Raw genomic sequence first — 288,358 nt, 5'->3', positions numbered from 1 at the left:
AACAGTCCAAGCAGGCCGACTGACCCAAACACAACAAGACACACATCCAGGGACTGATGAGAGGCCGCCTTCGGACAACAGATGGTCTGGCAGTTTTAGCACATTAAAAGCAGGGACTGTGCATTCACTCAGAATGTGTTCATGTGCAAGTTGGAATGTGGAATAAAGGCTGTAAACAAAATGTGCTGTGTTTATGTTTTTCCAATATTTGCATGACAACAATGAGTTACAAAAAAGGATAAGGTGTGACGGGAATATCAATCATTTAAAATGTGTGCACATTAATCATAAAAGCGTGTGTATTGGCTATAAAGTCTGGTGTAAGGTGTTTTTGAGAGGTTGACATACAGGATGTAACAGACTTAAAGCCCCTAAAATGAGTTTTTAACTGGTTATGAAATGGTGTTTTCATTTTAATATTGCTGCCTCTCTTTGACAGAAAATGAGACAATCTGGGAGAAATTTGGCTTCTTTATAAACTATTCTCAATGTTTGCGATTGAGTCAGATTACCCACAAGATCAGACACAACAATTTCTTCTTCTTGCTTGATGGTGATTGGCACCTACTGCACCTGAATTTATGACAGTCATTTTCAAACCTTCTCCCGGAGATCCTACGATCACCAGATTGTTTACAGACACTTAATCTTCGACCTACACCTCCTCACTTTAAGTTGCAGACCCTTCTCTCTTCCATGGGAATTTACAATTACAACAATAATGGCAGAACACATTCCCCCACAAGGCTCAGTTAGTGCTTGATCATCGTAGCAACGACGTGGTCATCATAGCGAGGGACTTCAATGATGCAGATCTCAAACTGGTCAAATGCCCAAACATCATAAAAACGTAAGATTCCCAAACAGAGAAAATAAATGTTATAATAAACATTATGTAAAGTTATGTTAATTTCCGGCATAATGTCAGCAAGTCATGTACCAAAATTGTTGCCAGTTTTCCGAGTTGTTTTGATTTTGAGATTGCGTTCATTTTGTTTTGATTTTGAGATTGCGTTCATTTTATTTAACTGATTATTCAGACACCACATGAAGTCATGGATAGTGTAGCTGCCTGATTTCACAAACAGGAGGAATCTGTGGGATATAAAAATATTCACCTAAGGAAACAAAATCGAAAAAAAAAAAAATACAGTATCTGTAACGGGTATGGCTTTGAACCCAAATGCAGCACAACAAGCATGGACAGTTGGTAACAGTCTTTATTGTCAGCTCTTAGCAGATCAGGTGGCAGGCAATACAAACAGCAACAGGCCGACGACTTGGTCAGACAGCAACAGGCAGAAGACTCGGTCAGATAGCAACAGGCAGAAGACTTGGTCAGGGACGGAAGGCAGAGGTGATTACCAGGTTTCGGACGAGGCAGGTTAGTCAGGAACAGGCAGGGTCGGCAACGAAGAATCAGTCCGGGTATAACTGCTGGAAAGTCTTGCATGAAGGCGTAGAAAAATCTGGCAACTGACTGAGAGTGGAGCTGGTGAATATATACTGGGCTTGATTGCAGGTGATGAGGAGCAGCTGTGTTGAATTGTGAGAGGGTGTGGCTTGGCTGGCAGATGAAGCAGAGGCGGAGTCCATGGAAAAGTACTGAGAGGTGGAAGGATGGGAGACGGACTGAGAAGTGGGAGGATGGGTGACTGACTGTGACAGAGCCCCCCCATCAAGGGACGGCTCCTGACGTCCCAAAAAGCCTGTATGCAGGGAGGAAGGGAGGGAGGGAGGGCCTGAAGGTGCACTTAGAATTCCTCAGAGCCGGACCAGTCCATACCCTCAGCAGGGCAGGTGGGGGAGGCCTGGGGGGGGACCCCTCATCGTCGGATGAGGAATCCCCTGAAGAGGAGAGGGAGTCTTCCACGTCTGGAGCAGAGGGCGTGGATCCAGTGGGAGCACTGTGACGAGGCACCCTGGACCAGACAGCCGCCTTAGCGGGCTGGTCTGGGTGTTGCCGATGGAAGTCAGCAATGAGATTGGGTCCCAGGATGTGACGAGCAGGAACCCATAACCTCTCTTCTGGCCCATACCCCTCCCAGTCAACCAGATACTGGATGCCCCTCCCACGTCGTCGGGAACGGATCAGACGTCGCACAGTGTAGACAGGACCTCCATCAACCAAGCGAGGAGGCGGAGGAGGAGGAGTAGCGGGAACCAGTGGACTCTCTTGAACAGGCTTGACCCTGGAGATGTGGAATGTGGGATGGACCCTCATGGAGCGCGGGAGCTGGAGCCGAACCGCAGCTGGGTTGATGATCTTTTGGATCTTGAAGGGACCAATAAACTTGGGCGCCAGTTTTTTAGAGTCGACCCGTAGTTGAAGATCCCGGGTTGACAACCAAACCTTTTGGCCGACCTGGTAGGTGGGAGCCTTGGTGCGTCGACGATTGGCGGTCCTCGTGTAGCGACCCACAGACCGCAGGAGGGTGGTTCTGGCTCTGGCCCAGGTGCGGCGACACTGGCGAATGAAGCTCTGGACGGAGGGGCAGGACGTGTCCTTCTCCAGGGCAGGAAACAGTGGAGGCTGGTACCCATAAGCACACTGGAATGGTGAAAGGCCGGTAGAGGAACTGGTCAGGGTGTTGTGGGTATACTCCACCCATAGCAGCTGCTGTGACCAGGACGAGGGGCGACTGGAGACCATGCAGTGGAGTGCCACCTCCATCTCCTGGTACTTCCTCTCGGTTTGCCCATTTGACTGAGGGTGGAATCCGGAGGACAGGCTAGCCGAGGCCCCAATGAGGGTGCAGAATTCTCTCCAGAACACAGATGAGAACTGGAGTCCTCGATCAGACACCACGTCGACAGGAAGGCCGTGGAGGTGAAAGACATGCTGGAGGAACCAGTTCAGCCGTTTCCTTGGCCGAGGGGAGCTTGGGCAGGGGAATGAAATGAGCCATCTTGCTGTACCGGTCCACAACAGTCAGGATGGTGGTATGGCCCTGAGAAGGTGGTAGACCTGTGACAAAGTCTAGAAAGATGTGCGACCAGGGGCGATGGGGCACAGGAAGAGGTTGCAGGAGTCCAGCAGCGGCCTGATGGGAGGGTTTGTGTTGGCTGCAGACTGGGCAAGCCTTGACAAATTCCTGTGTGTCCTGGTCCAGAGAGGCCCACCAGAACCTCTGCTGCAGTACCTCCTTGGTCCGACGGATCCCCGGGTGGCAGGTTAGGTGAGTGCTGTGGGCCCACTGCAGAACCTCAGAACGCAGAGTAGTCCGGACGAAGAGCCGGTCGGGAGGGCAGGTAATGGGCCCCGGTTGGTTCTCCAAGGCTGTCTTGACTCTCTCCTCAACCCCCCAGGTGAGGGCAGCAACCAGGCGATTGGACGGAAGGATGGTGTTACCACTAGAAGCTGATTCCTCCTCTTCCTTGAGAAATTGGCGAGACAAGGCATCACACCGCTAGTAGCTTGCGGTTGCCAATATCATAATTCATTTCGGCTGGAGAGAGTCGCCGAGAGAAGAAGGCGCAGGGATGGAGCTTCTGGTCGTAGGCTGTCCGCTGTGAGAGGACGCCCCCTACCCCAATGTCAGAGGCATCCACCTCCACCACAAATTGTCTGTCAGGGTCTGGCATGCAAAGGATGGGGGCAGAGGTGAAGCGGGCTTTGAAGGCTGCAGCGGCAGGAGGAGACCAACTGAAGGGGATCTTGAAGGAGGTAAGGGCAGTGAGAAGGGCGGCCATCGTGCTGTACCCACGGATGAAGCAGCGGTAGAAATTAGCAAAGCCCAGGAACCTCTGTAACTGCTTCCTGGACTCAGGGATGGGCCAGGCGGCGACAGCAGACACCTTGCTGGGATCCATCTGGATGCTCCCCTGGCTGATGACGGACCCAAAGAAGGTGACCGAGGAGGCATGGAACTCGCACTTCTCAGCCTTTACGAAGAGGGAGTTCTGCAGAAGTCGTTGGAGGACTGCCTGGACATGGTGGACGTGATCCTCCTTGGTTCTGGAGAAGATGAGAATGTCATCCAGGTAGACAAAGACATGTTTGTTGAGCATGTCACGGAGCACATCATTTACTAGGGCCTGGAAGACGGCAGGGGCGTTGGTTAGGCCAAAGGGCATAACGAGATATTCATAATGCCCGGTAGGAGTGTTGAAGGCCGTCTTCCACTCGTCCCCCTCACGGATGCGGACCAGCTAGTAGGCATTGCGGTGGTCTAGTTTGGTGAAGATGGAGGCCCCCTCCAGGAGCTCGAAGGCTGATGCCATGAGAGGGAGAGGGTATCGGTTCTTCACCGTGATGTCGTTCAGGCCCCGATAGTCGATGCAGGGCCTCAAGGTCTTGTCCTTTTTCTCAATGAAGAAAAACCCTGCACCAGCAGGGGACGAGGACGGGCGAATGATGCCTGCTGCCAGGGAGTCAGTAATGTAAGCCTCCATGGCCTTTCTTTCAGGTGCAGACAAGGAGTACAGGCGACCTCGAGGTGGACTGGTACCAGGCTGTAGGTCAATGGCGCAGTCATAGGGACGATGAGGGGGCAGAGAGGTGGCCTTGGCCTTACTGAAGACCTCTCTGTAGTCATGGTACTCTGGCGGAACCCCGGAGAGGTCAGGAGATGGGAAGGTACTGGACCGGGGCTGCGGGGCAGAGGCTTGTTTCAGGCAGACTTGATGGCACCCGGGACTCCACCCTAGGATGGTCCCCGTCGTCCAGTTGATGTGGGGGTTATGGCGGCGGAGCCAGGGGTACCCCAGAATGAGAGGGATGTGAGGTGACTTCAGGATGTGGAAACTGATAGTCTCATAATGGTTCCCGGACAGGAGCATCCGCACGGGTCTAGTCTGGTGGGTGACGGTCCCCAGAACATGACCGTCCAGGGCACTGGCAGGGGCTGGCTGGGGCAGTGGAACCCTGTCGATGTCAAGCTGTTGAGCCAGATCGTCATCAATGAGAGAGACATCTGACCCAGAGTCAATGAATAAAGTCAGGGTGTGTGTCCCCCCTGCCAGCAGTAAGCGGGCATGGCAGAGAGGACGCCTTTCGGGGAATAGTTCAGAGGTTGGACTCACCAGTATTTTCCCCGCTACTGGTGAGTCCGGGCTTTTACTGGACAACAGGAGATGAAGTGACCGCCTTGGCCACAGTACAGGCAGAGGTTCCCCTGGCGGCGGTGCTGGCGTTCCTCCGATGAGAGGCTGGTTCTGCCGACCTGCATGGCTTCAGGCTCCTCTCTCTGTGGCACAGTCATGGGAGTTGGCCTCTTTGGAGAAGAACAAGGCTGGTCTGGAAAGCATTGGTTGACTCGTCCTCGTTGTCTCTCCCCACGTCGGACCTGGATACGCCGATCCAGCCGTGTCGTCAGTTCGATGAGCCCATCCAGTGAAGTGGGGAGATCATAGGAGACCAGCTCATCCTTGATGTAACTCTCCAGGCCCAGAAGGTAAGCATCACACTGGGCTTCACTATTCCAACTGCTCAGACGGGCCTGAGTGCGAAAGTCTATGGAGTAATCCGCCACGGTCTGACCCCCCTGGTGTAGACTCAGCAGACCCCCAGTGGAATCCGGACCCCGGGAGTCCTTCCCAAATACCTTGCGTAGCTCGGCGGCGAAGGTTTGGAAAGAGATGCAGGCTGGAGTCCGACACTCCCACTCGGCGGTTCCCCACAGGCGAGCCCTCCCAGTGAGGTGGTTGATGGTGAAAGCCACCCTGGCCTCCTCAGAAGCAAAGGTGTGCGGCTGCAGGGCAAACAGGATCGAACAGTTCGTGAGGAAAGGATTACAGTTCTCAGGATCCCGCATAGCGTTCCGGGGGCCCCACACGTGGCTCAGAGAATGGCCCAGGGGACGCTGGCGGAGGTGTAGCAGAGGAGGACGCTGCAGTGGGGGCTGGAGTTGTCATCTGTGAGAGGACAGCAGTGAGTTGCTGTACTTGTGAGGCTAACAAAGCTAGCGCCTGCTCCTGGCTAGCAGTTGCTTGCTTCTGGGTGACGACAGCTTGATGTATTCCTGCTGCAGTGGAGTTGAGCAGAGCTTCATGCTGCTGAAGAATGTTTTCCACACTCTCCAGGCGTGACTGTGGTGACGCTGTGTGCGCTGGGTCCATTTTGTGGCCAGATTGTACTGTAACGGGTATGGTTTTGAACCCAAATGCAGCACAACAAGCATGGACAGTTGGTAACAGACTTTATTGTCAGCTCTTAGCAGATCAGGTGGCAGGCAATACAGACAGCAACAGGCCGACGACTTGGTCAGACAGCAACAGGCAGAAGACTTGGTCAGGGACGGAAGGCAGAGGTGATTACCAGGTTTCGGACGAGGCAGGTTAGTCAGGAACAGGCAGGGTCGGCAACGAAGAATCAGTCCGGGTATAACTGCTGGAAAGTCTTGCATGAAGGCGTAGAACAATCTGGCAACTGACTGAGAGTGGAGCTGGTGAATATATACTGGGCTTGATTGCAGGTGATGAGGAGCAGCTGTGTTGGATTGTGAGAGGGTGTGGCTTGGCTGGCAGATGAAGCAGAGGCGGAGTCCATGGAAAAGTACTGAGAGGTGGAAGGATGGGAGACTGACTGTGACACCTGTGGTGTCTGTAAACCATGGCATTCAAAGTCTGCTCAAAACAGCATCATTTACACCATGTTTTTAGTCGACATTATTCTTCTCTGGAGCTGCGTTCAGTTGGTTGGATACCAAAGGACAATTGGCTTAAAGCAAAGTGAAAATGATCCAGTTTAGAGTTAAATCTTAATGTCGGGGCTTACAGACACTTGGTTGACACAACAACAGCAGGGTGAAGCCATTTTCTCTTTTTGTCTTTTGTTTTTTTTAAGTTTGAAGAATCGGTCACCATTTACTTCAATTGTATTGGATTTGGCTGCAAGTTTTTTTTCCTGGGTCAGGGGAAAATTGGAAATTAGAGAACATTTTGAAAATGTTCTAATGGAATAAACTAATGTAGGGAAAAGGAATTGGGTGGATTGTTGATTGTTCAATATGAATATTTTAAGACAACCATAATAATCTTATGATACTTTATTATTTCAAATGTAACATTACTAAGTTCATAGTCATCTCATTGATATCTTTATATGGAAAGTAGTCCTTATATGAGATATTGTGGTTTTAAGCATTTTTCTGGATATAGATTAGAATTTAATTCAGTATGATTCTAACATTTTCACATTACTGTTTATCTGTGTATTTTATTACTGAGGAGTATGTGTTATTAATTTTACGTTTTCGCTGCTGACCACATTTTATAATACAGTACTTATTTTATTTATTTAATTAAGAAATTATACAAAGTTCAGTGTACACCTTTCAGCCTACAACAAGAGAAAGATGTCCATGTGAAAATTATGCAGCACAAAGGCGGGGGGGACTGGAGTCAGAGAAACACATATCAGTACTGTAGTTTCTACCTGATTCATATCACTGAAACAGAACTGCTTTCTCTCTGCTGCTGGTATATAACTGAAACCACTCACTCACTTCCAAAGCCTTCAGTGTTTTAATGGTGGACAGTGGACAGTTTTGTCATTCCCGAAGCAAACCTGTAGATTTACAGTTAATAGTATACAATATATAATATATGAAAATACCTGGATGTACCTGCCTTGAAGCATCAATTCCAATTTCTGGGAGGCAAATTGTTTATCACTGTTTGAAATTATACATTTCTTTTGTCATTTTCATGACACAAATATAGAATATTTTTAGCTTCGTAAAAGACAGATGTTATGACAAGGCCTAATAAATTCACCACTGAGTTCATGTAGTTCAAAATGGAGTATTCACTGTCTGACATCTTTTCTTGAGACCGCCTCAGGTTGGCTCCTCTCTGACTTTCTTGACGTGGATCAACTCGATTTCTAGTGACAAATCCCTCCATGGTTGATCATTCAGGTGTACACCTGAGAAAACTACTGGATAATACTTTCTGTGTCTATAACCACCTGCAACCTATTTTAGCTGTGACATAACTGCATATGAAGCAGAGGTTTTAATGAGGCAACCTCTTTATTTAGCCCTTTATTCTTTGTGACACGTTTGTGTGACATGTGAGGTAATAACGAATTTCGTCTAAGCTAATTGGTTTTTGTTGTGTTACATGACGGCTCATTAGCTGTGTATTGAGACAGGTGCAAGTTCATGACACAGCAAAACTGAATGATTGATTTAACAGTTGGATGATCTAAATCGTTTGATTCTAATAAATCTGCTTTCATTTAGACAGGGGGCTAAAATGATTGCGTGGAAACAGTTCGCTTCTAGCAAATTAATTTCCCCAAAGACAGTACAGCTTTGGCAAACTAATGTATGTCTATCTACTTATTTTTTATGTATTGTTTTCATTACATATACAATAACGTCATATATATTCATTATTACTACAGTATAAATACCAACTCCTTTCGTGTCTCTGCTCCTCATTCCTTACTTCAGACCACAGCTTGTCCAAGCTAATTAAACATGGACATGTACCATGGACTCATGCAGACATCGCAATCACACACACACACACACACACACACACACACACACACACACACACTATTCCATCTCTACTCCAGAAACCCTCATTTCATCACTACATTATCACATACATCACTTTAACTGCATTATGTTATGTCTGTATGTCTTCTCACGGCCTATGATGAAAATCTCCAACTTTCAAACTTTCAACTTGATCATCATCATCATCGTCCTATTAGGATGCTCTGAGGTGAATCTAAAATCTTAATCAGTTTCATATTTATAATCCTTGCCCTGCTGTATATGTATGGTCATCATGTTTTGGTCCGGCAGTTGAATTGACCGAGCGTAGCACACAATCACCTTAGGCCCTTCCCAGTGGTCATTAATATTTAGAGAAAGAGTCCACCAGGGAGACAGGATAGGCTGCATACAGGGTCATACACAGACGAGAGCGAGATCCACAGCACTGGAGCGGTTTATTCAGAGGTGGCCTATTTACTGCATGCAGGCAAATTCAAGCGATTCAAATTCAAGAAAAAGAAGAAAGGGAACGTGAGAGTGCAGGAGATACACAGTAAGTATGTTCATTTCTGAGAATCAATACGGACGTCTAGAATGAATCAGGACAACCTGACATGCGAGAAGCCAAGAGGAATAATGTATGACTTGGCGGAGCGGAATATCCCCCAAGTATTACTCTGTATGGCTCTCACCTTCTCTCTTGGTCTGATGTTTATTTAAACACGGTCCTCGGGCATTCCGAGTCATACAGCATCTTAAGGTCCGTCTCAGTCACTCTCTCTCCACCTCACTTTGTCTCTCTCTGTCACTTCCCTCTACATAATTCAGAACACTTGGCGAGTTGAGCCGGAATGAGTGTGTGATTGAAAGGGTGCCCTGCTCAAATCCGCAGCCCCCAAAAGGCAATCGGTTTCCCATGTGATGGGTGTCAGAGGTTAACAGTTATTGGCAAGAGCTGCGTACCACCTGGGATGCTACTGACGATGACACAGGAATATCAATGTGGACTTATGTTGTCCCAATTGAAAATGAAATTGGCACATGGGGATAGATTCACTCTCAATTTCCCACTAGCGGACAGTGTTTTTTATCCACTCCTCGTCGCTATTTTCTTTAGAGCTGGATATGTTACTGGAAGACTGAAACAATAATGAAAGAATGGTATGTTTAGATTTCTGATAATTGTTTTTCGCCCTCAGAAGAGTAATAAACACAACAAATCATTTCAGTCCAACTGAATAAAATGAATGGCCTGTGTAGACTGCTCTTTCCAGAGCTTTTAGCCACTAGCATTTCCAGGTTGCTAATCTCCTTAAATGTTCAGCAAAAATATCTTTATGATTTCTTTCTGACATTTGGATGACAATGATTGTTACCACTCTGACATATGTGTATCAAGTACAAAGGTAGAGTTGGGAGGAGATCCAAATTTAGCCTTTCAAATTCACAGTTTTGTTTCACTCTCATGGCTCTCATGGCCTAATGGTTGGCCACAACAGGCAGCTGTTTTCAGCCAAAATGGAGCCATAAGAGAGTGAGAGTGGGACTTACATTTTCCCTGTGGGGAAATTTTCGGCTCCATACAGAGTTTGTGTGGATTTTGTTTTTCTTTAATCAAATGATAGATGAGTAAACCAGTAATTCAACTCAGCTGTCGAAGAAAAGAAAGAAATATTTGCTTATGTCCAATTTTCCTGCAAGAGCAGATTCATACCAATCACTTGTCTTTGTGCTAAGAGTATGGAAAGCCAGGAGTAGGGACCCTCAAGCCTCCAGGCTGTATACAGTATGTTCCCCATGACAGTTTGATGCATTCTACCTGATAATTCATGGGAACAAATAAGCACCTAAATAATAAAAAAATAAATAAAACCTTCTCATGAGAGCAATTAATTTGTCTGTGATAAAGAAAACACAACCATAACACAACCATAACATGTTCTTTAGAGTGATCCCCTCTGGCTGGTTGCCTATCAGGTCACAGTCAATGTGAACTAAACACATCACTACTGGACACATTTCTTTTTTTGTTGAAGTACAAAAAAAACCAGTGTGCCTTGTTGGCAGGGATGCAGTCACAGCACAAAGGCCAATCCTGAGTGTCATTGCTACTGGAAACATGCAACTGATCTAAATGAGTTGCAAGGACAAATGCTCTGGGATAAAGTTAACACTCTTCAGCAGAGTTTGGTGTCCAATAGGCAGCTTTCTTAGGGACAAATTCAAAAATTTTATGCTGGTAAGTTTTCTGGTGATTGAGCTAAAGGCCAAGTCGCTGAAACCTCATTCAGAGGTTCAGAGTCAATTTGTGCGTTGTGTGCAAACACTGTATTTTCCTTGTCTGCAAGAACAAAAGCCTTCTATGACTGAAGATGCTGTTGAGTTTGCAAAACTCCTTCAGGCATTTGGCAAGAGGTCTCAGGACATGAAAAGTAAACAATAGGAACTGAATATATTTATTAAGCTGTTTAACAATGGAACCAGCCCATGTGCCTGACAACTCACAACATAAAATCATTGAGCTGCAAAACAAGCTCAGAGCTCAGAACAACATCCTCCCTCTGCTTGAGTTCTATTAACTGTTTGAGGATTTTCACGTTCTGAGGAGGCATGTACTGAAGTTAGCGGCTGTGTTCCAGACACCCTACTGCTGCGGGCAGCTGTTTTCAACACAGTGCTGCAAAGAATCAGTTTGTCCAAAACTGATTGGTACAGACCTGGAAAACCAGGTGCACATACCATAATCATCACTACCATTGGACCCCAGGCACGTCAACAAGGGTTTGGAGTTCAAGCAAAAATTGCTTTTCAGAGGATAGTTTAATATTAATATGGGTAAAATAATACGGCTCTTAAAGGATGTTATAAAGATTTAAATGCTCATTCATAGGAAAAAGAATCTCCAACCCCGTTTTGCTGAAGGAGACCCTGAAAATTCACATCAGTGCAGAAGTACCGGTTCTGACTTTGAAGAAAGGCGACAAGATTGGAGTTGCTAGAATTGCTGCAAAATAGAACCTGTTTGTATTCACAGACAGGTAGACAATGAGTGTGCAGCTAAACCTGTGTACACCATCAGTGGAACAGCCACAAAATACAGTTTGCAATGATAGAAAATAGATAGTGCCATCTTTATCAGTGATTCTGAACAAAAACTTTCTATCAATACATGGAAGTCTAAAGGCATAGAACACAAAAAGGGGTCTATCACTCAGAGTAAACGTACACGTACACTGATATGGGTTGATATTGTGGTTGATCTCTACGTTTGAATATAATTGAAACTGCAAAATAGTTTAAAATCATGTGATGGACTCCATTACAAGCCACAGACTTGCACCCATCAGCATGTGTATTTCTGCCTCATGTTATCAGACTGTTTAACTTCATCTACCCTTCTCAGGTCTGTAATTATATTCTTTTTTTGTCAGTGATTCAGTATGTTCATGTAAATTAGCTCAACTGTCAAACAGAACAGTTTGAAATTAGCAGACAGGAATTTGTGTTCAGCTGTCTGTTTGTTATTACTCATAATTTCCCTCTTTTGCAGCATGTGCTCCCCTAACTTTGAATCATCGACTGAAAACTTTAGCTGCATTTAGCATTTGACAGGTATTCATTTGTTTTTTCAGCACGGCTGTTTGGAGACGTCTGCAAAATCTTAAGAGTATACCTCAGGAATGAGTGCGATACGAGCCATCGAATCACAGCCAGCCGCCTGTCGGATGAGCACAGACTACCTGACTGACAAGAAGAAGAGCTTGTAGCTCCAGGCCAGCAAACATTTGACAGACAAGACGGCAGCTTGTCAGTCAACAAAGTCGACAGCAGTCAACTAAATATGGAGAGCACAGTCTGCATCATGAAACAGGCATTTCTGACTCACATACTAATAATAACACTACCACTACCAATGCTATTCCTTTACTGCTACTGCTGCAAATGCCACAATATCTACAACAATTACCTTACCACCAAGTAAAATTAATAAGAGTAAACCGCTTAAGCCACCCAACAAATCATCCATCCATCCATCCATCCATGCACTGGTTGTATCGCTTATCCTGCAAGGGTCTCGGGGCCTGGGGCCAATCCCAGCTGACACTGAGCTAGAGGCGGGGTACACCATGGACTACATCAGAAGTTTTTCTCCAATACTAGTGCCAAATCAAAAATGCTATACAGTGCCAAGAAACCAGTACTTTTTTACAAAACGAAGGTTAAAGATAAGAAGTTGAAATATGAAAGTTAAATTCAACATATAAACTATTAGTTTAAAGTTCAATAATTTAACAATAAATAAAAGTTTCAAAGCTTAATACAGTAAAATACTCAAAACTCAACATGCTTGACATGAAGTCACGAAAGCGATCAAACCTGTGAAGAAACCTGTGTGCGATTGGCACAGGGTTTTGATACATGACCCTTCCCTGGACAAGACACCAGTGTACTGCAGGGTCACCACACAGAGACAAACAATCATTCACTCTCACTTTGATACCAAAGGTTATTTTGGGAGGATAACATGCAAACACCAACTGGGGTTCTCACTTACGTTCTTGTTGTGAGGCAAGAGTAAATGCCACCCTCAATGGTCTTAGTCTAATGGAGAACTTAAACTGAAATAAGAAGGTGCCAAAAGGTAAGAAAACACGTGGACTATTATTGATTCTGTGTTTATGTTTATCAGTGTTATAGTGATTCCTTTTATATTAGCATTCATGTCAACATAAAGACCTGTTTTTTTCTGAAAGCTCTGATATATCTCACTGAAACAATATGGAAGTTCTATTGTTCAACACTTTAAACACAATGCATATTCAGTTTTCTTGCCAATGCACCATATTCTAGTGCTCACAAAGCAAACTCTTTAATCACACAACTGATTCGATGATGTAAATGCTCTCAAGTCTTTCCCATCTCCACCATCTGTCCCACATGACGTGAATGCAGCATAAATCTAATCAACCTTCAAAAGAGCCTTGTAAAACTGAAAGGCTGAATAATATGTTGATACTACCAAGTATAAAACAAAATGAACAAGTGTGGTAAGAGCCGTGGTATTAATGGAAATTTACAGAGGCTTTCATAGCGACCCAAAGAGAAATACAAATTATACTGTCAGACTGTTAAACAGGCTAATGTGCACAAACCATTGTATGCACTTGCTCACTCCCAGACTCATCAGTCATGTGTGACTGCTAAAGGAAAGGAGTCTGTTGGGATTTTAGGTTTTGCTTGGCACATGATTAACAAGTTCTTGCATGACAACAACAGCATGAATCCTCTGAGATCCAAAGAAAACATGGTTATATTCTGTAGACATGGAAGATTTTGCCTGAAACATCCACTTTAGAAACAGGCTATGTAGTTCCTGGCTGCTGTTTTATCACTGTATGTCACCTGTGCTCAGTATTAATGCTTAACATTAACTTAAAAAGGCTGCTGGAATTGCTGGAGGCTCATGCAGATATCTCACCTTTTATCTGAAAGGTTTTCCTCATTCTAACACAGCTTTTCAGACATGCACTGAATTCTGGAAAATGTCAGACTGGAGTTTCTCCTGCCAGCCCCTAGTAAAAAAACTGCATAATGTCCAAGGAACCCATGTGAAAACACAGCAGGAGAAGTCGGTGTTGATGACGTTTCCACCCAGCAACGGATGCAAAAAAGAATACAAATATTTTAGGATTAAAAAAGTGTTGGCATACACCCAGAAGACAATGAAGAAGATGTGAAGGGTGGACGCCAGTGTCTCTGTGCTCTAAACAAACGTGATGTCAGCAAGGGAATTACCACCTTGCGTCCTGCCTCTGCATGCTGTGCGGCAGAGATTTTGTTGTGTAGAATTGTGTTGTTGTGAATGCGTTGTTCATGTGTGAAAGGCAAACGTCAGAGAAAGTCCAAACCCAACTGTGCGGATACCCTTGTCTTAGAAAGGGTTTACTGCCTAGTGAGGAGTTTCAGACTTTTAACTTCTGGAGTCATTTGGGCCTAGTGAGTCATGGAGTGAACAGATGTTGAGCTGCCTTTTGGGAACCTCAGGACAGAATTGTAAGTGTCTAGTGGTGTTGTAGAGCACGTAGTCTGTTTGGTGATGGTCGTTCTAGCTCAAAGTAGATGGCTTCTTTCTATCCCTCCAGATGCGTGTTTTAATTCAGTATCAGACATAATCTAAGTCCACACTAACACACCTCAAAATGCATATCACATGAATATTCATATGCATCTGTCATGCAGGTGGCACAGTGTCCACTCTGGAGACGGTTGCTTAGTTACATAAAATACTACACATTAGAAACAGCAGTGGTGAAAAATAAAAGCAGGGATTTCTTTTCCTGGACCGAAAACAAGGTGGAACTGTTTTGAGGGACTGTGGAACTGGGCTTGAAAACTCCAGAGTAATGGACACCAGGCTCTTTTGGATAATGAAATAGAGACATGAAGTAAACAGTGTGCTTGGAACCAAGCCAGGCACCTACTGCCTGAAGGCATACATGCCCATACACTTAACATCACAGATTTTGCCATTTGGCTTCAGCCTCTTTTCAAACTATCGGCCTTCTCTGGTCAAAATGTGGACATTGTTTTCTTCATATGAGCGTCTTTTGTTTTTATGATGTAGGTAGAGTGTTGAGTCCTGACCTGTACATTTACAGGTCTGTGCACTTTGTGGTTTTTAGTTAGGCTCAGTTTGGTTTACCACCTGCTGAAGTGTTCTTGTTCCTCCTCCTCTCCTTCTGTCCTTGTGAGCCTGTTCTGAGCCCAGTGGTGTGTAGAGTAGAGTTCTGATAACTCCCAGGTTGTGTTCCAGTGTGTCAGGAGAATCAAACAGTAAATATGGGTTTGGGTTTTCTGTATACTTCTGTGCTCCTTTTATAACAGTGTTCAAAATGTACACAACTTTTCTCTTACAGCCTATGTATCACCACATGGTTTGCAGGCATTTGGGTTTATATGTACAAGTAAACTGCTGTCACCTTGGGAGAGAAAAATAGTGGACTTCCTTGCAGCATGCTGGTGCTCAATAATAGAAACCTATAGACTGTAGCTTGAGTCTGAATTTGATGCTGTGGAGAAGCATTTAAATCTCCATGTTCTCACTTTTCTCCAACTTTCATCCAGACTCAAACAATTATTTTCCATTTATTAACATTTGAACACATTTTCACTGACAACCTTATGGCGTGTGTTGTATTAATTCCTTCAAAAAAAAATTGGGGTGCAATCTGGCTGTGCGCAATACAGAGTAAGTACACATTTGATTCTGAACGGTCTAAATGCATTCATAAAGACTAATATCCACATCTGGTTTCAAAAAGTCCCAAGCTACACGGTTGGCCTTGTCCTATATTTGAACTGTGTGACAGAGAGTGAAAGAGGATCAGAGGTGGGGAAGAAGAGAAGAAGAAGGGAGGGAGGGAAATGATGAAATGCAGATAAAGCAGAGGGAAGAAGAGGTGTGAGTTGGGAACAGAGGGAACCAGCAACCAGGAAGCGTGACAGGCAACATCAGGCTGCTTCGGGTAAATGTGAATATTGATTTAATTAACACTAAACTATGTTGACTCTCACTCTTGCTGACACACACACACGCACACACACACACACCCTTGATGCCTTCTCTCAGGTATAAATGTTTTAGCAGTGTCTTGTTTTGGGAAGGTGGTTATTTTGTTCAGAGGAGAAATTACAATGGATTCCTAAATCCATTTTCTCCCATCAATTATTCACAGGTGACCAGGCCTCATTATGCATGGAAATGTTCTCAGCTCTCTGATTCAAATTGAGCCTTTGCAAGTGTTGGTGCATTTGTGTTTGTTTGCGTCCCCTTTGTACAGTTTAATGCTGTGTGATCATCAAAGAACACATGTGGATGCGTGTGTGTTTACACGTAGGTTTTTGTTTGACTATATATGTCTGTAAGTAACTGTGCGTCTGTGTTCACCTGCTGTGAGGAGGGATAAAGCTGACATGTATTCAGTGTGGAACAGCTGCTGCTTAGTTGCTTGTTAAAAAACAAAAATGTCCCTAAGAAACACATGTTATTTCTGATATATATAGAAGTTTGTAACCTAATTCATTAACTTACAGCACCTATACTTGTTTGTAGATATGCATATTTTCAATTCAGCTTTTGTATTTGCTGACTTTTTTGAGCGCATAGAAAAAAGCAGTCTTTCCATTCGAATGGAGAAAATGAATGACGCCGTTCACTATGTTTTGTTTCCACCTTTAATATCATTGTGGTATTACTACCCAAACAACGTGTCATGCTGCAAACGAACCAAACAACGGTTTGTTTCATCTTGACCAAGATCTCTTTAAGAGTAAACTTTGGTCCATTGGTCCACACCTTTCGTTTGGTTCACGAATAAACAATGTAGGTTCTTCACTGGTAACACTGGGTATCTGCACCAAATTGAATTGTAATGTATCCAAAAGACAATTCACAAAAAAAAAAGTTTGGTAGTATTGAAGATCCTCTGTAGATTAATAATATCTGTATAACATCATCAAATAGAGATAATTCCGTTTAATCCAAAAGTGGCTAAGGTGTCTAAAACATTTATTAGTTGATAAATTCACACAAGTTTAATTATTTTGTTGGTTTATTCTCTGCCAGATGCTGACTGGAACATTAAAAAAATTCACCGGCAAGATGAAAACCTCATGCACAATTACTTTTCTGACAGTGATTTCTGCTTAAAGCCAAACTTGCTATGTTAATTTGACTAAGTCTTGGATTCTCATGCAGTAGACCTCAGCCTGTGTGATATGAAAGAAGAAATTCTACTTTGGCAAAGATTTGCCTGAAGTCATCCAAAGTCAAAACCCCTCAGTGACTTTTGAATGATTTCCAAAAGCAGTTGTTAGGTTGTTGAAATTCAGACTTCTCCTCAACCCTTGGGAGAGTAAATTAACCTGAAACAAAAAATATTCAGGTTCAAGAAATGTATAAAATTGGATGATTATTCCTAGAGCTTGAAGTGAAGGATGTGTATACTTACTCACCCGAGTTGCTGTCTATTTTTATTATACTATGCTGGAAATGAGAATCCTTTAGTACTTGGCAGTAGGACTGATAGTTTTTTTTTTTATTCTAGTGAGAAATAATGGATTATATGGGGAATCAGAGGTTGGTACAGTCAGGGTTCAGGTCTCTTGTTATTTTACCTGTGCTTGCCGCCATCATCTGAACTGTTGTATGGATGTTTTCCGTATGTGGGATCTGTCCTGGATCTGTATCTGCCTTCCACCCAGAATAATGTATTTTTAAATGGCTCAAGTTTGTCTTTGTACTATGAATATGCACCGACATGTGGTATTGACAGAATCAGTGTTGCCTCTGCAGAATAACAGCACAACTGACCCTATCCTTTAAAGATATGTAACACATACACCTCCCAGACCTGATAAGTTGCTGTGTGTGTGTGTGTGTGTGTGTGTGTGTGCTCTTGTCTCTATGTTGCACTCCAGGGTCCTGTACTACGAAGCCAGGTTTGCGCTTATTGTGGTAACTTCAGGATAAATTTGGGGTTACCAGTACTACGAAGCTTGTTCGCTACTTATCGGGGTAAATCACCATGGTAACTTATGCTGAACAGCTAACCTGGTCCGGAGCAGGTTAAATTGCACATGACAAATCAAACTGTAAAATAGCTCCGCCCAATGACCAATAAGTTCCTTTGAAATATGACATCAGAGTTCTCGCATGATCCTGTGAAGCTGGATAAGATAAACCCTTGTCAACTACTGGATGCGAACATAAACACAGACTGTCTGCATGGCTCTAAGTTTCTTTACTTAAATTACTGATATTGATGTATTGGGTGTGTTAATGTCGGGATAACTAGACATTGCTCAATACTTTCATCGTTCCCTTTAAGTAGGTTTATCCTATGAAATTAAATATTTATTTGGAATGGGGGATAGATAATTTACAGATTTACTCTGTGACAGCCCCCATCCCTCCTCTCTCTCTGAGATAGTCAGTCCTCACTAAAGTGACACTACACTGTTATGAGGGGCACACTCTCCTTGAAGGGAAGGATAAGGGAAATTTAAAACAATATCTGGTTGGTTAAGTCACTTGCTGCTGCTAACACATCCAGTGCATCCAAATCTCTCCCTGTTTCCAGATGAGCCAGACGGATGCTGTCACCTAGAATTCAAATGAGCACAGTCACGTTCAGAGTTAGTGCAGACAGTGTGTGTCAAACTAAAGCTCATTATAGAGGCTACATCATGTGATTAAGTGAAATGTTTCATCTCTCATCAAGAGGCTTCTTTACTTCAGTTCCACACGTCTTGTTTCAGATTCATATCTTGGCCTGAGTTATTTGTCTCGTTCACACTCGTTATTATATCGTGGTCACGTAATATATTTTTCCCAAATGTCACCGGGGGGCTCCATAATTTACACATTTTCACCAGCTGTACTTCCTGCATTTAGCAGCAGTAAACTGTGCTTCTTTTATTCCATGTAATGTGCTTGTTCTCCTTGTTCTAGTATAACAGTTTGCTTCTTGTTTGTGAAATATGAGGCTCTGCTGCCAGTCAAACTTGTCCGTGTCAGTGATTGGTCATAAGCAGTAAACACACTCAGATCTAGAGTAGGAATACCTGGGTTGACTTAACGAGTTATTAACCTAACAACTGCAGTCAGGCTAATTTGGTTAAGTTCATCTGGATCTTGGAAAAATATCCAGGGTATGTTGATCTTGCTCTGGGAGAGTTTTGGGGATCGATTAAAGCATGGCCTTGAGTCTGAATGAGAATAATATTGATATGCACACTGGTGTAGTTTTCATAGCATAGTTACTGTATATATTGTAAAACTTCAAAGATTTTGTTTCGCTTCATGAATATATAGCCTGTAACATGACAGTGACTGGTTTACATAATTCACTGTTGTGAATACAAGTTGCTGTCCCCATGCTCGCAGTTGTACACACATGCATTTTGTTGTCAAGCTGGCGAAGAAGGAATTGGCAACCTCAGGGGCCAAAGAACCATGTCGACTTTTGGGGTCTGTCTGAGTCAAGCAGCATACAAGCTAACACAGTAAGCAGGCAGCTGACCCAGCAATCAGTGTCCAAGCATGATGTGAATCAAATTACACAGGTTTACCAGTCTCGTCATGCACTTCCTGTTTTATTTTGTACTCACATTTCCCTCTCGTTTCAGACCCTGACTTCCTCCCTTTGTGTGATTTTCCCGCCTTGGTGATTGTCTTCCCCGCCCCTGATTGGTTTCACCTGTTTTCCCCTTCCTCATGTATAAATAGTCCTTGTCTCCCTTTGTCCTGTGCCAGTTCGTCTTGTTCTGTCCATGAGTGTATATTGGAGTATCGCCGTCAGGTCAAGCCAAGTTTATGGTCTTTATCAAGTTTATGGTCTTTTTTGATTCTCAGTTTTGAAAGTGTTTATTTTGTTACTTTTGTTATCCTCCTAGAGAGCGCCTTTAGTTTGAGCACCTTTTGTCAAGAAATAAACCTTTGTTATATTTACTACTGTCACCGAGTCGTGGATTTGAGTCCACCAGCTTCGTGTCTGAGGTCGTTACAGGATGTCGGAGACAGGGTTAGGACAATAAGATGGCAATTAAACGGAAACCTTCTCACACGGGGCAGATTGTAATAAAAAGCCACAGTGACCATGCCCACATGCTGATCTGAAAATATCCCTTTGTGTGCCCCTGACAGCCTCACTGTTTAAGTGGTGTCAACACTCTTTCTACTGGCCTTGGGATCAGGGGCCTTCCCCATTAGGAGCTGACGAGAATTTAGAGGGTTGCATTGCTTAGTCATTACTATAGCACTGGGCAAAATACTCACACGCTTAAATCTTTTTTCACCCTGAAAATCTGAAAATAAAAATGATGAAATAAACCTCTTGTATACTTGTACAACAAAACATGCATAGAGGGGATACAGGATGCCTGAGTTTAAACACAGGGACCTTTTGTTGACATTGTGAATCCACACTTTCTGAGATAAGATCATGGATTTGCTTAAAGAGCTATTGTAGTTTTGTTCTTCAAGTAATTTATACATTGTTCAATAAATAAAACATTTTGTTAACTGGCAGATGCAATCAAATAAACCTTTTTGTAAAAATCTAATAATTTCATGTTTTTTCAAAAAAGTATTCGATGTTGCATTTTAAGGTATTGCTGTATGGGCCTGGGGTTTAAAATATCTATTCTTCAAGATTTCTGGCTCCACACCAACACAGTGTATACTAGTGGATCAGGGACTGTACACTCAATAATGTGATGTAATTTCTATATATACTTTGATTTAAATCATTAGTATATCCTATTTAAGTCTTGTTTTAATGTATTTTTTCATTGGTTTTGTAACTTAATTTACTTGGATCATTATACTGTATATTTAGTCACTGGTCCTCTGTAACTCCTCATCACAGAAAAGATTTAGTTATTACTACTTTCTAATTCTTTGTTATTGTAACTTTGGGGGTACAATGGTGTCTTATCTCATTATATTTGAATTGCTGAAGAAGTCATGAGCACTCACATACTGTTTATTTTTGGACTTCACACACCATGTAGGGCACTGGAATCTTATTTCCACAGCTTCTAACATACGCAGTGGTCTGTCACAGCCTATGAGACTGGTCAACCAATCTGTGACTCTTTGATTAGTTGATTAGTGTGACTCGGGTGAAATCAATGTCATTGTGGGGAGTCTGCTGACGCTGCCTGACGGGATATCAATCGAATAAGAGATTTACACATGCAGAGGCAGGACGTTTCTGATGCATCCCACTAAAGCTATTGTATTGATACGGTGGACATTGGCCTGGTGTTTCTGATCAGTGTTTCCCTGCAAATGAATTGAGCGAAGGGACAGAATAGATCTGCATGGGAGACAAGGGGGAAAAACACAGCAGGGAGTCAAGCTGTTTTCAGTTTCAGCTTGAGTAAGGTTGTGTTAGATATTGTGAACGCAGCACTTCACGTTATTTTTATTGATTTGTAAAAACATACAGAAGTGTCCAATATCCAAGGCTATATAGCAGTCTAGGTGAAGAAAAATCCAATTCAAACAAGCAGACAGCTGAAATATAATACATAATATTAGTGTTAAAATTGTTATTATTATAATTTATTTTTAATTTATTATCAAATTTGCCAACCATAGCAGCTTTTGGACATTTTCTAGCTTAGAAATTCATCTTTATTTAGCAACACTCAAATTTGTAATCAAAAATATTCCATCAATACTGCAACAAATTCTCTGCATTATTCCGGCAAGGGGTGGTGCTGCAGGCAGAGGCAGGGTGAAACGTGTGTGACTTTGATTACAGGCACATCAACACTATCCTCTGCTCTCATCACCACAACCAAAGTCTCCTGACATCTGCAGTGTCTGTGACGTGTGTGACTCCACTTTTATTCTTTTTCTTTGCATCTGTCATGTGTAAGAAGCATCATCATCATCACCCCCCTCGCGGTGAATCAGCATGGATCTCCTGCTGTGTCCTCACATCGGATTCTACCAGATTTATACAAGGGGGCCAGGTGGAAAAACTCAGCAGATAATCCAGAGGTTGCCACTTGGACGTTTGCATTCACTCATGCACCTCCTCGGAATAAAGTGAACCCTCTCAAATGCCACACCCTCTCTCTTTCTCTTGTTTTTGTCTCAACAACATCATCCTTTATTGGTTTGCTTTGTTTTTTTTAATGTAGTTAATCCAGGGAATGTCGCAGCTGTAGCTGCATATACTCAAGGTGGTCTTGTATTTCTGCATGGTATCTCAGAGTGTGCCCCATTTTGAAGCTGCATAAATTACTCTATGGAAAATCACACTTTTCACAGCATTTAACGTGACTAGCTTGTTGACTGACACACTGAGCACAAGTTATTTATACACAACCAAAATATGTTCATGGCAATATGCATGATTGTATGTGGACTATTGTGTTGAAGATGACACTATCTGTGCAATCAAACTAATTCCTGCATACCTTATTCAGGTTGGAAGTTTGCCCTTGGTGCACATCCATCTTAGTATTCAGGAATTCATCTTATATATGAATATGACATGAATGCATATTGAATCTCAAGCTGCTGGCATAAAGAATCACCAGTGAGTAGCAGGAATGTATCGATCCTTTCATGTAGAAATCCCTCTTGGTGCCGAGCACTTGGGTAAAACTGTGGCAATAAAGCAGCTTTCACTTTTTCCCCCTGCTCATTACTCAAAAATGACGTCTTAAAAAAGAGCTCACAGATTTACTGCCAGATGGAATTAAACCTAAAGGAATACGAACTGACAGGAATATGCTGTTTAGCAGTGCGGATGAGCCAGAAAAGGACGTGAAGAAATATTAAATCTAAAGAGGTAAAAGCCCTTTTGCTTGATGTAATGTATTTTTTCCCACAAGTGAAGAGTAAGACACAAAGCAAAGCGTGACAGTCGTCTGTCAAATGATGACTAAAAGCAAGAAGCAATATATCTGTAACCATGAAAAACATTTGATAGTTTTAGAGAAATATGTCACAGCTTCCCATCTTTGCACTAGGCAACACGTTTATGATATGAATATGTGTCTGCAGTTAAAAATGTGGCATGCAAACATCATTAGAACTACCAGGTTATTTTCTGAATTTTTTAATATTTAACTGATTTCAGCTATTGGTTTTATGTTTCTCCTGATAATAAACCGTGTATAAGGATGTAGCACACGTCTTCACTTCCTCTCACTATCAAGAAATGTTGCAAAATAACCAAAAGTCTGCACAGTAGCAATAGTGAGTGTGTTTATCATACAATTCCAACAGCAGATACATGATTAGTGCCAAGTTTGAGAACATTGTGGGGTATTTAGCTGCTAAATAGCCAGAAAGCTGACTCAGAATAATCAATGTCCTGAAAACCATCTGCAAATTGATGCTAATGTTGCTTCGTATCATTACATGAATTAAATCAACTCCTATTTCAAACAAGGCTGTGAAAACTAACTTTTGTCACATTCTTACTTTGAGCAAAACCAAAAAAGTTTAATTGATAAGCAATAAAATCCACCTTTGTTCAAATTCATTCATTTTTGGTGCAACAGCCTCACCTACTTTTCAGAGAATTAGGTAACTTCTAACTTGAACTCTGCAAATCCTACATATTTTATCCGGAGGATGTGCATGTGTGAACGCAAATGTCAGAGTGAGAGGCTCTGCACCCTTTTTTTATGGTTTAAGAACAGGAGGGCAGCTATGGTTTGAAGCTGTATGAAGCTGCAGATTTTAAATCTATTCCAATGAAATTGTATTGTGATTTATTGTTTTTGCCCGACTGTTTATCTGTGATTAATCTGTTCTTACATTTAACAAATATTTCCTTGTTGAAACTTTTTGTATTCAGGGAGTCCAAGACATTAGTGTCCTAAACGCCCATTTCCCCAGTAAATTACCACCTGGAAACTGACCTGCATCTCAACACTGAATGTAGAACCTCCCTATTCATTCTTTCTCTCACTGACATGTCTACTCATTGAAGCTGTTTTTGGATTCCTAGCATGGAAACAAGAGGCCAGTAAACGATGAGTCACTAGGGCCCAATCCCATTTCATCCCTTGGCCCTACCCCTGTTTTCGAGGGTTATCTTGCACCTTGAAACTGAGTTACAAGGGGGGTAGTGGTTGAAGAGAAAGAAATAAGAAATTGAAATTATAAAACAATTTTTGCAGTCTGCAATTTATCTCTGTAGTCTATGGCATTAGCTGCAAGTGTGTATGTGAGTGACAGTAACACACAGCTCTTCCTGTAATGATCACTTTCTTGCAGCATTGACTTCAGTTGCCCCAATCAGAATCAGAAGTCGTAAATGTGCCTTCATGGTTTAATGACGCCACCCGCTCTCGAAAGAAGGAAGTGCATAAAGTGGAGCACGAATGGAAAGCCAGCAAACTTGTTGTTTACTCTGAGCACAGGAAGGACCTGATGAAATGATATAACACTGCAGTGAACGAGGCACGAGCAAACTGCTTTTCCACCGTGTTCTATCAGAATTCCCAAAACTCTAAAGTGCTCTTTAAAACGCTTGAGCGGCCCCACCCAACATTCATTCACATGCATCACCTGACCTCTGCCTGCCCCCAGACCAGTTTACATACTGTCCCTCAGCTCTTTTTCACTCTACCTGAACTCAATTATATGGTGAACTGCATGAAACCATCTACTTGCCCCTTGGACTTGGTTCCCAACAGGCTACTGAAATAGACTTTGCCTGCTCTTGCTCCTTTCATTTTAGCAATTATAAATAGCTCCTTGACTTCTGGCGTTGTCCCTGCTAATTTCAAAACTGCTCTGGGGAACCACTCCTCAAAAAACCTAACCCAGACGCCTCCATTGCAAATATTTACAGACCTGTCTTATTCACAACATTCCAATCTGTTTTTCAGTCTCTCCACAGTAACGAAAATGCTCTTCTGAGAGTCTGCAATGACCTTCTGTTGACTGAAGACGCTGGTAAGTCCTCCTCTCAGCGCTGCTTTCGATATTGTAGACAACATACATAGTGACAGACTGGAGAAGTGGGCAGGAATAACCCACATGCCTCAAAACTGGTTCAGGTCATACCTTTGCAACCAAAGTTTCTCAGTGACAATGACCGACTGTACTCATCTGGAGGCTAGGTCCAGAGCTATTAATGTCCTCCCCTTGTGGTGAGCACCACATTTTCACCTTTATTTTACATACATCTCTCCCTAACAAATTTACTGGGGTTTGAGCAGACACCAAAAATGGCAGTATTTCTACCGCCTTCAATTGATAGCCGAATTGGAATGATCTTTGTCCCGAGAACCCTACTTTCTTTACAAATGTATGAGTAAAACAGGAGGTGTGTCGCATGTTTTGGACATACTGTACAAATGTGTTAGTGGTTCCAGTTTCAGCCAACATCACTGTTGGTTTATTTTCTCCTAGAACCTCAATCATAGGTTATCACATGAAGCTGACCCCTCCCCCTAGGGGCAGCCCTAGTGTCCATGGTTAGTGATTTACACCAACTAGTACCAAAGACTCCGCCTCACCTATACAAATGGTTAAGCCAACAATTTAATTTCATTAAGATGTTCAGCTACACACAATATAATTAGTTCCCATACCGGGAGTTGAACCCGGGCCGCTTGGGTGAAAACCAGGAATCCTAACCGCTAGACCATATGGGAGTGAGAAATATAAACATATGTCCTCGTCAACTGTCTCCATTAGAGATAATCATATTGGTCCAGTGAAGATCCAAACACTTTATCAAGGAAGCAAAAGGTAATCTAATCCAATTCCCTGGTTTAACCTTCCCTGGGTGTATCTTAACTATTGATCCTCTAATTGTCTTTTAGATCTAATGAGGCCATTAGTTTCTCTACAGAACCATGAGCTTTAGGATGATGCTTTTTACTTTGTCATCCTACCCCATCCATTTCCTGTTGACATTATTATTACAGTAATATTTAAAACCCTTATTTATATGTCCATGTATATTTTGGAGCAAAACCTCAAAGAAACCAGAATTATTTGTGTTGGGCTAGAGAAAGTGTTGTTGTGCCATAAAAATCTAAAGCATAAAGGTTCACACTGTTTATATTCTAAACTTCTGTCATGACCCCTTTGCATTCCTTTTACCGCCACCTCCCTGTTCATCAGTCCATTGGTTTGCAGACTATGTTTCTTTTAGGCAGTAAATGTCATGTTTTTTTTTCAGCCATGCAAAAAAAAACCTCTGCAAGTTCACCACTGAAGTTATTTTCAACGTTATCCCTAATTATAGCAATATCTTAAATTGTACGAGCACCAGGACGGACAGATGAGTCCAAAAGTCTGGTGTAAGAACATTCAACGCACTGCAGAGTTTGTCTTCAGTCAGACTTACGCAGTGTCCTTGACTATAATAAACAGTGGAAATGATTTACCTTTTAACTGTGCAGAGCAAGATACCTTATCATATCCCATTGTTTTTAATACAACTGAAAAGAGATGATAATGGCTCTTGATTATAATTTGATTGCTATATTTTAATTGTACACCCTGTTCAAAAACAATAGAGGCATTCTTATCTTAAAAAAAAAAAGGCATTCTTTGAGATTATGCCTTAGAGGTAGTTGTGTTTTCATTATCTTTTCAGATGAAAATGAACTTGTTCCTCATTGAACAAGTCCAACAATGAAGCTATGGGTTTGTTGTTTTTGTGTGTGCAGCTTTTTTCCATCCATTCAAGCTCTTCCAGCATGTTTCCATGACATATGAGCCAACGTACCAATATGTGCTCTCAGTATGTTTCTGCCAATGGCTCCAGGTTTAAATTTGAAGTCTTTGCTCTTATTAGTGTAAAAACTCCTTGTTTTGGCCCAACATTTCTTTTTCCTCACAGGAACTCTTCACTTGACATGGCGTGGGTGTCTTCCAGAGCATCGCCATCATCTTCCCTAAACAATAGTCAAAAGCAACATCTCAGAAACACTGACACATTTGACTTCATCTGAAGCCCTTGAAACACTGTCAAGGAAAAGTTATTTAGTGTGCAGGTGCTTCGAATACACCTTTCCCACACACACAGTAAATCTGACTAATGTGGCATACCTGTTCAGCTAAAAGTTTTATTCCTTTATATCCCGGAGCAAAAGAAGGCCCCATTCCTCGAAACTGAGTCTCTGTAGATTCAGACAAACTGAAAAACTTAGACTTGTCATCCAGCATTGGATCATTTACCAGCTTAAAAAGGTCAAATGGGGGAAGCATCCACATGCGTGTCGATTTATCTTTTTTGTCCAAGGGCTCACCTGTAATGAATCCATTCCTACACTGAAAAACAAGTGTTTCCTTGTTGAAACTTTTCTATTTAGGGAGTCACTACCTGAAAACTGACCTTCATCCCAACAAGAAAACATTTCTATCAGCTTCCCAGCGTTATGGAATGAACGTAGAATATCTCCTCATCTCCCCTTCTTGTTTGCCTTCGTCACTCTCCGTCTCCCTCTTGCTGACATGGCTGGTCGTAGTTAAGATTCCTCTCAGGCACTGGGAGGCGTCAGGAAATGACGAGCCACTAAATGAACAGACAGATTGTTAATTTCCTTCCTCTGGGCACTGACTGGACAGGGTTTAAGTATAATTCTGTTTGGAGACAGAGCAAAATACTGTCACTTTTATTAGCTTGACTGCATCGAACCGTCTCCCTCTCTGCTTTCTCTCCATTCTTCACTTCTGCCTCCTCACTGTTTCTTTCTCTCTGCCTCCCTCTTGGGCAAACCAAGCTAAAAATAAAGCCTGCCACATTGTATATTAATAATAGATTGAATATGCATTAGATAGGAGGGATGATGAGTCAAGCTGTGCTAGAGGAAATCAAGAAGGTATTATGGTATTTGGTATTTAGAGTTTATGGAAGGACAGTGAATCTACTGACAGAAATACGGAAATGTTTTCTGCCCTTCTGCCCAGCTCCTTTATATATATATACAGTTTAAAGGTGACTGGGTCACAGATCTCCTAGCTGGTGTGCACATTCAAAAACATGGATCTAAGAGCAATTTAGGCCTTAACTGAGGTGGCAGGGAGCGAATAGATGGATGGACAATAAACAATGTAAATTAATGCATTGCCATATGTGTGCAGTTACTAAACAAAGTAATAAAATAAATAAAATACACACAAAGTTGCTTACATTAGTCTTGCATCCACTAAGTCAACAAAACATCAGAACCCTTCATCAGGATCAACACACATTTCTCATATATATCATCATCAAATGTTCGGGGCTATGAGGAACTAGTAAACGTCAAAAACATTAGGTTGGTAAAGACAAATAGTACAATAGATAATAGACATGATACAATTGATCATATCAAATGGGACGATAAACTGAAGCTGGTGCATGGTCTCCAACGAAGGAATATGGCTAAATACGCCCAGACCTTAAATATCTTTAAACTTTGAATAAACTCCTGCCCTGTGCACAGAGTGGGCCTTGAGTCTGTCTTGAGATTATTTAACAAAGAGCATAATATTTGTAATATTCCACAGACCACTGTAGTGGCAGTAGTTATAATTGTTTAAGTTACAATTTGCAGTCATAGTAATTTAAAACATCCCTGACAAGTTGTAAACAGACTAAATATTGAGGCTGTCGTCAAAGAGAAAACACTACACGGGATAATATGCTAATATCAAATGTTCTTCTCATCTCATGGGAGTGAAATATATTTGAATTTAAATTGGAATGTTAGTCTCTTATCAGTTACAATCATTTTAAAACATAGATGGTAAACAACACTTGTACTTTTGAAGGGTTTCCGCTCTGGTTTGATGATAAGTTGCCAATGATATGTCAAGATCCCCAGCAGATGTAAGTGACCACCAGCAGAAGTGAGGAACATATCAGTTGTGTACCTTAGCGTCAGCGCAATTTAAAAATCAGCAGTCCCTTCGGCCCAGTTTAACATCTGCACTGGTCACAGAGGAAAGATGCCCATTGTAATTGCTGGTATGGTGCTGGCCCATGAGGATGAGACTGGACTATGATATTCTGTTTGTTGTAATTTCAAGAATTACTGAATAAATGCCAGTGAAACAGTATTTGTTAATGTATGTATTTAGCGGTGTAAAAAATAATCATAATACCATCTGTTATTTTGATTCTCAACATCTACAAGATCTACACGTCTGCAGTGTTGACTCTCGTGACTGTGAGATGTGTACGCAGCCAGACCTCGTAAGTGTGGTGAGAGTAAATTAGAGTTGACCATCTGCCGGCCCTGGAACAGATGAAGAAAACTTCATTTTCTGAGCGAGGCGATAAAGAGCGAGCTCCGGCGGGCAGACGTACAGTGACAGAGGCTGAGGGATGTTCACAAACAGAGGTGACGGATGCAAATTTTCAAGCGACATGGATTTCTCCTGACAAAGATGCCACAATTTTCAAATTGAATCATTATTTCTATATCTAATATTTCACAGGAGCTTACCATGGAGCAGTATCAGGTCTTTAACCTGTGAACATTTTTTTACATCATGCATCTGTGCTGCAGCACTGTACTCATAAAAAAGGAACACCAGATGCATCTGCAACAGATGGTACCATTTTTTTTTTTGAACCCCCTCAGGTCTTTCATGCGTTTGGCTGCTATTGTTAACATTGTGACATACGGGATAGGATTAGCTAAAAGCATGTTGTTTACTGGATTGAAACTGCACTGAGACTCTCTTTGCCTGAAGGTAATATCATTTTCACTTGCTAACAGCAGCAGAAGCACATAGACTGATGCAGCTCAGACTAATTGGGGCTGGAGGTACAGGCTTCATTGTAACGCTCTCTAACTAACCTCTCTGTCTCCTTCAGTCCCACCAATGCAACTCACTTCATCTCCATTACAGAGCTTTTCATATGTTGCCTGTGCATGATTATGTACCATTAGGTATGCAGACAAATTAGCATAAACACCAGACAAGACTTATCTTGCTCAGAAAAAAGCAGTTTTCAGACATGTCTGGATAATCGTTTTTTCTCTAGAGTTTACATTTCACACACATATATCTTTGTTCAGGAGGTAACGTAAGAATTGTGCTGTGTGTCGTCATTGTTTTTGTGTACAGCACATCAGCACCAGTCTCTGACCATATCACCACAACCTTTTGAAACTTGTTGTCTTTCCCAGCCGACATAATCACCTGCAGTTTTACATGTAGCCAGTTAAAACCAGTGTCTCCTGCAAATTCATTTGACCCAGAAGTGAATGTCAATTTGATCAATTCACACAAATTCACAAAAGCCAGACATTAGTGGGTATTTTATTAATAAGTGGAAAACGTGCTTCATAACGGTTTTCTGCTTTTCCTCATTCTTTGCTACAGTTTTTAACAGCTCTCTAACTTTTCTGCACTGATGGTCGGTCTATCATTTCCTCTAACTGAGCTCTCCTCAGTTGTTGCTTCTTTTGAGTAAACCCTTTCCACAGCTCAAAAATGCAGGATCGACATTTCCCTTAGCTAATTATTCCATCTATGCATCCATTAGTTGCGCGGCTTATCCTTTGAGGGTCGTATAAACTGCATAATAAATGAGTTTTTGTTATATTTATATGAGCATTAGAGATTTTTTTAGATGCTAAACTGGTTTAGAAACATGAAAGCTAATGTATTTGAAGAAACATATTCTATAAATAAATCAACATGAAGTACACATGGCCACCTTTTCCTTTTCTGAAACTGTTCACCTGTCAAATCCACAACACTATTCACGCTCTGTAGTCGTTGCTGTTCTGGCCTCACACAGGTGATGCCTCCTATTGATTTGAGTCTGTCAGTTCATTTTGACAGGGATGAAAAGCATGATCTGTCTAGACATCAAAATAAAAGCCCATCCACATCATGTTATTGTGATGGGGCTGGCAAATTAAAAGCCCCCTGCTGACAACCACAAGTTTAGGCTGAGATGTGACAGTGATTGATGCCAGGTGTCGTGCAGCAAATTGTCCATTTCACATGCACACACACTAACACGCGCACTCACACACACAGAAACAGAGAGAGATGAGGGGGGGGGGGGGGGTATTCACAAGTGCTTGAATACACTAGCACACACACACTTATGCATACAAATGCTTGCATGCACCAGTACACACACACACACAGACAAAACACAAACACACCAGAAGGCTCTTTCACCCACACAAACACCTCATTTATCATGACTGTGCACACACGCATGCACACACACACACACACACACACACACACTTACACACTTACACACACCACAGACTCTAGACTGAATCCCTTGCCAAGAACCTGATCTCTCTCTCTCTCTCTCTCTCTCTCTCTCTCTCTCTCTCTCTCACATACACACACACACAAACAAAACGCACATTGTGCCACAAGTCCTACTCTATATACTGCACGTCATCATGCATCACATACAGTTCACACACAGTGACACACATACACACAAGCTCAACCCTCACACACACACATCCCATCAGCTTCTGTAGATGTCATGAGTGGAATCTTTTGAGCCACTAAGACCACACACACACACATGCTTGCTACGTGTGCATACTTCCTTGATGCCCCTCCAACACACACACATACAGACACACATTTTCCCATGAACCCCCCCTCAACACGGCTCTATATGTGTCACTTAAGTCAAGTCGAACAGCTGAAGCTTTGGGTTGATAGGCCAATTATCGAGTGTTAAATCCTGGATTGTCAACCCCCCCCAGTCAGATTAGTGAGCCTGTCAATCACCTTTGGCACTAATCCAGATAAAAGTCACATGGGACTGAAAGAGACAGAGACAGATGTCGATGTAGTCCACCAGCAAAGACTTCCTCTTATCTTTTATGATCTCATTCTTTGGACTCTTTCATCGGTACCTCCCTGGCTGCCACTTCTATGATATTCTGATGTTTCGCTCTTGTTTCCTCTGCAGCGCTTCCTTCATCCTCAGATGCACAGGAGGCAGAAAATGATCAAAATAGGGTGTCAGACGCTGACTTTTGACATGTTATCACTTTATTAAAGAATCATATAAATCCAGTGTGTATCTTTCGATCACTACATTTTTCATCAGCATCTCAGTTGTGGTTCTCGGCCATTTGACCGGGGAGGTAGTGCAGTGTCTTCATCATCTTTATCAGAAGTTTTTGCTGGAAAATGGCTGCCAAACAACTGGATGATGAAAGGAAAGAAATCCAATCATACCGAAAAGATGAAAGCTCCAAACAATGACCTAAGAGATGATAAGGCTGCAGAGTTGTGCGGGTGAATATAGTATATACATTTATTATAGAAAATAGACAATATGTATGATCTTATTTTTATTGACTTGTTTAATGTTAACTCATTAAACATGACAGCAGGTAATAACCCCTTGACCAAACCTTAAGAAGGGAACAAGTTTAGCTAAATTTACCATCTGCATCCTGCCTTTGTAAATCGGTTTTTCACAAAGGATGTAAAATACCTTGACAGGAATTCAGTGGCAGAAGTCTGTTGTTCAGTTGACATGGAAGAGATATCTGTTGTAATGTTTACCCTTTTTAAATCAGTACCTTTGATTCAAATCTCAGTGGAAATCACACAGGACAGAGAAAGTGAAAGAGACAGGACTTTTCAATCTCCTTATCTTATCTGCTGTCTTGTGTTCGATTTGACTCAGCTTTTTTCTTCCTCTCTTTTTCTTATCACCTTTAAATAGTCCAAAGACCCATGAATATCGCCGGGTTGGATGAAAGTGCCACGGCTGGTGCAGAGGTCCACCGGCAGCTTTAGATGAGGAGTCCACTCCTGCACTAATCCAGTCGCAGCGAAGGGAAAGATAGACGAGCGCGAGGGAGACAGACTTAATTTACACCTCGTATTAAAATGTGATCTGCATGAGAATATGCTCTGTGGATAATGAGCAATCCAATCACTCCCTACCATTTACATCGACATTTAATATGCATTGCTGTCTAATCTGCATTGTGGATGCATCTCATTTATGAGATGTACGGGTTAACAGCCACACTATGTTTTAAAAAAATTATATAATGATTGAATGTTTATATTAAAACACTCTACAATGCTCACTATCAATTATTATATTGTGGCAACTTAAAATTGACTAACTTTATTGTTAACTGAATAGTTCTATGGTTGAGCAGCAGGAAGTATGAGGTAAGGTCAGGGATGCATTGTGGTCATAGTTAACACATTACTTCTATGGTATATTTTTATGGGTAGGCAAATAAAACACCCTGAGTTAGCGAATGTATGTGGTCATAGTTTAACCTGTATTAACACGTGTTGGCCAAACGGGTGTAAACACAAACAGTAACATAAAGCCTCATAAATTTTTTATAGTGCATTTATAATTCCAACAGGAGCAGCATAAGCATCTACTTCAGGTCACCTAAACGTCCAGTTCTTGCCTGATTTTGGCCTCTTCCAACTCCTGGTAAAAATATCTATACAGCAAAAAAGTCTGAGTTCTGACTTGTGAGCTTGGGGAAAATGCTATGTAAAGGTATGGAAGGAGATAAGAAAGGGACAAGATGACTACAGAAGGAAGTTGGAGTTGGCGTGGATGACATCTACCTCCTGCACAGATCCCTTGAGCACCTGGAGAACACCAGGAGCACTGTGAGCGTCATGTTCTTTGACCTTATCCGGTGCTTTCAACACAATCCAGCCATCACTGCTCAGGGAAAAGCTGGCAGGAGCTGGAGTGGACTGCCACCTGACCATCAACTACCTCACCGACTAAAGATACCTGGGTGTTCACCTAAACAACAAGCTGGACTGGTCCACACACAGAGACGTCCATCTGGAGGAGACTGAGGTCCTTCGGAGTGTGCAGGACACTATGGACTTTTTATGACACTGCAGTCAGACTGTACAACACCATCTGAAATGTAAAATAAATTATGTTTTGATCATGTTTACTTACACTATTTGCACAATTTTTGGTACTACTACTGAAGAGAAAGAAACTGCACACTTGTTTTTTTATGTACAATAATTTTTTACTCATGTACAAATGTATTTTTACTTGCCACATACAGTCATTGTGTGTTTAGAGAATGTATATATTGAGATTTTTTTTAATTTAACTTTTAATTCTTTATTTTTATTGTATTGGCCTTTTTATATTTCTTTATTCTAATGTCTACCTCTGTCTGACCTGCCTGCTGCTGTAACAAGTGAATTTCCCCGATGTGGATGTGTGGATCAATAAAGTTCTATCTAATCTAATATTACATGTATCAATAATCATACGCTATGCTAGCAGAAAGACAATGACTTTTTGCACGACAACTAAAGGCTCACAGTCACTGTATATTTCTAACGTTTGTACTTTTCTGTCATGTTTAGTGGAAGCAGGAGAATCCAAGTTGCAGAGACCAAAGGTTTAACAAAAGTGTCCTTTAATTCAGCGACAGGGTGGTGAAACAACCATGTACAACGCCAAACTGACAAAGAGAAGCACAGAGACTTCTATACACAGGGAGGCAGGGGAAATTGAACACAGGTGAAACACATGAGGACAGGATATCAAGGTGGAAAACACACAAGGAGCAGAAACTACAAAATATAACAGGAAGCAGAACTCACGGAGAAAACGTAAATCCAAACACATAAACACAAGGAGACACAGGAAAAGGCAAAATAAAGAGAAGGTTACATTGTCATACCAGGTGTAAACAGAGTTAGGAAACAAAATGTGCCCAAGAAAGGAAAGTAGAATTCTCTAAATTTGAATGCAGTCTTTGCTCCATCTCATTTGAGTTGTCCTTGTCCTTTTTCTGTCTTTGTCTTTAAATCGTCTTTGCTATGTCGCTTCCCCTCCTTGTAGTGTTAAAAACCACTTCAGAGATCCCGGCACAATGGGCTGGATCAGCATATTGGTGGACTGATGGAGGGCCTTGTCAGTTGTGGTCAATGGACTGGAATACTGGAAGTGTCTTTTCCTCTTCATTTGCCCTCTCTTGTTTTACCTTGTCCTTCACCACTTCTTTTCTCTTAAATATCCAACATATTCACAGCTCAGAAGCTCAATACAATGTGAGCAATAATGTTGCTTCCACAGAAAGTTTTATATTTTTCATCTCCCTTTCTATCCTTCCAGGTACATAATTCACTTTATTTCACTAATATTGAGAACTCATTCCTCATTCCCTGTTCCTCTCTGTTTTATTGAGATACATACCACATAATACTAGAGTGCAGTTGTGTCCCTTTGTGTTGGTGAGATGAACTGGATCTTCCTCTTCTTTTTCACTTGTTTTCAATGTGTGAATTTCTCAGTTTTTCCCACTGCTCATCTGTTCTCTACATTATATTCTGTTGCTACAGAATGGCATATGTAACAGGGTTAGACAGAATATCAGTGACGGTATGAATAACAAGGCCATTGAGGGGTCTCTGATAAACCTTTCAGTAGCTTGAAAAAAACAAGTTTGGTTTTGTGTGTGTGTTTATTATTTAGTTATATCTTGGTAGACATCATCATAGTTCAACCCAATGGTAAAAGGACTGTATTTATATAGCAGCTCTTTTGAGGTTCGGTCAACCCCTGCAAATATTCTATGCTCCAGTTTTTGTGACTGGGCAGCAATTTTTCTAATGTATGGCAGAGAAAGTTGAGAATAACATCAACAGAGGAGCTGTGGTATTTCACTTAATGCTACAAACCTAATCATTATTCCCCAAAAAACAGAAGCCCTGTGATGATAGTGTGAGTTCAGCCTGTGCTGTTTGAAAGCACAACCATTCGTGTGTTGTATTGACTTTTGTTTTTAAAAGTTTTCTAACTCAATTAAATGTTTTGGTGTTGCACAGGGGGTGAGTCATCACTGAGGCTAAAAACATGAGAGAATTACCAATTACATTCAGTTCTATTGTCTCTTTGACTGTAAAAACAGTTGCTATCTTCAAAAGCAAGTCAATATAAAGTAGATACACTGCTTGGACCAAGCAAAGACACTGGTAGTTAGAATTACAGATCAATACTTTTGTACTAACCCAGGTAGCTGATGAAGTTGAGTTTCAGAGGGAGTTTCGTGCAGTGCAAAGCCAGTTGAGGCCAGTTGTAAAAGGCAGGTTTTACTATGGCACGGCCAACAGTCACTTATCAAACCTCCTTCAGTGGGCTGAGATAAAACATTTGAGTTGCGGGTGGTTGGATCCTACACCTCAAAGGACCAGATGACAAGATGATGAAGGGCTTCATCCTGAGTGTGTTTGGCCTACATTAACTCAGGTCACAGGGGAGTACTTTGGTGCAAAATCTTGTACTCTGAGCATGTGAAAGATGAAAATCTAGTGCTAAAGCATAACCCCTGATGGCCAGCAATACACAAACCCAGGTCATCTCAGAACATATGACGAGAACATGGAAATAAAATCCTGATATAAAGGATAGGACACCTTTTTCAAAGTCCTTCGTGAGAGATATTATTGAGCACATATATGCAATTTTATATGTTGTTTAATTTTGTACAGATAACTCTGGCTGATGTCATCATGTAGTGATGATGATGCGACTCCAAATAATTTGCAGCACACAATTTACAACAACAACAATTCCTCCCTTATATCAAACTAAGCAGTAATACACTTAATGATCAGTTGGGTAACTTCATAGCAGAAACACACTCCTTTGCAAATTCTCCTTCAGCTTTTTAAGTTTTCATCTCACTCTTCACAAAACTTGACTGCATGATATTGTTTTGTCGGAATGTGTTCTCGTTAAAGCTGTTTGTAAGGCAACCAAACTTAGCTAAAGCACATTATATTCACCCAAGAACATTTCTCCTTGGAGCTCATCTACTTTGAAAACATATTTCCAGCTTTAATGACGCTTTGGCTTTTATATCCCTGCGACATTGTCTGTGTGCCACATAACAGTGTATCCTGCCAGACTCTGACAGACATACAGCTGGAATGATAGTTTCACAGAAAAAAAGAATAGCTGTTTTTTTTGTCTTTGTACTTATGTGTTGCCTTGCAGCCTCTATCAAACTGTGATGCATCCTCATTATACAAAAAAACCCAAAAGTAAAACAATGTCATGCTATCCAAATAAACCCAAGCCTGCTAAAACAATCAACCAGCCAGACACCAGATCAATGACGACTGGACAAGCAATTAGGGCCTTATCAAAAAATAATTACCCAAGAATTGAGAGTCTTATCCTGCAGCTTTTTCATTGGATGGATGAAGTCGTCTATCTAACATCTTCTCACCAGGCTTTTGTCAAGTGTAGAAACATACTAATGTCCTCACTAATGACAAAATGTGAAACAAACAGATTTGTAATGTTAGCAATGGTTAGTCGTGAATGAGCAGCAGCATAAAGAAGAAAGACAATGGCCATTAGCAGTGTAAGAAACAAGTTCAGTACAAACGATCACCTCATTCCTTGTTACCATACATGTATGACACACAAGGTACACAATGGGAGGGAATGGAGAATGAAACTATTAAACAGGAGTAAAATAATGAGTTGATGAAAAGGCTGTGCAGATCAATGGATAGACTAATGCCACACAGATAAACAAGAATTGATGAGTTTGTTGAAAGAAAGCAATTTAGAAAAAGGAGGAAGACTGCAGAGGTATCATTTGATTTCAAATGAATGCTAATAGTTAGCAATACAAGGCGAGTTGTTGAATTCATATTGCCCTCTTGCCGCAGTTGTCCTGTTGTTCATATCTTGTTTTCGTTAAGCTTTTGTTGCTCAAATCTGTTTTTTGCAAAGTTGTTAAGCGACTCTGTAACTTGTTTCTTCTTTTAGGCTTCAGAGCTTCCAGGTATTTGTAATGGCTGCATGGAGAAGCTATTTTACATCACTGCATTTTTGTGCATTTGTGCACAGTAGTAGTTTTTCTCTATACACCAATCAGCCACAACATTAAAACAAGTGGTGTTGTAATTTTATGAAATTCATCAACGCAATGTTCAGTCTTGCTGATTGTGCCGACACATTTAAAATAACCAGACAGCTTGCTTTGATGATCTTATGAAAGTCAGGCCTATATTTTAAAGGCTTGTTGTTTTCTCTGTCACGTAGCACAATATTAATTACAACTTTCTTTCCCAGCTCTGAATTTCAAACCATTTTCCCTATTGAAACTGTATATTCAAATAATTCAATTAATATGATAAAAGTGATGACTCAACTATTGGCTTAAACTAATTTATTTATTTAACATTTGCTTATTGGTAGCCCATTAAACTCTGCATATTATCTGCATGTGTCAGACAAAAGAGGTGGCATACTGTAAAGTAAAGGCTCATAGACAAACAGAATGCATATTACATCCTTTAAGAAAGAAGTCTCATTAAGCCAAATTAATGCAGAAGAGATACTTTGCAAAATGTTAGAAGACAGTATAAATGGCACTAGGAGAAGAAGAGGTAAAGAAAAGGGGGATGAGAAAATGGAGGAGGCTGTGGGCTATCAGAAAAATGAAAAATAGATCAGACAGCCTCAAGTCAAAGGTCTCTGCTTAACAAGACAAGAGTGTGCCAGGAGTGTTCAATGCTGCATCACCAAACAGTGGTACTGACACGACCACACAGACACACACACACACACACACACACAGACATTCACACTTCCTCTTTTAAACTGATTTGTTATCACTTCCTCTCCAGGGTCACTGCTTGTGTTTGATTGGCTGCCACACTGTAATTTAGAGGAAGTGGAATGTTGCTATGCTGACACCCGTCAAGGCCGGAGACAGAGACAGGGAAAATCAGATGCTGTGTTTCTAATTGGATACTTCAGTCAGTCCCCACACATATATAGTGCACTGTGTGCATGCTCACTGATGCTAGTGCGTGAACTCCGATAGACTAGTGTTTGATATGCACTTGGGCCACATCCACATTGCCACATTTTAGTTTTAAAATGTATCGCTGCTGCTGTACATTTCTGCCTCCTGTTCACTCTACTCCAGAGTATATGAGCCAAATACAGAGAACTCTGGAAATGCCCCTTGTCCCGATTCTTGATGCTGTTAACTGATGCATCATGATTGAAGTGCAGCCTCCTGAAGAGGCTTAAGGAAATGTTTGGCAGTAGCCCGAAGAAGTAATATTAGTCCATGTAGCAGGTTCCTACAATTTTCTACAAAATGTGTTTTCCTAACACAATAATACTTCTCAAATGTTATTAAGGTTATTTACCTTCTTCACTTTCCTGGTGTACACTCTAAAATTGGGTCTCTTGTGTCTTGGCTCCTTAACAGTATATGTAACCACATCAGTAAGACGACTTTGTTTTTACTTTCTGTTCAGACTTGGCCTTTATGCTTTTAATAGAGGATTTAATCAAACATCCATGTGTTTGTTTGAAAGAATGCAACAGCATTTCATATGCAGAGCTCTAAAGTTAACTAGATAGTCATGGTTTTGAAGTACACTATATTCAGTCATTTACAGTGGCCGCCTGCCCCAGAACATGCCTCTCCACATTATTGTTGATGGTTTAGTCATTGTTTGCTGTACTTCTGATTTTAAAGATTCCATTCCTAAATTCAGCCATGTTATTCCACTTGGTTCGAGGTTAAGAGGCGTATTCTGGTGAAAAAGTGACATCTGTGTGTTTTGTCTATTTGTGCTACTGGTACCTCGGGAAAACCTTTAAACATCGTTGGACACATTTGAGATAATGTAAGTACACAAGTCAACAAAATATATAACAAAGGTCTCAACGTTTTAAGACATTTTTATGAAGAATTGTCACATTTTAAATCTTTAAGTTGCAGTAACGCTGAGCTCTGAGGGCCTCCTTCCAAATTCTAATGTCCTTGTGGGGGAAAAGAAGCAGCAGTAAGCTGCAGCTCCAGCTGCACCCCCCCAAATCTGCTTAAGAGTGGAGGGAAAAAACCCTCAAGTGATGGTGAGAGACATCACATTTGGGGACACTTTCCCCTGTCTGGTGTGACCATGTATCAGTGAGCAAACTGAGAAAAGAGTCTCACTTTATTTCCAAACATCAAGTGCTTCAAGTCACATCACAGTATTTCAGCTTATGTGTTTTGATGCAGTCCAACGACTTGGTCAATCAAATGTATTTTTTCTTTCGCAGTTCACATTGGCTTTTTGTATAGGCATATAAAAAATGTAATAGATATACAATTAATATACTTTAATAATTAAGTAAAACAAACCAGATTGATCTGTCTGAAGATGTGTAGAGAAGAAAAGAAAATGAAGAAAAAGAAAAGAATATGAGAAATCAGACACATTCAGGGCACAATCTTTGAGTATGTTGTTGCCTCTCAGTTGTAAACACACAGCATATCAGAGAGTGAACAACAGCACAATCTCAACGGAGAAGCTTCAACTAAAGGAATCTTTTTGGGGCACTTTCATTTTTGAAAAATGACTGAAATGATAAATCACAAGTCCATGTGGGCTAACGAGATACCAGACAGCAATACCAACTAATGGATCACAATCACTAAAGATTCAGTTTACTTCACAGACGCGTCCTTTTAAAAAGAAAATAACATTGGTGTTTTTTTGTTCTTGGTTTACAGATGGAAAACCACAATGTCTGCCCATCTAGATGGAAGGTACCAGTTCTTCATTAGGCTCTAACACACACCTCTGCCTTTTCTTTGAAATTCAATTTAATGTGACATTTTTTCAAAATAAATCCGACTGAATCTTTCAATCTTGTTTTCGTCAGGTACTGAAATTATTATTTTTTTTCGTAATCCACATAATAATCAGCATTACTCTAATCCCTCATTTTTTGTCCCCTAATCTGTTACACTGCTCTCTCTGTCATATTCCTGATTCCGTCTGAAAAACATGAGCGTAGGAATGAGGACTTCAAACAAAAAGGTGGGACAAACATTTCATTTACTTTTCTGGAAACAGATAGATGCAAACTTCAGGGTAAGAAGAAAGTACACTTACATGCTGTGGCAAGCGTGAAAATACTTCTTCCTGTGATTCAAAGAAGAGACGGGTTGTGTGGAAGGCATTACCCACACAAAATATAAAGACATAAGCACGGATAGATGAATTTATATACACCCAGTGTCACAGTCAGTCACCCATCCTCCCACTTCTCAGTCAGTCTCCCATCCTTCCACCTCTCAGTACTTTTCCATGGACTCCGCCTCTGCCTCATCTGCCAGCCAAGCCACACCCTCTCACAATCCAACACTGCTGCTCCTCATCACCTGCAATCAAGCCCAGTATATATTCACCAGCTCCACTCTCAGTCAGTGCCAGATTGTTCTACGCCTTCATGCCAGACTTTCCAGCGTTTATCCCCGGACTGATTCTTCGTTGCCGACCCTGCCTGTTCCTGACTATCCTGCCTCGTCCGAAACCGGGTAATCACCTCTGCCTTCCGTCCCTGACCAAGTCTTCTGCCTGTTGCTGTCTGACCAAGTCGTCGGCCTGTTGCTGTCTGTATTGCCTGCCACCTGATCTGCTAAGAGCCGACAATAAAGACTGTTACCAACTGTCCATGCTTGTTGTGCTGCATTTGGGTTCCAAAACCATACCCGTTACAGTACAATCTGGCCACAAAATGGACCCAGCGCACACAGCGTCACCACAGTCACGCCTGGAGAGTGTGGAAAACATTCTTCAGCAGCATGAAGCTCTGCTCAACTCCACTGCAGCAGGAATACATCAAGCTGTCGCCACCCAGAAGCAAGCAGCTGCTAGCCAGGAGCAGGCGCTAGCTTCGTTAGCCTCACAAGTACAGCAACTCACCGCTATCCTCTCACAGATGACAACTCCAGCCCCCACTGCAGCGTCCTCCTCTGCTACACCTCCGCCAGCATCCCCTGGGCCATTCTCTGAGCCACGGGTGGGGGCCCCGGAACGCTATGCGGGGGATCCTGAGAACTGTAATCCTTTCCTCACAAACTGTTCGATCCTGTTTGCCCTGCAGCCGCACACCTTTGCTTCTGAGGAGGCCAGGGTGGCTTTCACCATCAACCACCTCACTGGGAGGGCTCGCCTGTGGGGAACCGCCGAGTGGGAGCGTCGGACTCCAGCCTGCATCTCCTTCCAAGCCTTCGCCGCCGAGCTACGCAAGGTATTTGGGAAGGTCTCCCGGGGTCCGGATTCCACTGGGGGTCTGCTGAGTCTACACCAGGGGGGTCAGACCGTGGCCGATTACTCCATAGACTTTCGCACTCAGGCCCGTCTGAGCAGTTGGAATAGTGAAGCCCAGTGTGATGCTTACCTTCTGGGCCTGGAGAGTTACATCAAGGATGAGCTGGTCTCCTATGATCTCCCCACTTCTCTGGATGGGCTCATCGAACTGACGACACGGCTGGATCGACGTATCCAGGTCCGACGTGGGGAGAGACAACGAGGACGAGTCAACCAATGCTTTCCAGACCAGCCTTGTTCTTTTCGAAAGAGGCCAACTCCCACGACTGTGCCACAGAGCGGGGAGCCTGAAGCCATGCAGGTCGGCAGAACCAGCCTCTCATCGGAGGAACGCCAGCGCCGCCGCCAGGGGAACCTCTGCCTGTACTGTGGCCAAGGCGGTCACTTTATCTCTGGTTGTCCAGTAAAAGCCCGGACTCACCAGTAGCGGGGAAAATACTGGTGAGTCCAACCTCTGAACTATTCCCCAAAAGGCGGCCTCTCTGCCATGCCCGCTTACTGCTGGCAGGGGGCACACACACCCTGTCTTTATTCATTGACTCTGGGTCAGACGTCTCCCTCATTGATGATGATCTGGCTCAACAGCTCGACATCGACAGGGTTCCACTGCCCCAGCCAGCCCCTGCCAGTGCCCTGGACGGTCATGTTCTGGGGACCGTCACCCACCAGACCAGACCCGTGCGGATGCTCCTGTCCGGGAACCATTATGAGACTATCAGTTTCCACATCCTGAAGTCACCTCACATCCCTCTCATTCTGGGGTACCCCTGGCTCCGCCGCCATAACCCCCACATCAACTGGACGACGGGGTCCATCCTAGGGTGGAGTCCCGGGTGCCATCAAGTCTGCCTGAAACAAGCCTCTGCCCCGCAGCCCCGGTCCAGTACCTTCCCATCTCCTGACCTCTCCAGGGTTCCGCCAGAGTACCATGACTTCCGAGAGGTTTTCAGTAAGGCCAAGGCCACCTCTCTGCCCCCTCATCGTCCCTATGACTGCGCCATTGACCTGCAGCCTGGTACCAGTCCACCTCGAGGTCGTCTGTACTCCCTGTCTGCACCTGAAAGAAAGGCCATGGAGGCTTACATTAATGACTCCCTGGCAGCAGGCATCATTCGCCCGTCCTCGTCCCCTGCTGGTGCAGGGTTTTTCTTCATCGAGAAAAAGGACAAGACCTTGAGGCCCTGCATCGACTATCGGGGCCTGAACGACATCACGGTGAAGAACCGATACCCTCTCCCTCTCATGGCATCAGCCTTCGAGCTCCTGGAGGGGGCCTCCATCTTCACCAAACTAAACCTCCGCAATGCCTACTACCTGGTCCGCATCCGTGAGGGGGACGAGTGGAAGACGGCCTTCAACACTCCTACCGGGCATTATGAATATCTGGTCATGCCCTTTGGCCTAACCAACGCCCCTGCCGTCTTCCAGGCCCTAGTAAATGATGTGCTCCGTGACATGCTCAACAAAAATGTCTTTGTCTACCTGGATGACATTCTCATCTTCTCCCGAACCAAGGAGGATCACGTCCACCATGTCCAGGCAGTCCTCCAACGACTTCTGCAGAACTCCCTCTTCGTAAAGGCTGAGAAGTGCGAGTTCCATGCCTCCTCGGTCACCTTCTTGGGGTCCGTCATCAGCCAGGGGAGCATCCAGATGGATCCCAGCAAGGTCTCTGCTGTCGCCGCCTGGCCCATCCCTGAGTCCAGGAAGCAGTTACAGAGGTTCCTGGGCTTTGCAAATTTCTACCGCCGCTTCATCCGTGGGTACAGCACGATGGCCGCCCCACTCACTGCCCTTACCTCCTCCAAGATCCCCTTCAGTTGGTCTCCTCCTGCCGCTGCAGCCTTCAAAGCCCTCAAAGCCCGCTTCACCTCTGCCCCCATCCTTTGCATGCCAGACCCTGACAGACAATTTGTGGTGGAGGTGGATGCCTCTGACATTGGGGTAGGGGGGGTCCTCTCACAGCGGACAGCCTACGACCAGAAGCTCCATCCCTGCGCCTTCTTCTCTCGGCGACTCTCTCCAGCCGAAATGAATTATGATATTGGCAACCGCGAGCTACTAGCGGTTAAGCTGGCGCTGGAGGAATGGCGCCATTGGTTGGAGGGGGCCAAACAGCCATTCCTGGTCTGGACCGACCACAAGAACCTGGAGTACATTCGGTCGGCCAGGAGGCTAAATTCCAGACAGGCTAGGTGGTCCTTGTTCTTCACACGGTTCAACTTTACTCTCTCATACCGCCCAGGCTCCCGCAATGTGAAGCCTGATGCCCTGTCTCGCCAGTTCCTCAAGGAAGAAGAGGAATCTGCTTCTAGTGGTAACACCATCCTTCCGACCAATCGCCTGGTTGCTGCCCTCACCTGGGGGGTTGAGGAGAGAGTCAAGACAGCCTTGGAGAATCAACCAGGGCCCAGCACCTGCCCTCCCGACCGGCTCTTCGTCCCGACTGCTCTACGTTCTGAGGTTCTGCAGTGGGCCCACAGCACTCACCTAACCTGCCACCCTGGGATCCGTCGGACCAAGGAGGTACTGCAGCGGAGGTTCTGGTGGGCCTCTCTGGACAAGGACACACAAGAATTTGTCAAGGCTTGCCCAGTCTGCAGCCAACACAAACCCTCCCATCAGGCCCCTGCTGGACTCCTGCAACCTCTTCCTGTGCCCCATCGCCCCTGGTCGCACATCTCTCTAGACTTTGTCACAGGTCTACCACCTTCTCAGGGCCATACCACCATCCTGACTGTTGTGGACCGGTTCAGCAAGATGGCTCACTTCATTCCCCTGCCCAAGCTCCCCTCGGCCAAGGAAACGGCTGAACTGATTCTCCAGCATGTCTTTCGCCTCCACGGCCTTCCTGTCGACGTGGTGTCTGATCGAGGACCCCAGTTCTCTTCGGTGTTCTGGAGAGAATTCTGCACCCTCATTGGGGCCTCGGCTAGCCTGTCCTCCGGATTCCACCCTCAGTCGAATGGGCAAACCGAGAGGAAGAACCAGGAGATGGAGGTGGCACTCCGCTGCATGGTCTCCAGTCGCCCCTCCTCCTGGTCACAGCAGCTGCTATGGGTGGAGTATGCCCACAACACCCTGACCAGTTCCTCTACCGGCCTTTCACCCTTCCAGTGTGCTTATGGGTACCAGCCTCCACTGTTTCCTGCCCTGGAGAAGGACACGTCCTGCCCCTCCGTCCAGAGCTTCATTCGCCAGTGTCGCCGCACCTGGGCCAGAGCCAGAACCACCCTCCTACGGTCTGTGGGTCGCTACACGAGGACCGCCAATTGTCGACGCACCAAGGCTCCCACCTACCAGGTCGGCCAAAAGGTTTGGTTATCAACCAGGGATCTTCCACTTCGGGTCGACTCCAAAAAACTGGCGCCCAAGTTTATTGGTCCCTTCAAGATCCAAAAAATCATCAACCCAGCTGCGGTTCGGCTCCAGCTCCCGCGCTCCATGAGGGTCCATCCCACATTCCACATCTCCAGAGTCAAGCCTGTTCTAGAGAGTCCACTGGTTCCCGCTACTCCTCCTCCTCCGCCTCCTCGCTTGATTGATGGAGGTCCTGTCTACACTGTGCGACGTCTGATCCGTTCCCGACGACGTGGGAGGGGCATCCAGTATCTGGTCGACTGGGAGGGGTATGGGCCAGAAGAGAGGCTATGGGTTCCTGCTCGTCACATCCTGGGACCCAATCTCATTGCTGACTTTCATCGGCAACACCCAGACCAGCCCGCTAAGGCGGCTGTCTCGTCCAGGGTGCCTCGTCACAGTGCTCCCACTGAATCCACGCCCTCTGCTCCAGACATGGAAGACTCCCTCTCCTCTTCAGGGGATTCCTCATCCGACGATGAGGGGTTCCCCCCGCAGGCCTCCCCCACCCGCCCTGCTGAGGGTATGGACTGGTCCGGCTCGGAGGAATTCTAAGTGCACCTTCAGGCCCTCCCTCCCTCCCTTCCTCCCTGCATTCCAGCTTTTTGGGACGTCAGGAGCCGTCCCTTGATGGGGGGGCTCTGTCACAGTCAGTCACCCATCCTCCCACTTCTCAGTCAGTCTCCCATCCTTCCACCTCTCAGTACTTTTCCATGGGCTCCGCCTCTGCCTCATCTGCCAGCCAAGCCACACCCTCTCACAATCCAACACTGCTGCTCCTCATCACCTGCAATCAAGCCCAGTATATATTCACCAGCTCCACTCTCAGTCAGTGCCAGATTGTTCTACGCCTTCATGCCAGACTTTCCAGCGTTTATCCCCGGACTGATTCTTCGTTGCCGACCCTGCCTGTTCCTGACTATCCTGCCTCGTCCGAAACCGGGTAATCACCTCTGCCTTCCGTCCCTGACCAAGTCTTCTGCCTGTTGCTGTCTGACCAAGTCGTCGGCCTGTTGCTGTCTGTATTGCCTGCCACCTGATCTGCTAAGAGCCGACAATAAAGACTGTTACCAACTGTCCATGCTTGTTGTGCTGCATTTGGGTTCCAAAACCATACCCGTTACACCCAGGACCTTTCTTAGGCTTTTTATGCCTCCACACTGGGGACAGCCAGTGGCCAGATGCATAATGTTGATACGCTGATACACTCACAAATTCATTCCATTCTTCCGAACATGATATCTCAAGAATGCCTTCAGGGAATTTCTTCAAATTTGGTGAAAATGTTCAACTGAAGATTGAACAGAATAGATTTTTGTGGGCAGAGTTCAAGGTCACTGTGACCTCACAAATCCTTTTTGTTTTGTGCTGTATGAATGCAGTATCTTCTAGAAACCTTCAGGGAATCCATCCCAGTTTGTCACAAATGAAATGATTCGATCCTTTTTTTGGCCTCATGAACACTAGACTCCGACACAGTGATGAGATTTGAAGAGAGGAACTGATTAGATTTCCGTGGTCAAAGGTCACGGTGAACTCATGAGTCTGAGAAAAACAAACAAACTGAAACTGCACTGGTTTACAGAGGCATACTGGGGCGGCAGCCAGGCATTAAAACAAGTCAGTGCTCAAAAGACATGCAAACCATCAAACCTGTCACGATGACAGGGACTAAAAACAGTACAGCACAACACAGGATCACTACATAAGGAGACAAAGATGATCCAAAGTTTAGTTTGCAGGTGCACTAGTGGAGTTCTTTGTACAAATTCAGCATATTAAGAGAGTTTAAATCTTTATGTCCTGTGGGTAGTAACTCTATATCCTCTTCCTGTAGAAACACAAACATGCTGCGTAGGAGAAGGTCAGTAAAATTCAATATGGTCTGGACCTTAAGGTCTAAAAACATGAAGGTCATAGAGATTAGAGAGCTGAAATTGATTCATCTCAGAAACTTTGCTGGTTAGTTTGACAAGCTTTATTTATCAGGTTTCCAAAGCGTGGAACAATAGAACAAGTACAGGACTGGATGAAGTTGCATATGAAGTAGTAGTCCATGTTGAAAATGAGCATCTGAAATATGCTCTATTGTTTACATATAAAGATGTGTATTTTTTTTAAGTATAAAGTACTTTGAGTTACCTTCAGGGCCTTGAGTAATGCCTCTTTTACAGCACATACTATATGTAATAAATCTGTTATAAACTTATAAGTCTATTTTGCAAAACTTGGAGGTCAAGTTACTGTGGTGTGTGACTACATTCCATTTTTTTTTTTGGAAGATTTCCAAATTTGGGTCGAATTTGGCATATTTACCCGAAGGCCCATGTAAGAACTGAAACATTTCAAGAGCTATGAGCCGTTTTAGTGACTATTCAATCTCAACGATTCAAGTACTTTTCAACAACATAACATTTTATGGTAATATATAAATTTGAATGCTACATGTTGCAGATACTTTGGTTTGCCCAAACCACAGTAAGAGGCCATCATCTTACAGTTCATTCAATTTCATCTTGGGATGTTTCTCCTTTAAATATTCAATTGAGGAATATAAAAAGTCTGTCAACACAGTCTCCTGGATGCAGAAAACGTAAAGAAAGAATATCACAGTAGTAATATGCACGATGCCTCAGAAGGTAACTAGATTAAAAGAAATTCTGTTTTCAAACTTTGCAGATTCTCCATAAGATTTAGAATCAGATGAGTTACATTCACTGGGGACAGTCACACACATGCACACACACAGTGGGTTCAGTGTTGGGTCAGTAGGTGTTGGAGAGTCTGCTGTGTTTGCTAAGTGTTAGTGACGGTTTCACTGCCAAGCACTGCTTTGGTTTTCTTCTGCTTTCTTCTCGTGTGTGTGGGACCAAGTTTATTGGTCCCTTCAAGATCCAAAAAATCATCAACCCAGCTGCGGTTCGGCTCCAGCTCCCGCGCTCCATGAGGGTCCATCCCACATTCCACATCTCCAGAGTCAAGCCTGTTCTAGAGAGTCCACTGGTTCCCGCTACTCCTCCTCCTCCGCCTCCTCGCTTGATTGATGGAGGTCCTGTCTACACTGTGCGACGTCTGATCCGTTCCCGACGACGTGGGAGGGGCATCCAGTATCTGGTCGACTGGGAGGGGTATGGGCCAGAAGAGAGGCTATGGGTTCCTGCTCGTCACATCCTGGGACCCAATCTCATTGCTGACTTTCATCGGCAACACCCAGACCAGCCCGCTAAGGCGGCTGTCTCGTCCAGGGTGCCTCGTCACAGTGCTCCCACTGAATCCACGCCCTCTGCTCCAGACATGGAAGACTCCCTCTCCTCTTCAGGGGATTCCTCATCCGACGATGAGGGGTTCCCCCCGCAGGCCTCCCCCACCCGCCCTGCTGAGGGTATGGACTGGTCCGGCTCGGAGGAATTCTAAGTGCACCTTCAGGCCCTCCCTCCCTCCCTTCCTCCCTGCATTCCAGCTTTTTGGGACGTCAGGAGCCGTCCCTTGATGGGGGGGCTCTGTCACAGTCAGTCACCCATCCTCCCACTTCTCAGTCAGTCTCCCATCCTTCCACCTCTCAGTACTTTTCCATGGACTCCGCCTCTGCCTCATCTGCCAGCCAAGCCACACCCTCTCACAATCCAACACTGCTGCTCCTCATCACCTGCAATCAAGCCCAGTATATATTCACCAGCTCCACTCTCAGTCAGTGCCAGATTGTTCTACGCCTTCATGCCAGACTTTCCAGCGTTTATCCCCGGACTGATTCTTCGTTGCCGACCCTGCCTGTTCCTGACTATCCTGCCTCGTCCGAAACCGGGTAATCACCTCTGCCTTCCGTCCCTGACCAAGTCTTCTGCCTGTTGCTGTCTGACCAAGTCGTCGGCCTGTTGCTGTCTGTATTGCCTGCCACCTGATCTGCTAAGAGCCGACAATAAAGACTGTTACCAACTGTCCATGCTTGTTGTGCTGCATTTGGGTTCCAAAACCATACCCGTTACACCCAGGACCTTTCTTAGGCTTTTTATGCCTCCACACTGGGGACAGCCAGTGGCCAGATGCATAATGTTGATACGCTGATACACTCACAAATTCATTCCATTCTTCCGAACATGATATCTCAAGAATGCCTTCAGGGAATTTCTTCAAATTTGGTGAAAATGTTCAACTGAAGATTGAACAGAATAGATTTTTGTGGGCAGAGTTCAAGGTCACTGTGACCTCACAAATCCTTTTTGTTTTGTGCTGTATGAATGCAGTATCTTCTAGAAACCTTCAGGGAATCCATCCCAGTTTGTCACAAATGAAATGATTCGATCCTTTTTTTGGCCTCATGAACACTAGACTCCGACACAGTGATGAGATTTGAAGAGAAGAACTGATTAGATTTCCGTGGTCAAAGGTCACAAACAAACTGAAACTGCACTGGTTTACAGAGGCATACTGGCGCGGCAGCCAGGCATTAAAACAAGTCAGTGCTCAAAAGACATGCAAACCATCAAACCTGTCACGATGACAGGGACTAAAAACAGTACAGCACAACACAGGATCACTACATAAGGAGACAAAGATGATCCAAAGTTTAGTTTGCAGGTGCACTAGTGGAGTTCTTTGTACAAATTCAGCATATTAAGAGAGTTTACATCTTTATGTCCTGTGGGTAGTAACTCTATATCCTCTTCCTGTAGAAACACAAACATGCTGCGTAGGAGAAGGTCAGTAAAATTCAATATGGTCTGGACCTTAAGGTCTAAAAACATGAAGGTCATAGAGATTAGAGAGCTGAAATTGATTCATCTCAGAAACTTTGCTGGTTAGTTTGACAAGCTTTGTTTATCAGGTTTCCAAAGCGTGGAACAATAGAACAAGTACAGGACTGGATGAAGTTGCATATGAAGTAGTAGTCCATGTTGAAAATGAGCATCTGAAATATCCTCTATTGTTTACATATAAAGATGTGTATTTTTTTTAAGTATAAAGTACTTTGAGTTACCTTCAGGGCCTTGAGTAATGCCTCTTTTACAGCACATACTATATGTAATAAATCTGTTATAAACTTATAAGTCTATTTTGCAAAACTTGGAGGTCAAGTCACTGTAGTGTGTGACTACATTCCATTTTTTTTTTGGAAGATTTCCAAATTTGGGTAGAATTTGGCATATTTACCCGAAGGCCCAGGTAAGACTCAGAACTGAAACATTTCAAGAGCTATGAGCCGTTTTAGTGACTATTCAATCTCAACGATTCAAGTACTTTTCAACAACATAACATTTTATGGTAATATATAAATTTGAATGCTACATGTTGCAGATACTTTGGTTTGCCCAAACCACAGTAAGAGGCCATCATCTTACAGTTCATTCAATTTCATCTTGGGATGTTCCTCCTTTAAATATTCAATTGAGGAATATAAAAAGTCTGTCAACACAGTCTCCTGGATGCAGAAAACGTAAAGAAAGAATATCACAGTAGTAATATGGATGATGCCTCAGAAGGTAACCAGATTAAAAGAGATTCTGTTTTCAAACTTTGCAAATTCTCCATAAGATTTAGAATCAGATGAGTTACATTCACTGGGGACAGTCACACACATGCACACACACAGTGGGTTCAGTGTTGGGTCAGTAGGTGTTGGAGAGTCTGCTGTGTTTGCTAAGTGTTAGTGACGGTTTCACTGCCAAGCACTGCTTTGGTTTTCTTCTGCTTTCTTCTCGTGTGTGTGTGTGTGTTGTGTGTGCGTGCATCTGTCTGTCCTCTATCTTTCTCTTTTCGTTTGCCAACAGCATTAATTACATCACTGTCGCTGCACTCATGCAAACACAGACACACAAACAAGCACACACAGATACCGAATACATGACCTAGTTTGAAGCATCTAACGGATCTACCTATGTTTTTTCATACAGCTAATAAAGCCCAAGTCTAAACCCTTTCAGTATTTTACCACAACACTCCCACTGTCTGCAGCTGCTGCAGGATTAACTTACCTCACAGGCATCATGGGCTCCTATTATTTTCAAAAATCCCTAAAACAGCTCAGACACGCTGTAGCACGGCACACAACATATCGTGTTGCACAGAGTGTGCCGCAGGTTTCCTAACTCAGCCTCGCTCATGGTTTTTTTTTGTTTTTCTCATTAGGGTGTACTGTTACATGAAGGCCTGTCTGGTGACTGTGACAGAGGAGGAAGACAGGAGATTAGTTTCTCTATCCATTCTTTAAATTCAATTCTGCTAAAATAGAAACACTTCTGTATGGTTTCTGAATGTACTCTGGCATCCACAATAAACATAAACATAAATGTCATAAACATAAGTGATCTGAGACTAGATTTATCTTATCACAGTGACAGATTGAGTTTGTCAAGGCTGCAGCGCTGCATGCTCCTTCCTCCAAATAGACTTATTTTAAAAATTTCATGGACATTAGTGCCACTAGAATAGAAATGTAGACAAGTGTTACCTTTTACTGGAAAATGTTGCATTTTCTGCTCAGTAAAGACAGCACAGTGTGAGCCTGTTTATCTTCACAAGCCATAATGAAAACACAATATCTGTTTCATTATCATGTTATGTCAGTAATTGGAAAAATATGTAGCTGTTCAACTTGCATTTCTGTGATAATCACGGGGACTATTAAACAAGATTACTTCACCGATAATAGCAAGTCTGAGAGAGTAATTAAAGAAAAGCTACAGTCTGAGTGATTTTGCTGAGCTCTATAAATCTAGCATCATGTTATCTATTATTAAAGGTGCATTAATTGATTTTTTTGCTTGGGGTCAGCGTATCTGGCTGTAAACACAACACTTGCACATTGTGGCACATGGTTATTGTGACTGTGTTGGCAAAAAACAAATCATATTTACACAACTAGCAGACATGGGACCTTATTCATTTGGAGTCATGCAACATCAAAAGAAAATGTGAGCTGAAAGATGTTAAAACTTTCCAAGACAAATTAAGTTTAATCCTAAATTCACAAGTGTGTTTCTGATAGGTTGATAAATGAATAGCTGATAATGCTAATGCTGGCTATAGCTGCAGTAAATGTAATTGGGCACAGACACAACAGAAGTAAAGGCAATTAAAGATTGTTTTGCTTCATGGTGGTAAACTGAAGATATGTTATGCATTTGTAAAAATATATAACACATCTTCATAAATTGATCCATACACAGTACATGTGCAGATACAAACACATCTACACAGAATAATTAAACCATTCAATTCTATGATCAGTCGTAACGTTCTGTCATTCAACGACCCTGTTCAGACCTGGTCTAAATGATGTGATCACAGGTGGACAGCTCTAAATGCATGCATTTGAGATCCAGTTGTCACCACATTTGGAGGTGGTCTGGGCCACATTCCTTTCGCAGTGTGAACGTGAATGTGTCCTGGATCACTTTGAAGGACCGCCTACTCAGCAGGCGTCCTCTGATCCGCCAAAGTTTCACAATGAATCAAAAGCATTTTTTTTCAATTCTCAATATTTCACATATGTACATGGATTTATATGGTCACAATATGAATATTACTCACCACAATTCATTCAGTTTTTCAAATGGGTCGAATCATTCAGTGCATTTACTCAGCCCCTCCAGCTCTCTCCCTTTCTCTCTCTTGGTCTCTCTCTCTCTTACACACACACACACACACACACACACTCTCTTATACATTGACAACGGACATATATGTAGACTAGATAAAAACAACCTCATCTGGTCTTTGCGAAACAGAAAGAACACGTGTGTCACTCGGAACACGTGGAGACATTTTAATAGGCTACCAGCTGTGAACTGACGCACTGAGAGCTGTTCCCTTGTGATCAGATCTCTCAGGACGAATGTTCATATCAGGTCTCCCACATTAACACCAGTAACAGTGAGTTATTAAGAACACAAACAGACCCTAAGTACACACTCAAACAGAGCACACTCAACAAAACACAGTAAACCCCCCCCCCCAGCTCTGATCCTGCACTTCTCCTCTCTTCCTCCTTCCCTCTACCACTTCCTCTTGCCCTGCACCAGGAAATATTGGACTAATAAAACAAAAAGCCAACTCAACACACTTTGATCTTTGCAACCACCGCGGTCCATTTCCTTCCCCACTTTCTCTCGCTGCAACAAATCTTCCCACCATTCTTTTTCGCTTATTCTCTTGCCAACTTCTTTATATTTCCTCACATTTGTTCTCCCAGCACACGCTCTCTCCTCTCGCTCCATTCTTCATTGTCCTGAAGTGTGCTTTCCAGAAGCGCGCCCTCATTTCTGAGTAGTTCCCCACCACAACTCCCTGAAGCCAAGTTCACTCAACAGCACTTTCAAAGATGTCGGATGGCCGTGCAGTTTACATTACTCGACTTACTGTGTGACTTACTAATATGATTGGGAGTTTTGCAGTTGTTCATTCTACACTCGACTGACAACAGGGGGTCCAACGCTACATGATCTTTCACCAGGAGAAACCGTTGAATAGCATGTCTGGTGTTCAAACCAATCTGTGCTATGTTTGATCACAGGAACACAAATGAGAACAGACATGGTGAGTCCAACTGATTCTCCTGCTCTTCTGTGTCATCCAGCCACAAAATGACACATCAAGCTTGGGCAGAGGTAAAGCACTTCTTTGAACAGTATAATAGTATCGGACACAGAGCAGCTCGGGCCACATTTTTGTGTCTGAACCTAACACGAACTGAGCCTGACCAGAATCTATCCGAGAGATACGTTTTTTCTGTTATCTGGACCTGACACTAGCCCCAAACAGTTACTGTTTAATGTTATGTTATGAGTTTGCATTGCCTTGTCCCTCACATGCAGGGTTATTGCTTGTTTTCCCTGATTCCAGACATTTGATGTGTTGATGATGTAACACACAACCGATGCAAAGAGGAGGAACAAAACATGTGATCACCACAGTGAAAGCTCTACATTATCTCCTGCCTCAGCCTGATTTACAAGCCTTCAGCTGAACGCTCTGGAGATTCCTGTGTTGTTGTGAACGCATCTGACCGGAGAATCTCCTGTTGTGTTATTGGTGTGTGAAAGGAAAACTATTGTCTCCGCAGTGCTTAAGTAAGCAACTGACTGCAGAGTAGATGATCTGCTTTCTGTTTACACCAGCATGCACATGACCGGTGCACTTATCTCTGACCTGAGGGTAAAGACATGACACTGTCACACTAGGCCTGTATTTTTTTATTTCATAGAACAGTGCACCAACACAAACCTTACAAGTTCACCCATCCAACCCACATGGGCTTTATTATTATGTGAATGTGCTGTAGAACCTGTACAGCACTGATAATTGGCATCACCCCACAAGCAAACATCAAGCTCACATAGCATGAAAGGGGGAGTGGATGCGGGGGTGGAGGGGCAACTTCTGAAACTGTATGAGCAGAAGCAGCAGCCGGCGTGGCAGCGACTGAGTATTGATGGTTTAAAGGGGGACAGTGTTTACAGGTCTCCGGGAGTGCCACTGCAAACTGTACGTGCGGAAAGTTTGTCCAAAGCCCTTTGTAGCTCCGGAGGAAGCTGACATATTGACTCACACTGTTGGCAGTCCAATTGCATTGTGGGAAATGCAGGCGCCGGCTTTTGTCAAGGAAGAAAAATGTGTTGGATTAAAAAAACTGTTTTGTTACTGTCCATTGTGAGTTCAGTTATATATATATATATCCTGGTGACACCAGCACAGGACACGGAAACACATTCTGTGTGCTTTATTCTAAAAATGAAAATTTGTTCTTCAGTTAAAATCAGATGCAACACAAAGTGGTTGGCTTTTCACACAATCCTTGAATATATATTTAAATACATATGTGGAGACCTGGATACTGTGTCTCCATGCAGCAATAGGACCCTTCCTGCTTCCTGTAGCGTCAGTGATCAGTCATCAGTGACTGATCTCAATCTTTTCACATCTCATTTAAATGAAAATACTGTCTCATGAAAACATTTATGATGCTGGGTTCAGGTAAACAGGGGAAAAGACACACATGTAATATATGTAAGAGACACACTGTTAGAGGGATAATATGTTTATTTCTAAAGACTTTACATACTAATATAAAGTATATATAATGTACTAAAATACTGTCAACAAAGAGCTTTACAGCAACACACTCATGAACTTAACTGTTTTACAGCTGAAAGCTATAATGTCAAGTGTGTAAAAAATAATTGATTGCAAATTGGAATCAAATATATCTTAATATTTTTGGAAATAAATAAACAGTAGATAATGGATCTTAGTGTTTTAGAATTAAAATGCATGTCAGTGAAGCCTGCAGTCATTCAGAGTAGAGTTGTGTTGTCACAGAGAAGGTGTCCAGGTGCTGCAGATGAAGAACAACTGCTCCCTGCAGCCAGCTGGCTCATGTGATGCTTCAAGTCACATGATATGATGATGTTCTACAGAGCAGGATAAAGTCTGATAGTATTTCTAACCAGCATGCATTGCATTAAGACAGTACTGCGCATAGCCAAGTCAAACATATCTAGTGCTGCCAGTTACTCCCAGTGGCCACTCACAGTTTTGCAACAAAAAATATCAGTACAACTGTTAAGCTCTTGAAGGTTGTTTTCACTCTTTGAAATGTATGATCCATGGAGATTTTTACATTCTTACAATTAAGATGTGATCTGGACTTGGCTCATACACCAGGTGAGCAATTCAAAAAACGTATGTGTCAGTTTTAGGTGCTGTAACAGACGATGACTGTGTTCTAAAGTCCTTGGCACTTACAGAGGTACCCCAAAACGAACAGTACCATCCAATGGCATGAGGGAGAATTGCACTATGTTTCCCACCTGGCTATATAAATGTGTACATAAGGTTAAATTGGTGAAATACTCATTTGCGCACACCAACATAAGAAGGGTGTAAGAAATCTAAGTTGCCCCCAGAAAAAAAGTCAAGTGGCCTAACGTTTGAGCTGTGTTCCCAACATCAGTTTAATTTCACCCTATTGGGATTTTTAATTAGGTATCATGTTAGAAGTTTTATTATTGAGCTTTATAGCAGATTTCATGCACGGCCACAGCTTTTTCGGAGCATTAAAGATTAATAACAATATTCAAAAAATGCCTTAATTGGAATCTTTAGCTTTGTGGCTCAATTGGATTTTACTTATAGCCCCTGAAGAACTTTTAACTCCTCTCCCTCTCTCCACCTCCCTTTGCTGAGTGTTAAAAAAAACATGTATTCCTTCTTTCATCTTTCCCTCCTCACATCCCCCTCTACTTAAAAAAACATCTATTCATGCATCCTTTTTCAGCCCTCTTTTCTCCTCCCTGCCAGTCTAAAATGTGTCCACCCTCCTCCCCTCCCAGAGTTCATTTAAACATCTTTCCGTCATCCATTCCTTCGTCCCTCAGCAGAGAGGGATTGAGAAGCACGGCCACAGTGCAGAGTGGAGTAAATTGGCAAATGCAGCCAGCACTACTGGGATGGAGGGAATAGGCGAGGAGAAGGACTGGGAGGGGAGGAGAGGAAATCACAGCAGAACGGAGAGCTGTTGGAATGGAAACGGAGAGAGTGCTTCTGTTTACCTTTTCCAATTTTTTTTATTCCTTCATCGCCCTCTATCCATCGATTTCTCCCCTTTTCGCGTTATATTGACCCCACAGCTCAGTGTGTTTCCCGTGTTCCCCCCCTCCACCTCTTCCACGCACCCACTCTTCATCTATCAAACTCACTCATCCACTATTCCCTGTGAAGTTGGAATATAAATGTTGCAAAAAAACAGCCAGAGTTACGGGTTAATTTCCTTAGAGCGTGATGTTTTTTGGCTGCTTTCTTTTCAGGCACCAGAGTTTGATTCTAATAAATACTGACACATGAAAGTGCATCGGAAACAAGAGGAATTATGTCATCCCAACACATTTCTTTTTCACGTTGCTTTAAGTAAAGTACGTCTCTCTTCTTCCATCCCTCTATCATTCCATCTCTTGCTTCCTTTAGTCAAATTTGTACAATATTCCCTCCATGTCAGGCCCCTAAACATCCACAACAAGGGGGCTGTAAACAAGCAGACTCAGGGGGGGAGGGCGGACGTGGTAACATTCAGCCGACAGCTAATTGATTCACAACACAAACACTTGAGCAGCAGGATGCAAAGTCTGCCTGTGACTTCAATTTTACTGTTGTGTCTCTTTTGCATTATTTCTTATTCATCTGCAGAGAGAGAACTTGAACCATCCAAAACAGGGAGCTTAGGTACCAAGATAGAAATGATTAAACATCAGTCCCATGCAATATAAAAGAGACACGAGGTGGTAAAAACAGCAGGGAGTTAGATATTGTACTCAGGCCCGCTCACCAAGCAGTGGCAGCAGTGGTGGTGACATGCAGCTCGTGAAGGCAGTCAAGACTTCTTCAAAATCTGTGGCATCCAACTGGCATCATAAATTGTCAGTCATGTGTCAATACAAAGACATGATATATTTATAGTGCGACTTTTACAAATGCCCATTACAAAAAAAACCTCCAGAAACTCACTTTCGTATAAAACACACACACACACACTCAGGGTTAGGGTTATAGCTTAGAAGTGCTTAGAGCTGTTGTGTCTCGTCAATTATTAAGTTTATTCATGTTCATATTAAGAGTTTTGTCATGCCGAAGTTTAGTTCATGTTTAGTCTTGTTGTGCACTTCCTGTTTTATTTTGTACTCACCTTTTCCCTCTCGTTTCAGACCCTGACTTCCTCCCTTTGTGTGATTTTCCCGCCTTGGTGATCGTCTTCCCCGCCCCTGATTGGTTTCACCTGTTTGCCCCTTCCTCATGTATAAATAGTCCTTGTCTCTCATTGTCCTGTGCCAGTTGTCTTGTTCTGTCCATGAGTGTTTATTGTTCACCGTCAGGTCTAAACAAGTTTATGGTCTTTTTTGATTCTCAGTTTTGAAAGTGTTTATTTTGTCACTTTTTTGATCCACCTAGAGAGCGCCTTTTGTTTGAGCACCTTTTGTCAAGAAATAAACCTTTGTTATATTCACTCCTGTCACCGAGTCGTGGATTTGAGTCCACCAGCTTTGTGTCTGAGGTCGTTACAATAGCTCAGATCATAACTTGCTAAATCCATGGCAGCATTTGACATGACCAGGGTTTCAACTGTTTGGCCATGAGCACTTTTGTTGCACTGCATGTTGACATATTTGTCAGTGTGAACATACTTTTACTTTTGCTTTTTTAATGCTACATGAATTGAGACACAGAAGTGATTCAATGGTGATGTACTGTAACTTTAGTGGAAACATGTGTATCATGTTACATTATGAGTGGCTGTGAGTTGTCTTCAGGCAAGATACTGAACACCAGATTGCTCCTGATAACCATGCTGGCAGTGTGTGAATGCGTGATAGAACAAGTGCAGCCTATAGTATCACTGTATGAATGCATGTGTGAATGGGTCAATGAGACTTGCAGTGCAAAGCACTCTGAATTATCATTAAGACTAGAAAAACGTTATATACGTCCTGTAGATATAATGGACCTTATAGGCCTGTAGCAGTCAACACTCATCAGTGCCCTCGGTGGTAGCCAGTTAACAAGCTTTATGCTGCAAGTCACAAAGCTTAGCTCATATGAATGGGAAACATGTTTTTCTTTTTCTTTTATCACGATGAAAAACTTGACACCATGAAGAGGCCTTCAAGGTTGTGTCCATTTCTGCATTGACTTTTACTCACTTTAGTTGTCAAAATGCACATATTTATACATGAGTCCTTGACATCAGAAAAAGAATGTTGAAGAAGTCTCAGAATGATCTTGATTCAGTCTCCTGAATATAAGGCAGCGCTAAATGAAATGAAACATACAGTATGCAAATTGTGAAATATTGGTCTGGGACACACCGTGGTCAATGTCGTAGTTATACAACCCCATTTTGAAAGAATATAGAAAATGTGTCCTGTTTTAGACATTTTGAGACACACATTAATTTGCTGTTTGCAGAGAGTTGAAGGGAGGATTGCTATCACTCTCTTGTCTGTACTGTAAACTGTAGATAATGATAAATGACATGACTAGAAGATAGTGAAGCTAGTGTCTTGATGGCCACCTGGTGGCTGGCTGCAGTATAGGCCATACATCCTTCCTCCTGCATGTTAGTGGATGGGACATGGACCAAACTAAACTCTAAATACGTCTCAAAATTTCTGTAATTTTAGGTAGGTCTTATCACACTCTCATTTGTTATGGCTCCAAATGCATAAGATGACAGATATTTTGCCTTTATTTCTGGAAATTGGGAGGTATAAGGGACGTATTGTCTAACATACAGTCTATGGTCTGTCAGCAAAATATGAAGCTAGAGCAACAAGACATTTAACACAGAATAGCATGCGGAGTGGGAATGAGGGAAGCTAAGCTCTGGTAAAAACTGGTTTAGCTTAACTTCCCATAAAACCACAGCAAAGTTATTTTTACATTATGGTTAAACAAACCTCACAAAACTTTACAAAACTACTAAAGAAAACTTTAGAATCAGACTACCTTTCCTCCCTTGCTTTAAGTTGTTACAACAGGCTAAGATCTCCTGGTTGTCATCACAGACTGTATGAAGATGGACAACACGTCTCCACTTCCTCTCACTGTACACAAATTAAACTAAAGTATCCTGCCATCTTGAACTTTTGACACAATTTGGCCGTAGGGTTGTTTCATCCTGTTTTAATAGCATCAGATAACTAATTAAAACCAAATTTATACTTCAACACTTCAACATACATCAGTGTGATAAGAACTGCCACAAACCATCTTTGAGAAAAATGTATTTCACATGTACAGTAGTACTTTGTGTTTTTAGTCTAAATTGAGTTTTATGACCTATACTGCAGCCAGCCACCAGAGGGCGATCAAGATCATTAGGCTTCACTTTTGGGATCTGTCACGTTGTCCATCTTTATATACAGTATATATTTGTAATGCAGCGGTAATCCTGAGTATTCAACACATGCTGTGTTAACAACACAATATTTAGATGCTTGTGATTATTCCTTTTCAGCCGTGCAGACCATATTCCACTTCACTATGATTCATTCCCCTGGTTAATAGATATGGACTCAAACCTCCTTATTTACTCCCTTCTTATTCCTCACCCCACTTTCCCCTCTGCCCTGTTACAATCCCTCCTTTTATGTTTTCATTCCACCCTCGAATTGAGAGAGGGAGCGACTGTATGAAAAAAGTCAGACAGCATGGAGTATTTAAATCAGTCTGAGCCCCCGGGAGAGGGCTACAGGAGAGTGTACACTTTGGGTGATTTGGGAGGAAAGGGTGGAGAAATAGATGAAAGAGTCGCAGTTGTACCAACACTTCCCTAGTCTTTTCATTCCTCCGTCAAGTCCCATATCCCCCTTCCCAAAGCCTCTCAAGTGTATTGCTCCTGTCTCCAATTTTTAACAGTATGTGATGCATGAGCAAGCCAGACATCCTCCACACAGCGTGGTGCCACACAAAGGTGTTTGCGCTCTCCTTTCACCAATTCAGCTTCTGTTTAAAGCTTGAGCTGTGTGACTAATTGGTTGGCAAGTCAAATTCAATGGGTAGCGGTAATGAAGAGCAATAGTGTGTATTTTGTTTTCAGGGACACAGTAGAATTTCCAGCGAACACAATCTGCTGCTGAGGCAGTCACTTCTTAATACTTTCATCCAGTTGTGGGCAATAGTCAGTCAACACACTTAGAACTGTTTACTAAGACTGTTTGGGTGTAGGAGTAAGAAGACGTGCAGAGGAGGAGATGATTTCAAATAACAGGCAGTGAATTACATGAAAAATCAAAAGTACATGTTTGTATTTAAGCATCTTTGCTGTATGTTATTTCTGGGACTGTGTGTCTTTTCCTTTCCTGACAGGCTAGTTTTATTTTTAATCCATTAACCAGTACTTGCTGGGAAGAAATGGGAATGTTTTCGAGTAGAAAGTGCAATTAAACCTGTTCACATGTGTTCTACTTTTTTGTGTTGACGATTTACCTTGTGCAGTAGGCTACAGCTTGAATTAAATCTGATGAATTTATAGGTCTGTTTGAGCTGGTGAGGACCACCTAACTGCACAAAGGCTACTTGGAAGCTTGTTGGATGCAACTCAGAGGTGTTTCAATAGAATACTGCAGCAGCTCTCTGGTAAGAGTGTATAACTATAGGATCATTTGACATGAAGATGGGAAACTGGTCTGAATTAAAAAAGCATAAAAAGTGTTGTGTCTGATTTTCGTTGCAGTGTAGTTGTACTGGAATTAAATGAAGGGAGATTTATTAAAACAACAGTCAGTGATAAAAAGGGAAAATAACAAGATGGCATTAAAATGGAGCCAGTTAAAAGGTAAACAAAGTGAGAGTAAAAGCTTCATGTGTCACATGTACCTCATGATCAGGCTTCTAAAGCTGCTTTTAGACATTCACTTAACCCCAGATAATCTCCTGAAATTAGCAAGAGGGGCTATATTTGAGAATGTTCAAGTCAGCCCCTGCAGAGTTTCTCCTGCCGCCCTCCTAGTAAAAACTTTGGATAATGCACAGGCTCGTTCGGACATTGTGTTGGGCGCCACTGTGACAGGCTCGTGCCACCGCGGGTTCCTCGACACAGATGAGTCCGGTCAGTGCTCGGGTAATTCTTTGATTACTTTCGTACACACACACATATATACACCATTGTCCGCTGGGTTCTTTCAGTTAGCCTCCAGCTACTCCTTGTGACTAAGGCCGGGGAGTCATCTGGCCTAACCTACTCCCCCCCCTCTGAGCGGGAGAGGAAGTCTGCCACGACCATCTGCGCCCCCATCCTATGGATCACCTTGAAATTGACGGGTTGGAAAGCCAGATACCTACAGGTGATTCGTGTGTTGGCATCTTTCATGTGGTGGAGCCACTGGAGCGGAGCATGATCCGAACAGAGGGCGAATGAGTGTCCATGGAGGTAATAGTGCATAGTGTTGACCGCCCACCGGATTGCCAGGCACTCTTTCTTGACAGTGCTGTACCTGGCTTCTCAGGTCCGCAAACGCGGGGATAAGCCGCCTGTAGTAACCCGCCAGCCCCACAAACCACCTCACTTCCTTTTTGGACTTGGACCGTAGACTGCGATAGCAGCAGTTTTGTCCACCTGAGGGTGCACCTGCCTGCCACCCAAGTGGTACTCCAGATAACGTACCTCCGTCCAAGTGCACACTTCCCTGGGTTGGCCGTGAGCCCCGCCAACCTCAGTGACTCCAGAACCGCAGCCACCCGCCGCACATTCTCCGCCCAGGTGTCACAGTGGATGATGACGTCATCCAGGTAGGTGGCAGCATATGCAGCATGCGGCCGCAGCACTTGGTCCATGAGTCGTTGAAAAGTGGCTGGGGCCCCAAACAACCCAAACCGAAGTGTGACAAACTGGTACAAACCGCACGGAGTGGAGGAAAAAAGGCATATTTTTCCTTAGACGCTGGAGAAAGGGAAATTTGCCAGTAGCCTTTGATTAAATCCAGCGCGGTGAAAAAAATGTGCCGTGCCTAGCCGATCCAGGAGCTTGTCGACCCAGGGCATTGGGTACACATCAGAACGTGAAACATCATTCACCTTGCGATAGTCCACGCAGAACCGTATAGACCCATCCTTTTTCGTCACCAGAACGGTGGGGCTACACCATGCGCTGTTGGACTCTTCTATCACCCCATCTCGAGCATAGCTGCCAATTCTTTCTGAACCACTTTTCTTTTATGTTCAGGAAGCCGAACAGACAACCCGGGGGAAGTCTTAACATTATGTTGTATGAGTGTGGTGCGATCGGGCAGGGGGGAGAATACATCGGCAAACTGATGCTGCAACATGGCAATATCCGCTCTCTGGGTCGAGGAGAGATGGTTATCACAGGGGAGCGAGGCTGGATTGATAGATTTTGGCACCTGTGGACCCAACTCATCTCTTTCGTTTATTAGTGACACCAGATAAACGGACGCCTCTTTCCATGCTTTGAGGAGGTTGAGGTGGTACAATTGTGTGGCTCCACCCCTGTCAGACCATGCCACCTCATAATCGACCTCCCCCACCCGCCTTGTGACCACAAAGGGTCCTTGCCACTTTGTGAGTAATTTTGAGCTCGACGAGGGAAGCGATACAAGTACTTTTTCTCCCGGTGTGAATTGTCTCAGCCGGGCTCCCCTGTTCTACAGGCGTCGCTGACGTGCCTGGACCTGGAGCAAATTCTCATGTGATAACTGCCCCAGTGTGTGGCGTTTTGCTCGCAGGTCCAAGACGTTTTGGATCTCATTCTTACTGGGGCTTGGAACTTCCTCCCAGTTTTCTCTAAGTAGGTCCAGTATACCCCGTGGTTTTCTACCAAATAATAGTTTAAAGGAAGAAAATCCTGTGGAGGCCTGGGGCACCTCCCGCAATGCAAACAACAGGGGGTCTAGCCATTTATCCGAATTACTATCATCTTCGTGAATTAACTTACGGATCATGGATTTTAACGTCGTGTTCAGCCTCTCGACCAGCCCATCAGTCTGTGGGTGGTAGACACTGGTCCGAATAGACTTAATGCCCAGTAATCCGTACAGTTCCCTTAGTGTTCGTGACATGAACGAGGTGCCTTGGTCAGTTAGGAACTCTTTCGGGATCCCAACTCGGGAGATGACCTGAAACGGAAACCTCGCGTCACCACTGAGCGCACGTCATATGTCCCTTTCTGTCGTGAACACACCCTCGCACACTGCCCCACTACTGCGTTAAACCCAGGCCAATCAGTCCCCAGGATTAGGGGGCGCGTCAGGCGGGAGCTAACCGCGACCTTGATTTTATGCTTTTTCCCCTGATGTCTAATTTCGACTGTCATCACCGGGTATTTGTGAATATCCCCATACACACACTTAACAGTCACCAAGCGTGCCTCCACCAAAGCCCCAGGTCGAACCAGGTTCTGGTGAATCATTAAATGCGCACAGCCCCGTAGTCCCCCCTGGCCGCCGGCGGCAGACCCTGCACCGCGGTCTGAGCCTCCCCTGATAGTAGAGGGAGAAGCCGCACGCCTCCGCCGTCGACTGGAACATTTCTAGGAATGACTGCGGATCATCAGCTTCCGACATTTTGTGGAGGGTGAGCGAGGGGGTGTATTGATAACAAAAGATGCCAAATTAAATACAATATGCAATACAAATATATCACAGGGTAAAGGAGGTGCAAAAACACTTAGAATACGCCAAAGAAGATGATAAATTGGAAAGACAACAATATTCAAGCTTTAGGTGATTTGAGCCGAAGCCAGTGTCAAAGTTTCACATGATTTACGCAACGGAATTTATACTCTATGTCCTGCCTCCTGCCTGCAGCGCCACCCATCACCTGGAGATGTGTGTGTTATTGTGACCACAGAATCGCCTGCTGTGTTCTTTATATGTGGAAGACAAACTCTGTCCGTTTCCATCTGAAAAACATTTATTTGTTAGAATTTTCAAAATGGTGCTGTAAAACAGGTGGATGCATTTAATACCAACTTCCCTCTGATAGGCTGATATAAATATCCCTGTTGTTCCTTGTTTCTATAGTAATTGTAAAATGTAATTGTAACTTCTTCAATATTCTCACTTGAGTTGGCAAGTCACCTTGAGATTTTACACACAATGAAACTAAAACCATCAATGACAGAAGAGGACATTCAGATTTATACATGGTGTGTATAATCAAGGCCTTGATGTAAGAATTATGATTCTGCCTTATACTCGAGTCATTTCAACATCTTTCCCTGTGATGCTTTTATGTCCTCCCATTAAGGTTCTTTCATTTTCTTCTTCCCCTGAAGAGCATCAGAGTTTCACCTGTTGAAGCAGAGGTGTAGGATCCTATTATACAGAAATCACTCAAGGCGACACACTGTCACAAAGTCCTTGACTATAACTGATTTCAGACCCACTCTCACAACCGTTTATGTAAACTGCCTCATCTCACAGACCTTTGATTTATTCAATGGATGATTTTGGTGTTGTTCCTCCCATCTGTCATGAAAAGAATTTCAAACACGAGTTAACTAAATACCAGCAGAGAATGTGTTTTCATGATCTTTAACGTATCACATGTAAACGTAGATTGCACAATGTATTAACGATAGAGTTATGACACCACCTGCTTTTAAATTGGTTCTCCTCAAGCCTCACTATCCCTATTTTCTTTTCTTGACACCAAGCGTGAAATTTCACAGAAAAATGAAGGCTTGTTTCACACCAGAGGAAGTATGTCTGCCACTGTGCAACCAAAACAGCAAGAGACTAGCACTTTGTTTTCCCTGGTAGCTATCGTTAGCTTTACCCAGGCAGTGAAAATGGTGCACAGTGGGACAACTGGAGTAACAGGGGTATTTTACCTTGAAATATAAAGAGCTGTTGTTGGATGGGAACACAGAAGTATATACGGTGGATTATAGAAAACCAAGGTAAGACCAGGGTGATTCGAATGGAAATAGCTATTTAAAACTAATAATTAGTGTAATTTCTGTTAGGTCAGTAAATAAGGGGCATGGTGTTTTACTCTGTCTTCATCAAAGCACTGAGCTCTGGGTTAGTTTAAAGTGGCCTTTTGGTTGTTTCAGGCTGATAGTGGTAGCCATGTCGGGAACACATGTTCATTTATGTCAATTAAACTGTACCTCTTCAGCAGAGATGCTTCTTTCTGCTCTGTTATTTAAAACATGGAGTTACTAGTTTTGTGGCCACTGTTGTTGGTAGTTGCCTGGATTGATCTTGTAATATTATGATTTTATTTGTTGTTAAATTCATGATTAAATTCTGGTAACATCATGACTTTGTCAATTCTCAGATTTTTTCCCCTTCAAGTGGCCTTAATACTCTATCGTAAAAAATGTCTGTGTACACCAAGTTGTTCAATTGCTATTTGTTTCCTGACTAGTTGTGTTTCGAAATGTTGTGGGATGGGGCAGGACCTAAGAATAACCCATGAGATTTTGGAGCATATGGATAAGTGGGTGCATCCAGGATTTGTGTTTCCCTTTCTTTAACATAGAGAGATTGCTTAAGTAGAGTCAATTGCTGACCTTTTTGAGATGATTAGTTAATTTACTGTTATGCTGTTGCAGAGTTTAAATCTGAAGCTCTTCACCAGCAGCTTTTCAAATGCCTGCTGTAGAGCCTCATTTGTTCCCTGTGCATTCCATTTTCTTAATATGAGAATAATGCGGCTAACTTGACACTTGGCACTTACTTAACAGGGAAACATTTAAAAATAAATCTCATTATTTTCCTCTGAGGTGATTCTGAGGTGATGTTTGCTTCACTTGGTTCCTCCACATGCACACATTCACACACACTTTCCTGCCTCTCTAACACACTGACGCCACTTTCTCCACGTACACAAACACATCACCACAGTTGGCCCAGCACATGCTGACACACTCATTAAGCATTCCTTCTGGCGTCATAAGCAAAAGAATATCTGTCGCGCACACACACACACACACAAACACACACACACACACACACACACACACACACACACACACAATGTCCTGTGGCTTAACGGTAGGTTTCCCAATCTGAATTGTCTGTACCTCCTGAAACTGTGGTGTTGTGTACTGACCCAAGTGTGTGTGTGTGTGTTTTTGTGTTGATTAGAGACACCTACTCAGATGCTCATATAACCATACGGGTGGTATAAGAAGGTGGGGGGGCATGCTGACAGCGAGACGACCATCGGATACTGTGTGTTGGTGAAACTTAATATGCAGCAACCTGGATCTCTCTCTCTCTCTCTCTCTCTCTCACACACACACATAAGAGAACATAATATTTTTCTGAATATTTACTTAAAATTGCTAGTATGACTAGCATTAAAAAAACACCAGTCAACAACCATCACATGCACTAAATAACCTCACACATGAGTGACACTTCATTTTATGGCTCTTTCAAGTCCTAGTGATTTATTGGAAAGAACCCGAAATTATAAAACTAATTGGGTGATAAGTTTAATATTGGCAGTGTCCACGTCATACATTTCCATTTAATTTGTTTTAATTAATTGCTTGCAGAACCTTCACATGTTTCCTGGCTGTGCCACAAATCAATTCAATTATGGAAATGTTCTGTAAACATAGAAAATAATGTTCCCAATAATACGTGAACATTCAATTATTATTAACTTGGCTTTAAACCGAGCCGTTATCTCAGTGACGTTCCTGGAAATCAGCAGCTTCTCAGGACCTCAACTATTTAATCCATTTTTTTGATTAGAACATTACATGGAAACTATGAGACTTAGGAAATAAAGCCAACACTTTCAAATGTGCTTTTGAAGCTAACGTTAAACGGATGGTCAGGCAGGTTCAAGTGACAGTCACCCTCCTTCAGACTTGATTACTCTGCTGTAAATGTGTGTATCCTGAGCCTGATCCACCCCTCTGATCTCATTTAACAGTTTGACTGCTTTCCAAGTTCATCCTTGTTTTCCAGGCTAAGGTTACTGCTACAAACCACACTGTAGACAAATACTTTTTTCCAATTCCATTAAATTACTGTTCTTGGGCTCAGCTCCCAACAGCCTTTGCAACATACCCAGCCCTCTATTAGGTCTCAACCTGGGGATTGGATATGCAGGATGTTGCTCAGATTCAGTTCCTGACACCAGCACTTCTCTTTTACAAGATTACTGGGCTCAAATGAAATGATTAGGTCACACATGTAACCCTGGCCTTGGGTTGCTTACTTCACATTTGTCTTACCTTCCATTTGATCCTGGGGTGGCATGGTAGTGCAGTGGTTAGCACTGTCGCCTCACAGCAAGAAGGTCCTGTGAGGAGTTTCCATGTTCTACCCGTATCTGTGTGGGTTTTCTTTGTCTCTATGGTTTTTCTCTGGGTACTCCTGTTTCCTCCCACTGTTCAAAGAGCTGCAGCGAAGGTTAATTGGAAACTTTAAATTCTTTGTCAAACTGTCTTCGGGTTGCTCAGGCAGTGAAAGAATGAAAATGAAGTCAGTGCTACGACATCAGCAATACAGAGCGGAATAATACAGATATATTTATTATGGCATAGGTGCTGTAGTTCAACAATACAACTGAGTGGGGATCACTCTCAATGCTTCAAAGAACCAGAATTTTTCAAGTAACAAACCTGAATCACGTTAAGGCCTGCTCCTGCTACAGGCTTGCTAGCTTTTGGTCTACTCAGAGGCCTAGTTGGTGAACTACGGCACCCAGAGAGTGAACAGTTATTATCCATGTGCTAACAGCTTTTCTCTGTGCTCACTTCATTCAGTAAAGAGATGTGGAAGGAGACAAAGCTTTCTTTGAGAGAAGAGAGAGAGAGAGAGGGGAGAGAGAACAGGAACAGTTGTGTAACCGCCATATTTAACTCTGTCACTTTGCCCTGTCGAGCTAATTCACTAATTTGTGATTCTATTGACCTGAATAAATGATTTTGCATTCATTCTGCAACAATTTGGCCATTAGATGTGAGCTGCTACACACACTTAAATTGATCAGATGGCCTCCATTAGATCGCTTTGCCAGGTTCTGCTCCCAGATCAAGTATCATGCAACTTTTACTCACAACCACAACTTTTAATGATTAGTGTTGCACCACATTCAGACTGTGGCTGAGTCTTTCTTCAGTGAATTGCAGTTTAAATGTCTGGGGCTGCCCCCCCAAAGGTTGGAGATTTTAATCATTGTTATAACCAAGAAGCTGGATCATGACCTTCCTTCACTATCCTCACATTTTCCTGTCTCTGAAGTGAAATCAGGCCACTATGTCAAGTCATCCGGTCCAGATACAGGCAGCCAGTGACCTGGACCAAGGTCTATGGATTTTGTTTTATATCTAGTGTATTTTTGTCGAAACTAGATATAAAACAAAAGCCATAGAAGTGTATTTTTGCTGGAGTGCCTTTCCAGTATAATCGACCATTCAAAGTTCTTTACAGTATCACATGCACCCCCATTCACACATGCATTTATTCAGAGCTTGTATAAGGAAACTTCGGGACATTGGGTGAGCCAGAGATGAAACCACAAACCTTTTGGTGAGGGGACCCTCTCTACCTCCTTAGCCACAGCCGCCCTGTTGGTTAACACACATAAGCTTGGCAGAACAACTTGGCGTGTTTTCTTTATTCAAGTGAGCGCCACTTTCACGCTGATATTCACGCCGTCAAATATTTGTGTTGAACAGCCAAATCAGATTCCACTGACAAAATCCTGAGTCAGGTACCAGCCTATAACTGTCCCACATTATTATTCTAAGCTTCTTCCACTGTTCAACAAACTTTCACGCAGTGTTTATAAGCTGCTGCTAAATCCACAAAATATAAAAAGATAAATGAGGGAAAGAAGGCGAGAGAGAGAGAGAGAGGGAAGGGTGGGGGAAGATACGGGGGCAGAAAGCAAGAGAAAATGACGGAGGGGGATAGAGAGGGATATTCTCCTCCAAAGCCTCTTAACATTAAGCATTTACAGTTTAAGAACGGCATTGGAAGGTCAGCCAAGGAGGTGTGAAGCAGGACGTTGCTGACACAGTGGAGGACGGTGGCTGTGTAACAGCTGTACCGCAGAGACGACTGCCTTTTTACGTAAATGAAACGAGGGGAGTTATGGGGGAGGTCATTTGTTTCCCTGCTCGTCTTCTCGTATGACTCTCCAGCCACTCGGGTTCCTCTTTAAACATTCACCTGATGTCTGCTGGCGTCATCAGCTATTGAAATGCAAAACCCAGGAGAGAGGCTGAATGTGATAGGAAAACGATAGTGGGGGTAATTTTGGCTTTAATCCTGCTGCTGTTTGGATTTGTATCTCACTCCCGTTAATTAAACAACTTCGTCAGGGTAAAAACACGTGACTTTCTTACTGAGCGTTTTACCCAAAGTGTTCTTCTGAGAACATGTAATAAATACTGAATATTCCCATGAAGGTCAGTAATGATTCACCATCAGCTCAGTCAATTCCATCAGCTTTATTAAAACAGCGAGGCCTAATAATTGAAGAACATCTATTTGCAGTAGCCTGTCAGAAGAGTTTCATGTCAAACAATTTTCAGTAATTTAATTGCAAAGTGAATCAATTCCCTGTGTTGATGTTGACTGATAGTGACTTCACCCCCCCTGGCTGTGGCCCCCCAGGTCGCCTTGTTACCGTAGGTGCTGATGTATGTTAACAGACCTGAAGGTGTTTCATGATGAGATCTGCACGTGAGCCACCTCACTCTTACGTAACATTTACAGAGGTGGGTTTAAAGGTCCAGTGTGTAAGATTTAGGTGAAAGGGATCTATTCAATGTAGAATAATCCTCATGATGTTTTCACTAGTTCTTTTAATCTAAATTGTATGAATTATAATTTTCTTTACCTGAGAATGGGCCCTTTAAATATTTAAATACTTTATATTCACATCCAGGGGGTCCTCTATACGGAGGCCGCCATGTTTTTTACGTTAGTCCGGACTGAACAAACTAAACACCTTTTGCGTTTTAATGACAACTGAAGCTACCACAGGTTCTTTTTCATGTTTGGAAGGAGAGGGTGAGGTGAGGGGTGTTCAGCTGCAACATGAAATTACAACACTAGATATCACACAATTCTACACGCTGTACCTTTTGTCTGGATTTAAAGCTTGTGAGCCCTACCCAGACTATTCCACACAGAGGCTGAATAAACACGCCACTGCCACCATCATCAGCCATGAGTCAGCTGGTTATTACACCGTGGGTATTGTAAATTCAATAATATGACACTCCAATGTGGTGTAATTAAGTCTGCACATGTTATTTTATTACTGTGAGCTGGACCAGTGCGTCTGAGAGCAGTGTTACTGACGTGTCTCATAGACGTGAGACTAGTACATGTGACGAATTACTCTTTTCATCCTGCGGCTAAAATGTAGCTGTACGTGAATGAATTACACTGAAACTTATCATGTTGTCATAGTTATATTTGACAGCAGTTGTTGATGCTGGACCAAAATAGGTGCAAGCAGTTGTGCAGCCCGGGCACGTGAGAGCGGTGAGAACTGGGTCTCGAGGAGTTGCATTTTTTTTTTTTCATCACTGCTAATTCACAACTTCTAACTTGTTCTAACTTCAAATGCTCTACTCTAGTCTCCAGTTGTAACATCGCCTGGTAGTGAGCCTAGCTTCCTAAAACTACAACCTACTGCTGCCTCTAGAGGGCAGTAAATTACACTATATTAGTATAGTATATTAGATTAAATAAGCTTTAACCGCCCAGTTTGCTCGGCACACCTGACGGTACGCCATTGACATAAAATAGAAATAGTCATTTATGATGAAAGCTTTGACGCCAGGGGTTTAGTGTTGTTTCACGACAGGTACAATGTTGATTGAACACAAGTATACATTTGCTTTTAAAAAGGTACTACACAATAACTTTAACAGGCTCCTTTTTAATCCAGGTTCTTCCTGCAGACCCTTGCAGTGCTGATGATGTAAGAAACTATCCATTAGTAAATGTTCTTTTCTGTCTCCTGCCAGATGAACTGAACCGCAAGTGTGAAAATGACCTCATGTTGCTACTTCTGCTATCTTCCTGGTGTGTTTGCTGTTGAATACCATGAGTGAGGCCTGAGTGTAAAACAATGCTTTTTAAGGATTAGCCACTCACACATTGACAACTATATGTTCCATTCAAATGTAGTGAGAGTCAGCACTTGTTTTATAGACTGAGTGTTGTATAAGAGAGTTGGAGCGTATATTGAGATGAAGTCCTGCCTTCTCTTCTGTCTCACTTCAGTTACTCAGCAGCTTTAACCTGGGTTTTTTACTTTGAGTTTCTAACTGTGATCCTGAGTTTTTAGTCACATTTACTATTATATTGCACATTTAATATTTACGCCTCATTATACTGAGAAAGATAACGCAAGTGTTATTTTTGTCAGCATTCAATAACAACACCTCCCATGAGTCTTAGTCATTGACACACTGTAGAAGGCTCATGGGAGCACTTTTTAAAAAAACTGCTATACTCCAATGAATGTGTATGCACTCAGGAAAATGTGGCAGAACTTAAAAGAATAGAGATTCTCTGCTATAAATAAAGCAGTTTATTTTTGTGTGTGTGTACTTGTACAGATATATTTGTAAGGACCATTCTGAGACTAGACCATATGTATTCAGGACATTTTGGCCATTTTAGGTAGGGTATGCGTTATGCCAATTAGAGTCCTTACTAAGATTGAATTACAAGATTGTGTGTGTGTGCGTGCGTGTGTGTGTGTGTGTAGCCCTATGGGTTTTAAATAAGTAACTGATCACTTTAAAGACCACTGCATGTCTATTCAGGTCTGCAGTGGGAAATGAAATGAAGCACTGATGGAAGAAAAACTGCTATATGAAACATTATTGTAGCCTCCCGTCATCAGATTATCATAGCAGAAACTGATGCTGATGACATTATAGCAACATTTCCAAATGCTAATTTTGTTATATCCTCATCCCTGATAAACATAGAAGATCAAATGTATTTTGATACATCGACCAACCATGTCTTTCTAAATGTGGAATGCGTAGCGTGCAAACTGTTCAACTTATCAACTTTTTATTTAACAAGTCTGCTGTGTGACAGTATTGTCGAGTGAACCTCAAATAGAATCGAGTTTGGTGTGTAGTGGACATGCACGACTTCAATATTAACACAATTTGACTAATAATGCTCTGTAACAGTCAGGGGGCAAGGAATGTTGCGGACAAAGTTGTGTGTCTTCTTCTTCCTCCTTGGATAAACAGCAGTAGGCAACTGGATCAGGCCGCAGCTCAAAAGCCACCACATCATTTTGATGATGTGATTATTTTTATCTCATTATATTGGACTGACACGGACATTCACAGGGATAGTGGGTAGTGATCACTATCCCTCGCAACAACATTCAATGAATCTTTTACAGTTTCAGGGAGGATGCTGCAACCAGCATTCGCCACATGCCAAGCAAACAGCCCGTTCCAACCAGGCAGGATCAGAACAGTGCACTGCACTATTACACTATAAAAAACACATGTCCCATTTCCAGTTTTCATTTTATCCCTTTTTATTTTACACAACATAACAACACAGTACATGTTGCCTTTTTCTGTACAGAAGCTTTTCCAGGAGCTCGTGACCGACCCAGGCTGTAGTTAACCACAGTCGGTGAAAAGCTCGCAAGGTTTTTATGTTCTTTTTTTTGTTGTAATTCTTCCCTTTAAAAAATATCAATTTCATAAGAGGTCCGTAAAAGTCTTTATCCGTCTTGTTGTCCCAGTTTGTGTCGCACCGTAAGTCAAGAAAACGTCCGTACTCCTCAGTGGGTAAGAAAGGCTATGTGTGAAATCACTCAATTCCTTTGTTTGTCCCCCTCTTTCCTAGATCCTTTGTTCATGGAGCCTTGGTGGAGTCATAGATCCGGTTGTATCAGGTGTCAGAGGGTCTGTTAGTGCAAAAGAAGGCACCGACTGCTATTCTCTTGTCACCGCATGGAGGCACACTTTCTGTGGCTGCGTGAACATTGAGATTGGTGCACTGCTCAGTTCTTGAATCGTGTTATTTATCCTGTGTTGTTTTTTTTTTTTCTTTACTGTAATTATTCCCTTTGCGTGGTATTTTCAGATAAGGTGAGTGTGAATCTGGGTAAGACGTGGCGAGCTCATTGTCTTGTTTTCTTTTTGTGCTATAAAGTGGAACCGATGAGACGACTCGAGGACGCTACGAGACAAGGCAAGTGATCCACTCGCTGAATGACAGACTGCGAAAACAATTCAGAAACTGTCTCAGAGTGAAAAAAAAACCACAACTGTAAAATGAATACAAACAGTTGCGAAGAGTATGAAAAATTATATTTAAAAAAACAGGTTGAAAAATGAAACAGTTTGGACGCAGAAGACACTCATCCAGCCGTAACTAACAGGAACACACACCAAAAACACACATTCTAAACGGCAAAAACGTGTCTGACACACACACACCTTAACTTCACTCACACGTCTATTAACAAATCCAAACGAACACACACAGACACGCACACGCCCACACACACTCATACAAAACAAAAATGTGTAAACCAAAGTTTATTTCATGTTCTCGTCAGTCTTGTTCCCGTTCAAACTGTGCTTTCTAAGATCCAGTCCGAATCACATCGCCCTTTGTCCGAGTCTCCATCCCCATCTTTAGGGAGCAGCATCCCGCTCATTGATTGGCTCCTTTTGTTACGCACTATGCGGCCCAACCTGGGTGCTCCTCCTGCCTGATGGGACGAGTGAGTTTTTGAGCCTCCTTCGCTGAGTGAGTACCTCCTCCTCGCCCTGCTCCTCCCTCCCTCCTCTACAGGGAGAGTCTGGTACTTGGCAGAAGAGGAAGCTGTGGTGGTGGTGGAGGAGGTGCGGGGAGCCCGACGCAGAATGGGCGTCTCTCTGAATCGCATTGAGGGGACGGGGCTCGGCGTGGTGAAAGAGCTGGAGAAAGTGGCTGGGTCAAAGGGAGGTGGGGTTTGGTTGAGAGAGGTGGAGTTGTTGCGGTTGGTGTTGAGGTTCTCTAGAGCGATGGAGGGAGGGAGGAGCACAGAGCAAGCAGTGGAGGAGGAGGAAGAGGAAGGAGGTCGAGGGGAGATGAGATTTTCAGGGACAGCCGAGGTATTCGAGCAAGCTGAGCCCGGTTTACCCGGAGCGGGCTTCCGCTTTGGCTTGGGCAGTGAGCCGGTGGTGCCGGTGGGCGTCGAGGCGCTAGCTTGAGCTCGATCTTCACCAGCTTTCTCCCGTTCCTCAACTCCTGCAGTCGGGCTTCTGGCCGCCCAAGGCTGGCTGAGAACTGATGTGGCCGTGGAGCAGTCAGGCAGGGAGGAGTCAGACAACTGAGTCACTGTATCTTTGCCCCCAACTCCTTCTCCTGCTGCTCCGCTCCTTTTCTTTGTGCCTCCAGAGAGGTCGTCTAATCCGATTGAGCCGTGTTTAGAGACACTGGGAGTCACAGTGCATCCCTGCGACTGCTGCCCGTTGGTCTGTGAGTGGACGTTGGTCATCGACATAGAAACACCTTTACCACCCTCGCCAGGGTTACACACCTGAGGACAAAACAGATGGAAAAAGTGAGGTTACCCTCCTTTCTGGACTGAAATGTTTGCAATTGAGCAATTTTATCAGAGTTGTTAAGATTCAAAATGTAAGAGTTTTATCGTCGTTGTGCAAGCACAACACAATTACGAGAGTCATTCCAGAAACAACTTGCGCCGCTTAAATCGATTCACAAAGGAACTATATAGATGTAAAAGAATAAGCAAATATACAATACAAATATTATTATTAGCAATAGAAGAATTTAAAAAAGTTTTTTGTTGTCTATAAAGTTCGATAATCAATAAAATACAAGTAAACACAGTCGAAAGAAGCGTGCGAAGAGTATTACATAGAGGAAAAGTGACTAATATAGATAAGCATGATAAATATTATGAACAACATTAATGTTAAAGTATGAAAACAAATTAGTTTTACATCATGACTCAACAATTTCAAAATGCATCAGTACATAATTGAAAACATGTCTAAGAATGACATATTTTGCCAACAGAAAACCAATTTAAATAAAAATAATCACAAAATGAACAAAAACTTATTATCATTCCAAATCCCTGTAAATCCTGCAGAATCAAATGTGCAGCCAGGGAGCTGGATTACTGTGCTGGGTGAATATTTGTCCCCTGTGGTGAACACCATGAATGGCTTGTGTTAACAGAAGTACAATCAACCAACAATCTGACACAATGAAAAGCTCCCTCCTCTTGTTCTCTCTCATTTGTGGCCGGAGAGGATTGTGAGCGACAGACAGAGACCCACCTTGTACCGTATCATCAGGATGATGATGAAAACGAGCACCGAGGCCACTATTATCCCTCCGATGATGATGATCATGGTCCCGCCGAGGAACTGCGACTGCATGAAATGACACCTCATGTACTCCGACTCAGTGCTGAACTGCACACAGCCGACCACTCGTGTTGCCGTCAGTGAGGTGATGATGTCATCGTAGATGGCCAGCACGCAGAGGTCGTACTGGGTCCCTGCTGCCAGGTTGTTGACCAGGAAGTTCTTGCTCGATGGGGGGATCATTCTGTGGATTGGAAAAAGGGATGGGAGACACAGTTAGGATTTTTGTCTGGACTTATCATATTGGAAATATTAATTTATATGACCTGACATCAAACATTACAACTCAGGAGATTTTCATAACTCCACTTAACATCCTAAGAAACTTGGATCTGTCAAACAACCCATGTGATATCCCTAAAATGTCCTTAAACAACTTCTCGCTCATTATTTTAATCTGCCCTTGGTACAAATGTTAAATTTACAACTGATGTTTCAGCAGCATAAAAACCTCAACACAACATAGTACAACGTTACTATGATGTGATGTACTGTAGGTGTCAGTACTGTGACTCTTTTAGCACACATCTGGATATTTAAACATCCATGTTCACTGTCTTTGAGCTCTGTTTTAGTCTCCACCTACTCCTATAGCTGCTAAATGTCACACAATGTCTATCAGCTAGTTGTTGCCAGATGCTAATTGTGTTTTGTCTGCTGTTTGTTGCTGAACAGTCAGCCAGTGGGTTTTCAGAAGTCAAAAAGTTCAGGAAAAAACTGTGAGGAGAGCATAGAGGAGGTGGTCAGGTGATCATTATTTATTTTGTGTTTTCCACGATGTGTGACCCCTTTATAATATATTATAAATATATTCATTGAAGCCACTTTAAACAGATCTTCACTCTTCAATCCTGCCTCCCCAATTATTGTCATTTATGGCACTGACAGGATAAAAGATGATATGTGGTCAAAGCAGATATGTTTTATAGGATCTGTGTCCTGTTCCTTCCGCACAACCTAAATAATCAATTTGTCCTAAAGGAAAAAGGACAACAAAAAAACAATACTTAACAGTGAGGTAAGAATTAAATTGATAAAGAATCAACGCACTCAGCTCTACTGTGTATTGATGGCTGCTGAGCACTCAGAAACTGAAACCCCAAAAGTCATCAGCAGGAAACGAGTCAGATTACATGATTTATCACTGCGCCGGCTTCTTCCTTCTCAACGTGCAAACTGTGTTCCAACCAAGTAACAATCTGCTTTATTACATAATCTTTTGGTTTCAGAATCCACAGCAAAACACACCAAAGGGAAATCCTTCTTATAATTTGGCCAAACACAAAGTTTCTTTATCACTCGGAGCTAATGTTGGTTATTCTTCACTGGACACTTGTCACATTGATTAAAGGATTTGCACATTTGTCCTTCAGGTTCTCTAAAACTGCTTGTCAGCTTTCCTGGATTTCCTCTTTAAAATGCTAATGGAATTCCTCATTAAAACCACAGAGGGCAGTTGGTTCACCGCGTGCAGCACTCGAGGAGCATAGGGCTATTTGTGCCAGGTTAAGCCTCAGGTTTAGGGTTTGAGTTGAGACATGTTAAAGTTTAATGGTTAGTATTAAGAGCGAGGGGATGAATATAGCTGCAGGTCATTAGTGTGTCCTCAGTGGCACAAGGCTGCAGGAGTGTGTGTGAGCATCTATATGACATCATGAATACTAAAAGGGCCACGCGAACACTGGGTGACCATGAGAGTTCACCCCTATGTTGCTCTTTATGCTTTCATCAGTACGGTGGTAAACCTTGGCTACACACACACACACACACACAGACACACACACACTGACAGTGTCATTGGAGAGTGCAGGTTAATGATCGGGGCGAATGTCGCCAGTAATTACAAGCTCACATACAAGCAGGTACACATACATACACTGACAGAGATTAATCTCCACATTATTGCTGTGGCCCTGGGCCTCATTTGTGTGCATGATTGTGTGAGTGTGCTTGTGTGTCACCTCAACTAGTAAAGCATTATCTTTGTGTTTGTTTTATAACTCCATCATGTTCTCCAACAGAGACCATTGCTCACAGATGTATTAATATTGCATTTGTCTGAGATGTGCATTTATATAGTGCATGAATATTCATTGGTTAGTTGGGACATTTCCAGAAGTTAAACAACTCTAGCTTTTGATTCTCTCATGCTTTGGACATTATGGGAGCAAGACCTTAACCGCTGGATGCACACACAGGCAGATGATGCATTTACCCACAAACACATAAGAAATATAATCATACATAAAAGAGACATTACACACATACGCACACACACACACAGGTTTACTCAGCTGTCCTTGAGAGGACTTTGCATTTTATTCTTTGTTGAGGTTCCTCAATAGGAAACAATAATGGGAAATATCAATATAATATTTAAAAAAAAACTTGAAAGATGACATTTTACAGTTCATAGAAATCAACAGAGAATGAAACTAATAGAAAGGGACAGGAAGTAAATCCTGACTGAAACATGCAATAAATAAAAGCTAACAATCTACTAAGGTTGAAAATATGAATATTATGAATGAAGCTGTATGAAGAGCTGTAAATATCAAAAACAAAGCAGATTTGATGATTTTTTTATCATCACAAAAAAATATGTAAAAACCACCCTGAAGACCTCTGGTTTTACAGTTCCAAGCCTTAGCAAATGGCTTATACACCAGCTTTAGATGCTGCAGTCAGACCTGGGACAATCAAATCTCTCCATTACCCAGAAAGCCTCTTGTGGCTTCACAGCCCAGGAGCTCCTATCTCACTGACATCATGTGATCAATCAACCATCAATCTCCGATTCAAACCAGATCCTCGGTTGGATAAATGGTCAGAGGGTGAGCAATTTTCAGACTCTTGCTCCACTGAAATATGACATATGAGACCATATTACAGAAACATCCATTGCTCTGCCCCCCCTAATGTTAGCTAGTCTCTGTAGTGATGGGTAAAAAATACCAAGAGAATCTGCATAATGTTTCACTTTCATTGTGAAAGCCACTTACTGAGTTAATGAATCCAAAATGTGAACAAGCACTTAACTGTTTTCAACATGAACTACAAGACAAAAGTAGCAGGGGCAATGCTGTGCATCAGCAGGGCCAGTCCATCAAAGTAACTTTATTAACAATATACCAAATTAGATTTTTGAATTTTGTAATAAATATAAAAAATAAGTTTGTGAGGGAAAAAAGGAAATTGTGCCATTCAGGGTTATAAATATTAAATTCATCTTAAAAAGTGGGGGAATTTTCCCAAACCGTAACAGAATCAAGCTTGCCAAATTCTAAAATATCATTAGAGGATTGTTATAAGAAATATTTCAGAACTTGTTTGACAATCCGTTTAAAACTTACCAGTTTATAATTCAAAATGACACATTTTTAATTTGAAAACTGATTTCAAATATTATTTTGTTAACAATATCAAATTAAGATTTTGGAGCAATTCTTCCAGTTTCCATTTTTGAATTATTGGATGGAAAGATAGAAAAGTGAGAAATAGAAAAAAGATTTTTTATTTCAATTTGTTTATTGTGCTGGATTTAAGCATCTGACTGCTTGTCCCGCCCACAGAACTTACATCTGTTTGGCTGGAATTTTTCTTTACATCATATCATGGACACTGACTGATCCTGTGGGAACTCTAACTCACGAGGACAAGAGAGTTTATGTGAATGTTCAGCAAATAGCTTGACAGCCATATACAGTACAGTGACTTCCTCTATTATCCAGTTGGAAAAAGCTGAATATGTTAGCCTCTGCCGCTAACGTTAGCTGTTAACTTGCTGTTTTACCAAGCAGTTTTATGCGACTTCTTGATTTGCATGCATTAAACGTAAACACAGATGGAGGTGGTATGTCAGGCCCCTGAGTCAGACATGTCCTGAAAAGCTTGCCTGACATACCCATCGACCCTGTTGAGGACTCCCTGCTGCCTCCTCCAATATGTCTGTATTGCATCTTACATACACGTTGCGTTAATTTCTGAGGACGTACACAACACTTACCCATAGATAACAAGTACATTCCAACTCCTATGTAGTGCTACATGATCACTTGCTGCTGTGTAAGAACAGACTTTGTATTATGTTTCATAGAATATCCTATAGCTCTATTATAGTGATAATACAGATACTATAGAGATTATTCTGAATGAATCTTTCATTGAAAACAATACTGAAAACAGTAACAAGGCGAATTAAAAACCGAAACAAATTATGTGTTTGTTTACTGCTTAACCATGAATCCACATGAAAGGATGACATGAAAACTGCTTCCAAGAAACCATCAACTTGCCGCCTCCTCCTGGATCCACTTGGAATGTCTCTAAGCAAAGCCCAAGCTAGCTGCTGCTGCTCCCGCCAATGAAACTCTTATTGCACGGTTAGCTTTCATTGTCAATGTGTAAGGCCAAGCTGTCATCATTTATAATTCACAGCCACATGGAACAATCAACATACTGACAATGTGTGTGGCATATTTGGACTCTGTTCCGCTCTACGCTGAGTACACAAAATACATTTTCATGCAAATCTGTGTTTTTCTTGTTTTTTTGGTCTTGCATATGATTGCTTCTTGACTGTGTGTGCCGTTAGCATTGTGAACTTATCCAAACTGACTCATTCATTGTGGCAAAAATTCTTTGTGTCTGAGCTGGATCTTGCTGCCAGTATTTGAAGCCCCACAGTGGGCAGATGATTTCCTTGGCTGAGACTATTACACTAATCTATCTACTCCACTCTGCCAAACCCTCAGCCCAGGGCGCCTGTGTGTGTGTGTGTGTCCCTGGGTTTCACTGTCTGTTTGCATGCTCCTCTACAAGTATGTATTTGTGTGCTTATGTCTACATGTGTCTGCAGTATATACTGAGTGTGTGAGTGTGTGTGGACATGCATGTGTGAGTCCGAGTTCCATTACAGTAATCGTCTCCTCCCATGGCAACCTCCTCTTCCCAGTGGCTGTCACTGTGTCTGGCCTCCTGCCCACAGTCATCACCGATACAGCAGTACAAGCTGCTAAAACCCAACCTCTTATTGTCTGTGCATGTGCACAGATGTGTTGCGTGCACGTGTGACTGTGCGCGTGTTAATCTGCTCCCCTCACTCCAGCCAGGACAAAGCCAGGAGGCCAGTGTGATCTCCATTAGTCGCTCTCAGCTTTTTGTCTCAAGACAAATGATCGCCTGCATGCACAGAACAGTGAACTATGATACCAGATTGTTCTATTTCAGACCATTGCACTTGATTAAATATTGGACAAAAGCTACAGGCCACAAATGCGCATTATTCCAGGAGGAGAAAAAAGGCAATCATGGCAATGATTCAACACACAAGACCAGAGCTTCCAGGTCGACCTGGAGCGCTGCGATAAGGGGGCAGAGCTACTAATAACTCAGCTGTAGTCTTCAGTCAATGGCTTCCACATAGCAGTGCCCAGTCTGACCATGTGTAACACTGGGTGAACAACTTTCAATTTAAATGGATTTCACTGCTCTAGGCTAGAAATACAGGGGAATGTTTTACATTTCATGAGTGGAGTGGAAGTTGTCCACTTTTGAACATTGCTGACCCTTATATAATAATCAAAGGTATTAGAATAATAATAGATATTATGGGTAAAATAATCATACAACATTTAAAATAATCAATAGTTCTTTTCAGTCTGCACAGGAAATGTAAAGTGGTATAATTGGCCCTTTTTGCACTGGAAAGTGTACTTAGAGCTAAGTACTGATACAAGTCAATTCTGGATCAAATATATTATACTATTTTTTTTTTTTTCCATTCCAAACATTTCCAAATAGCAGCTGCCTGGCAGGACAAGCATTGCAAGTGCACAAATAGCTACAGTTACAACCAGCAGCTAGTTATCACAGCTTAACATGTGTCTCTGTAGCTGTGGCAAAACCCTCCTGGCAGCACCTCTATAGCTTATTAAACACAGACGTGTATAGACAACAGAGTTTTACAGTGGGCTCCATGGTGGAAGATTTCTTCTGAGTCGAGTTACGTCCCAGAATATGAATTTAACATTAACGATCGAGTTTTGGAGGGGTTGCTTGGTGAATTTTTCATCCTTGCACAGAGCCTTGCTGAGTCTCACCTGGCATTGCCTTTTTGCAAAGCTAAGCTAACCTAAAGCTGACTGAAGCATAATATTATCCATACAGACATAGGAGTGGTATTGATCTTCTAATCTAAATCACAACAAAGCAAATAGGCATATTTCTCAAAATCAAAAACTATCGGCAAACTGCCAATATCACAAAATGTGTCATCATGTCATATCTGACATGTCTGATTTATTTATATCTCGTGTATTGTAACCTGATAAGTAACCATGATTAGGCCTCAGTATGATTGGTATCGTATTATATTGTACTTTCTATACATTTTGGAAGCAAAATTAAAGGATATTTATAATTCCATCTGCTGTTGAATATCATATAATGTGATTAAATGATCCAATCAAAAGATTACCTCATGGTGAAACTGCAAAGTCAACAACTGAAACTCAGCCTTTTAGCTTTAAAGAAGTCAAGAAATGCACAGCAACAAAGGAAACTCTACCTGCTGATGAGGATCATGTGACTTGATTGAAAGCAGCAGAATAGCCATAAATAGATTTTTTTTTTTTATCTTAAAAACACACCCAACCCTGAACATGAGGCTGTTTGCACCCCTTTAATGTATCTGTGAAACTAAAGGAGTAAAGTAAATTCAGTAATGTCAGTAGTTACTTCTACCCACTCTTGTTAGAGGTGTTTGAGCAAAACTGCTGTGCAAAAAAAAAAAGAGTGTTTTTCCATTCAAACAGGGAAAGGACCAGAATGTGGGTCACAGATATCTAAAAGTAGGTTGTCCAATTATTTCAGAAAATGGTATTCAGTGCTTCTGGCAAAAGGCTCCCATACAAATGCAAATCTAAATCAAATAGCCTGCATCATGAAAAACTTTGGCAGATACTGCAACAAAATAGCCTGAAAAAGCAGTAGAGTTTGAGACAAAAATAGAATAAAAACTTTCTTTACACTGCACTTAACATCTGTTATCCCCATGCTCCCACCTGCTTCCTTTAGCTTTTACATAATGCATACGCTAAAGAGCAACATGACATTTTCATTTCATTTCTCATGTTAATTTCATCAGCGATCAAGCAAACAATCGCACATGACAGCACAGCCCTCTGTAAAGCACACCAATGCAATCAAACCAGTGAAAGAATAACTGGTTTCTGAGCACAAAGTGAAGAGGATTAATGGTGGCTCAACTTCTGCTCCATTACTGCTGACCTTAAAGCTAATGTGGCTTACACAGCAGATGGCACAACGCCATGCTAATAGGTCTGAGTCTCTGAGGCAGACAGAAAACATTGCACTTGCACACAGCTAGCTTTTTCTCTCTGTGTTACCACGCATAATGCCCCTGATGCCGGAGCCAATGGTTAACAAGCATCCACACAGCTTGTAGCAGAACAGAGGTAGTGAGCTCGGGCCGGATGGGGCTTTGCTAACACACCCCTGTCCATTTTTATTCATTCAACCATGTTCAAAGTTCACACAAAGTTAGACTCGGGGTAAAAGTTTTGCACTGATAAAGAAATAGGCTCCCACTGGTGGTAATATATCACCTAGAAGATCAGTGTTCCCCGATATTTATCTAGAATGTGACGGCCTTCCATGTTCCTGCTAGTTTTATAATGAACCAATGTTTTTACACTTGTCATAATAGCATGCAGGGTCTCTAACTTGGTGTTTTGGTCCATTGCTGTATTGTGTAGCTGTGGGCAGTGCTATTTGGAGCATGCTTGCTGTTGTCCATAAATGTTTTTACCATCCACGCAGAAAATCAGACCTCATAGTTTCAGCTGCAGTTGTGTGTGTGCACATCCCCAAGGAGCATGGAATAAAGTTCTCTCTCTCTCAAGTAAACAACTTGTCTTTCACACTTTAATCTCTGAATCTGTTACAGCAACATTTTTGTGCGGGCATATGCACCCCCGCTACCTCCAATACATTCTTTGGGAAACACTGATCAGGGTAATTCTCCACCAATGAAGAGTTTACAGTCATAATATAGTTTTCAGTAACACACATTGGCACCAGAATTATCTTAAAACTTTAATTATCCCCCACCCTTAGATTTGCTTTGCTCATAATCGTCCTCGCACACTGAAATAGCTGAGGAGGAAAAAAGAAAAGCTCTTTTATGTTGAAATATTCCCTTTGAGAACTCTGTTAATTATGAAAACAGACGACAGAGACGTCAGTGCTGTTTGTTTGGCCCTTATCAGCTCACATTAGAATCCCTCAATGTTATGTTTGTAAATTACTTCAAATTAAATCAATGTCAAGTCAATATTATGAAGGACAGACTTTCATTTCTATTAAACCAGGACAGTGTCTACATCTCCATGTGTGTACTGTTGAACATGGAGCTGAGAGGGATTTGGGTATTATGCTGGCCATTGTGGTAAAGCAAACATGCAATAAATCATAAAATAGTTTTAATTAGTTGCTGGGAGGGTAAGTCTGAGGTTTTCTAAGGAATAATGGGGACCAGCAGGGGTTCTGGTAAAAAAGCGAGGATGCTCGACACTCGGTGAGATCTCGTTACTGCTGAGCTCAGTGCAAACACACACACCGCAGAGTAGATGTCAAAGTGCCCGAGCGGCGAGGAGCTGTCCCAGATGCGGGGAAGACTTCTCAGCACTATCTGTAGCCGGGTGTAGAGCCCCATCTGCCCACCTCAGCTCCATTCCTCCAGTTTAGTTGACTCATCTACATCTATTCTTAATGCTGTGGTTGGCTCCTTCAGTGCATTCACCCGCTGTACCATCATTTATTCACTCATCTATTCTAACTTAATACTCCCTTTCTTTTCTTGCCTTCCTTCCAATTTAATTTTCCTCCCATCTCTTTGTTCCCCATGCTTCCTATTACTCTTACTATTTCCCTGATTTCTGTCTTTATGCAACCTCTCCTGTTTGTTTTCCGTATTTTTAATCATCCTTCCTCCTTTTCTTCCTCCTCTGACTGAAAAGAGTCAGATAAAGGTGATCTTTATGTTCCCCTCCTCGCTTCCTTTTTACCTCCTCATTCTCCTCAGAATCCTCCTCACTGCTATGGTAGTTCCCGCTGTACAACTTAGCCGCGTTTAAAACCCCATAGACTACAACCATAACACTCTTACATTAGGCCGGCGATATGTTTATGGTGCTATAAAATCAGAATTGGAACATTACAGTATGATAAAGGCAGGTTCTTTCACGCCTTAAGCACAGCTGAGCTTGGTGTTTTACCTGCAGGGACCATTGGGTATGTGTGTGAGGGGTGGGCCGCTTTTTTTAAAACCGGATTCATCCCCAAACCCCCGTTGGGAAGCTTCATATAAAAAGCTTGCCACACAATTTGTTTGATGTGTAGTTTTTTTGGCAAATGGCCACCAGTGCCTGTAGCTCGATGGGTGTGCTGGAGTGGAAAACAACTGCTGAAAGAACACCGTGTTTCATTGAATCATTTTCTAAACTCTATTTGTTTTAGCTTTTAGTGACACTGTCAACTTTCACAATCTTCATATCGCATCTCACTCACTACAGAGATGTTTACATTGAAACAATTTTCTGAACAGTCTGAATAAGACACTGTCATATGAAGAGCGTTTTTCTTAACCTGAATAAGGTCATATATCCACAGCAGTTACCAAGGCATGCCCTGAGTTAGTGAATATACATGAACCCACTAAGATTGCAATTGTCTCCTTTCCTGTTGCCATTAGAGGAGTTTGCCTTTTTTTCTGTTTTGTGTCAGCAACCTATGACATTGTTACGGGGATTATACTTTTATATCTTTTGGATCATTCCCTCTGTCAAACTCAGTGGCAATGATTTCAGATCACTTAGAAGTTCAATGCACTACATTATGTTGCACCAAAAAAGGTTCAGTGTCAGTGTCTAGACTGACAAGAAATGATCGTGCTCATCCATGGTCATGTTTCAAACACTACTGAATGAAGAAGTAACTAACCCATGTCTACTGGTAAGGTATTTGACTGAAGAGTGAATGTCGTTTCAGACAACAGCAAGATGTTGTGGAAAAAAACTCAAGATGGAAAAATGATTTTACAAAATCAGAAAGAAAACACTCAAAAGCGTCATTAAATGTTTCAGGTTGGGGTTTTAAAATTCTGCCGGGAACATCGGATGTATGACGTAGTGGACGTAATAATGGCGTCATAATCAGAAGTAGGACTTATTCCGAATAAGATCAATATTCAGATTATTGTTTTTTATTTATATGCATATAATGACTGCATTACTTGTATTTAAAAATGTTCATACATTATATTTCTGTTGTTAAGTAAAATTGTAATTGCTACTATTACATCCTGTGTCAAAAAAACAAATCACGTTGCTTCACTCTTAGTGGGACAAGAGAGAACCATTCATGCTGCTCAAACCTCACAGACCTGCAAGCTGCGACAACAGAAGGAAAAACCCAGCCCAAATGCTAATCAAAAAACATTAACACATGCTATTATCATGTCAAATCAAGTACATTTTATTAAAAAGCTATTTCGATCCCTCTAATTTTCTCTCTCTGTTCAAGGCTCACATATTTTTAATAGCCTTTTTAACCATCATTATTTTCTTCAGCAAAACAATAGATCTCTTCATCTCATAATTGGGGAATTCATATTTTCTATGATCCCACATTGGCTCGCAATCATCAAAACCCTTAATTATCTCCTCTTCAAGTGAAATAGAGCACACTACCCCTCTGTGGCTGTTTTATGGACGTCGACATTAGTGCTCGCCGTGAGTTTCACTATCATCATCGACAACGGCTGTGAATTGTTCAATAAACCCAGCGAGCTGTAAAGGCCAGAGACTGCTGTGGTAGGTCATGTGTAAAAGCTCGGCACATAATGTCAGTGAAATCAGACTTCCCTTGACTTGACCCTGAAATGAGGAGTTAACAGCCGAGGCTCAGGGCTGCGAGGACAACTCAATTAAGTTCCTTATAACTTCCATTTATGAAGGTGAGGAAAAGAAGTTTCACCTCATGGGAAAAAGAACAAATATGTTGGAGTTAATTAGTAGATGGAGCAGAGAATTAGCACGTAATACATACATGCTAATAGATTTTATTAAAAACCTTGATGGATCCACATGCTGGAAAGATACAGTGCAGGTGTCGTAGGGCTCTGGATTAGGTTCTTGAAGAAATGCTAACATTTGGGGTTGATATTCAGAAAACAGACTGAAAACTGTTAATTATGCTTTACTTGGATCAGGATTTTTTTCAATATCTTGTTGAAAATGTGTTCCTTATTGTCCCACTTTATGAAATATGATTCATGATGTGGGACAGTTAAAGGTTCAGTGTGTAGAATTTAGTGATATCTAGAGGTGAAGTGTCATGTTGCAGCTCAATATTCCTCATCTCACCCTCCCCTTCCCAAAATGAAAGAGAAGCTGTGGTGAACTTCAGCTGTCAGTAAAATGTAAAAAAGTTTTAAGTTTTTCCAGTATTAGACGACAGTAAAAAACATGGTGGCCTCCACAGAGAGGACCCCCCTCCATGTAAATATAACATTTTTAAATATAAAGAGTCTATTCTATTGTAAAGAAAACAACTATTCATACAATTTAGATGAAACACACCAACGAAAACATCACTAGGATTATTTTATATTCAATTTCTGCCAAAAATCCCTTTCACCTAAATCTTACACAATGAACCTTTAAGTTCCTTAACTGGGGAAATGTGCAAAATAAATAAATAAACTAAAAATATGTTACATATGATCTGCAGTTGTCAGACAGGTGTTGATGGTAAATGCAGTCTGTACCTGTCTGTTTAAACTAATTGTCTGGTTAGTTAAGCAGCACATAATCAGTCTCTAGCACAGAGATGATCCAAAAATAAAGCTGAGGCTTGTGGGCTGCAGCCGTTGGTTTCACCAAACATGGAGAAGACAATGTGCTGATCAATGATGATGATGGTCTTTCACCTGCAAGGACGGTTTGTTCCAATACAATGGTGAATAACTGAAATAATAAACTGTTATTGTTGTTTTTGTTGTTGATTGCATTTTTAATAGTTTTTTTTCATCTGACACACCTTTAACAAAATGCTTTAAACACTAAACACAAAGAACACTAGAAGCATCTTAAGGATTACAGAAATGTTTAATGTGTTGATCTAATGTGTAAAAAAGTCACAGAAGTCAAAATTGCAGAAAATGACCCAGATTACCCGAATTCACCGTACGCTTAATTTTCAGTATTTTATCAGTAATAATTGCAAATGGCATTTCTCTATCTCAAAAAACATTTTTTGCCAATTGCACAAGGGAAGCTGATTGACTAGAGAACAGCCAGGGTTTTATATTTATTGTTTCACCGACTCGCACTCAGCAATAACTAAGAGCTGAGTACATAATCCACTTACAGCTGCTAGATAAGATTGTATTAACTTTGCATGATATAATTAAAACTGGCTCTTAGAAAATGGCACATTGTCAAAATGTAATTTAGATATAAAGAAGATTGATGTGTCAGGGTTTTTAATTGTAATTATAAGGAAATGCTCATCATTACTTTAAGAACGTGTTTCGATTCTGAAGGAAACCTGAGCTGCAGTGAGCCTGCTGCTCTGCAGGAGCTTTACTCCTGTGAGCGACAGGCCTGCCTCTGGAATAGAAATATAATACTCGAGCTGGAGGAGTGGCATTAACACAGCGGAACTGTGTTCCTGTCTGTCTCCAGTGTCCTCGAGAAAGACACTGAATCCCCGTCAGCTCCGCAAGTGCTTTTCTGCAGCTGACCCTGACCTCCCTGAGGAAGCAGCTGTGGGTGGGGTTTCCCTGTGAGGGATCAATACACAATCAGGCGCTACAACATTCCAGAAGTGCAGCAAGTACGTCCAGAACAGGAAGGATGTGTCCGTACGAGTATTAAACTATCAATCAGGTTTTCATCAGTTTAAGCAGAGAGTGAGCCCAACAACATTATGCTGAGCAGGTGCAGAGTTAAGTGCACAAATGTCAATATTCTGTAAATAAATTATCTCTCACTGATGCTGAAAAGTAAGAGTTGTGTCTGTGACAACAGGACCAGTCTTCCTGTCTTTTATCCACTTTCCCTCCCACTCTCGCTGTGACACCTCTGTCATTCTCCTTCCTCTTCCACTCCTCATCTCCCTTTATCCCTCTTTTCTATTCTCTTTCCTCCCTCTCCGCCCCTCTTCTTTGTCTTCTCTGTGTTTGGGTGATGAAAAGAAAAAAGCACAATCAATGGGCGGCTGTTATGTGCCAGCAGAGGTGTTGAATGGAAATCAATTGGGTATCTAAAGACAAGAGAGCTGCAAAACAACACAGAGACACACAAACGACTTCGCCGCTTAAAGAAAGAGGAGGATGGTAGAGCTGGAGGAAGAGAGGGAGGGAGAAAAGACAGGAAGAAAGAGAGAAAGACACTGATTGATGTGGGGTGGGTGGTGAAAGACTTTCTAATCACTCCTCCTCCGTGGGCCCCCTCCGCAGGAAGCTGTTTGTTTCTATGCTTTCTAACTTAGAAGTGTTTTAAAGTCTGGGGCTAAAAGTACAAACGCAGCCTTTTGTAGGGTGAAAATCCGTCAGACACACAAAGGCTGAAGTGTGCCTTGTGAAAGAACGAGGGAGTAACAGAAAGATATGGATGGATGTGATCTACGATGTTATCTTGATGAGAAGAATGTCAGCTACAAACCTGTCGGCGCCTTCTCTCAGTGGTGCTTCCTCTGAACGGGGTTAAGTGCTGATGAGTTATGAAGTTGTATTAGGAGTAATATGAAAGGCGGATAATACCAGCAGATTCTTACGTGGGTGATCTCTGTTTGTTAATTATATACACAGAGATAAAGAGTGTCAGAGATCAAAGATTATAATTCATAGCTTGCAGTTAAATAAAGAAAAAAAATCCGTCTTTGGAGGTGAATTTTAGAACAGCCATTGGGAATTGTCATCGTTGTGACCCAGACGGTCAGTCCCTACGCTCTGCTAGCTCTCAATGATGATGATGATGATGCGTACCGATGCAGTATGCTTGGGGGATTAGCGGCGATATGAAAGGCAGATAATACGGGCAGATTTCCCTACGAAGGCTCTTTGTGTTTGTTAACTCCCCCCATTTCGCCGGAGCAAATATTTAGCTCAAATAACAATCATCCCCAGTGAGATCCATCTTATCTCTGTTATCTTGAGCAAATGGCAAAAGTCAAGAAAGACGAGCAGGGGCCCTCCCTGTCAACACTGTCCCCCGTGAGTCAGCAGGTGAGGGTGAGACGACGTCTTCTCCTCCATCATGAACCTTTCACATCTTTGTGTTTTTCATCCTCATGTTGTTCTGCTTTGCACTGATGTGTCATAAACATTGACATCAAGTCTGCACCTATGCTCTGATAAGACAATGCACAGTCTTCAGCTTCACCAAGATTTTGTTTTTGACAAGAAAAATGTGTTTAGAAAGGTACGCTTTCTGAATAATTCACACTTCATCATTTTCCAGCAGTGTCAGAACCTTCTCTTTTGATTTATCCTATGGTGTTTCACTTCTTTTGACATTTGTAGACTTCGGACTTGTTTGTTTAGACTTTGAATTCCTTTCCCATTGGTTTTCCCAGGTACTCCAGTCTACAGTCCAAAGACACGCAGATCGAGGATATGTCAATAGTCTGTATTTATATTGCGCTTTTCTAGTCTTGACGACAACTCTTTTTGCCATTCACACACATTCATACAGTGCATGTATGGGCAGCACAATTTGGGGTTCAGTATCTTGCCTAAAGACACTTCAGCATGCTAAATGGGGAAGAACTGCCCACCTTCTGGTTGGAGGACAGCCCTATACCCTGTAGGCGTGAACAGTTGTTTGGCCATGTATCTTAGGGCCAACATTCAGAGACAACCTGTTCAGGGTGTAACTTGCCTCTCTCCCAATGGCCCTTGATTGGATAATGGCTGGACTTTGAGTTTTTAACTTTGAAATGATTTGCCTTGTGTGTCTTGATTTGCTGGCTGTATGTCCCAACCATATGTTTCACCAATCGCTACCTCCTTTGTGTATTTCATCTCTGTGCTCCCCAGGCTTTTTTGGCAGTTTGTCTGTTCACTCCACTGGTTTTGCTACAAGTTTGTCTCAGTAATGTTTTCATTTTTTCTCTGTGTGACTGTTAGCAGGATTACATTAAAACTACTGGACCAATTCTATGGAAACTTGGTGGAAAGGTGCCGTATGGGCCAAGAGAGAACTCATAAATGTTTGGAGCAGATTCAATAAAAGAGTTTGGTGTAAGACTTTTCTTTTCACTTTCTTTAAGATAGGGTATCAGCGGGCAGAGGTATGTGCTCTCTGTGTGCCCTTTTAGCTCAATACGGTTTCTGGTCTGTTTACCCTGTATAGTTTAGTGCCTCTGTTCTGCTCCCTGGTCATTCTTCCAGTCTCTTTTTGTTCTTTTGGAGATATGGATTTCTGTTTGCCCTCTTACCTGCCAACCAGCCTTCTAAAGACAGTAAAGATCTTTTCTATCTAGTCTGTGGTCTGCAATTTGGGTCATGTTTGCTCCATTACGTAACCTTTTATTTATTTCTTTTGCCTTTTCTTTTCAGTATGTTACCACAGTTGTTTCCAATTGTAAAGGATGGGCACATGCTGTACTTTTTGTATTTTTGTATGTATTTCATTTATAGTATTGGTAAATACCCTTTTAGTCCCTGTATAGTGCCCTTGTAGCACTCATGTGGTGCCCTGGTTGTGAACTTGAGGCCAGCTTGTTGATCCCTCCTATCACTGATGTTAGCCTGTGTTCAGTTTCTAATACCTGTGATCAGATTTTCCATCAGGATCATTAAAGATACATTTAATCTACTGTAATCTAATCTGCAGAGCTCAGACTTGGGTAATCGTCTACCTCAACATTGTGCAATCAGTCTGACCATGACGTAGTGGTTCTGTCAGTCTTACCTGTACACCAGCGAGTCGTCCTGGCTTCCATTGTACTGTATCTGGAACATCCTGATGCCCGGAATATTCCTCTGGAAGTTGAACTTAATCAGCGCTGTCGATGACGTGGCCTCGGCCGTCACCACCCTCTTGTCAACCCCGCCCTTCACGTCACCCGTCACGTTGCTCCCGTTGGCCCCGCCCCGGCTCGACGTGGAAATGTCTGAAGATCCTGGGTCAGGTTCCTGGATGTTGTTGGTGTTGTTGGAGATGTGAGGGAGTTTGATAATGATCAGGTCGACTGTTTGGTGGGCCTCACCAGCTGGGTTCGAGGAGATGCAGGTGAAGGAGCCGGTGTCCTTCACAGTACTGATGATGATGTCCAGGGTCCCGTTGGAGTACACCAACGTTCTGGAGGAGTTCGACACCAGTTTGCCCTCTGGAGAGATCCAGTGGATTGCTGGCTCCGGGTCGCCTCTTGCCTTACACCTTTAAGGAATGAAAACCAGGAGAGTGGAACTTGTTAGAAACATGACAGAATGGGGTCAACTGTGGGGTAAATGCTTGATGGTGGTTTCTGGAATCTCTCACACTCTTTCCCTCTCAGAGCTAAAGTGGAAGAAAAATCTGAAATGTGTTGACACAGCACTTATTCTATGTTATAATGCACTGTGGCAAATATGTCAAAATAAATTATTCCCAAGTATTTGTTTTATTAATCAGACTTAAAAGTACACTTGTATGCAGATCTTGGCAAACAGCAAAATAAAAACAAAATTGCCATTACAGGTTCTTCAAACCTTTGGTGACATTTCAAAATACCTTGAACATACAGGCCAGCGGCACCAAAACCCCAAGATAATATTTACAGATGATAAGATTAGATTTAATACAACATTTGAGAATTATAAAAATATCTTTGTCAAGGGAAATGTATTTGAGTGAGTCATCAACTGTCAAATGACCTTGACAAATCATTAGGATGAGCTTAATGCCTAATTTGATTATTATGCAGTAAAATAAACCAAGGACACATGTGGCTCAGTCATGAATATAAACATAGTCCAAATAGTTAATTGTGCAAAAAGGAACTACAGTCATGTTGGTTAAATATCGAAGGCTAGTTTAATTCTAACAATGATCCTCTGTTTGACTGAATTCAAATGGCTGCAGTGATTCATAATTTTTAAGCCATTACAATAAGTCTAATCAAAAAGTTGGGGCAGAAATGTCGAGGTAATTTCCTGTAACAACAGTGGAGTTTAATTAAGTATAATACGCTGTGGAAATGTCTGAGGGAAATGTAGGAAATGTTGTAGCTTTCCTCGTCGCTGCAGGGTCACATTGTACGCAGGCTCTGCACAGAGCAACAGAGCCTGTCCGTATATTTCTGAGGTATTACATCCTACACAGGTATTAAAGGGTGAAATCAGCAAGTACAAACAAAAAATCTGCATTAAAGAATCATTATCAAGACGTCCTTGTTTTTTGCAATTTAATGGTGAAGATTAAAAATATGAGATAAGTTGACTCTGATGATCTCTACTTATGAAGACGACACAATAAAACACAGAGTAATGTCCTATCATTGATTTCCTTTGCCCTCTTTCTCTCATTTTCATCATATTTCCATATTTGAAACCATAACATGTGTCATGATTGGAAGCATGCAACTAATATATATGCAAATAAGCCATCTTCATCTCTCAGACCTGTTGTTGTTTGTCCTCTTGTGTTACATTTCATTTGAACGTAATGCCCTTGTTTTGTGGTTCATTGATCAGAAGAATTTTCATATGTATTCTTGAGCAGCTTAAAACACAATGGACAACAACATAAATTAAAAGAGAAATTCATTCTGTGTATGTGTGTGTGTGAGTGCAGAATTAATACTGATACCTTAGTGCGACTCGCTGCCCTTCGAGCACCCTCATCTCATGGGAGAATCTGGTGATGAGGGGGGGCTCACACAGGAACTCCTCCTCAGGGATGGACCAGAAGTATCGACCAGAGAGGTGCTGCGGGGAGGCGCACGTCTCCAGGTCGTCCTCCCTGTTCAACCTCCTCAGCCACAGTAACTCACAGTTACAGTGGAGAGGGTTCCCACCAAACGACAGCGCGAAGGAAGTTGACGTCATGATCCCTGATGTAGCCAGGACCTGGTCGTGGAAAACAAGAATTACATTTTCAAAAACCTTAGTTATCAAAGAAAAATTACATTTTCCAGTAAAACTCTGTCTAATTCAAGTTTCCACCTTTGCTGTGGAACCTTCACCCTAATGATGGACAAGTGAGTACAACACTAGGACCAGAATATGAAAAGAATTCATTAGAAACTATTTCAAATGATAAACATTTAGAGTGAGTTATAATTTTGCCCATTGACTGCCATTCATCTGTATGTTATGCTCTTTTTCAACCGTGCAAACTTATTGGCCACTTGCATTTTCTTGGACATCAGTTGGTTTTTCTACAATAATTTCAAAGCTGTGTTGCTTTTTAATAATATGTGTAGAGTAGCTACCTGTGCTCGTTGGAAAAGAGGGTCCGGAGGAAGCTTTTGAAGTTTGTTTGAGGTGACGTCCAGGCGGTTGAGTTTCTGTAGCAGCGAGAAGGTTCCCTCGGGAATAAAGTCCAACATGTTGTGGTCTAAACTCAGCGTGTGGAGGCTCGTCATTTTCTGTTGGAAAGAGCAAAACAAAGATTTTTATTAAACTTCGCACATGAGGATGTTTTCTCATTTCAGTCGTTGCATCCTTTCTCTCCCTTAGTTTGTGCTTTCCTCTTTTCCTTCTGTCTGCAGATAACTAACTTCCACTCAGATTCATCCATCCATTATCTATATCGCCTATTCTTCAAGTGTTGTCAGCCCATCACAGAAAACAAGCTATAAGTTTCACTTATTATTATACTGATAACAATCAGTCTGACAGTGATTGAATACAACAGTTACACAACATGCTCAAAGAGCGCCTTTCATTGAACATGCTCATATATTCGGTGAACGGCGAACTGAACGCAACTGCTGAACAACGCTCACGTTTTACAGCATCACAAATAAATAGATTTAATTTCCCGGTGAACAAAATTGTTGCAGTAGCCCCAAGCCTCTAGAAATCCATAGCAGAACATCTGAACATGATCTGTTCCACATTTTATTCTACATTACCTTACATATCATTTAGCTGACGCTTTTTTATCCAAAGCAACTTCCAATAAGTGCAAGTCACACTATTCTAATGAAGTGAAGCGGAGTAAAGCTAGAGAGGTTTCACTAGGACCGCAAGTAAACTGAGAGAAGAAGAAGAACAACAGTAGGTGAGTGAGAGCCACTGTCACATCAAACCAGAAGTAAAGACTGGTGTAATTTGTACTGGTTTTTATTTGTCAGCATTTGTGGCAGAAACAGGAAATAGTAACCACATAAAAAATCACTTGAAATATAAAAACATAAAAAATCTATAAAAACACATCACATTTCCTGAACATGGTGACAAATGTGTTTGGTGTTTCAGTCATATCCAGCTTCCGAGGCATTATTCACAATAGAAAGGTTAATGGTTTCTATTTCATATTTCTGCTTCACAGGCTGAGAAACAAAAGTTTGAGTGAAACTCTTAGGTTTGAGGAAATGGTTTTCAGACCATGCCCAGGTTTGTAAGTGCTTGCTTATTGTGGGAACCTTTTCTCGCTATAATATTATAAGATGTCGACCTTGAGATAATGTACGTTTTGCCTGAAAAATATCATTCCCTGATCTACAGTAGAGGTATAAATGTAAACTTATATTATCTTAACATGTCTATTGTGGATGTAAAGTTGAACTAAAAACAACAAGGCCAGACTGTGGGTGAAAAATGTCAGTGTTACAGCAGCTCCTTGTTCTTTTTTTACATTACAGAATACTTCAGGATGATGATCCACAGAGGGTGTGACATTTAGACCACATAAAAATTGTCTGTTGACTGACAAAGAGCGCTAATAAAACTTTTACTGTTAGCCATGAAAATACATAGGAATGAAAGAATCTCAAGTGAAACAATCAATAGCCAAGCGCATACATTCTTATTGAATTGTCTATTAATGGCCTTTGTTCTGTCCAAAAGCCAATAAAACTTTTTTTATTTCAAAAAAATGGCCAAAAGGCTTTATGGCCTTTTTATTGTGCTTGGGATTAGCTCCTTTTAAAGCCCTCCCGACATAAACAGGTTTGAAAGGTTGCTGCCGATTAAAGAGATCCTAACCTGGATGGCTTCCCAAGGAATAGAGTCCAGATTATTGTAACTCAGGTCCAGTTCTTCCAGCGCCAGCAGGTCGTTGAACGCTCCCTGGTGGATCAGCACCAGCTGGTTGTTGTTCAGAATCAGGTGGTGGAGCTTCGACATCCCGCTGAACGTGTCGTTGCCTATCCTCGTCAGGCGGTTACTGAAAGAGATAAAAACTTTTTTACAACACACAGGTCTCTGCAGCTATGGAGATAAAGTAGAACGAGCCTGTGCTAAGTCAAACCTGTTGAGGTGTAGGGCTCTGAGGTTTTCCAGATCAGCAAAGGCATGAGGTGTGATGTAGGAGATGGTGTTTCTGGATAATGTGAGGTCGACTAGTCGTGTCATGTTTGCAAAATCTTTCCTCTTCACACTATGGACAAATAAAAGAACAGTTAAATTAGCAATAAGACAGACACACTGTATATCAATGGTTTCAATGTTTTAAGCAGGTTTACAGTAACAACAATTCTAGTAATAATAATAACATAATATTAAACTATATTATATAGCACCTTACAACCCTCCAAGAAATGCAGTTCAAAGTGCTTTACATACAACATAGCTAAAAATAAAAACATGTTACAATGTTATTCATAAAAAATAACATATTAAGTAAGAAAAGAACATTTTGTAATGACATTTTAAAAGAAAAGAAAAATGAAAAAGATCTGCATAAAAACAGGCAAGAAAGTGATAAAAATGAGGAAAGCGCATGAGTGCAGGCAATTGCAAGATCTAGTTAAAGGCTAAAGTAAAGAGAAATGGTTTAAGTTTTCTTTTCAAGATGTTTGCTGAACCAGTTTCTCTGATTTATAGCAGCAGTCTGTTCCACAACTTTGGAGCAGAGTTTAAAAAAGCTGCATCTCCAATTTTCTTCCGGCTGTTGTTAGGAACCTCTAATAGACTTGCTGCAGACAATCTCAGTCTTCTGGAGGAAACATAGTTAACTAGACTGTCAGCTATGTAACTTATTCCATTCAGGGCCTTGTATGTAAGGAGGAGAACCTTGAAGTAAATCCTGTGTGTTACGGTCAGCTAGACATGAAGGCATGAATCTGCTTTTTAACATCTGTCTGATTTAGAAATGGTTGAACCCTTGCTAAGGTGGACAAATTAGGTTTTGATCACCTTGTTAATGTGGACTTTGAAACTCAGATCAGAGTCAAAGATAACACCTAGACTTGTCACTTCTGAGTTAGTTGACCCAGATTATTTTTCCAGCATTTGTCTTTTTGAATTTGGGCCGACTGAAAGGATTTCTGTTTTATCCTCATTTATCTTTAGCAAATGATTGCTCATCCATGTATTTATTGCTAAAAGACATTTAGCGAAGGAGCGCAGTGCATTTTCATCATATGGCTCAGCAGAAATGTACAGTTGTGTATCATCTGCGTAACTATGGTAACAAACATTGTGCCCTCTGACGATGTCACCCAGTGGCAGCATGTACAGTGAGAATAATAAAGGTCCAAGGCAGCTCTCCTGTGCAACCCCAAGGCAACTGTCATGTCTGTCAAATACATGATCAATGTCTGAATACTGACATAGAACTTCCTCTCTTTAATGTATGTTTTGAACCAGTTTAGGACACTGTCAGGCAGACCAACCAACTTCACAATAAGACAGAATTCTGAGAATATCTCCTCACAGCCTGCTAGCTGTATGTTCTGTGTGTGCTGGAAAACCGTATGGTTTAAATACACAGCCCTGGCTCCCTATTTGGCAAACAAAGACGCTGCACAACCCGAACAGTACAACCCAGTTCCAGCCAATCGGGAGCGTGGGTATTCACAGGACGAGGTGGTGAAGTGGCAGTGAGAGTGAGACAGAGGTCTCTGGAACCAAAACAACAATTTGCATGCAAAAGGTCATAAACAGTATACTAATGTTATGCTAATCATCTTTCTTGGAACCATTTTCAGTAAAACACATGGAAACATCACCTATTACATACTGTTATCTCAAACCTGATAATGTGACCCTTCCTCTGCTTTCTACTGTCAAGGGAGGACAACCTGAAAAAGTGGCCTCAGATAACGTTGTCCACCACTACTGTTTCAGAACTACTGTTTGCCACTGGAAAAGCTATTGCTGCTATCTCACAGGAAGTTGTAACCACAATCATTTTCATAGAAGCGCCACAGACCACAGCTTACCTTAATAAGAGAACGAAATATCAAAAGGGAGTTCAAATATCAACAGTCAGAATCGCTGAAGATGCCAAAGTCAATCTATGGATGAAAACTTCAAACTCTTCCTTTAGAGCTTTCTGCTGTTTGTCACCCCTGTTAATGGTGTTCACATACACAGCAGACTTGAAAGAGATCTTCAAGGGAGAAACTCTTTCAACATTTAAAATAGAAATTCATTCTCGAAAAGAATTCACATTGGCTATTCCTTCCTTTTTTATCTGTTCAGCTCATTTAATATGTGTGAGAGTAAATGTCTTTCTCCGAACACTACAAACGCGAAACTGCAACGCCATCAGAACACAGCCTTGAGCCGCTCCAGTGACGAATCAAGCGTAACATGCTCTGCAGCCTTGAAGAATGTGCTTCTTTTCTTTTTAAACAGCCAAATGAGTTTCATTTCTCTCTGGTGCCAGAGGATAAGCAACCTGCATTATGTTCCACTGTCAAAATACTCTAAGATTTATTTGTCTGTAGCGCAGAAACTTGTCGCCCGATGACTTCACAGATAAGACCTCGAAAATTGTCCATTCTCGCACTTTGAGACTGAACTTTCCAGGCCAAGTACACTTATTTCTTCAAGTATGTACTGAGTGCTACAGACTTGTTAATAATTGAATGTCATTGAAGTATTAATTATCACATTAAAGAAAAACCGAACACACGTCAAAACATTTTCTTCATCTTTTACTTGGAGAAGGTTCAATGTCTTAGTAGAGAACACTTTAATTTAACCTAATATTTATTCTGTTTAAGTTTCAGAGATTTAATCCCACAGATGTCAGAATTTACTGTAAACATTTTGAGAAGTCAGGAAAAAGAGGGACCGATTTTATGGAAGCACAGCACCAGAAAAATACCAGCAGGATAAACGTAGCACCAGAAAAATACCAGCAGGATAAACGTAGCACTTTTAGGCCATTTTCAGTCATATTGACTTTTTACATGGATGTTCTCAGGGTCAGACGTTCACAACAAAATGTTAATGTCCAGAAAATTCATGTGAGGGCTGACACCTGGATAGATGTTGCAGGAGGCACAATGAATACATTTGTTTTTTGACAGCACAGCACATCACATCTTCATCTGCTCCTTCTATGTGTATGGTTCGTCTTTTTTTATTTGCATTCCTCTTACTTTTGTCCTTCACGCTGTAGAAACTATCAACACACCCACTTGCTTCTGCTGTTGTTTGATGTGAATTCAGTTTTTTCCTGTATATTCTCACATGGGCTCTCTCAGCCTTTTTTCCAGACATTTTTGCAGTCAATTGCTTGCAACTGCAAACAACAGCAAGTAATTGACTCGAACATTTGCGTCCGTACATACTGCCTCTGAAAACTTTCAAGAAGATATGCATGTCAGTGCCCATCTGAAAGCATCTTAAAGGTCCAATGAGTAGGATTTATGAGGCTCTACTGGCATAAATTAAAGATAATATTAATAGTGTTGTTTTGATTTGTGTACAATCACCTGAAATGAAGAATCATTGTGTTTGCATTACTTTAGGATGAGCCATTAATATCAACATGAAGAGTGGGTCCTCCTCCATGGAGGCTGCCATATTTCTACAGTAGCCCAGAATGGACAAACACTGGTTCTAGAGAGAATCTCTTCTTCTAAATCCTACACACTAGTCCTTAAAGGCACAGTAATCTGCACTTACTAATCATAGACATGAAAGCAAACATGCAGTGTCACCTTTAGTGATTTATTGTTAAATGTAGATTTATTCTTAATAGAATATACAAATATTTCGAATACCAATATTATAGAGTCAGTTCTCTTTTCGCTGTCAGTGATTGTTCTAGTTAATAACATTAACAAAAGCAGCAGTTTAAGTGCCAGCATTAGATTTGAATTGTAACTAGCTCTCCCAGCAGAAGTAAACATTATACTGGACATAATTTGGTAAGAGTGGTATAGCATAAGCAAGTGTTCAGACTGAAACCTGGAAACCTGCACAATTGTTACCAAAAGTCTCCGTTTTTTAGTCTCCGTGTTTATCCAGACTCAAACATGACCCAAGAGATGTTGAGAGAAAATGGGGCCAGAACTTTTTTCGAAAATTGTATTTAGGTGTTAGCAGAACAGAAGCAGAACCTGCAGTGACTTTTATAAAACGTTAAAATTAGGTATTTTTGAATGTGTCACTTTTGTTGCTGTTACCTGGTGACAAAGTTGTCAGCCAGCCGGAGCTCCACTGTGTGCCGATCAACGTTGGGCGGTACAAACAGGAGGCCTTTCTTGGCACACAGGGTTGCCAGGTTGGGCGACAGGATCTGACACACGCAGCGCTTCGGGCAGATCTGTGCCCGCACCGCCATGGCAACCGCCAGCATCACACACAGCAACAGCCTCTCCATGGTTACCACCCCACCTGGACACAACACCTGAAACATGAGAAAGAGACAGAGAGAGAAAAGCACAAATTAACAACACTGGACTTTTGTCAGGTATGCCTATCTACCTACTAATTCCACAAACGTCTGTTATTCTGTCTGTTTGTGGAACTCATCTGGGTGCCAAGTTTGGTGCAGTTCGGACAAGAGATACTTTCAATAGTAATACACATTTAATAACCAGGTGACCAGTGCTCTGCAGCAGTCGTTGAGGGCAGGGTTACATGTTGCAGTCTGTGGACCTAGATGAACATGTCTTCTTCCATGTCCTGTTTATGTGATAAACTACAGCTGCTACCAACAACTGGGTCAAACCACAGGTCCAAATCACCACAAGTCATTTCATTTTTTAAATTTTAGCATATTGGACTGAGACATAGACACACACGGACTGCACTGCAACAGGTGCAGATCTACGTCATGGCAGCAACATTCATAAAATCACGTCCTGTTTGGTGATTTGTCTCCAGTAGAGTAAAAAAAGTTTGTTTGCATTATATGGAACAGAAATGCAAAGGTTGTATTGCAAATTTGTGAACTAGAGGGATGTAAAAGTAAATTCAGTAATTTCTTCTAAATTTTCACTGCAGATAAACCAGGAACGATGAATACAGAGTTTTCTAATTTCACTCTGCACCATAGACTGTTTATAATAAGCTCTGAACACAATGTCCAGCATTTTCAATAAAAAGTGACGGTATATTGTAACTGTTTGAGAAAGACTCACTGAGGAATAATTCTGAAGTAGCTCCAGAGCATCGACACAGGTCAAGCAAACAGCCCATTCAAATATACAGCTTGGTTTGGAACAGGCAATACACTAGTACTAGGTCATAAAAAAGCAAGAAACGTATATATCCCTAGTGTTTATCTCATCTATCTGCAGTACAAGAACAACTCTGCTTCAGTTTTCTATAACCTAAACAGGCTGTTCTGAAATAATAAACTACCTGCCATCCACAGTATGTCCTCTGAATCTAATAAACTATATGGCCCTCTCATTACAGAGAGGGATATTGCTAGTTGAAATTATATACTGTGTAGTAGATAGGATAAGGACAGTGTAGAGAATATTACTTTAAGGTACTCTGTAAGTATGCATCAGGAGTCACTTTAAATTGCGCATATCAATATAGTTCATTATTACAGACTAATTACACTTGGCAACCGCAGTGAATCTGATTTTCATGAAGATAAAAATATTAATGACCAGACTTGACGACATGAACCCAAAGACCACACCGCCAACTTCCACACATCACTAATCAAGCCACAGGAGATGTTTATTAGTCATTCATTGCCCAGCAGCGTCACTGTGTGCACACATACACAGACACACACACACACACACACACACACAGACACACACACACACACACACATTGTAAGGATATTTACTGATATGATACATTCAGTGGCCCCTTAAGCAAATCTTAACAATATCTTCATACGTTAACAACACATGCATGAACACACACACACACACACACACACAAACTTTGTCATCATTAGTAAGCAGCAGTGTAGTTAATTAGGAAAGGTTTAGAGAGAAAGAGAGATAGACAGAAAGAGAGAAAGAGAGAGCAGGATGATGCAGGGAGAGAGAAAATGCTCATTAATGACAACCTTGAGTGGGGTTTGAAGGACGTGGGAAATCAGGATTAAAGGGATCATAGTGCAGACACACACACACACACACTCACATACACACTCTCTCATAAACGTGAAACATGAGGTTTTCACCTCAGTGAACTTTTCTCACACTGTCTAATGTAAAAAGAGGTGTGAGCTGCAGAATGGTGAGAAGAGCAGAGAGATGTGTGATGTGTACAGATACACTTCCTGGTCCGCTCTCTGATCAGTCAACCTTTCTAAGGGATTATGTCGTAATGAATAGCTTAATTGATAGTAACAATCTATTAGTGCTTCATGGATCATTGTCATCCATTGATGAGCACAACTTTGAGGTGCCAAGTTGTGAATGATGAATGAGGACTTTCTTGGCATTGCACTTGCCTCATCTCTGTAGTTCTTACATCGATAATTACAAAGAGTCAATAAAAAAAAAGATATTAATGACTTTATATGATTTTTAATTCTATAAGGAACCCACGATAATTAACTATATTTAAAATGCATTATTACCAAATATGTGTAAACAACAGCAAGAGGGATGTTATGTATGATTCTTCAACTAGAAATAAATCCATTAGTTGTGGCTTATAAACCCTTTAGAAAGAGTGTTATTAGACTGTGACAAATAAAACTACCAGCAGAGAATCAGTGATAAAAAAATAAAATGCAGCAGTTCCGAGACATATTTTTTATCAGTCCAATAACAAAACACCTGCCACAGTCATACCACTTTTCCGCCATAGTGAACCGAGTGCTGGTGCTGGTTCGGAGCTGTCTACCTCTCTGCACCTCATCTGTATAAGTGAACCCACGAACTGGCACTTATTATCTATTATAATAAATCATTAAATGTATTCAATCCAACTTTTCTCTCTCTCGATTGCGCTGACACGCAGAAACACACAGAGATCGACTCAGCTGATGTCTCTGGCCTGCTACAGTTTAAACATTGATTTGTTTGTAACCACATTATCAACACTGATCATCACATAATGACTGATGCTTTTCTCAAATTAGTAAAATATTTTTTCATAGCTGCCCATTCATTCTTTTATTCAGTCCTTCCTGACTCCTCTCGCTCTCCTCTGTTTCTTTCTCTGACACACAGAAACAACACAGACACACACACACAGACCATGTCATCAGACATAAACTCAGAGAGAGTAAAAACAACATATTTAGGTGTTTATCTGCATACAGAGCAGGGAAGTGAGATCCGATCCCATGAGGAACAAATGTTTGGTTGGTCTTGTTGGTCATGATGATCCCGCCCCCAGCCTCTAACGTAGGCGGTTCTTTCTTCTAGGTCAGCAACAAGTTGGTGCCACTCTTGAACCAGTTTTTCTGGCCCAGAGCCAGTTCTTTGGATGTTGGAACACAAATAATTGGTTCCAGATTAGGTTTTGTCTCCGAACCAGCCCTTGAACTGCCTTGTTGGAAAAGGCGTATAATAAATATCTAACAGAGGAATAGATAATGTTACAGAGCTGTGATTTCCCCACACTGAGAAAGAAACAGTGAAGGTGTTAAGATAAAAAAGTTTGCCATGATCTGTGGTGTGAACTCAGTGAACCCACAATGCACCTCTCAGGCACAGAGCTGTCAGTCAAACTGTGGTACGAGAGTTTATTAATTAACACATAAATGAATGATTTGAAAATGTGTTATTTAAAGGTACGGTGTGTAGAATTTTGTGATATCTAGTGTTAAAGTTGCATGTTGCAGCTGAACACCCCTCACCTCACCCTCCTCTTCCAAACATGAAAAATAAACTGTGGTAGCATTTAATTGTCATAGAAACTCAAAAGGTGTTTAGTTTGTCCAGTCTGTGTCACGGTTGTGGTTTTGTTTGGTCACGTTTTGGTGTATTTTGTCACGGTTGTGTATTTTCTGTGTTCCTCTCATGTTCCCTTCTGCCTTCCTCTGTGCTCCACCCTGTGATTCTCCTGTGTTGTTCTCTGTGTCCCTCTCCTGTGTTCCCCTCCTGTGTTCCCCTCCTTGTCCCTCGCTATGTTTCACCCTGTGCCTCTCCAGTGTTCATCCCTGTCTTGGTTATTGTATTTGTGTTCTCGTTGATAAGTTTGTTCAGTGTTTCCTGTTTTATTTTGTAGTCCTTGCTCCCTGTGTGTTTTCACCCATTGACTTCCTGCCCTCATCAGGTTCACCTGTTTGTCTTGTGCCACCTGTCCCCAGTTACTCATTAGTTCCAGTGTGTATATAAGTCTTTGTGTTCCCCCCATGTGGTCTTCGGTTCGTCATCTCCGATTCTGGTCATGTCCTGTTCATGTGTCCCGTCAGCTCTCGTCACGTTTCCCCATAAGTTGTTTCCCATCCTTCCTGTGTTCCACTCATGTTTTTGAGTGCGACTTTTGTTTCTTGAAGATTTCTTTTGTTACGTTTACCCTTTTAAATAAAAGACACTTTTTGTTAAACCATATTTAGTTTCTGCGTTTTGGTCCTTCCCTTCCCTTTTTTCCTACCACGTCCGTTCCCTCCCCACGCACCTCCCAAACCTGACAGTCTGGACTAATGTAAAAAACATGAATTTGAAAATAAAGGGCCTTTTCTGGGGTAAAGAAAACTACAATTCATACAATTTAGATGAAATGAACTAGTGAAAACATCATGAGGATTATTCTACATTAAATTTCTGCCAATAGATCCCTTTCACCTAAATCTTACACACTGGACATTTAAGTCTTAATGGTTTCAAAATAAACTGTGAAGTTAATAGTTGTGTTTGAGGAACATGTCACCCTGTGATGGTGCAGCTCATTGTGTTTTTTTATGGATTTGCACCAGTAACACAGCTCCCTGGCAGAAGGAACAAGCTACATGGGGAGTTTAATGCATAGTTATCAGAAAACATGCATGGATTATTCAACAGGCCTGTCAGGTACAGACCCATGGGCCTTACCTGCTAAATACCACTGCAAGAGAGACACACACACCAAGAAGACTTTGTCTCCATATTCATGTATCACAGCTTGCCTCGTAGGGCTCGACAATCTGTACAAGGTGCTACGTCTTACACAAGAAACCAAATAACTACAAACAAAAAAAGACACAAACTGACTCGAGAAAAAGAGGATGGTGTGATTACACATCTGTGTCCAGGGGCTCTTTGTCTCATAATGCATCCATTTACTGATGCATAGTTGGTTTTGGTCTTTTTAAAAAGACATTTTCAGGGCATTTTTCTTTTATTTATAGAAAAGCGTAAACGTTAAAATGGGGAGAAAAAATAGTGGCCTTTTGCTGTGTACAATGGGCTGGAATCAAACCTACGGCTACAGGTTCAGCAGTTGTCTAGGTTGAGTGTCAGATAACTAGAGCTTTGCATCATGGGACATGTACAAAAGACAATCATAGAGTGTATTGACTGTTTCAGTCATTGACACTTCTCCTGTTGCTGAATCTAAATTCAGACCGTGATAAAACTGCTGCAGGTATAGAAGCGATATGCATTCACATTAAATCGAATCACAACTTACTCTTTCCCCACTCTGCGCTCATGTGTAACGTCTGTGTGTAATTACTGGAGCTGAAATCTGCTGCGATGTCGGAGGTCACACAATCCCTGTTTTTCCTTTCGCTCTCCATTTGAGCGCAAACAAAGACGAGCATAAAGATGGAGTGGCGGCTAAATAGAGCGCCGGATGACTCATACGCGCTCACACTATATGCAGAGAGAGAGAAAAAAGAGGGAGAGAGATAGAGAGCTTGTGACCTTTGCAACCCCAAAGCAGATATCAGCTCATTAATTAGACTGAGAAATGACTGTAATGCGGGTGAATGAGTGAGAGAGACAGAAATGGATGAGGAAACAAGGGAGAGTTATCGGAGAGGGAGAGAGGAGGGGAAAAAAAGAGAGATCAGAGAGGGAGCTAATTAAAATGAGTGCTGAGGTGTGAACAGAAAACGGGAAGAGGGACGAATTTCATTTGGCGAGAAGAGACGAGGAAGGATAGATGATGCCGCAGTTGCACTATAACTTGTATGTCTGACACTAAAACCACATTCATCCACAGAGGAGAATATGTTTGGGCAGTAGAAATGAATATTACACCAGTCCTGAGATCAGTTTTCACACAAACTGACATGAAGGACAACTGGGATCAAGTGGAATAGCGAATTAACCAAAGGGATTATGGGTAAGGAAGACAAATTTAAGCCCTGTTCGTGCCGGCGATGTGTAAAATACGATTCTGGTCCACACGTGTGCAGCCTGCTTTATCCACTTCTTTGAAAGCCTTCCACCCGGACACCCCAGTTCCCTCCCAGAAGGTCCCACAGAGCCAGTTTCCCCCCCGGCTCGCTCGGCGATGAACAACCAGCTTCTTGGACAGCTCAAATGGATTCTCCGCTCGCTCCATATACTGAAACTGATCTTAGGCTGCATTCAAATCTCACCGGGGATAACCAGTGGAACGACTTGGCGGCTGGAGATGGCTTGGAAGCGCTCGCACAGTCTTTTGAAGCTGCCAAGAAGCTGCGATTTAAGATTTCTGTCGACTTGTTGCTCCCAATCATCTTTTCACACTTGATACACATTCATTCAGCCGGTGAAACATTCAGGCTCATCTGATTCACAGCAAAACACACAGTTCACCATTAAGAGCAAGTTAAATTTAAATTTTCCCCTTCATTCTCACCATTATTTATTTATTAGAAGCTGAGGTAAAACGTTATGAAGGCTGTTGTTGTGTCGTTGGCTTCGCTGCTTTAAACCTGTGTTGTTTTGTGGAGAATTACATAATCTATAATCTGTTAAACTCACCGCTGTGTTTTCAATAGATTATCACTGTGAGCTGCAGGTTTAAGGTCAAGTTAAAAACGATATTGTAAATGTCACGCTAATGTCATTGTGTAATAACATGTGAAAGGTGTGAAATGAGCCTTGGTTCATGTCTGACTTCAGAGATGGGGTTAGTGACTGACTCCATTACCTGAGGCTAAAACATAGAAACATTTATCAAATTAATTACTGATGTAATGTGAAGTGAAATAGGATCTGACTGTGTGTTGATACTGAGAGTTATAAGAGGACAGAGTTAGAAAAAACTATATATATATATATATAAACACTGTATATGCATGTATTCCTCATCAGCTTGTGATACGGTCAGGTGAACTGGAAAATCAGAAAGCTGAAACCAATTTTGCTCTGGTTTCCCAGTGCATGAACAGCATCAGAATTATATGATGTTCCTCTGAAGCACCTGCTGGGCTGATGTGGTTATAAAGTAAATGTACCTGACGTTTAACTAAGAGTCCCGGACTCATTTTCAATGGATAATCAACTTACTTCTTATTTATTTCTGTATTTCAAACAAACCCACTGTTTCTGCCTTAATGCAAAGTGTTGCTAGTGTGCAATATACTTACTATACTAATTTGTATACATTTATTGTTACTGAAGCAATTTTCATATTACACTTAATGCTGCTTTTAAACTCAACCTTTTTTTGTATTTATATAAAATTGTATTATTATTTGCTCAAATATGCACTTGTTTGGTTATTGCTTTGAATGACAATAAAAGTCCTTTGAATTTATAAGTTCTTGTCTGTTCTCTAAAGGAGCTATGCTTCACCAATTTTTAAAAGATAATTAAACAATAGCCTGCTGGTAGGTCAAGTCATACGTTATTAGCTAATTAATGTCAATACATACATACATGTTAAACAACTGCAACCGATACATCCCACCTACTCCCATCAGCCCCCCTGTCAAAGCTACGCCTCCAAAACATTTAAATGTTCACTAACAACTGCAAGAAGATGAGCCTAACATTTAATTCCTTACAGTCCTGTGAGGGCAACAGACACCAGCTCTTATTCTTCTTTTATTTAGACAACTCTATTTATTGATGGTTGTCAGGATGTGGAGAGAAGACAAAAACAAAACTTACCAACCCTGCCTTTATGTACGTCCTAGTAAGAATTAAATCAAAATGCAGAAACCTGAGATAAAGGGTCTTTACACAGATGTGCCATTAGCAGTATGGGACGGCTCTGTCTTCCTAAAGTGCCATCCAGTGGTTTGCAGGGCTCTCTGCTGAGGAGTGCCAGGTTGTTTCCTATAGGGTACTTGTGCCGTTAAAACAGATTAGTCATGTCAGAGTTAGGAAAACACTCCATGTGTTAAAGTGTTCTCCAGCAGTCTCGGAGGACCAGGCTCTTGTGGTGGAGAGCGACGTTGTTTACTGCTACAGATGCTGCACAACCACAACCTCCACACATTCAAGAGAAAATCTGATCAGTGCAGAGACTGATCTCTCTCTTTAGATGAATGTAAAGATATTATAATGATGATGCAAATACAGAGGCTTATGCAGATTTCAACTTCACATTCCTGCTGGTTGTAGCAGAATAATACGAGATTATTCTGATGCATCACTTGATTTGACATGGAGCGTTGCTTCTGTTGTGCTGCACTCAGCTATTATGGAGAGATTAAGATAATATTTGAATTTTAACTTAATATTGGATATATTTGTAAAATTGGTGACTAAATTGTTGCAGAATGTGGAGGTGCATGTGTCTCATTTGAATTGTCAGACACACTAGCTGTGGGCGAGGTTTGTGATTGAATGGAAAAGAAAATAATAAAGCAAGGTTCAGGTCACCTGAATTAATTGAATCATCTACTGAATTACCCAGAAACCTCTGCCTCTCTGTCTGTAAGAAGCTCACATATCTCGAGAACTATATCCACATTATCAGCTTCACACTTGGCAAATGCATTATGAAGGGCGCAGGGGAAGAGACGAGTTTCAGAGCTGACTCTTGACCTTGGCCAGTTTCACCCCAACATCCATTTAGTAGCTCTTTACAAAGCCTAAAACATTTAACCACACAGTGTTTTTACTGTTTGCTAAAATTTTACCTCAATGTTTTTGGTGTCTCTGTGCAGCCATGAATCAGTTTTTCCTTTTTTTAATTGTTATTGTGTTTAACACGGTCCCCTTGGTTCAAATCATGTCTTTCTGTTTTCAAGTCTAAATATTCTCCCTGTGTCTGGGTTTTCTCTGGGTACTCTGGCCTCTCTGGCTGCCCTGTGCCAGCTGTGAGTGGTTCAAAGTAACCACCATGACTCTAAAAGGATAAGCTGTATGGATGGATGGATGGAAAGATGGACGAACAACAAATTAATTCAACCAAAGTCGAAATGTATACATCTGCAAATCCATGGCATGTGATTCGGTTGAAAGCTCTTGAGCAGCTCCTAAATGGACGTTGTGGTGAGATTTTCTCAACTGAACATAAAACAAATGAGGTTAAATTCATTTGTGTTGTGAGATTAAAAACATCCATTATGTATGTAGCCTGATTTATGAGGTCAAATAATATCCAGAGGGCGTTTGAATGGTATAATCAGAGTGTTTGTGTGTCCTCCCTTCTAATATGATACAATACACAGCATTTACTAAAAATATTAAGATCCCTTGTTGATTTCACTCATGAATCCACCTCAGTTATAACAGGGTATGTACTGCACACATTAAAAATGATTTGAGAGTGATGTCCAGACAGAAATGGACGAACATTGAGTGGTTTAGTTTCGGTCTCCTACACATTTAAAGCTGGGACATTATAGTATATTACGGTTGCCACTGGAAAACCTTTTAGCTGCTTTTCTTTTTTTTTTTTTTATATTTCTCAAGTGAATTGATACTGTTTATGTGGTCTGCTGTGCCTTCAGGCTTGTACCTCTCTTGTTTGTTCCATCACCTAATGCATAACAAAAAAGCACCAATGCCTAAGCCACTTAACCAGCCCGCTGCCTCCATGTTCTCCAGCTTCCACTCTTTTTTCCGGTGTGTCCATCGGAGTAAACCTTATGCTTAAGCTAATAGCTTTACCCACTTGAACAACAGGGGTCAGCAGCTGCCTAAATACATCACAATTACTCTTTATTCAATTAGCTCACTCTGACACTGCTGCACTGAACACACACACACACAATGGACACGCAAATCAAACAAAGGAAAACCCTGAAAACCAACAACAGGCCAATATGAGCACATTAGCAACAGACCACAATACATACACATGCAGACACAAATGCACACACATACACACTCTCTCTTACACACACACACACACACACACACAGTAAACGGACAAGTAAAACAAAACCCAATAACACAAAGACTCATCAGTGCTTTGCATTCAAATCAGGATCAAATTATATTCGGTGTGTGGTTGTGGAAAGTCTCCCTCGTTACACTTGCTAACTCTTTAGCAAACAGTCACTTCCAATTCATCCACTTCACTTAGGGTGACCTGCGAGTTGTTTTGCACATGTATGCCTTTTTTTTTCACTGCGTGTAGGCTGAGAAAATCCTTCTCTCACCTGCCTCCTCCTCCTCCATCACTCCGTCTCGCCCGTCAGGACTGAATTGGACTTAATGGATGGAATCAAACCAATCAGAGGCAGATACAGCCAGACGGATGATTTGTTGGAGCACATGAGCTGCCAGGAATACGAGGCACGCTCGCCGCCAAGGTCAGTCTGATATCAGTGGAACGAGAGAACGCACAGATGGGCGCGCAAATCCGTGTGCACACGCATATACACACTTGAATACAAATGCAAACATTCTATACATATAATGCACGCATGGCATTAAACCCTGGATGTGCATCAAACATACATGAAGTACTCAAGTATTGATTTTAGGATTTTATGCATTATGTTTACAACTGGGAGAAGCACTGAACGACAAAAGAAAACCGGAGAGGAAGATGTGTAACGGGAGATCTTGGCACTGAGCATCTAACAGTGGTGCTCTAAGTGCCTGATTCATGATGGGCCTGTGTAATATCTGGTCTACAAAGCTATTTCCGCACCATTACATCACAGAACTATTTTTCACAACACACCAGAGTGCATCCATCACTGGCTATCAGATGATATTGTGTTCACAAGACAATTTCGAAGCCATAACATTCCTATCAGTATCCCTCAAAAGGCACACGAGTGCATACATCAGTGCCGCTGAAGAGTATCTGATGTAAAACGGTGTCTCAGCTCATTGTTTTATTGAAGATAAAGGACATTAAAATACAACGGCCATCTTTTAAGACGTAAAGAAGTCCATTCATCACTGAATTGGGATAAAATCTCAAGCATGAAGCTGTTTCAACAGCATTACACCATGTGAGATGTACTTTGGCGCTGGCAGTGGAGTGTATGTCATAGAAAGCAGTGGAATAACTAATGTAAAATACCTTTTAGCCACATTAGTGGATCAGAGAGTGCCTGGTTGGCGGTTGTCCTGCTTCTATACAGAGTGCAGAAGCTAAATAAATATTGGATGGACTCCAAGGCAGTTTATACAAAGACTCATGGTTCCCAGAGGATACATCCCAATGACCTTTGTGATTCTGTGACTTTTTATTTTGCACCAACAGTCATTTAACAGTTATTGATTCCCTGATGATGGATTGCCATTACATTTGGTATGTTGCCCTGCTGGTGTTAGCATTTAGCTGTTTAGCACAAAGCACCAGTGTGCAGGCTCACAGGGTCAATGTCTAATGAAAAGCCGTCTAAAGGGAAACACTTCGAGTCGTTTTTAACATTTATCTCACAAAAACAGTTCAGTTGTTTCTGGTACTTGTTTTCCTTTGACAAATATTTCTTTACAAGTGCTGCTAAACACATGAGAGCTATGTCGCACCAAAAGATCTATAAAATTGAATGTCCTTGTCTTAGAAGAACTAATGCTAATAATATTAATGCAGAAATAATAGTGCTGCATTATTGCTTATTGTTAAAGCAGCTAGAATGGCACTCAGTAGAGTGCATACCTCCACCAAGGCCCTACAATTTCCTAATGAAACCACTTTTAAATTGACCAGAACTAGATTTTTTACACACACTCATAAATACCCATCCCCTAAATATGTCAGTTTTTTCAAGATCCATGAATTATTTCCTGAGAAATCAACATAAATGTTGGCAAACACTCTATTGCAAAGTTAAAGAAAGGGATTTTTTCTGAATATACAACAAAATGTAACTGGTTCTGCTGTGACCCATACTGCATCTTTTATTTTGTCCAGTTTGGACGACAGTAAAAAACCTCCACAGAGAGGACCCCCCTCCATGTAAATATGAAGTTTTTAAATATAAAGGGCTCATTCTATGGTAAAGAAAACTACCATTTATATAATTTAGGATTATTTTATATTTAATTTCTGCCAAAAATCTCTCCTTTTAGTGGATGGGTTGAGTGGATTTCCAGTTTGTCGTGTGTCTATTCCCTTACATCACTCTACATCCCCATCAAACTACCTGTAAGTATAAAATTCTGACAAGAGCTAAATCTTTGCGCTGCCCTGTTCCCTTCACATTGACCAAGTACTGACTGACCATGAGGAGTAGATATATAAAAGATTAACACAGAGTGAAAGGATTCAGGTCAGTTTTCTCACAGTAACCCTCTGACATACAGCAGCGTTACCTCAGCTGTAGCATGTTTAATGTGTTGCTGGTAAGATATAGTGTGGAGACATAAGTACGGCTCTAGGGCAGAGCATTGATCCTCTGCATCACTCTCTTAAGGTTAACAGGCTTTGTATCTGTTGGGGCATCTGTGTTTTAGCTGGGCGCACAACACAGATGGATGAAAGAAGCGTTGGCCACAGCTCCAGCCGTTGCTACAGTACAGTGTGAAACGACCGAATCTCTTTTGAAATGCAGTGCGCTATTGATGGATTGTGTTTTGGCAATAATTGCTTGAAAAACAGAAAGAAGAACCAAGAAACATCTTTTGACCAAAGTCTAATGATGCTCGTTTTCAAAAGGAAAAAGAGGCAAAACATGGAGGTGGTGTGAATGCATGTAAAGGTCAATGGAAAGACACGGATAGAAGGTCCGGGTCCACGTCAATTTCAACCATTGATTCTTGAGTCCTGGTTTTCCTTGCGGGGGGTCTACTTCGATTGATGAAGTTTTATCCTGAGCAAAATATTAATGATTATCTTGTCTTGGCCCAGCAAAAAGAGGAGGATCTGGGGAAGCAGGAACTGGAAGAGCTGATTTTAAAATCATTCAAACACATGCAAGTCAGTTTTTCCAATAATCAACACACACACACACACACACACAGTCAGTCTGCTCTGTGAGTCCACTGACAAACAGGCTCACTAAACAAGATATTACTGATCAAGAGCTGACAGTGAACGCCCTCTGACTGTCTTCTGTTGACTGTATATTTTGAATTCAAACAGCACATTACAGGTGGAAATGTTCCCCTTATTCCAACAAAGGTTTGAATTTCCAATAAAATCTTCCAGGCTACACACAAGGTGTTTGTGGATAAAAACACATTAGGGGGAAAAAACAAAGCAAATGTTTGAATTCACTATTAGGTGCAATGACAAAATCAAGGAGTGTGTCATTAACTGAGAGTAGATGACGCACATGATGCTTAGTGTTTCTCCGCAGCTGCAGTGGATTACACTTTCAAAGCTGCAAGGTCTGCTCGGGAAATGTACTGACACACCAGCCTCTCAGCAAGGTTTCACTGTGATTACATTTCTCTCACACACCAAAACAAACACCTCCAGGGTTAAAATGACTGCCGCAAACCAAATAGGTGTGAAAATGCCTCGAGAATGTGGCGGTTACACAATGCAAGGTTGTGTTTTACTGCAAACGCTGTGATTGTCTCTTTCTTCCTCGTATCTTCACAGAATGCAGCAACATATGGAACACAGTGAGCACCTACTCGGAGTCACAAGTACTAATTTTCTTTGCTGTAGGTGTTTTCATCCTCTCAGAGGCATAGAGGTGTTTGATGTTAAATACATTCTTTATTTTTTTTTTCTCTGTCATCCGAAGTGCCACAGCACTGCATTCACACCAGTAGGATTAAGAAGAGGGTGGGATCTGCGCCAAAAAAATCTCACATCCAGTCATCGCAAACACATGCCATTTACACTTCAGGAAGAACAAAGCAGATTGGCCATTTTTAATATTCTCATGCATACAGATGGAAGCTATCAGGCTTAAGTCCCTTCTGAGACCAAACCTGCCAAATATACTCTGCTTCACAACTCTGCATCTTCCTGTCTCATTCACAGAAGCCAACACCCACATTTACCCACACATTCACTCCCTCACAAAGTCTCAGGATATTTTAACCGCAATATTTCAGGTAAATACATTTTTGGCAGACTATTTGGGAAGACTAGCCTACATACAGTATGTCTGGGGCTTCATAACATACATGTAAACATCTAGCACAGTGCCTGTCTGTTCTCTTGATCTGTGTTAAAGCTCCGAGCTAGTGAGTCCTCCTCAGACTCTTCTACAATATACTGTCATTTAAAAAAAAAAGTGTGTCTATGGAGCAGAGTGAAGTTAAAAAACTTTGTGTTCAAGTTACCTGATTTTCCTGCAATGATGCTATTGTCAATGTTTTTCATGAAATGAAAGAGATTTTGTTTTTGCAGTTAAACATGCGATGCAACCTTCAGACCCAGGTTCACATTTTTTCAAAATAAAAGCGCTGCAATTCATCTCATTATGAAGTATTCAAGTAACAGAAGAAATGTTGTTCTTTTACTTCTTGTACTTGCTAAAGAGGAAGTCATTCTGTGAATGTTGCTGCCATGATGAAGCTCAGCACCCAAGAAACCCGTGAATGTCTCTGTCTGTCCAATATAGTGAACGAAAAAGAATCAAATAATCTGGTGAGCCAGATATTACTGGATGCACGCTGCCAGTTGCTGACCAATGCAATAACTGAGGAAGCACACACATTTAACACATGTTCAACTAGGTCCAACGACTGGAGGGACATTGTCCTGCTCCCACTGACTGCAAGGACAGACATTTGAGTTAGTTGGTAGATTGCAACAGCATGATTGAGATCATCACATCAAATTCTGTGTACACAGCTTTTCACAGATTTTCTGAGCTACTGTCATCAGATTGTACCTTGTGCCCATTCATTTCAATATGTGACTTTTACTAGAATGTGTTTATATAACACAAGCTATGCATTTCCTCTTTGTCCTCATTCTGCAGGCAGGGTACCTCTGATAGTACTTACAACAGCATATGCAACTGTTCCTGGCCCTCCCCTGTTTTTCTCTCCTGCATGTCAACAACTCGTCAGTCTGGTTCTGATGGAGTTATTTTCCTCCACTGTTGCCAGGCGCTTGCTCATTGTGGGAACTGTTTGGTTTATCTATAATGCTGTAAGGTCCTGACGTTACACTGCAGTGCGCCTTGAGATATAGTACACTGTGATTTGCCACTATACAAACACAATAAATTGAATTGAGTGACTTCCAGCAGTTACCGACTGTTTTCCTTCCCATATGTTCTGCATTCTTGCTACAAATACTTTGTGTACGATTTTAAGCAGTTTGAACTCATTTGGGAACAAAGTGAGTGTCCGATTATGAAAAAACTATGCAACACCATAAGGGATGATAGCCTTAGTAAATATAAATATTAGATTATCAGAATGTACTGAAGTTCCATTGCAAACATATTTATGTTAAGTAAAGGGACTTTTCATGAAAATGTGAAAAAGTATAGTTGGCTAAACTGAGATGACTAAAAAGGAAATCAGAATAAAAGACTACTAGAGATGCACAGACATTTTCCTAACAGGCCCTCTAGAGTGAAAAAAAGTATTAATCATGGACTGGGAAGGGGAAATGAATATTTTATTTAAGCAGTCTAAATTAGGTCAGGCTGTTTTATATTAGAATGTATGAGAGACAGTGACAGTAATGGACTGAAATACAGTAGTAGGGAATAGTGATCATACAGGACTGACACAAAGAGAAAAAAGAGAGCAGGACGAGGGGGGACATTTCCATTCAAAGGTCCAGAAGATTTTAGACAAACCTTTGAAATGCCATTAGCAGCTGTACAGCTAATTGAAATGCATCTCAGCACAGAATTACTTAATAACATAATAGAAAACCAACCACATGTTCAAAACAAAATTGTTCAATGGCTTCTTTCCCATTTGTGCTGAAGTATTCTCCTTTTGTTTGTGTTTTGGTCTCCAACATTGATGAAGAGCGCTTGAGCTTAAGGTTTAGCGGCTAAGTTCATCTACCTTCCCTAGCTACAGTTTATTATTTGGTAAAGTTTTTTTTTGTTTGTTTACCAAGGACATGATTAAAAGTAGTATGTCAACAGACTGAGGGAAAAATACCAGTTTGCCTGTAGAAGCAAGAATTTAGCTGAATTTTTAAACAACTGGTTGTTTGTAACACCAAAGTTGAGTTGAGAGGAATGATTTACAAACCTAAAGCAAAGTGAAACAATCATGAGGAAAAAACGCCGATTTGTGTGAGTTCCTTTCTCAGAAGATAAATGTATAACGCTGTGATTTTGAAACTTGAAGATTAATGGAAATGAAGTTCCTTTTTCTATTTTCAAGCCTGAAACCCACTAACTGATTATCAGGCTAGCAAGGAGCAGTGAAAACAGTGATATCATTATATTTTTTGTTAATAAGGTCAATTTGTTTGACATCAGTTGCTTATATACATCCAGAAGTGTAATTAATTTAGCTGCTGGATGAATTTTGGTTCATTATTTGTTTTAACTCTGTTTTTGGTCTCTACCATCCAACGCGGGACATTTCTGACTCTTTGGCTGCTAAATGCTAATGGATAACTGTGGATGATGCTGTTTGGTGCTGAGCAGGTTTTGCTTAAGGTATTGCAGTGTGACTTTTAGACTTTAGCAGAGAACAGTTGCTTGCTGCCTCCATTGTGGGATGAACAGTGAAACAATGAGTTGAAACTTGCTGTTAAACTCAATGAAGCTATGCAGAGCTATATGTGACCGTTCTCTGATGCTTCATCATAACAAACAATGCTTTTCACATTACACGCTGTCCTACCATAAACAATCCGTTTAACGTGCCTCTCTTCGTCTGTGATTGGCCAGTTTGGGAACAGTGCGACCAAATTGCTTGCAAGTTGCTGCACTAAATAAGGCTAAGTGCTCTGAAGAGGATGCCTAATGGACATACAAGGATTGACTTTCACTGAGAGGGACTATCTCCTCTCCCATAACTCTAACAGCTTTCTCATTGCAGTTTGAGACGTCACATTATATGTGATTCATGCAAAAGTATCGTCTGAAAATAGTCCAACTCGTTTGCACCTAGCCTCATTCTCTCATAGTGGCTGTTTAGAGGAACTGCAGTGTCTCCAGACAGCCCGTAGGATCATCCCCTCGCCTTCACTCTGCAGTGCTCCACAACTATGTAATCATCCCACACTGTGACACTGTGTCACTGTTTGAGGAACAAACCCAAGGCGCACATCATTGTTGATATGCGTTTGAAATCCATAATTAATTGGGAGTTTGTGTATGTTGGCACAGTTATGTTACCCTGGAACTGTCTCCGCTGTGCCAATAAAGCACATTTGATTTGAATGGGTGAAGAAAGAGAGCGGGAAAGAGCGAGATGGAGAGAAGTGGGAGGATGACACACACTTTCCATCAGCATCCTCGAGGCAAGAGGAGGCTGCTTGCTTACATAAGAATTTGCACACACACACACACACACACACACACACACACACACAAATATGCTTCTGCACACACACAAACACACAATTTGTGCAGCTATCCTTGTTAAGACATTGCATTGACTATATTCATTGTGGACGGCCCAAACCACCTTAACCTTGACCTCAGCAATAACGTCTGATCCTGACAAAGTTGGTCTTTATACCAGACAAGGCTCCAAAGACGTAACAAAGCACACACACATTTGCTTTTGTTTGTATGCAGATCAGTAAATGGGGTTTGCCTGCAGAGCAAAACATTGTGGGAGGCCATGGCAAACATATAATGGTCTTAGCTTGTAATGACACATTGTTATTTCACGCGTGCGTTTGTGTGTGGTGTGTGAAAATAGCTGGAGTGAGAGCAACACAGGATTTGGAAACATAAATCTTTGTCTCGCTCTCATCTCTGTGCCCGTCTCCCTCTCATCTTATTTTCTACTGTACTGCACCGGCGCCTTTGACAGCAGAGATACGAGGCGGCGTGTCAGAGCGCGGTATCGTGGTTGAAATGATAATCAGGAAGCAGCAATCTTTTCTTTTCCAAACAATTATAAATAAAAGAGAAAAATTCTCACAGGGAAACCGGAGCATGGAAATCTAACTGAAAAGATATTTCTTACAGGAGGAGCAGATCCTTCTTCCGAAACACCTCCCCCGCCCTCCGCCTCACACCTCACAGCTCACCTATTGACTTTTTTCCTGTGTTTGTGCAGGGGCAATCAAACGGCTAACATGCAACCAAAATAATTCCCAACAGCCCCTGTGGTTCTGGCTGTTACGTTGAATGTGAAGAACTTGAATGTTACATTTTTCTTGTTAAACTAGATTTCCACTTGAAAGAGGATCCAGCCAGACGTTTATTTTGTACAGATCAGGACAACGCTCTTTGGGCAATGAATTAATAGAAGTGGAATTTAGAACTGCAGCAAAGCTTGTAACTACATATTTAAAATCCCCCGACAACACGGAAACAGTTCATCTAATCATTCAGAGATAGTTTTCAAAATAAGGTCAGTAGAGACATTCACAACTACTGCGTTTTAGTAGTTATCAACTATTTTGAAGTAACGGATGCCGACTATGAGTTGTCAACTACAGCACCCCTTGCTTTATTAGCCTACTCCAGTTAGTCTACAACAACTAGTGGTTTTGAAAGTCGACTCTTTCAGTAACATGTGGAAGCCTGACTACACTTGTGTCTGGGAACACTGAACATTAGATGCTTACAATGTTTTCAACCTACTATTCTGAAGTCTTGTAACAAGAAAACATTCTGCAGCGAAGAGGACTCCTGCAGCAGATGGTATTAACCCCCCCCCCCAACAACCCACCTACACAGTCTAATGGAAACTCTATTGTTTTCCCAAGGACTACATTAAATAACAGCAATAAATAAATAATGTTGCAGGATTCTCACATCCACAGGCCGCTCTGTGGTTAAGGTTACTAGAACAAAAGCTCTTTTGTTAACGTGGGGGAAAGACTGTGGGTTTCATTAAGTGTAAATACACATGTTGTGTGCTGTGAGACTCTGCACATAACCATAAAAAGTTTAATAAAGCTGTCTACACTACGAGGGCATATTGTAGTGAGAGACCAAATATTTTTGCAGAAAACAAATATCATGAACACTATTGCGCTCAGTATCATTGTGTTTCTGAGAGCACATACCTCCACCAACGCTAGTGACCACTTAATTATCATATTGCATCAGATAATGATACCATGTTAACAGCAAACTGTTTACATTAAATGCAAGTCAAAATATCTAATAATAACATTCACTTATATAGTTTAAATGGATATTTGTTACAATACATCTTATTTAGATTCCCAAAATCCAGACATTACCCAGAGCTGCACAGAATGTCTTGTTCACTGATATTTCCACAATACATGTGTCTGATTAAAAATAAAACTACATTACTTTTTGAGAAAAAAAGAAAAAAGGCCTAATTCACAATGTTTAAAAAACAGAGAAAAAACCCCTGATCCAGATCCACACCAAAATCTACCAAGAATCATGATCATCTGCCCACTTGCTTTTTCCTAATCCTACCAACTACACACAGATGTACACATAATCTCCATATTGGCAGAGGTAATTACCAAATTCATATAAAACATTAATGGTCACAAGGATTCGTCCTATAAAAGATTTTTGATGTTGCACATGAGTTGTAACAAAAACAGAAATTCTATGTAAACCTGTATTGTTATTGCTGTTTTTCTATTTAAAGTTTTTCCCTTTTATCAGCTGTCTTTGCAGACTAGAGCAGATGTATGAGACTTGGTGTTCATGTGTATATCATAAACTTTAAATGGGCAGTCATTACTGATGGTAACTTTTTTTGCTTACATATATTTCCTTGGTTCCTGTTGAGGTTGACTTTTTCTCATTTGCACTTTGACTCAGTAATTACCTTCATTATTTTTTCATTCATAGTCATTACTTTGTAATTAATGAGCAGTAGCCTAATTTACCTTAAATCCCTTGTTGTGTGTGTACATGTGTGTGTGTGTGTGTGTGTGTGTGTGTGTGTCAGAACACAATATTGGCAGGCTCGTCAATAGTCAGAGCTCATTATCGACGGCCATCAACAGAGAGGCTGATTACAAATGTCTGTTTAATTAGTATTTCACCTGCTCTGCTCTCTCTGTTCTGCCTGATAAACACAGTCAAACTGAAAACGTATAAAAGGGATAATTGGAACACTATCAGGTCTTTGTTGTACTGTTGTGTTTAACTTTTATTTAAAGAAGTCATTTGCTCGTCTTTATTTTGAAAAGGCACTTGTATGAAAACCCTTTACCATCCTTAACATACAGACACACAGACAGACAGAAAGACACAGATAGACATTAATATTGTACATTATACATATGTATATATTTGTAGGCAAAGATGACTGAAACACAATCCAATTGATTTTAATTGAAATGAGGTCAGTAGTAGGTTAACACATCTGGAGTAGTGTGGACACCAGGCTTTAACATAGCAGAAGTGATTTGTTGTGAGGTTTCTCCACACAGAAACAGGAGCCTTCTTGCTGTGAGGCGACGGTGCACCATCGTTTACCGTTTCACTATGATGAAAGAATGACATCTGATTTTGTACAAGAGAAGTAAGAACTCCCATTGCTTGACTTTCATATACACAGGTATATATAGCACGGCTGACGAACAGCCTACTAACAGCCTAGTGTGACACCGAGTGTCACTTTGTGAAATCTTTGAAAAAAAGATGTGAACTTCTGAGACTGATTGATTGTCAAGAAACAAGGCTCAGATTCCTGGTTAGTAAGAAAGAAAAAGAAGAAAAGTTACTCTGCAAACTAAACGTCTAAAATATAAATGACAAGGCAGAGCCAAAATAAAATGAGAGAATGTGCTTGAATAAGCCGTGGACTCTTCCCTGGGACCTGCTCTTAATGTTCCTGCATCCTGCTGCTATCAAAGTTACTAAATAAAGACTTTCTTCTTCCCCCCTGTGCGAGTCCAGCTGGAGGATGTGCTTCAGACACGGTCAAGTTTGAAAGCGACTACGGTAACTGCTGGTCCTGAGCCAGCCCGCTGAAATGTTTACTGCCGGCAAAAAAAGAAAAAGTTGTCTTGAACGTGTAATTTTCAACCGAGGTTACTCAATAAGAAATGAGATACAAGGAACGAGCGAGCGTGCGAGTGTGCGGAGGGACGGGCAGACAGAAAGAGACAGGTAGAGCTGTGGCGTGCGGGCAGTACGTCGCAGGGGATGAAGTGTGTTCGTAAGTGTGTGTTTGTGTGTGTGTGTGTGTGTGTGTGTGTGAGAGTGTGTGTGTGTGGCCTAGGTTAAATAATTTACACTGATCCAAACATGAGCACACTCTTTCATTATTTACACACCGCACATTTAACACACAATCGCACACACACACACACACACACACACACACACAAATGCCAAATTTAATGCATAACCAGAAAGTAAAGGTAAATCACAGCGAGAGACACGGCGTGTAAAAGAGAGCGGAGGATGTAGGGAAAATATTAAACTTGCATAAAGCTTTTTTCTCTGTGTTTACTTTTGCTCCCTGTGTCCCATCGTGTCATAGCAATAAAAATAGTCTGAGTACTTAAAAGTGAACGGCGGGGGGATGCTTGGGTCAAGTGCTGTGTTTTCAGTGCTTTATTTCCCCAAAGCAGATACACACACGTGCCATTACTTTAAATCAAACGCCGTTTATTCGCTCCATGCAAGTGAGTGTCGCACTCGTCCTCTCCTCCCTTCCAGCAGAGTGAAGTTGTACTAAGCAGCTCCCTAGTGTGTGTGTGTGTGTGTGTGTGTGTGTGTGTGTGTGTGTGCTCAGTTGTATGAATGTAAAACAGCTTCTGGAAAAAGACAGAATACATGCATTTATTTATGACAATAATAAGAAAACATCTTTATTTATGTAGCGATTCTTTAAACTACGCCGCACTTGAAAAATACTTCAAAACAGACTCAATCACCAGCAAGAACAATGGAAGCTGGTGAAAGCAACAACAAACCATTTTAACCACATTGGCTCGAAATATGTTCTTTTTTGTTTTGTTTTATGTTAAATGAAAAGTGCGGGTAGTCTTTGTTGTGTGGGTGGAAGCTGTTGACGCAATGGTAATGTTGGAAAAGCTAACAGCAGTGGGCTACACTTTCAAATCATGCAACCAAAACATTCCTCCGCCACCTATTGGGAAAGCTAGAGCCTGTACGTGCACCAATAGCTCCTGGAAGACGACTCGCTATTTGTGGCTATTGTCTTGTGGCTATGGTCTCTGACTCAGTAGAGTATGTCCGACCTGTCACACGCAGTGAGAGCACAGGTAGGAGGTAAGTGATAGACAAGTACGCCAGCCAATTCATACAGCCTGAGAGGAATGATTGGTAGTGTTTATATACCTATATCTTTGAACTGTCGAAAAGTTGAGAATCCAACTCTTATTTCTGTTTTTCCAGCTTCTGACTCTTTCAAGTTGATTTTTTAAAACTTGATTATTTGAAAAACTGAGGGAAACTCTTCACATTGATGGGAAGTTACAAAATATCTTGAGTAGTGTCATGTCAACCTGGTGGTGTGTGCGTGTATCTAAATGCCATGTTGCTTTTAATGTGTCAGGGACTTTGTAATAGCCAATGACTAATCACCATAGTATGTAGGTTAAATACAGATCACTACTGATTGTGTGCGTGTGTGTGTGTGGTTATGCATTTGTTTGCATGTGTGCACAATACAAGCATACATAAATAACCAACACGATAACTAGGCTAAATACAGCTTGCACCTGTGTGTTGACATGTGTGTGTGCGTGCATGTGTGTGTAATAGCCCATCACATTTCAATAGCTGTGTATGATCACTTCCTAATACCTGGGAGTGTGACTAATCTAAATGTATCCATCAAAAGCTACTTGTCACTTCACAGTGATCAGAACCAGTCACTGGCTACTGTGAAAGATGAGGTGTGTGTGTGTGTGGGTGTGAATTACATCCTGTGATTCATCTGAAATGTGATTTTATCTATAAATACTCTTGTGTAAATCTCTCAAAGATTCCATTGTAGCATGACTAATTAGAGATTTTAGCAACAGACACCCAAATAGTTATGAGAGGTAACATTTTTTACTTGTAACGCAACTGAGAAGCAAGTGTTTACGTGTTAAATATTAACATAGCTGTAACATAATATGATGTATAACAAGGTTTTGTGTTGCATCTCAATTTATTAATGATCCATTATCATCATCTAGGAGTTTTTTCTGCCTAACAACTACTCATACCACAGAAAACCACAGCCAGGTTGAAATACGAGCTGTGCTGACATAAGGACGATTCCCATGTGAGGAGAACGGTGGAAAATTTATCAAATTTGAATTTGAATTATCAACACATGTCTCCAAAAGCTGCTAACTGGATTCACCTGCCCTACAAAGGAGTTAGAAGTGTCTTTGCTGCCCGATGACAACGTGAGTGTTGTAAAAGTCACAGCACAGTTATTGTTTATGGTGCTTAAATTGAAGATAACTGCTGTAGCCTTACTGCAGCTACCGTGATGTGCAAAGTGTGTGAATGTGGGACTGTGCTGCTTGAATATCATCCTCCACCACCGAGGCTGAGTCGACTGTCAATGCCGAACAGGAGCAGGGAGGAGCTCTCTGTGGTGCTGAATATGCAGCTTAATGCTCAGCACAGGGATGTCAAACCACTGAATGTGTCAGAAAGCATACTTCAATGCAGATGAACACTGTAAGACCATCTCCCCACCCTGTCCCAAAATCAATATGAATGCAGGCCGGCTTCAGCTGACGTGGATAATTGCATTTTAAACAAACCAGCAGATATAAGAGATGTGCTGAGTGATTACATATGCGCGTGATACCTTGGAAACAACAAGAAAGACAATAAAATGTGACAAGTGCAATGAAAACAGACTTTACATAGAATGACATGAACAAACCTCCACCGAGGCCCAAAAGTCCCCCTTATAAAACCACATTTACATTGACCAGATCCAGATTTAGATCCACACTCATAAATATCAGTCTTTCTCATCGGGATACATGAAATATTTTTTGAGAAATTAAAGAAAAAGTTAAAAAACATTTACAATGTTAAAGAAAGAAATGTCTTCTTCTCTGACCCATACTGCATCCTTTCACCAAGGTTCATGTTAAGCCGTGCAGTAGTTTTTGTGTCACCCTGCTTATAAACAAACAAACAAACTAACCAAGGAACAAATGTACAGGGGTGAAAACATAACCTGCTTGTTGGAGGTAAAAACCCTTATGAATGTGAAACACCTTAACAACTGAGTAAGGCAAAAGGGAGATGCAAATATATACATGTGATACATGTGTTAATTATTGCATTTAAAAGTGGCCCAGTTCTCTCTTGGCTGCCATTTGCTGAACACTGTATTTGATGTTTTTTCATTGAGTAGAATATCAAGGATGCCAATGATCTTAATACTGACTGAAAATACAGATTTCTGATTTCCACCTCCACCAGGCATCAAAAGAGACAGTTTTATTTTCACATCTTCAAAAAGTATGGAATTGTCACTTCTCTACATTGACTGTTAATTAACAAATGTTTATGAACTAATTCTTACATGATAGCCCCTGGTTTATAGAGACCATCCAGATCAGAGAAATGTATCAACGTTGTTGGGTCTGAGGACTCTCATGAGTTTGCTAAATTAATTAGCAATTAATTGTATTATTAAGAGTGTGTATCTACAGATCCGGACCATTGCACCAATAAAAAAACTATTACTATTACCCCTGATATTAGCTCGGTCCAGCCAATAGAAACTCTTATATGATTGTTACAAAGACATAAATCTTTTATGAAACACTCACTACGCTCAGGACGCATTTGGCGCACTATTCATAGTGCTGCAGCCTTGCTTATTAACCTATAGGCTCGCGAGCATGAACAAATATTTAAGTCAGTCCACATCTACAACTGACATGAAGCCCAAACCAGCTTAACAGAGAGAAGATGACAACAGATATATTGAGGTTGGTTTTAATGCAACAGAAGATCAAAATGAGCCATGTGTCTTCAGGCACTAGTGAATGAAGGTTTACAGAACCCAGAGTTTTAGAGCAAATAGCACAAGAGCAAGGAATATAACCACAAGAAAACAAGGCCACAAGAAAGCAAAAGAAGGCTTCTTTAATGGTGGCTATATGGATCACCAAAAGTAAGAAGAAACACAAGAACTTGCTGCAGTTAAAATGTGTGAAGCTAATAAACTGAAACTGTGCTTCTGTCAAATGACCCTATGCTGACAGAAGTCCATCTGTCTTTCGAACTCTTGTATCAGCTCTGTGCTCCAGCTGCACTAAGATGAGGCTGGAGACTTTTCAGAGGTTGCAGCTCCTGGGCCTTGAAATGAATTCCCAGGTCTGAGCTGCAAAGGCACCCAGAGACTCACACTCACAGTTCAGGTTGGAGGGTCAAGATCACATTAAGGCTGTGTCTCTGTCTCCTGAGCCTCAAGTTATCATTTAGTCTGGACTCTACTGCAAATGTGCCTCTGGGATCTGGGACTGAGCGCCACCGGGTGTTTCCGTGGCGGCAACAATGTTTGGCGGTTATGTTAAGCCCTTTGCTGATTGTAGCGCAATGAGAGAAAAAAGCACGAGTCAATACTGTAATAGCTTTTCCTCATTATGATTCCTGAGCAGCATCCAAAGTGACGCTGTTTCAAAACAAAATAGTGTGATATTAACTCTAATTACCAATGAAAACCTGACACGGGGCCCTCACCACCCACTATCTCAGTTTTGTTTGCCTACCAGATGAGAAACAGTAAACAGAATGTGAGAAAATGTTGGAATTAATAAGCCAGTTAATTCACACACACACTGAGTGATAACACATTTGCTGCACAGCTATGAAGTAAAAGAGACAAGACTGAGCCAAAGGTTGAAGATAATATTTAAAAGATGGTCACCTCCTAACCCAACCGTTCAGTTTGGCTTCACTGAGTCGCACTGCAAGTATAGACGAGATATGAGCAGCTCTTCATCATTATACTGTTTGTTCATCTGCTTCAGCATCAGGCAGAAGACGCACAAGTTCAGGCTTGTCTTTTGTTGATCTTTGTAAGCCAATCACATTGATTGACATCGATTAGCCCATAAGGAATTGTATTTAAGTCTACAGCCTTTGCTGACACACACACACACACACACACACACAAGCACGAGTCATTAATAAAGCGTAGGCAGTGCATTTCCTGCGAAGGGAGTTGACAACATATTTCTCAAGTGATTACAGTCATCTCCGTCCATATTTGGACAACCACAGAGCACTTCCTGTAGTGTTCCGCATACATCAGCAGTTAACAGAGGCATCATGGGACGGATAGATGGAGATAAAACAACAGAGGGAGAGAATGAGGAGGACACAGGGACGAAGACGAGAACAAACCCAACGCATCTCATTTTAATCATACCAGCAGCTGTCTGTGTTAACATCCAATTTTTTTTTAACTTGTGAATCTGTTTCATTTTCAGGACACACAACCACTCTGTGCAAATTCAAATATATGTGTGATAACAGAAATGTTGTCAGAAAAGAGCTGGAAGCAAAGACCAAAAACTATATTTTCTCTCACACAAATGTAAACAAATGCTAGCTTGACCCTGCAGCCTAAAATTCCTTCATTGTACATCGGTTTCTTTCCATAAAGAAGCATCTGACTCCTCCACTAACACATCCGTTCTGTGTGGAACGGTTGAGGAAAACATAATAAATATATGACACAAACATTAGTTCCATATTTTCATCATTTTTCATCTGACACTTTTTAATGACAGCAGTAATGGTAGTGTGTGGAAACAGGCTTTGATTTGCATTTTGTTTTGACAGTTTTTTGCCTAAAATTTGGCTAAAATTCTGCTCCACTTGGCCGGTCTGTTCGTTAGTATGAAGTAACCATTGAGCTGACAATACAGTAACATAGAGAACACACCAAGCAGTGGTAAGAAACTACACCCAATATATTGTGAACAGAGAAAGTTCACACATGCTCCAAAACATCAACCAAATACTCAGAGAACAGAATATCCAAACAGATAATATGACAAATGTCAATGTTATGAAGCAGACCGTTCAATTTCTGTTGTTGTCTGCTGATTTTCACTCTCACTGGAAGACTTTATTAGCTGTAGCTAGCTAGTTGCTAGTGATTTTACTAATTATTCTTACCAACTTGACACAATTGATAGCCTACTACTACAATACATATGAAGTTAATTAGAGAAAGAATAAAGAATGGTTATTGTTAAAGTTTTCCACTGATGACTGTCGTGACTGCACTCTAAAAGTATAGCCAAAGAGTCTCCATTGCCACCTGGTGCCTGGCTGCAGTATTGGTCATAAATCCTACCTCCTCCATGTTATTGAATGGAACATGGACCAAACTAAATGTCATGTTTAAGTATAAATGATTTGAGAGTGAAGGCAGCATTCCAGCTGCTCATTTCTGAAGAGGGAGTTTTCTAAGATAGCCTGCAACCAATATAAAACAGTAGTTAGCTAATGTGAAGGTAACTGTTGGTCTTTGAAATAACAGTACTACTGTTAGCATGCTAACAATGCTATGTTACAGTATGCTCAATGTTTTAATGCAGAGTGTTAATATTTCTACAGAAATGTAAAGCTTGACCGCCCTGTGATGCTTAGTGACAGTTGCTAATCTATGATTGGGTTGTTGTTTAGGAAAAATTAAGCGACTTGGTGGTTCGATGACTCTGTGTGAATCTATGCAAGAACATTCTTCCTTTAGCATTTTATTTTAAGAGACTGTGACTGTGTACTGAGAGGTGGCCTCTGGACATGGATATGGATACAGTATTATCTGCTCGACTCAGGCTGATATTTCACACATTGGAGGTGTGCAAAAGCCTCTTGAACGGCTTTTAAAGCTTCATGGGGCACTGCCACTTTTTGCTGAAAACCAAAGCAAATAACTCTAGGAATCATGAGCAAAACATGTTTCAATATGCAAGGTTAAAACAGAATAAACAGTCTTTCTGTGAAGAATTCAATGAGTTCTGGGCCTCTATTTTTACCACTGGAAAGATACCGATGTGAGACGTTGAAGATATAAAGAGGAAGGTATGCAGATAGACCGACAGCAAAGTAAACAGCGAGCCAAGAAACAGAATGCAAACACAGAATAAGATAAAGACGAAAGAACACAGTACTCAATGAGAAATTATACAGAAAGACAAAGGCAGAAAAGAGTGGATGATAACTACTGGCTGGGAGACAAAGAAAATGAAATAGGATCAACGTATCAGTAAGAAAAAGGAGGAAAATCTGAGAGGAGAAAAAAAGAAAAGAGCACAACAGAGGCAGGAACGGTGAAAAAGCGCCAGACATGTCGGTAGAGACACATTTGGCTTGAGGGGAGGAAGAGGAGCATCTGCAAGCTGTCTGACTGAACACACTGGGTTTTAAAGGGAAACGGGAGCATCTGAGGGAACGTAAATGTGCAGCGTCTGACGTCTGACGTGAATTAATGAAAAACCTCCATAGAAAGCACAACAGGGAATATATAACCAGTAATTCTGCACATGGATCACACCACCTCATGCAGCATGCAAACTGTGGATGTGACGAGCTGTGCTATAATCATTTTGTGTGGGATAATTTCTGCTGAATGCATTCCACCAAACCTCATACAATTTTTCACAGCATATCAGCATGACCCGAGAACCGGCCAGTGCAAGGATCCTATTAAAACACTGTTAATTAATATTAATATTATTATCAATTTATTATTCTTCTTCTCCACATAAATAAATCAGTTTAGCAAAAAATGTACATGTTTTATGGGTGTTGCATGAGGGTGTGGCGAAAATAGGCCTCATGGTACATTTCGCTTACACGTACAAATCTTTGTTGGCCCATATGTTCCATAAACCCAACAGGAAGTCTGCCATTTTGTATTTGTTTTCAAATATTTGATTTCTTTTGGGCCTTTAATCGATATCTTATAGAACTAATCAAATGTTTATAAAACATGATCGGTTTTAAATATCGGTCAGATCTACAGCCAGTCATGTGTTCTCCAGCGCCTCAGGGTGGACACAGGAAGTGATAAAGACTGCAACACACCATGTCCACTGCCACGCCCCTCACAGGCAGAAAATAATGTCTTACTTGTCTGGTCTGCTTCAGCTGGTGTCCCAGAGATCAGTGCCACTTTCAAATCGTTAACATGAGTTTCTTCATTTCAGGAATATATCTACAATTGATGCATTTATATTTTGAGTATGCCAAGTGTTTTACAGTGACACCATTCAATATAGGCTACTCAATAATCAGCATTCAACCTTTTGTTCTGCACTTTGAGCTCAGCTCCATGGACCTGGTCATTTCAAACTAAGTCAGGTTTGGATTCATACTGCTGTCGCTTTAAATGTTGGTGGCTGGACATTTAAACCATGTCCCTTGCTGTGCAACTATCTCCATGTCACTGCTCGCTTACTGTTGTAAGCCAGCCAGCCTGTTGTATCTGATGGTAACAGTACTCCCTGGTAACTAGAGAAATACCCCCTGCTTCACTGTTTTAATGCCATGAAATAGAGAACAGGGTGTGTAGGGGGTCTATTAGTTAATTGTATAAATGGTACCAATTCCAGAGATTAAATCTTCTTCATCCTGTCTGTACCTTCACAAGATAAAAGCAGTAACTCACATCTATAACACACGTACTGCACATATACATTAGTGTGTTCACACAAAGGTTGCAATACTTAAAGCGACACATCGTCACACATGAGAGTGTAAATATGTGAGGGCAGCAGAGAAGGAAGAGTGATGGAAACAGAGGGAGATAAAGTTGGAATGATTGAGACAGAATAGAGAGAGAGGAGCAGAGTTGAAGAGAGATGACTGGAAAGAGAAGATAGACTTTCACAAAATCATTATTTGAAATGTGCTAGACAGAATAAACTGTATCCTAAATACAATGGTGGATTAAATTTGAGTGTGTGTGTGTGTGTGTAAACTTTGTCATCATGCATTTCTATGATAATAATTTGAACTGAAAACTGAACAGCAAAAATGTAATCAGTATTGACTGTTAATGTTCAGTGTAAGTACAACAGAATCTATATTGTTGGAATAATTTTACTTGCAATCTATATCTGCCTGCAATCTAAAGTTTCTTGGCTCATGTGACTGAACATCAGGATTAGTGCACTTCTTCATTCAGGTATTCATGGTCTCCATTGGATCAATCCTGCTGACTTCGATGGCGACTTCCTGACTTTCTATCTAGCGCCACGTTAAGTAAAATAGAGTTCTTCAAAGTAAAACATTTAACCTAATTTTCACCATAAACCAGTGGTGTCCTGGCCGGTAGTATGTGAAACATTTTGGAAAAGATGTCTCACTCTTTACACATCCAAGACAATAAACCTTATCCAACAATGAAACCCCACTGCGTTATGTTTCCTGCCACTGCTAAAATCAGTGGACAGCATCAAATATGGAAGAGAAATCATTATAATTTCTTTGTGGAGATGCCAGTTTATTCAATATCTGTTCTAAGAAGCCACAAAATAACAACTAATATAAAATACAAGAACATTCAACTGTCAGAAAATGTGCTCCTCTTTACTGAAAATGTCTTATGTTCTTGCTTATGACTTACAACTTTTTCCATTTTCTTCAACCTTTTTTAATTTGAAATGTCATCACAACATAACAAGCACAGAGTGAAATCTAGCTTCTGCAGGGCCTCACTGTCTCTGTCCGTTGTTGTCTTCTGTCAGTGGTTTCCAGTCAGGCTCGGGGCTTAATGTAGAAAATAAACAAGCATGGCTACCCTCACATCCTGTTTCACACACTCCACTTCCTGCCACTGCCTACGGTAAAAGAACAGTGTAGAGACAGAGAGAATAGCTAAGTAATTTAGAGAGGAAGTCAGAGATAATACAGCTTTGTGCAGTGTGATGAGGCAATGATACAGAAGGGAACTCACTTACTATACCACAAATAAAAAAAGGAAATGGAGGGGGACTCTGTGAAGTTGTATTGCATCTCCAAATCTCAGGAAGAAGCAGAACAGACCCTAATGCAGCAGAAATAAGAGGCTTTGTCTGTGTGATCTCCAACATCCTTTTGTTGTAGTAGCCTATTCAGCAAAACAAGTACAACCACTAATACTACTGTGTTCTACTTTTTAATTCAAAAGTAAGTGGTTTTATAACATCTTAGTATCGCTGCTGTGAACATATGACGATGTGATCAAGCTAAATGTTTGATACAGGTTTATTACTTCCTATCCATCCCCTCATATCCATGTTAAAACATGTTGCACATCAACTTTCTATCACGCTTATTTGTTTTCAGAATTTGAAAAAAAAATGGAAATGCTTCAGTGAAGACGCCACATTTATTTGTGTTTTAAGCAAATATCAGCAGAGTAGATAAAGTGTTTGCTGTGTGCTGTTGAAGCCGGTGGCATATACTCAGTGTTTGTTGGTATACAGTGTAAATACATTACAGAGAGATTAATCCACAGTTTACAGCTTATTTATTTGATGTAAACATACATCACACTATCACACTTTGATGCAAACAGAAAAAAACAGAAAAGGATGTTGCTTAGCACCAAAGTGAAACAGTCTTTGTCTTCTGCATTTGAGATTAATCACTTATCTACTATTGTTTTCCAAGATCTAATCTTTGGTTTTATTCTTTTGTTAAACTAAATATATTCACAGTTTATTGGTGTGTGAGAATAATTCAATTCAAGACAATGAAAAGTCTTAGAAGTTGATGGCTGTGCTCATGCTGAGAAATTAAAGGGGTTGGACGATAATATCTTCCATAACCAATGGCTGACAGTGATCTTCATGTTGATGAGCACATCAGGATGTGAAGTCTCACACACATCATATGCTAAAGCCGGGCATACACTGTGTGATTTGAACTTGTTTTTGACCTTATTTCTGAAACACTACACTTAAAGTGTGATTGAATTTTCAGCTTTGTTGTGCGTTGTTTGACGTCAGACGGTTGGATGAATTTCTGACATGTCAGAATTTTTGGTCAACCATCTTCATGCTCTCGCACAGTTGAATCTTATCACCACAAGTTGAGTTCCCATTAGCCAGACTTGTCAAGACAGGCCAACAGATACAAACAGTGTGAGCACATAAATTGTGGTCTGGCTTTTCATTATAGACGTGAGATGGAGTTTCACATTTACACTTCACACAGTCTTTACCCAGCTTAACTTGGTAGACATCACCCAGATGTCCTCTGATACTACGTTATCTGCTTGTAGCTGACTAGCTCCTGTATTAATGAAGCTTTGGCAAAAGTTCCTTTGAAGATCTCCCCCTCATTTCTGTCTTTATACTCTGACCGTGACATTACTTCAGAGACCTCTTTGCTGCAGCAGCTTGGAAAACCTGTCTTCTAGTCAGCTGTGTTTGTACCATTATTTGTTTCAAAGCAATCCTCTCATAATGTGGATGTATAATACCATAGTAAATTGTATCTGTGTTCTATTGTACATCTGATACTGTGTTTGGGTGTCATACTGAGAGTGTTTGTCTGCTGCTGCTGCTGCTGATGAGGGGAGAAACACAAAATGAAAGCAAAGACCACTTTGGAAGTGTTCACCATGACTAACAACTGTACGCCAAAGCAACAGAGGGAAAGAGAGGGAGAGAGGGAGTCTTAAGCATGACTAACTAACTACCTCAGGCTGTGTGCCTTATGTATTTGCATTTCCTCTCATGTATGAATTATCCCCCTTGCTTTGGTTTCTTTCCTTTTTATCTCTCCTCTCCTCGTCCCTCTTCACATCTCCGAACAAATATTGTCCCGTGGGGGACATAGGTGATGCAGGTTAGCATGGTGACCCAGGCTTGGCTGGCCCTTGACAGGTCTTGACTGCCAAAGCCCCGCCCCAGGGGATCCAGGCAGCCTTTCAACTCTCTGGGAGACAGTACACACATGCACATGCACACACACACACTTAAACTGCCACAGAAAAAGGTAAGGGGGAGGTTAATGGAGGAGAGTGTGTGATGAAGAAAAAAGAAGAAATACAACTAATAATAATAACATATATATATATATATATATATATATAAGGATCAGAGATCATGGGCGTTGATCATAGATACATGACCAAAAGGTCCGAAAAACTCTACTTAAAAACTATTTTATGGGAAAACAAAGACAAAAAAGAGGACTGAGGTAAATCATCTGATTTCAAAAAGGAAGATTAGGAGGTTACGATGAGATGAATAATGAGTGGGTGTCGTATTTCAAATAAGTTTTGAGGAAAAAGGAAAAATAAATATGAAGCAAAAGGAAATAGTAGAAGGGGAGAAGTAGAGAAGCAGAGAGGGAAAATGTTAAAGAAAGCAAAAAGGGGAATAGCCTTAATAATAGCACTGGGTTCATCTTAAAAAGTTAAATAGGGATTAAACATATAGTGAAACGCACAATTATTGATGAGCGAATATATGTTCCTGATAGGGTCAAATGTAAAGAGGGTAATGGAAAGGTCGCACCCATCCACCCACCTCCTTTCATCACTTTACTTCCACCTCACATACTTAACCCCTCCAATCCATCCATCCACCCATCCATCTACATCAAAGTGAGTAGAGGACAGAGATCTGACTTTGATATGTATGACTGAGCAGCACATACACAATAATACGAAAAACACATAGAGACGGAGCATTAGCTCCAGTTGCTGTCAGGAGCTGGAGGGTTGCGGGTGGCATTCCTTCATCAGCGTGGAGGCCTCTTAGTGAACCCTGATGTGAGGAACTATGTTCATCTAAATGATAAAACAAACAGAGGCTGCTGTGCATTATCTAATGCTGTCACTTATACTTCTGCCACAGAATAAAATGAAATGAATCACGTTTTGTATTGAGTACAGCTTCGTCTGTTTGATGTATTAGCTTTCAAATTAAAAAATAAAATCAGCACAGAATTTCCAATATTAAAATGTATGTTTTGTAAAATTAAGAAGTATGAAGTGACAATAGAAAATAGAAATACTTAAGTCAAGTAGAATTACTTCAAAACTGTACTTACATACAGTAATTGAATGAAAGTACATAGTTACTAAAATATACACATTTCTTTATACATTCGTGTGGTTTCTTAAAAACCTAAAATATGCCCTTGAAAATATATATAATAAAATGCATAATATTTCAAGCAGCCTAAAAGCATATCACATGTCTATAGCTTAGACAGGTTGTGACAATAGAATAATACTTAGCCCTGAATAGAGTAAAAAAAATGTCAGATCACAGTCAGAAACTAGAACGCCACTCAGGGCCATTCATTTCTGCCACAGTCAAACATCCATACATGTCAGTGAGTCAGTCAGAACAAAATGGTTAGACCATCTGCACCAGACTGTAAAAACCCAATGAACTCAACAACACAGACATGTATCATAAGGATTCAAATATTACTTCTTGAGAAACTGATGAAAAATAAAAACTGCTTTTACAGTGTAAAGGAAAGTGATCAAAACAGTTGCTACAACCCGTTCAAACAGATCAATTCAATTATTGTATAGGTCCTTGCACCTGACCCATCCCAGCAGCATGTTGGGTGCATGTCTGCAGAGAAATTTTTTGTTGCTGGCCAATAAACAAAGCAGAATGGGACTCAGTAGAGTACTGTGAAGGCCCAACATCCCCCCTTAGTGATTTATTACATCTAGATCCATAAATCATTCCACAGGAAATTGGTGACTAAGACTAAACCAATTGTGCAATGTTAAAGAAAAGAAAAATAAATACCTGGATCTGCACCAAAAAATTGAACAAACTCTTCCCTGACACATATCGGATCACTGCATAGAATTTTGTGGTAATCTACAGAGGTGTTTTTGTGTTATCCTGCTGGCTGAGGTAACAAACCAACACAGAGTCTATACATTACATCAGAGGTAATGCAATTGTTCAAACTATGGTGGACTATAGTGTGAATACAAGTCAGTGTGTAAGCATTTAATGAAGAGATCCAGATGTCGTAATGAGATGTAATAAATGTCAACGAGGAAGTCCAGTGTGGAAAGAACAGTGTGAGGCAGACACACCTATGAGGATGATGATGGGCAATGATGACAACACCATAGACACAACAAACACAACAAACACATGAATTGGTCCAAGTTTAGGGCTCTGAATGACATGCTGTGAGAATCTTCCACCTTCTGGCTATGAATATATCTCTGCAGACACCCTTTATATTCATGTGTGTGCAATTTGTTCTGGTCAGAGCAGATTTCACATCTGCCTCAGGCATTGTGAGGGATGTATAGCTCCCCCACACACACGTCAACACACTATCCTCTGTATCTCACCCTCTGTGACTGATAGAACAGAGTGTTGACTTTCTCTACCTTCTACCTCCCTCATTCCTCTCCACACCTCTTCCCTCTCTATTCTCCCCCTCCATCTTTCTAGCTGAGTTCAGCAGTCAGCCACATCCCACCGGGACGCATCGAGGTTGGGAGTGTAGATCTAACAGCCGAGTGAAGAAAGGGAAAAGAGAAAGTGAGAGGGCACCGGAGAGAGGGGATTATTGGCAGAGTCTCAGGGGGTAAGGAGGATAGACATGGTTTTCTGACTAAGAAAGCCGATATGAAGATGACAAGGTGGCATGAAACCATTAGTGAGGAGGTAACGGTCGAAGATAACCATAACAGCATCGGTTAAGACGAAAGGTATTGCTTATTCTTACTGAAACAGCCAAAGCAGGGCAAGCTCAGTATCCAACCTACATTCACACTTAGTTAAAACAAGACTAGTTTCCACTACAGGGCAAAACAGGCCTTATCCGATTTCCATGGTGATCTCGCACACAGCTACGTACTCTCCACTCGATCTCCTTTTCCACTACAAGACCAAAGGTGACACATCCGAGGCCAGTTGCTCTGACCCACATAAAGTGTCCCTCTGTTTAGTAAACAGCCCTAAGTGGAGCACATTTCTTATAACAGCAGAACTGTCGGAGGAATACATGCCAGTAAACATTTTCATTTTGAGATGAAAAGATCATCTCTCCTGCTAAATCCTCAAGCCTTTAAGACTGTTTGTAGCATTTAATGCAACCAAACACCAAAATGTACCAACCAGCTCCTTTTGTCTCATTTGTATTATCTGCACAACACTTTGTAGCTGACTATCAATTTGGCTTTAAGAGTGCTTGCAAGTAGACTTTGTAACTTTTAGACAAAGTTGGTTTGTAACAAACCAAGCCAAACTTGAGGATGGTGGCCTTGTGGGTCGTGTTCAGTTGTATTTACACTGCAGCCACACAAAAGTGTCTCTGTCTCCTCCATCCCTGACATCTGGATGCACCTGTTTTATGGCCACCATGAACAGTGAGGGAGCACTGAGGGTCAGGGTTGCAAATGTTCCCTGTTCTGCCTTAAGAGTGGGTCCAGACTATTCTAATGCTACCATAAACTCAAGGCTAAGCTAAGATTTGGAGCCATAAAGCTGGGGATGTAACTAACCTATGCTACCTATTGAGCTGCAAAGTTGCTTGTAAGTAGAGTTTGATGCTTTCAGATAAAACTGGATGTTACTATCCAAGCCTGGCCCTTAAGGAAATCTTGAAACATTGCCTCGGTGATGAGAGTTTGGTTTTTAGCTGCAGTCATCCATTAAAGTTTCTCCATCAGCCATGTTAGCAATCAGTTTATATGGCTGACAATGACCCAAAGCAAACCTAACTGTGCAAGCATCATACCAGTGGGGGTCACCTTTACTTGAAGGTGGTGAGGTAAGGCAGATAAATGTTTCTTTAAGTTTCCACTGTTTATGGTAAGCTAAGTTATTCACGCTCTAGTTGTGGCGTCACATTTAACAGACGAAAGACAAGATGTCAACCATCTCATCTTACTCTCAACAAGAAAGTGAATGAGTGTATTTCTCAACTAGTCCTTGAAGTAAAATCATGCTGAAAAAGACCTTACCTTCAGAGACGTAAAAGCGGTTAACACTCTGCTTCAAGGTATCACATGTTACTACCGCTACAACATCATGGATGAGGATGCAGGTCCAAAATCTTCTCTCAGGTCTCACTGGCTGAAGAGAACAGGAAATAAAGAAGAATAAATTAGTCTTCAATAGGTCTACTAAATGAAATCAGATGCTCTCCTTGTGTCTCCACACCATATCCACCAATGTTGACTTTATTATAATTATTCTTTTTTTGTTGGATTGAAGCACAGTATGAGAGTACAGTTTTCTCCAGTGTGGTCCAAAACTGCTTACTTTGCAAATTTGAACCAATGAACCAAATAAAAGTGGGCAAAGCACACAGACACACACACACACACAAACACACACATTAAATCTGCCCTCACATGCTGTTGCTACTGGGTATCAATGACTTGAACAACCCTGACCATTGATCCAAAGATATCCCTCTTCCTTCCTCTCCTCCCTTCAACCTTCCGCCCTCTTTTCCCCCTTTGCCTCTCTTCATCCTCCCACGCCTCCTCTTCTTTTTATCCCATTTTCCCATTTGGATTTTTCTCTCCTCTCCTGCCCATCCAGGTTTCACTTTTTCACTATACCCCACCAACCCTCCCTCCCTCCCTCCCTCCCTCTCGCTTTTCAGCTCTCCTCCTTCAAAGGATAGAGGGCACAGCTGAAACAAAGGCTGCTTCTGTACCAGCTGAGCCAGCAGGACGGAGGGAGGGATGGAGGGGAGGGAGGGAACGGATCAAAACGGGGGAAAGGAGGAAGAGAATGAGGGCAAAGAGTAAGGTGAAGGGGAGGGTGAGGAGCAGGACAGGGCTAAAAAGAAAATCAGTGGGGGCATGGGGATAGCAATGGTGGAAAAAAAGGTTAAAGATAGAGACTGATATTACAAAAAAAAAGCAGTGGAGTGTGAAGGAACGCAGAAAAATAGAGGAACAAGACAACAGGGATGGATGCGAAAGTGAAGAGGAGAGAGATGGAATGAGATAAAGATAGATGCGGAGGGGAGAGTTGGAGATTGTTCTCACATCAATAGTGTGGCGGTGTCTGGTATCAGCAGGATCTCACACACACAAAGAGTTATCACAGTCAGACTATAATTAAATCTGCCAAGAGCAGCACAAATGCACGCTCTCCGTTTTATCACATAAAGAATATCTACCTTCCCTAAATCTGACATTGGTTTGCTATCGCGGCTCCGCCTGTCGATGCAAAAGTTATTCGTTTATTTACGGCCGTGATCACAACTGACATGATGCACAGCGGCGGAGGTATAACACACTTATCTGAGAGCTTATCAGGAAAACATATGGCACTTTAAAAAGGTGGATGCAGGCGGACACACGAGATAGACTGGTAACATGAGCTGAATGATGCATATGAGTTGTGATTTATTTATTTTACCCCTCTACTCAGTATGACCTTGGGAATACACAGAAGGCCATGTGAAAATTATACGGTGGTAAAATAGTGCCTCTCTGTCAGCTAATCTGACTACAGCGGCAGATGTGATTGACTCTGTGTTAATATGCAGGACCACACCCTTAATACAAGGGCATGAGCTTTTAAATCTATGGGCACATCAAAAGGACAAATGCTAAAAGATGCTTTGCATTGCAGATGCTACGTAAACAATGTGCGCAATGTCAGTAATTTATTTTTATTAAGCACTGCAGCTAAATAACACAAATGACTTCATGGTTGATTTAATGAATTAATCACTGTCTGTTTTGTGGCAAGTGTTCTACCAATTTGTCTGCGCAGCTCAATCTAGTCCAAGGCTCTTAAATAACTCCACAACAAACTTTGTTGCAGCAGCTATTTATAGAAACAAACAGGCAAACTAAAGTCATCCACCTAATCTGATCCATCTCACCTGTCAAAAATACACTCCTGATTTTATGATAAAAGCTTTTGTGTCCTTGTAAAATATTAGTCAAAAAAAACAACATGTCTGCTGCCATCAAATCAATTTTTCAGCAATCTGAGCATTAAACTTTGATGTGATCCATAACGGCAAGAAGCATTAAAGTTGCACCAGACAACAGCGCTACAAAAAACCTTGGGTCAGTGGTTTGCTTCTTGTAAGATACCCAGTGTGAGAAGACAACTGGTGCAGTCTAATGAGGCTGCATCCCCGGGGTGAGACAAGCGTTCACTCAGTTTTGGGGCCTGAACCTTGTGAAGAGAGCATTAATCCTTTAATGAGACCAGGTACCTGAAGTGAAATGCCACAGTCACTTTACATGGTTTGCTGAAAATCCCCCCCGCATGAGATGAGAACTATAAATCTGTCCAAAAAAACCTCAATTATTCAATATCTTATATAACTCCAAACTAGGAAAAGTCTTAACTAGTGAGGAGGAAGTGTGTGAAGTAACTACTTGTTTATTCTTTATCTTAGAGTTCATAGCATGGGTAGAGTACAGAGACGCCGCAGATATCATTTATTTATGGTTCATGCAGTCAAAGTAAGGACGTACCGTATGTACCAGCCGACCATCGCACAGTGTGTTAACAATTTGACAGTAACATGAGGTGCATGCTGGCCCATATTTTACCACATGGTGCCATATTTCACTTAATCAAATAGACCACTGCTTGATTAGCCGGAAGGTTCTGCAGCGATATGTGAGGGAAGCAGCACAGAGAACATGTAAGTGAATACATTATTTTACTGAGAAATTAGAAAGTGTTTCATGTCCAGACACTGAGTTCTCAGATGTCTGCTTTTTTGACACATGGGGCTGAAAGTGTTGACTTCTTGAAACTAATTTGGTTGAATTGCATAGATTTTCAAGTTAAACACAAAATGATGTTTACTAAGATGGTAGCACCACAAATATGACAAAAAGTTACTTTAAGTGTACAATTAATTACTAATTCCACACTGTATTCATTAAAACAATTTACTACTATATATATATTTTAATCAACAGCAAAAGTAAATAGTTGCTGTAACATGCCTTTCCTTACAATTAATTAAATAAATAAAAAACAGAAAGGTGCTCGGAGAGTGCACAAAGCGCCCTATCTCGCCAAAAGTTATTGGGTAAACCCGTTTATCCAGATCCGCATAAAAGCCTAATGGTTTTATCCTCGGGTCAGGCCCCACTGCTCCATAAAAATTTCATGGCAATCTGTTCAGCAGACAAACAAACGCTGATGAAAACATAATCGCTTTGGCAGAAGTAACAAGACTGTTGTTTAACAAGGTTAGAGGGTTGTTTTAGTTTACCCCTGTTGACATCTGGTTGGAAACCTGGTCATGCTGACGCTGCAGGGTTCACACGCCCTGAACAAAAGCAATTTGTTCCTGACCTGAGGCCAAAGTTAGTGGGGGGCAGCTCACAGCTAAAATGACGCAAATAAGACAATTTCTCAGTCGCTGGCAGACACATACAGTGTCGTCTGTTTTTTTAGAGAGGCTAAACCAGCTATTATCTCCAATCTGTCATCTGAGCGCAGAGACACAGTTGATGTCCATAAAAAGGTACAGTGAGACAGCACACAAGCCAACGTGAAACATGTCAAAACAACTGAGGTTCCCTGGAAAGGTTACACTTGTGTCATTGCTGTATTTCACAGTGTGATGGAGGTTTTCTGGAAGCTGGTGAAAGGAGAACTCAGGCAGCAGCTGATGTCTTATGTGTCTATTTAATGTAGACTTGATGCATCAAGGAGACCAGAAGTTGTAACAATATACAAATGCTAACAGAGAAACATGGGCAATTGCATCCTATTGGGTAGTTAAATTATGCATTTCTCAATCACGTTGTGTCGTTACGTCTTGCCTCTCTGTCTGGAGCATCTGAATTAGATATGAAAGTCCATGAGTGTAGACATTACAATGCACTGCTAGTTGGCCCTTTATCTATAACCTGACCTTGTGCTTGGAGAGAAGAGAGTATGTGTGGAATTAGATATGCACTATTTTCACAATGATGTACAGATGTAATGCGTGATAATGGTCAAACATTCCTCAAAGTACTAGTTCTTGGCTTTAGATCAACAAATTTGCATTTTTTTTTAAGAGTTTATCTTTTGTAGTCTTTTAAAAAATCTTAGTTTTACAAAATATCTTCTTCTAAAAGTTTTGTATTACATGTACAGTGATACACTGAGACAATCAGCACCTTTAGCGTTTTCTAAAAATCTCAGCTTTAGTGATTTAAACAGCTGTGGTCCAAACACTGGGGGAAAAGTTTAAATGGTAAAATATCGACATTACACAAACGGTTTGATTGAAAAAGCTCTAGCTGAGATCTGCTTTGAGAACCAGATATATACTGTGTATATGTTTTACATCCTTATGAGATAAACTGAATGTGCAGCTATGCTTTTCTTTGCAACAACCTCATGTTTTCTAAAAAAACATATTCCCCATGGTTTGAATGTGTTTTTTGGAGCTATCATGTGCAGCTAAAAATCTTTAGTTGCATGAGTATTACACAAGCTTTCTCCTCTTTCACTGCTTTTCTTTATAAAGAACAGATCGAAGTAGCGGCAATCGCAACATTTGTTTTCCGTGAGTGAACCCAGGTGTCATATCCTTATGGAATCAAATCTCTGAGGCTTGCTTGGTGTGTAAAGCTCCACAGACGTAAAACTGCCAAACATAACAAACACCATATTTGTGTGAGTGTGCAACGGTTGACCGAGTCCATGGATAGAGCCTATTGCCATCCAGCCAGCACATCACTCCTCTGAATTATTGAAACAGGTCAGTAAGCAGGAAGAGAACAACATCTGTATGTTTGTGTGTGTGTGTGTGTGTGTATGTGTGTGTGTGTGTGTGTGTGTGTGTGTGTGTGTGTGTGTGTGTGTGTCTTGGCCCTTGTCTGTGTGAATACAGCACTGCACTGCAGATTCACAGCTTAAGCTTCCTGTCTATTCAGGACTGTATGGAGGAAATTACTGGCTGCACCCTTTATTCATTTCTAATCTTATAAATATAAATCAGAAGCAGAGTGAAGTAGATATTTGAACAAAGGTTATATATTGCAAATAGTGGATTAGGTGTGTTTGAAACAGCTGTGCTAAAAAAAGACCCAGTCATGAATACATATACATTGAAAAGTTAATAATAAAAGTAGCTCTGACTTTGCCGTTTGCACAAAGCTTCAGAGCAACACTGTGTTCTGGCTGTGTACCGCTTCTCCGCTGTCCTGGGCTGTTTCTTTCTTTTAACGGAACAGCAGCTAGAATAAGAACCAAGGGCGACCACTGCTCCTCCATAAGATAAATATAACAGCGGCAGGCAGTGCTTCTGATCTGTGCTGCTGTGATATCTATAACAAACTAGTTGTCGGACATCTTTGGTGCCCGGAGAAAAAAAAAGTAGATTTTAAATAAAACAACAAATGAGACATAAAACAAATGTTACAAGGCATTGCTTTGAGAAAAAACCAACATGTAAATTAGGTTGAAAATATAATTTGTTAAGTACAGATTCAAAATAGTGACTGCAGTGGTACGTTTAGTGCAGCTCATATGTTAACAGAGGCAATAGAAAAAGGCTCTGGAGGAAGAGCCGATATTATTTCAGAAACCCAGCCCACAACTCTTATTTTGGGTCAATTATTTCAGTTTCCAGTTCATCTTGCTTTACTCATACTCAACTGACTAATCTTGCCCCTGTGTTTCCCACCAGTAAACCCCTCATATGCTCTGCTTTTGCCCATTCTCCAGTACCAGCTTGTCTTTACTACCTAGCACTCTCATAATCTACCAAGTGTGCCACTTTATGTATGAACCTTGCTTCCAAATTTTGGATTGCTGATGATTGCCTGCCCCTTGACTATTTTTGGTTGCCAGTTTGCAGCCGACTTTGTGTATGACCTTGATCTGTTGCCTGCGCCACTTTGGTGTGTTTGCTTGATCAGATTACCTACTTTTTGCCTGCATCACCTCCTTGTGAGCTAGTTCCCTGTTATTTTATAAACTCACTGCAAAAACTGTCAATATCTATGACATTTTGTGGAGGGATGGTGCATGACCTAAGTACGGCCATGCTTAATTTCAGTGCTTATCCAGATCAGAGGGGTGTTCCAAGAATTTTGCAGTTTCTTTTATATTGTGAGATCAGGCATTTGTTAACCTTTCTGTTGTTTTCTCAGAGAATAATTCAGAATAATTCAAAACTTTATGGGACTGATATTTAAGAGGGTGTGCAATTCGATGCAGATCCAAATAAATATCTAGATCTTGTAAATGTGGGTCCATAAGAAGACTGTTGAGCCTTGTTCAATAATAGAATTAAGCAAAACTACTGAACTGATTTCCATTCATTTTGTGGAGGTGAGGGGTATGAATCAAATAAGAACCCTACAATTTTGGAGCGAATCTGGATCATACCATTGTCAGATTGGGGGGCTGATATCTATGAGTGTAAAATGTGTGTGGCATTATTGAATTTAGGGGGTTTGAAGGAGCTATGAGTGCTATTGTAGTTGTATAATTAGTTTGTCACCTCTTTGTTTGGGTCTTTTCTCAGTGCTGATACTGCAATGAATGCTGCACCTAATCGAAAAGAATTGTTTGAATTGGATTCATATGCTTTTCTAACTAGTTGTATATATATTATTAATTTTAAAGCTCTTTCCTTTGTTGACACAAACCTATGTGTCTTTATCTCACTGATCCAGATGATCTCACAAACCCGCTGTGCTATCTTTGCAGAAGAAGAGAAAGCTGCAGGTATGGACAAGTGTCCACAGTATACTGGAAGATAAGTCTTATTAGTGCAGCAGTATCTTTGACTCAAACCCACTCAGTTGTAATGGAGCACAGCATGGACACTCCCACGCATTCACTCACATTAACTCATCCAGTCACTGTGAAACACCACAGAGCTGGTAGAGTACTACTGAGAGCACTTACATAACCGAGGTGTGGTCAATCACTGGTGGTTACACAACTCAGCGCGTGAGTGTGTATCTGCGTAGTGCATTTTAGCAGGCACATTGAGCATGAATGTTGTATTGCTCACTGTTGTAAAGCTACAACTTTCATTAGCTGTCAAACTACTCATCACCAACACACAGACGCACACACTCACGAACAAACAATGGCAACCGTGAAGACAGCACCACAAACACAAACACCAGCTGTACGTTCAAATGCAGCTCAGTTACTCAGTAACTGACTAAGTGCTTATTTGCATATTGTTGGACGACTAATCTTGAAGGCCCGGTTCAGGCCTGGTATTAACATTGCATTTTTACTCAGTCTGAGTACACAAGTGTGTCCGACACACTGTGTGTGTCCGCAAAAGCGAGCGAGCAAGAGAGAGAGAGGTAGAGACAGAGTGTGGAGAAAGAGGAGCTGAACGAATCATGTGCAGTTGTGCTGTGAATAAAGATTCTTTCCAATTTAAGGAAAGTATCGATCATGATGCGGTGATCAGTGTTGATAAAAATACGTTTGATTCATAGTAAAACTGCAGCGGCTGACAAGACGTCAGTTGAGCAGGTGGTCCTTCATATGTGGCTTTATTTGCACTGCTGTGGCCCACACCACCTCTGAATGTGGTCTGGCATGATCCAATCTATGTGTGTTCACACCTGCTTAGAGCTGTCCACTTGTGATCGGATCACAAAAACCTCAAGTTAATACCAGGTGTGTACGGCGCCCGGCTGTGAGTTTAGAAGACAGATAGCAACAGTTTCTGAATGACTTTAGTTTTGGTTGCACGCTGCTGGTATTTTGTAATGGGACTATTTTAATCCCTGAAATTAACCCAAAACATTGGCATGGCTTCATTGTTTTGCTTTAAGTGATATTCACACCAAACCACTCTGCAATCACTTCTTCATTTCAATATGTTCACCAGCTGTAGTCACCATGACATCCACAAAATGTGGACGCAAAGCTTAAAAGCTTTACATTGGCTTGGGTTGTAACAATCACTACTCATTCCATCATATGAATTCTGATTCATTTATTAAGTTAATCTTAATGCCTATAAACTGTCTAAATGTAATTATAAATACCCGTGGATGAGCTGCCAAACCTCAAAGCCTTATTTGTTTGAGGGTTTACAGCCATTTAGCCACAAACGACTCAAACAAGTAATTCTTCATCAAAATGGTATCTATGAAGAAACCAATATTTGAACTGATCATTTCAGCAGCATTCACTTCCCCTAAGGAAATGCATCTGGCAAGAAAAGAAGTGAAATGTCTGACATATTGTTTCTAAAACCTTAAGGTTGGACTGGTACTTAGTTTGTCTTGCGTCCTTCTCTTCCAATAATAATGACATTTTTATTTTTTTTAAACGGTACACAAGGCAGCAATCTGAGTCATTTTCCATTATTCACAGCCTCGCAACAAGCTTTTATTCTATCTCACTGTACAAATGTAAACACCAGATGACAACATACCATGTGTGCGTGAGTGTGTGTGTCTATTTTTGTTGAGTTGGGTGGGGATGGGGGGGGGGGTCCCCTCCCCAGCTGGACTATCTTTCATCTCTGCATCTGTCATATCTTTTACTGCCTCATCCCTCCATCTCTGTGACTGCTCCCCCCCACTGTCTGTCTCTCCCTTCACCTATCTCTATATCCATCCATCTCTGCCCACCCGACTCCCTCTCCCTTCCCATCATCCCTCAGTGCATCTGACTCGATCCACCCCCACAGCGGCCTCGTCATAGTGGAAACCTAAAACTGTCTCGGAGGAATCAAGATCAACCTCCTTTGTATTCCGTGCTACAAGATTAAAAAACTGCTGTTCAAAACAAACTGTGCATATCCAGGCTCCCTTTTCATATTCATGCTTAACAAACCCAGTTCTTTTCAATATATCTTGCAAGGATGTTAACTGTTGGTTAAGCAAATGTCCTATAAAAATAAAGAGATGTAAATGGAGGACAGAGGTATAAAAACTTCTTTGTGAGTGCATGGAAGGGTAACCTTGCTTTATCTTTGCTGCCTCTTTGTCAAATCACATGCATTTCACAAAAAATCTCATAGGAAAGCATGATTTTCTACCAGAGAGTACTGTGTCCTATAAGAATAAGTTCTGAGCAGAGATAATAGGTTCATATTTTCAGGCTGGCTGGTAAATTTTGTTATACAGAAATGTTTTAATGTAATAACTTAAGGTTTACTGCTCTACCTGAAGAAACACATGAGCATTATAATATAGAGCTTGACCAACATGACTGATTTGTTACTATTAGCATCTTTATTTTACCCAGTAAATTAGTCGTGCCAAAGATGAAGATGGCTGTACGTTTAAAAACACTGTCACTAGTCTGTAGTTTGTCAACTAGAAAGTAGAGACAAGTAAAACTTCCTGACCAGTGTTTTGGTTACGAATGGTACAATATATTTAATTTAAAGAAATGAAAAGAAAGGCTCAAAAAAATCTGTATTGATAAAGCTACAATATAAAATAGGTAAAATTAAGGGAACTGATGCTTTAAAAGCAGTATCCACAGTATTTATTTTTTCTTTGTTGTCCACATTAAAGAACTTTTTCTTTAAGAAAACTACCATCATTTTTAAGTAGATTGTACATGTACTATAAGTTGCCAGAACTATTTTTGTAATATATACACTATGGTGCCTCATTAAAGGTTCAGTGTGTAGAATTAAGTGCAATCTAGTGGTGAAGATGCATGTTGCAGCTGAATACTCCTCACCTCACCCACCACAGCTAACCTGTGGTAGCTTTCATTTGTCATAAAAACTCAAAGGGTGTTTCGTTTGTCCAGTTTGTACTAATAATTAGATTCCCCACTCCCCCCTTAAAGGTTCAGTTCTTAAGATTCTGTTAAAACTAGTGGTGAAATTGTAGATTACAACTAACTGAACATCCCTTGCCTCACCCTCACCTTCTTGTGGAGAACCAACGGTGTCCTTACAATAACATAAAACTATGAAAGGCCCTCTGTAGAGCTACGTTTGTCCATATTGAGCTACTGTAGAAACATGGCAGCACAACATGTTATACAGAAAGAGAACCTGCTCCTGATGTAGATGTAATCACAATTACAACATTATATTCAATGTATGTCAATAGATCCTCAAATCCTACTCACTGGAGCTTTAAGCACATTTTCCATGTTATATAGACGATGAGAAACACAAAAGTGATCCTCTACCTGAGGAGTCAAAGCCATACAGCCATGCTTTGGTTTCCTTAAGCAGGTGTTTATCTGGCAGGCTGTGCACTTGACCTGAATGATAAAGAAGACTTTCTACCTTCCAGAAAAAGCTCCATAAAACAGTAAACACAGAGGCAGAGAATGTAAGAAAACAGGGCAACGAAAGTGGGCACCCAATTCTTTTAAACTTCAAGCATCACTCCCACAGCGCTGCACATTCAGCACACAGCAAAGTGTAGGGCCTGAGTGCACGCAGGGTTTCATATAAAATCCAGCTGGCTATGACTTAGCTCCATTTAAGCTCTTTTCACAATACAGAAGCAGCAACAAAAATACACACACTGCAAAGGGCCACCTTACTACACCCTCCTTTTAGAGCTCTGTCTGTGTCCTCATCCCACCACCAATGGCACCTAACACAGCAAAATGCTGTTATAACTTTTGGATGAATAGTTGGACTATTTTATTTGAAGTGAAACTTCTGAATTGGGTACATGTGAATAGGACTGGAGACACAAAGGACCATTCAATGAGGAGCAGAAAACAGATTGACGTCTTCAACAGAAGACTGTAATGTTTCTGACCCACAAGACAGAAATTATTTTTTTCCCCCATGTCTGCTTTGCTTCTTCTTCAACACACAAATCATAAGTGATACTCAGTGTCAAGTATAGCCTGTTGTATCTCTGAACTCCACAGCACCTCCTTCACTGAATCATGGTTTATCAAAGCATTGTCAAGATAAAGTTCACTGCTCCAAAACAGTCCAAACAGAGCACAGACAGACCCGTCACTTCTCATGAACATGAGATTCATATCGCCCCAGGAACACAGTAACTGTTTCCCAGGGTCCTTCGTCATTGACATGTGATTACTGTGGATCAGACCTGATCTCAGGCTAAACATAATGTAGTGGTTCTCTGGGGGACTGGTCAGTGGCGGCATGGATGACCAGGGAAAGATATATATTGACTCAAGTTGAATTAATATAATTTATAATAGATAACACATGTCCTTAGGTCACTACATTTCAATTTGGATCCTTCTTAACCCCCCCCTTATTGTTAATGATTGATAATAAAAAAATGTGGGGTTGTTTGAGAACCACCAACAGAACCCCAGAGTACCAAACAACCTCTATATAGTCACGTGATCATCTGCACATATACAAAATATTGTATACAAACGCAACATGTCATTCATTATAGTGAAAAGGCTTTAGATGCGGTTTATGTGTTTAATTCAAACACATTGAAAGTAAGCAGTTAATTTCCCAAAACATATCTTGGACTACAGCTACAGCTCTGGAGCCCAGATTTATCTTTTATTTATTCATTAGCTGCTGGCTAATTGGAGTCAGAAAAAAGAGAACTCCTGTCATGTTGCAGATTTCTATCAGCTGTGGGATCAACAACATGGATTTTTCGTCTTGATGCTGACGCAAAAAGATTGGAAATAAAAACTGAGTCAAGTTTTTGGTTTCTTTTTCTGTTAATCTATGGCCGACAGAGATGCACATTACATTCACAGATGCTCCGTAGCTTAAAATGACCACAATAAACTGTGGGAAGATTGAGGCTTGTGGATCGATACCAGTGACTCAACACTTTGTTGGCCAAGTGCTGAGACGTCTCGTTTTCATTTTCTAATACATATTCACTGTTTTGGAACAATAACTTCCCTCTCAGCAGAATAACAAGACGCGTCAAAAATCCCCAGATCTCTGCTTTAATTAGCCACCCCACTTTAAGCCTTTTCATATGGAAAGAATAGTATGGATTTTTTTATTTGCTGTGGATTTACTTTTGAAGAAAGGACTCATACTATTGCATCTGATTCAGGACACACGTCTCAGATTGGCTTTTAGCTCCATATTCACATTTTAACAAACAGATCCACTCAGTTTGATAGCATTGCTGTTGTATGACATGGCAAAAACACAAAGGTCATAGACCAGTTGGTTATATTCTTTATCATCCTAAACCCATAGACTCAATTTAATTCAACCTAACTTTATACACAACACAGACATTTCAATATTTCAATAGATGTTTGGTATTTCTGCTTGATTAAATGACAATCAATTATCAATGTTGCTGACAGCTGCCTGATTTTTGTTTTGAGACTCATCATTTCAACATTTGTTCCTCAATCAAATGTGTTGTTGTGCTGATCATTGTATTGGATGATTGTCAAACACTGCTTTAAAAACACTGTAAAATACTGCAATTAATTTATTGGACAGAAAAAAATAATCTGCAACTACTTTGATTACTAATTGTTTCGATATTTTTATTTATTTAGCCAAAACGGTGCGTTTTCAGGAAGAGAACTGCTGCATGCTCATTTTACACAAGGATGAGTCAGAGCAGTGATTGCAGGGGAAAAATTCCACCAGGTCAGATCTGCAGCTCTCTTACAAGGTAGTCTGGGAATCGAGCAGCAGGTCAGGTTATCCTGACGGCAGCACCCCCTCCTCTGAAACAACGAGGCCAAACAGCCGACCTGCCAGTGAGGCAGGCAGCTATTTAGCTTACTTTTCTCCTCACTTCACTCGCTAAGTCAACACAGGCTTATTCTCCCATGGTGAAATAAAAAAAAAAAAAAGTTGTATTTATTCATTTCATTCCACTTTATTTATTTCATTTGGGATTTATGCCATTCTGATTTCAGAAAACAGGTGTTCCGGGCATGCGTGAGTTTAATCCACTCAGAATAATGCTGTTATTTGTTCCAGACCATTCAATCCATTGAGCTGCATTTTGGTGATATGTCAGACTGGATATATTTTTACAGGACGGACAAACAGATGTTTTTTTCTTAATAAATAAACAAACATGTAAATAGACAAAGTGAGAGAGAGGAATGAGAAGGAGCTGGATGACCGTGTGATGTAATGGCAGTTTACAGATGTTTGCATACAGAAAGCGTGAGATTATATTTTGTAAAAAATAGACACATTTTCTGGTTGAGAGCAAAAGAGGAATTATTTTTTCCATCAAAGGTGAGCACAGTGTTGTATTAGTTAGTTGAACAATGGGGCATTTATTTTTAAACAGGCCTAAATGGCTTTGAATATATATTTACTTATTTTTTAGCATGGAAGCGGTCGTCATTAGAGGTTGGATCGATTACTCTTGCACTCACTTGCACTGATAATTCTGGATTCTGATTGGCTGATAGGTGTGCATTAGGGCTAAGCCTAACCCAAACTTTGAACACCCCAAAAGTAAAACAGGACAACAATGATGCAGGCTTCTGTTTTCTGTTTGTTTTGTGATTGCAGGTCTGAAAAATAGACAGCAACAGTGAGGCTGCAGATCCTGGACATGGGGTATTTGTGTAGTCAATAAAGTAAAATGGCAAACCAGTAGTTTGTGCGAGCCACATACATTTGATTTAAAAGCCTATGGTATATTTGTGAATGTTGAGGTCTGGAAGGAGGAAGAAAAAGCAGCACTGTTAAAATTGGTTATGCTGAAGTTAGTAGTGTTCAGGTCAAGTCCATTCAAAAGCACTGTTTTTATGAACATATATACTTTTCCTTTTAATGCTGTGACTGACTGCGTGCCACTGTGTGTGGCTTGTAATGCAGAAGTAACTTGAAAAATAGGTGCACACCCATTGTTCTAGAAATGGAAATGTGTTTGTGATAAAATGTGGTATTCATTTACAAAAGGAAAGAAAAGGAACAGGGAAAGGAAAAGGAAAAGCTGATATAAATTATACACCAGACCAACATTTTGACATGGACAACAGGACTGCATAAAATGTTGACTCCAATAAATGTATATTTTTGACTTGGGGACAATGGAACCAGCTGTAAACAACATTCATATATCACCTACTCATAAACTTCAAATAGTTAAAGTGTAAGCACATAGCTGCCTATGGAGTTGACACACAGCAAACATTAGGGTTCACTTGGAGTCGTGTTTCTGACCATTCAACAGCTGCGATTCCAATATTGATATCTTTGGCTCTGCATTCACCTGAGTTGCTGTGGGAAATATGTGGGTCTTTCACAACCTAACAGTCCACTATGTTTGCCAGCTGGCTGCTAACTTTGTATGTCTGCTGATTGCTGCCAAACCGGTAGTTAGGTGGTGAGCAGCCAGATTTTTCCATGCTTCTGGACACTGTGGTGGTGAGACCAAACAGAGAGACAGTGATTTTCCTCTCCCATGTGAATGCTGTTTATTTGATTTCAGTTAAAGACTGTTGATGTTATCTGGTGGAGGCTACAGAGGCAGCGCTGTATTTCAACCAGAATCATTTCTGCAAACCTTTAAAAAAAAAGAAGTAGTCAGAGAAGAAAGAGGGAGAAGACAGACCACCACAGACACAAATGTCTTTGATCTACAGCCCTGTGAAACTGGTCAACACACACACACACACACTCATACACACACATACACACACACAAGGGTGTGTAAATGTAGGTTTGAGTGTGTGCATAATTATGTATCTCTCAACAAAATGTCAGTGGACTTCAAAGGACATCAGGCAAGTACATAGACACGCACTGCATATCCCATTATTTTGAGAAATAGGCCAGAATAGATTCTGGAGCTGTGTGTGTGTGTTTGTGTGTGTGTGAGGGCTCGTGAGGGCTATGTTTGTGTATCTGGGACAAAAGTTGTGTCTTTATTCCAGCCACGTTTTCATCTCTGACCAAAGAGCAATAAAAGTTTTCAAGGATGGGGAGTTGTTGTGGCAACACTGAGAGGGAGACGAGGATAATAATACCAACATTATTTGTATAGCACTTTACAATACAAGTAACAAAGTTGCTTTACAACAAACAATATAAAAATTACAGATAAAAAAAAAGAAAATGATACAGATAATAAAAATCCTAGACACCATATGATAAAAGCTTTTTTATAGAGATAAAACAGGTAACTGATTCTGCTAGTCTAATCTCTTCTGAAGGATTGTCCCAAAGTGTAGAGGCCCTCTCTGCAAAGACTTTATCTCCTTTGGTTTTCAGCTTAGATTTTAGAATGGCTAGCAGTGCCTTACCAGAAAATCTCAGAATGCACCCTGGCTTGCACGGAGATAAAAGGTATGAAATAAAGGGAAGAGCCAGCTCATGCCTGCCTCTACATTTTAAAATCAATCCTAAAGTAAAAGGGCAACCAGTGCAATGATGCTAAAACAGGGGTGATATGGTTACGTTTTTGGATTGTGTTACATTGAATTTGGAGAGGTTTAGTTGGAGAAAGTTGTTTGCCATCCGGTGTTTTATTTCAGCACGGCTCTTGTGGTTGCAATGTTTGATAGTTACCTGGACTGATTTGAATGTAGAGCTGTGTGTCATCAGCGAAGCAGTGAAAGTGGTCATTATGTTTGCGGATGATGTTGCCAAAGGGGGGGAACATAGATGGAAAATAGAATTGGACCTAGGATTGAATCTTGTGGAACACCATACCACACATGTGAGGGGGATGGCACTGAGACGGTCATAGTTACTGAGAAACTTTGGTTGGAAAGGTATGACCTGAACCAGTTTAAAGGCATGTGGGGGATTCCTGCCCACTTCTCCAATCTGTCAATGAGCATGTGGTCTACAGTATCAAAAGCAGCACTGAGAGAACAAGGATGGAGGATTTACAAGCATCTTCAGTCAACAGAAGGTCATTGCAGACTCTCAGAAGAGTGTTGTTTTGGTACTGTGGAGGGACTGAAATTGTCTTTCACATGCACTACTAATTGTTTGGACAGAGCTATTTCAAGGATCTTGGATAAGAAAGAGTTCTGAAACAGGTCTGTAATTATTTAGAGTGCAGGGGTCTAGGTTTGGTTGTTTGAGCAGTGGTTCAACTAGAGCAGTTTTATAATTAGCAGAGACGATGCCAGAAGTCAAGGAGCTATTTATTATTACTAGAATTAAAAGCTAAAAAGATTAAAATACAGTTGTGTGGCTACATGGACCCATAGTGTAGATCTTAATGTCAATGTAAAACCTACAAAATGGAATATATACAAACAAAGGAAGACAGTTTTCTTCTTCATGTTCTCTTTACTGACAGTCAAAAAGAGATACTGTAAAACTTGGTACAATGAGCACACATTCAGCAATAATGACTTACAAGACAACAACATTTCTGGGCAACTGCTGAAATTCCCATATGTTCCTGTACCAAATGCCGAAATAGAAAAAAAAGGAAGGAACCTGAGGTAAAACGCTAATAAGATAACACAGAATGTAAACTCAACAAAGAGAAGTGGAGGGGAGAACTTCATCAACGTGAGGTGTTCTGCCACGCATGGAAAACTCTGAGCACCCACAGGGAAATCATAATGAGAGTTTGACCATATCCGTAGAACACTTATGCTGTCAACTGAGGATAAATAGAGGACGGGGGGTAAAGTAAGAGCTGTCTAGTAGAGCCTCATTTTGCATCATATTATGAACCAGTTATAATCTGTATCTTTAAAAGTACTGATATGAATACATGTATATGTTGATTAGTCCAAAATAATACAGAATTATTTGGTCATTAAAGGATTTAGAGACAGATATGATAAACGTATGATGAGGTGAGACTTTTCTTGGTCTGTTCTATAACTACAGTAGATACAGTAAAGTTGGGGATTTTAAGTTGTAATGTCACAAAGTGCCCTGTGACGTTTTGATGAAAATCTTTAACTGTTTTCTGATATTTACTGATCTGATCTTTACTCTGAGATGCACCTTTACTTATTTTTGTGGTAGCTTTTTTGATTTTTTTTTTATCATTATGTATTAACTGGCAATAATTGTACTTGGTGATGGTTCTATGATTGTCCACATTTATACGCTCTAAAAATGTCACGTTTCAGATGCCCCTGAGAAGAATAAGAATATTCTTTCTGACACTTCACTGAACTGTTGGTCATTTGTGTTAGTTTACTTGGTAATGTTATTCCAGATGAAGGGGAAAAACATGCATGAAACCAGACACATAAGGTGGTGGTAAGTGCATCAATTAGTTAATTACTATGATTAAGTACAATTTTGAGGTACTTTATTTTTGTGCTACTTTCATTTTGCACAAAATAGGGACATACTTCACTGCATTTATTTGACATCTATTGTTGGTTTGCAGATCAATAAAATAAAAGATAAACAGATACATCATCTGTCATTGCTATACGCTAAGATCAAAATTACACATACAGACAGTCTGATGGGAATTAATTAAATGTAAAATGTGCATTTGATTGCTGATGTAAACCAACAGCTGAATAGTCTTTCTCACACACTGACTCATTGCTGTAATTCACAAGCTATTGACCTGATCTATGAGTTATTGGCCTCAGTTAGAAAATGATTTTCTAAACCTTGAAAAATGAAAAATGTATGTTGAACTTATAGGGCCAAAATCAATTCCGAGCCTTTGAGGTGAGCATCAAAACCCACAAGTCTCATTAGCAGTTAAAGTGCTCGTGACTGCTTTTCCACACACATTTGCTTTTGCACATCTCGCCTGATAAACCAGGAAGCCATTTAGTCATAACCAGTACATTGCTCATTTGAAACCTGGGTGGGATGGGCTGTGTGCTTGGCCTGTGCTTATGCAGGTTGCCTCTCTGAAACTGTAAAATCGATGTTCACCTCCACTCAGTGACGCTCACAAACCCAAACTGGAGAATCAGTTGTCGTAGTCGTGATTACAACAGCATTAATTACATTGATGAGTCCCACCCACCACTTCTACAAAGTGCTGGTTGCCTGTTTATTTGAACTGAATGATCCAAATCACACCAGATTTGGCACTGCAATCCTTGTGCCACAACAATAATTGTGCCAAGTGTGAAGCCGATCAGATGAATGGTTCTCCAGTAATGCGTTCCAAATACAGGCAGTCAGAAAGAGATTTTAGAGGAAGTAGCAGCAAGATTACTCCATTCAAAAAATATGCTAAATAACAGAGATCTGATCACTCTGCCCAGATCTCTCATTTTCTGTCTCACCTTTTGCTTGCTTTGCGATGCTGGGGCACAAGCTGATTGTGATATGAATTACCTAGTTTTGCTTGTATACTTTCATGTGATCAAAAAGAAAGCAGACACTTGGTCTCGTCTTTAATCCCACTTCTGTCTTGAAGAACGTCAATAGTTGAGGACTGATGACCCTCATGTGTTTAGATTGACTACCTGGCTGGTTTGAAACACCATTAAAATGTGATTGTTCAAGTCACACAACTGCAGGTACACGCATGTTCAGTGTGATAACACTGTGTCCCTGACCACTTCTGGAGGTTGTTGGGCTGATTGTTCTCAGTACATCTTGGCAATTACACCTGTATTTTCATGTGGTCAAGCTCTCAATCCAATCAGCTATAGGACATTTAACTGCCACTAAATGATCTCAGTAAAATCAGACTGAGACATTGTACAACAGTTGTAGGAGTGGCTTAAGAAATGTATATATAAATTAAAATACATTTTATTTATATAGTGCTAAATCATAGCATACATTCACATGCAATATGTGTTATATTACTGTTCTTGTTATTTCAATTGATTTCAATCTGATGTGCAATATGTCTACATCATATCCAATATCCCATGTTACTTCCTTATTATTTCACTTCTACTCACTGCCACTGTTTAGTATTATAGTTTCTATGTCAAATGTAACTGCTTATTTTGTGCTTATACTTATCTTATTCTCATTTATATTGATATTTAGTCTAAGATACTGGTTCTTATCTTGCATTATCTCAAGGCAACTTGAGGGGTACATAGTAAGGTCGAGACCATAGGAGTTACAGAGAAACTCAACAGTTTTCAAAACCAGCGGGCTGCATGGTTGTATTTCTGATCTGTTGTTCCTATAGTCCTGGTGCACAATCAGTGGCCTGTTCAGCCTGTGTGGGTGGTTCCTGCGCCAATTAACACCCATATGTCCCTCATATGTTTACTTCTGCTATGTTTACTTCAAGTCTATGGGGGGGACACAGAGTACTGTACATGTTACTTCTAGGTCATTGCATCACCTCATTAGAGTTTACACATAGATTGAAGGGATTCATTAAATGCAAAGTGACTAAAAATATGATGTTTATTTAATGCATCCCAGTACCAGTAGGCAGTGTGTTTTGGTTCATGGAAGTCATTCTGTCCACAGCCTGTCAAGGTCCACTGGGTACGGTACATCTTTTCTGGCCCCAGTCAATCAGAAGCCACTGAACTGGCAGCGTTGGTGCTCTGCTGTGCCTCTTGAGTCTATTTATACATTATGTATGCACACACACACTCACAACTCAACATATAGACAGTGACAGAGCAATAATCACATGCCTATACAGTATGTATGCGTCATATCATTTTAAGTCATGTATATGATCCATTTAATTCATGTGTGCTGGAGTTACAGGACAATTCAGCTATACTGCATGCTATACAAAATATGCTCATATGTTGTTACAAACAACATATGTGTCTCGTTTGAATATGACTGAATACGTGGTGGAGAGATTCTCAGCACAAATATTCACATAATATCTTCAGAGCTTTTCGACTGCATCTCAAGCTCTTTATTGAGCAAAATAAAATAAAAAAACAGGGATATGCCAGCTTCTGATGCTTTCTATCCATTGTCTCTTGTGTGAATGGATAATACTCCCATCACTAAGCTGCTTTAAATTCTGATTGTGTGCATAACCAACGGTTCCTCTGATCTGATATCTGTCCCTGTTGCCCATGACCCACCTTTAAGCCAACATCATGCCTTTCATAAACCTCAGAATGATACATCCTCTTAGAGATTACTATAATCCGTGTACTAATATTGCATAATGCTGTAGGTCCATGCTACCTATATGTGTATTACATAAGATCATAATGGAAACACTCACCATCTGGTTACTGTGACGTTTGTGATCCTCTGTATGGATAACAGACAACCTTACTTTTCAATTGCACGCAACACAACAGACTATCAAGCCTTAAAAACAATTAAAACATTAAACAACAAAATCACAATGCATACAGTGACAGAAACAGAACAGAAAAATACATCATTCCAACTATTTAACATTGTATTATTTTAAAACCTGGTCATTCTAAGAATTATTTAAACTTTAAACACTTTGTCCCACATAACATTGTTGAAAGAAAAATACCCCTGAGAAAACAGGGTATCATTGATAATATGACAGTACCTGCAGTAATCAGGGTTAGAATCAATAACTGTACTTTGGATCATGTTAAAAAGACCATTCACACTCCTCATGCCAACCAAATAGTTACTTTTGCCATTTTGTGACATTGAAACAGGGCTGGATCGCCAACTGCACAAAGAACATAATCTCCCAGACCTAATACGACACATAGCCTACTCATGCTATCACTAAAGCACACTGATCTAAGAGCTAACATGTTAAATGCTCAAAGTCAGGTCCTGTATTTCTGATATCTTGCCCCCCCCCCCCTGCATGGCTTGTATCAAAATATAAATAGTCCCTACATACATTTGTGTGTGATAAAATTACCACAAACAGGAAGCCATTGGGGCATGCTGCTAATTTTTGCCTCTAGCCTCGCTTGTGAGTTAATCTACCGAGGCCTCTGATTTAAACAAACACAGAAAGAGCATCACTTGGAGGCAAAAACTGTTTTCTTCATTTTGCAGACTTAAAGCAAGACAATGTTACTACAGATGAACAGCAGCACATTTGATCATGCCATTAAATTCATCTAGTTCACAAGATTCTCAAGCCACACACTTTTAAGACGTCATCATTTGTGACATGCTAAATGGTTGCGCAAGTAGAGACAACATTTAAATTGAGTAAAGTGACTCAGAACTGCCTTTAACACAGTCATACCAGTCTTTAGTTTATTAACTTTAGCTAACATTAGCCACCAAAAGCTACTGGTCATAGCAATAGACTGTATATTAGGATGTACGACATGACAGCTACCCCAAATTGAAGCCAAAGCATCTTGATCACACATGGTGGCTGGCTGCAGTATAGGTAACAATCCTGCATCCTCCATGTTAGTGGATGGAACATGCACCAAACTATAAAAGTCAAAATTCACACACAGTTCTCACAAAAAGATGGTTTCTGTCACTTTAAGTTCTTCCTATCACATTTGTCCAAGTGTTAATAATCCTATTAGTCTGGTGTCAGTTAATTATTTGATGCAGGGTGAAACATTACATGACAGCTCAGACTAACTCGCAATTGGTGGAGCATGCATATCAGCGAGATGGTCCTGGTTACTTTAGCATCACTTCTGAAGAGGGGGAGGAATAGGCAGTGCTTCGTAGTTTATAATATACCTATATTTTATGCTCTAGCAACAAAACCTCAAGAGTGTTGAATTCCTAAAGATTTTCACAAGGCAATGGATTTTACATAAATGCAAAATCCATTAAGTTAGATGGACAAGATTTTCAACACACCAATAATACAACTCAGCTGAAAAGGTTTTGTCAGAATTTCTTGAAGGACCAGGTAATATTCTCAGGCTTGTACAATGCTACAGACATCCAGATCCAGGGCCTCACGGAACAGCTGAAGGTCTGTTTCTGTATTAGTTTAGGAGGTGCTGGGACATGTGCTTGTGTCTTTTCTGTCTTTTCTCTTGTAGGATTTTGACCAAGCTGCTTGTATTATATTGAGTTGGGCAGAGCTGGGCTGTCTGCCAGACAGTGATGCAATTACATTGTTAACAGTCTTTGTGTCAGGCACTGTGAGCTATACGCAGGTCGTAGCCTTTACCTCCCTCACTTTCTGAGATGGCATTGCACTTGCTCTGCCTTGCTCTGACTCTCTGTCTCTCCCTGTCATCAGGGTGGACACTGAAAGCTTATGAAGGTGACGTGAGATTGTGCCGCTGCTTAAAAGGCATTTGACTATATTCAAACTTTCTGTGCATCTCTTTGTCTTGCTGATGTTAAATGTACCTTTACTTCTGTCGATTGGTTCACCTTTCTATGATGCAACACCCACCCTTCTCTTCAAAACCCCAAGTAGTTAAAACCGCTAAGAGACTATAATTTGAAGAGGTGTTCAGAGACATGTCTGATCAATGTAAATGCAATGTGTCTTCAGCTAACATAAGAACTGAACCTTATAGAGACCTAGAAACAAAGGAGGCTCAGAAGTAGGGAAGAGACATTTCAGATCATTAGATACTGTGCTAGGTCAAACAGGCTGTGCTAGAAAGGAGAATGAGAGATGAACATATATTTTTGGATCAGAAAGTGAACAAAGGATGATTCATTTCAACAGATCCAACTAGGGAGAATGAAAGAGTCAAATCTGCAAACATAATCTAAGATATGTGTGAATCTACTTTGGTTCAGCTATTACTATTTTCTTAGCGGGTCACTGGAGTTGAAGCATACCTCACTAAATGAGAACCAATACCAGTAAGTAGGTAACATCCTGGACAAACTATAAGAGAGGGGCTAATAGTCACAGAAACTCAAAAGCACAATTAAGGCTTCTAAATAACAAATAAAAAAGCAAAGAGTTGGATGTGAAAGAGTAGATGATACAACTAACAGGTGATCAACTGTGTTGTAAAACCTTAAGTACGCAAATTCCTCTCTTTTTATTATTGTTAGCAAACAAACTTCCACTTCTCCTCCTCAACAAAAACTCAGGTCTGGAGCTGCAGCCGATGCCTGGTACAGAGTGAGCAGTCTGGTTGTGTCATGAGCTTTGGATTTCCCTCTCAGATAATTTACTCATACAGTGTCAGTGGAATTAACATCTCTACTGCCACACACTGTATGTCCTCCTCAGAGTGAACTTCAGAATCAGGTGGTAATTATCTGTGGACCCATCACCCTTCAGCGGCATCTATTTCATTCAGTCATTACTAATATGAAATTGCTGATTACAGAAGCTTTAATTATTTTTTAGTTACCAAAATTAGTTGAACACTCCTTAAATCTGTCTTTAAGAAAAATGTTTACACTGTGATTCCAAAGATCTTAACAGTTTTCTGGTTCTCCCCATGCAAAACAGTAGGTCACCATTACTGTCCCTTAAAAGGTTACAACAGTATTAACATTTAATTCTCCAGTCACCTCTGGGGCCATTAAATTCTTCCTTCTTTTGAAAAACCTTGCGTTCAGAGATGAAAATGTAAAATAAAGACCGTATTCTCAACAGGGTTATCTTGCCGTAACATTCAAAGGTTTAAGCCGCTGTGACATCCTTCAGAGCTGTGGGTTTTTTGCTCGAGAGGATTTTGAAATCCCATTTAGGTGTTCTGTTATATTTGCCTCCTCCACTTTACTGTGATTTGTGGAAGTAGCTTTGATGGCAGCCACCTCCCTGTCGTTAAAAAGAAAAAAGACCTAACACCAGTGACAGGATGTGTTCAGTTTAAAATAGGTCACCGTGTTCCTGTTCCCGCTCGCTAAAACACTTAAGGATTCTTGTACCTGAAAATTCATCATCCTTCTTTTATTCTTTCTCTCCTTTTTAAATATTTAAAATGACTTTTAGAGATATTACAAGATATTACAACTTTGCTTACTTCTATGACCTTATTTCTCTGTTGGCTCTCACCTGGACTTGTAGTTTAAATAAAGGTTTTCAGTAGCTTTTAATTGCTTGTTCAGATTATCTTAAACACAGGGTGTACAGTAAGCACATACTGTACATATTCAAATATGGACACACACTCACTTACTCACGCACACACACACACACACACAAAGATCCTGAAGTGGAAACACTCTTACTCTGCCAAAAACAACCTCCTGGTGTTCCCAGAGGTAAAGACCATGACCTTGAATTACACTGCACTCGTTGTGGTTGTATTTTATATTTTTCTGTGTGTGCGTGTGTGTGTGTGTGAGGTGATTAATCAGACCAGCATCTTCAGCAATGTCAGCCAGGAGGTGATATATGATAGCTGAAAACACACACAAATTGCATACACAAACAAAAGCACAGGTTATACACACTCTCTCTCTCTCACACACACAGACACACACACACACATACATACATACACAAAGTAAGCTTACACCTGCAGTAACTTTAACAAATGAAGTGAACGTCTTTTAATTGAGAGCTTTGTTCCTGCACATTATGGCTCACAGCTTATTGTTATTTTGTGTCAGCTCTCATGGCAATACGCACACACACACACACACACACACACACACACACTCCATTGCACATTCAATTCCTGGTAGGTCCAACACAAACTCACGATTTGGGCTCATTGTAAACCATATTGTGTGAAACTTGCAGCATAATTGCATATTATTTAACAATCACTTGACAATTACTTGTACAAACCCACACAGTTTATAACTAATAAATACTTTCATATTCCTCTGGGTTGATGCTTTGGGAGCTGTAGGCTTCTCTTGGTTTTCATTTTGTTGCTCTGTGCAGATGAAGACTGGACACGGAGAGCACAGTCTGAGTGATACAAGAGTGTATGGAGTTGCACAAAGTGTACCTAACCTTACACATACCTGTCTCGTAGAGCCAAGGGTATTTCCTCTTAAGCTTTTCTGAGAGGATGAGGATGGCCCGGTCTACCTCTATCATTCTGAACAAATGCCACATGAAACAGTGTTGGAGGAGGCTATGCAACTTGTGGACTTACTGGGTGCACACAAACACATACACACACTCGTTCCTTCAAGTTCCTTATAGTTCCTTGCACTATTTTTTGCCTTTTAATCAAGCAAATAGACAATCACCCTAATGAGTGTAAGTGAGTAAATGTGGTAAGAAGTAGAAGCTTCTCGCCTACAAAGTGTCCTGATGGCCAAAACCACAGTCGTCCCAAGCTGTTTGAACCACTGGCACAGGCGGCTGTCTCAGCCAGTGGTTCAAATGGTGTGTGTATGAGTATGTGAGAGAAACAGCCGAGGGACAGGAGAGCATTCCGTCTGAATAGTAGACGATGTGGTGGTTTAGAGGTTTAGTTTCAGTTTGGATATGATCAGCTTTCTAGATTCCCACTCACACGAGGAGCTGCCAACTTTCAATAAGAATGTGTTCACCCTTTCAAACATATGTAAATGTCATGACGTAGAAATGTCCTAGGTGGTTGACTCTATGTAAACATTGGTCTTAAAGGGATATAAAGAGTTTTGTTTTTTATGTGTGTGGTAATGTGGTAATAAATGTTATTTTCAAAACCAGCATTAATGCATGAAAGAAAAATCATGTATGATTTATTTTACAGCTCAAAATAGACTTTTAAGTGTGCAGTATCACTTAAAGGCTGCTTCCCTGACTTCTCCTCATTCTCTTTATATAAGCATGTAATTGCAGACGGTCTGCTTCCTCCACCATAAACTCAGCCCATCCACAGAGCTGCATGTCTCCACAGCTAAAGGCATTTCATCTTACAGCGTCTTAGATGGATGGATTGTAATCAGACATACTAAAACTCATCATTGTGTTGTAGTTAAAAAAGAATCAGTGTGTTAATGAGAAAATGTGAGCGGACGTAAAGACAAGCAATCCTTCTCCAGCACCATAATAACTAAGCTACAACAACTCAAGTGCTTCAAACTGCAGCTTGACTTTTGGTTGTTGATTTCAAACTGCAGCAAGCTTATCTCCATGCCTTGAAAATGAGCTACACTTAGCTGGCAGTTTATCACGAGGGACATAAAGAGGACCTTGATGAAGAAACTGCTGTTAAATTCCTTTAGCTCCTTTTTGTGCAAATACTGACCCATTATCTGAACTTATTTCTGAGGGTATGACAAAATGTGGAATGACTTATTATCTTGTTAAGAATTTGAACAGTTTCAGACCCAAGATCTGTTGATAGTGTTGCTTCAACCCAACGGCTAAAACGGTCACTGGCACTGGCATGTAATTTTAATTCCAACATATTAACGACTTGATGTTTGAATGGTCCTTCTGGCACTGGAATGTGACCAACTGGGGTTGTCATTCCTTTTCTCACATTGGTTCACAGTTTTCACATTGTCTTAGCTCATCAACCTGTTATTTTGTTCAGCTGATCTCTACCAGTGAGTGGAGGCTCAAAAACATCCTCCTCTCTCTGGATAGACAAGTCAACAAAATACCTGCCAAGTGTATCGTTTGCTGGAGGGGACTCAAGGCGACAAGTCCCTGCTTAAATATTTACTCTACTAATAGTATTAACAATCCATCATGTAGTGAAAGCTTTCTTCATTTCCCACCAAACAAACTACTAAAAAAGAGATTGGCTGAGGAATTTAGAACTGGATGTGGATTTGATAAAACATTTTTGAAAATCTGTTTCTCTGTGGATCTTGTAAAAGCTGGAAAAGGCTGGAGGAAGCTCTCAGCAGAGCTATATATCTTTGCGCTTCTCCTCCGCACAGCAGCTTGTTTTGGTGTCTTTTTGCTGCCTCGAGGAGAAAGTGCTAAAAGCTCTTAATGCAAAGGCGACAGGTTGTTCAGTGCCTTTGTGGCAAGTTACTAACGATGAGCTCTAAGTTGATCGCAGTTTGAACAGTAAATTCATGTAAATGCATGATGAGTAATGATGCATAAACCAGGACTAAACCTATGTGGTGAAGTTGAAGAGTTATTAAAACCTGCAAAGTTAAAAAGTCATGCATATTTGTAGATACATTCATGTAGTGTGATTAGAACGTAATGCAAGTTAAAAGCACTTAAATAGTAAGCGTCATTCATATGGTCATATGGTCAAAAACGGTTAAAATGTGAAGAAGACGTTTTTTCACATTGTTTGTACATGAATACAATCGTGATCTAACACGTGCTCAATTCACAAAATAAAAGAATCAATCTGTAAATCACAACATGCTCTTATTTCGAGGGTTATAAAAATATTGTTTCTGTTTTCGGCCTCATACCTGGGAAGTCACAAGGCTCGCGTGAATATTTCTCCATGTCTTTCAGGTATGTTGAAAGATCTTGTCATGTTTATGATATGTGATTACTTTCCATCTTGAATACAATGTGTTGTCAGATGCAGCAATGTGTAACACCTGTGTGTGTGTGTGTGTGTGTGTGTGTTCTGCTTCCCTGCAACACGCTGTCACACTGCTGCCCATCAAGCATGCCACATGTCACAACCACTTTCCTCTCCAAACGTCACGCTAGGGCTCAAACGCACACCTTCGAAACAGTCCCCTCACGCACAGCTCAAAATCAAAATCACGACGGCCAAACGCTCTTTTCAACTCCACACTAAGATGGGCACGGTGCGCGCAGTTTGCGACGGCGAGCAATCACCTGCATACTGATTGATTGCTGCAAGATCAAACAGAGAGGTGAAGAGAGGCAGAGAGATGAAGGGGGAGAAGGAGAGAGAGGAGTGATTTGATCCCATCTCTCCCAGTGTGTCATTACTGGGTGATTATGGAGGTAATGACCCTGTAACTCTAACACCTGTCAGCTTCACATACACACAGTTTCACTACCCTCCTTACTCTCTTTCTAATGTATCCTTTAGTCTGAGGTGTGGTGACCTAGATCCCTAAATAAGGGCCTGGGGCTTCACAGGGGTCTTTTTAAGAGGGTCCAGGGGTCTCTTTTAAATAAAAGAAGTAAACTTTCATTACTTTAATTTGCTAAATATTATACATGTTGCAGAAAGCAAGGGAGGGGTGTCTCCCTTTAGAGGCATTAGTGTGTTTTATATGATGCTTTAGTTATTTAAGACACATGACTTGTGAAATGTATCTTGATCTGCAGGAATTCATGTCGCTAAAGACAAATGCAATATGGGAATTATATATTTTACATTTTCTGGGTGGTCTCAAGTTTCAGGAGACCCAAGCAGGAGAAGGTATATTGAGTTACTGCAGTTTCATCGATGAAACCAACATGACTTAGAGATTTAGACACGGATGTCGACGTGCCCGCTGAGTTGCCAGCAAAGCTCGGGGTGAGAGATGTGCTTGAGGAGGAGAAGGGGGGATCATTTCAAAGAGTAAGAGCCGGCATCACTGAAAGCCAGACATAAAGATTGACCTGATGTAAAGCTGTAACAGGCTCAATAAAAGCTTTACTTCCCAGATAGAAAAATCAAATAAAACAAACTGACAGCTTAAACCTTTGGCTTTTATTTGAAATCACTGCCTTTGCCTTAATGTTCATTAATTAAAAACAAAACAAAAAATTAACATAAATCTTAATGTGCTTGGTGTTTTCAGCCATATCCATTTGTGAGGACAGTGGAAATGATTTGCAATAAAAGCCAAAGATTTAAGCTCTCAGGTGGTTTTATTTCATGTTCCTATCGACTCCAGAGGCTGAGAAATAAAGTTTTAGTGAAGGTTAAGTTGATCAGAAAACCCTCAGGTTTTAAGGGGTTGTTGTCAAACTGCGCGTTGGTTTTAGATGCTTATTTATAGTGCGAATCAGGTCTTAATGTATTAACACAGCCGTTTTCAGAGATGAGCTCCTTAAAAATGGTCTTTTACATATGAAGAATGCAGCAGGAGATTTTCTGGTGAGAGGTGCAGGAGGCAGGATGCAACATATAAATTCTGCTCCAGAGATCACGTTTTTCTGCTGACAGCACATCAACACTGGCATCAGCCTTTATGAGCTAAAGGACGGATCCACTATTCATCCTTCTTTATTATTGTTTCCGTCACATGTTGAGAACGTCATCAACACGCCCATTTGCTTGTCGTGAATCCTCGGGATAATCTCCTGCTGCTGATGACTTCAGGACATCACTGCTGGAAAGCAGCATTAGTAACTTTTGGGTTTATCATGGGAATTAAATACTACAAAAATCCCCAGTCTGCAATAAGTTGCAAAAGTAGAATTGGTAGAAAAGATATGTACCTCTAGAAAGCCCCACAAAGCTTTTCAAATGTTAGATTGGAGCCGTATTATTGTGGAACTCCTAGTACCTGACAGTAGAAATCTGTGTGACTGTGAATGAAAGTGAGGCACGTCTCTGCTGGATAAGAACACTGTGCTCAAGAAAAACACCCTCCTCGGACAAATGACAAACAAAGTGACAGCTAAAGTTGCACTGCAGTGAGAGGTAAAAGATGACACGAACGTGTTCTAACAGAGGTGCTGCACGATCCACTGAGGCGACTGACATCTCATCGCTCTTTTGATGATGAAATAATGGGAGGAATCGTGATGATCAGGGTGTGAATGTGCATTTTGAGTCACCAAAGGATTAAATTAACCTCCCACTGGATTCTGTGGAAACATGTAAATATGTATCACCTTATTCATTACTGTCAGCTCATTCACAACGTGACTTCAAGGCACTGACCTTGTCAGGAATGGGGAGTTGTAATAATATCATTGCACTTCATATAAAATGTGCTCCCACTGACCTTAAAGGGCTACACCGGCAATTCTGTATAAAATGGCCACGGCTGCAGACAGAAGACAAAGAAATGTTTTTACAGGCCGACATGGACTTTTCATGATAATAAATTGACCATGTTTGCAGTTTCCTATACCAACCATTGCTTTTTTTGGCAGCTAGAATCCCTCTCTTACTACGTTTTCTACAATGGTTGTGTGAGGCTAAATGCACCAGCTCAGAGATACCGTTACACAGTATGTGAGTTCCCAAGCAACAAGGTCTGAACAGAGGTCCCTATGTAAAAGTAAAAACACAAATGACACACAGTATAGGGTGACACTACCCCAGTAGCATAACAGGATTTATTTTTATAACTTCACCAGTAGCTGTAATTTATTTCAGGTATCTAAATTACTTTCATTATAGAATTTGATTGACAAAATTATCATTATAACCATTGACCATCCTCAAACATTACTGCATATGCTACTATATATTATACATATAGTATATTACATTATAGTCCCTGTCTAATTCCACAGATACTCCCTTCTCTCTCTTAGCAGTACCAAGGTCAGGTTATATATAAGGACCAACCAACAGTACTTTGTAGTGTCTACACATTCATATCTAACTCAGATGCACCAGACAGAGAGGCACCAACTCCAACTATTTTGCTCTACAGAAACTTTTCCATTTGGTAAATGATAGACAAGACATTTTGTAAATGTAGCAGCATTTGCATGTTTGTACATGTTGAGAAACAGTGACTGCCCATACAATCCACTGGACATTTCCCCCTGGTTACCATCACTGAAAGCCTCTCTTTAGTTGAGGAGACTAGTGGTTGGTCTGATACTGCCTTGTTTTGTGTGCCTGGGTATGTTGTGTTTGTGTGTGTGTTTGTGAATTGTTTGTCTGAATTTGCATATGTGCCATGGTGCGCAGATTCCCTCTGTCTCATGTTGAAACATCTCAATTATACCTCTGCACTTTAATGTTTCCCCCTGTGTGTGTGTGTGTGTGTGTGTGTGTGTGTGTGTGTGTTGTGGGATCCATTATGCCCCTGGTTTGTCAACGAACACAGCAGCAGGGCTCACAGCCAGGACTGAGACCTATCAAATTCATGTGCAACTCTCAGTGGGAAATGTATTCATACACAACCAGGGGGAGTTGTACTGGCTGTTTATTGTTTTCTATCAGATTTCTCCCCCAAATCATAATGACATTAACAGAGGCACTTTTAATAGGTTATTCTAATGAGGGAGGTAACAATTTACCTTGATAATATGTGTGTGTGTGTGTGTGTGTGTGTGTGTGTGTGTGTGTGTGTTGCTATTTCACAGTCATTCCTCTGGCAATTGCTGGCATCACACACTCACTTCTCTCTCTCTGTACTGAAAAGCACAATGAGACCACTATTGTGTCTGTACTCACAGCGTGGAGCTGTCTGTGTCTCAGTTCACATCATTATAAACCTAATGAAGAGGCTTGCTGGCAAAGTTAACCCACGGCTGTGAAACACACACGCATAGGAGGGGTAGTCAGAGAATAGGTTTCAAAGCAGCTCCCAGCTTGCCCACTGTGAACTGAATTATCTATACAGGCCATTTTAAAACAGTCATGGGTGTATGTGTATGTGTGTGTGTGTGTGTGTGTGTAGCTGACTTGGTTTTAGGGTTAGGGGCTCGGGAATGCATTACGTATGTCAATTACCATCCGCCATAGGGATAGTGTGTGAGTATGTGAGAAAGAGAGACAGCGAACGAGAGAGATTCAGTTCTTCTCCACACGTTTTATTAGCGTGACCATCAGGTGGAAAAATTGAAAATTGAATTGAAGTGAGAGAAAGATAATTCAAACTGAGCTGAGAGTTGAGGGAGAAACGGGAGTTTGGCAAAGACAAATGAAGCAATCAAACTGTGTGTTACCAGCAGCAAACAATCTTTAAGATAATCACTGAGCTCAAGCAGCAGAACCATGTCCATGCCAGTCTGTTAAAGCCACAGTAAATCACTGAATATAGATATATACATACATATATATATATATATATAATATATCATGTTGTTTAATTTTAACTCATTTAGGATGGATGTGTTTTCTACCCCAGAGTCAGATACATTTAGAAAACGGATTTGTTCCAAAAACTGCTCAACCCTGAAACGTAGCCGTCTATAATAAACAACTCACATTTGAGATGTTTATTGCAGCAGCAGGATATAGAGTTTGGACTTGAGGCTCTGACTTTGTTATGTCCTTATGTTTACATTAGTGATGAGAAAACATCCTAACCTTAACCCCCGATCAGAGTCTACAGGTGGATGCTGGGGTGGTGGAAGGGCTGAATTGACAGGTACTGATGCAAGAAGCAGCATTGACGAGCAAAAGGGAGAGATAAGAAATTATTAACCAATAGAAAGTCAAATTGGGAGGATGAGCATCATATCCTCCACAGCTCAAGTTGGCTTCCTGAACTAGCTCACAAGCGTGGCTCCATTTTAGTGCCGCCAGGATTTCTACAGCGGTAAACAACAGAAAAAAGCCAACTCTTAAACCCTCCTGGTGACCGCTGTGGTTTGGTCTCTCAAGCTGCGAGGTCGGCCACAGGTTCAATTAAGACCCAGCCCTTCTGTGTGCTTTCCCAGCTATACCCCTAAACACTGTCCTGTCAATCATACAGGTATAAAAAGCCGATAGAATAGGTTATAAAATTATGTCAAATTGGCAAATCACAACAGTTTTCATGCCTGATGGATGACTGAATGAATGAATGAATGATTTTTCACTTTCATCTTTCTTTCCTCTCCTTTCGTCACTCGACCTCTCTCTCCTCTCCCCCATTGTCCTCTCCATTCGTCCTCAGTGATGTGCTGTGATGCAAACTGCCATAGTTTCTACTCTGTACTGTTTCTCCTTCTCTCCCCATCCCATGTGCATATCCCACCATATTCCTCTGAGACTCCATCCATTCTCTCATGTGTCTCCTTTTACTTCTCTTCCTCACATTTCCCACCTCCCTCCTCTTCTCCCCTGAGACTAAACAAGCACCTTTTTGCTAATTTTTACACTTTCTTTTCTCTCCTTTACCCTCATTGTTTTTTCTGTTCTTTTGTCCACCCCATCCTCCTTTCAATTACCGTGTCTGGACAGCATCTGGCCTAGTGTGTGTGTGTGTGTGTAGGTGACCAGGTGTCTAGGCAGTGGTGTACTGGGCTCTTGTCATTCTGAATGGAACAGATGCTAACAGATAACAAGTCGCTGGCTTTCCCTGCAGGTTTGGAGACAAATTAGAAACGCAGTCACATTATTCTGTCAGGACCTTCTCTGTGTCACTTTGGGTTGTGACTGAAACAAACGGCTGCATGTGAGAAAATGATCATCTTATCTAATCAGCCAGTTTAAAAAATAGAAAGAGAATCAGACTTATTGATCATTATATGACCCATGTTTTGGATTAGAGGAGACATGTTAAGCTCATATCCACTGTCATGTTTCAGCCTCTGTCTGAAACACTTGGTTTCAGCCCCTGTCTCTTTGAGGGCCTTCTCCCAATAAAGTCAAAGCTGTTAGACACACGTGAATCAAATATAATTTGTTAAAGTTCACCAAAGTTGAATTCTACTGTGGATTTGCTTTGCCACAGGAATCAATTCACCCCTTTGCTGGCGTTGATGGGGGGGTACCCGGAGGCAAAGGTTTTCCTCTGCTACATTCATGTATGTGTGACCGGGCCCTTAGGGGGCACGCTGACTAGCCATTTGGCGTGCATTATGCAAATGTGGGCCATCATTATGACACCGCAGTGATGACGTAGTGTTTCAGGAGCTGCAGGAGCTGTTTAACATTACAGACCTTTTACGAAAGAGAAATACAGGAACAGCATCATATGTCAAGCTGATGTGTTGTTCATGGTCTTTAACTCTTTTCCGTGTTCCATTGATAAATTCTGTCTGCAACTAAACATCTGAAGGGCTCCACTGTGACCATACTGCTGAGCTGCCTTGAGAGTCTGTTTTCTTTCTCCATCTCTTCCACAAGCTCTTGTTCCAACACACTGAGACAAACAAGCCTAACTGTGGTCCAGGCCAGTTCAGCCACGAGTAGCTGCTGTATCTATGCCCTCTCCTGAAACGCCAGGAAGCTTCTGCCAATCAGCAGCCACTTCTTTATATCTCTGACGGATGATTTAGCAGGAGCTCGATCCTGCTGTTTCATTAGCTTAAGTTGCCTCATCATCGTTTTTCTGCACGGTAGACTCAGCATGCAGTGTGAATCAGCTCACAGCAAAAATCATATTACTCTCCAACGTAACATAAATAGGAACGATGCACCTTTATTGTGGCGGGTTACTTCTGCCCAGTAGCAGCGTCACTCTGCGTCTGAGAGAGAGGGCGGCTGCAGTTTCTGATTGTAAAATGAGCAAGTCGGTGTAAGTGTGAACAAGTTTGTCCAACAGTTGTTTCAGAGGGTTTGGACAGCTGAGCATTCACATAACAAATGTTCACAAATCCAAAACTGCACCTGAAGTTCACAGTGAACTGAGTTCACTGAGTTTAAATTGAGTAGCTATTTATTTTCATTCAAATCTTTCTTATGCAACCACATTTCTAATGTGGTTGGGGGGATCAGGCAACTTGTAACGTACATCTACACCAAACACTTCAAGGTGTAAACATGTATTTCTCTTTCCATTGTTAAGAGCAATACTGTCTGGTAACTGGGGGCAGAGTTATGACATACACTACCAACATTCCTCAGCCGAAGTGTCCTTGGGCAAGACACTGAACTCCAAATTGCCTGACAGCTTCGCCATCACTGTGTGAGTGATATGTGATACAGTGCAGCCCATAGATGCACTGTATGAAAGTGTGTGTGTGTATGTGAATGGCAAAACTGTACTCACAGAGCTTTGAGTGCTCATTAAGACTAGAAAATAACTTTATGAATCCAGACTTACTCACAGTAAATATATGAGTCATGACTTAATTATTATTCTATACTCGTTCTGAGTAATTAAAATGTACAATTAGCTCCTTGCAGGATTTACAGTTTAACTGCTTCCCTTTCTCTGATATTAGTTTTTTACTGAATAAAAATAGAAAGAGAAACTTCCTCAAGTTCTCCTGAGCCACACATCCTTGGGAAGTGTCCTTGGGCAAGATGCTGAACCCCGAATGGCCCCTCACAGATGTTGAATCCACTAACATTCTCCAGTGTTCGACAAGGTTTATACTATTAGTTTATAATACTGATCATACTTTCCTTTCTGTATTTATACTTCACTTGACACTTCCAGCTAATCCTATCAGTCTTTTTATTTTTATTTTCACTATCTGTATTTCCACTGCTACTTTAAACTCGACTACTTTATTATTTTACCTATTGCAACTGCAAACACACAGTATACTGAGAATATGTAATTTTGCCCAAGAAAAATGTGTCTTTTGTAGTCGTAATCGTATATTATTATTGATATTTTGTGTTTTTTCTATCCTCAAATTGAGATTCAGTTGGAGAGCTACCAGGCAGGTGTGAAGTGTTCATTTATGAATTGAAATAACTGGACTTCCGTTGTGAGTTGGTTGTTTTGATAGTGTTTGTGCCCTCCTCCAAGAGAGGATCAGGTTTAATATGACTATGCACAGAAATGGTACGAGTGAATGTAGATTACCTCATTGTAGTACAGTAGGGTCCGGCTTCCCCAGTGGCCGGCTGGCAGCCGTGGAGCTGATAGTTGAGAGATGAAATGGAGAAAGGAGATTAGGAAACCTGATATTAAACTTCTTATAGAGTATTTTAAAGCACCCCCCGTCTCTCTCTCTCTTTCTCCTGCACTACTGAATAAATCATGAAATTCAATCTGGCTCCACAAACACTCCAGTGTTTTGTTTCCCTACCTATTCCAGCATGGGTTACATTCTCTATTTTCTCATTCAGGATGCAAAGGTGTTTTCCAGTCATTGTTTATCCTGCGTTCCTCTTTTTTTATTTCATTCATCCATTCCATATCTTCCTTCTGGTGACAGTACTACAGGATTACGTGGCTTCTTTCCCAAAACTTTTCATACCCAGGGTTATTTTCCAGACTAAAGGTGCAACATACACTGCACAGAGAGATACTACATCTCCTGTCTGTCTGCTAAACTGCAGTGTTTGCAGTTTAGAGCGCAGCATTACTCACGAGGGTACTGCTAAACAAAAGTATCAGTGCCAAAGCAAGGTCATGGAAACACAGATGAAAGCAGCAAATTATATTCTCAGTAAATAAGAACAACCACCAACAACTCAAAGATTATTTTCTTTGTATCTAACAAGATGGTAAATACACAGTACAACATACAGATAACAGTGCATATAGTTCTACTATTTGCTAATTTACTCTTTAAACTTTACTCATTTCTGAAATATGCAATATGTATGACATTATTTTCATCACTCAGCCCAGCAGGGTCAAAGGTATCTTCCACAGCCATACGTCACCATTAACAGCTAGCTTAGCTCCAGAGGCTATATGCAGCACTGTTTAAGTTCTGCCTTCCACACTTAGACGTTAAAAAAAAAAAAAGAATATATATAAATATATATTTAATGTGCCTCAATGTAAAGAAACAATTATCACATAATGATCATGACAAAGGTTTTAGAAGCATCCCGCCCTACAAGAACAGTGTTTCATACCATAATGAAACCTAGTGATAATGAAAATGTGAAAGGATCACGTAAACTAAACTGCTTTGGAATACATCAGTTAAAACTGACACTTTCTTCTTTTATTCAAAGTGCTTAAACTTCATTGGTTTGCAGGTTTACAAAAAAGACTGTTTGCAAGGCTGTAAAAGAAGGAAGAGCCTGTGCACAGTAACACAGCTACTACTGGAGTAACTAGTTTCAACACACCACAATCCACACATCTGGATTAGTTTTCTGTCCCAATCACAGTTTCCCGCTCGGGACACACAACACACTTGGTTTTCATGCCATGCTAGCTGTCCACGTGATGCTTAAGGGAGGTAATCAGGAAATAACAGCCAGATTTGATTGGCTAAAACCTGCACTTGAGACTTTGTGAAAGACAGTTTGTTTGGCTGGAGCCTGCACCGCCTCTTTAAAAGATCACTAGAAAAGATGAGCTCAACTTCTCAGCCACCGCAGCGAAAGCAAAGCGAAGCGACAGATACCAAAATGCAGTTCAGCAGCCCATGACGTTACCACATTCAAGGTGAATGAGCAGCATTTGAGGGACTGAAGCAACGAACAGAGCTGAAAACAACTTAAATGTGTGCAATTTTCTGGATTCTCACATATCTGAATTTACTCTGATAGGGAGGGAGTTAAATATCTCCAATCAATTTACACCCTGTGTTCTCAGCCATGGTTTAGTAGATGATGGTATGCTGTGCTCCTTTTTGAAACGGTCTCTTAAGGACTCATCATCATTACTGCTAATACAATATAATACTCCTCTGTCTTCATCAGTCCATTTGTCTCTCTCATTCTCTCTCTCTCTCTCGTACCATCTCTTTCCTCTTGTCTGATGTACTAAATAATTCATTTCCATTCTTCAAGGAGTCCCCACCCCACAGCGTATTCATTTAAAGCACTCAGGACAGGGGGGAGTGTGTGGATCTGGGCAGCATTCGTGTGGCTGAATGAAGCTGAACTCATCCCCAGATCCCAAGGTACTTTCATTCCATCCACATATATGTGCATGCATAAACACACACACACACACACACACACACACACAAACACACCTGCACACGCACACAAACAAACACATTTTGTTCTTTGTGTAAATTCTGCTTGACAGTAAGTGCATGTCTTTTATTTATGGTGTCCTAGAATGTGTTTACCTGTGTTGTATGTTTTCACATATGGGTGTGTACTGTACAGAATGTGTGTGAGCTTGTGTGGAACATTGTGTCAAAGTTAAAGTGCTGTGTATCTGAGTTCATGTGTTTCTCTGTGTATGTGGAGAGACCATCTCAAACAACGTTTTTTTCAATCAGTGCATTGTGTGTGTAAGTGGTCTAGCAGTTTTCTAGTCTTGATGACCACTCAGACCACTATATAGTACAGTTTCACATTCACACAGTGCATCTATGTGCAGCACTTTTCTCCATGAGAAGCGGGAAATTGGGGGTTTAGTATCTGGCCCAAGGAATGGGATCGACTGGGATCAAACCGCCAACCGCTGTGTGTGTGTTACTGAAGACGAGAGATTTATGGAACTTACTCAACTCACTGCAGAGAACACAACTCACTCACACTCCCACCCACACACAGACTACAGCATTATTTGCAAAGGGAGGATTTGTGGTCCCTGTTAAGTGTCGTTCCCCAGTTCTGTGTCACACACTCACTCGCCTCTAGTGTCAGGAATTATGGCTCTTTGAAGGAAGCTGGATCTTATGGTTCTGTTCTTTTCTGAGAGTTCCAAAAAACGGCTCACCTTTTTTAATGGCACAGGGGTTATTTAGTTGATCTCCACTTGGATAGTGATGATGATATGATAGATTTGGATTCAAACTAGATATCCCATTATAATGTCTTCTTGCATGTGTGGTTAAGCAACACTAAATCAATGGTATTGCCAGTCTTGTAATAATCAGAATTTTAAACAATACACAAGGTGACGCCATATCCCTCTGCTTTGTCTGTGAATTCACTTTACTTTGAATTTACCCTCTGTATGAAATGTGTTATGCAAATAAGGTTGCCTTTGCTTGAATGCAATTCATGCACGTGTGTCTGTTTGACCATGGGTGGGGCTCACAAACAGACACACACAGAGCAGACACTAGGAGGTAGCCTGCGCTTTAGCAGTATTCAAACAGAATCAAGGAGAGTAACATCAGCCAGATAAATAGCTATCATTTCATGCAAACTTCGCCATTTACACAGTTAAAGGTTATTCAAAAGTTTCCTTATAGCAGGCAACCACACATCACTGTCACATTGCCTGAAGGACAGTTTAATTGATCAAACAGCTCACAATTAAAAAGGGGAAGAGCTTCACTGGCGTTTATTAAGTTAGGACAGGCAGTGGATGAAATCTGGGCACACAGATAAAATGAACGTCTCTCAGACAAGTAAGACCCGACTGCCTTCGCTCATATCAAAGAGCCGTTGAAAAAAATCGGATCGTTCACAAATGTCACAACACTACACGGCTCCATGTTTGATTGCGTTGCCTTCAGGCAGATTTCATGGTAACATCCTTGTTGTGCCAAAGAATGCAGAGTTTTCCAAATGATGAAAGATATTCCCATAGTTAGTGATTAAATATATTACTTATTTATATATAGCAATAAAGAAGATGAGTTACTATTATATCAGTGCACAAGATAATAAAATAATGTCTTTTTTATAAATCACTGCACTGACACAAATATGTTTTCATGGGCATCTGCAATGACTTGTCAAGAATATAATGTCTACAATCAGAGCATCTGTATTTTTCATTTTTCTCCACTCAAATGAAACCCTCAAATTCATATTCACAACCAACCCTGTCCCATCCTGCACATCTAAAACACACAAAAAGTGCCTGTATGTTTTAACACAAAGTCTTACACAGAAATACAAAGCAGAAATATGACAGCACCCACAACATGTCCTTGAATTTCATCCGGAACACGTGTGCTTTCCTCTCCTACTGCACACAAACCCAATTTGAAACCAGCTCGGCTTATCTATATTGATACTGAATATTGTATGCTTATAGTAAAATAGACACCAACCAATATTATTTGTATGAAATTATGAAAATCATATAGGATAATGGCTGCAAGTATTGTGGTTGCTTGATTGACAGTTTTATCAGTGATTGTGGTTGAACTTAGCTTGTCACCTCAGCTCCACCCAGGAATTCCTTGCCTTTGATCAGTTTTGCTTTTGTGGTAAGATCTATTTAATGTTAATATTATTCATGCAGGGTCTTTGTACTACTTTGCATTGCTAAAGTAACATTCGCGTGCCTCCTGGGGCCTGCACAGCTACTGTACTTGTGGGCCCAGGTTCAGACTTCAAAGTGATATTTCGAGGGTGAGGCCACACGTTTTTCTTCTTTGTAATTAAGGACGTGCGCTTTTGTGCTGTCAACCCAGCCAGCAATACTTATTATTTTCATACACTATTTATCATCCTCATCATCACCACGACGTGAGTCATCTCCTACTTTACTGAAGGCAAACACAAAAGCAGATCCACCGAACAGATTCAACACATCAAAGAAAACCACATCAGACCGGATAGAAATCAAATACAGACCTAACTTTTTTCTTTTATTTTGTAAAGAAGAGCTGAGCTGGTCAAGGACCAAATCCAAGGACACCTCAAGAGGAATGAGGCATTAGCATTTACTGTGAATGTCTCTGTGCTAATATTCAACTTGTTTTTTTACCATGGATAAATTATACCATCTGCAGTTACAACTCAAATGATTCATGGTGTTAAAAAAACAAATGGAAGCAATTAGTGTGGCAGCTAACACTAAAGCTGTTTTCAGACATGAGCTCCAGAAAATCTGGGATATATCAGTCGGGCATTATTGTTGAGTTTGCCTTTCACATATGAAGTGTTTGGATTCAGATGTGTTCACGACAACAGGAACATTTAACATTTAGGCAAGGGGTGGGGCCTGGGTGGAACATGCAAAAGGCACAGCATTCACACGTTTTTGTTTATAGCACACACATCCACCAATAATTTCACAATCTTTCCAAGTTAATTTTCTGCACATTTTACAAGGAAGCTTTCAGGAAAATGTCAGCAGCAACTGATTTAGTTGGCTGCATACTCACATTCAGTCTCTTTGGAAATTTTTTTTAGGAAATTGTTCTGAAATCAGCTTAACGCTCAATGATGTGATTGTGTGTTTGAATCCTGCTGCTGCAGCTTCTCAATTGGACTATGGTGGATAGTCTGCCCTGCAGCTCCTCGCTCATTTAACAGCGTCATCTCAGCCTGTCAGTGTTTTTGTCCTAAGATGAGATGAGTTTGTTTCTGCCTCCATCTGTCCCTCTGTCTTGCAGGCACCGTTTCCCAAGCATCATGCACATCAAATATGGCCGCCATGTGACTAAAGCAAATGTGATAATCCACATACATATGGCGCTCGCCGAGCACACCAAGAGGCCTGCGGCGATCAGCTAGTGTTCTCGTCCACCACACAAAAGGTTGAGTTGATTTCTGTTTTGCTGATTGGAATCACAGCCGCTCCACCCATCTACGTCCTGAAGGCAAAATGAATATTCATACCAGTTTAGAGCCCAGACATGAATATTTATATTGGTTAACACCAGATATGTAAATGAGCCAGCCAACCCAGATGGCTTCAGATCACGACATAATGATCACACACACACACATGCATGCACAATCACACTCGTCAAGAAGCAAACACACTGTGATGTCTTCCTTCCGAGAGGAAAATACAACATGCCTCACATCAGAAAGTAAAAGTGGAGACAAAATGGAAAGAGATTAGAAATGGCTGCAGGATTTAGCTGAAACGGGGACGGGATATTGACACCAACAGGATGTGCTCCGACAAGTTCATTCAGCAAACACATGTTGATGCGCCAGCAAAGAAAAGAAATCAGTGTAAATAAATATTTTCAAATGTAATCCATACGTATTTAGCTGCCTGGTGTCGGTGATCAACAGTAGCTTATTGCAAGATTAAAGCTGGACCTCGAGGATTGCTGGCAGTGTAGCGCTGCCAAAAACTTACCCAGGTTCCTCAAGTATACAAGGTAGGATGATAGGAATGATAAGAATAAAGATTACTGCCACTTACACAGTGGAGATTAGTCATTAGTGATAGTCTTGCCTACAAAGCATTGTAAAACACTGTCTCAGAACTCAAACTGGGTCAATATGAGCAGAGGTTGAGTTGGAACAAGAAACACTTAAGTGCTGTAATACTGAACACAGAGCTGCCAATGAGGGCTGTGACATATTAAACTCAGAAACACTCAAACTGTGAGGAAGGTCAGGTCAGCTTTTTGTTTATTCATTCTGAATATTTGGTTTCTGTTAAGAATATTTGTTTCTATGTTTGTGTTGTCAGCTAAATAAGGATCCACTTAAGTTGATGAATGCATTTGTTTTAATTCATATATTTTCATTCAAACATTTGTTTCATTGTTGCTTGTTTGCCTTGATTTCTAATCCTTGTTTTCTTTGAGGTTCACTTCCTGGTTGAGGATGGTGCTCATGAACAAGTGCACCTGAACGCCACATCCCACCAGGTGGTTTCAATGTGGACTAAACCATGTAGGAATAAGGAATGGGGGGAGGGAGCAATTGGTTTTCTTTTATATTTTCTTTTTCTCCTAGCCTTAAGTAATATTAACTCTAGCCTTAATAATTTGTTGTGGAGTTATTGTACTCTTTACTGTTTTCATTTGAAAGACACTTTATTAATATTCTTATTAGCGTTAATTGTTTTCATTTTACCTTTTCTATTTAAGGGATGGTTTTACCCAAACATATTTAAAGCTATTGTTTGAGATGTTCGGCCATTTTTGTCTGTGGGCTGGGGAGTTTCTATCTGTGTGTGTGTGTGTGTGTTTTTGTGTATCGATGCCATGTATCTTTATCTTGTGCGGAAGTAAACTTAGAGCTCTGAACCAAGTTCCTGGACTTCTGGTCTCATTGTTGTACTTCCGTTCTCGCAGACTGACTGCTCACATCCTGAGTTTAAAGGGGTGAAACATCTTTGTTTATGGACAATGAAAAAAATCAAATAATCAAAAACAACTTAATGCTTACATATACCACTTAATTAAATCGCTGTTAGGTGGTAACCGGGTGCACATGCACAGAGGTCACTCCCACACAAAACAGAATGCAAGTGACAGGTACACAGCCTAAAAAGTGAAACTAATATAAATTCTCGTGTGAAAGAAACAGTGCTGCACAAACCAAGTTAGAGATCTTTTATGTTATTATCAGAAGTGTAAAAATATATTTGGGTAATAATGAAAAATTGGTGGGACAAATCTGAATATACAAACAAACAGAACACACTTAAATGCTCATACAAACCCAGAGCAAATAGAGACAATGTAAACGTTTCAATAATCCAAACCACTTCATGCTAACATGTTCACAATTATGATAGTAGCATGTCTAGTTGCAGTTATATGTAGTTTACCCTTTTCAGCAACTAACTTCAGCATGGTAACATGTGACCTCTATACTAAATCCTTCAACTAAACCTGATTCTTCTCGGGTTTAAGTCATTTTAGGGTTTCTCTTTTCTGATTCTGTGTGATCCTCATTAATGCAGACCCCCTTCCCTTCCTGAGAGAAAGAGAGAGAGAGAAACTGCCTAGATACAGTGAACACAGTCAGATATTTCCTTTGAGCCAAAGCATTGCTAACAGGCTTATCTCACCACATACTGTGTGTAAACTGTAGATGTGTGGTCTTTGTGAGCGTAGGTTAACATGCTACAGATGACACATCAAATACAACAAAACATGCACACACACACATGCATACACATGCGCACACACACACACACACACACACACAGAGGGAGAGAGAGAGAGAGAGAGATAACGCTACTTGTGTTCTGATGCAGGATTAAGGTCAACTAGCCAGTTGTCTCTAAGCTCAACATCACCTGAGTTGTTGATCACACACACACACACACACACACACACACACACACACACACACAGCGAAACTAAAATCTTTGCTGTGTCACTCTCAGTTCTCTGGACTGATCACCTCAGCGTCACCCTGGTAGGGGACAGGCATGATAGTTAATTACACTGTCTCACAGGACTGAATCCCTTCCTTTGCGAAACATCCTTGAAAGCAGCATTTCTTTTAAAGAGCAAATTGAAATCCAGCAGTAATAAAACCACTTGCTCTAATAAGTTTTTGCTGTGTTGCGTCTGATGAAAACAGCTGCAGTAGCATTGATAGTTTCTTTTTAATGCCGTCAGAATGAGGTCATGTGGAGCAAACAAAGCTCAACTGGGTCACAGGCTGTTACTCACTGTGTGATGCTGTGTACCTGGACCTGGTAAAACCCCCACCTGGCAGAGAGGCATTAGCATGGTGCTCTCACTGACTTGTGCTGCTGTGCATTTACATCTTCATTTAAAATCGCAGCGGCTGGTGTGTTGACTCAATATGTGGAGCAATAACAACTCCCTGCTAGTCTTCAACGTATTGTTGGTGGTTTCTACACAATCCAATAAGCATGCCTTTAGCCTTGAATGCACTGGATTTCATTCAAGGTTTGATTTGGTTTCCCAGCGTGAAAACATTGTATTTACAAGATCAGTCACGGAACTCAGTTTAAGACAGCAAACACACACAAGAGAAGAATGCCACAATGCAAACTAATAAACAATAGACTGATTGAGGGCGACTGATGCGTGATTAGATTGTTTAATGTGTTCTCTCAATTATGGCTTAGCAGAGCTATACCCATCTTTTTAAAAATACAATTCAGATTTATTTATTTGAACTGTTAAATTATGAAATCAGTTTTAGACAACTTGTATGGTGTTTATTGCACCAGAAAATTATTCTGCACAGAAAAAAACAATCTTGGAAATAGGAAAGGCTGAGCTCCTTGGGCAGTGAAACACTGCTAATTAGCCTGGTTGCAGACAGAGACACCCTGGATTAAACTCCTGCTGTGGCACCGCAGCAAGGTGAGGAGTCAAAACTCTGCAGGTGAGCGAAAGGAGTTTCATCTTTTGTTCGTTTGCCCAGGCTATATAATTATATTAACTAGAATGGCACTCAGTAGATAAGGCCCAGCAGTCCCCTTACAGAAATCACATTTAAATTCACCAGATCCTGGGTTTTTTTGGATCTGCACCAAATTGCACAAACTCAAAATGTCCTCTGAATATGTCAGATACTTTTCATCAATATCCTTGAATTAATCTCAATAAATCAACAGTCATTTTTAAGAACGCCTTATCTCACAGTGTTAAGACGGTAGATAACATTCCTGGATCCGCCCCCTTATCTGGACGGCAGCGATATGTAATGGGTTCCTCTCTGCTCCTTATCACACCCTTCCACCATGTTTCATTGTAATCTGTCAAGTAGTTTTTGCATAATCCTGCTAACAAACTTTTAGCGGAGGTAATAATCATGCTAGCACTGCACAGACCACACCCAGCTGTGATCTAAGAGCGAGATCAAAGCAGTTGTACATTTCAACCTGTAGGGGTCAGTGCAGCAGTACTTCAAGTACCATCTAGACTGGAGTTACCCTTTAAAGTCGTGGAGAATGAAACGCAGACACCAAAGTGAATCAGCTGCCCTGGAGCAAGGCATCAGAATAACAACTTTACAATAAATTAATTACATGATGCATCCCCGAGCATATCCTGGAAACTGTAACATATGCACAGCATGTCCAAATACGTGTGTAAAGGTGAGGTAAAATGTCTCAGGAGCCCATTACATCTCTCGTAAACGTGCTGACTCACTCTGCGCTGCTGGTAAATGGTTGAGTCATGCTTTAGCTTCAACTCCCAGAGGGGAGCTACGGTAATGTTGTACATCCTTTTATCGGCCCACTTTGTGCCAGTTTAGATAGTTGCCTACTTAAGGAGAGGTTTTGTGTCCATGCTGTGCTTTGTATCTGTGAGCGCTCTATTTCCTTCCTGGTAAACCACATGAAAATATGCACCTAGAACCTTCTATGGGTCTATCTTTATTCAAGAGGTTGGTCTTTTATTTTGAAAACAAGATTTTGGAATGCTCTCACTCAAAATCCTGTGCTCGTACTTATATAAACCCAGCTTGTGATTAGATGTCCTGCACTCCAGATTCAGATCTTTCCCAACTGATACCAGGTGAAGTGATGACAAATTATTATTAATGTCCCGTCCTAACTTTTGTTGCTCTTTGTGCAGTTTCCATAAAATACAGGGAGAAATAACAGGGAGGCGCCTATTTTGTTTTTACAGTTGCTTGCAACATTGGTCGCATAGTGTAAAAAAACTTGAGATCCTTGATTTTGCCACTCCATGATGACCAGAGATCTGCTGGGCTCCTGCTCCATACAGCCTGCTGATGGGACACTGTGTAAACCTTGGTGGGCAGGACCTACACATGGCATTCTATTGGTTCGGGAATTCTGACAAACTTGTTGCACAAAAAAGGTTAAAGAGCTGAAGAAAAAATCCAAGAGCAGACGTTTCACACGCGCACAAGCGTGGGCACAAGGAGCTGAGGCTAGAGCGCAGGACTTCCAAGCTTTTAGCAGGGTGTCTTGAATAAAGGACGGGGGGGGGGGGGTCGGGGTGGCATAAAAAATTCTCCCTTGACTGCATTTTCTTCTTTTACATTCACACTCCAGTGCAACGCACTCCGCAGAAAAATCTCACACTCTGTTTGCACATAAGATGTGAAGGCTAATGTAGCTTAAAGGCAGTGCAGGGTTCTACTATATACAGCATATGGACAAAAGCAATAACAACTTACATTAAGGCAGATTGAGAGTCACAATAATAACCATCTCTGTGTACGATCTGCTACATTTGGTGTTGGACCATCATGTTATACAAGCTGCAAAGAAATAAACGTAGGCAGATCTAATGGAAAGGGAAGTAATCTGCTAACTTTAAACAGCTTGAGACGATATAACCATCATTAGTAACATTAGTACATGTTTGTCATATTAAGGCTTAAAAGCACATGATTCTCAAACCCAACCTGTGCTTCAGTCTCTTACCAAGGTGATGGGTTTTTTTTTTACTGTTTAAATCCTTCAAAGAATGTAACAAGGGAAAATACATTTATTTTGTAAAGAACAGATGATGTGTAGTTGAGACAAGGACTGTTGATACAACCAGTTTTCCCTCTATGTGTGCACACATGCATGTGCGTGTCTGTGTGTGTCAGCAGGATAGCTGGGATGCCAAGCCGAGACAGACAGTCAAAATGACAGCTCATTATTAGGGACAAACAGCCCCTAAGGGTATGGATACAGAGAGGGACAGACACAGACACACACACACACACACACATATTTTTAGTAGCTTTATTCCATTGTATTGCAGAGGAATGTTGAACTAAATAATCAGTCCATCAGTTCATAAATTGCATCAATGTGCAGCACTTTCACTATCACACATCATGTGGGGACATTTGGGGTTCTGATCTTGTGACACTTGGGCACAGAGGGTGGTGGAGTCTGGGATTGAACTGCTGACCTTCTGGCTAATGGACAGCCTGCTCTTTCCCCTGAGCCACAGTCCTGAGCCACCATGCTAAGATACAACGGTTTGTTTTGGTTCTTAATTCTTGAATGCTAAGCTGCATGCAGTCTTCACAAATATATAAGTTACGTCTCTACGGGAACCAACTTCATCACAGCTCAGGATTAAAAGCAACAATTTAGTCTATACTAAAAAGCAGGTCAAAGGTCAAACTCCCTGTTCCTGTAAACCGCCTGAGGAAGAATAAGGGTATCTGCTGTTATCTGGTCATCAAGTGCCAGGGGCTTAATCATGAACCCTGAGCAGCCAGAGCATTACAGTCAAGTTACTGCCAGTGCTGGATTAAAGTCATCCATCACTAGACCTCTTCACAGGGTCTTATTCTGAAATCCAGGGTTGCTGCTGCATGTTTCTTCTGATCAAATACATCTTCAAACAAGTTGATCAATCTCCCTCACTGCCTGTCTGCTCAGGGCTTACTGCCCCCCCTGCTGAGCAGTTTTTCATTACTGCTCAAGAAATAATGAACTTGGATGCCTAACATCAAAACAGTATCCTCAAATCTTTCACAAATTTAGTGGAAACTGCCTACGGCCAGATCAAAATCCCTCAGCCAAATACATCAAGGCATCAGATATTTCTGTGTTTTTGGTGAGTAGCAGCTTTCTGAACTTTGCCAAATAGAAAGAATAAATAAAATAAATGAAGAAAAATACAGCCAACAGCCAACAGCCAGGATTAGCATGCTGCTATTTATAGTATTTGGTGTAAAAGCTAGCTAAGTGGGATGCAGTGATTTGGAAGTCATCCCTGCTTATAAAGCAGATGGCTAAACCTTAAGTAGTCAGTGAGGGCAGCCCACGGTGGACTTCATGCAAAAACAGACACTACAAGAATCTTTGAAAACGAACAGGCTTAAATAAGTAACTCAAGTCTTCGCAAACGGTAGAGGATGATCGTTCCCGAACAGAGAAGCAAACTAAAACAGTAAACATGAACAGTTTCATTGCTCTGTTGACATGAAACGATAAAGAGAAAGACAGAAAATTGTCAGCAGGTCCTGAAAGAAGACCATCAAAAGAAAATGGTTCGCAAATTATGTGAATGTATAACATACAGTGTGGAATATTCAGACACACAGCTTTTACGTTACTTCCTCCTCGGACCCACTGTCTATTTATAGACAGAAAACCCATTTGGTTCATTTCCTTGTGTCAGTGGAATTGTCCACATTCATCAATTAAACTCCACTTTGTCGAGTACCTTTAATAGTGAAAGTGTCTGCTCTGTGCAGCAACATGTTACAGTCACATCTCAGAGTAGCAGAGACCTCTCACCTAATGAGGGGAGAGTTAAATGGCAACATGGAGGATTTGGTGTCAAAGCAGAAAAGCATATGTGCCTATTTGGTAAAATTTCAGATTAAACCTGATCACATTAATGAGGCTGCAAACGTTGTCTGATGGGGGAGGCAGCAGCTGGTGGTAACACCCCTCCTTCAAGGGCAGCAACAGAGTGGAGCATCGTGCTATGGTTCAAGGCAGAGCTCCGCAGAATCTTTTTTATAAATGATCTGCTGTAATCCGTAACACCAGTGTCATGTGTTTATTATCGTTGTAATTCAGTGACAAAAATACAGTGATTCAAATGGCCACACCCACTGTTGAGGTCACTGAGGTCGGGACTTCTGTATGATAACCTGCCTGACAATAACTTACTAGTGATGTCATACAACACTTAGATGACCTGGTTTCACATCTGGTCAATGGCGTCATGGCTTGTGTAACTATCTTTACTTGGGATAGCAGTTACTTCACTATGTCAAGAAATATAAACAGCAGCTACATCTGCATGATGCAGGTAAATGAGAATTCGATTGTGACCCTGACTTGTTAGTTTTACTTGGATGAATGAACTAGTAAGCTAACTAAGTCAGTTTGATTTTTCAACTATAGATTAAACATGAATCTTTCAATTTAGTTTTTATGAAGGGTTTGCGATCCATGTTCAACTGTGGTACCCCTGCATTTGTTTTTCACTGCAAGATGATCGTGGTGGAGGGTGGGAACATTAATGTATGATTATCAACTGATCCTGAGTTGACTTTGGTCACAGTGAAAAGGAAAAGACTGCATCAGTCAAAGTTCAGGTGGGAGGAAAAAGAAACAGGAGGAGATGAGGAGATGGAGAGGAAAAGAAAGAGAGAACGTAATGAAGAGAGAGAGAGAGAGGAAGAGAATGTCGGATAGAATCAGCTCTAAGTCCCCGAACAATAAAAACTGACCTGATCACATTTGAAGCATGTGAACTAAATTACCACAGAGAGATGTGTTATTGAATAATTACTGTGGAACCTACAGGCTCAGGCTAACTGCAACATTTAACCTAATTCTCATCCATTCTTGCCTGACAAATTATTTATCCTTCTGCCCACTGATCTTTTGCAGATTTCTAGCTATATATTTCAACTACTTTTAGTTCTGTAATTTTTGCCCTTGCAACTTATTAAAATATACACATGTGGATCAGGAATGCCCCTGACCTAAATTACAAATGTAGTGTGTAAATGAAAAAAGGAAAGACAGCTATCAAAGTTGCTATCAACAGGGAATATTCTCCTGAATAGCAGCCTATGCAGAGCTGAACCAGAAAATGCACCCAATGCTAGCGCCTGCTGTGGAGTGCTAATCTGTGTGTGAACAGATGGCACTCGCTAACAAGCTAGGCTAAATGTAGCTACTGCTGGCATGAGCCAAGACTGATCTCTGACTTCCTGATCCCAAGCCTCTTAATTAAATGCACCATTTAATCTACTCAGTTTTCAGTCCCTCTGCTCCAAAAACAACAGCGTTCATCACTGATGACCTCCTCGTCCTGCTGATTAGAACATCACAGCACTGCAGCAATTACAATGACAGAAAGCCTCACATTCTACAGGTCCTGCTTTTTTTTTTTTAATCACCATTATCCTGACCAATTATGTTGTTGTTGATAATAACTGTCAGAAGTGTGTCATCCTCAAACATAATATGCCTTTAAAACGAACTGGGTTTTAACAGTGCCAATCATTTGATGGCCCTGTTGAACAATGGAGGATAAAGAGATGCAATGAATATGAACACATGGATGTTTCATAAACATACAGTGAAATATACCAGAGAAGTATATACTGTAATTTGAGGTGTCCAAGATCCAGGAGTCATACAAAGTCCCTTGGCATTTTCTCCGAAACAACTATAGCAGTTTGTTGTTGGGTAATGTGTTGGACACTGCACTGCACAACATTTGCTGTCCAACATGTCCATCCTGAGACAATCCCTGGGACGTGTCCTTACAACCTTTCAAAATAAGAACAATCTCTGCTGAGTTTCAGCCATGAGGAGCAGTTCATCTCACTAGTGTGTGTATTAAATCGACCAGATTAGCTAATAACTACAATTCAAAACAATGTAACGGTCAGTTGACAACTGACAAGAGGGAAATGGGAGTCACAAACTTCCCTTCAGAAAATGCCCCATCTTTCCAGATCTATGGTTTCAGACATTTGCCTGGAAGTGACTACAGACAGCTGTCCGTGGTGCTGAAACACCCACTGTGATCTGAGCTGTCCGTGGTCCTGAAACATCCGCTTCAACAGAGCTGCCCATGGTCCTGAATTATCAGCTTCGATCTGAACTGTCCATGGTCCTGAAACATCCACTTCAACAGAGCTGCCCATGGTCCTGAATTATCAGCTTCCATCTGAACTGTCCATGGTCCTGAAACATCCGCTTCAACAGAGCTGCCCATGGTCCTGAATTATCAGCGTCGATCTGAACTGTCCATGGTTCTGAAACATCCGCTTTAATCTGAGCTGTCCATGGTACTGAAACATCCGCTTCAACAGAGCTGCCCATGGTCCTGAATTATCAGCGTCGATCTGAACTGTCCATGGTCCTGAAACATCTGCTTCAACAGAGCTGCCCATGGTCCTGAATTATCAGCTTCGATCTGAACTGTCCATGGTCCTGAAACATCTGCTTTAACATGGTGTGTTATGACGTATATTCGTAGTCATTCTTCTGTCTGGCCTACCAACTTCAACTGAGCTGTCCATGGTTCTGAAGCGTCCACTTCAACTTGTGGCTGCATGGTGGAGCTATCCATGGTGCTTTAGAACATCTCACTTCCACTGCCCCTCCTGCCGTCTCCCCCTCCTTTTTATTATTCTCTTCTTCTGCACAGAGGATAAATGCACACCCCCTTGTTGCTGACTGGTTGAAACGGTGCTGTGTGACTGGGTCTGAAGCCATTTTGTCTCTTTCTCATTTACAGAGTAAGGGTACTTTAGGAGCATCACACTTTTATTTCAGCCCACTCACATAGGGTGACAGCTAGTGGACCATGGGGGGATATTCACAGAATTTTACAATGTGTGAATTACTTGTTCAAACTATACTACTTGAAGTATTTTAGCATTGTTGCTAAAACATACCTATCAATTTGTATTTCCACCTACATTGATTTGCTTGTTACTGCCATGTTTGAGGTTGAAATGGTTTCTTAAACTGAAACTGTGATACATTGCTACACAATCTTGTAACATGACTCCAACCCACTCCCACCGCTGCAGGTTGAGCTCTCATTACTCAGCTGATGTTAGGGCAACCTGTGATTTTTTTAAATATTACAACACATCACATTTACTGTCTTCCAACTACATGCGTCACATGATTATTTTGGGCAAATCACGACTCAGTGATCACGTCTGCCCTCACACACATTCATGACAAACGTGTGCTAAGCAGAATTAGTTACCCTATGAATATATTTGGAACATTTCCAGGGTTCAAGACTTCTATGGCAGCCAAATCAGCAGGTGAGGATCAGGGAGACAGCTGTAGTTATGAGAGCGATGTAGGAGGGAATGAGGAGGATGGCAACCATCTATGACAGAGGCAACAAGTGAGATTGACAGCAAATGAAGACAGAGCTGTATATTGTTTGGTTATTTATTTCTCATAAAGAACTCCACAATTAAAACATTTGCTGTGGAGCCCCTGATATATGGTGTTATGACAGGCTGTTGGCTTTTATCTGCTGCTGTACTGACCCATTTCCCCCAGTGGGAATGTTTAGGTTTTCTGATTTACTGTCCATAATCTCCATGTCTAGCACAGCACTATGATTGGAGCCCTATATCTACTTTAGTGTCAGTGTGACAATTTTGTATTATGTAGAATGAATAAAAAGAATCTGACTGACATCTTAAAAGATCAACCACACCATACAAACGTCATCATTATCTCGCCTATTAAAGCTTTTACAACCAAACCTGAAACTCTTAACTTTTTTTATGGAGATGGACTTAGTGAAGAGTTTTTCTACAGATAAACATACATTTCACATATACAAACTGGGCCAACTCCAGCAGTGCAGTGTTGTATGTTGTATGTTAAACTGGCTGCATATATAATAAGCATAAGGGCCTTGAGAAAAGGTGAAACATAAAGAAGACCCTGTCTCGATTCACCACTTAGCCCCCCTGTGAAGGGGTTGTGTTGTCCCATTTTGTCTATGTGATGTACGGGTAGTGGCCATCCAGCCCTTCAAACCCCCCTTCAAGTGTAAATTCCCGAATGGTTTACAAACAGACCAAGCAAACAGCATGGCAACTGCTGCAGGTAACATGCTCTAATGTAAGTATGAAATCTAGCAAATAACTGTTGAATTTTTTTTTACATCCAGCGGAATATCTTGTTTTAATCCAGTACTGATGAAATTCATTGAATTGCTGTGACAAGCGTTTCATGAGATTTGTACATTTTTTACCATTATTTTTATATTCAAAAATATATATTTAGCAGTTATTCATAAAATGTCGTTTATGATATTTTGCAGTTTCACCACAACTACTATAAATCCATAAATAAAAGAAAACACAAGGACAACCAAATATATAGAACTTGAATTAAGAAAATAATTTAAAATAAAATTTAAATCTAAATGTATCATATTTGCATTTTCAATTCTTTAAATTAAATGTTCTCATATGGCTGCATATTGGCAAACATGAACATGGGTAACATGAACATGGGTGCTGAGTATGTGAGGGGCAACCTCTCCTGTTTTTGTTCCCCCAACACACTCCATCTCTCTCCTGCATCGACTCTGGCAGCTGACTGGGGTGGGTACTTCATGGAAAGTGTGTGTTGTTGTTTGCTCTCTCTGGCTGTTTTATGTGATTTTACATCAGGCAATAGAACACATGCAGGTGAGACTCTATTCAGCTCAACGTGAAGAAAACAATGTTTGCACAATCCTGCTACAAACAGAGAAAGCCTCTAATCCCAAAACATCACCAAATGAACACTGGACACGTCATCTCGGTTTAGCTCAACATACAAATGCAGCTCTAAAGTAAACACAGACCCAACACACTGTCAGCATGCTAAGCTAGCACAGCCTGCACAAACTCAACAAGTCAGTCAGCTGAAGATAAGAGGAAAAAATGGAGGCAAATGATAAATACCAACTGGAAGGCCATGAAGCACAGGTCGTATCTTACTGCGTTGTTTTCTCATTCAGTATGTTGTAATCTTCACAGTGTTATCACTGAGCGTGGAACAGGAGTTTTTAAATGTTACTGCCTCGCTCTGGTCCTGCTCTGCCTCTCTACAAAGGCAATTTCGCAATACTTTCAAATGGCATTACTACAAAGCATCTCTCAGTTTATAAAAAGCTTTGTGGTGCACTGATGTTTCACATATTTCACCCTCGGGAGGAGCTATCATACTGTTTGACTGTTTGGTCTAAAAACCTGTTTTATGAAGTGTGGGCCAGTTTCATAGACTGAGCGCCATGTCTGGTGCTGGAAATCCCCCAGTGACAACATGTGTTGCAATATTTATTTCTGAAAACGTTTGTCTAATACTGAAAACTGGTCCAGGATCTGCTGGTGATCTTGAGTCACAACTGAAAAAACATTACTCTCAGTGTTATCTGTGATGAAGTTTATTTATGTGTGACTTATTAGTGAAGCCAAAATTCAACCAAAAAGACAATGATTTGAAACAGTGGTTCCCCATCTGTGGTTTGGGCTGAGATAAATGGAAAGGATGGTAAAGATGTTTTATGAGAGGGTTTCTTTGGGTGTTGTGCCTTCAGACTTAAACCAGTCTGAGGAGGAGTTACACCACCTTGGTTAACTTGTTAAGGATTTGTAGTTATACAGTTGGCAACTTGTGAAGAGGTGCAAAACAATGCCAAGGCTTTGTTTGAAGCCAAAAATGTTAAGAAGTATTTTTGCTAAAACACAAAATATTTTGTCTTCATGTCTTATTATTTATGTTGAGCTTATTAGACAGAAATTGACATGAATGTCTACCAGCCATGGACATGCTTGTACTTGTTGATTACCATAATGCATAGATAGAACAGACAGACAGACAGGGTAGCAGGAATTGTAGACAGTGAGCCAGGAGTCTTTCTGTCGTTCACCCACAGTTATCTGACCTGAACACAGCTCATTATCTCCCAACGTGTCTCACATCTGTCATGTCACCCACTCCTCATGCTCACGCACACACACACACACACAAATCCTCCCACTGGCCTTCTTAAGCAGGATCCAGTGCCCGAAAGAAAGCAAGAGAGCTACAGATGGAAAACACACGCTGTGACATCTCTGTAGATAGATGGATAGATGGATAGAAGTGCAGCAGCTGGTAATAATATATATTAGCAGAAGCTTTGGGGACAGCTTAACTGTATCAAACATTTGAAACCGCCTAACCCTATTTCTGTATTAACCTCAAACTCCTTTAAAAGGATTAGGCTGAAGCTGTGGTTACAGTCAGAATTTCCTAGGAAACACAACACAAACACCAACAAAATCAAATGCATTCAAATCTATTCTAATGTAATTAAAGACTGTAATGGAATTTAAGCAGGAATTAAACTAGAGCTGCCAGCCAGCCAAAGACTAATCCTGCCCTGGCAACAACAGGCTATTTATTTAAGGTACTAGGGTTAAAACAAAGGTGGGGTAGCATGCAGCACATAGCATGCAGCACATGGTTTCTGCATGTCAATAAAGCAATACATGACTGTTAAGTCAGAATACTAAGTGCCTGTCAATTAAATCAAATAAATGTTTGGTAGTTGTAAATGCATTGCCAGAGCATGTAGAAATTCAACCCATCAAAAAAATGAATGAATTGTCTGCCCATTGCAGAAATGTGCACAGGTAAAGCAGAAACTACCACTGTTGTTATCCCTGTCCGCTGAGGATGGTAAAAACGCATTGGACCAAGTTCGAATAACACTTAAAATCCTATGTGTGGTCCACAAGGTCTTCCTGATTTGTAGTTTCTGGAGGACAAACAGAAAAACCTTGGACTTGATTTCATCCAGATGTAAAAACTGAGGTCTAAGAGTTGAGGTTGCTAAAGTCCGGGGGGGGACCCACAAAAATAGATAAGGACCCAAGATCGAACCTTTAGGCACGAGAGAGAAAGGCAAGACCTAAACCAATCAAGGACAGACACAGACCCACACAAGGAATAGAATGGGGTAGGGTATGGATTGAGTGATATGGATAAAATGCTCAGGCATGGTGTGCCACCTTGTCCAGAAAAATACAAGATCAAGATACATCTTGATGTTATAGATTTTGTACCATTCGACGATTAAAGCATTAAAAGCAACAATGACAGGAATGCAAAATGAAAATGTGGCAGCCAAGGTTCTTTAACTTTTATTATCATGAAATACAGCTGTGATTGAAATATGCACTTAATATTAATATACCTGTTCCTTCTCTGTACTCGGCTGTAAGAACTGAGCCATGGGCATTCCACAAACTGAGGTCATTTGAAAGCGTCAAGTCAAACATGTCAATGTTTCAACCAACAGCTGGGTGAGTAATGGAGAACGTAAAGATGTTTTGTCTTTGTTTTCTCTCTTCAGACTCACTGATGTCAGTTTTCTGGACACATTGTTGTAGCTGATAACGACCACTCGCTCACACACACGTAATTCCAGTCGCACGCAGAATCAGTCCAGATGTCACAGCGTCAGGCCAGCTCCCTAAAAAGCCTGCCTCTCCACTGCTAATAGGAAATGTTCCCGTAACATATGTGGTCTCCATCCTTCTCCCCCTCTCACTCCGTCTTCTCACTGCCTCTCTCTCTTTCTCTCTCTCTCTCCCTCCCTGCTCCCTGTCTGTCTCTGAGCAGGAGAATAAATTGAATTAGAGCTCCACCACCCACTCCGCAGGATCCTGCAGCCCTATGTCAGATAGCTAAACAGAGAGAGAGAGAGAGGAAGACAGAGGAGAGAGCTGCAGCAAGATAAACAGAGGGCAAGAAGAAAGACGGGCATAATAAAACTCCCCCTTGCCCCTATAAAGAATAAAGAACAGTCTTTACAGCCTCTTAACTCCCCTGTTCTACAAACTGATAGGAGTCTTCGCATTTTTTTTCTCTTTTTGTGGGTTGACGGGGTGAAAGAGAGACAGAAATAATGAGAGAGAACAGGAAAACAGTGGATAAGAGAGATGCTGCTTCTGCTTCATCTCAGCCTGCCCTATACATGTCATTATGGAGCGAGGAAGCAAGCTTTCATTATAAAAACGCAACGCACACTAGCAGACCAGATGTTTATCCTTCGGTTGTGCACAACTTTAAATGCTTTTCATCCAGCATTGAGGCCACTGAGGCAAATTAAATGAAAAGAAAAGAACTGGGTGAAATTCAGATGTAGTCGTAAAATACAAACCCTCTCTTCGCTGTCTTACTCTCCCCAGAGAAACTCAAAAACAATCAGTAACACGAATGCATTGCAATTCATCCTGAGCCTAATGGCACAGCAAACCATTGCTTTCAGACATAAATAGAGGGCTAAACACAACTAAAATGGACTGAAAATCACCAGTTTCGCTCGCTCATTCACCCACACTCCTTTTTCTGGAGCCAGGGAGGCCATTTGCATAATGCCTCCATATCCACGGGCCATTAGCGCCAGCATGAGTGGCTCGTGTGCAAAAATGTATTGCCTTGATCAATCAATGCGAGCTACTGTACCGGTGCAGACCGATGTAACTCCAATCTGGCGAAAGACGGAGGCACGGGACAGAAAGAGAGCAGGGTAATTTTCAAAATGTTGACATGTCACAGTCCTAAATTACAGAGGCATTACACTGCACAGACCCTCATTGTGAAAAGGTTTGATTAAAATGATCATTTCCACTGATTTACTGCACATTGTAAATAAACTGAACAACTTCTCACTGGCTGAGGGCCTCATATCCGTTAGCAAGGTGTCAACTGACTGCACGCTGATGTCGACTCATATCAAAGCAGACTCGAGTGTTTTCAGGGCAAGTGCAGCTCAGGAAAACACATCTTAAGGTGGAATTAGCTTTGATAGAGGTCGGTGATGATGCATACAGCTGTTGGATTAGTCATTTGCAACCTACTATTAAAGTCACACACATGCATCTTATGGAACCTGAAGAAACGTGACATGGCCCATCCTCTATTCTTTAAGGGTTGAACATGCTTAACTAATTCTGTTTCTTCTGTACAGGTTCTTTTTTTGTTAAAGGTCCAGTGTGTAAGATTTAGGTGAAAGGGAACTATTGGCAGAAATTTAATGTAGAATAATCCTCATGATGTTTTCACTAGTTCATTTCATCTAAATTGTATGAATTGTAGTTTTCTTTATCCCAGAAAAGGCCCTTTATATTTAAATGCTTTATATTTACATAGAGGGGACCCTCTCTACGGAGGCCGCCATGTTTTTTACATTAGTCCAGACTGGACGAACTAAACACCTTTTGAGTTTTTATGACGATTAAAGGCTACCACAGTTTCTTTTTCATGTTTGGAAGGAGAGGGTGAGGTGAGGGGTGTTCAGCTGCAACATGCAATTTCAACACTGTAACTTTAAGTATCATGTCCTTTATTTAAGTTAAAGTACAAATATCAACTGTAAGTTACTCTTCCAAGTAAAAATTGAAACATGTTATCACAAAAATGTCACGTTAAAAATGAACATTATTGTTGCAGTGGAGCTCTTTGTACCCATCAGCTATTAATAATTATTTAAAAAAAAATAGTGATTGGTTGTTTATTTTTCTACATAAATCAATTGATTCATTTGGTTGTAAAAAAAAAGGAATGCTGTAAATGATTATCTAAAATGTACTGTACGTACCTTAACTCACACACACACACACTTTTGTTGCTGCCCTTATTGTGTGCATGTGTTTCTTTGTGGGTTCAGATCAGGGTCAGATCGGGGTCAGTGGGTTTTTAAGTTGAAGATTACTGATCGGACAGACGAAGCAGATGTAGCCGACCAGATGTGGAGAAAAACATTTGAATGCAGATTTTGATGATTTTCAGGCATTTGTTCTTCAGGGATTAAAATAACACAGGACTCATGATCTACTTCTGATCTGGTGTTGGCGAAGATAAGCTTCTTGATATGGCTTGACGTTTTTTCATGAACTACATATCCATCCTCGAGCACAACCATAAGACAGTTTTTTTGGATGCAATTTAGTTTTCGGGGGATTGAGATTGTTGATACTGGTCTTGTTTTTTCTCAGCCTTAATATTCTACACTGCATGTATGTTGGACAATTCTGGCAGGCAGTCGGAGAAGGTGATACACATGTGCAATTGAAATTATCTGATGTTGGCATGTTTGGTCAAAATTCCATGTTTGTAAAAACATGGAATTTTGAATGACTGGTCTATAATCCCCATGTTTTTTTCCAACCACATGTAGTAGAGTTCATTCCAACTGTAATGTCCTGGACTCTATAGGATTATCTCCTGCTCTCCATTCACTGGTGACACACACACACACACACATTCACACACCCCATGAAACTGTTAAGTGAGGTGGGACCTACACATGCACTCAAGCCAGACGCGCGCACGCTATCGAGCTTTGTGCCACCAAGGTTTAGGGCAGAGGTTCGGTTGCGCGCACGCACAGGCGCACAGTTATTCCTACCGTTTATTTTGCTCATGTGGATTCAATATTTAGTTCCCTGTCGCGTACAAAAATATAAAAACTGAGACACACAAACACATTGCCCCCCCATGGTACAGGTGCAGTATGTGGCGCATGAACCGGAGTTGTGCGTGTGTGCTTTAGTAACGAACATCCATGCACAGGCTGCTGAAACCATCCAGGAGTCTCCATGACCATATGAGCAGGTTCAAGAAGAAGGGACGCACTGTGCGCGCAAGCACACGCACTCCTCGCTTTGTCCATATATGTCTCGTGGTACAGGCGCAGCATGTGGCGCACACACCGGAGCCGAGGCGCAGTGTGATGTGCGTGCGTGCATTCATGACTAGCTTCTCACAGGCTGCTGAAATCATGCAGGAGCCTCCATGAACATTTGATAAGGAGACACACACCGTGAGCACGCAGGCACAAGTTTTCCCTCTCTCTCTCTCACACACACACTCACACTCACGCACACACACACACACAGTATATCTGTCTCTCTTACTCTGGCAACACTCACGCGCTTTCAACCAGGGTGCAGACCCGCTGCTGAAACGTAGCCTACCTATACTGAAAACACACACGCAAACACACACACACACACACACACACACACACACACACACACACACACACACACACACACACACACACACACACACAGAGAGCTTCTGTAACTTACACCGGGCTAATTTTGACCTTGCAATGTTCTCGCTGCTGCTTCTCCAACACACAGTATAGCACCTTCTCTGCACTCCCCACCCATCCCAACGGCCCCTCCACACACACACACACACACACACACACACACACACACACCGCCCCATTTCAGCAGCCCAGCCCGAGATCTACAAATAACTGTATACCTTTGCACCTCTTTCACCCTGATCAGCCACCTCCATCCCTCCATCCAGCAGACACAGACAGATGGAGAGAATCAGAACGGACAGAGGTATATGTGTATATGTATATGGAGGGAGAGAGAGGGGGACAAAGAGGAGGACAGGAGCGAGCCAACATTATGAACGGATGAAACTTTACCTCTCTCCGGATGCGGGTCCTTTGGTTCACCGGCTGTCAGGGCGCAATTAACTTTCCACATCCCATAATTAAAGCGCAGATGTAACTCCACACAGATTGGATCCAGACAACACAACAATCCCCGTGTGTGTGTGTGTGTGTGTGTTGAGGTAAATGCGTGTATTATCCTGCGGCTGGGTGTAAATTCCTCACGGATGTTTTTACAGTTCAATCCGCTCTTCCAGAAGGGTGCGTCCGTTTTGCATTCTCACAGCGCCCGACGGCTCCATCCTCCACTTCTCCCTCCTCTCTGACTCTCTCCCTCCCCGCGGTTCCCCCCCGGTTTCATCCCTCCATCCAAGAATCCCATCCGAGAGGACCCTGAAATGATTTCCCTCCCCTCTTTCTCTCTTTTATCTCCCTCTTTCGCTTCTTCCCTCCCTGTCCTCCTCCTCCTCTCCTCGCTGCCCCGGTGCAGGTGAAAAGGGAAAAATTAAAAATTCCACCACAAGAAGAACAAATATATCCAAGAAAAAAAAGGGTGGAAAAGTCTGCAGATCCCAGGGAGAAGGGCGAGAGCGACTTGTGATGCTTTGAAAGCACTGATAGAATCCTCTGTGCTCGCTCCCCTGCTGTGCGAGACACCGCTCAACCTTTTCTGAGAAGATTTTTGGATTTTCACTTCAGTCTCTCTCTCTCTCTCTCTCTCTCTCTCTCCCCCAGTCTGTGTGAACCTCGCTCACCCTCCGTTAACTCGACTCAGTGCGTCTCCTCTGCGGATGAAGAGAATAGAAAATAAAAAAAAGAATAGAGGGAAAGATTATAAGAGGATATCTATGTGTATGTATGGTTCCGGTAAAGCTGTGTCCCGGCCAGCCGCACCGTAATAAAAGCGTAACGGCGCAGCCCCCTGATCCTCGGTCCTCTCCGGTCTCCTCTCTCCTGCTCCGTTAATCCACACAGCGCAGCGCAGCGCAACACACCGGCAGCTCCCACACAATACAACCATCACACTTCCTCTAAGGCTTTTCACAATAAACACTGTGCTTTGGCCAATTTGTCAACAATTATAGATGTGTACACCCTCTAAGATAAGTGATGTATGTTGTCTCCTTCATGCATTATCTCTGCACAAATGTTATATTTACAAGTGTAACATGTTTAGTCCAGCTCTCTCTCTCCCTCTCTCTCTCTGTGCTTTGGTCCAACTGCCCCAGGCGTTTACGGCCCCCAACAGCTCTGTAACCCCTCCATAGAGTATATGAGTATGAGAGTATATGTTTAATTCAAACACCATAAAGTGACCATATACACATTGCAAATGATGATATTTGCTATAGTGCTTGTGGGCAAAAGGCTGATGGCTGGATATTATTAAATTCTAGTAATCCAGGAATGCATTTTACATGTGACCTTAAACTTCATTTAAATAAGGAGAGGCCTGTGTTTTAATTAATTCAGTACTTATTATAAGCTGAGCTGGGGGAGCCGGAGCCGATTGTCATTGGGCGAGAGGCAGGGTCCACCCTGGACAGGTTGCCAGCCTATCAAAGGGCCAACACAAACCACCATACCCTAATCTTCATGTCTTTAGAAGCCAGATTGTCCAAGGAATTCCCACGCACAAGGAGATCAAGACACCTCCACACAGAAAGACCTCTGCCAAACTGGGACCCCCTCCTGTATTTTTAATGAACTTTTAAGTGTCTGTTGTTTTCACTTTACACATGCTTTACAAGCAGTGGAGTTACACCTACAGAGAAATGTATACAAAACTTTGCATTCCAATTCATATGTAAAATGTTGTCAAGTTGTAAGTAAACTATTATAATAAGTGTTTTCATCATTCGAATTGGAAGAGTAAGTTCACATTGGTGACATCTTAGGAAACATGTTACTACCACAATCTGATGTGAAAACAAAAAGGTCTTTAGATAATAAATGATAAGTGTAGCCTGTAGAAAATGTGCTCAGAACCAAAGCTATGTTAGATCAATAGTACATCTATCTATCTATGTAACATCCAGAGTCATTAAAACAATACATGAGTCTGTTCCTCTCACTTGCTTTAAAATAAAGTATAAATAATATGAAAAAATTATGTTGTATGTGCTTTCACCAACTTTACCAAACCTCAAAATTATTCTATTATTATGCACCTCAACCAGGTTTCAAATAGAACATTACCCCACACTGGCTTTTATTTTGAAGTACAGATCCACTTATTTCCAGACTGCACCATGATAATCCTTCGTAGCTTTACGCACCTGCATAGAAGTTGTAGAAACCCTCTCTCTCTCTCTCTCTCTCTCTCTGTCTCTCTCTCACTCTCTCTCTCTCTCTCTCTATCTTCCTATATCTTGCACTTTTAACTCACACAACTCTGCTGTCATTTCTCAGAGAGGTTGTTTTTCAACCCGCTCATCGAGAACCGTGGGAGACACTGAGGAGAGAAAGTGACAGACACACTTCTCTGGCCCACACGTGTGTAACCTCATCAGCAGATATCAGAAATACTTACTTTATCCCAGGGGGAAGTTTTGTATTATATGATGTATTATACATCACTCCCAGAGACACTGCTTCTCAACCATCTCTCCTCTTGTCTTTAGTTTTTGGAGAAAGGGAGTAATAGAAGCACTCCCTGCTCTCATATAGAATATTAATATATTAGACCTCTATAGAAAAGGTTATGGACAAAATAGATGGTTTTCAATTTGCAACAAATCATTGCGCATTGAAATTGGTATAACAAGGTGTGACACGAGAATTTTAAACAACAATTCAGTAAAATGATGGCTGATCTACAATGAAACAATATTTTGGATTGAATGTTTGGATTATTATAAAGTGGGTTTTTGTGTTTATGTGCCACATAAGATGCAGGAGGGGGTTTATTGCACTGATGCTTCTGTTAACATCTAGAGGACCGTATCAGCTCTCTGTGACATGAGAGACAACACTGGAGATATGAGGTTTCCTGTGGGCCGCTGATAAGCCTGATTGGTATCTGTGGGAGCACAGACTGGAAGTCCTGTGGTTTGGCTCCCGAGGAAGGTAAGGGGTGTAAAAGCGCCAATGGTGGAGGGCTTGCATCCCCTCCAGTTAGCAAAACCCTTAATGATAAATATTAACTGTTATAATATGTTAGGATGTATTAGGTATTTCTAATGTATATCAAGCTATGTTTCATTGGTAGGAAATAATACAATAGGGTTTATCCAATATGTCCCACCCAAAGTTACGCCCCTGGTGAGCGTGTGTGCCAATGGGGAGCAGGCTGTTGCAGGGTGAGAGGATGCATTTAAGAATCACTATTATTGGAAATACTTGATGAAATCTAATCCAAAGGTGAGGTCACAGTACAAAAATTCTTTTTTTCATTATTTTTGCTGCGATAGCTCACGTAAACGAATTAGGGGAATTGTACAAGAGGGGGAATCTGAGGAGGCTGTAATCCCATTACCTATAGATTTCATGTAAATTTGATGTGAGTGTTTTATGAACACAGACACAACATATGCAAGAGTTAGCATGTGGGGACGGGGGTTATACAATATGATCATAAAATGTTCTCCTCTGAACAAGCTAGAAACAATTGAGAATTTTGCGACATGCGAGCAGTGTTACCTCAGCGCTTCAGAATGATTGTTCATGACAATAAAGTGGCGTAATCTCATGGCTCCTGCCCTATCAGTTTATTGATTAGCTCTTAACGGTTGTTAAAGTCACTGAGACATTGACAGGGGGCTGATGGGATTGCTCCCTGCTGAATATCACAATTCATTTGCTAGCTAGGCGCTCATAAAGGTGACCGATCGAAAATTGGTTAACCATTTAAAGCCTAATCTTTTTTTCGTCCTCATTCAAAACCAGTCCTGAAATACCACTTTATTATGGCTGAGGGAGGTTTTATGGACAAACTGGATGCACTTGCTCTTTTGGTCCTCGGATACAAAACAAGTGTTTCCGAAGGATGCAGACTGCTGCCCAGCCGCAGTATATGTGCTGTCATATAAAATAGTCAGTGTTGGCTTAATGAAGGACTTTACCTGCTATGGTTGTGTACATGCACTGCAGTGAGCTCCCATATGCACTGTTTATGAAGTTATTGATTTGCCTTGGGAAGTGTAGGACACTTGGATATGGTGGACATAAAACACAGAGAGCAGAGCAATCAGCAGCCAATATACCCTCACAGGTTTACAGAGACAACATTGAGTTTCTGTCGAAAGTTTCTGAAGGTCACTACAATGTTTGCTACTAAACTGACTTCCTAAATTGTACATAATAAAATATAACAATAATCATAACATTTTTATTCTATATTTATATGTAACCTAATGCTAACCCTAACCCTAAAACCAAGTCCTAACTGTCAATCAGCCCACTGAAAAAGGAACGGTCAAAATGTCCTCACTTTCCGAAAAATGTCTTTACTCTGTTAAAATGGTCCTCACAAAGATATAAGACACACACGTTGCATTACTTTCCATCACATTTCAAATTATTAATAGACATACCACATATCTTAAGTGAATTGTTCTAAATATAAAGATTTCAAGCATGTGATATCAGTTTTGGTTAAATTTCCCGTCCGTTCAGTCACAAATTGCCCCCACTTCCTGTTACTTGTCAGGGCAGTGACACATACGCTTCGGTGACACACAACAATGTTCCTCACTCAGTGCATCAACCTGCGATCACGATTATATAAGGTTGTATTAAAATAGGTTTTAGGGATTTCTCCAGTGTACTTAGCAGGGAACCTGTCACGGCAGCAAATGGTTGCACAGATAGTACATGTGGTGTTGCCATGTTTATACAAATATGAACTGAAACACTGACACTGTTCTACATACGGTGTTAACTGTAATTGTTTCACAGCAGGTCTTCAGACGCTCAGATCACGTGACACATAAGTCATTTAATTTACATGAATGCCCCACAGACTGCATAGAAGGATCACATTAACAAAGAGCTGGAAATCACGACTACAGTATTTATGCCTAAGCTTAAAAAAACATATTGAAGGAAAATAATTTTATAATAATGCAAGGTGCTTAGCATATAAATGTGTCAGTTGTTTTGTATGTATCTTTATGGCTGATTTCATTGCACCATAAATCACTCTTTACAGCAATATTTTTTGTCATTCAGAGAGCGCAATTTATGTTCTTCCACATGGCACAAATGCAGGCAGGAAATTTGCCTGAAGGCAACACGATCAAACGCGGAGGAGAGTGAATGTGACACAGGACGGGGGGATTCTGAAGGACTCTAACCAGCCGAGAAGAAACAAGGAGCTTGTATATAATAGAGGGGTGGCTTCTGTTGCATGAATGTGGTTTGAAAACCCAGTACCTGAAAACTATATTATTTGCAAATTATGTCACAGACCAGTCCCCACAACTCGAAATACCGCTGACCTCTCACTTCCCCTGCGAGAATCATTTAAAACAATACAGGTAGGGAGAGTTTAAGAATGAGTTCTGCAAAAGTAAAGTCCAGGGCTGAAGACAAACCCTTTACTCAGACAATGCAAAAGCTTTTTATCCATAACACAACACAGAATCAAAAAGATTGAAGGTGACCCAATTTGCATTGTTGAGAAAAGCTAGGTATAACAAACATGTATCGTTATGAAGATAGAAAATTGTCTCCGAATTCAAGATTTTGGTCATATTGGTCATATCTTATTCAGGTCATTTAGATGAGATGAAAAGCTGTTAAGCTCTAACTGCTTCTTGACACCATTAGAAAATCTGTTTCAGCAATTAAAGGTACTTGATATTCAAAGACGTTGCTGCAAAGTGAAGCTCTCAATGGAACACGTGCGGCAGTTGCACCAGTGTTTGCGTCTGGAAACTGAGGTGTGCCCAGTTTCACTAACTCTCATTGGAGTTATTAAGGATTTGTAGGTTACAATTGAGATCACACATGATTCTGGTGTGGATAAATAAGTGGAAGTGCAAAGTATAAACCAGGAGTTTATTCTTTTGAATTCTGTCAAAATATATGCATGTATCAGTATCAAGGGGGTTTATAGGACAGACACTGGCTCGCAGCATTCGGCTGAAGATGATGCCTGAATTCAAAGTAGACTCTCAGCACAAAATCGTCAAACCATATCTTCCCTCTGAACTATGCCACTATTTCCAATGACAGTGGTCAATGAAATGGTGTCTTGGCACAACAGTTTCTTGGGACTGCTGGAGATCAGTCAAAATAAACATCTAAAACACAGAAACCATTGTTCGTACCCACAGTTCATGAAAATGTATAACAAGAGGGCTTTCTCCTAACAAGCACTGCACTGCTATGTCCGGTCACTGACCGATGCTCTTGACATTCTAAGCCACTAAAATTGCCGGCTTCCAGTGGTGCTGATCAGTGCATTGATTGCCCGATCATCAGGGGACCATGTTGGAAATGGTGGTAAGACTGAAATAATTGGATGGCTGGATAGAAATCCTCTCAGTGAGGCTTGGATCAGTGATCAGGAAACGCCTCTGATCTCCACAAGCCAATTCAAGAGGGGGGCTGATGGACTGACGGTACAGACATAGATATTTCTGCTATTACTTCAATACATTACCTTTATAGTAATGACCTATAATGTCAGAACTTCAACGTTCCTGACTTCCCATTACTGCCATCCCATGAATTGTATTTGTCACCCCGAAATCTTTTACAGCTTTTCTTTTAAATTCTCTCCACTTGCCAGAATTTGACTGGGTCAGGCATTGTTTTCCCAGAACGAGCTGCCACTAAAGCTGTAAAATCCCCAACCCCTGGTAGTGTTTGTGTCACACTCCATCCACTCAGGCAAAAGCTGGAGATGGGAAGCACAAAGGCTCTGTCAGTATCAACGTAAGCTGCTACAGCTTCAGCCTTCTGTCATTATGAATCAAGCTATTGATTAGCTGTTATGGCTATTGCAGAGAGTAGCAGATTATATTGGCTGAAATCCTTTAGCGCACAGGTGAGTGGTCAGGGAAGTACACACTCAGCAATGACTTAAAGCCTCAATCCAGGAATTCTTCCAGCTCATCTATTACCTGCACAGACAGTTTCCTTCAGTGAGAAGTGATGGCCTTGGAAATAGAATTTGGAGAATGGAATAGTTCTGAGCTGTTCATGAAAACACAAGTGCACCCACAAGAATGCACAATATGAACTGTTTCATTAATGCTTTATAGTTCTGTCTTTTTTATTTAAGCCCTAAATCTTTGACAGTATCTGAATTGTCATGAAGTCAGAATTATCAGTTGTGTTGCTAACACACTGAAAACTGTAAGAGGATATGTTGAGTAGCACAATACATCTTGATAGCTGCAGGCTGCAAACAAGCATAGATAGAGGCTAGAGTGGATATACACAAAGCTCATATCATATACAGTACACATATAAAGCTTGTACAAGCCACTCCATGTAAAAATTACAATTGCGATCTTAATGAAATCTATATAAACTCTACCTGAGCTCATACATTGTTCACATCTACATATTGAGTTTTACATTCTAGAATAGACTTCTTATAGAATTGAAATTCTCATAAAGCACTTTTGTAGTTTATCCACCACTGAAAGCGCTTTACAGAACAAGTCACATTCATCAATTCATACAGTGCTTCTATACACAGTGCTTTTTCTATCTTTCACTGCTGACAGGGTTCAGTGTCCTGCCCAAGGACACTTTGGCATGAGGACTGTAGGAGACAGGGATTGTACTACCAACATTCCAGTTAGTGAACGACCCGCTGTATCTCCTGAGCCACAACTAAGCAAACAATAAACAAGTCGGACACACTGATTAATCTCAGCATAAAGTATAAACCTACATGTGTGAATGTCAAGGGAATGTCGGAAAGTCCATCAATAGATGAACAATGTCTCTGTCTAATTTGATGATAGATGGTAATAAGTGGCATAGTTCATATACAATTAAAGAATACAATTTGAAAAAGATTAAGAATATGTTAAATATAATCAAGAAGACTGTCTTTAAAACTGATTGAGTATAAACTATGAATGAAGATGAAGTAGGTAGCACATAAGAAAGACATAGAGTGCAAACTAATGAGCATACTATTGCGATACCCACAACCCAGTCATTGTTCACAAATATAATGTCGTGGTGATGACATTTCATCATGAGGTTGATAAGGTGATGAATTAACTGCAGATCATGTCTCTAATCTTATTGGTTGCTAAGCATCACTACACTATATGACATCATTTTCCTTATTGAACTGACTCATGGTGAGATGTAATAAGTCCTGAAGCTGTTTTCTTTAACTATAGTAAACCTCCTCAGGGATTATAGTGAAATACTCTCATGCATACAAGACATGGTGAGGGGACATGGGAACATTCTATTCAGGCTCATTCTGACCACGTCTGTAGCCACGATACATTTGTGGTAGCACATAACACAAATAATGGAATAGCTAAAAATCTTATTTGTGTTATTATCCAATGTTCGAGAAATTGACAGAAATAACATATTCTGGCATTTGCGGTGAAACTGCTTGTCGTTACCATAGAAAGCAGACAAATCCCTCGGCCTTGGCCTTATTTGATCCTGTTGAGGAATTTCAGTTAATGAGAGTTCGCCCTGTTTCAGTGTAGCTGCTAACTAGAGATAATTTAAGCACCCAGGACAATATGCCAGCACAGAGAGACCTGCTGTGCAAAGGATGAGTGAGGGTTTCTAACTGCAGTCAAAATATGCAGCAGCTTACTCAAAGACTGAAGGAGAAGAGCTATTTATTGAGTAGCATGAACAGTAGTAAAATTACTTGAATCTTAAAAATGATATGAAATATGAATAATTGTTATTTACTACATTTTTAACAAATTAAGCTGTTAGAGAATTGAACCCCACTGCTGTCCAGGAAACTGTCTTAATGGTCAACATTGGTGTGGACCCAGAAGTAGATCAATAGCTCTTTTCCTACATGAGCTTTTGCACTGAAATGTCATGATGGCAAAAACAGAAAGATAATGTCACACCTTACAACGACAGTATATGTTAAATAATATGTTTTTTATACTGTCAGTACACCGGCGTGAGTCTATGACCTGTTTTGAATGAAGTTTGACCCTAAGACAAAGGGAGGTGAAGTCAAACGTTCATTATTTGATGAGGTAATTTAAGCACATGGGTTCTCTTACCTAACATCGAAGCTTTCAACCATATCTCATGGGTTTTAAGTCATCAACTAGAGCTGGCTCAGGCATGTGATATTGAACACAGTGCAGCACGTGACAAAGGTCAAGTGGTAACTCCCATCTCCGTAAAGGGTAGTAGCTGCTGTGTGATGTGATTGGCCTCTTTGAGCTCCTTTCTGATGCCAGTTTCTTGCCTTTCCTTCTCAGGTCAATCTCGTTGGGGGTCTTGGGAAAAGTGCTCCTTGACCAAAGAGAGATGTTCTTCTGCTCTTCTCACACTCTCTTCCCTGAGGCTCATTATGTTTCCCCAGTGGGGGGTTCTCCACAGCTTCATCTCAGGAAATGTGGTGTCCTCTGGATGAACCAGCAAATACCTTACAATGAGGTTTATGGTGAGCCCTGTGCCTAAGACTAGGGTGAGATGTTCAAAGACCGGTGGGATGGAATGGGGTCTTAAATACCCATCTCTTGCAGTCATTGGTCAGGAGGGCGATATACTGAACTCACCACTGAACGTTCATGTTGCCAGTGATGGCTGGTAGTGAGGGTATTGGTTCAAGTGTGGTGACTTCCTGTACACTGATTTGGGGATTTACATCGTCATCTACATAGTTGGAAGGGGCCAAGAATTATATCATTCCATTCTCCTCCCACTTTATTAATGAACTGCAATCTCATTCTTACCTATGTTTAATGACTTTGGCAGCTTCCTGGGCCATTAAACTATTGAGCATGGCATTTACACTGAAGGTTACCAGTTTGTGTGACGAGGCACCTTCCTGTTCTTGATGTAATGGTTCCTCTTTCCCGACAATGGAGTGTTTGCCTCTGTAAAGTAATTGACTGCTTTGTGCATAATACGCCCGATATGGAGATGATGGGTCTGAGCCTGGGCCTTTCCTCTTGTTTTACCGACAGGATGCCTTAGAACTTCGTCTTTGCCCGTATCATTTCCGAACATTTCTGAGTAAGATCTCTCAGTCATGACAGGTACTGCTTTGACATCCACAATAACTAACACACTCCTCTTGTCTGTTGCTAGAATGGTGATGGTGTGGTCCTTCTGAGGGTCAGACAAGTCTCTATGTCCTTCTTGGGTGATGTGGTACCTTGGGAGTTTTGTCGTCATCAAAACATTGGCTCCATTGCCCATTTCCTTTTGTTTTGTTCCTCCTCCAAATCAAGTATGATGCTTTGTTGTTGCTGTGACCATCTCATTGCTTAAATACAGTCCTTTCCAAAACACCGTTGCTTTTACCATGGTAGATTTTCATTCCTTCATGTCCAGGACCCACTTTTCCATATCTACATTCTTTGTGAACCAGGTCTATATTCACTGAATAAAGACATGTAAGCTTCAATGCTAAAAAAGTGGATTGGATTATCGTTATTAGATATAGTAATCTATATACTCTTTAGATTAGACAGTTTGTCTTCTGACTATGGCAAATAGCAAATCAGTATGTTCAAATTACAAGGATTAATGGCAAGAGAAAAAAATAAAATATAACTGTTAAATAATAACTGCAGTTTCATAGAAAAAACAGTCCATTGCTGAAGCACTTAAACACTAAAGTTGGCCTTTTATTCTGCTGTTGAATCATCTATAAGTGCATGAAGCATCTACAGATACAGTATGAGGTTCATTAGCAGGCAAACTTTTGACAGCTCTGACACAGTCAACTTTGTTCTGGAATAATAAGGCTGGGAAACATTTTCTTTCCAACAGCATGCACACAGACACACAGACACACACACACAGTGCCAAGTTAAAGTTATCTTTTTTTTCCATCAGCACATTGAAACAAAAAAACACTTTTTTCAAATTAATTCTCCAGTGCATGGGAATATAAAGTTTAATATTCCTGCAGGTACTATGTATTTTGTGTGAATTTTTCTTTTTTGTGTTTGAAGACGTAAACCTGCACTTTCAGACCCAACTGTAAGGAAACATGATTTCTTCTGATAGCAACTGGGTAATACTAGACGCTCTGTGAACTTCAGTGCTGAGTGCTTGGTACAATAAAATGTTATTAAATCGGGATTGGCTGTTACAGGATGTAAATACTTCATTGACTTTGTGTTGCCACCGAAAGCTGCGGGAAACTGTCCGTCTTGACTGTTAATTCTAATTCCTGCTTCTGCCGCCTTCTTGTGTCAACTCTTCAGGCGCGGCACAGTTAATCTGAAAAATGCTTACTGTCTATGGAAAAAAGAAACGCTGAATCTTACATCTGGAACCAAAGTCACCAGAAATTATTATACCACTTCAGAAATCTCACTTGAAGTGACATTACAGACGTCTTTGTGCCTGCTCACACAAAATATTACGCAAACCAAATTAGTAGTACTGACATTTTTTATCAGTAACCTGGTGAAAACTGTTGGATAGGGCACAGTCACCACAGTAATATAAATAAAACTTACAATTGTATGATGCAGAGATATCATTAAATATTTATCAAGGTTTTCCTGAATAAATAGTAAAATCTCTAATTTTTCAAAATTTTAGGCTACGTATCAATGTATCTTGGAAAGAGGAAAGTGGAGTAAATAAGTTCATCTTTAATATAGGTTTCACAAATATATAATCGATACTTATTTTGGCTCATCAGCATCACATTATCATAAATATCAAGACTTTGAAAAGATTGTGTAAGGAACTGTCTATTCTGACACACAGGAAATATTTGGTTGTTGTCGATTGCCTTTGTTCCCTCTGGAGTCTAACCAACAATAAACAAACGTTCCTCATTTGCTTATTATTAAATTTCGTAAAATTACATTTACAAAATTACTTTTCTCACAATGTTTTAATTACAACTGTATTGTACTAGTTTAATTACGACTACAGTGTTATAAAAGTATGACTATATTTCTGTATAATTCCAACTTTATTCATTTAAAATGATTACATATTTTTTGTAAGATTTTGACTTTTCTAGTAAGACTGAGTTTCTTCTCAATTAAAACTTATTTTCATAACATTAAGACTTTATTTTTGTAAGGTTACAACTAAATGTTACAATGTTACAACTTTATTCTCAAATTTTTTTTTCATTTTTCTGTCCTCTTTATTTATCATAACCGGTGGTAGTTGATCGAATGAGCTCCAACTGTCTCCAGTTTTGTTAACAGATTGCTATCACGTGAGCATTCATTCGTTTTCCTCCAAAGACCCCTCAGTGTGCGCAGCCATAAGCTTATTGCAGTGTGCTGCCATTTTGCCTCTCACACCACAAACGTATCCCCGAGAGCGTTGTTAGTCATGTTTTCCCTTGTCGGGAAACTGCGCTTTGGGTCACAACATCTGCTCTGTAACCTAGGGAACTGCCCCTGTATGTATTTGACTATGTGAGCACCTTCCTCAGCCAGGAACATGCTCCATTCATGCCGAGATCAGTTCCTTACCCTTTCGCATCGCAATGTTATCTACCCTGACTCCGATAAGGCCTCAAAAGCGCGTCTATGTGTGTTTGTGCATGTGTGCGGGAGAGAGCGTAGTGCCAAACAGATAAGCCTTCCCTGCAAGCCTTTTATTCATGCAGCACCTAACAAGACAAGGCCGCAATCACTCTGAAACCATCTTTTACTTGTTTACACTCCAGCGTGACCAAAGAGAGCTTGTGTGTACATATGTTAATGAGTCTGCCCGCATTAATACGTATTAAATGTGTGTCAAAGGTTGTGTTCTTATCTGTCCTTACATGCACGCTCACATGGGCTTTATGCATGTGTAGACATATTTGCCTTTTTGTATTGATTGTGTGTTTCTGCATTGTGCCGTGTGCCTGTGTGTGTGTGTGTGTGCACTCTCACAGATAAGCCTCCCTTGCAAGCCTCTTATTCGTTCAGCACAGAACAACGACAAGGCTGGCATTACTAATAAACTCAGCGTCTGTGCTCTGATATGAGCAACGAATTCAGAGTTTCTCCAAGACTCGGGCAAGAGTGACGTGCTGTAAGCCCCAGAAACATTCCCAGAGAGGCAGAGGGGTGAGAAGACAAGATAAAAAAAAGAAAGTGAAGGAATTCACTTGAGTATTTACATGGCCCCATGCAGAGAGCGTGATAAACAGACTATTGACATTATTCTGCAAAACATGGCCTAAATACAGCATAGAGCGTCAAGGCAGCATTAAACCATTTCTGAGAAAGGCTGCACAGAAGAAAAGTTAAGACAGTGTGCCTCATGACTAATGCAGGGTGTGCCCTGACTTCGCCATTCATTTAAGCTGTGCGATAATTGTTTCTCCTTCTTTCTGAATCTTCAATTATCACATTTCGAAACAGCAAACAGCATTAAAATGTTGTATTCGCTATGATGAGGCTGGTTGTTAGAAGTGCTATGCAAGAGCTGATTCTCATTTCAGAATCAATTCCAAATTGCGTGACTCCTGAGAGTCAGTCGACAGTTCCCTTTCCTGTTAATAACAGTTCCTGTTATTGATGCATAACAAGCAAGAACACATTTTGGCAGTTTCAGGCCCATAAAACTGAAGGAAATCCAGTTTGGTTTTGCAAAACTGATTTTAAGGAGGTGATGTCTTAACACAAACCCATTCAAATGATAAGGCTGGTTGTATTTTGTATTATCTTTTTTTCAAGAAAAGCAACAACATATTGATCATATTTAATAGTATTGACTATGAAGCCTGGAGAAGCTTGTTCTTGTATTAGCAACATATTTTAACTATTTAAAGCGGGTTAGGAGTAATTAAATAGTAAAATAATGTTTAAAAATAAAAATAAAAAAAGGTTCTGAAAATAAATAGGAATAAAACTATACAAAACAAAGATAAGAAAAATACCGTAAGAGAAAATGTTTAAAAAACATTTATTAAAAACTGTTAAAATCAGGGATTCAAAGTCCTATAAAAGAATGTGTTTTAAGCACCATTCAAAAACTAGTAAAGTGCTGGCAAATCCAATCTCCTCAGGCAAGGAGTTTCACAGCCTCGGGGCCCTAATGGCAAAAGCTTGCTAGTTACCAGCCTTGACTTTGGAACTACAAGCATTGCTTGGCTGCTGTCGGGACTTTGAAAGTAAAATTTTAAGTATTGAAAGTCGATATCATTGTGATTAGATGGAGAGACGTGGCTGTAAACGCAACTGGTTATTCAGGCATTTAGAAGTTGATTGGTGATTTACCTCCAACGTAATGCGGCACACTTCTCTATATGGCAAACTATTGGAAAAGTTGTATTTTCTGATATGGTGATGCTACAGAGAGATTAATTGCCTCTGACTGTCTTCACTGGACACCACAATAGAAAGACGTCACAGACAATACACAGGAGTCAGTGAGTGGGAGAAGAAAAACAGGATGGAGTCAGCTCACTACGCTCCTGGAAAAAACTCGATAAACAGAAAAGACACAGTGAGAAGAAAATCATGAAGCCATTTCTCTACTACATGAAGACATTCATATGTTATCTTTCATTCATGACAGTCTCTGGTGATTCCATTGCTGTTTTTTACGTGATTCTTTTTGCTCATCTTCACTGTTAGCCACCGCTCTCTGCTCCCAGTTAATTTATTTTTCATTGTGTTGCGCAAAGTAAAAAACGGTCAGGAGAAGAATAAGAAGTCACAGTGTCACAGGAAGTGTTTACCATCACAGCAGTGCAGCGTGTTTGGCTATGGTGCTCTGCTAAAGCATGGATGTCTTTCCAGCAATGTTGCTGTGAAAATCTGTTTGACAGGCCATAGTAAACCTATTAATACCAGGGGGAGTTCTCTGGTTGTAGTAATTGACTTAGAAGGGGTGTTCCCCTGCTTTTCAGCCACTGTAGGCAAGAAGGAGAGCACAGAAAATAAGGGGAATGGAAAATAAATTCTGAGCCCCGGTCTATGTGCAGCAATCCTGAGAAATGTGGACATGTGAGGAAAACATTTCTCTAATCCTGAATAAAGCTTCGAGCAAACCGTGCAATGGCTTCAGGACAAGTCTGGAACTTACAATATAAAATGCCTTGAGATAATGTATGTTTTGATTTGAACATTAACATTAATTGAACATTACTTCGTCAAGCTTCTGTGGTCGTGCATGCAACAGGTCAACAACACACTACAGATCCATCCTTCCATCGATGAGCCTACAGCGCTAGTGACAGCTCTCACAGGATGTACAGGCTAACACAATAGCTGCGTCTCAATACAGCTGTCGCATCCTTCGGAAGACCTGGTCTACGCAGCCGGTGTCGGCTTCAAACTCAAACAGCCGCATAGACCACATTGCATCACCAGGTGGCCCCTCACCTACCACTACTGTCCAGACATCTGGAGTTCATGTCTGTGGACGTTTTTAATTTAGTGAAGTAGAATGCAAGCGAAGATTTTGGCATTAAACCAGTGATGAAACTGTGTCATAGTCGATCCTGAGTTTGTAGCGATTCAACAAATACATGTTGAGCAATTTCACTTCTGCACACACTTCCTTTTGGCACAGTAGGAAAAGACACGGGGTCACATCAGCAAACCATCAGTAAACAACATCTCTGAACTATGTAAATAAAAGATGCGAGATGTTTCACTGGGTACGTGAATTAAGTAATTGAAATTCATTCAATGTGCTTTGATAATGTCTGCAACCGATTTCAAACCTTAGGCCGGTGGTGTCAAACTCAATCACAGAGAGGACCGATTTAAAACTGGGACTACGTCGAGGGCCAAACAGGGTCAACATTTATTAAACAGGATAGACAGGATATTGGATGAAATTGGATGTGACAGAGCCAGATGTTTGGCATCCTTTCTTGGCTGCCAGTTCATTAATGTTTGGGGTTAGGATCTGTCCTGTGGAAACTTTCAAGATGGAGTGAAGGTGTGCGTCAGTGAGACGACTCCTCTGTGGGTTTTTGTTGATCTTCATCAAAGAGAAAAGCATGTGGGGGTGAGTTTGACATCTCTGCCTTGGGCCATCCAAAGTTTCAGTCTGCTCTCTGCTATGGTTCTGACTAAACTTGGACTAAGGCTGTTTCTGTTAAACTGAAAGAACGATGTGATTTGACAAGTCAGAAGTGTGGGAACTGCGGATTTGGAGAATCACGAACCTCTGTATATTAAAACTGTCATCTGTTTCCATGTTTTTATCAGAGAACAACAGTTGGCGAGCGTAGCAAACATCACACTTTCGACCCTTCCATAACAGAATGAGCGTTAATCACACCAGAACTGCACTGTGAAGTAAACATATTGCTGCTAAAGCATTTAGCGAGAGCCTTTTAGTGCGAGCTGCCGCCCCGCCTCAGTTATAACTACACTGGGGCTGGATGAACATTATCTGCTGTTTAATACATAAGGCAGTGATTAAAGGTCTGTCTATATTCATAACTGAACCCGCAGAGCTAAGAGAAGGAGCGGGGTCATTACAGGATAACGGAGATAGTAAATTAAACCAGAAGAACTTCCCTTCTAATCTCTTTCCTGTTCACCTCTTCTGCCCTCAACTTTACTTTTATCCATCCTCCCCCCCTCTCTGACAGGGAAGTGGTAGCTTTCCTCTCCCATTGAGATTTAACAGTTTGAGAGCTCAGCGCTCAGCACAACGGGAAGGCCCGCTGTTAAAAAGCTGGTTGATTGATTGATTTTTTGTCTCGAATGTTTTGTTGGTCATGGCCAGGTGAGGTGATCTGGGTCAGCTCTGTCGCGGCTTTCAGGAAGCGACATTGTTTTTGTCATTTAAATAGAAAAAGAGGAACGCTGTAGAAATTTGCACACAAAGTGACAGGAAGGTTTCAGCTTTCATCAATGTATTTTGTGAAACCTTCCTTTTTAATAACTGCTCTTTTCATCACTTGTAATGCCTTTTGGTTGGTACTGCCAGCTCATACATATTATGTGAAACAAGCCACATTCCCACTGTTCAGCTTTGATAGTGATGAGTTTTAAAGTATTGTGGCAGCTCAAGTAGACACTAGTCTACAATATACGTGAGCAGAGAAACAGGGCTCCTTGGTAATTTAACTTATCGTTGCTGATGGCGGTTCATCCATCAGGAAATCACAGGATGTGGTCACAGACATGGGCGATCCGCAGGACAAAGCCAAAAGTCCTCCTCAGGGGTGAGAGGGAGTTGAAGAACAGGCCATGATACTGCATGAGGTGAATTTGATTAAAAAATTGCTCCCCCACTCTGAACACACATGGATATAATTCAACAGGACTTACACTATCTGCACCTGCCTGAAAACTTTTTAATTGTTAAGTTTTCTTCTGTGTTAAAATAATTCACTGACGGTTGTCTGTTCATTACAAATAGTGACTGTTAATGTAGGTGAGTTTAAATTGTGTTTTATTACTTAAATAGAGGCTAAGCTTTTATACCACTGTAAACCCACCATGAGGTCACTCATTGCTTGGGATTTTGGCCATAGCCATCTTGTTTTTTTGAATCCAGAAGTAGCCATATTTGGAGGAGCAGAAGGTGGAGCTCGAGGACACAGAACAAACTTCTGCAGCCGGCAGCCATTTGGCATTACGAGTTGTAAATCACATGGCCTCCTCCTTCAAATACATACCATGCTTTATTATTTCACACTAAATGGCACCATATGTTAAAATATGAACATCATATTGTATTGAAGAAGACTTGAAACTAGCAATTGAGACTTGATAAATCAAGTGTGGAGTATAGGGACTGTGCTGGGAAGTGAGATAATACATGTTTCAAACATTGACAAGGCAACGGCTTCACTCTCTGTACCTAGAGTCAATGTCCACAGTTGTATACAGTTTGAGATTTGTAACATTTTCTATAATCCAATCAGTTCCCATATATCCATATTTGTATATATATGAGATTTACTGCATGTTGGTGGCGTAGCAGAAGCATTTTAAGCTAAATTTTAATAAGTTACATTTCATATAAAGATGATATAAAATGTGTTTGGGCAAACTAAAATTTGCAATAGTCACTGAAACTATTAATATGATGTGGGTGAGAAAAACATCCACAGAGCTAATTTTGTTTCCTTTCAATTTGCATGGTGCCTGAATCTAAATAAAGCAAATCTGCAACTAAGCACATGGTTGCATCTACACAGGAAAAGCAATCTGCATTCCTCCAATTGATCACAACGTTAATCTCTGGTATCGTCTTTTTGTGCACAACATAAAACATCTACAGTGTAATGCTGAGAAGAAGTTCATCATTAATGTCTCTTATGTGCAGTGTTTTAAGACTAAATGTTTAATATGCTTGTTATTTTTAGAGAGCTGCCTGCATTTATCCCTAAAAACACAGACAAGGAATTTCAGCCTTTGTGCTTTCCTTTTAAAATCAGACGTGGCTGTCACTTGTTCTTTGTCTCCCTCACTCTGTCCTTGACGGCTGCCGACAGACCCGGTTAGAAAAAATAACACATTGTTGTCACAGATGGACATACATTTTTTTTTTATTCTACTGACCGACAACTCCTTTGTTCACGTCACAAAAAAATGAGAGAGTTCCTTTCAGCAAAACTGCATTGGATAGTTTGAGTGTTCAGTAATTTCAGCAACATCAGTCCAGCTGACAAGAAAGTGGTAAAGACACTGCATTGTTTCTCTGAAGCTTCTTATAACCTTGTTTCATCTTTCTAAACTGAAGTTACAGTTACTAGGACTGACAGCTGTTTGTGTCCAAGAGTGTCGAACAAAACAATTCTTAATCGACTGCTTTGGCATTGAGAACAAGTGTGACCAGATGATCATAGCAGACACAGGAGAGCAGGGACATTTTGGAATTAGAGTTTTTTTTCTTGTGTCTTTTTTGTTCAAAAGAACAAATCATTTGGGTGAACAAACTGACTGAAAGCTCAACTGACCAGATCTTTTCAGGAGGTGATTCAGTTCAGTCAGCCACACACACACACACACACACACACACACACACACGACATTACTGTTTGGAAAAGTAGACATGTATAAGGATACGCTCACCAAAGGGACCTTTGTAGCAGTTTAAAATGCCTGATGGAATCTGCCCTGCAATATGAAAGACTCAGATCTTTGACGGCGAGTTGACATACTCCACAGTCATCAGTCACTGAGTCACACAAGACCTCCTCTCCTTCTCTGTGTCCCACTGTAGTGCGTTCAGTACATTTACTGAACGCACTACACAGCAAACGTGAGTCCTTATTTAACCCACATCTTAACGCCCGGGCCACACTGGCTGTGGCCCGGCTTGCTTCTGATCTTTGCATCACGTTAACAGAGTGGAGCATCTAAACTGCCTGCAGTTCAGCCGGGGTAATGACTATGAAAATAACGTTTCAACACAATTTAAATGTTTGTCTGTCGAATGTGTCACAGACATAAATGTTTGCAACACTTCATGTACCCATTTCAAAGTAAAAGCACTTCAGTGTTTCTGTTGACTGAATCCATTCATTTGTTTTAACAAGGCTTTGGTTGTTATTACCGGAAGATGCCCACTTCATACCATAGTGTCCTGGCATTTAGTTGAGTACATAACCCGACTTTTATTTGAAGCAATACAGTAGTTACACCAGCAGCAACACTGCAAAACAGCAGCAGACACACTGCCAGTGTGAACAACACACAAGCACAGCAGAGCCACACTGCAGCTGCTCTGCACCAGAAGTGAAGCCAGGGCACAAGATTCCTCCAGTGTGCTGCTCTCCCTCTTCTCCTCTAGAACAAGGAAGATGTTCTATAATCAATGTTTAGGTGTCACAAAAATATACTTGCTGTGATTAATTGGCAAGAGCTTTTAATCTGTTAAAGGTATCTATATTCAATGCAATTGTCCATGAACAACCAGCTGTGTTTCTGTACAGTCAGTTAATCAATATCACTGACTGACTCACTAAGTGAATGAACGCCCTGAGTGAAACTGAAACTTGAGAATCCTCCCCTCTACTTCTAGAAGAAAGATGTCCTTGATGTTTTATTTGATAATTAGGTGGTCCAAAAATATATGTGACCGCTTTTAGTTTGTCCAATTAAATTTGTTCGCAGTTTGCTAGTGTACAAGATGAAGAACGTTCATCTGTGTTTCGGGTCAGTCCCAGCTGGTGATTCAGTACAATGAAAGGAATTGTGATGCCCATCACTACATGGCCGTACCCCAAGGAAGTATTTTTTTAATGAGACATAACCTATCTAACTTAATGGTGTAAGCATATAAACACTGCACATAGTGAACCACCAGTCAATGTCATTTTTTCTCCCATAGGTATCACAGGTACAATCTTTAGTTCGTGCCAGTGCACCAACACAGTTGGCTTAATATGTTTTTTCCGATTCCATTACCCAGTCAGCTTATTGGTTGAAGGAGCAGGATTTGTGTCACACAACCGCCATCATTATAGACTTGGTCTGTCTCTGGTCCAAACGTAACAAAAATCTGACAAATCCTACCAGTGCCTCTCTGCTCACGAGCACAATGCATCTTGTTTGTTTGAGCCATACAAAACCTGCAGTGGAGAAAATGACATATTGTGTGTTACGTTTGTTGTTCGCTGGACTACTTATTTGCCAGGGACAGTGAGTCTCTGGAGTCTCTATTGATTGCTTAACAATCACATTGTGTTATGACATGTTTCTTACAAGTCGATATTTTCAGCACAGTATTTTCTCTTTACTTCAAATCTTTCTGTTGGCGTTTACAGTATATTAGTGTCTGAGTAAATGTTTGTAATATTAATTTGGGTAGGCAAAAAAGAAACAGAAAAAACACAACAGTGCAGGCCTCCTGAATCGTTCTGTCTGGGTGAATCAAGTCAACCTTGCTGAAATGAATGGCACCACCTGAGCGTGCATCCTGGACTGGGTAAACTTACTGAGGAGAAGCCACATCCATCACGACAGAGAATTTAGGCAAGGACAGAGACAGTAGCAACATGGAGGTTTGAAGAATAATTAGCATATGGCCTAAAAAAGCTGAAAGGACACACATGACAACAAGGTGAAACCAAAGTGTTGGAAATATCTTACCCTAGCAGAAGAGGAAAGGACAGGCCCTAATGATGGAGCTGTCAGTCCCCTGTGATCCTGAGTACAAACAAGTACAGAGGACATGATGAACCTGAAGGAGATTGTTATGGGTGTATTTCTGAAAGTGTCTCTGTAGAAATCCTCATCATCCAGAATTGTAGCCCAGCAGGAGGGGCACACTTACAAACACTTGTGGTCTAAAGCCCATGAGTGCCTTTTGTGCAGGAGAGGGATGAACTCTCAGCTCACAGACTTGACTTCAGGGACTAATCCTTAACTGAAAGATGCGACTTGGAGAATTTAGAAGAACCATTTATCTTCATTGCCAGCACATTATGGATCTCTTGCCTCAAGCATTTTGATGATTGGATGCATCCACACACTGACTTGCAGATGTATGCCCTCTGCCAACGGCAGCGGAAGGAGGCATAGCTCAAACGGCTCTTTCTACAATATTTCAAGTTTACACAGGCAACAGGAAAATGATGAAACACAACCAGGGCCAAGGAATGTAATTGTCATGCCAATAAAACTTCAACTTGGTTTGTCAGACAGGTTACTCATTCATCAATTTTTTTCAGTTTTGGAAAAATAGATGGGGTGTTGTGTCTCAGAAGAACCTAATATACTGGCCTCAACAGGTCCAGTTCTGGGCCATTTATTATTATAATAGGTATTGCTCTTTCCAAGCTCCTCCCAGCTAAAGCCATTTGCTGTTTTATTTACAAGGACATGGGCACACACACGCAGCGTTATTTAAAATGCAGGAGTCAGAATGATGGCAGTGACCCAGGAGCTGAGATAAATAATTCCCAGGCAGCTGCATTTAAATTTGTCCTCCTTAGAGACCGGCCAAGTCTAATTCTGTCCATATCAAGTGCTGTGCGTGACATTAGAGATACTTATAAATCAATATTTGAATACGAAATTGAAGATATTTATTTAATTCACAACCTTATTATCATGAAAGTAAAATGTCAAGTTCTAATTATGGGTGACTTAATTGTCAAAATTAATGTTTAACTCAATTGTTTTTATTCTCTAATGTGGACCAGGTATATACATGTGTATTGAAAGGGGGTGATTCACAGCCCTACTGAACACCTCTCATGCAGACATGACATAAACATATTTTTAATCAGTTTGTTTGTTCAAGAATGTCTGATTCTTTTTAGATTTTACTTGGGACGGATACCAAAATCTGGTGCTGATCAAGCTATGTAGTGAAATAATTGTCTGTAAACCTAGACAAGAATATATATATATATATATATATATATATATATATATATATATATATATATATATATATATATATATATATATTATTGTGTTGTATTAAACACTGGAACTGTTAGTGTTGCATTATTGTAGTTGGGTTAGATTTCATCATGTGATTTTGTTTGATAATATTTTTTCATTTAAGTAAAGTATACTTGCCAAAGGTCCAGTGTGTAAGATTTAGGTGACAGGGATCTATTGGCAGAAATTTAATGTAGAATAATCCTCATGACTTTTTCACTAGTTTGTTTCATCTAAATTGTATGAATTTTGAACCAGCACTGGTATCGTAAAAAAAAAAAAGGTATCTGTATCATAGAAGTGCCTACACAGGTGTGTATGTCAGTAGTGGTGTCATTTGCTGTGAATGATTGATTTGATCGTGCTCCTTGTCAATATGCTCTTAGTCATTATTGATCACCACTAGAAACAGTGAGCCCCCTGAAACCACAGATGCTGCTGTCAGTCAAGTGACACGAAGACGAGTGATCCCTTGGTACCACCATGCTGTCATTTGTCCTGTCAGTCAGTGGGTTGATCATCCAGCGCCCTGTGGTTGGCCATGCCTCTGCAGACATGTGCTGGATGTGTCCTAAGGCATATAAAAACCTGCTACAATGAAAATGGTATCAAATTTTAATTAGATAGAAAACCATTCATAACATTTACTATAAGCACAGGCTCTGCTCATTCGATTTTGCATGTTCGGAAGTGTCAACCAATATCGAAGCCCATATCTGTTTTTGAGTACATTAAGGCTTCACCTGACAGTGAATAAATCAATGCTCAGAAATAATATAAAACCACTGGTGGTGATTCATGTGCAAATCTCCTAGACAACATATTTTCTCTCTATCTTTTGTACATTTCCTTCAGCTAAAAAAGGTCTCAGACAAAGAAAGATTTATGGTCAGAGTCAATATTGGTCTGGCTTTTCCCAGATGGAGAGCCCTGCAAGCTGCTGAGGGGCTCCAACACGCCTTGGAACTGGCTTTTCCTCAGCTTGATGGGGCTAAAGTAGGCGTGATAACATTAGTTAACTTGTCATTACCATTATTATATCGATTTGTTTTGTAAATGTTGCTATTGCTAGTTGGCTCACTGCCAAAAGCCATGGAGCATATCGCTGCCAGGCTAGTGTGACCTAATGGTTGTGACTGGGTTATTGTTATTTTTGGCTCTCATATTGTGAATTTTTAGATGAATACCACTTTAAATGAAAGTAAATGGTCTGGTTTGGTCCCTCTGACTGATTTGTTTTATATATGACATCATTAGATGTTTCTTTAGATGAGGTTTAAGGGTGTAATCAGCATTTTCCTGTTGGAGCTGCTCGAGTCCTAATAACTGGTGATGATCAGTTGCATGGCCCATGAACTGTGATCCATAATATTTGATCTGCACATCGTCATTGTACAAACAATGCACATGGGAGTGGTCCAGAGTCTTGTCAAACACAGTGCCTGCGATAACGTTGGTTCCTTTAAATCATATTAAGTGGAGTCAAATATCACCAGAGGGGCTCCATAATGATTCAAATACCTGTTACCATTTCACATACAAAAAAACATTCATTTAAATAAATGATAATTTGATTAAAACCAGCCCTCGTAATTAAAATATGTAACCACATTATCACCAGTTGAGGAGTTGAATGTTAATGTGGGTGCGGGTTTCTAAGTTGGAGGAAAAAAATCCAGCTGGTGGCTGATGCGTCAAGCATACATGAGGATTTGGATATCGTCAGCCAATCTGTGCATCTCTATTATGCACATACCAGAATTACTCATCTGAGACACATCTATTTTAAATTTAAGCTTATTTAATACTCTAATTAGCCAAAGTCATTTTTTAATTAGGACTACTCATCTCCTATGAAATACATACATACCAGAGAGGTGTCATTTTTCTTTGTGACTGTCATAGTCCCCTCAGGCTCCAACCGTCTACTGTTGGTAAAGGTCACAAATGAAAAGTTTTTAAAGGGCACATGTTACAAAATAGCTCGTATTGTCAAGTTATAACTAAGAAACCTCACTATCATCACTGGTTTCAAACTTTGCTGCAAGTTAAGTTTTAGGAAGTTCTAGATGTGTATTCAGTTAAAATATGTTATCCAAATTATTATTCAAAAGTCAAAATGTATGATAAGCACCGTAAAAATGCTTTGCTGCTGTGCCTTGAAATAAGACTTCTCCCTCTCCGTCTCTCTCCACCTGTCTTTCTGTCTGACAGTAAATGGATTCAGAGGTACAATTAGCATTAATCTGCCATGCAGCTCAAATAAATGACTCCTAATGGACTCCACTGCAACGGACTGCACAATGAGATACACTGGCCAGCAATCGCCAACACACGTGCTCTTCAATCCAAACAGCGTTTTTCTGCAACACAACAACTAAAACAGCAAAGAAGAAAATCAAAACATCATTATTTTCATCAATGATACAAAATCAGGAAGAGAAATTACACAAACAAGCCGTCATAAAGATCGTGAGCAACATTTCTGCAATCAACACCAAGCAAAACACAAGATTAACAGGGAAACGATACAACGTCCTGTTTGATATCAACATCCAACGTCTGATGCACCATCATCTTTATGTGAGAGACAAATCCAAACAGCTGCTAAATACTGTCTATTCACTAAGACTAGTTCTATCTGCTGTAGAAAACTAATCAAGCTAATATCATTGTCATGTGTTGATCTAAAAGGGTATTCTCCAGTTGACTCAGTTAAAGCTAAAACCACAATACTATTTAATTTTAACTTTTTGGATTCAAATATGTCGAAATTTTAATCAGTATGTTTTCAATGTTACCGTTTTAGTAGAAATGGCTTTTATGAAGCGGACTAAGCAGTAAGGGTTGACTATTTCTTTCGTCTTCCGTGTCGACTGAGAGTTGGTCTAGTTCCAGGCACACGTATATGCTCACACATTCTGTTACTTAAATGAGGGTCTGCCATTCCTCACATGTGTGCCTGATCCCACATTCCATTATACTGTACCTGGGGCATGCACAGTGGCGCGTAAATTCAGCACCGTTGCAAATTTCAGGTTGCTTAGGATGCTCCCATAGGGCTCCATGCAGACCCTAGCAGACCTGGGTTGATGATGACATTTATTTATAGTGGAGCCCAGCAGACTGGAACATGCTGAAACTATTAATTTACGTTCAGGCCTACTACACTCAGCAACCTCTCAATTCTATCAGCTGTAGCTAGCTAGGTTACCAAGCTAACATTTTAAATGGGAATAAAAAAATATGATTCCATTCTAATAAAGCCGTGTTTGGCTGTTTCCCTAAATACTTGGTAGTATTTTAACTTTGGTAAATAGAACGGCACTTTGAAATAAAAGATCCACTGGACACTGAACCCCTACCTGTGCTGAGCATATGAATGCTGTGTGATAGAAAAGCACTTTGTATAGAAGCGCTATTCAAATGTGTGTGTGAATGGGTGTACATGAGTGCAGTAAAGTAGTTTGAGTGGATGATAAAGGGCATAAAAAATTGTCTATTTACAGAGAAGGGGTGAAAAATGTTATATGGTGATAATATAACAAACAATATAAATATTTTAAATCAAGGACATCTTCAGGCTACCAGCCATGTCTGCATTGGTATTTGAATATGCCATTTCCAGGTGGGAACCCCACCAAAGCCAACCAATGAATTCAAGTCAGGTGCTAAGCAGCCTGTGCATACAACAGATACCTATTATTCAGCGCACTCTGTTGTCAATTAATAAGGTACACCTAGCTAAAACTAAGACAATGTAATACAACTGTCCTGCAATACATCCTGTCTTAATGGAGGTTAATGTTCAGTTTTTAATGAAACTGTATTTCTACATCCTCGTGTTCGGCCATGGTCCCATAGCAGAATGTGTGCAGGGTCAGAGGGGTTGTTTTGTTGAATATGTAACTCTAGTCTGCCTGATTCCATTGAGAGGTGTACATGAATGTGTGTTGGTGGTCTGAGAGGAGGGGGGGGTGCACTGATTGGGCCATCCCCTTATAAAAAATAATCACCTCACAAAGTTTGTTTATGATGATCTCTTATATTTTGGGTTACCCTTTTTGTCAAAGCAGATAACAGTTTAAACACCTTTTGCTCCATTTTTTATCAATGCTTAAACAAATTAGCTGTGAACATATAACACGTTACCACCTTTTAACAGTTTCCAGCAGTTACAGAGGAGCATTAGCATTTATTTGGAGTTGTGTTTATCCACGTCCAATATTCTCCTCTTGAGTCGTACAACCTTAAGCGGCTCCTTGCACCACTATGAGCAGTGCACAGAGTTCTTTTAAATTCTGCAAAACGTATGTACCGATAACTGCTGCTTTAAAATATTCAGCACCCTTATTGCAGAGACACCAAACATTCTGAAAGACCATTTACTGCATGGAGACCAAACATGCATAAACAGTGAGCAACAAACTAAATGTACCTAACACTAGAATGTTATGAATTTGTCAAATATTGCAGGACTACAGTATAACACACTCCCACAAAGTATTCAGAATGTGTTTGAATGTAGAAAGAGCCTGTAAGTCAGGGGAAAAGTTTTAAGTTTAAGAAAAGAAGGGTAAGGACAAATGCCAAACATGGATGTGCAGAGAGGTACATTTTTGGAATCTGTCAGGCTTCAGCCTCCTCTCAGTAAAGGTCAGTCTATCTCCATCGGCAGCCGGGGTATTGATTGCTCAGATTGGCTCCGCACAACAAACACATTCTAGCCTCGTTCAACGCTCCTCAAGTTACAAATTATGCCACTCCACAAAATATCAATTTATTTATGTTTCATAATCCAGACACTTATTCTATAAACCAGAACAGGACATTATTCTGTATTATAAAAATGTCAATATGTGGCAGTCTGACTTGACACTGGCATTTGTAAAGTGATCGATAATGCGGCTATGATGGGCATCTTGTATTTGTGAAAAGGTTTCAGGTTAATTATGTTGTAACTTAAAAAAGGCAGGAGTCACTAAAAAAAACAAAAGAGTGACAGTTGCTATAAGAATGACACTGAGAAACATATGTTATTATGCTGACACCAATGATCGCTGCTTTAAAGACGTTGTTGGTGTTTTCACAGATCCCAGACATTGTTTGATTACAGGAGCAGGTGGTGGTGATGGTCACTTGCCAAGAGCTTCAGCCATGCCTGAGTCAGCTCTTTTTTTTTTTAAACAAAACCATTTCAAAACAACCATCATCTTTAAAAATGTATTTATTGCATGTTTGATTCACATTCCTTATCTTGGACGTATTTTAGATCGATCATTACATGTAAATAATTTAACTGTTTACTTGCGTGCAGTATAATTGTGGTCTAAAAAGTGCAGCTGTGACTCAGATGATGAGAGTCGGTTGACCATTAACGAGTGGGTTTGTGGTTCAATCCCCGCCTGATCCTGTCTGTATGTCGAATTGTCCTCGGGCATGATACTAAACCCCAGACTGCCCCTGACGGCTGCACCGTGTGAACGATACAATGATGTTGATATTTACCACTGAAATGGCCATGAGTAATGGTGAACTCGGCAAAACCTGTCACCTGTTCAATCCTGTTGTAGCCACCATGTTATGTTAGTGAATGTTTAATCCATAGATCATTGTTCTCTATCATGGGCGAGTTCTCATCAGACCAAACTTGAGCCCATACACTTTCTTCAGCACTAAGAATGATTAGTTGTGCGTAGTTCTTTTGAACCCTCCTCTTTCATGTCATGACATTTGCATTAATCAGCCATTTCATTGCATTTATAGACCTCCGTATTCCTGCACTTTCCAATCTTAGTTCAATCAAGTTCCTGTAATCACTTCTCCTAACCGACAAATATTTTCCATCCATATATAATCTGGCTCCAATCAATATTTTATTTTGTTATATAAGTATAATGACCTTTCATATTGTATACACTGTAATTACAGGGTGTGATCCTTATTGGTGAAAATGTTCTCTTTTGTGTATCTTGTCTTATAACTTTTAACCAAGTTGTATATGTTCCTGGTCTGGTTATGTGTTTGTGTATACTTGTATGAACTAGAGATGTTTTTGTTATGTGTGCAAAAATTAGTCTTTTATGGGATACATTACTGCCACACTATAATAAACTATGTCTATGTTTATACCGTGCATTAAATGTAGGTATTGAGCCACATCATTTGCATATTAAATGTTGTTACCTATTTTTCCATTACTCTAATCACAGTGAATGAAGCTTTTCAAGCCCCTGGAGGGTTTGTAGGCAATTCTCATTCAAAACCAGAGAAACTATGCATTTTTGAAATAAATTTAAAATAATAAATCATGACAACAATAATAACCTATTTATGAAGACGAATGAACCCAAAATCCTTGTTAACCAACATTGGTGTACAATATTTGGTCCAATGCAGTGATACAACTCCGACTGAGTAGTTTTCAACCCCATATTTTTTACAGTGAGTGTTTCACAGTAAAGATGATATACTATATTGTAGATAATAAATATTAGCTACTTAAGCACAAAGTTCATGCCTAAAAGTAAAAGTGCTCTTTAAGGATTAGAGGCTTACTCAAGCTACTAGAATCACTGCATTGCAAACAAAATCCTTAACTCTAATTCTTAGCATCGAAGCTTTGTTTACCTCATATGACTAAGTGTTGCTCAGTGGTCGCTGTGTTTGGCACGGACAACGTGCTGAGCTCAGCCTCAGCCTCGTGGTTCCCTCAGTTCCAGTTCATCTAAACACAGTTTCATAATGAGGAGAAACGGTTTAACACTTCTCATTCCATTTTAACAACTAGTCTGTCAGAGCTGAAACCGTATGGTACGCAACTGTTCCTGGTCTCTCTCTCCTCTCTCTCACCCTCTCCTCCCCTCCCCCCTATCTCTATTTCTTCTCTCCACTCTTTTCCACCCACCTCTCCTCTCCCCCCCCCATGTTTCTCTGCTCACCCCAATCAGTCCATCATTTTTAAGGTCTTGACCTTCTATGTAAAGCGCTTTGAGATAATGTATATTATGGTTTGGCGCTATACAAACAAAATAAAATTGAATTGAACATCCAGAGTTTTTAATGTCTTTTGACACCAAATCCTCCGGGTCAACTGTCCTAAGGGGATACGACTCTGCTATGTTGCTGCATGGAGGAGACGCTTTCAATTTCACGCTTTTGCACCACAGTTACAAGCTAAAACAAAACGTATTGTCTTAAAACAACAAAGGTGAGATATCATTTATGTTTGTTTGTTGTTTTGGTTTGGTTTTTTTCTCGTCTTCGCCTCCTGGTTCAGGGAGTTTTGGTCGTAGAGAGATACAGGTGGAATCTGTGGACTCTGGGCTTTCATAATACACATTGTTAGTATGAAACAGCATGATTGTAGGTACCTGCTTTGTGGACATGTACAGTTTGTGTGTCTATTTGAAATTTTGATTTAGCTGCTTTGTGTGAAAACGGTTGTTGTCATGTTGTATAGCATGTCCAAACCTTTATCGCATTACCTTGTTAGTCTCTGTGATGCCCATGGTTTTATTTATAAGGCAAACATAATTTTTTATCTGAAAATTAGATTAATCAAAAAAAAAACATCTATTTACTAGTACTAGTTTACTAAATGAATCGCTAGCTGCAGCCTTTAGTGTTTCAGTGGAGGGGGGTTTCCAACCCATAGTCAGTAAACTATAGTCAACAGTAGACAGTCTTTATGGACGTGAAACTTACTACTATGTATTTCAAGAATACTTCCACCAGTGATAATAATGTTGTCTTCTGTCACTGTGTGTTGTTGATGACACAATCAGCCGTGTAGAAGCCGCATTGGTTTTTCGGATTCGATTCAGTCTGCCAGCTGCATGAGCTGTGCTCCATGCAGTAACAATCCATCACAAACTCTGCATGGGGCACATTTCAAGCCACTCACTCCATCTCTTTCCCTGCTCTCCCCATCTCTGATTTTCTCTCTCCCCCGTTCCCTCTTTCTCCTCCTCTTTTCATCCCCTGCGCACTGTCCCTTCTCCTGCTCAAACCATTTCCACCACTTTCTTTCTCCATTGCCTGTGGTACATGTTCTATTGTGTAGCTCATTGGATTTTTCCACACACATATACTATTTCCAACACCGGATTTCAATCATATGTCCAGTTCTAACAACTTTTCAGCAATAAGAAAGAAAGACGGCATTTTCCTGAAATTTTCTGTAGAGGTTTTATTTGAGAACGCAAATTTTTCCCGCCAGCCCCTCACTTAAATATCAGGAGAATAATATTGTGAGCCCACGTGAGAGTACAGCAGGGAAATGACCAGGAAATCCACAGCAAGCGAGTGGGCATGTTGATGATGTTTCTGACACAATGGACAAAAAAAAGAATACAAATATCTCAGGATGAGGAAGAGAATCCATAAACATAGAAGACGTGGACCGAGAGGTAACGAGGGCGGATGTTGGTGTTGATGTGCTGTAAACAAAACCACGTTATTCCTGCTCCATCGTCCTGCTCCTTGCATATTCTAACTCAGGCTCCACCCTACACCTGAACGTTCTGGACATTTTCCTGTTGTTGTGAATGCATCTGAGCCAAACAGTCTCCCACTGTGCTCGTCATATGTAATAACTCAAAATGGTTCTTATAGTAATGCCACTGTACATCTTTACCATAGACACTGCAGATAACGGTAGAGTGCAGACATACAGCTGGAGTCGGGTATCCTGTCAGCACTTAAAGGTCGTCCCTATTTGGTCCCAGACAAATGGAGTATAAAAAGCATCCACGTGGACTGTCATGGATTTGAGAGAACCCCTAGAGCTGAGGTTATGCCTCAGTATGTCCACCGCTGTCTTCTCTCGGATAAGCATGCAGCTTTTAGAGAATAAGAGAGCTAAAAACTCATCCCCCCATTTGGTGGATTTTAAGAAAAGCTGTTGAGCTGTCTTAATAAACAATAGCTTTAGTCAGATTCATTCAGTGGGTTGGAGGGGTACCTCAACAGTGTTAATTGGGTTGGTGAAAACAATGGTGAAAAACACATGTAGCTTGCTGGGTGATATTTACTGACCTACATGCAAGGTTAATATTAGGTTGCTGATGTCAGCCAATGTTACCGGTTCCTGGAAAGAACAATGGGAAAGATTAATGGACTGAACTCATCTACAATCCAAGTGAGTATTGGACCATTTTCCAACCTCTGTTGTTAAGTCTGGATGAATTGAACTATTTTCCTCCTTGATACAATTCTCAATTCATTCATACGTGCATCTTGGGTGAATTCAGCAGACGAGAGCAGGCGGAGAAGTGTCTGAGCAGATCAATGCGCTCTACCATGAAATAAGATTTTACTTGTTTGAAAAAGGAAAAAAAGAATGTGGCCCAGAACAAATTTGCATTCACACAGCTAAAAGAATGTGGCAACAATTCTCCGAGACAACTTCTGAATTTTGAGTTACCTGATCTCAAATCCACGCTCATTGCATCTTGGTTGTGTTCTGACCTGAAACTTAGAGCTGCCGATCTAACCGCCTGAGACGCATGTCTATAAAAAGTTGTCTTCTTCCAGTAGCCATGGTTTGCATGTGATGGGAATGGCATCCAAGCTTCATCTAATACAATTACCAGGCACATGCTGTGATATAGGCTTGACAGCTCCCAGATGTGCAAAATCAGCAGTTGCAACCAACTTAATGATTCAGCACAAATGTATTTCAGGTTTGAAAATGCTACCACTTTTGTCGAAAGTATGTACAATATAAAGTATTATACCAAGATATAAATACATTCCCGCTCACGGGCAACTGTATGTATTACTTGAAACCACCCAACTCTGCTCAAATCTGAACTCTGACTCTCTCAAGGTTCAAGCTATGATGAGATGGATTGAGCTTTCCATAGCAGCAATCATTTTCTTTTACCTGCAATATTACTGATTAGCTGTAGGTGTAGGAGAACATTTTCTTTTCTATTTTCCATCAAGAATCAGCCAAGGTAAATGAAGTGGGTCAAGGAGGCTCATTGTGTGGAGGTTATGTAACAAAGCCGTGATATTAACAGGGCAAATCTGTCTTATAATGTGTCTCTTTCTTGCAACAGCCTCATCTAGGAAGACAGAATCTTTGAAGAAACGGTGTCAAAAATATCTCCGTGAACGTCTGTCCTACTTTGGTAATGCCTAATGACCGATGAGACTTATCTCAAATTATTCAAGACAATGATAATGTCTGCCTATGTCTCATACAAAGAACAGAAAGATATCAGAACTGTTCTTTCGAGACTATTCTCATATGTTTTAAACCAAAATTACATATGATTTCTATTTCATATTTGAGCTGATGCTTGTTGTAAATCTTACATTTGCAAAAACAAAACAATCTTTACTCGGAACAAAGTGAAGAACAATGTCAAACTTGGAAATCATGCAAGTTTTGCAGCTATTTCTAATTGTACAAAAAGTAAAGCATATGAGTACATTTTTAAATTTGAACATGAACAGGTTCACTCACACTGAAACACAAAATGGTGATGTTTTGGCTGTTCCTGCCTGAATTTAATTGCTAAAAACATATTCAGAGAACATTGCATTGCATTGGCTTTATGATTAATGCAAAATAACAAAATAATTAGATTATAAAAATGCCATATTCAGTGCAAACGATGTGTAATCATTTTTTTTTAGTGCCTCACAGTTATTTATGTTGCTCTTCTGGTGTTATAGGAGCAAATACTTGCTTTTCTTTCTCTTCCACCTCATTTACAGTCAATGATGTCGTAAACAATAACACAGCAGGTTTTGGGAGAAAAGATAGAAACACACTGAGCACCAAAAAACAGGTCCATGTTCCAAAATAATATTCATCTTGGTTCCTAGTTTCAAACTTTGGTCCAAAACAAATGATATTGTGAGTTTAGAGGTAAATAAGAAATCGTAATAACATATTACATATGCATTAAGACATCAAGCTGTGATTCTCCCTCATTTTATTTTAGCAATCTTTATTTAAACAATGTTTTACTAAAATAAAATGGTAATGGCTGAGTGGAGGTCTGTATCATTAGCAAACCATAAGGAAACATTGTGGCAATTCTATCCAGATGTGAGTCGTGTCACATGTCTCATTTATTCAAGTTTTTACTTTCACTTGTGGTCAGAAATAAAAACAAAGAAAAAAATAAAAAGGTCAAGGACTCAGCACCAAAGCTGCACTGGCAAAACTGTCTAAAGAGAGTTTCACCGTTTTCTCAGCTCACCCCCCAGGGACACAGAGTAGGAAGAAGCTGGTAAGTACAGTTCATAAATGCATTCTGTTTTCAGAAGCGGGGGGGGGGGTTCTTTTTGGCCTAATTTGACATTGTGATATGAAATGATTTGATGCAGCAAAGCAGATGCGGAAGTGTTCGCCGGCTAAAAGTAAATTAATTCAGAGCTGCAATTAGCATCACTGTCCCGGGCAGCCCAAATTAATGAATCATAATGGACTCCACCGCAAAATGTTGCAACAGACTGCACGGAGAGAAGGAGAGGGAGACGTAGCCAGCTTCACTCTTTATGTGCATCCTCCTTGTGTCTATGCTTATCTCCTTCTCAGGTATCTCTCCTTGCTCTCCTATCTCTGTCACTGCCTTTGTCTCGCTTCAAGCCATAGCCAGCTATCTCCAGAGGAAGATCCAGCTCAGGAAAACTGGGAGCGATAGAGGAGTGGAGGGACGTAGAGTGAAAGATGCGTCCCTGTCAAATTAAGCTGCTTATAAATCTGCTCGACACTTTGTTTCCATTGTCTCTGGATAATTGTGTGTATTGGCTCCAGGGTGAATTCTGGCGTATTTGTATGCATGTGTTTGTGTGCCGAATCGAAGCTGCAGGTGTCTGCACTCAGAAAAAACTCTGTTGCGCTAGATTATTCATGCTTGCATAACTCTCCTGGCTACATTTGTGAGGGAGACGGGAAAACATTTCGAGGTGAAAGAAAATAGGAAATGGGACATAAAAATTAAAGCGATCAGACATATAAGCATGAAAAAAGGGGAAAAGGCCCAGAAGAAATGGCAGCAAGTGACTTTGAGGCTTCTTGGCTTAGCTGGATATTATGGCCATCTGTTGGGTAGGTATTCTCATAGATCAACACATCTCCACTTCCTCCCACTATGTTTGTATGCCATCTTGCACCGATGACTGATTCTGCAAGGTAGCTATTGGGTGATGGAGTCGCGATACACACTCTCAACCAATCGTGAGTCAGTCTTAGCTGTCAATCATGACATTTCATCCCATTTGTGTAGTATCAAATAACTAATGAAAACCAAACTGAAATATAAACATACATAAATGGTAAGATTACTATGGGACTATGGGAAAATATTTATTTAACGTGTATTTCGACTTTTTAGTTCATTCTTCTAAAGCATTGAGGATAAGTAATTTGGGACCTCTACTGCAGTCAGTCACCCAGATGCTTTAGCCTCTTTTTTGGGGACCGGTCATGTTGACCATCTTCATTTACAGTTAATGGGTATTTCACACAGTGGTGTTTTGTTTCGCCTCTAGCAAAAAATCGTTTGTGTTGAATGAAACCAACAAGACAAATCATGTTCATGTGTGGGATTCCATGGGAAAGGTAGGTGTATTTTTGAACTTTGGAGCGAGCCAGGTTAGCGAGCCAGGTTAGCGAGCCAGGTGAGCAACCCCGTGACCGCTCTTTGTCTGCACACACAAGATTCATACTGATTCTTTCAGCTAACTGTCGGAAAGAAAACGAATGAGGATCTTTCTTGAAATACTGAAGATATCCGTGGTGTAATTGCCCTTTTTCTGATGAAATAAGAAGCAAAGCAAAGTGTTAACTGGTGTCACAAAAGGACACACTTCATAAAGACCTCAGAGTGATGAATCCTTTACTGCTGCCGCTTTTGAACACTTCTTAAGTGTGACTGTACAGCGAGGACTATTTGAGCAAACTGATGAAAAGTAGCTTCTTAGAATGGGTTTTACAGCATCATAAAGAATTCAGCCATAGCCCTAAGAAGCTGAACTGTTGCACTACACACAAAAAAACATATATCAGGATTAATATAAGACTGTGGATAGAGGCATATACCAAATAATCTGTTTGGTGACAGTTTTTTTTTTCCCATGAGTCTTCACTCTGAATAATATCTGCACATCAATGAGTAGGTGAAATACCTGATCTCCCTGTTCTCCTGAATTATACACCTAGCACATCACAGTATTAAAACCTGTTTTAATGTTGTAGCTGATGGGTGTAAACAGAATTGCTTCATTGCAATTAATGCTCATGAAACATATTTATACTGCACTGGGAATGTCTCCCTATGGGTCACATAGAATAACACACAATGTTTGTGTGTGTGTGTGTGTGTGTGTGTTTTGACATTATCATCAGGTAGGTACAGACCTTCTTCGAGCTTGTTATGCCCTCAGGGTATGGTTAGATGTTTATAAGATACTCACAGATGCAAGGTTTACCAAACGCCTGTATGTCAACATGTGCGCTGCTGCTATGCTGTATCGAAATGATCATCTTCTCCTCCCTTCTGCAGCTTAAAACCCTGTCCACATACAACCATACCTACACAGGCACAACTTTCCATTCCCAGTGGGCAAAGGGGATGGATTTTTTATTTATAATTTTGTGTTAGATTATCAGCTTCATTATTTTGAAAGGCAATGTGTGCTGAATAACCCGAGTCTAAATTATTCCCTCAGGCTCTTAACTCAAATTAAACCTGGTCTGACGCATTTGTATGTGGAGCACTGCGTGTGTGTGTGCGTCTCTGTGTCTGCGCTAGACTACTGATATTTAAATGTAATTAAAACCACTTTAATCTCTGCCAGGTAAATGGTGCCTAATAATTAGGGGCAAATTCCTCACAGGTCCAATTGGCTTTGGCATCCACCCACATTCAGGCTTGGACTGATCAGTATTAACATGCAGTCTGTTTTGTCCTCTGCTTAGATTTATGGTCGATGCTGCCATTCATTTCTAAATCTTCATGTTATGGCAGTGAAATATGAAAGCTTCTTTTAAAAAAATGCTAAATAAAATGTAATATTTCTACATCAATTCAATCTTGTTATCTGCAAAGAAATGATACCATAATTTAATGAAATGCAGTCACAGGCATGATTTTTATTGGGAGAGAGGTTTAAACAATTAAACCATTGTAAAATGTTGTGCTTGTTCAGACTGATGACACGACTTTAGGGCAGACAGCACAATGGTATGAAAAGGTTTGTGGTTTTTTAGTTGAGCCTTTCCAAAGGGACCTGCGGCATGCATCAGAATGTCAATATCCCTGGTGCCAGGAAATAATTAGCCAAGCTAAGCATAAAGATTGGAGACAGGTGGCAATAGCTAACCTGGATCTCTCTTAAATCCAAAAATATATACCGCTAATCGGGCTGTCATTTTTTTATTGATCCAGCAGAGGTCGCTCAACTTGACTTATTCCACGCCCTCTATCAGTTAAGTAAGCAGGTATGTTACGTTGTTTTGCTACGAAAATTGAGGTAGCTAGCAAACAAAGCCGTCTTGAGCAGACAATAATGACACCAGAGCATGAGTAGTAGCATGTGGAGGGATTTTGGGTTCTGGGATGGCAAAGTGTTTTTTAGATATTTTTGGACAAAGCGACAACCCTTCCTACCTAAACCAGATCTTCCAATTTAGCTTAACATAAAAACTACAATTTGTAGTTTCAGAGGAAAATAAGCACTTGGTACCTTTTCAGTTTAATGGCAGCTCAGCCATTCACGATATGCTGAGCTTCACTAGTATTAGTGCTGGTTATAGGGGAAAAAACAATACACAAATGTATTTATTTTTATCTAAAGAGTTAAATATATCTTGTGCATCGTCCCTCAATAAAACCACACACTGCTGCTTTCATATTTCTATTAATGAGCAGCTGTGACCCAATTTGGACCAGATTCATTTCTCTAGGGGAAGTGAAGTTATTTTAGCTTTACCTGTGCTGGTCGGGGGGGCATGTTCACCATATGTAGGTAAATGCTCACCTCCACCTCAGTAATAAATACAGCTGCAGTCAGTTACTGTTTCCCTGTGAACTCACTTGTCCTCATCCTTTACACGTGTTTGAAATTAGTTTCAGAACAATGAGTCAAGGACACAGTCAATATTTAATCCCTCACCATAACTAGTGATGTTAATCCCGTCCAAATGGGGCTACTGGCTGTATTTTCGAACTGAGAACTGTCACCTGCATCTTGTCTTTCTTTCATCAAGATTCATGAATCTTTTCCAGGAGAAATCTATGAACATGCCAACAAACACAATGTTAAAGGGTTATCCCCCCAAAAATCTTTGATCCGCCCCTCTATTTTAAGCAATACCAAAGTTTAATAAGTTGTTCCCTGATCCATGATGCATACTTCCTCCACTTCCTCCACTTCCTCCACTTCCTTTCATTGTAATTTGTTTTTTGTGTAATTTTGCTCACAAACATACAAACAAACCAAGAAATAAGAAGACACGGGTGAAAACATAACTGCCTGTATTCAAGGCATCTCAAAAATTACAGTTATATATATATATATTCGGTTATCCAAATCCAATGAAGTTAAAAACACTGATTAGACAATTAGCTTGTGATTTTCCTCTTCACAATAATTGTGGAACTGATTTATCCACTGGAGGCTAATTGTTGTCATTTATCAGTACTAGCTGGGTTTGGATACACTCTGCAGGTGTGTGTGAGCGTGCATGCATTTTCAGCATGTCTGCATGCTTCAATCTGTGTTAGGATTGCTAATAAGAGCAGCTGCGAGTATGCATATGTAGCTGTAGAAGCAGGTGTGAGCGTGTTTTCATACAAGGATCCTGAAGCAAGAAAAAAAACCTGGAACGCACACACTCACATACCCCAGACAATTAAAACCCCATGATCTTCAAAGCATGTGTAATTGTCTGCATCTCTGTGTATGCCTCTGTGTGTATGTGTGTGTGTGTGTGTGTGTGTGTAGCCAGGCTATCAGCCTCCTCCACACGAGAGCTACAATGCACAGCTACAAGTCAATTAGTTTCTGTTCCGCTTCACTCAACACAACTGTGAAGTGGCAGAGAGAGAGGAAACTTTGAGATGCAGACTTAAAGAAGAACAGCACCAACGTTTAAGCAAATCAGCTCTTTGATCAACTTTTAATGTGAGCTTATTAGTGGTCAATTCCCATCTCTGTCCAGAAATCAATGGGTGGTATTGTTCACTATCAATGCACATGCCACCAGTCCAAAATAATCAGTGAGTTCCTGGTTATCAGAGGTTAATGACACCTTGAAGGGATGCTCCACTCAAATCTTGATTAGGATGCTCCACTCAAATCGTGATTAGGCTTTAACCATTGGCACCTCAGAGGCAGCAGGGTTTTATCAAATTAGAAAAGCAAGCACTCGTTGTTTTCTCTCCAGTACATTTAGGTGTATTTAGTGTAACAAGTGTTTTGTTCTCTCGTGGTTGTGCATACTATTAATGGAATATTTTGAAGGCAGCAGAGATGTATGGGAGATGGTATCACCCCCAAAGAGTCAGTCCTTTTTGACCACGGTACAATGTTTGGTTGAAAGCTGCAACAAACTGCTACCAGGTACAGTGCTCCATGAGCTCTTCTGTGACGGGTCCATCAACATGATGATTGATCATGTCGATGTCAATCACATCAACAGCATGTTCACGACAACTGAATCTGATTCTCCAGTTCAGGTTGGTGTGTAATCAGTCGAGCTTCACTGAACTTTGAATGGACAGGTTATCAGCTCTATGTGCAGCAGCAGTGGTGCAGCTTTAGGGTTCCGGGCACTGAGTCCAGCAGCTGGTCTTTGCTCGCATTGGCTCAATTACTGCAGGTTAAATTTCACAGTTTCAGAAAGAAAGCTGCAACCAGCATCACCACAGGCCGAGGAAACAATTTCCATACAGGCAGGTTTAGAACAGACACTAACAATCTTTTAATATTAGTTGTAGTAGTTCTGTTTAAATAAGTGACAGTTGAACTGCCTTCAGAAAAAACCTGTATATTAACTGTAAATAATTAAATGAGAAAGACCCCAGAGCGTAATAATAGATGGGTCATCAATATTGTATGAAAATATAAGATTTTTGTTTTTTGGATGCCTTCAGATTTCAGAGTCCCAGTTGAAAAAATGCGGCTCTCTAGCTAATGTCTCAGTAAAGCTGTCATTGTAAGCCCAGGGACAGGGAGATCCACTGGAGCACAAATCTCTCCTCCTGATATAATCCAGGGCTAAACCTTTTGCTTTGCTGGCACCAAGCTCCACCCAGCGAGCTTCACGAAGAGACTAACGGCTCAGTGTGGACAATAAAACTACCGCTATCGCCAACCAGTCCAGCTGGTAATAGGTGTAATAGGAATATCAATGTTAATGACCTGAGGGTTATTTAGTGCAATTACTGAGGTGCTTATACATTACAACTGCTATTCTACAGAGATACATACAAGTAATGGAGGATCTGGTCTCTTAAAAACAATAAAGGGAGACATTAATTGAGTAGTTTTATAGAAAAAAAAGCCAATGTTCACCCATGTGCTTGTCATATTTTCTATTTGCACCATGCTGCCTTCATTCCTTGGATCATCTCCTGTCTCCTATATTCTACTTCCTCATTTAAGCAGGAAGGAAAGAACATATGTGTCAGAGTTAATTGTTGCAAATGAATTTCACAGCATCCTCCACGTGATATATGGGAGCTTGGGCATCTGTCATGTGCTGCAAATCTGTGTGTCTAATTCACATAAACACAAAAATTGCACGAAGAGGACCCACATTAAGTTCCTGTGAATGCCTCATCTTTCATATTCAAAAATTCAGAGTTCCTTTGCAAGGATATAAGTGAGAACACCGCCACTGTGTCACTCATCATTATCACACAATGAAAGATGTGAAAAAGAAGATGACAGACAGGGAATAAAAACAGGAGGCACAAAGAGAAAAATAGGAAAGAAAAGCAGTGGGAGTGAAGGCAACAAGGTTACACGTGTGAAGGCCTCCTTTCTTTAACTTGACAGCTTGAATGTGTTGGTTGAGCGGGACCTGTGGTGCAGCTCGAATCTGAAGACATGCCAGATGTAAATTGTGCATTATTATGCTGGTGTTAATCACAACCAGTGATTATGTGGTTTTAACTCTCTGCTCTCTCTTCATTGTCTGGGTTTTTTGGAAAATGTTCACATTTAACAAACACCTAATCTTTCTTCCATTTGTGTTTTCCATAAAAATGAAAGGTCTGGTGTGGTCCATGTCTCAAAGCACATCTTGTTCAGACCTGCTTTCAAAATCTGATCACAAGTGGTCAGCGTTAGGTTTGTCTGTTGGCACCTTGTATTTAATGTTTCCTGAACGTGTCTCCTGTGACCATCTTCTCTTCTTCTGCTCTATTTACAGAAATACAACTATGTCATTTCATGTCAAGAAAACACATTTTTCTATTTTCACAGATATGTCCAAACTCCCCCTGTGTGTATGTCTGTTGGGATGAGCGAGCAAAAGAGAGAGGGGTCAGGGGGGCCTGAATGCCCACTACTTCACTTGAATATGTTGTTGAATACAATGGTATGAAATATTTAAATAAATGTCTTATTGTGTCCAATGGCCTCTTTGTTCCGTCCATGCTTTATACAGTTTCTTATTCTCTTTGGCTGTTGCAAGATAATTTACTATGAGCAGGTCATGAAAACTTAAATTAATCCAATTTAGCTACATTAACTATTGATGAGATCCATGCAGAGGCCGAAATGTAATTGAATGTGCTTTTGGGTGATTGAAGGCGAGGTTTGGAGAGTTTAGAAGGGCTGTGGATGTTAACCTGACTGACCTCCATTCCATCATTAATGCATGTTTTGTCTAATATAATTACTGTGAGGCCTTTATAGACACACTCGATGACCGAAGAGTGATGTAAGACACACAGTCTGACCAGGAATAACACTCCCTCATACAGAATATGTTATCAAGCAGACTACAGTCCAAGGTGTTTGCAAAATACCTTCACCCTGAACTTGTAATATCACTGACATTGACATGTTATAATTCATTTTTGCTATTTAAGTGATGGTTTTACAATGATGTTAGACAATGTGTGTAGTTCTGTGTGATCACTACATATGTTACAAATTTACCGTTCCTGTTGTACAGGTCAGTTTTCAATACTTTTGGGTTTTCTTTTATATAATAAACAGTTGTTGAGACGCCACCAAGATGTCTGCATATTAGGTAAAACAAGGATTCCCAGTTTCTCTCTGCTTTCATCACTTTGTATTGTAACTTAGCAGCAACCTCGTCGTCTGTCCACACATATGAGTCATACTTTTCTTATGGTTTCGTCATTGCACCTTGCAGCTTGTGCCAGAAATAAAGGTGAGGTAAACAGACGTCCAATTACTATGGATGTATGAATAATTAGCTCCTATTGGAATATAAGCTCTCAGCCCATGCTCAGAATATTATTTTCTAAGTAGCTGATGCATCGTTAACTTTGTCATCACCTACTGGCCGGGCATAATTGGTTTAGCATTTTTACTCCAAGGTGTTGTGGAAAGATTTTCAGCTTAGAAAAACCTAGGTCCAGATCAATGGACCAAAACTATCCGACCAAAAGAGTTGGTCTCTATGCAGATCAAATGAAACATGGATCTTTTGCAGTGTTGTAAGAACATGAACCTAGGTTCGACGACCTTATTCTTTTTGAGAACTGAAAGATTTGACTGACAACAATTGTGATTTTTCCTCACTTTCTCAAAGTTTATGATGTACAGAAGGAAAAAAGAACACAATGAACTTATTTTTTGACTGCTTTACCCTTTTTGGCGTAAATGGCTGTGTTGTCAAGGTTTTCAACCTTTGTGTTTTACATTGTAAGGAGTTACACACATTTTATAACCAATAACAGAGCTTTAAGATATCGCAGGATTCTGAAACCCTTTTCTATTTGAGAAAAACATCCATAAAATATAGATGTCACCATTGAATCACATAAAGGCTATGGGTGTATTGGAGGTTGTCACTGCTGCAATATGTCCTTGGTTCTGAAAGCTGTAACACTTTGAATAGGATTGTTGCATAAATACATTTCTTCACACTTTCTTTGTTTGCTCCATTCTTTTTTTCACAAAACTATATTTATATGGTAGAATTTACCACTGCAACAACTGGAAGACCCAGGGGTGAAATACAAAACAACTATAGCTAGTCCATTAGTTTCCAAGTGGAAGAGCTTTGATCAGTTAGCAAACTCATTAGTTTACACTGGTTGCTAACACATACCTGCTCGCAAATAACCCACTGTGGTTCAGGAGTAAGAGTTGGTCGTCTGATAACCAGAAGGTGGCTGATTCTATTCCAGTTTCCCCTATTCTTTGTACCGAAGTACACTTGGGCAAGATACTGAACCCTGTGCTGACAGTGTATGAGTGATGTGTGGCAGAGAAAGTGCTGCATGTAGTTGCACTGTATGATTGTGTTGGTGAATGATTGAATGGCAAAAACTGTACTGTAAAGAACTGACTGATCATTAAGACTAAGAAAGCTCTATATAATTAATACCATCATGCTTCGGTTGAACAGTTTCCTCCAATTTCCTCCAAAAGTTGAGGTGAAATCAAAAAAGAAAATTGTAAGGGCATTACAGAGGGCTAACTATTGCTCAATGGTCCAAACTGGCAGAGTCAGAGTTCACCAAAGTGTCATCAAATTGGATCAATTCCAACCAAAATCCTGTAATTACTGTTTTGAGTCCTGGCTGTTAAGATTTTTCTTCCACTGTTCAAGTGAAAAGGGATGAAAAGTTACACAAGATAAACTTGAAATAAACGTGAAATGCATGAATATTTACTATTTACTTTAACAAATTGTTTACATACTGATAAGATAAGTATAATTTGAACACATTCTGCTTCCCAAACATAACCACTTTTCCTTTTATACTGAAGATGAAGGAGAAGAGGTCTGCATCTGATCATCATGAGCCAAGGTCTGAAGGATTTATGGACATTTATCCCTGATGCACATCAAGAGATGTCTTTTGAATGACTTCAAAAGACAGAACTGTTTGTTGAAGACCCCACATTCATTTAAACAAGTTGGAAATACAATTTTTATTGTAGGTAAACAATGGTTTCACTGTAGTGCTCCATGATCAATGATCAATACATTAGTAATGCTTTTATGCCACCTGAGTAGGCTAACTTTACTTTTGATGAGATCACATCTGTTTCTTTAGTTAAAGACAACCTCTGCTTGAAGGTGTAATGGACATTTTACATTTGTGTCTGTATAATTACATGAGCAGACATGTATGTGGAGGACTGACCAAATGGTTGACCAAATTGTTAATCTAAAAGGGCAACTTTAAGGTTTACGATGGTGACTTAAGAGACTTAAGTTTTATGGCCTCGAGAAACCACAACTTGATATCTCTTAGTATTTCTGATTGGGATCTCACACCAGGGGTCTCACAGGGGGGTCATCCACAGAACATGTAAACACATAAGGACAGGATGTCTCGTCCACTGAGTGGAACTACAGGAGGGTAATAAATACCTTTTCATGCTTAGTGGGAGGGGGCTGCGAGTTATAAGATTAGATCAGATCAGAATCAGATCAGAAGTACTTTATTAATATGTCTTGAAGTGGAAACAAATTGCACACTTTGTTTTCCAAACGTTCAGTTACAGCATACAAAAGCACATCCTGCTGAGATGAAGTTCTCAATAGCTAAAGATCTGTGTATATTGAGGGGACTGTTTTCCTGTTAGGTCCACAGGAAAGATGTGCATGATTTGAGCCAGTATGTGTCAAGATTATGAAGGCTTTCAGTGCTAATGAGCTTATTGTGTCTTAAAGGAGCCATTACAGGATTGACTGGGACCGGACCAGCAGGTATTACACCTGCAGTAATGGATTTAACTGAGCTGTGCACCTGCTCCTATCATCATACGTCTCAAGATGACGACAGTGTCTACAAAATACATTACACTGCTTTTGGTTTATATCAGCAACATGATTACATTTAATTTTATGTTTTGGTTTAAAGTTAAGTGCTTTTTTTCCACAGATTAATTTTACATTGCAGGTCAGAAAAAAAGACCCAGAGGACAGTTGGTGGGAGATGACTCAGCTTCCACACCAGATACAAATCCCCCAGAAATGCAGGAATAACAGAGAGCACTTCAGCCAACTGAACCAAGTAGGTGTTTCCCCCTGGGGCGTCTTATCCCTGCTGCTGTTAGTGCACTCCACACAGACTGACAGCAGCAGAGTTTTTCTCTGTGCTGGTGGAGTAACCATTATGTAGTATTTTCATTCACCATATGACCAGAAGGGTAGCTGCTGTCCTGTGGACAGACTTTAAATAGAATATAATTGTGTTCTCCGTTGATGCAATCAATGCTTAACATGTATGGGTCCATGTTTTAAACCCCTGAGAGGAGAGTTGTGATTGCTCAGTTTGTTGTATTAACCCTGATTACGTTGCTCCGTTTATTAGACTCACTGCTATGGAAAAGACTGATCACAAACACAAAGGTTTCAAGAAAAAGGGGAGCTAGAGTTAAAAAAAACACATGTTCACCACACACCTGACATGAAGCCTACATATTCCATGACTTTTTATGTGTTGCAGCAACCCTGTCTCCTTTTGAAGGAGATGTAATGCCACCCAGACTTTTTAATCAATCCAACAATGTGAATTAATATTATCACAATTGTTGACATTATTAATGAACTGAGGGTCTTTCTTTATTAATCTCAGACTATTACTTATCTTTATATTTCCAGAAATCTCTGTATGTGACTTGCATACATCTAAAACCCTCCCACTTATTGGCTTCACACTTGGCATGTGTAAGGATCCAAGGAATTGCAGTGTTCAATTTGTCATACGATCAATAATAATAAACTTTGAATAAGCAGGTGACCAGCACTCTGTAGAATTGGCTGCTGGGACTCCCCCATGTTAGTGATGTGGTTAATCACAAAAATAATGCATAACTGATTACAGGAATGTTCTGCTTACTGAGTCGAGCTTCACTAAATTTTGAAAAAAACAGGTGAACAGCTCTTTTTGCAGCAGCTTAAGTGTCCAACAGCCGATCTTTACTTGCAGTGGCTCAATTACTGCAGGTCATATCTACTGCTTCCGAAAGAAAACTGCAACCAGCATCCCCACAGGCAAAGCAATTAACACCATACTTAACAGGCAAGTTTAGAACAGGTGTTGCAATAGTCTATAAAATGTCTAAAAATAGGGAAAACTGTCTGTTTTAAATTCCCACAGCCCCAGATGATCTTTAAAGGACTTATTTTGTTTGACCAATGGTGCAAACCCAAAGCTATTCTCTTCAGCAAGCATTTTCATATTTGATAACCAGTAAATGTTTTGTAACAACACAACATTATGCATTATACAATTCGGCTCAGAAGATGTGTTTTAAGTAATTGGACAAATACGGGTTTATAATGTAAAAACGTTACAATACAACAATACATTAACCTGAATCTTGTCATCTAGACTAGATGTTGTCTAAGAGCCTCCAGAGATTGAGGTTATTCGAGGACTTGGTAGAGGACATAGATGAATTTGAAGAATCCAACAGGGAAGGTTCATGCTGTTACGTTAATATTAAAATGAATGGATATTGGAGGTGAAGGACAAAACAAGGCTTTGTGGGACTGCTCTGGAGTAAAAGCTCTATGTGGAAAAATAATAATAAACTATATGAAAGTGAGAGTGGGGATTTGTATTGTCCTTCGTTAAATTTGCTGTTTCTCTAATGTAGCTGGATTGAATCAAATATGAGCAAAAACATGTTATGCTCTGGTCCTTGTGGAGAATAAAAGTGTCTAAATGAAGGGTGATTTAAAAACTGGATGGATCACTGGGTAATGTTGTTGGAAAAAAACAAGAAAATATAAATTAAATGTAATTTAATCAATCCTGGAGCTTTTTGAGGCTGTAACCCCCAAACTGGGAGAACAGGAACATCTGAGATCTCTGTCCAGAAGAGCTCAGTCCTAGGAACAGCTAAGATACTGCAGAACCCTCCTCCCAGGCCTCTGGTGTACGACCCAAGCTTGAAGGAAAGAACAGAAGACATGGGGCGAGTGAGGGGATTTATTTATTTTACACATGAAAACCGGCTTCAGATAATATCATGGTCTCACAGTATTTGACGATTAATTATTCAATGTGTTTGGATGTGGGATCAGAATAACGGACTGAATTTATATAGCACTGTCGATGACCACTTAAAACACTTTAAAGGTTCAGTGTGTAGAATTTAGTGACATCTAGTGGTGCAGTTGCATGTTACAGCTGAATACCCCTCACTTCACCCTCCCCTTCCAAACATGACAGAGAACCTTTGTTAGCCTTCAGTTGTCATAACAACTCAAAAGGTGTTTAGTTTGTCCAGTCTGGGCTACTGTAAAAAACATGGCGGCCTCCATGGAGAGGAGCCGCTCCTGATGTTGATATGACGTATAAAGGGTTCATTCTAGGGTAAAGGCAACCACTATAATTATTTTATATAGAATTTCTGCCAAGAGATCACTTTTACCCTAATCTTACACACTGGACCTTTAAAGAAATTATGAACTACGTCAGCACACACTCAGCTGTCAGTGCCTTGCCCAAGGACGCTTTGGCATGCAGACTGGAATCGACCACCAACCCTCTGATTACTGGGCAAACTGCTCCACCCCCCCAAGTGAATTCTTAATGCAAATGAATAATGTGTGAATATTGGTTGGTTCAGATTACAAAAATTACAAACATGATTTGAATCAACTGCAGAAACATTATCATATCATTTTTCATGGTAGCAGCAGTGGAGGATAAAGTATTCATAACTCGTCCCCTGTGACTGTTAAACAATCAAATAGAATATATTTTTATCAATCGTATTAAAATTTTAGTGTTGCAGTTGGTTGAGATTGAGTTTTTTTCAACTTTTGTGTCCAACTGAAACTAATGATTAATCTTACTATGGATTAATCTGCTGATCATTTTCTACATTAATTGATTGACTGTGTGGTTTGCACAAATTCCACACATTTTTTGCATTGCAACGATTATCAAGAAAGTGGCCAATTTACTTTCTTTCTGCAGGTGTAGAAGGCAGCCAGACTGATCTTGTGTTGACCTTTAAGTCTCACAAGTGCATGAACACACACACACACACACACTCAGGCCAACCATGAGTCTGGGAGTTTGTGTGTGTGTGTTTCTTTATGGGGTCAGATCAGGGTCAGTGTTTGTCTGTTTGTAAGCTAAAGGTCACAGAGTGGACAGACAACAGAGCGTACAGAGGATGTAGTCAGGATCCGTGTTGTGGAAAGTTATTTATAAAGAATGTTTTATCGTTGACCTTTAAATGTTCTCATGTGTTTCCGTCAGGGATTAAAGTTAGGAGCATGACTCACACTGTGATCTACACGGATAGACGGGGGAACACGTTTGTAGTGTTCTCTTCTTTGGTCATCAATTCATCATGCTGATGATTTCAGTTTCTTTTTCTATGGATGGAGATCATCAGTTTCCCTTCAGTAGTGCTGCCACTTACCAACTCTGACAGGCAGTTGAGGAGAATTCATTCCAGATTCTACATTCACTTTTTAAATTTCTTTGCCATACCATTAATCTCAAAAGTCCACAGTGTGATAATAAAATTTCATACCATGGTATATTGTGTGAATCCAGGATTCTGCTCCAAACCTACTCTGTAGGATTATAAAATGTACAATCCTTTGTGACTGCATTTTGGCAATAAAAAAATACTGAAAAAATATTTCATCACTTATATCGTAAAACAGTGTGTTTTTGATTGTGTAGCTGTGTCTCAGTTCACCAACTGCACAGCACGCAGTCTACATAGCAAATGAAGGAAGCTGTCTTCGTGGACTGGGTAGATCGGGAAGGCAAAACCGAAACAGAATGTTCTAGTCTACAGATGATTGCTGTGAACTGCGTCACAACCTCTTCGCCTAGCAAAAGAGCGGTAGTTGGACACAGCGAGAAAGTTTCAAGTCCCTTAGTTTTTTAACATGTGTACCATCAGCTGTCCAGTTGAGGTGAAGCATTTGCCATCACATCGCTTGTCGGTGCCATAACCTCTCACCGGTTGCAGCCTTAATTTCTCAAGGATGGAATGATAAGAGACACAACATGTCTTGTGATGCAACAAGACATGGACAGTCTTGTTGCATCACCGTGATACGAACCAGCCTCAAAAAGATGCAGCCTCTGATTCGAGTCACAGCTTGTGTGTGTTATGAACGTTTTCTGGAAGCTGGTGAAAAGAGAACTCAGGCAGCAGCTGATGTCTTATGCAGAAGATTTAAATGTAGACTTGATGCATGAAGGAGACCAGAAGGTGCAACCATATACAAACGCTAACAGAGTAACATGACCAATAGTCACCCCCAAATCTAGAGTCTCCCACAGCCTCCCCATATATCTTCCTCTACGCATGTCACTTATTCCAACAGCACATCCATGAATGGCCAGAATTGCTGTCACTCTCTATGCAATAAGTAGATGTTCACATCCTATTGGATAGTTAAGTCAAAATATATATTCCTAAATCACATTGTGTCTTTGCCACTGGTGAAATTCGCAAAAGAGTTGAAGTTGGTGTCTCTCTGTCTGGGGCATCTGAGTTAGATATGAATGTCTCTAAGCGTCAACACTACAATGCTCTGTTGGTTGGTCCTTTATCTATAACCTGACCCTGGGTAATGCTTAGAGAGAGAAAAGAGTTTATTATTATATTATTAGCCAGGCACTCTTCTCTTAATGGTGTACAGATATAATGTAATATACGCTATATATATATATAATATGGTATGTAGTGGCATATACAGTAATGTGTGAGTATATACGAAAATTCCTCAACAGTGTGTGCATGCATAAGTAATTATCTATATGTTTGTATTGTGTCTATGTGCTTTCATCATACTTAAATTATGCTAAAGTCCCAGAAATGGAACTACAGAAAGCAACAGTTTATGAACTGCTGTTTGGTCTTTGTGTAATGCTTCAGTTTTATGTTCTTACTGCCCAGAATCAGATGCCTTATGCTGGCATCATGTACCACAGACTAAAAGAAATGGACCTTTTTAGAAAGAAAAAGCACAATTTAAAAAGAAAGAATCGAGCCTGGTTATATAGTCGAGCAACGCTTTCTCACACTGCAACTTTATGAACAGCACGCTGGAGTTATTTTCCAGAGATATGGGCACATTTTCTGGTACACACCAGTTAGCGCTGCCGTGATCTAAAGCTCCTTTGGGTGTAAAACCTCAACCAAACACTTTATGGGCCCATAACTTCAGCCTCCTCTACATTGCCAATGGAGCAGGAAAGGTGTTGTTTGACAATTGAGCAGATTAATGGTTTTCTGGCTTCAGAGGTTCATGTTTTGTTGTTCAGGTATTGACTGACCCGTCGGAGATCGTGGCAGGGCTGGAGAATGGAAAGCAGCTCCATCAGGGAAGTGCAGAATGTTACAAAGGTGTGAATGAGGTCAGGTATTATATATAGAGTGTTGGTGTGTGAAGTAAAGTACATCATCTGATCAGCACTGAGTTGGCCATAGTGTCACAGCATCTCTATATTACTTATTGTAATATCTGTTTGAGCCTATGAACAATAATGAGTTGTATGCATGTGTGACCTCTTTCTCCTCAACCTCAGTTACTTCTTTTTGGTGTCCTCTGTTTTCAAGAATTTTTTGTTCATAGTCAGTTACTTTCAAACTAATTTAAGGAATTTGAGACAGCATTAAATAATAGAAGAAAAAGACATGCAGGTTGCAGGATTTCTTGTAGTGTTCGCCTACAGTGATATAATATTTAAACAAGGACATACATTTTGGTGGTAGCAATACCATAGTGATATTACAGTGACAACACAACTAACGAAAACAGCAGCTTCATTTGCTTCCTCCATTCAAATGGAAAGACAAAGCATAACAATGTGCTATTGTTACTTAAGCATAAATATTTGTGATGTCAGTGGTGCAGTATGAACTGTGAGCTCTCCTGAAGTGGTCATCCATTTACTCTACATACACTACAACCTCTGTTACAGCATCACTTTGAGAAATACTACACAAAATAACTTTTTCTTATTATTTCCTCCTAAAACACAAAGCGTAGCTATTGAGGTCAAATGGAAAGCTCTAAGTAAATCTGACATTTAACTGCAGGCGGCTATGTTGATTAAAATGCAGCAAGAAAATAGTGACTGAAATCTTTGAGGTGCATCAAATCTGTCAGAGCTGGTGTGGGTTGATGCTTTTGAGAGGAAAGAACCATGAGTGTAGGATGCTTAAAAATGCTCAAAAATCACTTCACAAATCCCTCGTGACACAGCTTGACCTATAGTACCTACCTCTACATTATATTTTACATTGTGTTACAGCAGGTGTACACACACACACACACACACACACACTGCTTGCAACACTAAACAAAACAGCTTAGAGTTTATTCACAACTTCATTTTGCTCAGTGTGCTTTGTTAGCATCGTTTAACCTCTGTGTTCTTCTGCAAAACACTGAAAATGAGACAAAGGTTTGTGTGGAATGTCTGAAAACAAAAAAAGGGGAAGGCAGGAGAGAAGAGAAGGGGGAGGAAGCTGGGAGAGCAGCTTCACCTGGACCAGAGGCTCAATCAGGGCAGGTGCGAGCTGTTAGCTGATTGGTCCTCCGGTACAAAAGGCCGCAAAAAAGACACTCAGATGTGAGACACAGGACATGAGAGAAGCTCACAGAGACACATGGTGGACTCGGAGCTGACAAGCCAAGTTCATGTGTGATTGATGTTAGCTCACGTGTGTGGTGCATAATAAAGATGCTTGAAAGCAACAATACTGTCTCTGGCTGTGTGTGGGTGAGCCCCGTGGCATCGTCATTTGCCACAGTTTCATTTTTTCTGTCATTCTCATTTTGAAAAATAGCAAAAGGGGGAACTGGATCTGGCAGTTGGAAGACTTCTTAAGCCATTAAGACTTAATGTGATATGTGTGTGACTGAAATACTTGGGAGATATGTGAAATGTTTGTTTCCTCTTTGTTAATGTTTTAAATTAGGGGTTCAGACAGTGGGGTGAGTGAGGGGCGTGATATTGAAAAGATTATTGCAGCAATCAAAATGACCAAGATGACGATTTGGGCCCAGCTGATGTTTCTGCTGACCAAGGCTCAGTGTTTGAGGAGGTGGAGGAAGGGGGGTCTCAGCAAGTGTGTCAGTTTTATTAAATTTTTTTTTATTTCTAAAAATGTTTAGGGATGCCTCTTCATCCTCTTTCAATGCAATGATTTTCAATGAAAGTCAAATATTTATGCTGTCAAATGTTTTCATTTCATGTCTCTCTGCTTCAGAGGCTGAGACATAAACATTTTTGTAAAGGTTGGCAAATTTGTCAGCTTTTTAAAAAGAACCTGTGTTTCTATATGGCAGGTCTTATTGGCTTAATCCTAAATGTGCTTCATCAAGGTTGAAAATAATGTGTTGTGTGATGCTGTTATTAAGGGAACACAAGTAAAACATTTTAAAAACATACTGACTGACTAGGAACATTTCACTGGAACAATACCTCAATCAATGAACGTATTTGCCGGCAATTTGTTATTGATTCTGTTAGTACAAACATTTGATGGATAAACACCAGTGTCAGCAGTAGTGTGGCACTGTCAATGTGAAATTACATCCTGCTGCTCGCGAGGAGAACACCTCCGAGTGAGATGAAGCAAAGAGTTGGTGGGGAGAAAGGTCTCGGTTGGGAAGTGCGGCACCGACAAGGCAATTAAACGCACCTTGGGCTTGATGGATTTCTAATTGGAGGCTGGTCACATCAGAGGTGTGCTGGATTATAGTGTCGGTAATGAATGGGAGAGACAGAGCGTGACAGATTAGTGCTGTTACGCCTCTGCCTGAAAATGTGGGGGGAGTGTGTATGATGGCAGTCTGTGTGCAAGTCTGCATTAGGTCCCCAGCGTTTGTGTGTGTGTATAAATTTGGAGGTGAGAAAGACATGTATATGTGCAATCCAGTGTGTACCTCAGGTTTGAGTGTGCATGTCAGTATGAAAGGTTGTGTGTATGTGTGTGTGTGTGTGTGTGTGCGTGCGCAGACTGTTGATTCTCGGACCTGTGGAGGACAGCATTGAGTGGAGGGGGTGAAGATGAGGGAATGTAGAAGACAGTGCAGAGGAAAAAGAGTGGAGAGACGATTAAGAGGATGTGGACGCACCACACGAAAGAGAGGGATGGGAGAGAGACAGGAAGAGGAAGATGTTAACAAACCTAAAATCTCAAACACAAAAGGAACAGCAAACAAAGGACTCTAAAGCTGAAATGTTAGGAGAACTGTTGCAAGACTCTTCTCTAGGGTACAACTTCAACCCTGAGTTTCTCCCTGGATATTCGAAAAATGCCTTGAGTGGTTGGGGGCAGGGCTAAGACATGCCTACCTACCCCCACCCACAATTAGTTTGCTAAAGCTAAGTTGTCTAGCTATGAGCAACAACTCTAGGAGCAGCTTGAGCAACTTTTAGATAGAAATATCAGACAAGATAAAGGTTTGTAACCTCCGAAGTTCCCTGACGGCCAAGACCACGGTAATCTTGAGCCGTTTGAAGCACCGGCAGGGGCGGCTGTCTCAACCCGTGGTTCAAATGGTGTGTGTGTGTTAGAGACAGCAGAGGGGTGGGAGAGGATGAGGGTCATCTCTGAATGTTTAGACAACGAGGTTTAGTTTCAAAATAGATTTGAAAATGAGAATACACTTAATATAAACCTTGACCCTGAAAGGTCCGAGAAGGTTTGAAACACTCGGTGCTGTAATGAGCCATATTCAACCAATAAATGTAGATTTTTTGAAAAACATTTTGTAATGAATGTGATTTTTTAAACCATCATTAATATATTTACAACAGTCATATTTATTTAACAGCTCAAAAAAAACATTTAATTGGGCTGTTTGTCTTTTAGTCATACTTCAGTATAATCATTGTTTATACTTCTCTGCTGGGAAAACAGTTGTATAACATTTTCTGAGACTCTGGAGGACCTGTGTGAGAATAAATAATCTTTCTAATGTGTTCATCAATAACAGAGTGCCTTTGTCACAATCTGGAATTTTGGAGTCATTTATCTGACAAAACTGACTATAGAGTTGCATCATGGAAAATGTAGAATTGTTTTGGAACCAAACTTGGGACTAGAAGTCAGGATATGTCCCCAGAGTCCCCAGACTTTATGGAAGTGTAGTGCAACACTGGGCTCTGTGCAGAATATTTCAAAGCTTGTTATTGTTCATTTGTAGATCACATTTTTCTGAGCAGAACCATGCATCTTACTTTTCACTTGTTTTTATGCTATGACATCTGGTACCACTCACGTGATTTTAACATGCTGGTGTGATCAGCAACTCCTGAGACACAAGAAGCATCATGAGCATAAAATGAATACACAAGTGTTTGTAAAACTGGTTCTGCACAACAATCTTTCTCATGTCAAAAAATGGAGAAAAACAATTCATTCACAGCGTGTCTATCATTCACCTCAGTTTCACCTGTTGCTCTGGAGCGTCTGCAGTCTAACCCTGATGTTTGCTCCCCATTCCAATGTTGCCATGGTGACAACATTTACCTTAACAATGGTCCTCTGTAAAAATTAATACAACATTAGCATGTCAATTTTGGCAACTGTTTAATTACCACTTCCCTTTTATGCGCTACTGTTTGTGTTTATTTAAAAAAGTCTCCTCCCTACAGCTCATTCAGAACTCTGCTGCTCGGCTGTTAACCAGAACCAAGAGGAGAGAACTCTTTAGTCCAGTTCTGCTCTGAACTGGTGACCTTTCAGGCTCTGCTCCTTACATGCAAGGCTCTGAATGGGTGAGGAAAAAGAAACATAGCTGACCCTCTAGTTAACTATGTTTAACAATTGGACTCAAACACTTCACCCACTCCTCCATCGGCATAGATTTCATTTTTCAGTGAACCAACCAGCAGAGATCACGTTAAATCAGGGCTGCACAGAGGCACATAAAGTTGTATAGTCTTAGCCCCGCTTCCAAGTACTGCGTTCTCAAAGCATTTTTTGAATTTCCAGGGAGACGCACTCCAATCTTACAGCTGAAGTTGCACTTTGATAAATGGTTTAAGAGTTGTATTTGCAGGAACTTCTGCAGGTTTTGGAGCAACATGGGAGACGTTCTTTCTTTCTTTTATACGATGGTGCTGAAACCTCCAGCATAACTCAAGTGACTTGGAGAATCGATGACAAGCAGCATTAGAGACTGCTCTGGAGTCTGCTCCTTCCTTTTAATTTGTTACTCAGATTTTAGAGAACTGCATGGATAATGATGGCGTAATGCTATGTGTGAGTAATGTGTTGCAGCAGTTTAATTGTGCCTCTGCAGAATTTTCACTACCATCTGCTTGTAATGTATCAAAGTGCGCATCAAGCAAAGTGTCAGACGGGATTGAATTGAGTGAAGACAACAGAGGATGTAACAAGAGGGAGGATGAGTGAGCGAGGGGGGATTAGAAGGTGCAAGAGAGGTAAGGACGGAAAAGAAAAAGTGTGGGAGAAGTCAACGAAGGGGTGGGGCTGCTCCAAGTGCGAAAACTGAAGGAGAGACTGTGTGTGTGTGTGTGTGTGTCTGTCTGTCTGTCTGTAAAGTGAAGTGGGGGAGAGAAAAAGGGAGAGAGAAGCGGCGAGGGAACTTTTAATGGCCCTGCTGTTGTCTTTGTCAGCACACTGTGACAGCCAGAATCAATTATTAACCAGGACCACAAGTTGTCAGAGGAGGAGGAGGAGAAGAAGAAGACAGTGCAGTGGGAGATGGGGAGGAGGTGAGGGCAGAGGGATGGAGGAAAGATGAGAGCATTAGGGGCTGATATAAAGAAGGGGGGATGAATGGAGGAAGAGAGGAGGGTGGATTAGGAGACAGAAAGAACAAGGGGGGAAAACAATGCTAACAAGAGATGGAAAGAGAACGAGGATGAAACTTCCTTTCACAGCATTTTTGCAGAGAAGCAGTGATGAAAGAGTGGCAGAAAAGAGGAGTAAATGACATGAAGAGACGTCTTCATGTTTTAGCCCTTGAGGTCAGATTTCAAAGGGCTGCATGTTATTAGACACTGACCGTTTTTAACAAACGGTAGCTTGTTACTATCTGTGTCCCACTCATCATTTCTCCACAGGAAAGTTTCAATAATTTTACCCCAAAGTCCAGATTGCAATGTTGAATGATTATGAAACAGTGACACTGGACTTAATCATGCTCCATCAGCCTTGATGTCAGGACATTCCTAACAAAAATTAATATATATATATATATATATATATATATATATATATATATATATATATATATATATATATATATATTTATATATGATTAGTTTGAATAATTGTATTCAAAACTATTTTCGATGCTGAGATCAAAACAATAACTAAATAGCTCTCTTAAAGGAATATTTCACCAAAACAATGAAAATTCACGCATTATCCACCTACCACTATGCCGACGTGTTTGAGTCCACAAAACACTTTAAGAGTTTAAGGGTAAACAGCATTGAAGCCAAATCCACTGCAATTGAAGTAAATGGTGACCACAAACAAAAAAAAACAACACAAATAAAACATGCTTTATTTTTTTTATAATTAGCATGTCGATTAATTACCGTGATGAAGGTATTGTACAGTCTTTGTTGTGGTGCACTATACACCGATGATAACTATTTTGTACCTTTTGTTGCCCGGTGATTAGCCTGATGTGAAATATAGACTTTCATGTTTTTGGCACAGGCCTACTTGTCTCTTCTACCTTTTCTGATTTATCACTTTGTTGATATGGGGGGGGGGTGGCAGGGTAATAAGTGTCTAATATATCAACACATGCCTCATGAAAAAAATAAAGAAAATCATCTGTCATATTGTAAAAGGTCTTTGATGCCGAGATCAAAACAATAACTTGATATCTACCATACCCTCACCTTTATATCCCCTCTATATCTCTATCTTTATGTGTCCCCGGACCCTGACCGACCACAGCTTGCCATCTTTTATGACTTGGGTTAAGAATAAAGGTGAATGATGACACACCAGGGATCGGCATCCCAGCTGACAGCATCAGCAGCGAATGCTCACACATCTCATTCCAGTGTCATGAATGAAAGTGAGCCTGGAGCTGATCTCTTCCTCCTCATTCTATGAGCAGGGCCACGTACATGAGTGTGCTTTCAAAGCTGTAAATGTTATTTAAGATTGCAGGCAGCGTTTGTAGATGGTAGCATGGTAACATGGATGGACTGAAGCAGATGTGTGGTCAGGGAATGTTTACAGGCAGCAGGAGAGAGGGCTACTTGAAAAGATTGTTTTTTTTTTGAGACCTGTATCGATTTTAAACCACATCTCATGCTGAGGGATGGATCTGTGGTCGTGCATGTACAGATATCTACAGCTGATTCTCTGACTCTGTTTTCTCATTCATCTCAGTACAACGTCTTACTTTTCTGATCATTGGAGGAGCTCTTATCATTAATTACTACATAACCGACGTTACAGTGTGATCAATTTATGTCAGTGTCTTTAAAAACATGCCTTTTCCTGTATGATGTCTTTTCTTCGTTACTTTTTTCATATTAAAGTTCATGTAAATGTCATAATTTTTTTAGTTTTTAATTTTTTAATAATTTTTTAGTTTTAACCACATAATAAAACGTTCACCATGGAATTTTTTGGCCTCTATTTTTTTCAGCACATTATTTATCAGAACAGTTGATTACTTTTTCACTTTGATAATGAAACAGAAGAAACAGAATGAGGTTTGGAAAATGATGTATATTATATATATAATGATCATATTTCTAGCTTAAATGTCCTCTGATATCTTCCCACAACCCTCGGAAGCACAATTGTGTGGCTACATCATTAGCTTAGCCACTTCCAGTTGACTTTTAGGCTTAAAATATAATGTAAATAACCTTGTTTCAAGTCAAATGTGAATGTCGGGGCTTTTGGACACTTGGATGAGACCACACGAGCATGTTGTGTTTTTTCTGTTGTTTTATTACAAAGTATAAGTCGCTTGTTATTTCAATTGTATCAGATTCAGTTGCAGCACTGTTTATCCCTGAAACTCAAAGTGTTTTGTGGACTCCAACACTTCACCCACCCCTCCATCGGCATTCTGAGTAGGAGCATGAGTAGATTATGAGTGAATTTTCGTTTTTTCAGTGAACTATCCCTTTAAGGTGAGTCAGGTCTGCTCCAATGTGAATGATGCAAGTGTTTCTGTAGGGATGTCGTGAGGCATCCTCGATGCCGCGTCACTTGTCTCTCACTATACTTCATGAGGCATATGTGAAGCCCCTGTGTCTCTCAGGTGGGGCCTTCATCAGTCTGACACTGTGTTGTCAGAACTCAGATGGAGAAACTTTCCGACTTTTTATATTTGAATAAGAATCTGCACTTGGAAAGACCTCAGCAGCTCGGGGCCTCTGGGCCAGAGCCTCAGTATGAAATGACTGTTAATATTTCATGTTTAAAAGTCAATAGGCCTGGTGCAGACAGAAAAAAAAAGCAGTGGATTATGTCTGTCAGTATAAAAGTCGTAAACTCTTCCTTTCATGGCTTCCCTGATAAATGTCTGCCAGCTGTGAGAGAAACACGACTGAGGAGCTGTGATATTTCTGAAAGTCTGATCCCAACATTAAAGCCGAGCAGCTCATTCACACGATTCCTTTTTCTGTTGAAGCTCAGACGTCACTGATCATTCACTAAACAAATTAACAGACAACAGCTCAACGGCTAATAACTAATTCCTTTGATTATTTATTTATTTATTTAAACAATGAATTAAGCTTTCAATAATCAATTAACAAGATATGCCAATTACCGAGGAGACCAATTCTTCACAAGCGGTGACAGCACAGCGAAAGACAAAAAAGACCTCTGGAGATAGAAGAGAGGGAGGCTGACATAAAACAAAGAACAGAGATATAACTGAATTTAAAGGTCACCCCTGGAGGTTTATTCGTCTTGAGAGCATGTCAGAGCAAAAGCAAAAAATCAAACAAAGTCTAAGAACAGCGGAGATCGACAGACATGCCGAGGCCACAGTTTGTGGTTGACCCAGCTACTAGAAGTGTGGAAAAACAAATGCAGAATTATCCCTGCGAGACACACAAAGCATTTTGTCAACTCTTTTTTTCATGGACTGAACAAAGATACGGATGAAGCTGCACAGATATCTCTGGATAAAATAACATTTTCTCATGGAAACACTGAAGATTTCCGGAGCAGTTCCACGCAGCTAAAGATAGGGGCTTTGCCGCTCCCATCAAAACATCACATTCAGTGGATATCAGAGGTGTACACACTCTTTCATGCAGTCTAGTTTTGATCGCTCTATACCTGAAAAGGAAACCCCTCAAATAGGTATGTTTTCTCCCGGTCTGTCAGTTGGATATCACAAGAGAAAAACAGTGTTCATGTCTGGAAACCAAACCACATGGGGTTATGAGTAGGTCCTTTAAAGTCAAATCCTGGTTGAAATCACAGCATTGTTCCGGTGATGCAACGCTGTCTTGAAATAGTAACGTATAGCTCAACAACTGATTTTGTTTTTTAAAGGTCCAGTGTGTAAGATTTAGGTGAAAAGGATCTATTGGCAGAAATTTAATGTAGAATAATCCTCATGATGTTTTCACTAGTTCCTTTCATTTAACTTGTATGAATTGTAGTTTTCTTTACCCCAGAAAAGGTCCTTTATATTCAAATACTTTATATTTACATTGAGGGGTCCTCTCTACGGAGGCCGTCAAGTTTGTCCAGTCTGGACTAATGTAAAAAACATAACACCTTTTGAGTTTTTATGACAACTGAAGCTACCACAGGTTCTTTTTCATGTTTGGAGGGAGAGGGTGAGGTGAGGGGTGTTCAGCTGCAACATGCAATTATCAAGAAAAGAAAATTTGACAGAAATTAGTGAAATATTTTTTTTTTAATGATCCACTATAGTGGATGTTTTCATCAAGAAACCCCAATGTAAAAGAAATAGAATCACTTTGGTCATTAAGACAAACAGGCAGTGGTGCTAATCTATTATTTGGTGGAACAGAGCCATAATCTTAATAACAGCAGTCTTAAGTTCAAATAAATGTAAGTTAGATAAACATGATTTAAAATATTATTGTTGGTTTGTAATAATGTTTTTCATACTTTCTCCTCATCTCTCTGCATGGATTGGATAATTCTGTTGCTAATTTCCACCTTTGTTTCAATTGTACTTTACAATATTTAAACTTTTTCACCCATGTTTTTTCTTTATCTGTAAAATGACAATGTGCATAGAATCAGTGAGGAGGGTACTAAATAAATGTCAGTAACTGCTTACATTTCAGAACACACTGATACTCTGGCACTTGGGCTGTCACTTTTTCAGCAAAACTTAAGCATGAATTTGAATGTAGGGGATACATTCCATAACCGAAGTGCAATGACTGGTTTGAATTCCACATATAGAGTCTAGAGGTGCATCAGACCATGTGAAGTAGTTTGCTGTTAGATCCAGCAGAAAATCATCAACCCAGATTTGGTGGAAAGGTTCTGCTCTTATAGAATCATGAAGCTATGCCTGCCGGTTCATGAACATGAACAACACATTTTAGTCAAATCAACATATTACAAAATTTTGATGTGGCATAATGAGCTAGTTGAGTTTTTAAGTTGCTAATGTCAAGGCTGGAATTATAAATAGTTGTTTGATAAAGGCTCTAGAATATGTTTTATTTTTATTCTTTAAATTTATTTTTGAGTCACCACAAACACATACACACGCAACTATATTTTTTATTGTGAATATTGTAAAAATCTATTTTTGCATGAAGGATGCAAACTATGTAATTTTTTTCTAGACACCTTTAATGAATATTTAATCTCAACTGAGGTGAAACTCTGTGTCTCCATCCTTGATAACCGTTTCTGATTTGATTTAATCACTTCACAGTCAGAAATAATATTTTCGATTGATTCTTGTAATTACAATCATGCAAAATAGGATTGTTATTCACCTGTAAGGGTTTATTTTTAATTAAAACATGACAGCTGCACATTAAACCAGCATAAGGCGGGCTTTTTTTCTCTAATAAGGTATTACATTACTTGTGAATATTACATGGCATCATGCTCTGAATAATTACCCAGCTTTTCAATCACATCTTACATTTGAATAGATGATAAATAACGTTTTATTGGTTTGCACTGATATAAAAAATAATAATAACTGACATCTAAAAAATATATCTTAATATCCATCTACTAATTTCAGAAATCTCTGTATGTGGAATGCATCTTGAGAACTGCCTCACATCTGCCATGTTTGTTGTTAAGGTTGCAAAGAAATGCAGCCTTCAATTTGGTGTGAGTCTAGATAAAATGTGTAACAGAATATGTGTATGAATTGGTCGAGATTCCACGTTGTTGAGTTCTGGAGAATGTGAGTCTAGTTCTAATATTGTGAGAAGCTTGTCTTGACAAATGGGTTCATATTTTATGTATCTTTATTTTTATATGAATATTTTTAGTATTTTTATCTTTGAAAAGTTTGTTTGCCAACAATGCTAATGAGGGAGAATCCTGCTGCCCTGACCATATTTGCCATTCTGTGCCCAAACATTAACAAAAAAACAAAAGAGGTTTTGGCAGATGGACACACAGGTGGCCTAGAAGATGTGGATATTTTGGTTCAGTTATTTTGCAGAAAGTTAACGTTTGAGGCTACTAGTTTTGTTGATCACTACATTTCTTACTATTGTGTTATTCCATTTAATGCAGTGATGGAAAAGGTGCTGAGTTTGGGGAATCTGATCTTCCAAACATGACAGAGAACCTGTGGTCGCCTTCTGTTGTCATACAAACTCAAAAGGTGTTTAGTTTGTCCAGTTTAGACTACTGTAAAAAACATGGCTGCCTCCATACAGACAACCCTCTCTTGATGTACATATAAAGTATTTACATATAAATGGCCCATTCTAGGGTAAACAAAACAACATTTCTTACAATTTAGATGAAACACACAAGTGTACACCTTCTGCCGATAGACCCTTTCCAACTAAACCTTACACAGTGAACCTCTAACTGTGCTAGAGCATGAAGACAGCCGTACAAAATATCTGAAATTCATCCGGCCATCCATCGAGCGGTCGGGAGCATCTGATCGCTCCTCGCAGCCTCCTGCACACTGCACGACAAACAACACACGACAAAGTGGATATTCAGCTTTATAGAAGCTGTGTTGCTCTAATTTACTCCAGTGAACGCCTCGGTGCTCTGGATACTTCATGGATTTTCTGAGCTGGCTGTGCATCAAACCCAGAACTACAGTACATAATTCTATACAAAGAGCTGCAGTGACAGCATTGTTAAAGTACAAAAATGAAACAAAAACCCCTCAAAGCTAAATAATTTCAATTTTCTCCTCAGGTAATGACAAGAATATTTAACAGAGTGAGTGTGTTCAATAAACACATCAGTGTGATAAATGCTAAAAGCTTCGGTCCATCTGTATTGATCGAGTGTGATGTCCAGTCACAGCATTCATCAGCTATTGATGGAGATGTTTGATGCATGGTTGATGACGTGGATAACACTGCCTGTCATGAGTCTGTGCTCTCCATATAACACACACACACACACACACACACACACTCTCACACACACAAACACATCACAATTAAACTAGTTATTCTTTGTGTGGTGGGTCAATACGAGCAGGCAGGAGAGCACAATGGTCACTAATGATCTCACTGAAGCATGTTAAGTGGAAAACAAAAGAGCATCTTCTTTCAAAATAATGTCGATTAAAGCAAGAGTAAGTCAGAGCAGTCAATGCCGCTGCAGTGATTGCTTGTTTCGATGTGATGAAACTTACAACCCGCGGAGAGCTGAACTGTCAGGCAGGGGGCAGAACTCATGCGGGGGTTTCATCCAGTGGCCGTACCGTCTGGAAACGAAAACTCCTCGAGCTCGCACTTTTATCAAACCTGGATGGGAACAGCTGTGCATTTCAGGAGTCAGATTGACCAGCAGAGCAGCTTGTTCTTCGCCCCCTGGGTCAGTGTGTGCAGTCAAGGGAAGCAGAATGGTCACAACAGCACAGCTTGAGCTGTTTTGTATTGTGGAATAAATTCACAATACAACAGCAGAAAGATCTAAAAGTTTATGAGACTGGTAAAAAATCCAAAGCAGTGTCTAAAATCTCTTCATTGGCTTCTGACAATAACATGCATTGATCCCCTAAGTCCTCACACCAGGAAATTAAGCTATAGGCTGAATTACTATCGGTTGCTGATGATTATTTTATGGATAGCTGTAAGGTAAACAACACATTTTTATTGGTAACTGCTAAAAGGTAATAATGTCGGGTAGAGTTCAGAGGTTATTCTTCTTCTGGCAGTTTTGGCCGTTAATAAAAAATTGTATGTGCATTAATATCTCCCCTTAAGCTGGAGTGGAGCTGACCCTGATCTGCATGTATGGTGTGAATTTTAATTGATAGTTTAAAACTAATCAGCTTTGTGTGCCAGAGATACATTTACTGTACACAGCTAACTACCTGCTGCATGAGGGGTTTGGTGTTATGGTACCTTATGGCCTACAGAAGGAATGTTACACACATTACAAGATATTTCTTTTCTTTTCTTTTTTTTTCAGTTTTGTGTCTATTGCATGTTAGACATGTCACCAACATGCCCACTCACTCGCTGTGAATCCTCCAGACAATGTGCTGCTGTATTCTCACATGGGCTGGCAGGGACGCTGCGGACAACGTCCTGAGAAAGTGACTCAGACATTTGCATTCTCACATTCAGTCCCTCTGGATATTTTCAGGAATACACAGAGTTCAGTGCATGTCAGGAAGCAGCCTACACATAAGCGACTGGATGAACCTGCCTGCAATCTCTACAACTGTTCACTTTAAAAAGGTCGCGTGTCACATGTTAACATCTTATTTTGTAATAGTTTCCACAAATGAAATGCTTGTACTGCTAATTTAATCTGTTAGACCTTTAGGAGATGTGGAGTAGCCAGGTCACATCAACCCCCACATCATGTCCCATTGATTTTCTCACAGTATTTACACTTCTCTGGTTTGATTACACTTCTCCTCTGATCTTGGCTCTTACTAGTACCCCCTGTAGATGTGAAGCCTCCAAAGGCAAAGATACCAGTCATGCACTGTTTGAGAATTCATTGCAGAGGCTGCAATAAATGTGCCCACTGGGTACAGACTTCAAAATCTCTTTCTTCAACTTGTTTTGACAAAAACAATTTCTCAACACATTTTTTTGTTCCAATATTCCCCCAAAGAAATTGTCTTAATACAGTTTCTCCCTGTTTTGATTACTTTTTGTTTAGTTCATCTATGTTTTCCCAGATGTATCTGTGCATCTGTCAGGCTGTTGCTTTTTCACCCTAGTAAAATAAAGCTGAATTAAAACCTTAAAACCCTTTACAGACATGAACTCTGGAGAAAGTCCAGACTGTTTTCCTTTCACATATGAAGAACACGCCTGGATAATCTCCTGCTAACAGCATAAAAATGTGCAGAGCACTCAGGTGAGGGGCGGCGTGGCAAACAGGAAGTAATATTTAAATTCCATTAAAGAGAACACACGTTTCGTTTACAGCACATCAAACAGTGGGGTTGGCTAGTATCACCAAAAGCTCTGGAATCTTATATTTTTCAATATCATCTTCGCTAGATATTTTGTTTTTTTTCCATTTGCTTGTGGTGAATCATCCGGATAATCTCCTGCTGTGTTCTCATATGAGCCCATTCAGACATTATCCAGAGTCTTACCAGTGGGCTGGCAGGAGAAACTCCGGAGAATGTCTGCAGCCTCTGATTCAGACAGCACTTCAGAATAACCCTCTGGATTCCTTCAGGAGATCAGTGCAGGTCTGAGAGCAGGTGGAGAAAATAAAAGCTTAGCTCTCAAGCAAGCAGTGCTTTTTGTAGAGATGCATGTCTGCAAGCATATCCGCGTGTGCATGTGGTTATGTGCTTAATCTTTGCCACCACAAAACATTGATGCAATTAATTCAGTTTACCATTGTTGCCCTGGCTCTGTCCCAGCTTCACAACAGGAAGTGAAGCGTACAACAAGCAGCAGCAAGTGAAGAGGGTGTTTCAGGGACACGAACAGCAAACACAATCACCACATGAAGCCACATCTCTTTACCACAAGAACATGCTGCAGCCCTTTAAACGCTTGTTGACTCTTACATAAACACCACGCTTTGACTTTCATATGAGTATTTTACATAAAAAAGTTGTTGTATTGAATATGAAGTGCAGGACCAGGCTTTTGCTGCTTATCCTAGCAGGGGGCAGTCAGGCACAACACACACGCACACATTTAGATACAAAACAGAAGCAGAGGCTCCGGTTGAGACACAGACAAACATGCACAAAGCAGAAGATCTGTTAGAAATGCACGTCGCCATACCCATATCGCAAGTTATGTGAACTGAGATGGAAGAGACAGTGATGGATTTATGTATAAACTTTTTTTAAGTTAATGTGCTGTTCAACTCATTTAAATGTTCATGAGGCTGTAATCTTGTGTAATCGCAGTGGGCTTTCCTCAGTCCTACATATGTAATAAAGAGTTGTTTATTTATGCTCTGGTCCTTGAATCAGTCACCAAGCCAAGGGAACAATACTCTGTAACAAAAGAGTTGTTGCTAATGTGTGTGATTAATATTTACTTAAAGTGACAAGAAGGTCTGTATGTGTTCAGGATTTTGCTTATTCACACAGGAACACAAGGCTTACAGGCATGAAAGAAGAAGCTTTATTTCTATTCTTTAATCTTCTGCTTGAGGGAGCTGAACATGCATGTGTGCACACACACGCTGAGCAGACTCAGACAGAGGGAGAGAGGAGAGGATGTTTTTAAAGAGAGACAATTTGACGACTGCTTATTGTTGGGAGCCAAAGTTTTCGTGATTTCCAGAACAAATGTGCACAGGAGACAGAAATCTGACTCTGCTTGATGTCGCGAATGCGTCTATGAATCTTTATTGTATCATAGAAAAAAGCTGAAGGCAGGGCTGAGTGGGCTTCATTTAATACTATGGCAGATTGAGCAGATTTCCATGAAATTTGTTGGAAAGATGAGACATGTGCCAAAAAGGAACCCATACAATTTTTAGGGTGGAATTGGACAAAAGGGCAGATCCAGGAACATGTCGCTTTCTTTAATATTGAGGGGTAGGGTTGTCTTTTATTTTTGACACTTTCAGAGTAGTCCTGGATGACCAGCGTCAGGAGGAGGAAGCAAGATGAGCAGGGCTGTCACCATCTAGTCATATATTCTAAAATCATACATTTCCTAGGCAACTAGAAGAGTGCTTGGTGAGTCCATGCCTCCACTAAGGCCAACGACCTATCTCGCTATGTCAAAGAAAGTTAAATAAATAAAATGAATTCCTGGATCCTTAATCCTTAATGGAATCCACACTAAAAGTAGGTAAACAGTTCCTTCTTTGACCAATACCCCACCCTTCCACTAGGTTTCAAGAAAATAGGTTTGGGGGTTTTTGAGTAATCCTGCTAACAGTCGGACTTACATACTAATAATTCATGGTTCTTGATCTTGAAATAATCTGGCATCTTCAGGTGATTTATATTTATGAGTGCGTGCAATTTGGTGCAGATCCAAAAAACCTGGATTTAGCAGAAACAAATGTGGTTTCATAGGGGGTGATATGGTAATATGAAGCTGAGGAGATATTGATTTTTTCAGTTTATGTGTCTCGTCAGTAGTTTTAGAACAATGTCCAAATGAACATGATGAATTTGTAGTGAAATTTAAGGGGACGACTGGGCCTTGGGAGAGGTGCTCTACTAGTGCCATTCTGTTTTATGTTTTTTTGTGTGCAGCAAATCCAACTGATGTCCATTGACTTCTAACACTAAGTGACACGATTCCCTTTTTTGGCTTTGTTACGCTTCTTAATATGGCTACCGAGGCTTTGGGGTAATTATTCAGAATTTCAAGCCATGTCCATGGGGGTACATTTGTGGTGTTTACATGTCAAATGAGATTCCATCCAGACAAAAATGTCTGGTGATGTTATTGGGTTTTTAAGATAACATTTATTTAGACCACTTTATGTAAGTACATATATACTGTGTGTATGTTTCAGTAAAAAAGAACAGGTGTTTCTTGCTGCTGTCATGCAACTCAAAAAGCAGCAAACAGTGATTTAATGGAGAGTCCTCAATACTGACTGTGAGCCAAGGTTCCAGTGATTCTCAGGCTGATGCGTTAACCTCATGGCTCATGTTTTCCAGTGTCCAATGACAGAAACAGAACAACGTGTCAATAACAACAGTGAGGTGGCAGAAGTTTCACATCGCTGCTGCATTTTTATTGCGTAGGTGACATGTTCATCAATGTATTTTGCTGTGTTCTCTGACCTTGGTCATTTGACAGGACATTAACAAAAGACAAAAATGCACCAAGGACGATTCCTTCACTTAGTTGAGTTTCTGTGCATTAAGCTTTCAGGACCACCTTAGGCTCTCTCTTTATAATTTCACCCAGTGCTGGTTGAAAGGAAACACTCATCACCCTGAGTGATATCCATGAATGCAAGAGTTTGCAACTTCTATGTATTGAGACAGGAAACAAAAGAGGTTAAAAAGGTAGAAAAAACATCTTGTTTACTAGAGCAGCTCGAGTGTCCTCCTGGGTCATTTTCTGAATGTCTTTCTTGCAGAAAATAATATATATATATATATATTTTTTTTACAGTTGTTTGTTTGTCCAGAATAAAGACTTGTTTCTTTCTCTTTTATCAATCTTCAGCTGCTCTTGCTCTACATCTACGCACAAATGCCTCCCTCACTGGAAAACACACAATGGATCCAAGCACACGCAGGCAAACTTACCTCGTATGTGCACATGTGACAACAGGACAGTGTGGAGATGTGTTCAGGGAGTAAAGTAAAAAACCTCCGGACAGAACGGTGGTGTTGTGTGGGGGTTTAGTTCCACAAGGTGAGGGTTGATGACATTTACCCACTGCTGCGTGCATTGGTCTATAGTATTAAATCCTGCATCAGGCTGTGACAGCACATGCTCATGTGGTCTGATTTAAAAAGCTTACCAGCCAACTCAGACAAATCCAGGTTAACAACTCTTGTTGTTATCTGTCATTACATGTTCACTCACTATGACCCACACACAGTCTGCTGCTCAATCTACAAACATTTGTCGGCTCTATACTCTGTGTTCCCCATAAACAGACGACAATGACAAGCTGGTCAGTTGACAGTTTGAATTGCTTACACTCAATGTAACTGTTATATGAGAAGAATTACCGCCTTGACCTCCTGTCTGTTTTCACCATCTTCATCACAGTGGAGCCCCTCTCACGATCCACTGCTGCAGCTGGTATTGTCTGAAATAAGCCCATAAAGACCAATGTTAAGCAGGACAGGTGCTTAAAACGGACTTATGTGAGGGTTTCAAGGGAATTGCATTCCAGATACAAGTTTGTTTTTTGACATAGTCCTCTCATACCCTGAAAAAATAATGTGACTAAGTACTAACAAGAGGTGTACCACAAATAATTTATGTTTTGCACATTATAATCCTATTCATGTCACCCCACTGCATTAACAACTCCATATTTATGTGTTTAACTGACTGAAATTGATATTTCTTTTATATCAAGTTGAAAAATGCGCTCATCTCCTTTGTCAGTGTTTTACAACTTTGTGGCCAGCAGCTGACGAGAGCTTACATCCTTGAATCTGTCTGTAATGCAGTCAACAAGCCTGTCACTCAGCCTATCCTGGGATAAGATGAGACCCTGCTCTTCACCTCTCTCAGCAGTCAAGGAACCTCCTTTGAAAATGTTGCCCTTGGTTGTCTTCATTGTTAATCCCTCTCTAATGAAATAAATCTTACTTTCCTACCCTTCACTGTCTCTTTTCTTGTTTGTAGTTAGTATGACACTTAATTGACACTTATCAAGCAGATCGCACCTGTTTTTGTATTTCACTGACACAGCTTGGCTGAAACCAGGGCAACTGTGGGCCTCTGCGATGGCCACAGTGGATCAGTGGAGTGACTCTGACAAGCCACTCAAATGTGACATGAGGTCACAGAGGAACCCACAAAACCTAAGCACCACAATTCTCAGCAACGTGCGTGAATTTCTTGACGTGACACTGCTGCATAGCCTTTACTCCATGTGCAACACTGGTCCTCATCTATAATAGTATAGGACAAAATTGCAAATAAGAAAACCATCAACATTAATTTGTCTTTTTAATTGGATTTTTGGCTAAAACACTTAGTAGTTAAACAATGAACATAAATAAGTTCATCATGAGCTTGAATAAGAAAACATTTTCAAATGATGGATCCACCTGCTCTATCTAGACTTTGGACGACGGTCTGGTATACTCGATGGTAATGATCAATTGAAGAAGATCTGCCATCTGGTGCCTCTGATTCTTCTTGCTGGCATGAGAAATCCTAACACCTTGAAGCTGTTGATTTGCTTTGAGTGGTTTAAGAACCTGATGTGATAAAATGTTTAAAGTCCTGCCAGTGATTCTTCTAATGGTTGAAAAGGTGGATGCTTTTGACTGCATCTTTAAGCTCAGGCCAGTGTGCCATTCAGTGCACATCAAAAACCCAGGGTTTGTCTTATTTCAGCCAGGAGACAACATTTCTGTCATCACTGCTGCAACATCTGTGGCTACAGCAAGCAGCCTCTTTTCCCAAACACAACAGATTGGTTTTATTATCCCTTTAACTGTGTTTGTAATTGTGGATTTCTCCACTGATGTTACACCAATAAATGTAGTCCTCACTGTAGCTGTCACTTTAGTTGTCAATCATCAGATGAGGCTGCTTTTAGTTTTTCTCAAATTGTATCTCTCTCAATTTGCACAATACAGTGCAGTCACATCCTCCATTCCACCTAATTTTGGTAAACTCCCCCACAACCCATTTTTGCCTTTACTGACAAAAAAGGAAATATATCGAATGATGGTTTCTTTATAGTTTCATCTCCCAATGTTATGTGCAAAACAAAACCAATCTCCAATATATATATATATATATATATATATATTGGAGAAAGAATTAGCTAAAATGGCAACAGGTAAATTAAAGTAGTAAGCGGCATATCCGCACAAAGGCATAAATGGGCCATCCTCTGTTAGCCAGGGCATGAACTATACGAAACATCTTAGTAGACATCTGGTTGCTCATGGGGCAGTCAGGCTCTAAATGCTTGGCGTGTTTATAAAGGGAAATATTGTAGCTGCCTAAGTCTTGATGCTTGGTGGGCAGTCTGTCTCAGGAAGTAATCTCGGTTGGGCACGTTACACACTTTTTTGGCCCAAAGGTGATGCCTGAATCCCAAGGCAAACCATCACACAGTCATATATCATGCAGATAGAAATGTCTTTATTATGTGATGATTACAGATGCTTCCCCTACATGTTTCACTCAAGAATGACTAAATCTGACCTAAAAGTATTTAGGCATTTTTATATCAATTATTACAAGATTGTCAAAGACAAATGCTGCCGCAAATCATTGATAAGATTACATAAAAATATAAAAAAATGTTAATTTATTATGATAAGCTTAAGTGTGTTATGATTTAGGAATGTGGCTGTGGCTGAGGGGGTAGAGAGGTCGTCCTCTGACCAGAAGGTTCGGTTTGGTCCCAGTCTTTCCCATCTGCATGCTGAAATGTCCTTGAGCAAGATACTGAACCCTGAATTGCAGCACTTCCATGAGGAAATAAAAGACATCTGATTCATACATGTAGACAATTAACAGTATTTTGTATAAATCATGATCCAGATCCTCTTACAGATTATGAGATGTGTAGTGTGGGTGAGGGGGGGTGTTACATCTTGTCTGATACAAAATACATTGGGCAATCAAAGCAGCCCTTCCCTTTCATAGCTTTAGGGGACAACTGATCTTTCCTGTTGCAGAAATACCAGCTAATGCATTATGTAGCTATATCATGATAGAATTAGTGGACTGGAGAAAGATTGCTATTAACGTAGCTGTCTCAATGTTATAAATTGGGGGAGGAGGGGGAATCACTGATTGGATGTGCAGCTAACTAATGATTCCCCCTGTTGTAACTAAAATTGATGTGAAAATGAGAAATGAGGATAGGGCAGGTACATTTAATATTGATTGGTAGTCTTAAAATTGCATAGCTATTGAACTATCTTGTTCAAGGCAAACCAGTTGAAAACCACTGTTCTAATAGTCAGCTCACCACCAGTCAGCCTGCACGTGTTGCAGCCAGAGCACGGTGTTGGTTTGATTAATTCTGCTGATAAAAAATCAACTCATCCCTTCGAGGCAAAGCAGGCAATTTACACTTGATGATGACTCAAAGTTCTTTAGAGTATAGTAGTGCCATTCACACACATTCATACAGTGCATCGATGTGCAGCACTTTCTCTATCACACATAGCTCACACACTGACAACACACAGCAGTCAGCACCAATTTGGGGCTCAGTATCTTGCCCAAGTATTCCGAAGTGTGCCGTCACGTTGATACAACATTACTGTAAGAGGCTTGTTTGTGAGATGGATGCTCGTGCTAGGAATTTGAGATTGCAGTTTTTTAGAGTGTGGTTGATAACAGTACATTTTCAAATGTTGGAGAGGTTTTGTTGTTTCTCTCGCTTTTGTCGGCACTGTGTACATCAGAAGTACTTTATTAATCCCCATAGGGAAATTCAAACGTTACAGAGCCTCTGAGAAAGAGGTGAAAGAGCAAAAGCAGGTATAAACATAGTAATATAAAAATCAAGTAAGACTAAAATTAAATAAAAGATATACATCTGTAGGAATAAAAACCAAGTATGTATGGATTTACATTTGTACATGAATGTAAGTTAAAGTATACACAGTATACATTATTAATCTTTATAATTTATAGTTGTCATTATACAATTTGACAGCCACAGGCAGGAATGATTTCCTGTGGCGTTCTGTCGAGCAGCGTGGGTGGATGAGTCTGCCACTGAACGAACTGCAGAGGCTAATCAAGACATTGTGGAGAGGGTGTGGCGGAAAGTCCAATATTGTCCTTACTTTGGACAAAGTTCTCCTCTCCATCACCACTGTGACACTGTCCAGCCCCCCCCAACATCATGGCTGGCTTTCCTGATTAGCTTGTTCAGTATATTAATGTCCTTCTTCTTCAAGCTGCTGCCCCAGCACATAAACGCAAACATGATGGCACTGGACATAGTTCTCCACCATGTTCACACAGGCCCCTTGGTTCTCCACCATGTCCACACAGGCCCCTTGGATGGTAACAGGGGTCACTGTCCCCTTCGACCTCTTAAAGTCCACCACCAGTTCCTTTGACTTTGACAAGTTGAGCTGTAGGTGGTTTTTACCGCTCCATGTGACAAAGTTGTCCACCACAGTCCGGTACTCACTCTCATTACCATCAGTGATACATCCTACTACTGCAGAGTCATCAGAAAACTTCGGAAGGTGGCAGGTCTCTGTGCAGTATCTGAAGTCCGTGGTGTAGAGAGTGAATAGAAAGGGAGAGAGGACAGTCCCCTGAGGAGTCCCAGTGTTGCTGACCACTCTGTCTGACATGCAGCCCTGTAAAGTTAGATACTGCGGTCTGCCAGTTAGGTAATCCACAATCCAGGACATGCATATGTCCCTGAGAATATTGCTCTGCTTTATCCAGCTATAGACATCTGAACTATTACCACACCACCACACTACAGTTTTATTGTACAGACATCTGACTCTGCTCAAGGTTACTCATCAATTAGCTAATATGTTACGTGTATAATATCATGCAGGTATTTGGCTCTGTAATATGAAGGTTTGTTGCTTATTTGATTGTACTTATTTGATTAAATATTTTCAAAAAGCAATATTAGCTAAAACTTAGCTGGCATGATAATTGGTGCAGCTTTCAGTGGAACAAACAAACACACCAATTAACCCACTTATACTTTTGCTTTTTTGTATTTGATTCCCTCCTAAAATTCTCTAATCTCTGTTACAAACAGTCCAATACACACAAGGTTGGCATGCGGAGAATCCAAAGCTTGGCAGGCCCTCCCGGCCTACCTGCAGTTGCTAAGCTATGAATGAACTATTTCAGAATAGCAAAAGGTCAATTGCTATAAACAAAAGTTTTGAAGATCCAATATTAGTTCCCTCATGAATACAGCTCTAGATGGGTGTTTTATAAAAAGTCACAATGTCCATGTAAAGTTCTTAAAATGAGTTTCACACAAATCTGAAATCTGATTCTGCTCTGCCTTTAAATGTAAATCCACAAGCCTTAGTGGGAGTGTAGGTTATGTTCTGCATGGTGACTCTGTAAAGGCAATCCCACTCATCACCTCTATCTTGTGATATTGCCAAGAATTTTAATGTTTGCTCTTCCGCATGGCATCCGGCAAACAACAACAATGCAGAGAATCACTTATGTTTGTTCTGCTGCTGGCAGTATTGTTTTGACACTGAAGGTGCACTGTAGAATCCCCTGAGCTCCCTGAGCCAAACAGCCTCAATACTATTTTGGGCATTGCTGCTCAACCACAGACTTTAGTGTCCTCAGCATGTATTCCTCTGCTGTCTCCTCCCCTCTTTTACTTGTCCTCCTCCTCACTGTTATCATCCACATCTATGTCAAACTATAGAGGATGTATATTGCCTGCTCTCCAATCTCTTTGACTTGGGATCTCATCAATTTCCACTGCCTTCTTTAGGAGGACAGCACGTCCCCGGGGAGGGCTGTGATATTTCCTCTCCACTCCCTTTCGTCTTGTGGAAGCCATATAAAACGCGTGGCTGCAGCAGAGGTAGAAAGAAACTGTATTTATCGAGGGGGTTCCAGGGGCTGGCATTCATCAGCAATGCATCGAAGCTGTGTGTCAATAACATCAGACACACTGATCACAAATGATAGATGTGTGAAGTATGTTGGGTTTCAAGCAGCTGACTGCTGTCAGAGGGAAACACAAAGTGTAACTCCTGGTTTAGTCAAGAGGTCAGAGGGGGTTGATAGTAATGACTGGGATCTTCCAGATATAATGGAAACATTCTGAGCCTATTAATCTAATGAAGCACCTGCACACTGCTCCATCCTTCCCACCAGCTACCAATTATCATCGAGTACAACATTATTGTCATCGGTCAAACACTGTCTCAAGTATAATTATTTGTTAAACTGTAATTCACTATATTTAATGTAATGTGACTACTACATGTAATGAAGCCATGTTTGCTAAGGATGAACTTGGCAGTGGAGGTAGAAGTGGGTGGAATCAGAGTTCCAGAGGGTGTAGGGTGATAATTGACACGACAGGGGGTGAAAGCTCCCCGTGTGCTGTGTGCAAGTAAGCACTTAGGTAAGTGACATTGGTAGAAGAAAAAGCTTATTTAATTTACCACTTGCTCCATTATGTTTCCATCTCAGAAACTGTGGGGTAATTTTGGACATTCTGTCCCTTCTATTGTCCTCTTACCTGAGAGGTTTGGGCCTGGATTCACTTGAAAAGAAAATTGCTGCAGATGGTGGTGTTATTCATCGTTGGAATAATATGTAAAATGACCACAGTCCTGACAATTATACCTCCAGCAATTGATTCTGAAGAGTCCTCCGTCAAGACACATAATGATGTGAGTAAACCATTGCATTAGAGAATAGGCTACAAGTACCTTTACTTTTAATGAATTTAAAAGCAATTACCCACTTTTACTCAAGTACAAAAATTGATATGACACTTTTACTTTAACTTGAGTACATTTCCGTCCTTTTGTTTGTACATTTACTTAAGATAAGGGCAAGCTATATGAAGTCAAAACAGTTTTTGTCAAATTTCGCTTTAATATCTCTTCATGGGCCACTAACTGCACACTTATGTATGCTGTAACACTGTCCACTTTTGCTGCAGAGGGACGACGACCTGATAAAGTGGCCTCAGATAACGTACGCTCCCCCTACTGTTAGCCACTGGAAATGTTAACACTCTTATCTCCAAGGACATTATACCCACAACCATTTTCACAGAAGTGCACCAAATGCTAGGTGCTGAAGATCCACAGACTACAGCCAACCCAAAGGAAAAAAATAGCTGTTGTGAGCTGTTTCAATGATGGACCACTGGAGAACACTGCGTTGTGGGCTGCAGCAACCAAATACCGTTACATAACATCCCCAGAGTGGGCAGCAGCCAGTCACTGACTCTGGTCGTGCAGAGGTAACTGTACATTAGTGTCTGTCTGTGTCTTCAAGGGGGGACAGATGCTCACTGTCGCTGCTGATTCCAGTCGTTGAACGTGGTGGTGCGCCAGGGTAATGCCTGTGCATGAATGTGGGGGGGTGGAGCCTCTGAAGGAGCAGTGAAAGGACGCATGTATTTGTTTTCAAATAGCAATGGTCACTGTCCAGTTTCAGTATCTCCATCTTCAAGGAAAATCACTTCCTCTACCACTGCACATTCATTTACCAGTTTTTCCCGTTATGTACCTAGATTGTGGTGATTCACCAGTTTCATAATAATATGTTATAATGTCTGTGAAGATTCTTAGTCATCCAGGTCATGATATCTTCAGAAGTTGTACATGTGTATATAGACAACGTCTTCAATTCTGAGGAAGTCTCTTGGATCAGAGGTGAATCGTCTTCAAGAAACACAAGCAAGTCCAGATGCTAACTCAGACTCTGACACGGTGTTTTATGTTTTATGCTCTTGCTTATTGCAGAACTCTGTGCAACGCTCTTTGCTTTACTGTCTCTTTCACATCCTCTCCATCACAAACAGTGACCCGGTGGTCACACTCCTACTCGCAATCAGCACCATGAATTCTGCCATATACATAGCGTGGACCCATTAAAGTGTTAACAGTCCTCAGCAGGCAGACAGACCTCAATATAACACCTACCACCTGCACTGCACATGAGCTCCTCTGTGTACACGTTCACTAGGCAATCAGCCCGAACCCCGCCGTGTTGAGTGTGACCCTGCTTGTGCATTTCTGCACATTTGTTTGTGATTTTTGGTGTTGTTTTTCTCTCTCGCTCTCTGGTGTTGCCTCTGGTGCTCTCTCACCCCTCTACCCATGTCTTTCTATGTAGGAGTGGAGCTCTTGAAAGAGAGGAAGAGTAGAAGTGGGACCTGAGGAGAAGTGGAGGAGGAGGAGGAGAAGGGCACACTTGCCTGACAGCCAGTGGCACAGCTTCTGTGATGATTTTTCATTTTTCAACAGTGTGTTGGGTTTTTATTTTCTTCTGGGCTGGAGATTACCCACGGTTCAGTCCAGTATGTTTTTGTGTGTGTAAGACAGTTTAGGGGGATGAGCTGGGAAGCTGTCTCATAGCTTCCCCATCTCTTTCACTTTTCTCTCTGGGATGTCCACCCCCAGCCTTTTTGTTGTGTCTTTAATATTTGAGTATGATTTTCATTCTGTTTAAAACAAACTGACTTGTTGTTTTGGTATTTAAAGTCCTTCTGTCCTTTTTTATATGTTTCAGTCTCCAGTGTGTTTTTTCGGCACGCACAATGCATTTGCATCATTGTCTTTGGAATTGGCAGGAATGCATGTGAGCAAGTAGGGTTGGCTGATTGGACAAATATATCGTCCATCTTGGCTTGTTTTATTTTTGGATGATTCTTTTGGGCGGTTTGTCATTTTATTTTCCTAATATAATGGTCTGCCTCCTCAGGAATAAATTAAAGTCTTTAAATAATTAACCCAGGAATTGGCACTAATATATTATTTTACCTTAATTAATTGTCCCACTCTCTCTTTCTCTCTGTCCCTCAATCAGAACGAGAGAGAGAGAGTGGCTGATTTAAAGCCCAAATAATCCCATTTAGGTGATTTTCATTCTTCTTTGCAATAAACTCTTCCATAATTGGATTCGTAGATACTGGCGTGCACGCCTTCACACACGCACACAAACAAGCAAACACATCGGCAAGAATGTGTTGCTATTCAACAGTTGCTGGGCCTATGGGGCTAAATTAATTATAAAATATTAATAAAGGGGTCACGTCACCTGACACTCCACCATCCGCCACAGTTTCACTTAACAGAATAAGATGGACAGAATTTGTCTCAAAGCTGGTACCAACTAGCTTTGCTGCAGCCGTTAATTTCCTGGATGTTGAACCTAGAACACTGGTGCTCAGCTTATCAGTAAAATGATCAAGGTTACTTTCATGAACATCATTTGTTTGTTATGATCACAGAACTTGCTGAATGTTATATCCCGTTTTAAATAAATAATTTGCTTTTTACACAATAATAGGCTCAAGCCATGGAAAAACTTCTGACAAACATATAATAAAACCGAAATGTCAACTCACTGTGTCCAGTTACCATGATTGTTACACAGTAATGTGACCAGCTGGTCCAGGTGCTGTGTGGGAGAACTCATCTGGGAGGTTGTTTGCCAGCTGTAGGAGAAAGGCTCACGTTCTTCTAGCTTTGTTCGTCCCTCATACTGTTGTAACACTGATCAATAATTTGATAAAATGCAGGCGGAGGTGATCACAAGCAGCAGATGAGCAATCTGAACAACAGGGCATGTAAGAAAGGCTCACATCCGCTCTGGCTTGCTGCAGAAACAAGCATTAGTAGATCACTGCCTCACACCAGCTCGACGGAAGCTGCAGGGGAATTTAACGGCTGGCTCAGGCAAATTTCACGGTAGGTAATGAGGCAGGGGCGAGTGCTATGTAATCACTTCCAAAGAGAGATTTATCCCTCCAGTCCGAGCCTAAGCTCCAGACCTTCTAATCACAGGACCACTTGGTTTAAGAAAACATTACACCTCAAAGCTCTGACTTTTGTTATAGACATGGCCTCCAATTACAAACCAACAGGGAAAATTAGATCCTACCTGGCCCATAAGAGGGCAACCAAATGATGAATATAATCTAAATGCCAAAAATACCTCTTTCTTTTCAGGCTCATGAAACCTGATCCAGCAATAATACAAATCACAGATTCGGATGACAGCCTTGAAGTGGGAGTAGAGTGGGTACCCAACCGTTTTTTTTCCCCAGCATGTGCAAGAGTGGAGGAGAACATGTTGAAGGGCGGGAGAACCGACGCCTGCTTATTGTCACTAGCACTGCTGGAAATGCCATTCATTAATAGCCCTCACCTTTTTGCTGCCATGTGTTTTTGATCATTGTAAACAGGTGCTCTCACAGCATGGAGAGAGCTCTTTCAATTTCAGTACAAGGCTAGTGGAAAAGAGGATAAAGTGAATGAAATGTTAGCGAGCATGGATGAGAAGAAAAGTGATGCATTTATTGTTGGTGCTTCTGCTTGTATATAAAGGCATGAAATAAGCTACCTGCAACACACAGTATCCTATGTCTTTAGATGTATGCTCTTTATAATTCTCGCACAGCGAAGAGAAATGCCCACCCTCTACTTTTTCTGTCCTGACACACTCACACTGTATATCCACACAAACAGACACACACAGAAACCCACTAAGCTTACAATAATAGACAGAAAAGACCATAAGAATTCATGATGGGATTTCTGAGTTAAATTACATCAGCTTCCCTCTGACTGATCTCCAACCCATTTCTGTACGTACACACACACACACGTCCACAGGTAGCAAAATCCCTTTTGAGTCTCATAGTGAATATGATGATTAAATGTCCAATAACTGCCAATAGAAGCTGTACACACACACACACACACACACAGTCATTTCTCATTGTTAGGGCAAGCCAGATGTCTATGCATGTGTCTTTCTGTTAGTGTGTGTGTCACATGCACGAGTTTGGGTGCCTAGGTACAGAGCACCAAAATAGCCGGTGATCCTCTGTATTCTAACTCATGTGTAGAGCTTCATATGAATAAGATGGCAGCATTCCTACCCAACATATTTTGACTTCACCCCTGCAAAGAAGTGGAGATGCATCAGATGTCTCTGTTTGCAGTCAATGGTCAGTCAAAATGAACTCGTTCTCATTGTGCAGAGCATAACAAGCCGAGTGCATTGATAAGATGCTAATACTCCTGCATCATAACTGAGAGCAACCCCTACCTCTGTTGTTAAATAAAAGAGGATGAATAGATCCGACTCATTATTCTCTATGAGAAGTCGAACACTACTTCAGAATTAATCAAGTTTATCAAATAAAGTATTTTTAAATAAGTTTTCGTTACCTCCAGCCTTGAGGCTATTTTCCTGAAATAATTAATGATGAATGATACATGAGAGACAAAGTGTTGAAACCCGTTTTTAGTTTTACGATTGATGTCCAGATTTACTGCTCCGTGTTTCAATTCATAAACATCTCCAACACCTCCATTCAAAGTTCACCAAAGGGATGACAAGTTTGCTAATATCTACTTTTCCACTGTGGCTAACGGAACAATCACATCGGAATTAATCGAGTTTTGTCATTTTCTTAATATTCTGATTAATTTTTAGAGAAGATGTGACTGTTGCACTAATTCGTGGTTTTATTGTATTGATTGTAATTAGTACAATGGAAAATAACAATGCATTTATGAATACAATTAAACATAGGTTGGAGTTTACTTAAATTGGGAAAAGAAAAGCTTTGGAATATAAGCCTGTCTCCAATATATTCCTGTTTGAACAACTTCTATGCTTCTATGTGGTAAGAAGAGGGAGTTAAAGGTTGTGGCAACTTTTGGATAATTTACGAGTCCGCCTGATTATTGGCAACAGTATTTCATGGGTCAGCTAAGATCAAAAGTTGTATTCTGTCCTGTTTTTGGGTTGGCCCATTAAACACAGTTTATAACACATTCATTTAATAATAACAGGTATACACATTTATTGCCCTGTGGTTTGGCAGAAATAAAACCTGAGGAGAAAGTGTGGTGCTTGCAAACATCTTCAGCCCAGTGAGAATAAAGATGTCCAACTCCTGCAGAAATCGTGCACCCCCACTTAATATGTGTGCACGTGCAACCAAAACCATACACTGAAATAACACTCAGACAGACTCACTCTTTGCATGTGTTTAAATGGCCATGCACAGGTTCACCAATGCCATGGGCATCGACTGGATCTGAGAGGAACATGAATATTTCAAAATCCACAGGAAGCCTATGGTGGTGATGAGTCAGCATTAATCACTGCCAAGAAGTTAAGTTTTATAGAAAATGATGCTAAGTGGCCACAAGGTGGGGTCTCTCTGTTGGGATGAGAAATATTCAGGGCTCATTTCTTCAAAGGAGCAGGAACCTCTGCAAATGGATCCGTAGGATAGGAAACATTCTGTGTCGTGATTCCTACCAATTAAGGATGAAAGGGTTTCCGGTTTCACCATGAACCACAGTAAGATTCCTGACGGTTAGTATGACCATATGAAATTAAATTATCATTCCAACCGCAGTGAATTACCAAGATGTAAATCATGATTAGAAAAAGGAGGAGCAGAGGAGCAGAGTCTCTCCTTGACTGGTGCGAGTAATAGTTCCCCAATGAAGTGACGCTGCCAAGAGGGGTCCAGGGCCATCTGGATACTGTAAAGGCAATAATCAGTTTTTCACCCCACTAGCCTTTGTGCATTGATTTGGAGAGCGTCAAAATATTCTAAGTACTAGCATCACTATTGATTTTTATTTATTTAAAACCAGATGTACTGTGATGATTCAGCAAAGCTTCAAGATGCAAAAGCAGCATTTGTTGTGTGTTGTCAAGAATTGTGTGTTTAACTGTGTGTTTAACAAACTGCTGATATTTTGTCCCAACGCATTTGGGGTTGACGTCTGCACTTGACGTAGCAAGTTATTGATCCGAGATTAAAAAAAAAATATATATTATGTTAATAGACAACTTGGTAACATTTATGTAGTTGATGTGTCAGTAATTTTGGGACATTTGAAGGACATATTAATGTAATTGTGTTGAAAAAAGTTTTTTTATCTCTACTACCAATCATACCCGATATTGCTATTTGCTAGTAGCATTTTCCAGCTGGCAAGACAGGATCCTGAAATGTGGACATACCCTACAGTTAAATTTGTCGAGGATCGGCAGCAAAACAATAAATAAATAGAAAATAAATGCAGAAATAAAATGCTCACAGACACTGATTGACCATGAACGTTATTATTGATCAATAACAAAGAGACAGAAAAAGATGCAAACTAAATCAGCTGCTGTCTCAAACCCACATACAGTCAGTAACATTGTGTATATGATTTTGGAAGACAACTTTTCATTATAAACAAAGCAGTGTGCAGCACTATTTGCTGCTCTATATATCTTGTGCTCACTCGCACACTCACTATCATCTATACAGTTTTTACCATCCACGCAGACAGTCAGACCTTTAAGCTGCAGTTGTGCATGTACCTGCAAGGGGCATGAAATGCAGTTTTTTTTTTTTCACTCTTTAGTCTGTGGAGTGCACCTCCACTTCCACCTTAGATTGAATTAATTATTTAGATAATGCTGGGTCAATACATATCTTCCCAAAGAATTGTAACCAATGGCAATAAAAGAAAAGTCACATACCTGTCTATCTTACTTGGAACCAGTAAAGACCCTGATATGATTTTACATATCTGTATGTCTAACAAGATAACATAACTCTATTAGAAGGTAATTTATTCATACATTAAAATAAATGGATTAGACACTCATTCCTTTGTTTCTTGTCAGAAAGGGAGGAGAATATTAATTAACAAAATATATGTTTTCATGAAGAAAAAAGGAGCATACAAACAGATTGTGTCGCTTTCTTCCTTTTCCACAATCATACAATTCAAGTACGGCACAAAGCTCTGTTTTGTTTTCAGATTTTTTGGAAGTGCAGATGAAAGGATGTTAGATCTATTTGCTAGAGCTTAATTGATTTCTACAAAAATCCATATTTTGATCACCGTGACACTTTAAAGTTTGACTGAGGGATAAAAACTTAGTGAGTGAGCAGCACTTTCCAACCACTAAGAGCCTTAAACACAACCCGCAGGGCACGGAAGCACGCAGAGAGTCAGCGGTCAGCCTTACACGGAAAGTTTTAACTGCTCTGGTGAACTTACAGACGCTGTGGTTTTACTGATGCATCGCCTGCAGCACAGGAGCTACACAAAGAGCACTGATCGATTTTAGAAAAATCCTGGAAACAGCTGTCTTCACTGTGGCAGTGGACTGTGTTCTGTATTTAAAAGGCTGTTTTAACAGACGGGTAAGAGAGAGAGGTGAATTTGTGGTTCTTGTACACGTCAATAAAATGTCAGGCCTTGAACAGCGCAGGTTCATTAGCAGCGCACTTACAAGAGGGCCGACTGGATGAATTGAGCCTTGAAACCCAGGACTCCCCTGACCTTCTTTTATGCATATTATGATGGTATGAATACCAACATAATATTCTGTCCCTGTTTTAATTACTCATTTATCTCTTTAAATAAACCAAATGTGTGTCAAAATAGTTACGAGGTTTCCTCATGACTGTAAAAGAGAAAACACTTCTGATGACTCATCATCCACTCTATAAATCTAGCCATCAAATGTGATATGAGGTAAAAAGCCCAGTACTTGTGGGAATATATGACTGTATCTTGGAACTGTCAGGTACAGTGACTCTTCACACTTCTATCTTTAAAGTAACAACAAAACGAAATGTGGTGAAATTCTGCTTTTTGATGCTATCTGTTGATTTAATGCTTTCATTCCCTGATCTAAGATACTGCACAGTGCTACTTGTAAATCTATGAATAGTGCACGTATGAAGTATAGAGACAAGGAAACACCTCACTTTCCAGGTTTTTTGACGTCCAACGGAATATGAACAAATACATCACCAATATTAGATATTGTCTGATACTTGACATGAAACTGGTGTATATCTATGTGTTTAGGTAAAACGTCCTTGAACACACACACACACACTTAAATGCAGTGAACAGAAGAAGTGTTGCCAAGGAAGAAAGAGCATTAATGCTGCAAACAAACTGTGCATGTCACCTACCACGTACAAACAGCACATACACACGTGCACAATTGGCACAATACATTCCCTTGCCCCTTATCCAAACCTTCACCTCAGTCTTTTCATAAACCTAAAACCAAGTCATAAACCTTAAAAAACCTAACTTGGAGTTGTGAGGACCAGCCAAAAATATTTGTTGAAGCAGAAAAAACACAGACACGCACACAGACAAACACACACACACACCACATCAGCATGTGTATGCACATGTGTAGGTTTCAGTGTTTCAGGCTTGGATAATTTCAAAGAGCCCCAGGCTACTAAAGAGATGTGAGCAGGGCCAAGGTTGTCTCTATGTGTGTGTGTGTGTGTGTGTGTGTGTGTTCTGCATCCTTGTTTGCATATTGTGTGTGTGTGTGTGTGTGTGTGTATGTGTATGCAGTTGTAGGTTAAAACTGGGACAGCAGCCTTAATCCCCTTGAAGACTGATGACCCAAGCTTTGCACAGTTTGTGCTACCAACCATCTCACACACACACACATACACACACGCACACACACAAACACGCACACTGTGTTTGTTTGAAGTTCCAATTTATGGTCTTTGTCAAGGAAAAACATTGTTTTAGGAATAATTGGGGTTTTGGGACAGCGTTATATTGTTAGTACATTTCACCCACACAATGAAATGTGTTACATTGGGAGCGTGTGTGCATGGTAGACCTGAGAGGTCACAATAAAGAATATGATCTTTAAAACAAAATATTGTTCTTAAGATGATGGAGGTTGCTGTCAGGCTTAGTGTAAATGTTGTATCCCATGAGGAAGAATCATCAAAATGAGCCAGATATATAGATTTACAGTTACCACAGTCCACAGACCTGAACGCAAAACTCCAACCAAAGCCACACACTCCCTAGCAGGCGTGAAAATGATACCTTAATACATAGAGAGGTTGGGGAAGTTATAAAGAATTATTACAAAGACCAGTGCTAATATTAATTGTTGGTTTTGGTCTTTTCATAGATTTAGTGACAGTGAGACAAATCAAAATCAACAAATCTATATTGTTATATAGTAAGAGAGTCTTCAAACCATACTCACGAGAAACCATTTCTGCTCTGTAAGCGCTCAGAACAGTATCCATGAGCAGAAAGTCATTTTTGAGCGGCATTAAATGACAAAAATATCTTTCGTCACGTCGTTTGGATCAAAATCAAACAATATTTCATCACACTTTCCTGTCATGTACAGACAAAAAAAAATTATGGGGAAAAGAATCCACATATCACAATCTAAACAAAAGTTTATCACTGAGGGGACAACGTCTAACAGAATTATAGACTAGGTGTAACTAACAGTGTAGTTATATATGACCACGTGCCACTGATTCTGTAGGGAAACTGTGCATTAACTTGAGGTGATTGATAATACAAGCAGGACTGGAAACAAGCAGCAGCCATTAGCCATATGTTGTTAACATAAGGAAATACATGTAATCAGATGAACTACTTGGCACGGTAAACAAATGCATTGAATGGGAAATGCGCACAAAACCAGCTAAATGGTTTGTTTGACATATTTGTCTGTTTGAGCAAATGCTATTACTGCAAATGAATCAAGAGGCTGCTACTGACGTGTTTGTCTGCATGATTTTACATATCATTTACATTCACAACAAAACAACCTCACACTATCCGCACTGGCAACTCAAAAAATTCATTAAATGTTATGCTCAGGTCACGGATCTTCAGCAGGCATCCCCATGGTTGGGCGACAACTGTAGCTGTCACCAAAACCACATGAGGTTGAGCAGAAAAAGCAGTGAACTGTGGAGGTGAAAAAAGTTCTAGTCGTTTTTATCCATCAAATGAGAGTGGGGGGGTTCAATACTTAAGATCAAATCCCAGTTTATCAATTAAAGACGAGGAGTGTCTAGTGCGTGTCTAGTGCTTCACAGCTGGATTAAATGTTCATTTATTACACTGATGGAATACATACACATATCTCAGTAAAAACCCATAGGCTGGGATTGGAAATGGACGTAATCTAATCCTTGGTAGATCCAACATATACTCTGTGATATATGATCCTGTATTGGATCACAGAGAATTACTAACTGAGCCTAACCCTTAATCTGAAAAACTTTAATCTCATGGTCAGCGACTCAGATAAATGAGTAAAGGTCATGCTTGAAGAACTAAATCCAGACTGATTTGCTTAAGTTATTATTTTGGTTTCATCTCTCGCTCGGCTGTGGTTCAGGAGATAGAGCGGGTCGTCCAATAACCGGAGGGTCAGTGGCTCGATCTCCAACTCATTCCAGTACTTAAGCGTAAGTGTCCTTGGGCAAGATACTTAAGAACAAATTGCCCTTGATGTGTAAATTGGTGAATGTGGCATGTACTGTAAAATGCTTTGTGTGTGCAGTAAGCCTAGAAAAGCACTTAATAACTACAGTTAATTTACCATCGTCATAATTAGACTATTTCTTTAGGGAGGTCTGGAATGTGTGTACGTATAAATCAAAGAATGAATCAGTCAATGGACCGTGTGCTTTTTTTAGAGCTGTGTATGAGATCAACCTACACAAGGAATAGTTGAAAGTCCTACTGTATAATGTAGAATGCTGCAGTCAATTTGCTTAGGTTGCATCATCTGAGACTCTCCACGAAGCATCATCAAAAATTTAACATTCCTCATTTTCTCGGAGGAATATCCTGTTTTATAGAACTGCTTTGGTGTTAACAGACTATATATGCCATGTGGTGGACACCTCTCCCCAAGGCCTCTCCCTTTTTCCATATGGTGTCAATTCAATACTCCAGTGAAACTCTGTGGTGACGCAAGGGCCTTGAGAGGGAACTGATCCTCTAACCTTGACAGTGTCGTTACCTTTCTGTCTTCACATGTGAGACATCCAGTGAATGCATCAATCCTACCTTGACATGAAATATCACAGAAAGCATTTTAAATCCATCATTTTACTAACACGGCAGTCAAAGCCCTGATAGATGTCTGACAACTGTCCCATTAAATCGGTTTTACCACATTAGCCAATAATATGGTCCCAGTTTATGACACATCCTGCCCACCGTCTTTCTGATATCAACTTAGCATGCGTACACACAGGTGCCCTTCAGCAGAGTTTATAGTGTGATGGAAACCTATTAGCATGTCTATCTGCAGATTAAAGCAAGGTTTCCGTTATTCTCTGTCTAAGCTTAACTTCCAGTTGCACTGCCCCTCAAATGCACATCCATGAATCCATTCCTCTCCTTGGCCATGGCTTCCATTTCTTCGCGTTGAATCTAGAGGCAATCCCAGGCCAGATGGGATATGTAGTCCCTCCAGCAGGTTCTGGGTTTACCACAGGTTCTCCTCCCAGTTGGGTGTGCTCGGTAAACCTCCATTTGCCCAGAAGCCATTCTGACTAAATGCCAAAACCACCTCAACTGTCCCCTTAAAACATGAGGGAACAGCGGTTACATTCTGTGTTCCCTCAATGTCTCCACTCGACGAAGGAAAATTATTTTGTCAGTTATTTTCATTATCTTTTTCAACATAGAGCTTGTGACCTTATATTCACCAGTAAATTGAGAGCTCTGCCTTGTGGCTCAGCTCCTTGTACACCACAATGGTCGAGTACATTACCCCTAACCCTGACTTCGCGTCCATCTCAAGTTACTTTCTATTTGCGCTTGCTGAAAGTGCAGGTGCATTTTTCAAATCAAAATCAGTTTTTCACAATTCTTAATATAACGAATGGGATTTTTTTGAGTTTTCAGTCACTGGAGACTCACACATCACTGAATACAATGTTAATGATTTAAATCCCATTTTTGGAGCATTGTTTTACCTTTTGTTTTATAGATTAAAAAAGAAAGAAATATCCCAATTTTGATCATATTTATGGCTTCTACTTTTAACAATTGCCATTGGCAGCATTCATATCCAGGATATTTTGGCTTCATTCCTGGATAGTGGGAGGAAGTGGAGATACATGGTCCATCTCTATATACAGTGTATGGTCTAGAATAGTGTGGACTGACAGGCAGACTCTTCCTAATCCCAGTGTCAGTCCATGGCTGAAAGACACCGTGAGATATGAATCTACTATCTCACTCTGACAGCTGATAAATCACAAACAACACTATGATCATTTCCACATCGATTCTCACTGAAGAAAACTAACTTGAGCCACTCAACGCTTTAAACCAGGGTCTTTGTAAGACATGAAAACCTTTTTTGTGTTCATTAATTTATCCCTTATTCAACCACCCACTGTAGCTGCAGCGCTGTACAATCTGAGATGTGTAGCAGTTCATCTAAACTCTGAAGTAAACATCACTCATCACACGACATCGTAATTAGAGCTCTAATATCTCACCATGAGCTTACACGAGAGAGGAGACAGCAGAGCAGGGCTCACGCATATTCTTATCACTATTTATTACATTTGAACCGTTCATGTAATTCTCCCATTGTTCAAGTGAGGTTTAAATAAGATTAAGCCTCTCGAATGTCAACATTATAATCCACGAGGCGTGTGCTTGTGTCAAAGATTTTTCTGTCAGCACAAATTCACAAAGCACTAATGTGAGATATAGCATGCATTGCAAATCAAAGTCTGTACATGTTAACAGCGTGCCAGAGAAAACTTTCCTTGTCAGCTGACATTTCCATCATATGGACATGTTGGCCTGTGGGACAAACACAGAGGCGATAACATCGACATACGGCTAACACAAGATAACAAAATACCATGCTTTTCTACTCATGCATTATTTATAGCCCCAGCTCCCTGCCAAAAACTAGTCTCTCCCAAAAAACTTGTGCCCAAACGGTCCATTTACTTCTCTATCCATCCATCAGTTTGAGCAGCAACAGAGATTTATGATCACATCACAGCGTCTCTGCTCTGAGCTCATAAACACTGCAGGAAATCTGAGGCAATCACTTTAACCTCTCAATCTCTTATTGTCTCTACTTACAGGTTCATGTGCAGGTGTAAAATCCCATATTATAATTGACATATCTATCACTCTCTATCTAAATCTCCTAGGTATCCGGTCTATTTGCATATACAAGCACTTTGTGGGTGCTCGTTTTCAGAGTGTATTGCTGTAGGAGTGCAATAAAGCTTGAGCACCACATGAGTAGAAAAACATACGTATGGAAAAATGAAAACATCTTTTCATATCCTCAATTTCTAGGGTTTCATGTTGGAAATCAAAGAATGTTCTAAAGGCATGTCTGGAAGCAGAATTACTGTTTAATGTTTTTTAACATGTTTACTGTACTATAAAAATTAAATTGTAGATGTGATGATAATTTCTCAGATATAAAATAAAAAAATTAAAAGTTAAAAACATTACATTAGTGTGCACTGTAACAATTATTAGCAGACCCTCATTCGAAGATTTAACGTTTAATTTTTTCAGTTTCTTAGGCCTAGTGACAATAGATTAAAAAAAAGAGAAGCGGTAAGGGAGACAAAAGATCCTTTTGTCTTGCTCTTTCCTCTTCACATTCACTTATCCCTCTCTCTATCTCATCTTCTCTCAGATTCTTCTGTCTTTCCATTGAAAACGCCAATTGCCCTTTGACCCCTGATTGATTTTACCGGCCGACACCGCAGCCAGTAAGCTGGTGGCTAACGAGATCACCGCCTGCTGCGCTAAACGCAACTGACAACATAGAAACTGGTTTTCTACCATGTGGGAATAGAAACACACACACACACACACCACCATCCTTACCTTGGTTAGCCAAGCAAAACCTCTCTGCATCTAACAACTGCTGTGTCTCATCAAGTTGGAACTGTCTTTAGATACAGTGCTTTGAGAATGTATGCATGTGTGTGTGTGTGTATGTGTGTGTGTGTGTGTGTCTGCATGACCGCACCTCCATCTCGCTACCTGCTTGTTCAGCATTAGTGACTGTCAGGTGCCCGGAGGGAGGTCCCACTGCTCAAACCAAACCTGCACCAGCTGCTGCTGTGGCTCTTAGCTGTTTATCGCTTCAATCTGGTCTGTATGTGTGTGTGTGTGTGTGTGTGTGTGTGTGTGTGTGTGTGTGTGTGTGTGTGTTTGCAAGAGAAATTATAGCCCCAAAAACTGCCAGTAAGCTGAAAATTGTATGACCCAGTGCAGAGCAACAGACACACACTCACATTAAATGTGCGTGTTAACCTTCAATGCATTGAACAGACAAACATAAATGAAATGTCTGACTCATTTTAAAGCAACAAAGACCTGTGGTCTAACCACATTTCTCACCCCAGGTTTGACCTTCATGAGAGTCATTTACTTCACGACATTAAACCATAAACCATAGACACACGATATCCTAGTCCAGCCATTCAGACTGGGTTGTTAGATTGTGTTGGAACACAGAGTCGTACCTTTCTACTCCAATGCTCACCCAGTGGTGATGTTATGGTGAGCATCAGATGCAGCGCTTTTCCGATCTTTAAAAATTGTCTTTCTCTTCGCACAATCCCTCATTGAATCAAGATGGCAGCGTCTGATAGATTTACGATTTCCCAAAACTAGCAATACATCAGAAAAAAGTTTGCACCATTGTTCCTCTTTGTGAAGTCCACCACATTTTGCCCTTCTTTATGATTGCAGGATTTTTCCTCTACATTTGTGTGTGGCCACAGAGAGCTGATGTGATACCAGAACTTATTTTTGCAGAGGTGAGAAAATGTCACTATAAGTCCAATTGACATTTGTGACTTTACTTGAACTAACTTCAAGTGAGTATTACTGCCATGTGTTTGTTTGCCTCCACCAACCAGGCAATGGGCTGGAAATATGGCTACAATCTTCCCGGCTTTTATGAAAAATGATTTGACCACCAAAGATCTTCCATCGTAGTATAGCTGCAGTAGAGTACAGTACACATTGAATAAATACATTTCTCAAAGATGGTTTCTCTCATTTTAGGTGTTCTTATCACAGTGGTTTATGTCCAAGGGAAACCCAATCACTATTGTACAGACTCTGGCTCCAACTGCACAAGATGGCGGCTTTTGGAACCAGTATATCTTGGCTTCATTTCTGGATCGTGGGAGGAAGTGGAGATATATCATCCATCTTTACACAGTCTATCTGTTGAACTTTTTACACCAATGCTGCTGTGAGGAAGTGTAAATAAGTGCGTGGTAACACATACATCAGACACATATATGAAATGATCATAAGACGTGGAAACATTATTCTTTAGGGAGAGTTAAACTCTACATAAGCACAAACACAGCTCATGCATCCCATACCTTCTGTCTTGCACAGTTGCTATGGTAACAACTTTCTCTCCATCTCTGGCTCCCTCCCGCTCACTTCTCTGTGTCACTGGCCAGGTTCCCACTGACCTGACACAAACATGTACAGTAATGCATGTCACTCAACTGAGGTGTTAACACACAAGCCTGTGCAGAAATCTTATATAACACTCATGAAATATAATGTAGATTAGATAATAGGTGTAGGCCTTCACACCCAAAAAAATGGTGGACATTTTTTTGTGTTCCTTAAATAAATGCCAGAAAATCAAAATGATTCTACAGAGTGCTAATATGAAACACGTCCTGCAGATGATTGCCATGTGATCAGTTTATCTGGGTCATGGGGTGATTGTGATGTGAGATGTCCACTAAAAGTGCTTTTTTTAACCAATAAAAGGTTAAAGATTGTTTTTTTAGATCTTTGCTAAGAGTCTTCCAACATGACACAATTCGTTCAACGAGAAGTCTCTTTCTCCTCCTTGTCCATGCTCTGCTTATTGCCCCTCTCGCTCTCTTGTTCACAATTCAATTTGTAGGAGGTCGTAGTCTGTATGCTCCGGCTCCACAAGTAAGAACGGCCATCCAATGCTTTATTGACATTTTCCCCACAGAAAAAAATTCAACTATAGTTTCTCTCAGTCAAATCCAGACTGTTGCAGTTGCCCCATTAGATGACATCACATTACCTTATGTCTTTACTGCATTACTGTATTTGTACAATGATAATGGACTCAGCCTTGTTTTTGTATTTGAGGATCACATAAACCTTGATTTGCATGTAAACAGTGATCTGCTGCCGACATCAGCTGACTGATGGCTGTGATTCCCGAGGTGAGAGCCCATAGATGTATGATACTGTTTGGATGGTGTCTTTTGTCTGTAACCTTTCCTGATGAAGCTCGGTGGATTAATGTGATGGACAGCGTGTTGAATTTTTTTTTTTTTTCTAATTGTCATATGCTTTACACATACATACAGTACAGCTAGAGCCAGTTATCTTTACTGTGTGTGGTCATGA

At 40.8% G+C, this 288,358-nt stretch overlaps 1 protein-coding gene and 1 non-coding gene across 4 annotated transcripts; both read right to left on the bottom strand.

Moving 5' to 3' along the window:
• Positions 1–25,586: 25,586 nt before the first annotated feature.
• trnae-uuc (transfer RNA glutamic acid (anticodon UUC)) lies at positions 25,587–25,658 on the bottom strand. Its single transcript has one exon. It is a non-coding gene; the product is annotated as a tRNA-Glu (tRNA).
• Positions 25,659–73,470: 47,812 nt separating this feature from the next.
• On the bottom strand, positions 73,471–198,534 carry lrfn5a (leucine rich repeat and fibronectin type III domain containing 5a). 3 transcript variants are annotated; one of them, XM_069536062.1, is made up of 12 exons: positions 198,455–198,511; positions 197,594–198,345; positions 172,996–173,051; positions 137,942–138,053; positions 100,973–101,196; positions 96,856–96,984; positions 96,591–96,771; positions 94,871–95,026; positions 94,246–94,505; positions 92,368–92,835; positions 76,274–76,547; positions 73,471–75,504 (listed from the first exon to the last, which is right to left on the bottom strand). In XM_069536062.1, the coding sequence occupies exons 5-12, from the start codon at positions 101,167–101,169 to the stop codon at positions 74,548–74,550; spliced, it is 2,622 nt and encodes an 873-aa protein (XP_069392163.1). In that variant the 5' UTR covers positions 101,170–101,196; positions 137,942–138,053; positions 172,996–173,051; positions 197,594–198,345; positions 198,455–198,511; the 3' UTR covers positions 73,471–74,547. The 3 variants fall into 3 exon arrangements, with proteins under 3 accessions (XP_069392163.1, XP_019940413.2, XP_069392164.1); XM_020084854.2 differs by having other exon boundaries at positions 197,594–198,534; XM_069536063.1 differs by lacking the exon at positions 172,996–173,051 and having other exon boundaries at positions 197,594–198,534.
• Positions 198,535–288,358: the final 89,824 nt, after the last annotated feature.

Source organism: Paralichthys olivaceus, chromosome 12 (assembly GCF_024713975.1).
Source record: "Paralichthys olivaceus isolate ysfri-2021 chromosome 12, ASM2471397v2, whole genome shotgun sequence".
In the NCBI taxonomy this organism is placed as follows: Eukaryota; Metazoa; Chordata; class Actinopteri; order Pleuronectiformes; family Paralichthyidae; genus Paralichthys; species Paralichthys olivaceus.
This window is presented reverse-complemented; position numbering and strand designations above follow the sequence as displayed.

Coding starts and splice junctions, on each gene's coding strand:
- lrfn5a (XM_020084854.2), bottom strand. CDS start 101,169: ATGGAGAGGCTGTTGCTGTGTGTGATGCTGGCGGTTGCCATGGCGGTG. Junction 95,027..96,590: donor TTCCTTGGGAAGCCATCCAG/GTTAGGATCTCT, acceptor TCTTTCCAACAG/AAAATGACGAGCCTCCACAC. Junction 94,506..94,870: donor CTCTTTTCCAACGAGCACAG/GTAGCTACTCTA, acceptor TTCCACGACCAG/GTCCTGGCTACATCAGGGAT.